The 288358-nt window shown below is 42.7% G+C and overlaps 1 protein-coding gene across 5 annotated transcripts; it reads left to right on the forward strand.

Annotated features, from left to right (window-relative positions):
* Positions 1-20142: 20142 nt before the first annotated feature.
* MAP2K6 (mitogen-activated protein kinase kinase 6) lies at positions 20143-148797 on the forward strand. 5 transcript variants are annotated; one of them, XR_009560300.1, is made up of 13 exons: positions 20143-20426; positions 108968-109034; positions 119569-119617; positions 120196-120309; positions 121662-121781; positions 122590-122706; positions 123377-123428; positions 126145-126272; positions 127420-127497; positions 128934-129073; positions 136491-136536; positions 142578-144434; positions 146931-148797. XR_009560300.1 is itself a non-coding variant. In XM_030838059.2 (13 exons), exons 1-12 carry the CDS (start codon positions 20411-20413, stop codon positions 142653-142655), a joined length of 1005 nt encoding a protein of 334 aa, XP_030693919.1. In that variant the 5' UTR covers positions 20143-20410; the 3' UTR covers positions 142656-142693; positions 146931-148797. The 5 variants fall into 5 exon arrangements, 3 of the variants coding, with proteins under 3 accessions (XP_030693919.1, XP_030693916.1, XP_060146301.1); XR_009560301.1 differs by having other exon boundaries at positions 142578-144240; XM_030838059.2 differs by having other exon boundaries at positions 142578-142693.
* Positions 148798-288358: the final 139561 nt, after the last annotated feature.

Genomic DNA, 288358 nt, shown 5'->3' on the forward strand with positions numbered 1-288358 from the left:
TGGTCAGGGAACTAAGATCCCACAAGCTGCAAGGCACAGCCAATAAAAATTAAAAATAAACTAAAAGCTCAATAAATCTGTGAAGAAGCAGACAACACAAAGTAGAAGAATTAGTTAATGGGAAGATTGAAGTATTTATCCAGAATTTTAATACAGAGTAAAAAAAAAATGTGGAAAATTACAGAAAAGAGCTTAAGAGAGGCAGAGAATTCTAACATATGTTTGATTAGTTATAGAAGGAGAGGGAAGACACAGAAGCCATATTTGAAGAGACAATGGCTGAGAATTATCCAGAACTAATGAGGTCACTAATCCATAGACTTAAGTGGCTCAGTACATCCCAAGAAGGGAAAATAAGAAGCTAAATATACTCATATGCATTTGAGTGTGTAAAGCACAAGGCAGCTGGGGTAGTCAGATTGATATAAAAAAAATGTAGACGTTAAGATAAAAAGCGTTACCAGGGATAAAGTGGACCACCTCATAAGGATAAAACATTTAATAAAGGGAAGGTAACCATTTTACATTTTGTGTACACCTAATAACACAGCCTAAAAATATATAAGGAAGAATGAAGAACCACAGAAGAAAGAAAAAGATCCATAGATCATATTGTGGGACAAAAAAACCCCCCACTTTTAGTAATTGATGCAACAAAAAAATTAAAATGTCAGGACAGATAGAAGATTTAAACAACATGATTAACAAAACTTGAACTAACAGACATTTGCAGAACAGTGCTCGAAACGACCATGGGATGCGCGTCCTTTTCAAGAGTATAGCACTCCTTCAGAGTGTTGATATTTGTGTTTCAGCAGGCAATTAACTGGGTTTTCCTCAAACTGCAGGCTGTCAGCCCTGTGTTAGGTGGTGCCTTGGCCCTCAGTCCATACTGACTCAAGTTTGTTCTGCTCATGTGTGATCCCAGGCTGAGCCCTGGACGTGGCAGGTGTTCACACAGACTGTGGGGTCCTGCATCTCTCATCCTCTCCTTTCTGGGATTCCCTCCCCACTCTCTGAAAGCTCTGACTGCCCTGAGTCCCTTCCCTGGTTCACCTGACCAGAAAGAGGAGGAAACTCCTCCTGTACTTCCAATGGGACTGCCCATGCCCTCAGGGTAAAGTGACACACACACAAAAAAACAAAACCCCAAACAAACAAAAAAATGGGAAACTTCCACCAAGCCATACACTCCCTCCAAGTATTGCCTCTCTTCCAAAATCTGCTTGCTTTGGCTTGTTGACATTTTTTTGTATTTTGCTCAGAGTTTATCTAAAGGAAGTCTGGGTGGGCTGTTAACTCCACCACGTTCAAAGCAGAAATTCCCTGGAGGGGAACTTTGGTGTGCTAATTTTACATAAGTTTATGTAGGCTGGATTCCTCAAGTATCATTCGACATCCTGAGACCTTATCCTATCACGGACTCTTGCACACACTCACTAATTGAATCCAGTAGAATCCCTGCCAGTTTGGGCTGCTGCTCTCAGTGAGTACCTGTTCATGATTGGCGGTCCTCCTGTTACCAAGGTCATTAGATGCTACACTGCTTCCCTTGCTTCATCCCACACGGATGGTGATTCCATCTGAATCTCGCAGGTCTCTGTGACGTAACACCCAGTGTAGGACTGTTGTAACAAATGACCACAAACTGGCTTCAAAACAACAGAAATGTATTCCCTCATGGTTCTGGAAGCCATAAATCTGAAATGGAGGTATTGTTAGGGCCATGCTCTTACTGAAGGCTTCTCTGCTTCTTCTTTACTTCTGATGGTTGCTGGAAATCCTTGGCATTCCTTGGTTTATAGATAGATGCATCACTCCAAATTCTGCCTCTGTCATCATATGGCCTTCTCCCTGTGCATCTTCTGTGTGCCCCAGTTTCCCATGCTTTACAAGGAGATCACTCATTGGCTTATGGCCACACTAATCCAATATGACCTCGTCTTAACTTGACTGTATCTGCCAAGACCCTATTTTCAAATAGGTCAACTTCACAGGGGTTAGGACTTGAACGTATCTTTTGGGGAACACAATTCAACCCACAATGGGTGATCTGCCCCCAGTGGATCCTACTGGGAGTAGAAAGAGTGGGGATAATTTGTAATCTAGTTTTTTTTATAGAGGTCATCCGTGGATCTCTGGTCTGCTTTTCTAGTTTTTTTTTTTTTTTTTTTTGGTCAGGAAATTTAGAGAGATTCCAAAAAGGTGAAAACGTCAGATATCGAAGTAAGCGAGTAAGTTGCATGAGTTTTGTAAGTGGGAGGAGGAGTGTTGTTACAAGAGGACAAATGATAAAGAACAAGATGGCAGGACTGTAAACAGTTTCCCTTCAGTGTTAAGTATCACCCAAGACACGAATTATAGTCCTACTTAAAACAGGCTAGAAAATGCCTATTTTAAAATTAATGAAAGATTGAGATGAAAACATTTAAAATATATATCTTGGGATCCACATTTCTAAATTAGGGTATTTACTTCATACATAGTAAAAATACTCTAAGTGTACAGAATTAAGTGACTTGTGTAACACCACAGAGACAGTCAATAGTTAGAATCCAACTCACTGTGTTCTTCTATGAATGTAAGTTTCACTTACTTTACATTTGTTTCTTTTAAAAATGGGAAACCACTAGAACAATACTGAAAATTTGAAAAAAAGGGAAAAATCATCCGAGCTCCCCTATACTCTCCTAAGACTGAAAATATTTTCTTTTTTTGCCTATCACCTTCCAGTCCTTTTTCACGTGCACCAATATTTCTACATATTTGCGAGAAATCAGTGAACCTTTAAATAAAAATAAATAAACAACAGAAAGCATGTATGATTAAGGAATTCAGTTACAAGAAAATTAATTGCCTTGCAGTTTCACTTAAAATTAAATCCATAACACCCAGGGGAATTTTCAGAGTCTTGTCAGTTGCTTCTTGGAATCATCGTTCAGGAAGTGCTGATACTGGTCTTCCAACTGTTCAGTCTCATAAAGGCACATTACGTGATTAAATATCAAGGCTCCAGTACACCTGCCCAAGCTAACAATTAGGCCGCCATTATTACCAGCCATTTCACTCATTAATCTCAATGAGTTCAGGGTGTGATGACTACAAATTGAATAAATAATTTCTGTGACTAACCATGATTCACGACAGATAGATTACCATCAAACTCTGCGTGCACTTGATGCAAAAGATGGTCCTCAATTCAGAAACCAATGCCCTGAAGTGAAATCACCCAGAGATGCAGCACAGAGGCAGATGTGCATTGTAGCTAAGAGTGAGCTTTGACTTTGGAACAGATGGGGTTCGGGTCTTGAGACCTCTTCTTGCTGTCTGGCGAAGGTGCTTGAACCTCCCTAAGTGTCAGCTTTGTTATCCTTAAGTGGAGAAAATACAACTTAATTCATAGGTTCTTGAGAACGTTACAAGAGCAGAACAATGCCTGACATTTGGGCCTCCAGTTACTGAATTATTCAACTGAATGCTGATTGAATATTGAATTATTCAATTATTGAATAAACAGTCAAGAGTAACAGGTACTACAGAGATGCCATCTTATTTTATTTTTTAATAAATTTATTTATTTATTTATTTTTGGCTGTGATGGCTCTTCGTTGCTGCCCACGGGCTTTCTCTAGATGTGGCGAGCGGGGGCTACTCTTCGTTGCGGTGCGCGGGCTTCTCCTTGCGGTGGCTTCTCTTGTTGCGGAGCACAGGCTCTAGGCATGCGGGCTTCAGTAGTTGTGGCTCGCGGGCTCTAGAGCGCAGGCTCAGTAGTTGTGGCGCACGGGCTTAGTTGCTCCACGGCATGTGGGATCTTCCCGGACCAGGGCTCGAACCTGTGTCCCCTGCATTGGCGGGTGGATTCTTAACCACTGCGCCACCAGGCAAGTCTCCTAGAGACACCATTTTATAAAGCATGCTGCTCACCCAACTGGTTCGACTCTGGTCACTGGAATCTTGATTGTAATCACCGCTCTGGTCTGCCTGATTGAAGTATTTTCCTTTAAAAATACTCAGCGGGGGGCTTCCCTGGTGGCGCAGTGGTTGGGAGTCCGCCTGCCGATGCAGGGGACACAGGTTCGTGCCCCGGTCCGGGAAGATCCCACATGCCGCGGAGCGGCTGGGCCCGTGAGCCATGGCTGCTGAGCCTGCGCGTCCGGAGCCTGTGCTCCGCAACGGGAGAGGTCACAACAGTGAGAGGCCCGCGTATCGCAAAAAAAAAAAAAATACTCAGCGCGGCACTTTCTACTCACGACTTTACCATGATAAAAGGAAAAAGTAGTTATAGATTAAAAACCCAAAACATGAAATAAACTTTATATAGTTTACTAAGATAAATATATAAATTGTATATATACACAATTAACACGTAGTCATAAGCATAGTATAGTCCAGAACTTAATTCCCAGGTTAAACTTCAGGCCGAAGAGGGATATATTTTGATCCGGTACCAACCTTCCTCTTCTTTTATTCTCCGGGCTCTGGTCCTGTTCTGTCTCCTTGTTTACACTGATCTATGACAGGTCTGTCATGTCTTTGCTCCAGGAACGGGGATCTCCGACTACAATTACTCCAAGTTGACGCACAGTCCTGACTGATGGTATTTATTTTTTGGTACTGTTTTCCAAACCTGCAGACTAGGTTCATACTCCTCAGAAATGCCTACTCTTCCCAGCTGTCTGACGCAGCTGCCCTTGGCCTTGGATGTGGTAATGTGCCCAGATGGAAGGTAACATCCAGGAAGGCTTCGTAGAGGCTATTCCATTTCAGCGGAATTTTTTTTTTTTTTTGCTCTTTTTAATAAATTTTTAAATAAATTTTTACTGGAGTATGGTTGCTTTACAATGTTGTGTTAGCCTCCACTGCACAACAAAATGAATCAGCCCTACACATAGAGATCTCCCCTCCCTTTTGGACGTCCCTCCCATTTAGGTCACCACAGTGCGTTAGGTAGAGTTCCCTGTGCTACGCAGTGTGTTCCCATCAGTTGTCTATTTTATACATAGTTATCAATAATGTATGTGTGTCCATCCCAGTCTCTTAATTCCGCCCATCCCACCACCTTCCCCTTTGGTGTCCATACATTTGTCCTCCACCGTTTCAGTGGAATCTTGAGACATGTCACAGGTGGAGCAGGTGGGCTCGGAGGGCATCCAGGAGCAAGGAAAAGCCTCGGAGTGTTGACAACACACTTTGTTCTCACCCGTCTGGCTAGCAGGAAGGGCTGTTTGGAGGGCAGTGCAACAGAAAAGTGTGGGCAGGTGAGCCGTTCTACGACGAGCCTCACACTCCACGCTCAAGGGCAAGCGTTCCAGCCGGCAGGGAAGGTGTGCAGGACGAGGAGCCGCTGGTGGAGCCGTGCCTTGACGTTGCAATTCCCGCTCTGTTTGCTTTGCAGCAGCTACACAGATAACGGAGTGAAACCGAATGGAAGAAGGAGCGTCTTAAGTGTTAGCCCTTCATTCGCCCCAACCTCCTCCTCAACACACGGCAATCCTTCATGCTCTACCACCTGCTCCTCTCGGCCGCATCCCTGCATCCTGTCCGTCTCTGCTGCACTCGTGCATCCTGTTATCTCTGTTGCATCCGTGCGTTCTTCTCTTTACCGCAGGCCTCTCACTCTGCTGCCCTGATTTATTTACACGCATGTGTCCTCTACGAGATTGTAAGCTTCTCTCTTCCCCCCCACAGCTGAAAGGTTTTATTAATCCATTCTTTAAAAGGCAGCCAAACCCACTGAAGACCTACCAAATGAGAGGATGTTAACATATTCAGTGGGTTGTACATTTGGGGCTCTGGCTGGAATTTCAAGCTCACGTTAGGGGCTTGGCTCGTGGTTGCAATTTACACTGTTCATCAGAACGACTGCTGAAGTGCTAAGGAGCTAAGGAGACTGTAAGCTTCTCAAGGGCAGGGGCAGCGCTGCACTTCCTTTCCTATACTCAGTATTCAGCCCGATGCCTGGAGGAAAGTGAGTAGTGAATACATTCATCATCACATTCCTTCAGTATTTATGGTGTGCCTACGACGTGCTTTCTAGGAAAACTGCTAAAAGCACTGCGTGCAGGACAGTGGACAAAACAGAAAAATCCCTGCCCTCGTGGAGTCTGCGCAAGAATTCTGAGAGACACGCAACAAATCAGGAAGTGAGTCAATAAATAAATGGGTAAAATTTTAGTATGTCAGATAGCGATAAAGGCGATGGTCAAAAATAAATCAGACGAGATGAACTAGGGTGTGATTTGAAATAGGGTGGTCAGAGGAGTCTTCACTGCGAAGCGGATCTTAGAACGGAGACTTGAGAAGTGAGGGAGGAGGCCGGGTGGATACCCGAGTGGGGCGAGGGGGAGGCTGTAGGCACACGGACGGACAGCAAGGCCCTGAATCAGGACAGGCCGGGTGTTCAAGGCGCAGCAGAGGCCAGTGGAGCTGCAACAGCGACGGGACAGTCAGAGAGGCCGCTGGAGCGGACGGGGGGGAGGAGAGCAGGGCGGGGGAGGCGGACCTTGTGAGGCTGCGCTGAGGCCGCCGTAAGGGCTCTGGCTTTTCCTCTGAGCGGAAGGGGAGCCGCTGAAGGATTTGGAGCAGAGCAGGACTTGCTACGTAAACAGGGCAGCTTTAGCAGACTGACGACGGACACGTACTTCTGGGTGACAGAGAAGGTAGCTGGGACCCGTGTGCCAGCAGTGGATGTGGAGAGAAGGGCTGGATCCTGTTTGAAGGTGGTTTTCTTCAACTGGATTCGCTAACGATGGACCGGGATTACGAGACGATGAGCAGAGCTAAGGATGTCTCCAAAGGTCTGGCGTGAGCAACTGGGAAGCTGGAGTTGCTGTTTACAGAGACATGCTGGGTAACAATTTAATTCCCTGTCCAAATTATGACACTTCTGAGAGAGAAAGAGATGCTATATGTATTTGGGAAAACATGTAACCTTGGATTATCTTGGAGAATCTGTTCACCCTAGAGCAGTGGTTCTCAATCAGGGGTGAGTTTGCCCCCAAAAGGGGCATTTGGCAGTGTTGGAAGACACGTTTGGTTGTCACGACAAGGAAGACTGCTGCCAGCACCCAGTGGGAAGAGGTCAGGGGTGCAAAGGACAGCACCCCATGACAAAGAACTACCTGGTCCAAAATGTCAGTAGTGCCGGGGTAGAGAAACCCTGCCCTAGAGATGGAGAAAAGAATGAGGAGGCCAGGTTTGCTGCTGTGAATTGAGGTGAAGATCAATGCAATCGAAGAGATAAACTGTGAGGATGCTTATTTATTCATCTGTTTATCATTTCTATCCAGCTACTTCTACAAAACATGTAACGCCCTTTACCAAAAAACAAAAACAAAACAAAACAGGGCTTCCCTGGGGGCGCAGTGGTTGAGAGTCCGCCTGCCGATGCAGGGGACGCGGGTTCGTGCCCCGGTCCGGGAAGATCCCACATGCCGCGGAGCGGCTGGGCCCGTGAGCCATGGCGGCTGAGTCTGCGCGTCCGGAGCCTGTGCTCCGCAATGGGAGAGGCCACGGCAGTGGGAGGCCCGCGTACCACAAAAAAAAAAAAAAAAAAAAAAAAAAACAGGCATATACCCTTGAACACAGCAGTGTATTAGGAAATTACACAACTGAAAGAATCTACAGAACTCATTAGCCTTAACATTGAAGAAGGTTTGAAAAACAGTACAAAGAAATAAACTCCATCAGTGACCATTATGATCAGGGTCTTACTGGGACCCTCCCCCACTCCCCGGCTACCCTTTCCTTTACCCAAGGCTCAGTGCAGCTACAGCACCATTGCTGGCTTCTTGGGTTTCCAAAGTAGATGTATAAGGAAAGGAAGTTTGAACGCAACCTTAAGAAAGATGATCTCCGTGATCACCACCCATCTGAACACGGTCCGCCGACACTGATTTTACCAGCAAAGTTCTTCCTGTTCACCATAGACGGGTGAATCTCTTAGGAAGACGATCAAGGGAGATGGCCAGGCTCATTCTCATCCTCACTCCATTTTCCCTCCAAAGCTGAATGAATGAATGAAAACACCATTAAAACGAGTGGCCGACTGCCAGATCTCTGTAGCCATCCTTTCTCCCCTTCATCTGTTTGGACCATCTGTGAAGTTATAATGAAAACTTCACACTAGCTGACCTAAAAGCATTCTTATAGTCCCAGTTTAGGTTCTTGCATTTTTATTCTCCCCTCCTTCTTTTTTTTTTTTTTTTTTTGCCTGTTAAATGTAGTCATAGAATGAGGTGACTCCGATAGTTGGATATATCTGAATAAGCCTGCTGGCTTCTGAGCAGCCAGAGATGAAGAGTAGCATCTCAGCCATTAAGCTAATGAAAGAAATGAAAACTTTCAAACCAGCCCTCATTTTCCGCACGCAGGTCTAACAGACAAGGGTTTAGGATCTCAAACCCTTTCCTGTCTCATTGTCCTCTGTGATCTTATAATGGGGTCCCAAGCTTTAGCGAAAGGGGCAAAAGCACCTTTCTGCCTAAAATACTGAGGCCACAATGTTTTGTTTCTGGCGGAAACTGTATCAGGGCTTAGCTCCGTACCAGCCCCTTTCTCCTGGCGGTTTATACGCAGGCACAAGAGCATTTACAGCTTTATCTAATGCGACCAGTGGGCAAGGGTTTGTGCGTGCACATTTGAGAACTCTGCCCTCAGTCTGGAATGTGACAGAAACAAGTTGAAGCAGGACTGTGCCCCCGAAGGCAGGGGCACCTGAGGGGGGGCACATGGAGACCGTCAGCAACCAGTCTCTGTGTTCTGTTCACTCAGGTGAGATGTCGCGTAAAGACAGGAAAGCTGAAAAGGACCTGTGTTTCTTGCAATCTGTGGATTTCCACATTTGACTGTCTGTCAGGTGGCTATGAACGTGTTAAACACAAACACTGTTCCTACCCACGTCATGAGGGAACTAGCTTGCCCATAAGGCACCTTGGTGCCTTGAAGAATAAACAAACCCACGTAAGCATTCAAGGAACAAACAGACAAGCAAAGATACAGGCCTGCTTTTGAACTTCAGAGGCTCCTGTCTGGCTACCATAGGCTCGGAGGCCACAGTCACGGGTCGAGTCACATGAGGGGGTCCAAAGAGGTGGCATTTCTACTCTCAGCCCTACACGTCTCCCCAAAGTACAACAGAACAAGCAGCCCGGCTAGGAGGTGCCAGAAGGATTAATACATTGTCCTTACTTGACCTTTTCCTCACTTCCATTTGAAGAGAACAGGTGGTTCAGTCCAGTGACACAGAGATTCAAGACCCGATCTGGAAACCTAGACCGAGGATCCTCACAGATCAGTTGGATACCTGTTTCCTCAGGAATAAAAGACACTCCTGTTCAGAATGATGCCAAACCCTTCCTCTATCTTCCACAGCGCTCACTGTTAATCACTACTTGTCAATGCTTGTTAAGAACCGCCTGCATCCACTTTCTGAATCTGGGAATAAAACAGATGCACAGCGGGCATACTTCCTGAGGCTCCTTGTGCACGAACCCGGCACACTTCATCATCTCAACGTGACAACATGAAAATAATTTTTTTTTTTGTTTTTTGGCATTTGTAAAATCCAAGAGTGCTCATACCCTTCAGGGAAATTGGTCTTTGTTCTTGGAGTCTCACAAGTGCATTGCATAAATTGCCCATCCCAAGGAATACGGAAATAGAATGAAGAGGGCGCACGTATAGTCTCTTGAAACGTGATTTCACATTACTTGTTATTCTGCTTCCAAAGCATTATACAAAATTGATTGAAGAGACAACTGGAACAGCATCCACCGCAGCTCAGCTCTTCATCCCCCTTAAGACTTATTTTAAAAATACTGCTTTTTAAGATACAAGGCTCAATTCAGGTTTTGGAAGGTGCTCTGACACAGAGGTTTGCTCAGTTCTTGCTGCAGAAACTTTTTTCTTTGAAGGAATCTCAGTCACTGTGAACATGGGATCTTAAAAATACTTTATTTTCTTCACTCTCTATCTACTCAAAAGCAGCACAGACCATAAATGGCTAAAATAACTCACCCATATCAATGAAACTTAAAAGGTTAAATGTATACTCTCTTAGTAAGGTCAAAAATTTAGCTTTATGATTCATAATACCTGGAGAAAATAGTAATAATATTATGGAAAGAAAGCAATAGCACAGCCTACTTACAGGTCAGACTTTTAACTTTTCCTGAACTCTGAAAAATTCAATATAATCCTAGGTGTCCTTTTGAAATTCTGCAGATTCTTACAGGATGGTTCTCATGTCTGGACCTCTCTTAACACTGATAAAGGAAGAATGTGCGCTTATTTTCTATGTTCGTTTTTTTAATTCACTATGATGGAAAAGAAAATACTTTAGCTAATAAAAAATTAATTTGTCTTTGTGTTCTGGTTCTCTTCTTTCACCCCTGCCTAATTCCAAACTATCCACATGGATCACTTTGGATAGGTAGTACTGAACAGTTATTTTAAACATAGACTCAACTAATAAGTGAGAATTAAAATAGACTCAATAAATGAGAATTTCTGCATTTTAAAATTATAAAATATCTCCAATACATGCTTAAACTCCTCTACTATTTAGTTATTAGGTAACTAGGCCACCACAGAAAATGTATTTTGGTGCTTTAAAAAATATGCCTAAGGTAAATTTTAAAATTGAGCTAATTAGTTAATTAGTAGAAAAGGTAGCAACCAGTAGTAACGGTCACAAGTAAAACGTTAGTACAAAAGCAATGAATAAGAAATATGCAGATGGAATAAATGAAGCGGAAGGACTTAGAATAGTAAGGTCCTAATGCGTTCAAATGAGTGGAAAGGACCAAAATGTTATCAGTCTATTTCTTTCATGAGGAAAACCATATCATAAAAGCTGAGCACTGAAGTCTGACAACCATTTCCACCTCTCATTAACTACCACTCTGCCCCCTGCCGTTTGCTTTACGAGGCTGTGACACGCTATGGTCAACAGCCTACATCATTCATGCCCTAGCTATTCAGCCGTCCTTCGACCCAGTCCACACAGTGGAGTGGAATTGTTTTCTCCAGATGGTCTCCATCCCTCTTCACAAGCATCCAACAGAGTTCTGATTTGCCACAATAATAAAATATGTCTTCTCCCTTTCTCTTTCATTAAACTAAGCATTTCTGTTCTCATGTCCTTAGGTCGGTGGAAACATTCCTCTAAGATCATAGCTTGCTTATCTCCTGTCTTAAAAGGTTTTTTTTTTATCACCATTGGATAGGACACATGTTCTTACATCTCAGTGTTCTTCTATTTCACCTGCAGTATCTTCATTCTCAAGAAAGGAACCAATGCTTGGAAATGTAATAGCCATAATGGTAAGAAAAGCTCCAGTAGCTAATAGCCACTAAGCGTATATCATGGATCAGACACTCTTCTTAGAGCTTTAAGTGTATTAATTCAGTTAGTCTTCCCAACGACCCCATGAGGTAGGTACTACTATCATTGCCTTTGTACAGGTAGGAAACTGAGGCATAGAAAAGTGATCTGTTTAGCCTGTCACAGAACTAGTAACTGGTAACTAGTAATTAGTAACAAGTCACAGAACTAGTAACTACAGCTGGGAGTCCAACCCAGGCAGTCTGGCTCCAGAGTCTGTGGCCAAACTATGTAGGTATAGCATAGTCAAGTTACACCTACGAACAACTAGAAGAAGATAATGGAAACTGGAATTGATCATAGAAGCAAGGACTAGAGTTGTCAATTTATCTGCTTCTTAGAATACTGTACAGAAAAATATATACTCCAATGGTATATTCTTGGCATTTGACACTTTACTATTTCTACCAAAGTCTTCAGAACGTAAAACTGAGGTCCAAAATTCACATTTACTTGAATGTTTATTGCACCTAATTCTTCACAATATTTACAGCCTAAATCACAACGAACGGTATCCCATCAGCTGAACTGTCTTTAAGTCCTCAATCAGCAACTGTTCAGTTGAATGAAAACGATGTCGATTATAAGTGAGATAACAGAGAAGCTTATATACTTTTCCATCATATATACCTGACATAATTTATTTAATCTAAAATTGATGACTTTGCTTTTTCTGTGTATTAATTTAGGGTTTGAGGTATAAGTTATAAGTAGATCAAATACACTCCAAATTATCCGATTCCCTTTCATTTTTCTCAGAGTCTGACCATATTTACCAATTCTCATGAAATACTTATATTGTAATATAACATGTGAACATTCTGAATCTTTCTATCTCTTCCAAGCTAAACTGGTTTCAACAGAACACTTGAATTTAAGAAACAGTCATCATATTTGACTCTTCCATTAACATAACTTTTAAAAACAGGTAGGATAGGTATTAATTTACTTACTCAGATTCCCTTCCCAATTTACATGTGAATGGCTGAGAAAAGAGCTAGCAGGAATCCTTAGAATGATTTTTTTTAATGTAATATCTGTTGCTACACTATCAAAAATGGGTATGGAACAGAACACATGAAACACAGAATGAGAAGGACACTTGAATGGCATCATTGGTCAGTAAATTCCGTATTTTCAGACTCATCATTGCCCTTGAAAAATAGTCCATGGCTACTGGTTATAAAAAGACTTGAACCTGAAATAATTAAACAACTTTATAGAGCACAAGCTTTATGTATCTGAGTTGGGAGGTGTATTAATATGTCGGTAACATCCAAATAAGTGTAATCTTGTTTTAATCGTATTTTGGAAACCTCTGCTTCTCTGATACTTAATTTTAAAAATAACAGCGAAAATAGCTAGTAATGGTTTCAGTTTCACCTTGGTATTGCTCCCAGGTCAACATCATATAAATCAGGTCACTGAAAACTGTGACAATGAGGGTTCTCAGTCTGCAAACTAACACAGTGCCTTCAGCTCACCAAACTAAAATCTGAATTGACTTGACTCCTCCAATGCTGAGGAAAAAAGAAACAGGCATTAACAGACACAGGAATACACAGAGCAATGCATTTTACATTTGAGGCGCCTTTTGACTCACTTCCTGTGAGTTATAATTTTTTTTATCCTAGCTTAGTAGTTAGATGTCATAAGCACGTGTAGAAGTGCTCTGCTTCCTTTCCTGATTATACCTGTAACGTCACAAACACACACATATGGATGTACTTCAGTTTCCCTAACTTCAAACTGAGAGGCGCTTTGCTTTGCTACCTCATTAAGATAAGAACTAAAATTATGATGTAGCATATGCTCTATTTTACACAAAATTAATGAGTCATTAAAAGCTAAGAGACAAGCATTATATTTTTCACAAAGCACTATCTGGGTGTATAAAAAAAAAATCATTGAAATGTCTGTTGAAACCCTACAGAATGAGTTTGCTAGATCACGGGTCTCCTGGAAATACGTTTGAGAAAATTATACACAAAATCTCCTAAATTTTTTTTTGAAGTTTCCACAGCATTCCAAAACTCACTCACAGTGCCAGATGGTGTGACCATACTCCACAGTTTCCTCACGTACAGTAGCATCTGATTTGGCAACATGCCCCCAACACGTTTAATAAATGCATTTTGATGTTTATTTGGATTAAAAAAAAAAACAGCAACAAAAGGAGAAATAAGGCCCTGTGAAGTGGAAACCTCTAGTCTTTAGCGAGTGAGCAGGTTTTGGGGTTCACTTCAATTCCCTTGTAGGTAAATTACCAGTAGGTAAGGCTGCTGGAAAGGGCTCTAGAATAATTTCCAAAGACTTCCAGCGGCAGTAGACTACTGTCTAATGTATCTCTGCTGTTTCACTCCTTATACTGTAGGAAACAAAGTTACAGACAGGTTTGAGGCATGTAACTCACGCCAGTGCCCAAAATACCATAAAATACCATCAGGTGTTCATTAGAGCCTCAACTAGCTAATTTCTAATATTATACAATTTCATACTACTTATACTTTTCAGTTATGCAATATATTAATTTAAAGAATACATTGAACCCACTGTTTTAGGAGTTTGGCTGACAGATAAAAATGATTAGTCTACCCATCTCAGAAAGAGAGTAAATATGAAAAACTGGTAGTATTTTCCATGATTCTGCCATAGGCTGTTACTAATAAAACAATCCCTTCGGACACTAATCCAAATGGAATAATTTAAGAACAAGCTGATTTATTATATTGACTCTAATTATTTCTACATCACTGTAGTTCAGACAGTTTCTTAATTTTCTGTGGACTTCTGAACTTTTTCTATAACGTGCATATATCACCCATCTAAAATATTTCCCAGAATATTTTACAGTTTTTTAAAGCAGTGCAGCAGGTCAGTTTGACCTGAATTATTCAGGCCTGTGACTGAAGCCCAGAACCATCTATTAATATCAATGTAAACAGATCAAGGAGCCTTGAAGGGCACAACACTGCCTTATATCAGTGTTTCTAACTCATCCTCAAATAGTCCAGCATTTACCGAATTTTCAGTGCATCGGCTAAGGTGCAGTGTGTAAAGGAGATATACTGATTTACTAGGGACTTCGTAAGTCCTGAACTGTGCTTGTCCCATTAATAACGCATACAAAATGAGGCAAAATGTTACCAGACTACACTTAGCCTGAAGAAGGCACATATCTAGGGCATTTATTAAAAGTCACTTAGCTTAAGACAAGACTGGACCGCTTAAAGGAAGGAACTGGGGATCAGAAGACAAGTTTTTACATCTGCAGTCAAGACAGTTTTAAATCACGTTCTTCCACCTTGGCCAAAGGAAGCAACAACATGAGGTGATCAGCATAAACTGAGATGTTGGGACAATGCATTTCACAGTGTCATTGTAAGGATAAAATGATGTAGAGAGGACGGAAAGAGCCTGTAAACCTTAAAATATTACAAAAATGTTATTAAAATTAGCCTCAGGATTTTAAGCTTCTCAGACCAGGGATCATACTTTGTCCATGTGATCAAAGACAACTTCACGGCAGAGATGACCTTGAACCTTCGAAAGGTAGAATTTGGAAAAACGAAGACTCAGGTGGGGACCAGAGAAAGGTGAAGATAGAGAATAGCACGAGTTAACAAACAGAAATGGTAACATGTAAACTCATGTCTCCAGTAAGATAAGTAATCCTGTTTTGACCAGACAGTTTAAACAAATGAAGCGTAGAGTAGACGAGACAGAGAGAGAGAGACAGAGAGACAGAGAGAGAGAGAGAGAGAGAGACAGAGAGAGAGAAAGAGAGGGCTGAACAGGAATGGTTGCGCCATATTGGGGAGGACAATGGAAGGCCAGCTGAATCTATTTTGGGATTTCTAGAATTTCTGCCAGTAGACATAATTCACTGTGATATTTTGATACAGTAAAAAAAAAATGTACTTAAAGATACTGTAGGGCTTCCCTGGTGGCGCAGTGGTTAAGAATCCGCCTGCCAATGCAGGGTACACGGGTTTGAGCCCTGGTCCGGGAAGATCCCACATGCCACGGAGCAACTAAGCCCGTGCACCACAACTACTGAGCCTGAGCTCTACAGCCCGTGAGCCACAACTACTGAACCCGTGCGCCAGAACTACTGAAGCCCACGCACCTAGAGCCCATGCTTCGCAACAAGAGAAGCCACCGCGGTGAGAAGCCCGTGCACCTCGACGAAGAGTAGCCCCCGCTCGCCACAACTAGAGAAAGCCCACACGCAGCAACGAAGACCCAACACAGTCAAAAATAAATAAACAAAATAAAATAAATTGTTCTAAAAATAAAAAATAAATACATAAATAAAAAGATACTGCATAAGCACAACTCATCACCCAGTCCCCTAAACCAATCCCCCATGTGGGGAGATCCTCAACAGACTTCATTATATATTATACATAACACACTATTTATACCACAATTTTCTAAGATCTAGAAAAGCAGATATTCAGACCTGAACTCTTAGCTTTACCTTTGGTGCCTTCCTTTCCCTTGTTCCTGAGACCTAGTGGACACTGTTGGAAAACATTCATAAATGTCACATGCAGGTGAGTATTGCGACCTGAGCGGCAATGTTTCAAACTGTAATAGGAGTATTTCCTGTCTCACCTCCGAAGTGATGTTGTCATGGTGGTCACTGGCTGTCTTGCTAGAGCAGGGGATCAGGAACCCTTCTAATTCCTGAACAGAAGGACATGTAGCCAATGTGAAAAACAGGATGTATGATCACGACTCTCTTCAAATCATGAGTGGTCTTAATCAGACATCTGAGCTGGGTTCACAGATACGAACTGTTAAAACTGGAAGGGGCCTTAGTCTGACCCTCCTTATTTTAGTGGAACGAGAAGAGGTCCAGAAAGGTGAAGTGCTTGCCTTAGAAGACACAGCTAACTTTTCTACTGCCAGGACTCGAATTCACATCTCCTAGATTCTAGATTTCTTACGCCAAAAGTTACACCTTGGGAATTCCCTGGTGGTCCAGTGGTTAGGACTCAAAAGTTACACCTTGGGAATTCCCTGGTGGTCCAGTGGTTAGGACTCCATGCTTTCACCACCAAGGGCCCGGGTTCAATCCCTGGTCGGGGAGCCAAGATCCCAGAAGCCGTGTGGTTTGGCCCAAAAAAAAAAAAAAAAAAAAAGTTACACCTTACCAAATCTCATTAGCTTTACATGAACTTAAAAAAATAGAGCATAGGTAACTTCTCATGGTACTACTACCCAGCAGGGTTTCTCAAATGCAGTACCAGATGATTTGGACCAGACAACTGTTTGTTGGTGGAGGCTTCCCACGTACTGCAGTACAACTGCCGGCATCCCTCATCTCTACCCACTAGATGCCACAATCACCACCACCCCTTGGTTGTGACAACTAAAACCATCTCCAGACATTGTCAAATGTTCCCTGGGGGTAAAAAGTAACCCTCGGTTGAGACATTCTACCCCCAGCCCCCGCCTTCTCCAGCTCACGTAACCCTCTAGAGCAATTCCTTCAGAGCCAGTCGGACCTAACCTAAGGGCCTCCTTCCCAGCACCTCATACCTCTAACCTGACAGCAAAGGGCCCTTCCCAGGTGTTCCAGTTTCCCCTGCAGGTGTTAACTCTGTCGCTGGCATCTAGTTATTCCAGGTCATCGAGGTGACAGGCCCTCTTCCATCTACTCCTTTCCCTATTTCAGCGTGCATTTGAGTGAGCATTGTATGCTAGATGCTGGGCATGGGGAACACAGAGATTAGTCTCTGATCTCCAGCAGTTCAGTCTCCTGGGGGAGACACATACGAACGTGAACACCTGCCTGCCTTAGGGTGAGTGTTGCGAGACAGCTGTGGGCAGGGTGCTACAGAATTAGGGAATACCCTCGTTCACAATGAAAGTGGCCACAGGGTGATGCATCCCAGGAGGTGGCCGAAAGGAAGGGCCTGCCAAGCAGAGTCTTCAAGGACGAATCCGAAGGAGCCGAGAAGAGAATGGGTAAGGCTTGCCAGGCAGAGGGAGCAGTGTATCTAGAAGCAAGGAGGGAGCAAACCTGGCTTCTGGCTGTAGCATCAACACAGGGTGAGAATGAAGTGGCAGAGTAAGCAGGAAGCAGGTCTTGAGGGGCCAATTATACCAAGCCCGAGAGTCTGGCAGTGACCTCGAAGGGAACTAGAAGCTGGGGGGAGAGTGCAGCAAACTCGCATTTTAGAAAGATGGGAAGTACAGACTCCTTCAAAGATGATGGGTTCGAGGTAGGAGCACAGGTCACCTCAAGATAAACGCCTCATGTGCTGCAGGTTTGGCTTTTGCCACTCCCACCGTGGGAGGGATTCTCTTCCTAGGAGCATTGCCACAAACGGGCAAGAAGAAGAAAGGCTCACGTCTGTACAGAGGTACCACCTCTTCTTCCACCCAGGAATGAGGCGGAGGAAACCTTTTACCACCAAGGCAAGAAGAAGAACTTTTTCTCTGGGAATCTGAGACTTTACAGAGAGGTTGAGTTCCCTGTGGAAATTCAAAGTATGTTTTTCCCAGAAAGAAAAATGAGACATGTTGCAACTTTTAAATGTATGGTTCAATTTATGGTCAAAGGTGTTTTGCATAGGTGTGGGTGTGTGAGCGCAGATGTGCACTGGCTATTGAACACATCACTGTTTCTATGGGAATATGAATTACAGACTCACTTGCAGGACACAAGCCATTTGCCAGCTGTGAACCGTGCACGCCTGTGCAGAGAAACTACAAGCACAGTGGCGGCAAAATGCACCAGACACGATGTGATTAGAGCTCTTCCATAGATGGGAGTCTAGGGCGATTTAAGAGCAATGCTGCTGAGCACATAAAATGCAAATGGAAATGAGTTCTAGGCGGCTGTTCAGGCCTTGCCTGGGCTGAGTCTCCGAGCAGCTCCAGTAGCTGACCCAGGGCCTGGCGCACAGCAGCTGCTCCATCGATGCTTAGGAAGAGTGACCTGGACGCATTAAAATGGATCTCCGTGCCCACACGTCTCTTGCTTAAATGAGACTTAGAGGAAACAATACTGGTTCGATGAGGCTGAGATCGTGTGTGTATAAGAAAGGGAGGAACAGACAGCACGGATTCGCCCAGAAGGAGGGGGAAACAAAGTGAATTAGCAAGTCTTCCTGTCTGAGCTCATGGAACAGAGATCTCTGCCTTTCTGAGGCAGAAGCTAATATGAACATGAGGTGACCTTGATTAATTCTCATTAATGTCAGCAGAGGGGATCAACTTAAGTAAATGAATGTTAGTTCCATGACCTATTGCATATTTGTTTTAAGAGCTGATTTGCTGATTTGTAGCTGAAACATGGTAGCCTTCTTCCCTCTGATTCATCCATTACTCAGAAGGCCCTGGCTTCTTAGAATTCTTAATAAAATTCCAACAGCGTTCATCAGCAGTCATCCAATACAGCCGAACACTCTTTCAAAGTGCGTCTTTTCACCTTTTGCTACTGACCTGACCTATCTCCAGCCTCTCCCAGTTTCAACTCACCTTGATCGCTGAGGGCAAATTTACCTTCTTAAAACAATGCTTTGATTCAGTTACACCCCTTTTCAAAGCCCTTTCACCATCCTGCAAGTATCTGCAGAATAAAGAAAGTCCAAACCTCTGGCCTGACCCTAAGGCCCTGTACAGCCCCCACTGGTAAATTCCACCCACTCCCACTTCTGCATACAATGCAGCAGGCAGCCTTGCCGGCCCCTGAAGAGGTGCTCTGCAGACTTCTGTGCTTATTCACACCTCAGCAGCCCCACACCCTCAATTCCTCCCTCTGTACCTGAAAAGCACATTTCTGAGTCTGGTCCACTTGATGAAGTAGGAGTCTGAGCTCATTTCAGCCCAGGTCCACTCACTAATGGAATATTCTATGCCTCTCTGCTTCCCTGAGAAGGGGTGACCCTATTCTCCGCCAGGATGGTGTCCAGGTCCTAGCTGTGCGCGATACATGACAACGGGATGACCCAAGGTCCTAGAAAGGTGCCTGGCACACCCTGGGAGCTCAACAAAAGTCTGTAAATTTTGTTGAATAAATTCAAGTTATTTGATTTTGTTAATTTAAGATGACCACCCACTTTCTCCCTGAGGCCAGGGACTTTCCTCCCACCCAGGTGAGAAAAAAAACATCGAAACATTTTAACTTTGATAAAGTTTGCTTTGACACACCAACAGCGGAACTTTCTCTTTAACCCTTCAAGAAATGAGAACTCCCCATCCCCCCACCTCCACTCCGCCTCAGGACTGAATTGTAACCGACCTGGATCCTTCGCATCTCCTCTGCTGTTACCTCCGCCCAGCCAGGTCACCAGCAAATTCTCCAGGCGAGAAAAAGATTTTTTAAAATGCACGTTTGAGAGGAATAAAACGTCTACAGGCAGGAACCGTCCAACAGGTACTGCCCTGCAAACACCTGAACCCCGAAACTGACTTTCTGAGCGGGCCGAGTGGTTTTTAGCCAAACTGATATGTTTTTTTGGCTGTTGTTTCAGGGGCTTTTGGAGAAGGTAAATGCCCGCTCCCCTGGGCCTTGCCTTTTTCTCCCATCACTTAGTACCGAGTGCGTCGATGACTTGTTTACCTGGATGCAACCTATGTTGCTCCCAATCACCCCGCTCAGCGACCCGCGCGACCACGTGTCCTTAAATCAGAGCCCCGTAGACTCCGCTCGGGAACTACATTTCCCAGCGGCCCCCGCGCCCTTCGCAGGAAGGACGTCTGCGCACTAAGATACTCAGTTCCAAGTTTGGAGCTTTTAGCTGCCAGCCCTGGCCCATCATGTAGCTGCAGCACAGCCTTCCCTAACGTTGCAACTGGGGGAAAAATCACTTTCCAGTCTGTTTTGCAAGGTGTGCATTTCCATCTGGATTCCCTGAAAGTCCATCTGCTGCCTCGGTCAAGAGAAACTCCACTTGCATGAAGATTGCACGCCTGCAGCTTGCATCTTTGTTGCAAAACTAGCTACAGAAGAGAAGCAAGGCAAAGTCTTTTGTGCTCCCCTCCCCCATCAAAGGAAAGGGGAAAATGTCTCAGTCGAAAGGTAAGAGCCTATTTGCATTACTTGCAAAAATGCAAAGGGTTGTGCATGCATTTATGAATGCATGGATGCAATTTTCGCCTGGCGATTGCATTTTTAAGTTTGAGGTTTTCCACATCTCAGTTGCATTTCCTGTTTAGTATGTGTCTCTCTCTCTTTTTTTTTTTTTTTTGCAGACACAGAGAGTTCCTGTAAGGCAGGGCTTGCAGTTCAGCTGTGCATTGACGTTATTTGCATTCTTCTGCTAGGATTACTGAGCTCTTTTTGCCTTTTGCACAGTCAGGAGAGATAGAGCAGGTTGGTAGCGTCTAAATGTGCAATGCTTTATATAATTGTAAAATTCTTTAGTATGCACACATATAATAGGTGATTTTACGTGCAACAGGAATACAAACTTTTAAAAAGTCTGTAGATGAAAATGAAAGGTAAAACTTGAGTTAAACTAGTAGGAAATTAATGTAATCTTATATTCCTTTGGGAATGAATTGTTGGTGCTAGTATTTAGTTAAATTTCCATTGGTATCATTTTGAACATTAAGCAACTTCTGATCTTTAAAGGAAGTAAAGGTGAATAATAGCATTTTAGAAAAAAGCAGACAAGAAGTCTTTCTCTTCCGAGATTTTGCACTTTACACCAATTCCTTATTGGTTCACAGTATTTAGAAGCAGCAATGAGGACATCGAGGTTTTATGTCTTCCCATTTGGGAGATGCTTTGCATCTCGAGGGAAAATACTGGGAGAAAAATTGTACTTTTAAGCATTACGCCAATGTGGGAGGACTGCACTGTTTCATTGACAACCATAATGAAATCTTTTAAGTGTGTAATTGCATATATTTAGTCAGCTGTAATAGGTCAGAAGTTCAGGGTTATGGTTGTTTTCTTTCTTTCTTTCTTTTTTTTTTTGTTCTTAAAAATATTCTTTTTACACAGTTGTATTTTGCAGGCGTAATGTCATGCTGGGGAGGGGATTAAAAATATAAAAACCCTGACATGGCATTAGAGAGCTGAGGGGGTGTTGTCAGGTGGCCCTAGGACTGTAAGTCACTTGTTTCAGAACAAATTGAGCACAGAGAAAACATATGCCCTGTGAGAATGTATGGAAAGGAGAGGTGAGCTCAGCACAAGGTGAGTTAGGCTACCCAGGGCATTAGGTAAGTAAGATCCAGTGAAATTCAAGTGTCTCATCAGCGTTCTGCTACTTTTGGGAGAGTTGTTGTGTCACTTTTTAGTTCTACCTGATGGGAATCATACATCTCAGCCCCAGAAGGAAGTAATATATATTCTCAAGAATTCAAAGTAGGGCTCTTCTTTTCTTTGGATATTAGGGGAAAAAATGGAAATCTGAAAAGCTAAGTAAGAGTGCCGAAGTACCTAGGAATTGGCATTATGAGCTGCCAATGTTCCTTAATATCGGGAAAACCGACAACCTTTTAATTGAGCATAGAAATAATAGCTTAGGAGGGCATTCCAGGCTTTGATGTATGAGAGAGATTGCATCTAGTTACTCTGTATTTGGTGTGCATTCACTCATTCATTCAGGTCAGTTTAATATATGAATAAATATATTATGAGATGTGTGTGTGTGTGTGTGTGTGTTTGTAGTGCACAGGATTTGGGGATATACAAAAATACTTTATGTGTAGTTGTTTCCTTCAAGGAATTTACCATGTAGTTGGTGAAAGAAAGCACGTATGCAAACCACTGTGATATAAGATAATTGCATAGATAGTGAAGCAAAATGGTACATTTGGAGTTTAGAGATGGCAGTGATCTCTCTGGGAGATAGGAAGGGGGTGCTCTAGTGATCTTATCTTTGAACCTTAGGGTTTAAACTCAATCAGGTTTCTTTGTGCATTTTGGGGGGCTCACTCCTAAGGCGGCTCCCTCCTAGCAGAAGAAGTTGGGAAACTGAAAAACATATTAGCATGGCACTCTTCCATTATGGGTGCCCCCATAGTAGATCAGGTACTGGTGGTTCTTTACATTAATTCCCATTTATCCAAATAGTTTTCTTAATTGGGTCCCCTTTGGAAGGTGCGTCTGTTGTGAACATGGGATTCCTGTCCAAAAGGAAAGTTTTTGATAGAAGGAAGTGTGTGATCATTTCAGAAATGGCAAAGACTTTTGGCCTGGGCTGTAAATGTGGAACTGGCCTAATTCAGCTGCGGTATTCTCAAATGGCCAAGACAGTGTTTTGTTTTTGTTTTTGTTTTTGTTTTTCTGCAGTACCAAACTTCTTTGTAATACTATAACCAAATGAAATGGGAGGAAAAGTGAAAGGTGGCTATAACCTCATAGTATTGAAGATTTTAACAACATGTTCAATTCAAGGACCTTTACGAACTTTCTAGATCACTATAATTCCGTTTTACAGACCTCTAATTTAAGGCACAGCAGAGGCAAAAGAATTACAGACTCCCTGGGAGCTGGAAGGACTGGGTTACTTCTTTCCAGCCTTACCAACAGTGAGATTCCGAGAAAGAATTTCTTAAAAAGAAATTTTGTTTTCCACAGTTGTAACTTTAGGTGGTATGCTTTTCAGCTTGTTTATATTAGCTATCTGGGGTTGAGCTGACATTTTTCAAATATTAAAGTGGTAGAATGCCTTTTGAGGAAATCTGAAATGTAAGTTAACAGGAAGGGCACCCAGAAGGTGCAGGAATTCCTGCACTTTACAGGAAGACAGGCTACAGGAAAAATGTGTCATCTACATTACTCGGGAAAGTAAAACTATTGTTATCAGCCATAATGATCTGAGGGAGGGAGGGTTGGGGGAGAGAGGTCTGGCATCCCCCAGTTCACCTGAAAATATACAAAGAGTTTGACTGTGTTACAAATGCACTTCTTCTCACTTCTCCTTCTATTCACCTTTAAAAAATATTAGTTTATCTTGGTTTAGAATAGTAATAGGTACATTGTGTCATGGGAACTGTGTATAAGGCATATAATTCAGAAGCATGTAGGAGAGTGACAGGCAAGGACTTAACCGTACTGTGGGCCCTTTGCTTCTGTAATTCATTCTACCCTGGGAAACGAAATGTGTAAATTTCTCATTCTGTAAATTCCTTTGTTAGGTTGCAGCAGAGGGACTTGTCATGCTTAGCCTGTAATCTGAGCCAGTATGTTTTATAACCTCGCACATCGCAGGACACAAAATCAGAATAGGTACCCTGGGTTTCCTGAGTTTGTTTTGCATCAGTGTGGCATTCATTACTTTACAACCTGCTGCAGGTCAGCTGTAGGGGCTTTCCGGGGGTCTCTTGGTGGTAATTTGATGCTGGAGCAAAGGGCTGAGATTCTCATTCCTTTGTTTTTCACAGATTAGTATCATTAAAACTACCTTGCATTATTTTAAAGTCTGAAAGGTCTATAAGGGACGTTTTTAAAACTTAAAAGAAAAAAGTACATAAATAATACTCGTTTATTGTAGAAGCATTTGAAAATGTAGGGAAGAAAAATAAGAATCACTAGTTACCGCAGTATACATTTTGGCATATATCCTTTCGGACTTTTTTCTATTCTATATATATGTGAATATGAATAAATCCAAAATGTGTATAAAATTATTTAGTTGCCTTTTGTTTCACTTACCAATAATACTGTGAAATATTCCAAGTTAATATATTTCTACATTAATAATGTCTAATTCTAGTGTATTTATTTAAATAGGACATTAATGTTTATTAACTTTCAATATCATGAATATTGCTATGATAATCATCCCAGTTCATACATTATTACGTATACTGTGGTCTTAGACTAAATTCCAGGACACAGAACTACAAGTTATGGATATCTAATTCTTCCCCATGACCCATTCTTTTCTTCACCTTTTAAAAATAGCTTTTTTATTACTATAAAAACAATATATACTCATTGAAAAAAATTCAAGCTGAAGAGAAATTCATAATAAGAAAATACAAATTACTCAAAGTCACACCACCCACAGCTACCTACTGTGAACTTTTTAGTGACTCTTTGCGTTTGTACGTGCATATATATATTTGCATACGTGCTCTTTCACACACTATATATGATATTTTGCAAGTTGCTTCATACTCCATATATCTTCGACATCTTTCTATACTCATGCACATACAGTTTCCTCATTCTTTTTAGCAATTGCTCATTTTAATTTGTAAGAATGTAGCTGTTTCATCAATCTCCAACTGGACTTTCACAGAGTTCCACTTTTTTACAGCTATAAACAAAACTGCAAGGAATACCTTGAACACACACATTTTTGCACATTGGCCCAATTATCTCCTTAGGATGAATGAATTCCTAGAAGTGGAAGTGCTGAGCGAAGGGCAGGCATGGACGTGCTGCCCTCCAGAGTGCCTGCAACGAGTTCTTATTCTCACCAGTAATGTGTGGAAGTGCCCATTCTCTCCCCTTAAGCATCCTGCTAAATATTGCCAAATAACTCTTCAGAAAGGTTATACACACTACTATATAAAAAATAGATCATCAACAAGGACCTACTGTAGAGCACAGGGAACTCTACTCAATATTCTGTGATAACCTAAATGGGAAAAGAATTTGAAAAAGAATGGATATATGTGTATGTGTAACTGATTCACTTTGCTGTACACCTGAAACTAACACAACATTGTAAACCAACTATACTCCAATATAAAATAAAAACTAAAAAAAAATAAAAATAAAAAAAGAAAGGTTATGCTCACTTTCCTTCATCCTGGGTATAATAATTTGAAAAAAATTTTTTGCCAATTTGATGAAAAGTAACAATATTTTACTATTATTTGCATTTCTTAGTGATAAAGAAGTTGAATTTTTCTCTTTTTTTGACATTTGTGTTTCATGTGTTTCCTTTTTTCCTCATAAAATGTATCTTTAAAAATTTAATTTGGGGATCAAATTATTTTCAAAGTTAGGCCAGAACATACCGAGATGGCAGAGCTTAGGTAATCATGGGTTGAAAGTTGGGCTCAGCTTTAATGCATCTAAACGATTTAATTCCCTGGTGAGTTCTCATTTTAATTTTAACCAAAATGTCTTAAGTAAACTTACACTTTATAAACTCATTTTGTTATACTAATTATACCTATCCAGATCTTATGAAAATAATAAGAAAAGTGTAATGATTTGATTTAAATTCCATCTGGAATTTACTAACTTCTGGACATTCCTGCATTTTCAGTTATCTCTACAGGCAAAAGTAGTTTTTCTTTGGTTTCATAAATAATTCTCACATAAGCACCTGGTTGTGTTATGTGCATTGTTGCAGAGTAATTATTATTATTATTTTTTCCTCTTCATGTGTAATGTCTAATCATAAAAAGTGGTTTACTTTACCAGATTTGTTAGAATAATTAAGGCAAGGGTCGACTTTGATGACCTCAGAAATTCTATCAAGTCAATCACGCTTCACGTATTCTTAACATAGCCTTCCTTAGTAAACGCGCCCATGTCTGCATCTTGATATTAAGTAGTAGAATTTAGAGCTTTGAAAGGAGTTTTATAGTCTAATCATCTCATTTTACAAATGAGCAAACTGAAGCTTTGGAAGAAAGTGATTTGCCTGAAGACAGAACCATAGGTGGAACTCACATCTCCTGCTTCTCTGCCCCAATGTTCTTTTCACTAAATCACACACAAACACTAGTAATCCACACTTATAAAACTTTTTTTCCCCAGAATCTTTAGTATATTTCACATTTTTTGTTTCGTTTGTTTTTGTGGGGAGCAGGCTGGTAAGGAAGGCTGACGTACAGTCAGCAGGGGTTCTTTTTCTGTGCCCAAGAAATGGTGATACATCAATCATGGTGGTGGGGTTTCTTACCAATTTTCTGCCAAAGGATATTTTGCGAACGCTCTCATTTTAAGTCCCAATGCCTACACTATACAGCTGCAAGTTTTAACCACTGTAATTGTTGTTTGCCTTTTATGGACGATCTCTGAGAGCCCCTGCTGGGTAGCTCATATTTCTTCTTATACATCTTTGCAACTCTGCCTCTTTGAGCATTGAGCTTATAAATACTAGGTGCTCAATAAACGTCTGACAGTGAAAGTATTTTTCATCCGTGGAGATCTCTGTCATTTTGCCCCACATTTCATAAAAGGTGTGGGGTAGTTAAATCATACTGCAGTTTTCCTGTGCTTCCTTTCTTTGCATTAATATTTCCATTCTATCCTTGCTTGATTATTTGGAAGTTGCAAGAACAGCATAAAAAGCAACTTAACAATGGCTGAAGAAGTGTGATTTCTCCCGCCTAGGCCTTCTAAACAGATCTAAAGGTTGCATGATCCTTGGCTATTAACTCTTTTAAAACTATGCAGAACTAAGGTGGGTTGTCTGAAGGGTCCCGTGCGATAACTTAACAAGTTAAGGACTTAAGGACTGAAGTGAATTCCTCCACCCTGTGCTGGTTTTAGGAGCTGGTTTGTAAGTTACCTCTGCACTTGAGCCTCTGAAGCGTTGGGAGAGAGAACCTGAAAGTTTTTAACAGCTGGCTGCCCTATGACAAAACAGGGAACTCTGCATGGATAACCCCCCAATGAAACAACTTCCTTCCCGACCACCTACCACTGTCTCTGCCGCCCGCTCCACGCACCCTGCCCTCGGTTCTGTTTCCTACTCTGCTTCCTCAGATGGTCTTCCTTTCCTGAGCTGGTCCATAAGGTTTGGTACACGGTTCATAAAACCCCCTCTTTCTGCAGTTGAAAGGGTAGTCAGGTTATAACCTACACACGCAAAGTCTGTTAATTTAGTCAACTCAGTTCTGAGTTGAAGCATTAAACAGGCTCTTGCTGAATCTCTCTTTGTCTGTTTTACTTTCTAGTCTGTATATCCCTCCTTAAGTCGGATTGGGGTCAGCCTTGGTTTTTCTGGGTTTTTTTCAGAGACAATTAGCTATAGATCTGATGCCATCACGACCCACACCCAGACACCCAGTTCTGTCACCATCACCATCATCATCACTTATTTTATGTCAGTCACTTTTCAGGTACTATGCTTTTGAACGTCACATAAATCCTAGGGGGACAGATACAGTTATCGTTAATTTACAGATGAAGAAGCTGAGGCTCAGGTGAGCTCACGAACTTGCCCACAGCTGGAGAGCCAGCAGGCAGCCCAGGCAGGATGCAAAGCCAGGCATGTTCGGCCACGGGGCCCAAGCTCATAACCGGGGCCCAGCAAACTACAGCCTGGGGGCCAAATCCAGCCCCTCTTGTTTTTAAGTACAGCCTGTGCGTGAAAATGATTTGCACATTTTCGAATGATAGGGAAAAGAATAAAAAGAATAACATTTCATGACACATGAAAATTATATAAAATTTGAAGTCGGTGTCTACAAATAAAGTTTTATTGGAACACATCTCTGCTCATTCATTTACAGGTTGTCTAGGGCTGCTTTTGCCCCACGGCTGTACAGTCCAACAGTTGTGATGGAGATCGTATGTCCCGCAGGGCCCAAAACATTTACTCTCTGGCCCTTTTCAAAAAAGTTTGGTGCCCTTGCCCTTTTTGACTTTCCGCAATCACGTAATGACTCCTGGTCCGTATGACATTCCTCTTTGGCTTTAACTGGAAGTTGTTAACCTGGATAACTACTCGTCCATGACTCAGCCAGCGACCTCTGGGGCCCGGCCCACAGGAAACGTCTGAGTGGTGTTTCTCCCGGTTGTGAGATTGGCCGGCCGTTGCTCATTTCCGCTCAGCGGAGCTCCCCGTCTCCTTTGGCCCGTCCAGGGGTCCTTTCCCCTCAGCTGCCCTCTTCCTGTTTGCTGGACGTTTCTTGCCTTTCTTGCCCCTCCCGTTGAGAGGCTGTTCGTTAGTTCTTCTCCTGGTCCCTTCATCCTCCCCTTCTTCGTCCCATATTGTGTTTAAAACACAAATGAACTAGAAACACCTCTCACGCTACCACCATTGCCCGGCTTTGTTGATTCCTGCCACGACCCAGGTCAGAGGTGCCATGATGTCGTCTGTGTGGAATGAGGATGGAAGCCCCCCTTCATCGTAGGAGCCTCCCCCTCACCCAGACGGGTTTCCGGTTGTCACGTCCTACGAAGGCTAGAGCCGTTTTCTCACATTAACTGCCCCAGCCCTGGGGACAGTTTTCTTTTGCGTACGAGTATCCTTTTGCTTCCGAGTCACTGATATTGTGGGGATTCAGCAGGGAAGGTCCTGGCACAGGTTCTGGAAATGAAGGGAGGGAAGGATGGGGATGGAGGCTACCTGAGGACAGAGTAGCTTTGGTAGGACGAGCCCAGATTTGTTCACCGCCTTCCAAATGAGGTCCGTTCAAGTCCCATACAAGGAGGTGCCGTCATTCCTACCATCTTAGGTGGCTGCACTGCTGGAGAGCCCTTCTCTGTGCCGGATACCGCGCTTAGTGACGCACGCGAGCTATCTCATTCTCCCCTCACCAGGGCCCGATGAGGTGATGCCCCATTTTGTATATGAGCAATCTGAGGCCAGAGGTTAAGTGTCAAGGTTGATCGTGGCAGAGCCGTTGCTTTAATCAAGGTCTGTGTGAGCCCAGTGCCTGAGCTCCTGGCTACTCCACTTGAGGTGTCACTCCATAATAAATGTCTGAACCCATTTCCCAAAAGACATGGTTGGAGATGGAAAACATGAATGGATGCCATGGGAACTTGTGCATACCAGGGCCAGGTATGGTAATTAGGAGGGGCTGACCTGTGTCTACCTATACATGGGTGCCTTTCCACTTGTTCCTTTAAGCCTCTGTTGATCATAGAGTATTGAGCCGGACTCATTCTGAGTTTTAAGCTTGAGTTCCAAGTACAAACTGCCCATTGGTTAAAGGAAGCTGGTTACAACTGGTCTACTGGTAGGTACCGGTGTGTACAGACAGGAGGTTTATGTTAAACCTCAGTAATGAATGTTGATTCCATTAGCTCTCTGAGAGGCTGTAACTAAGCAGATCTAAACTTTATGTGTTTCTCTGCACATCCAAGTTGAATTGTTTTAAAACAGTAATGAGAACATGGCCCATTTGGCAACATACCTGCGTAGAGGAACAAGCCTTTTTGGCTTAGTGATTTCCTTTCTTCTTGGTTATTTCTTTTCTTTCTTTTTTTTTTTTGCGGTACGCGGGCCTCTCCCTGCTGTGGCCTCTCGCGTTGCGGAGCACAGGCTCCGGACGCGCAGGCTCAGCGGCCATGGCTCACGGGCCCAGCCGCTCCGCGGCATGTGGGATCTTCCCGGACCGGGGCACGAACCTGCGTCCCCTGCATCGGCAGGCGCACTCCCAACCACTGCGCCACCAGGGAAGCCCTTGGTTATTTCTATGTAAAGGTAACAAGTGCAGTTTCCTTGGAACTGGGCCTGAACCCTCATCTTCACTGTTTCCCTCTTCCCTGGACAGAGTGGACGAAACCGGAATCACGTCTTTTTCGCGGTACAGGAAACGGGGGTTTCGGGATGAGTTTTCTCTCTTAAACCGGTGAGCCCTCTGCCAGCTGTCTCTCGAGCCCAGCACAGCAGCGGGCGCCTGCGCGTGATTCCTTCCCTTGATCCCTCACAGAAGCCATGGGAGTAGGTGGCCTGGGTGTTGAGTGACGAGTTATTTATTCCCCTCCTCCATCCTCCCTCCTCCAGTCCCACATGGGAGGGATGAGTTTGAGATAAGGGAGAGGCTAGAGTCTGGAGAACCGGTGGGGACAGAGTGGCCAAGAGTCTGGGAATTACTCTGTAGTGAATGTGCAGAGACAGCCTTTCTGTGATATCTGAAAGCTTTATAGGCATCTTCTCCCCACTTTACTTGCTCCTTCCTGTGCCCCAAACGTCTTAGTCATTGAAAAAAATAACCCCAAAGACTCCAAACACATCTAAAGAGAGAACGTGGATAAAGGGCCTGTCCGTATCAGTTCAACAAATACCTTTTCACTGATTGCCGTGTTGGAGATACTGTGCTAGGTGGAACTAAATGAAAACGCGTGCTGCTCTACGTCCCCACTTACGAGCCCTGAGCCTTGGAAAAGCTACTTGACTTCTAGCTTCAGCTTCCCGACCTGCTAAACGGAGAGACGGATACTCATTCGCAGGATCGTTATAGCGATGAAGCAAGGCTGTGCATGGAAGGTGCTTTGGCCAGTGCTTGGCATTCATTTGTTCAGGAACTACTTATCGAGAGCTCTTCTGGGTTTGAGGCACTGAGCTATAGTAAGCTCGCCGTAAGCATAACTTTGCTTTACTCTTTCTTTCCCTCTAGCCTTTAAGGAGCTTAGAGTCTAACAGGAGGTAAGATTGCACAGACCTGTACAGAATACAAGCTAGAATCCGAGATATGCTTAGAATAGATACTATGGGTTAGAAAGCCCTGCAGGTGAGGGGAATCAGGAAAATTTTTTACAGCGAGCGTGCAAGTATCAATATGACTTTCAGAGCTCTTGAGGAAACGGTGTCCTAGATCCAAAGTAAATATGGAGAAGGATCTTGACTTCAAGTAGAATAACCAGTCCAATGTTGATAGAGGCAGAACAATTCCTCAGAAGAATAAAGAAGAGAAGATGCCCTAGGAAAAGCTCTGGAGCTTCAAAGACCTTATGTGTGTTTTCTAAGAACTTCCTTTTCTGAGCAGGCTCAACACGGTTTTATCACTTATGATCACAGTAGGTTAATAAATGGAACATGTCATATCTCGTACTTCTAGGTGTTGTTTTTTTTTTTTCTGGATTGTGGAAACTCCAGGAAATCTAGAGGTTAATAGTTAAACAAGTATATCAACTGGGTTTATAGGCACACCGTAATTATATAAGCAAGCTGTTGGTTCAATAGTCAGCGTCTACCTAGGTCAGGGGATACTTTCCAGAGCATGGCCACAGCTGTAATTTTCATTTTTTATAACCTGCCAACCTGCCTTTTCCACTTCTTAGCTCCTTTTCTCTTTTCTAGACTTAGCCGAAGTCAGTTGAAAAGAAGGAAAACTGCACTTCTGAATTCTCATTGTACTTGTACCTGAAGAGAAGTGCTCCAGAAAGTTCTTTGTTTCACCAAACTTACTTTCTCAAGCATGATACCGGGTACTGGCAAGGGAGTTCATACATTTTTGTGTGTATTTTTAATTTCCGAAAAATTCTAATTAAAAGGTGAACAGATTTAATACAATTGATATTTTAATACAATTGTTAGATTAAATCTGTGTTTCTTTCATTATCTTGGTTTCAAAAACACAGTGACCTACAGCTCTGGAGCTCACAATAGGCTGTTTCTCAGTGTAGCTATACGAGGTCACCTTTTTCTCCTTGGTGACTTCATTCAGCTCAGGGTCCGGAGAGTGGACTGGGTGGGTGGGCTGAATCACCCCCAGTCTGAGTCAGGAAAGCCACGGGGCAGTTTTTGCCTCACCTTGCTGGGCAGTTAAAGGGAACATACAATTGGCCAGGGGGCTAGGACCGACCTGCCAATTCTGTCGTCTCCTTCAGGTGGCTTGCTAAGTCTCCTTGCTTGGGACTTCGTTCCTGAATGAGCTCCTATTTTTATAGGTAAATTAGGGGGGAAAATGCAGATTTAGTTCTGGAATTGATTTAAGAATGAGATTGAGAAACTTTCACACACTACAGTTAGGATGACTTTTTCCGTCTTAAATTTCAATCTTTCTTTTCTGGTGTGACCTGTCCTTAGGCAAGACCGACAGCAAGTCAGTGTTGGCGGGGCAGGGGGTGGGGTAGATGCGTGAGATTGTGTGTCGGCGGCAGAGGACCATATATTTCTTGGTTGAATTGAACAAGCGTTATTGAACAATTATATAAATAACCTGCACCTTGCGCTGTGCTCAGTGACTACAAAGGTGCATAGAATTCCATCTCCACCCTCAAGAGGCTCACTGTCTAGGAGGATGTGTTGGTTTGCTAGGGCTGCCATAACAAAGTACCGCAAAGTGGGTGCCTTGCACAACAGGAACTTGTTGTCTCACAGTCCTGGGGGCGAGAAGTCTGAGCTCAAGGTGGCAGCAGGGTAGATTCCTTCTGAGGTCTGTGAGGGGGAGCCTTCTCCGTGCTTTCCTCCTAGCTTCTGGGGCTTTGCAGGCGATCTTTGGCGTTTCTTGGCTTGTAGAAGCATTGCCCAGACCTTTACCTCCATCGTTACACGGCCTTCTCCCAGTGTGTGTGCCATCGCCTAACTTCTCCTTTTCATAAGGGCACCAGTCCTATTGGATTAGGGACCCACCCTAATCCTGTATGACCTCATCTTAATGATATATGCAACCACCCTATTTCTAAGTAAGACAAATTCTCACGTTCTGGGGCGCTGGAGGTTAAGTCTTCAAGTTAGGACTTTGGGGGAGGGGACAGAGTTCAACCCATAGCACGAGAAGTTGAGCACGTCAGCAGGTTAACGCTCCTGTGTGTGATACACGTGTAGTTTTGGTACAGGGTGCGGCTGGGGTACGGAGGAAGGAGGGCACCCCTCGACCTGGGTTACCGCCTGTGGGTAGAGGGAGGACATTAACTTGGCCAAATGGAACTTTCGGTGCAGTGCGTCTCGGGAGAATAAGCAAGATAAACAGGAGACTTGCCGTCTGGTCCTTGAGCACACTACTGGCTCTTCTGATTTTCTGTTGTTAGTGAGAGACTGGATGCTTCTAAGCTGGGGGGCGGCGGGAAGGGGGGTCGTTAAGTTCACACACACACACACACATACACACACACGCACACACATACGTGCTGTTGCTGTCTTGATTCCCAAACTTAATTAGTGTTTGCTGGTGAACCGTCCGTGGCTGTCACATGCCCCTTCCGTGCACATATACGGAGGCTTTTCCCTTTGTAACAAATGGTTCCAGTCCTAATGGAACAAAGCTTAAGAGGGAATGGCCGTGAGTAAGAACCGAGGATCTGTAGCCAGGAAAAGCTTATTTTTAGAAAAGGCCTGTAAGCCTTAGAAAAAAAAAAAAAAAGTACTACTCGAGTGTTACCCAGCTCTTCCAATATTGATTATTAACCACAGGTCTTTTCAACTTGCGTGTCTTACGTATTCGTGTTAATAGGCAGCTTTATTTTATGCGGCCTGAGTATGTTTAGCATAAAATTCTGAATAAAAGTACCCTCATCAGCTTCAGGAAGAGGGGATGGTAAGGGATGAAATTGTCAGGATGTGTTACGTGGGGTGGTCAGGGGTAAGGTCAGTGGGAAGGAACTTTCCCAGCTTAGGACAGATGTCTATCGTCGGTCAGGGTATTGATGGCCGCATCCTTCAAGTGCGCGGCCAGGTGGGCAACCCAGAACAGGCCACAGGAAGGTACGGCATCCCTCAGAGCTGGGTGGGTGGTCCCGGGGCAGGGGATCCAAACAGCAAGAGAACAGGTGGGCAAGCAGTAGTGAGGCAGAAAGTCAAGAATGAGGTGAGCCAGCATGGAAGAGGAATAAAGAAGCCATCAGCGGGGAGGTCAGCTGGAAAGTGGGGATCAGAGGGTGAAGGGGTCTGCACCCAGGGTGCAGAAGCCAGGCGTGAATGTGAGTTTTTAGTCCACATTGCATTAAGAGACAAGTATCCACCTCACCTGTTTCCTGCAGCTTCGGATGCAGTCTCTGTTCACCTGCCTATGGTGTGATGCTGCCTAGGGTGTATGGATATGAGAAAAGCAGCAACAGAAACTAGCTCGGGGCTTGTTTAAAGCGAGCCCAGACGTATCTCCTTGCTGAGCACCTGCACACAGCTCTCCAAGCGGGACCAGCAGAGTCGGAGGAAAAGAGGAAGCAGTGAAACAGCTGGGTGGTCAGACCACTGGTTTTAGGACTAAAACCAGCCTCTGATTTTCCGTCTCAGATTCGGAGGTGAATACGGTCTCATGTGGAAAAGCAGCCCTGACTTCTAGACTTTCAATTCTAAGGCAAAGCTGGGAAGGAGCAATGAAACTTCTAGAGGAAAGTGTGTGCTGCTTTTCTGTTTTAAAAAGGGTATTGACCGGGGGAGGGGGGGCACCTGAAACTAATATAATATATGTTAATTATAATTCGATTAAAAAAAGTATATCGGGGGATGCAGTCTTTGCGAAAGCAACTGGGCAGTGTCGAGAACCCGGACAATTTCGCTCCCATTTATGAGACTCTATCCTAAACAGCGAGTGATTTTTGAGTGCCTGCTGTGTGCAAGGCTTTGTGACAAGCACTAAACTTACTAGGGCGGATCTTCATAAAAACCTGAGAGGTAGGTAAAATTATCCCCATTTTACAAGGGAGGAAATTGGAACTTGGGTTAATAACTTGCCCAGAATCATACAGTTAGTGGTTTGCAGAGCTGGGATTTGAGTCTAGTTCATTGAAATCCCAAAGTTCGTGTTTTTCACTATGTAACTGTCAGGTTGCATAATAATAAGGGAACAGCTGAAGTTACAGATGCCTACCTGATGTAATAGGAGATGAGGGCGGACGAAACCACTAATGGAAAGGTGCTTATGACCTGGGAAGAGTGTATACAGTATACAGGCAGAGTGATCACAGGGATGTGCATGCGTTTGTGTATTTGTGTGCGTTCTGCTTTCCCTCCATAAAAGAGTCTTTATGGAGGAGAATTTTATTGAGTCCAGCTGCAGGAGGCACAGCAGAACCTGGAGGAACTGAGAAAGGCATCTTCTGACTCCTTTCTCTCTCCCTTTGCAGGGGCCTCGTTCTGCTTTTCTAGAAGAGTCTTTGCTCTTTTCCCCTGCAGACCAGGCTTTGTCACCTTGTCAGTGTGCACATGGTGCAAAAGAGCCCCTAGCCCTGCATCTGTGTGACTTTGTACTTGAGTACCCACCATTTTTTGACTAGTTACAGTCTCTGGTCTGAGACCAAAATCTCTATTTTGCAAAAGAAAAAATAATTCTGGCGATGAGTGGGTGCTGGACTGACTGGATCTGAGTCAGGTGTCCATGGAGCACGAGGGTGAACCACGTGGCCCGCTGCCCACCTAGAGGAGCTGTGGGGACAGGCCATCGGAGTACGGGCGCAAGTGAGACAAACGGATTCACGCAATAAACCAGGGAATACGTGAGAAAATGAAAACAGCGAATACGGCTGCTTAGCCTTCAACCTGAATGAAACTTTGACAGTATTGTGACCTGTGGCATTTTACATTTGCGTAATATTTTAAAAATTCGCATACTGTTAATGATGAAGAACTTAATTATTAAGGAAGGAGCTGTGTCTACTCATAGTCCCTCATATTCTCTGTGAGTGGAAGAGACTCAGACCATATACACCATCATTTGCCTTTATAAGGAGGTCACTTGAGCAGTGAAAAGAGCAGTAATACCATCTGGTGAACAAACGGAGTCAATGCCCTGGAACTGGAAAACAACACAGAAAAGGCGCCCTGGTGCTCCCGAATGGCTGAGCGATAAATACATGATTAACTTTCTGCTGATGTGACAGCTGAGATACCAAGATACCAAGTATCTCGGTACAAAGAGTCTGGGCGGTAGATAGATACCTGGCAAAACGTAAAGAGTTTAGAAACGTGGGATGTTACATCTAGCGGGGACCCTAGAAATCATGTAGGCCAAGCACTTCATTTTATAGGCAAAGCAGTTATGATCAAGAGGGATTAAGTCACTGGGAGATCCAAGGTGATAGTGGATTAGGTCGGGAAGACAAATCTCCTGACACTCACCTGGGCTGTTGCTAGCACCCCAGGCACATCCTGATGCTAGGCCAAGCTTTGACTCTCTGGGAAGCCCTTATGCTCATCCTATAAAGGCAGAAACTAACTAACCCTTGAGGCCTAAAGATAAAAAATAAATGAGAGCGCCAGGCCCAGGAAGTGAGGACCTCTCTTTATTCAGTCGGTCATCAGATGATTGAATGGGCCCGTTCAATCCCGCACGCAGTCAGTCATGCATTTATTCGTTCCCTGACCACTTATTGGATGCTCTTGGTGTGGTTCACGGCTGGGTGCCAGGGAGGGTGCAGAGAGATGATTCCTACTTGCAAGAGGCTCACGTTCTAAGCTAATGAGGGACAGACGTGTGTACCAACGTTTGTGACTTAATGAGAGCTCAGAGGAAAGGTTGAGCGACTGCTTAGATCTTGGAAAGGGCATGGGAGACTTGGAGATTGGGTGGGCGTGGGGAGTCTGAGGAGACCCAGCTCTGGTCTGAGGGGCAGTGTGTGCAGTCGTGAGCGTCCAGGAAATCCTAAAGCCTCGTGTGGCTGCAGTGTAGGGGGTCACCTAGCAGGGCAGTGAGCTGAGGGAGGAGAAAAGGCAGGGCCCAAGGTAGGGAAGGCCTTGCAACTTGGGAGCCGTGCACTGCCGGACTCAAATCCACAGTATGAAGTCCTGCTGAGAGAGGGCTTCTTCCAGCAGCTCGCTGAATACAACTTTCTGTCTTTCAGACTCAACTCTGCGTCTCTGTCCCTTGGCAACAGGTTTTGTTAATATCCTGAGCTGGGTTTAAAGTGGAGAAGCCAAATTGGCCATGAAAAGCTTTCCTTCGGCAAGTCTACGACTAACTTTCTCTATCAGTTAGGGAAAAAAAAAAAAGACAGCGAGCTTTATGGGAAGGAGTTTGTGAGGGCTGATGAGTATTGGTAGTTTTCTTTCACTGCCATTTGATAACTCAACTCATAATGACACTTTGTTGGCGGTTCACCAGCTCGCGATTGCCTCTGCACCAGGGCATGCCCGGAGGCCTGATTCTACGGTTTTTGTTCATAGGAGCATGTCTCCCACCCTGCTGTTTTTAGTTTTTAGCTAATGAACTTGACATTCCTGCCTGCTAAGCCCCGGGGAGATTGTCTGCTTACCCCATTCGCTTTCCTCCGTGAGGGCAGGCAAGTGCTACTCGCATCTGAGGGCCTGCCATTCTGGGTTTTACCGACGGAAACCCCAGCCTCGGTTCTAGAGCCTGAGATTCTAACCATCCGGACCTCTGGAGGTGGGTCCTGATCTCTGAAAAAGGGAAACTGCTCCATGGGTCCCAGTGTCTTAACAAAAGTGCTAGAGGGAGCACCTAGGAAATGGAAAATCAAACCTAAGATGGTTTCTTCCAAATTTCACGAGCAGTTAATATTATTTTTGTGTTATTTTCAACTTGCTTCTTTTTTTAACTCCAAATTTCCAAAGTCTACATCCACAGCGTTGCATAGTTCTTAGCAACAAACTTAGCAACAAATCAGAGAAAAAAAATGAACCAGTTTTCTGTATTTTTTCACTAGATGTGTAATCTCATCTCTTTCCTCTTACCTCCCTGGGGCTTGGTTTCATCTTGTTGTAACTAGATGGTCGCTAATTCTGTTGTTTTAAAGAAATGACTAATTTGATTGGGAAGATACATTAAGGCTGAAACGTGCAGAGAATACAGAGAGATGGTGCAAATTCAGAAGTGTGAAATTAAGGCAGGTGCACCCTAGTGGGTGAGGTATCAATATTTCAGACATTTCACCCTTCCTCTACTCCATTTGGGCTCAAGGAAATCACCCATGCTTTTACTGTTTGTGGTAGAAGTTTGGGAGAAATTAACTACTTAAACAATACTCTAATAGTAACCTGAATTTATATGTAACTGGACTCATTTGTTTTCCAAACTGCATTTATCCATTTTAAACGCCTCTGAGAATAAAAGATAAATATGATCCTGCAATCCCACTCCTGGGCATATATCTGGAGAAAACTCTAATTTGAAAAAATACATGCACCCCAGTGTTCATGGCAACACAATAACCAAGACATGGAAGCAACCTAAGTATCCATCGACAGATGAATGGATAAAGAAGAGGTGGTACATGTATACAGTGGAATATTACTCAGCCATAAAAAAGAATGAAATAATGCCATTTGTAGCAACATGGATGGACCTAGAGATGATCATACTAAGTGCAGTAAGTCCGACAGAGAAAGACAAATATCATATGATAACACTTATATGTGGAATCTAAAAAAATGATACAAGTGAACTTATTTACAAAACAGAAACAGACTCACAGACATAGAAAACAAACTTATGGTCACCAAAGGGGAAAGGGGCGGGAAGGATCAATCAGGAGCTTGGGATTAACGTATACACACTACTAGATATAAAACAGATAAACAACAATGTCCTACTGTATAGCACAGGGAACTATATTCAATATCTTGTAATAGCCTATAATGGAAAAGAATCTGAAAAAGGATATATATGTGTTTATACATATATATGTATAACTGAATCCCTTTGCTGTACACCAGAAACTAACACAACGTTGTCAATTAACTATACTTCAATTAAACAAAAAAAGAAAAACATAAATAGTGGAGATGGAGGAAGAACTTTGTTTTTCATATAAATTGTAAATGCAAGAGTATATGACCAAGAAAGGTAAGGGAGTCTTTAAAATAAAGGACAGACTCAGCTTTATGGATTGTTTTGGATCTGAGGTTCCTAAAAGTTCAAAAAAATCTAAAATGTATTTTCAATCATTTGGAATTGATTTAAAAACAAAATACACGTGCTGCCAACAGTGTTAGCTTGTTAGACTGCAAACGGCACTTTGTAAGAAGTACAGCTGCCACATTTTCTGTCCTTTGTAGAGAGATAGCCTCGGGAAGATAGCAAGTTTGCAAATTAACAGATCTCATCGAAATTCCATCCTTCTTCCCTGGAGCTTCCGCTACCCCAACTCCACCGCCCCCGCCCCCGCAAGAGCACAATCCTGTGGTTCTCTTGATTCATAGAACACTTTTTCCTTTTTCTCACTGTTGGATATGCTAGTTATCAGGCAGGTTTAAAATGAGAATCAATGAAGAAATGCTGTCATTTTAAAAACAGTATAATAGGGGCTTCCCTGGTGGCGCAGTGGTTGAGAGTCTGCCTGCCGATGCAGGGGACACGGGTTCGTGCCCCGGTCCGGGAAGATCCCACATGCCGCGGAGGGGCAGGGCCCGTGAGCCATGGCCGCTGAGCCTGCGCGTCCGGAGCCTGTGCTCCGCAACAGGAGAGGCCACAACAGTGAGAGGCCCGTGTACCGCAAAAAAACAAACAAACAAAAAAAACTGTATAATAATGACTCTACAGTAAATATTCTGCATATTTTTTTTTTTTTGCAAAAATAACTGGATGGGGGCTTTTGCTCCAGTTAATTATAGACTGGAAAGAATTGTAAAAAACACTTTTCTTTCTTGTTTTCTAGTTTATCCTCAGAGCCAGGCTCAGTGCCTGGCACAGGGTAGGTGCTTAACAAGTACTGTTTGAATAAATTGTCGACTAGCAACATGCAGAGGTAGCCTTATGCAGACTTGTAAGGTAGGCTGAGATGGACTTTGACGAACTCAGTCTCCCTTTTCTAACCTTTCCTCTTGCTTCTCACAGGAGAACTTCTTATCACACCTGTGGAACCCTCATGTGTCTTCTTTATATATGTATAGTTTTTATTGTGGTCAAATATCAATACATGTAACATAAAACTCACTATTAAATCATTCTGAAGTCTACAGTTCTGTGGTTTTACTGTCTTCACGAGGTTGTGCAACCCTCACCACTGTTTAGCTCCAGAACATTTTTGTCACCACAGATGGAAAGCCGTCACTCCCACTCCCCGCCCTGGCAACCACCGACTTTCTGTCTCTATGCATTTACCTATTCTAGATACTTCCTGTGAGTGGAACCATACAACACGTGGTCTTCGTATCTGCCTTCTTCCACGTAGCCTAATTTTTTTTCAAGGTTCGTTCGTGTTGTAGCGTGTTATCAGTACTTCATTCCTTCTTACAGCCGAATAGCATTCCATTGTTTGGATATATCACATTTCTTTCCTCTTTTTATTTCCTGTCAAAATCCAGTGTCTAAGAGAACCTCTTAAAAAGTAGTTAATAAACTACATAATAAATATAACTTAAAAACTCATCCAAGGGGAATTTGCATTGTTCAAGTGGAAAACAGCTGAAAATAAAGTAATATATTTCTGATGGGGGAATCTCCACGATGGGAAGACATTTCCAAGGGGATAGGGGATTTTTTTTTTTAGTGCCACTGAATTACATATTCATGAACATCTGACTTCTTGTAAAAGCAAGTCTACTCGGTGGTCGTAGGACTGGAAAAGGTATTGAACTGAGTAGATGGGCACAGGGTTCTGATCCTGGGTTAATTGTTAGTTGACACTATGTTGCCTAGTGTTTTCTGTTTGTTGTTTTGGTTTGATTTTGAACCAGGTCTTCTGCTAAGCTCTTTTACATACCTTTTTATCTCATGTAATCCTCACAAAAATTGCATGGAATAAGTCTACTTTTTATCCACATTTTATAAACGAGGAGTCTGTACATAAGGAAATGTTGGAAGACTAGATACCAAAGCTGAAGTTTCACTTGTAGTAAATTGTGGGGCGAGACTCAGACTCATGTCTGATTATCTTTAGCCTGAGCTCAGAACCACTTTCTTTTACATTATTATTATTATTTTTTTATTTTTTTGGCTGTGTTGGGTCTTCACTGCTGCACACAGGCTTTCTCTAGTTGTGGCGAGCACGGGCTCCAGGCGCACGGGCTTCAGTAGTTGTGGCTCGTGGGCTCTAGAGCGCAGGCTCAGTAGTTGTGGCGCACAGGCTCAGTAGTTGTGGCGCATGGGCTTAGCTGCTGCGCGGCATGTGGGATCTTCCCGGACCAGGGCTCGAATCCGTGTCCCCTGCGTTGGCAGGTGGATTCTTAACCACTGCGCCACCAGCGAAGTCCCTCAGAACCACTTTATGGCAGGGGTTGGCAAATTACGGCTCACTGTGTGTTTTTGTGCAGCCCACGAGCTAAAATGGTTTACACATTTTAAATGGTTAAAATGATCAAAAGGAATGTCTCATGACCCATGAAAATTATACAGAGTTCTAGTTTCTGTGTTAGAACAGTCACGCCTGTTTGCTTTATGTATTATCTCTGCTTTCATGCTACAATGGCAAAATTGAGTTATTTGGACAGAAATTATGGTCCACAAAGGCTGAAGTATTTCCTATCTGGCCCTTTATGGAACACATTTGCTTGTTTCCTCACCCGTAAAATGGAGACAGGGAAAGAATTCAATTACATTATCCTTCAGGTCCCTTTCAGCTCTAATGTTCTGAGAATTGCAGAGAAAGGTGTTTAGATCTTCTGCTTTCCCGGGAGGCCTCCAGCTCCCTCTACCTTCCTCATTGTCAGCAGATGAGTTTGCTTCTTTGAGGACAAAGACTGAGTCCATCTGAAATAGACATTCCTCCCACCCACCCCACTCCTGGTCATACCCATCCATGCCCCTGACCTCACATCTCTCTGTGCATCTGTCGTTTCACTGATTCATCTAGTCTGAGTAATAAACAAGGTTATGGTTTATCCCGTGCCTGTCATACCCAGGCACTCCATGGGACAGTGAAGAAGGTTCAGAGACGATACGTGTCAAGTCAGGTGTATTATGTCCATTTTAGGGATGTGAGAACTGAAGCTTAGGGCGGTGAAATTGCTTCTCCAGGACACATCAGTTAGCAAGTCGTGGTGCTGGCAGAGGGACCCCAGTCTTCCTGACCCCAGGGCCGCTACTTCTCTTGACCGATGTGATCTTGGTTCTCTGTCTACCTAGTTATCTCCCTGACCCCATACGGCCCCCATCCCTCTATGTATACCCTCTTCATTCCCCCCACTTTTTCTGATGTTCTTTTCTTTCTTGTATTAAGCTTGCATCCTAAGAACGGTATCCCCTTGGGTCAGCTCTTCCTCTGACCATACCCGCCAGCCCTACCCCAATCCCTACCCTCATGAGATTCCTCTCCTCTTGGGTGTAAGTAGGGCAAAAAAGCATGAGTTCAGTTTGGTTCTGTCATTTGCAGCCATGTGACCTTGAATACTTGACTTCACTAAATCTGGGTGTACACATCTGTAAAATGGGATGGTGATCATAGCAGCCACAGAGGCTTGACTGGAGAATTAAACGAGATCACCTATGTGCTATTATACCTAAACGTGCCCGTGCCTAACAGACACTAAGAACTGCAGCTCTTGGTCTTCTATTATTATAGAATGGTATTTTCTATCCTTTTTTTTTTTTTAAGAGTTTTTACTTTTATTCCAGAAATTTAACACTTTTAATTTGTATGCTTTAAAAAATTTTTTTTTAAATCGGGGTATAGTTGGTTTACAATGTTGTGTTAGTTTCAGGTGTACAGCAAAGTGATTCAGCTGTACATATACATATATCTGCTCTTTTTTAGATTCTTTTCCCATATAGGCCATTACAGAGTACTGAGTAGAGTTCCCTGTGCTGTACGGCAGGTCCTTCTTAGTTATCTAGTTTATATATAGTAGTGTGTATATGTCAATCCCAATCTCCTAATTCATCCCTCCCCTGCCCTCACCCCATGGTAACCGTAAGTTTATTTTCTACATCTGTAACTCTATTTCTGTTTTTTAGATAATGCATTTGTACCCTTTTTTAGATTCCACGTATAAGCGATATCATATGAAATTTGTCTTTCTCTGTCTGACTTCTATGCTATTGCTCAGTCCCAAGCCACTAAATTACCTCACTCGGTTTTCTGGGGTGTTTCATGGTCTCTTTCCACTCAAACCATCCAATTTATATTCAGCTTGTTCTTCCCTCTGTCACATGCATCATCTCCTCTAGCCTCTTATAGTTTTTTACCTCCAGCATCTTATACCCCTCCCATAGGCGGTGCCTTTTCATAGACTGACCATCTTCCCCTCCTTTCCTTCAAGTCCTATGCATTTGTCAGGCCTCACCTAACAGCTAGCGCCACCTGTGACTGGCCCCTCTTGTCCTGGTCTCTTCCTTTATGAACTTCCTTTGAATGGGGAGTCACAGAGTCATCAACTGGCCACAAAAGGCACCACGTTGTTCTTCCCACTTGGTCAGGTTACGTGACTTCAGGAAGGTCATCCAACCCGTTGGTGGCAACGTCTGACACTGCCTTCTCTATTTTCGTATAAACAATCTCTGAATCATGCCCATGTTCTTACATTATTCACCATTCAATCCACAGAGTCTCAGTACTTATTTCATGATAGGGTCAGAACTGAAGAAAGGTAGTAAGGACGAGTTTCGTGCACTGGCACTTGACAGCACGTGCCTCCCGAGGCACCCTGCTTGCCCTGACCTACTGCTGGTCCTGGTGAGACCTCCACTTGTCCTGAGAGCTGACGATCAGGGTGGGGTGGGGTCCGGGGAATGACTAACCACACCAGAGGCTACAGCAACATAGAGGAAGTAGTGATTAATTTGGGGGCCATTAGGAAAGGCTTCACAATGGAAGTGACATTGGAGCTGGGTTTTGAAGGATGAAGAAGAGTTCAGTAGCAAGGGGAAAACATTTTGGTCGGACTGAAGAGCTTAGGGGAAGTAAAGGAGGCCTGAATACGCATGTCCTGTATGGTATGTAGGTTTTGGGTACAACTGGGTTTTGTCTGGGGTGCAGTTTCTTAGGGAGTTGGGGGAGAGGAGGTGATGGAGTGACCACAATTCAGATTTTTTTTTTTATTAAAAAGTCCATATGCTCTTCTTCTAGTACCTCATTGTACTTCCTTCCACATAAAAGGTCTGAATAGATTTGGCCCTGAAACCTTTTGAGGTGCTGTAACATTGTCCGTTTGTCTTTCTGTGCCCTTGAACTACGATTCTGTTATTTTCAGGCTTCCCCCTCCCCCTTTTTTTTCAATCCTTCTGCTTGCTGCGTGATGCACATTGTGAATGCAAAGGTTGATAGGGTCATAGGTTTAGTGGTACTTCAACTGGAAGTTTCTGGATGGAGCAGGTGCTGTGCTGCTTGATTTCTCACCCTTGAGGATGATTTCTGAATCAATGAGATTCCTTGTGAAAAGGCTTAGAAATTGATTCTTACTGATCTTGGCAGGAAATGAATCCGTTGAAAGAATTTGGGGTAGTTCGCAGAAGATGCTGAAGGGCCAGAGAACTAGAATCAGACAACAGAGCTCGAACAGACACAAAAATATACCAAACAAGGGGCCTGGTGCCGACACCACTGCTACCGCTAGTGGGTACAGATTCCTCGCTTATGCCACTGCTGTTGGACCTGGGGTGCGGTCCTCATCGTAGCTGCTCCAGTACGGCTTCCCAAACTGGAAGGAGCTGCCACTGCTATTGTCAAGTGCCAGAACGGATCCTGTGCTGCCCCTGCCTGTTTACATCACGAGGGACAAATTCCAAGTCTACAGTGGTTGTGCTGGGCCCAGACTCTAGCGCAAAGGGTGCTGAGAAAGTGAGTATCCAGCCCTCTTAGCTTCCATCACGGGTAGCTGGCTCCGCCTCGTGAGGTGCAGATTCTCCAAACACAGGAAGGGGACTCACGCTAAAGGCAGGACCAGCATCTCCTACCATCTCTAAGCTGGCCATCGTATACATGCCACCAGCTTTCAGACGTATGGGAAATAAAAGTGTGTTTGCATCGGGAAAAGATTTTTAGCAACAGTCTGAGATAGAGGAAGGAAACTCAGACTCGGAGAGTGCAGTAGTGGAGCGAAAACTCTCAGTCTTAGATTACTTACTGACCTCAAAAGCAAAAGGGCTGGCTCAGCCTTAGTTAGGTCTGTCAGGGAGCTAATTCTGCTTCACTTAAGAGAAGTGAGATTTGAAATGTGAATGGCATTGCCCTGATTTGTGAATGATTTTCAGAAATCATAGAGAAAATCAGAGAATAAAGTTTGTTTTATCCTAATTAAAAACTTGAGTAGTAGAATAGGTGTGTTTCTTGTTTCACAGAAGGGGACACTGTTGCATGGAGTAGCTCGCTTGGGGTTATGTAACGACCAGGTGGTCGACCCGAGGCTGGGACCTAGTCTTTCCCTTTTGCTTTCTGTATTTTCACCACGCCTTGGGTATTTGTCTGTAGGAACCCCGTCTTCTTTGGGTAAGAAATGAATTGTCTGTAAATGCCCGAGTACCATGAAGAGTATTAAAAGAACTCTGATTTTATGCCTAACGATTGGGTTGGTAGGACATAAACAGTAGCTTTACTTCTCAGGGTGGTTATTTGGATGAGGGATACGTTGCATTTCTATACCGTGGCTTGAAAAAGTAAACCTCGTGGAGGTGTCTCTTCCTTATACTGAGATATTTTATACCATCAACTTCAGTTTCAAATGTATCATTCTGAGCTTTAGCTCACATTTATTTCGAGTCATTAAAGCATGCGGGTCAGGTGGCCCAAGAAATCAGATAGGTACACACACAGCTAAGGAGTTAAGAGTTTAAGCAAGAAAAAAATGTTGTTTATTTTTTACCCTGCAACAAAGGTATTTCGGGTGTGTGCACGTGGTCTCGCCAGCTGCCGTCTCCCTCAATGTTAGATTAGCTTCCATTGCTTTCGTCTCTTCTGGGGACGAATGGAAACGGAGCCGGGGGGAGGGCAGATCTATCACTTTGCCTCAGAATATCAAGTTTGTATCATCTAGCCTGTGACTGACAGTTGACTGTTGAGTGGCTGAACGCTGGCGTTCTCCTAGGGAATGAGGACGCAGTGCAAGGATACAGCTTGGATTTACGTTAGTCAACAAGTGTTTGGAGTGACGCACAGGAAGCCTCAACTATACTAAGTGCTAGAGATTGAATTGCTGCACATTCAGAGTCGTGTTACACGGGCTAAATCAGTAGCAGCAGGACGGCAGAGCCAAGTTACTCTCTGTACCTCAGTTTCTCCTCCAGTGTTGAGAGGTATAGCCTAGATCCCAGACCTGTCACGTGTGGCTAGGCTCGGAGGTGGGTGTTTTCTCTCTGTTGCAGGTGAGGAAGTCCAAGCTCGGGGAGGCTGAGGTCACGGAGCTAGTCGGTAGCAGGGTGGGGATGCAGATTTAGATCCGGGGCCCCTCAGCCTCATTGCCTCTTCTTATCCCCTGCCTTTCAGCATCATATCAGTGCCCCCCACAGATCCCGAAAGACACGTGTGCACGCCTCCTCCGCCTTTTCACAATGGCTGTGTTTTGAGCTTGTTGGGGAACAGGTGCTTGAAAACACAATGGCTAGACTTTGTCATGGTTTTTTTTAAAGATATTGAATTATTCAATTCTGTGAAGTAGTCACTGAATTCGATACCCTTAGCAGGTTCGATGATGTGGGTGATTTATATAACTTCATAGTTTATTGCCATCTTTGTTTCCTACCAACAAAGGAGTCCTACGTAAAGGTAGGTTTGGGAAGCGGAAATGGGCGATGGCACGGAAGGCAGTTTCGTCAGCAGGTAGGGGCCGGAAGAGAGAGGAGATGACGCAGGGAAGAATTAGGGCAGCCGTTTTGCCTGGGGCCGTCGGGGCATTCAGAAGGGTGAGCGTTGGCCGACCAGACGGAAGTCAGGTCCTAAAGGCGTGATGGGAGTGAAGAGGAAGCAAGGTCCACGTTTCCCTATAGCAGGGAGCCTGGAGCGGGGAGCCTTGGAAAAGAGGGGACGGCCGGGTCCAGGGAGATGCAGACGTGCCAGACTGTTGAGGTCAGCTGGGAGCCAGGGCCCTTTCAGCCTGAAATTGAGGGACTTCCCTGGCGGTCCAGGGGTTAAGTCTCTGAGCTTCCCCTGCAGGGGGCGCGGGTTCAACCCCTGTTCGGGAAACTGAGGTCCCGCACGCCGCGTGGCCAAAAAACAAACAAGCAAACCAAACCAAACCAAAACACCTGAACTTGCGGGGCAGCGTATGGTACACCGCAGCGAGGAGACCTAAGGACTCGGGGTCGGAAGCAGGCAAGCGAGTCGGGCAGCCCAGGCCTGAAACGAGGAGGCGCCCTTGCACACGCTTGTCCCTCAGGAAGCAGGACAGATGCACCTCAGTACTGCCACAGCGCCTCTCTCATCCGTCTTGCCCCACCTCGTCTGTGCGAGGACGCCTTACCCCACCATAAAAGCAAGCAACTGGCTCAGTTATCTAGCTTTGTGGGGAAATATTCTCAGAGCATTTTTTTTAAAAAAACTAAAGTCCTCTCAGCATGGAGGCCTAATTGAAGCCTCTTTTACGTGAGACTCTTTCTGAAAAGGCACTGTCTTTTCTCCTCCTCACTTAAACGCAGTCTAACGTTTTTACGTAAGAAACACGACCGCCCTGCGGGCGTGTGGTGCGCGGAGAGCCCGGGAGAGGCTGCTGAGGTGCTGGGCCTGGTGTTCCCCGCGGGGCGGGCAGCCCTCGGTGTGCCCGCTGCTGCCGTGCCGCGGCCCCTGGCCCCGCCCTGGCCCCGCTCCCGATGGCAGCCACCGCCGGCCACTGCTCTCTCCACTCCTCTTTTGTGCTGCTGCTGTTTTTTCGCTCCGCAGCATCCCGACTGTCGGCCCCCGTGGCTTACTTCTTAGCATCTCCAGGTGACGCCAGGCTCCTTCCTCCGGTTGGTGGATGGGCTGCTTGCCGGGCCGGATGTCCTTTCGGTGCTTTGCTTCCTCGTGGCTCTTTTCAGCATGGCTCCGAGCATTTGTTTTCGTTGCTGGCGGTGGAGGTGCTTTCCTTTCCTCTTTGGTCTCTGGTGTCTTCCGTCCTTGGTGTTCACGGCTTTTTTCCGCATGGTGAAGTTGCTGAGTGAAAGGCTCCCCTCACAACTGGGGCGTTTGTAGGTGTTGCAGGGCTGGCCGAGCGTGGTCAGCCACGCGTGCTGTGTCGAGGTCTAGGGCAAAGGCCGGCACGCCCGGGTTCCAGCTTTGAAAGTGACATCACCAGCCCTTTGCTGACAGTGGTGAAAGGAGCCTGTTTTTCTCCTTCCTTTGGCACGATTAAGAGCATCGATTCTGGAGCCAGGCGGCCTGGGTGTGATTCCCAGCTCTCCCCTAGTGAGCTGTGTAGCCTTAGGCACAGGACTTAACATTTCTGTTTCTCAATCTGTAAAATGGGGATGATACTAGTACTTTGGAAATAAGGCTGATGCGAAGATTCCATATTATGTGATATATGTTTTATATATTTATAACATACCACATGTAAAAGAACATCATATGTCAATACAATGTATTTTTACAGTTATGTATTATATAACGTATCATATAATAATATATTTATAGCATATGTTATATATCATAATAGTATATCACTCAAATTATATATAATAATATATAACATGTAGTGTATAAACCATGCATATAGAGTTCATAAGTGTAAAGCCTTTAAAACAGAGCTGGTATACAGCAAGCAGGTGCTATGCGAGAGTTTATTATGGTTGTAACAACATTTCATGGAGTAGAATCTGTAAAAATACTGAGTCCCTATGCAGTATATCTGAAACTAATATAGTATTGTAAATCAACTATACTTCAACAGAAAGATCAATAGGAAAAAAGGAGCTTATTCTTCTGTGTTTCTGTGGAGTTTTTTCTGCGGGGGGGGGGGAGAGGGGAGTGCATTTTTGGTTTTGACTTAAAAGCAAGGCTGATTATTATTGCTCATTACTTGTCATTTCTAGCCTTAATTTAAAGATGTCGTGTTTCCTAGGAGTAGGTGCAGAGTGAATATGTGTAGCTTGATCTAAGTCTGAACCACAGCAAGCACCTGGCTGGCTCTGGGTCTGGGGCGGTAGCATTCGGAAAGCCTGGTCTCCACGTTGCCCGGCCAGAAGGTAACCAGCCGATCACCTGCCCATCTCCTCGGGCCTCCAAATGTCCCTCTTGTTTTCAGTGCCTTTCAGCTCCCTTCTGAGACTCTTGGGTTTGGGATGCAGCCGTGGAGGTCACGCTCTGGCCCAGCGTTCATCCGTGCTCGGCTTCTCTGTAGCATTTCGGAGGTCGGGGGCAGGGGGTCAAACCCATTGTTCCAGTTTGGGGTAACAGGGTAGTTTTTCCTTGAGAAAAAAATTCTTCCAGAGTACTTTTTCTCTTAAGATCTGTGTTTCATGATAAAGTTGAGCGAGGAAGTTGAGGCCAGTTTTTTTAGTTCCGTCCAAAAACACATTTTGTGAGCATCTTCGATGCAAGAAAAATATAAATACGGTCCTGCCCTCAGAGTAATTACAGTCCAGACAGTACAGTTTTGTAAATACACACATGTATATATCATGAAATATAATAGGAAAGTATTTTTGGTACTTGTGAACACAAAACCAGGAGGGTTCTAGTTAACCTGTGAGTGAAACGGGATGGGTAGGGGTGAATCTTGAAAAATGTTTATGGAAGGGATTTTATTTGAGCTGAATCCAGAACATTGAGTCGGTTGGCGTGAGTCAGTCAGGGAAAGGAAGCAGAGTCTAGACAGAAAACAACGTGAATAAGGGCACAGAACCTCCAAGCATCCTGGTGGTCTGAGAATGGCAAGAATTTGTCCTGGCTGAAGTGAAGTGTGAGTGAAGGACAATGAGAATTTACAGTCAGGGGTTATATCAGCGGCACGCTGGCGCTGCCTTGTGTCTGGTTCACGAAAGCTGTTTATTAAGTAGCCAGTAATTTTGCAATCTGCTTGTTAAACTGCGGGTGGCTTGAAATCGACAGTGGTGGAAATATTTACACCATGGAAATCGGCAAATATCAGGGCTTTTGTCCCCCCCGAAGAGGGCTTTCTCAGTGCCCTACTGCTGGCGATGCCCTTGTGTGCCCCTCTCTGATGGTTATTCTGTAGGGCCCCTCCGTGTCGGCCATGGGAGTCAGTGCAGGATGCTGGCAAGGGACTGGCACGGTCAGCTTTGTAATTTAGAAGGAGAACTCTGTGTCTTTGGTTTTGTCCCTCAGGAAACAGACCCAGAGAGGGAGCTTTTCATGCAGGAGCTTTCTGGGGAGTGTTCTTGGGACTAGAATTGAAGGGGAGTGAATGAAACATGACTGGAAGAGGGGACAGACTAAGCTGCTAAGGCCTGGGCCCCAGGGATGCTTTGCAGCTGGAAGAGTTCACCCCAGGGGTCAGGCCTTTATACAGCTGCCATCAGTGGATGAGGCTGGCCCTGTGGAGGGGCGCGCGGCCACTGGGAAGTGGCTCTGCAGCTGAGGACACTCCCAGGAGAAGCTCCGCAAGCAGGGAGGGCGCGCCGCGGGCCTGAAGGCCACTCGGGCTGTCCCATCCCCGCACCCACTGCACCCCAGCGGCAGTGTGGAAGATCTGTGAGCCCCATGGGAGGAGGGCAGCCAGGAAGCCAGATGGGAGAGGGTGACTGTTGTCCAGGTCAAGGGTGAGTAAGGCCTAGATAGAGGAGCAGCCCCAAGGATGGAGGAGGTGGGGGAGGGCCGGCTAGTGAGCAGGTAGGTCTGTGGGACCCGTTCCCCCCCGCCCGTGGTGGTTTTCAGCTGAGGGCCGGAGCTGCCCCCGAGGCTGCATTAGGCAGCGTCCGGAAACAGTCTTGGTTGTGTAACTGGGAGGGGCTGTGTGTTTGTGTGTGTGTGCTCTTGGCATCTTGGGAGTAGAGGTCAGAGAGGCTGGCAAACATCCTACAATGCACAAGACAGCTCCACAACAGAGCATTACCAGGCCCCAAATGTCGGTAGTGCCAAGGTCGACACGGTATTATGAGCAAAGGAATGCTATCAGGAGAAGGGGAAAGGAAGCGTGAGATGCCTTCCTCCTCTGTCTCTGCCCAGGGCATCTGGGTATTGCGTCCACAAGTCAGTACCAGATTGCAAACGTGGAGACAGTCCTTTAATGATGGGCAGAGGAGAGAAGAACTCTTATCTTAGAAGCAAATACACATCATATTGTCTCTCAAACCCTTCCCGTCTCCTATGGAAACTTGAATTCTAGATAGCAATAGATTCTCATGTCTTTCCTTTCCATCTCCCTTCCAAAGAGTTCCATTAGAGCTTCACCCTGTATTTAAAAATACAGATGTGAAGGCAAGCCAATAATACTAAAGGGGCTTTTGGAATCACCCCTGGTTTTTGCTACCATGGGAAAAGTTTTGCTAAGAAATAGTAGAACTATGGGGATAATTGAGAAATGCGTTACTTAGGTTTTAGCAAGGTAGTAAAAGCAAATGAAGAAAACGAAATTTAATCAGGGAAAACCAGAAGCTGATAAGGGAGGTTTGAACTTAGGTTGTGAAGAAGGGCATGTCACATATCTTAGTTGGCTTCTAGCATGAGGACATTCAATTATAGCAAATTGGTAAGGACTTTGGTGCTTTTTTTTTTTTTTTTTTTTGCCTGAAAGCTGGTATTGCACAGAGTGACGGTCAGCTGAGGAGGAGACTCCAAGCGAGCTGGAGCAGAGAGGCCCCTGGAGCCACTGCAGCGCCCTTGGATGGGCCTGAGCAGGAGAGCAGAGGACTTTGGCAGGAGCAGAGGTGCAGATTTCTTGGATGTGCACGGGTGGGAGAGGTAGAAAAGGCAGGCACATTAACGCCCGGTGCATTAATGGACAGGATGACGGACAAGAGCGGTGGGCTGAAAACCGCTCCTGTAAAGGGCCAGACGGTAGGTTCTGTGGGCCTAGGGTTTCCTTTGCATCTCTGCCGTCATAGAGTGAAAAGCAGGCAGATAACGGGTGAGTGTGCGGTGTTCCAGCAAAATTTTATTTACCAAAACGGGCAACAGGCCAAATCCGGCCCATGGGCGGTAGTTTGCTGAGCCCCTGCACTAGGGTCTTGAGGAGCTGGGTGCACTTAAGAAATGATTTTCATGTGCAGTTTAAGGAAGGTGTGGGCAAGGAGGCGCAGGTAAGAGTTACGGCCGAGGGGGCCAGACGCGCTCGCCCTCCTTCCTTGCGTCTGGTCTCCGTCTCCGAGCCACCTCTCTCCTGTCTCTCTTTATTGCTTATCTGTTTACTTTGGCCGCACCACGCGGCACGCAGGATCCTAGTTCCCCGACCGGGGATCGAACCCGCGGCCCCTGCAGTGGAAGTGTGAAGTCTTAACCACTGGACCGTCAGGGAAGTCCCTCTCTCCTTTTTCTAAATGATTTTTAGTGTGTGTGTGTATTTTTAGCTGCTTATTGATTTCCTGTTATTTTGGAAGTGTTAAATTGTAGGAGGAACCTCGTCTAGTTCTCTCTGTTAGCCCTTTGTAAATGCAGTTTAGCTATTTTTCTCTTGCGGGTAGCTCTTTAATTATGTTTTCTTCTATTTGCCACTGACCCTGGGTCAGTGTTTCTCAACTTTGACTGTATGTTAGAATCACCTGGGGGATCTTTTAGACATCCCGATACCCAGGCTGCATTTGGAACAATTAATCAGAACTCCAGAGGCAGGCCCAGGCATCATTAGATTCTAAAGCTCCCTGGGGATGCCAATGTACGGCCAAGGTTAAGAACCACTGCCTTGGATTTAAAGGAAAAAAATGTCCCCAACACATTGTCCTAGATGCTGAAGTGAAGAGGGACATTTAACCTGCGTAGATAACCATTTATGGCCCATAGGTTATAACTATGAAAATGGAATTCCTCAGATTTTAAGGGCTGTATTCAGACAAGCTTATTTCTCAGTGCCACAGTCGGAATTCTTTGTTGTGGTAGAGGCAAGAAAAGAAAGACCAGGAAGGTATTGTGACTTGGCTGACGTCTGCATTCCTAGCCAGAAGCGCTTTTTCCATCACCGGGTGCGGTGACAGCCTTTGAGCATGGTGAAAGCTTCCAGGCTCCAGTGATTAAGTCATTATCCACAGGAGCCAGTCTTGACCAGAGTAAATGATCAGGACAGATGCTCTGACTGTGTCCAGAGGGAATAACCTTCTAACGTAGTCATGGGCGCCTATGTATTTGATGGCGTTTCTTACAGAACCTACTTGACCACTCAAGGTGACTTTTGTTTCATGTAGGGAGACCCAGGGCGATTGAAAAGGTAAATTCAAGGAACTTTTATATAGATATGTCAAAATTATTTTGAAAATATGTATCTGGGGTTAATAATACTTTGTAAGTAGCAACATTTTTAAGGGATTGTGTCAACAGCATATGGTTCACAAATTTTTTTTTTTTTTTCACTTTATAAATGCAAGATTCTAACCTTGTGATGCTGGAATTGCTCAAGTATTTACTATTCAAGGCTGAACTTCAAAGATTTAGAGCTTTCTTTCCTAAGCGAGAGTTAGAGAATCATGATTCTGGGGGGCGTGGGGGGCAGCCTACAAGGTTCTGAAGAGGATTGCAGCTGGGAGCAGGGCGTCTAATAACTACTGCAGCTTCTCAAGTTCCATTACATATGCTGGGGATGTGACTTCGTTTACTGAGGGACCATGGAAAGAGAATAGGATTCTGTCCACTGCGAGTAACGGAATACCAGCAGAAGTGGTTGCGCAACGGGGGTTTCTTGCTCCCTCTACAAGAACACCTGGAGAGGCGTCCCTCCAGAGTTGGTTAATGCACTGGTTTAACCCTGCCCGGGCCTGGGAGGGCATCCCTTCAATTCGTGATTCCTTTGACTTTTTCTTTCTGGTCACAGGATGGCTGCTCTGTAGCCCCAAATATCATGATGTCACATGACAACATCAAAAGGCAGGAAAAGAAGGGGGCATTTCTCCCCTGGGTCTTATTATTATTTTAATCAGGAAGGAAAAGCTTTCCAGGAGCTCCCAGAAGACTTCTCAGATTTCAAACCTGGAGCCAAAAGCTGTGTTACTTATTCCCCCTCAAACCCATATTGGCAAAAGGCGTTAATTTACCGCGGTTGGCATAGAATAGGGGGTAGCCAACTCTTTCTGTAAAGCGTCTGATTGTGAATATTTTGGCTTTGTGGGCTACGTATGGTCTCGGGTCCATACTCCTCTTTTTCTTCTCTTAGCCCTGGGAAAATGTAAACAAGCATGGTTATCTCTAGGGGTGTGTGCCAGGCATGCACTCACCAATTGCTTTTCGTCTCCTGAGGCTGCTGGAGGGGCCCACCAGCCCTGCCGCCCATTTTCAGAACAAAACTGGGATTTTGTTAGCAAACTGAGTGGGCAGCCAACTGTGTTTGCCTCAATATCTAATTTGTAGACTTGTTGTAATGATTATTACATGTCATAACTAAAGAAAGCAAATAATGTAGTTCTGGGCACATCTTAGGCCCGCAGCCAAAATACTTATATTATTATTGTTATTTTGTATTATTGTCGTTGTTTAGTAATCTGGTTTCACCCTGTGGAATTCTGTCATCTAAACTCGGCTTAGATGCATGCATGGAATTCTGATTAGACTGTAGTAAAACATTATTTGGTGATTTTTTAGTTGATTCAGTTTTCCTCTATTGTGGGGAAGTGTGGCCTCTGAATTCCGTATCTCGTCCATTTATACAAAATTTTCAAGTTCTGAGATTATCATAGTAAGTGAAGCAAGTCAAAGACAAGTATCGTATGACATCACTTATATGTAGAATCTAAAAAAAAATGATACAAATGCACTTATTTACAAAACAGAAACAGAGTCACAGACATAGAGAACAAACTTATGGTTACCAAAGGGGAAAGGCTGGGGGGGGGAGGGAGAAATGAGGAGATCGGGATTAACATACATACACACTACTGTATATAAAATAGGTAACCAATGAGGACCTACTGTAGAGCACAAGGAACTCTACTCAATACTCTGTAATAACCTATATGGGAAAAGAATCTGAAAAACGATAGATACACGTATATTTATACTAAAGCACTGTGCTGTACACCTGAAACTGACACAACATTGTAAATCAACTATACTCCAATATAAAACAAAAATTAAAAAAAAAAGTAATTTGGCAATGGGCAATTTGATGAAGAAAAATTGGGATTTGAATTCTGAGGCCTTTAGTAGCCTTTTCATTGGAATAGAGTTATCATTCTTACTATGTTCGTCAGCTTAGACTAGGTTGCAAAACACCTCCAAATTTCAGTGGCTTAATACAAGAAAAATATTATCCCTTGCCCAAGCTCCGTGTCCCTAATGAATCGTCAGGAAACCCCGCCCCTCTCAGTGACTCAGTGACCTGGCCTGATGGACGCTCCGCCATCGATGGTTGTACCATCTGGAGAAGATGGCCTTGTCACCAGTCTCCATGACAAGGGAGCACCTCACTGCCTCAGCCTGGAAATGACATATTTCACGTCTCATATTTCAGTGGCCAGAACTGATCACATGGCTCAATCCAGCTGCAAGGAGGGCTGGGAAATATGGGGGAGCAAATGGAATACTGGGTGCGCATTACTGACCCTTTCACCATCCCATTGCTCTATTCATTTTCTTCAGAAGGAGAGAGTTGATGAAGTGGGACCATTATAACACGTGTAATTCCTAGTCCTTTACTTTCTATCTTGTCTTACACTCTTGTGTATCCCATTCTCACTTGTTTTCTCTTTATTTTTTTTTTTTCATTTTTAGATTACATTCTTCTTTTTCCCTTTTCTTATACGGTTTAGAATCTTGTCAAGAGTTTCTAAAGGTCACAATGAATGAATTAGAAAGTGATAGAAGTGAGAAGGTGTGTCCCAGCTGGGTAACTACAGTGTGGAAATCTGACAGGATTTATCATTGCAAATGTCAAAAGCACCTTCTTTGCACACTCCTCTAACCCAGAGAGTCTCAATTAGGAGAGATGTTGCTCCCTAGAGAATATCAGGCACCATCTAAGAGCAGTTTTGCTTGTCACACAGGGTGGGGGTTGCTACCAGCAACTAGTGGGTAGAGGTCAGATAGGCTATTAAACATTATACAATGCACAGGACAACCTCCGACTGCAGAAAATTATCAGGGCCTGATATCAACAGTGTTGAGATAGAAAGTGCTGCTTCTGTGTGGTACATATATATAATGGAATATTATATAAAAATAAAAAAGAATGCAATCATGCCATTTGCAGCAACATGGATGGATCTAGAGATGATCATACTAAGCGAAGTAAGTCAGACAGAGAAAGACAAATACCATACGATATCGCTTATATGTGGAATCTAAAATATGACACAAATGAACTTATCTACGAAATAGAAACAGACCCAAACTTATGGCTACCAAGGGGGAAGGGGGGAGAGTGATAAACTGGGAGATTGGGATTGACACATACACATTACTATATATAAAATAGGTAACTAATAAGGACCTACTGTAGAGCACAGGGGACTCTACCCAATACTCTGTAATGACCTATGTGGGAAAAGAATCTAAAAAAGAGTGGGTATAGGTATATGCATAACTGAGTCACTTCACTGTACAGCAGAAACTAACACAACATTTTAAATCAATTATACTCCAGTAAAAATTAAAGAAAAAAAAAGAAACGGACTCAGACATGTAGTTGTCAAGGGGGTGGGGGAGGGGTGGATTGGGAGTTCGGGGTTCGCAGAGGCAAACTATCAGATACAGGATGGAGGAACAACAAGGTCCTACTGTAGAGCACAGGGAACTATGTTCAATATCCTCGGATAAAACATAAGGAAAAGAACATGAAAAAGAAGGGATATATATATATATGTATATCTGAATCACTTTGCTGCACAGCAGAATTTAACACAATGTTGTAAATCAACTATATGTCAATACAAGAAAAGAAAATGCTGCTTCTTTCTCTTACTAATTACTATCTTGAACCTTATTCTTGAGCAGCCTTTACGTATTTACACGAGCCTGACTTACTTCACACCTTTGTGGACTATATAAAGGTAAAAATGTAAACCCGCACCCCTCCCCCACACCCCCCCCAACCCCCGCCCAAGCACAGGTAGCTAGTTGATTCTTTTACAGACTTTGTGACTATGAAGTAGACTTCCTCAGGGTTCGGGTAGAATCTCTGAATGCAATTTTCACGTTTTACTTTTGTCCTTCTCAAGCTTTATACATCTGTGGAGCTCTAGAATATTTCACGTTGTTTATCCAAGTCACCATTGTCAAAGTATGATTTTCCAAATAGCTACAAATGTGACTCATACAAATGTGTAGGGAACATATGTTGCATAATTACGTAATTCGTTAATGAGGATAGCAAAGCTGCTTCATGGGAGAAATCAAGACAATGAGGATTTACAGACACTGAACAAAGACTGCTGGCATAGGGCTGATAGTTAAGGTAAAAAACTTGTTAATCTTTCAGGGCCGTAAGACTGTAACCGTTGAGGTTAGTTTTGGTAACAGACAGAAGTCATTTGCATCTGTACAGATGTTAATGCAAGTTAACACACAGCCTCATGGAGTCCGGGCCTTACTCAGTAGAAGACACCATGTCAAACAGTTAGAGAGTGCTCTGGAACAACGGTTCCCACAGGTAAGCCTGCGTCAGGATCACCCCCAGGACCTGTAGAAACTAGATGCGTGGACCCAGCCTCAGTTCTTCCTTCAAGAGGTGTGTGGCGGGGAGATCCTGGCGTGTCTAACAGAGGCCTCAGGTGATGCCGATACTGGGGATCCAGGGATCACACTTCAAGAACAATTGCTCTAATGTGTCCTTGAAAGACACAGTCGACCTTCTGCCTTATTTTAAATTTGGATGTTTTTTTCTTAAGACCCACACAGGAAATATCATAATTGAGAGAAAAGAAAGAAAAAAAAAGAAAGTAGCCAGGGTAAGCTATCAAAGTAACTGGCAGCTCTCAGTGACTTACCACAAAATGCTGTTTCACTCATTTTATGTCAGATAAAATTGGATGAGTCTTAGACTACCCTCCTTCAGCAATGCCACGTAGGCCACGTGGCTTTTGAAGGTGTTTATGGCAGGAGAAGGGAGAACCAGAGATCCCAACGTGGGCTTTTCACTAACTAATTCCTAAACCAGAAGTGGCACCTGTCACTTCTACTCACATCCCATTGGCCAGAACAAACGGCAAGGGAGGCTCGGAAGTGTGGGGGAACTCGTGTATTCAGAGAGCGTCTGATGTCTCTGCCGCATGTTTCAAAAAGACAACAAAGTTGGTGAATGTGTGCTTACCGTTCCAAGGACCCACAGCGTTTTAATGACGGTAATGATATCCTCGCTAAGATCATATTTGGATGTGCATGTTTCACACTTAAGAATTTAGATTTCTAGGAGAGCAAGTAAGGGATAGTATAACCAAAGAAAAAGATGAAGTTGACTTAGGGAAGATTCTAACGCTCGAAATTGCTGTTAATGATTTAAAAAATATGTCTGGAGAAGAATAGTAATTCATTACATAGACAAACATTGGTAGCCCCAAGTAAAACATCCTTAAAGAGAGAGAACCATTAATTCTCTCACCATGATGATAAGCTCTTCTATTTCAGGACGCAGCAGGCTGTAGGTTTGGTGTTTGCAGGATGGGGTTCTAACTCTTGCCCTGCCCCAGTCTCCCTTATGGGAAAAACCTCTGCACTCACCAAACATTTACTTAAGGATTACAAGTTGCCATACTCAAGGTGAGAGGAATCAAGTGATTGTTAAAAGCTTTCCATTTGGGACTGGTTGTTATGTAGCCTCATGCATCACTTAGCTTTCTGATTCTCAGTTTACTTGTCTTTAAAATGGACCCCATTGAAATACTGTGAAAGCTAAATGGACACGAGCACAAAGTTCCTAAAAATCCCTGATCTAATGGTTCCTTTGTTCTTCTTTATCTTATACTTGTTAACATAGGCTAGAAAATCTATCATCTGGATCTTGTTAGTTGTGGGAGGACCCACTGTATAGATTTGCCTGGGACTGAGTGGGTTCCCAGGGTGTGGATTTTCAGTGTTAAAGCCAGGAATGTCCAGGGCAATGCGGAATGAGTTGGTCACCGTATTTAGTGGAGCATTTTGGAACCTGACTATGGTTGGCCTGGGGGAGTGCCTATACATTTGCTCTCTGGGGGAAAATAGTATCTAGGCTTTCTGACGACTCTTCTGTTCTTTTAAAGGGAAAGAACTTGGTTGGGAATGGCCTGGGATTTGTGTTGAGTCTTATTTTAAAGTAGGGCAACCTTATGTCTTTGGAACTTTAATTGATACTAGAAATTGTCCTGAGTTAACCTTCTCTACTGTAATTATCAGATCTTTAAACTCACTATAGTTTGGTCTGCTGAGCACTACACACCTAGGACTTTCCTAATGCAGAGCTAGTAATCTGAGGATGAGAAGTTGCTGTCAGTGTTCATAGAGAGATGCTTGGTGGGACCGAGAGCTCTCCGTGTGAGATACAGACATCTGGGGTGATGTCTGAACTAAATGACCTTCCCCCTCATTCCTGCCCACTAAGCCCTGTTATTCTGCCTTTGCGCCGCCCCTGCCTGGCCTCCTGTCTTCATCTGAGCTGACTGCTTTGTTTTGGAGGCCACACGTCTCTGTGGGCGCTCTGACACCGCCTGCTCCCTTACGCGGCTGCTAAGTATCTCCCTCCCTTACGCAGCTGCTAAGCATCTCCCTCTGTTACGCGGTGGCTAAGCATCTCCCTCCCTTACGCCGCTGCTAAGTATCTTCCTGCAAAACACCTCTCATCATCCTCCTGCTCTAAAACTGCCGTTGCTGCTTCCTTCTGGCGCCACGAGGAAAGCCAGCTTCTTAGCTTGGAAGCTCTGCCTGACCTACTGCCTGACGGGCCACTGGCTCGAAGCCCTTTCACAATCCACACCTTTGCACCTGCCGCTCCCTTTGACAACACCCTTTTCCTTTTCCACCTGGACATTATGGACCCAAAGCCCTTTCACAATCGACACCTTTGCACCTGCCGCTCCCTTTGACAACACCCTTTTCCTTTTCCACCTGGACATTATGGACCCATCCTTTTGGACCCAGTTCAAGTGCTCTCTTCCCTGGGAGACTCTGCAGCAAGAGTTCCTGCCTCAGAGAGACCTTAGTACCTTTCTATAGTGGTGGCTTCTTTTGTTGAAGGATACAGCTTGGGGATTTACAGAATGAGTGTGTGACTCCCTACTCTGCCTGGAATTGCCTTTGTGCACCAACAGTGAACACTTCAGGAAGGACTCCCATTGCTAAGCCCTGTAATGGTGTTTCCTCTCTCTTATCCAATGCCTGTTGGCATGTTTGTCCCCCATGTTGAGCAGCATTCAACTGGGAATCCTCAGTGCTTGGCCCACCGTTCCGCATGATGCTTGAGTAAATGGAGGAGCCCAGTGTGGCATTTTCATGGGGCTTCCTCTCCTTTTCAAACTACATCCTTTGCTGGGGCCCTGTTATCCCTAGTGTGGTCCCTGGACCTGCAGACTAGCAGCCTGGCGACAGCAGAGAGCTTGTTCGAAATTCAGGGTCTCCAGTCTCCCCCGAGACCTGCTATATCACAATCTGCATTCTACCAACATCCCCAGAAGATTCAGAAGCGTGTTAAAGTCTGAGAGATACTGCCTTAGGCTCGTTTCAAGTTACGGTGCCATTACCACCTCGAATACAGTCACCCTTGAATGCGGGTGATTCAGAAAAACTTACAGTTCTCCCTTCCTTCCTTCCTTTCCTTCCTTCCTTCCTTCCTTCTTTCCTTCCTTATTCCCTCCCTCCCTCCCTTCCTTCCTAAAATGCACATTCATAGGACCTGCCCTAGACCTACTAAATCAGAATCCCAGGGCCACAACCTTTGAAACAAATACCCCAGGAGATTTCTATCAGCCTGAAGTCTGAGAACCACATCCCAGGGCATTTCTTAGCTGTTTAGTTGTCTCTGATTTCCACCAAAATGTGGACTTATGAGGCCTGTCATCATACTTAGTGTTAACTCTGCTGAGGTCTGCGTCCCTCTTGCTCTCAGCTGTGCTGTCCTTCTCCTGTTGCCTCAGGTTTCCACCTGGCTTTCATCCCGTTACTGGAATATTCCTTTATCTTGCATTAAACAATGCAGTGTCTCCCGGTTTCAGGAAAACAGAGACGAGACATTTTTGTTTCCATCTGTTGCCTTTTCTGGTCATTGTCCGCGTCTCTGTGTGTGTCACTCCTTTTAGGTCCATCGTATGTTGCCACTGTCTCTGTTTTCTTCAGTTTCTCCATTTTCTCTGCGCCCATGCAACTTGTAGTGCCTCTAGTCTGGCATCTCTTCCCACTTCACCACCAAAACTCTTCTTACAAAAGTCACCAGAGACGTCTTTATTTTCTTATTCACTGACCTTTTTTTTTTTTTTTTTTTGCGGTACGCGGGCCTCTCACTGCCGTGGCCTCTCCCGTCGCAGAGCACAGGCTCCGGACACACAGGCTCAGCGGCCATGGCTCACGGGCCCAGCCGCTCCGCCGCACGTGGGATCCTCCTGAACCGGGACACGAACCCGTGTCCCCTGCATTGGCAGGCGGACTCTCAACCACTGCACCACCAGGGAAGCCCTCACTGACCTGAGTGCTTTAAAGCAGACCTCTTAGAGGTTTGCAGCCCCATAAAAAAATCACGTATCATGGTTCTGACTTGCTTTGCTGTCAGAACCATAAATGAATTCCTAATTCACTTAATTACCAAATTTCTTCAGGTAAATTAGAGGTTTGCAGCCCCATAAAAAAATCACGTATCATGGTTCTGACTTGCTTTGCTGTCAGAACCATAAATGAATTCCTAATTCATTTAATTACCAAATTTCTTCAGGTAAATTATTGCCTATATTATTGTTGTGGAACTGATTCTGACTAGAATCTCCCCTTGTTTTATAGAATGCATTCATATTTGGGGTAGCTAAACAAGTCGTTATCTTCTCTTTGAGAACTGTAAACTACATCTTTAAAATTCAGTGGAAGAGTAGATGCTGAGGTTGAAAGGAGATAGAATAAGAAGGCACCAAAGGCAGGGCATCTTTCTGTTTTATTCGGGGGCACCTTTCAAAAAGATATGTACATATTACCTTCCTTCTTCCTTCTTTCTCTCCCTTCCTTCTTTCCTTCTCTTTTTCACATATTCAGCAGACATATTCCAGGTGGTCCATTCAGTACAGTACAATGAAACAAACATGGTCCTTGCATTTAAGATACTAAGGGTTTAGCACGGGGCAGTCTTGTCACCAAATAAATAACACAACTTGCTAAGCATACAGGAAAGGTGAGGGTCTGATGGCCGGGGAGGGAGCGATGCAGATGGGGTGAGTGGAGAGCAGGCGGAGACTCACTAGGAGGGACCTTGCTGGAGCTGAATCTCGAAGGGGCAGCAGGTGTCCTGGGCTGCAGCATCAGGAGCGCAGAGGCAGACGTAGTTCGGGCACTGCACCCTCACCAGCAGGACCCCGAGGTGTCTTGAGGGAGTACTGACAGACGAGGCTGGGGAAGTCTGGGCGAGTAAGGGGGACCACAAGTCTGGATTTTGGTGACCACACGGCTGTCACAGCTGCGAGGACCGTGGGTGGGAGAAGTGCATTCCTGAAAGGTGGGAGATCATTGAGAAGATCCGAGCAGACTGCAGCTCAGACTCACATCTAGCCTGGGATTCGGTGTTGGGAAGTGGCCCGGTGTCCCAGAAAACGTGAGCACGGGTGAGGGGCACAGGGAGAGGACGGGCTGGGGATGGACCCTTGGGTCAGGGCAGACTTCGATGGGGAGAGTCGAGGCAGAGTCGCTTAGAGAACGAGGAGGAAAACCTGTGTGGTACAGACTTAAAACGCCCACTACCTTGTCCAGCTACTTGTAAGAAAGCCCTATTTCTAGCGACACAACTCCTGTCCCCCCATTCCTTCACCTCCCGGAGGCACTCAGAAAGGGGAGCACCCCGTTTCGTCGTGACAGCTGTTGAAATGACGAGACGAAAGCTCTGTGACTTCCCACCACCGTTTGCCCCTGTGTTACCGGCTCCCCGTGGCCCCCACGGGCCCGCGTGTGACATGGTTTCTGAGCCTCCAACCTGCACGCGGGCACAGCCAGCAGCACGTGGTCGCAGTGGGACGGAGGGAGTGAGAGAAGCGACTTCCCCTTGACCTCATCCCTTCCGCCTTCCACAGACGTTTCTTTCTTCCACGTTTTACAGCCGACTCTGCGTGCATTGTTGGGTCCATGCTCCCGAGGGGTGGGAGACACAGCTCCTGGGCCGCTGAATGGCCTTGCTTTGTCCAGAGGCATGTTTGTCCGACTGTTTCTGGGGCCCGACAGGGTCGTTTTTGTTCTGGGAAGAGTTGGTTTGAGAAAGCGGGCTGCTGAGAGGGCCGTCTCCGGGGCTCCCAGGAGCTGCCTTTCACCGCCCCGAGGCGGCCCTCGCCCGGCAGAGGTCATCCGAGGCCGCTGCAGTCTGTCCCCAGCCTAACTCTGATAGTCACGGAAACTGTCACCAACTTAACCGGCTTCGTAGTAGCCAGGAAGGAGCCCAGGCCAGCAAGATTCCGTTTTAATTGTCAATCACACATTACAAAAAAAAAAAAAAAAACCCCAGCTGTGTACCACCTTTCAGAACTTTCCCTCCGTGGTTGGCAGTCAAACTGCTTTCTTTTGCAGAAAGCACGATGTCAATTTTAGTCAGAATTTACGTGTAGAAATTAGAAATCAGGCAGTTTGGAAAGGAAGGTGCAATTAGTGAGGTTTTCAGCTTGCATTTGGAATGAATCACACACGTTTGGGATCGCGATGTGCAAACATCGTGCTGCATTTTCCTTCTCGGGCCCTCCCGCTTCCTCGCAGACCCCTGGGCACATTGCAGAACCCTTTACAGGCTGGCTTTGGATACAGCCAGGGAGAACGAGAGGCCCTCTGCCTCAGTTATTAGCAGGGAGCAGGTTAGCATCTTCTTGATGGGGGCATGGACCCTGGTCTGCTGACCTGTGTCGCAAGAACACTCCAGCAATGAGGAGATGCTTGGCTGCTCTCTGTGGATTCCAGAACACGCAGTCCTACCATAAAATGACAGCAGAACACAGTGTGCTATCGAGTGCTACTGGGTTTGTGTTGAGCCATCTACTTTTCCCCGAGGGCCATGATAAGGATGGTTTCTTCCAGTGAATTCTAGGCCCGCAGCCTAAAGGACTTCAGGTTCAACTCCCAGTTCTACCCTGTGTTAGTTTGATGGCCTTGGGTAAAGTTCTTAACCACTCCGAACTACAGTTTCGTCTTCTTTACGTCTCTGTGCCAGGGATATTTTTTCCCTGTATGTGTCACCCTGTGTGATTGGGTCCCGGCCTCGTTTCTGGGCATCTCTTGTCCTCCATGGAGTCTGGGCTCCCTTCCACTTAGACTCTCCTCCAGTCCCTCACTTCCCCACATCTACACTCTTGTCCTTACTGCTTTCCTTCCCTTTCCCCTTAGAATGTTCTGTTCTCCATATTTGCCTTTTTTTTTTTTTTCTTTTTTTTTTTGCGGTATGCGGGCCTCTCACTGTTGTGGCCTCTCCCATTAAGGAGCACAGGCTCCGGACGCGCAGGCTCAGAGGCCATGGCTCACGGGCCCAGCCGCTCCGCGGCACGTGGGATCTTCCCAGACCGGGACACGAACCCACGTCCCCTGCATCGGCAGGCGGACTCCCAACCACTGCGCCACCAGGCAAGCCCCCATATTTGCCTTTAAGAAATCATGTTTTTAAGACTTAGCTCAAATGATAGCTCAAGGATAAAGTTTTCCCCAAAGGCTCCTTACTATTCAGGAAAACATGCTGAACGTACAGATGAAATTATATGATGTCTGGGATTCACTTTCAAGAAGTCTAGCGGGGGCAGGGCTGTAGATGAAGCAAGACTGGCCCAGAATCCGTAATTGTTTCATCAGGGTGATGGGTACTTAGGGGTTCATTAGATGGTTCTCTTTTGTGTATGTTTACATTTTCGTATAATAAAAGGCAAAAGAAAAGTTGTTTTAATCACCCAAACCAGGGGTGATCTACTCCCGCACATGTGTGCCGCTTGCTTGTGGCCGTTCCTTTTGACATCTGCTTCCTGTTAGGGCAGTTGATTAACTAGCTCAGTAGTTAGAAGACCATGCATCCTCATTTGTTCAGGACAGTCTTGGGCAACTCCTTTGTCCTGCATTCCATCTGGTTTAGCATTTACCCCAGATTTTTTATTTTTATTTTTTAAAGTAAACTGTCATTATTTAGTAGATGCATTAAAACAAGCCAGGATGAGCTTTACAGACGACCACTTGCAGTTCTTGGCTTCTGCCATGATCTCAATGCGTGCGTGGGGTTTAATGCGGCAAGCGGGATTTTATGTTAAGGCGCAGACACAGCAACGTCTTAGGTCTCCTGTCCTTGCCTTTCATGGAGAGAGAGCCTGCAGGGTGCTTGCTTCCTGGTAAACCCGAGCGGCCAGGGTTGGCTAGCTCCTTCCCGTCCTGGGGGGGAGGCCAGTATTTGTCTTCCCTGTGGTCCAAGCTGTGGTCTGTGAGACCTAGCGTTAGGGGCTTGATGGCTCAGAAACTGACTTTTAAGTGAACACGTGCCGAGAAAAATAATTCTGCTTGTGTCGTTTTGTAGTGTTCAGCTAATCAGTACGAAGTATTTTTCTACATTTTGCTTTAATGTACATATGTATATACATACATATGCGTTTTAATACATATTTTGAAGAAAACAGGTTTGAATTGTATAGGTTCACCACGGTGAAACCAATCTGCTGATCAATAAACAAATATTAACATATTGTATAATTTTTATTGTTTTTCATACTGTCTTTCAATCACAAAAGTGTCCCTATTTAGGTGATAAAGTACATGATCACCATACTCCATAGTCCAGAAAATGGACTCTGAAATTAAATTTTTGATCCCAAACCCCAGCTCTGGGGCATGTGAACTATTTCCCCTATTAGAGACTGGTTCTCTCATTTGTAAAATGGAGATGGTAATAGTTGACTATAGAATTTTCATGAAGATTAAAGGAGTTGTTACATGTATAATATTTAGTATAGTGCTTTCCCATTTATAAACACTCCATCACTGCTAATTATTATTTTTAGTTTGGTATCTTTTTATATCCTCTGCTAGATTATATGCTCACTTAAGAGAGGAGACGTTTTGTTTACTTTTAGAGACCCCCCTCACAGAACCCAGCACATAATACCTCCTCCTTGAAAATGTTTGTTGATTGAATAATGAATGTCAGACAGCTCTTTTAAATGACTGGGACCATTTCTGAGCCGCAGTCTGTGCGTGTGAGATTGAGCAAAGTCCACGCAGGAATTCCAGATTCATTCCATCCTCGTTGGGACCCCAGCTGGGCTAACTGAACTGGCTACCACAAACACCAAGTCTTAAATAAAATGCTGTTACTACATTCTATAAATTGACAAGTTACAGCCTGCCCGCTTAGCTCCCTTATTTACGTTTTTACCATCCTCTTGCATTTTCTATCAAAAGCAGCCTCATTTGACCTTTAAAGCTCAGCAGAGGCAAACACTTCATCTTGCTTTAAGATCCCCAGTGTATGTGCCTTCATTCAGATGTTTATTAAGCACCCTGCGATCTAATTAGCAGCAGGTTGAAAGAAGGAAGGCCGCCTTCTGGTGCTCCCTCGTGCTGACTCTGTTGACTATACAGCGGAGGAGCTGGGGCTCAGGCGGAGGGTTCGCCCATCCTAGCGATGCTGCTCTGTTCCCGTTCCTCTCGGCCATTTTCCCTTCTCCTTGGAAATGGGCTGCCCTCCTCTTTTACCCCCTCCCTGCCAGCACCTCTTTGCCTCTTATGTTAAAGGCACTTCATAAACAGTGGTGCTAAAAAATTGTAAGAGGCTAGTTAGTATGGTTACTTTTATTAGGATCTCCGCTTTCCCAGCAAGTTTCTGGATCTTTCTCCCCATCCCGTACCTCGATTCCTCGGCCAATTCCTTTCTGGAATTCACTTCTCAAGCCATCGGTGCCACATCCCTTCCAGTGGTTTGAATCTAGGAAAGACCTTGCACCTGCTGTCAGAGCAAAAGCAAAAATCCTGTGCTCTCCGCATCCTGAGTTGAAATCTCACAGACTTGGTGTATGGGTTAAATGCATTATTCACAGGACTAATTATATGTCCTACAACAGCCTCAGTTTGCTCATCGGTGATGGATAAGATGACTTCCACTCCCTTAAGGCCTGTTTCAGCTTCAAAGATCTGTGACTCACTTGTTATCAGTTAAATGGGCATTTTGTAGGAAACTCCCTGTTGGAATACTGTGTATCTATAAAAATAGATTCAGAGCTGTAAACGATCAGGTTAACAGGTGAACTCCTGATACGCCATCTGTTTTGTTAAGGTAGATTCTGCCATGAAATCTGTTAAAGGCACTGTTATCAAAGCAGAAAAGTGCATCCTCGTATCTACATGGATTTCAGTAAGGATCAGTAATGACTCATGAACGGATCATCTGACTGGACACCACTCTGTCCTTCTGGTCACTGCTCTACTTGAAGCTGGATATCACTCAGCCAATTGTCTCCTCACACCTGCATCATCTGGCAGGTGTAAAGGTTGCTCGATCAGGCAAAGACTATGGGATTAAGAAAAGGAAGAGTGACCATTTATAACAAACATACATAGGAAAAGACTAGAAAATGTTGGAATCTGTGTCTTAATGCCTCTGAGGGAGAAATCCTGAGCTCGTGTGGTGTTATATCTAATACTGAAAAGCACCTCCTTGGTCTGCTCTGCAGGCATCACGGCCGTTTGGCGCTCATGGGCTGATGTTTGTTAGGAAGCGGGAAATCTGTAGCCAGGAAGGTGTGGGATGATCGAGGGGGAAGAGGAGGAAAAGGGGTTGTTTGCAGCTCTGAAATGCCATTGTGGTGAGTTTCCTTTCATTGTGTATTGATCGGTTCTTCTAGAGGAAGGCTCTGGACTGAGTCCCTTTCCATGTTCACTGCTGCTAGGTTGACGATGAAGCAACGGTTTTAGACTTGCACTTTTTGGTGAGACAACTGGGACCATCCTGGAAACACTCTACTACAGAAATGTGAATATGCTCATATCTGTGAACAGCAGTACCTCTCAAATCTTGGTTGCCTGTCCAATCCTTTCCTGAAGGTTTAGATTTAAACAGACAGCTGTTTGCGGGTGCTCCCTCAGCCTCACTCTACTCCAACCCAAGCTCATCTCTTCCCATCTTTTCGAATTTGCCTCTCCTGTGTTCTCGTTCTCCGCTGGGACCTGCCTTTCCTCTCAGGAAGACCTTTTCAGCTCATTTTTCCGGCTCTCCATCTTTATGGTTTACCGATCAAGTCCAGGCTCCTCTCTTCTCTCACGTGGACCTCCGCGGTTATCTCTCAGCCACTTTTTCTGTCTCCAGGCTTGTTCTCCATCTCCATCTGCTCTCCATGTGCCACCAGAATGATTAAAGAAGTCATTCAGCAACCACTTACAGACCAGTCGCCCTCTTTTCAGGGCTAGGAATAAAACAGTGGAGCAACCACTGTTTCTGCTCTCACGGAGCTTATTTTCTAGTGCTGAAGACAAACAAAGCCATGTCACGTACACAGACAAATAACTAACATGTTTATAAACTGCACTGCATCACAGAGGAAACAAACAAGGATTCGAGGTGGAGGATAAAAGGGTGGACACGCTTCGCTGTGTAGATAAGCAAGGCTGTCCTTGACGATGACATTGAAGCTGAGATCTAAAGCATGAGAAGGAACTAGAACGGAAAGACGTGGGGAAATCAACGTTCTGGGCAGAAAAATGGTTTGTGCAAAGACCCTGAGATGCGTGAAAGCTTGGGGGGCCTCAAAGAACTGGAAACTGGAAGAGAATGAGAGTGGTTTAAGGTGGGATCAGAGAAATGGGCAGGAATTGTCTCACACAAGGCCTTGTAGCCTATAGGAAGGAGTGCATTTTACCCAAGTTCCATGCAAAGCCGTTTAGGAAGCCTAAGCACAGGAGCAGTTTTATCGAACTTACATTTCATGATTGCTCTTGCTTCATGGAGCATGGGTTAGGGGAGGATGAAAGAGAAAGTGTGGAGGCCAGGGAGAAGGTGGTTCCGGTCCAGGTAAGAGGTGACAATGGTGTAGACTGAGGCGTTAGCCAGAGAGGTGGAGACAGGAGCAGGTTTGGAATCACTTTGGGAGGTAAAGTCAATGGGGTCTCCTGTTTGACTACACATGAGGACAAAAGAACAGGAGGAGGTTAAGGACAGCTGGTTTGAACAAGTGGGTGGAGGAGGTCATCTCTTGAGACGAAGAAGATTTGGACCCTTCTGTCTTCCTCGCCCACTTTTAAGGACTCATGTGTTTAGACTGGGTGAATGCAAACAATCGAAGGGATCCCCGTCTCAAGGTCTTTAACCGTAAACACAGCAGCAAAGTTCCTTTTGCCGCGTAAGGTCACATGTTCACAAATTCTGCGGATGAGGAACTGGAAGTCTTTGGAGGGCGGGAATATTCTGGCTACCCCAGCATTTGATTAGAGTAAAATGAGAAAAGTGTCCACAGCGGTGTTTGGTGACCTTGACAAGAGCCTTATCAGGGGTGCGATGGCAAGGGACAGTAGATCGTGGTGGGTTGAGCAAAGAAAGGAGAAGTTAGGAAGTAGAAACAACGCAGTACTGTGCAGACAGCTCTTAACGAATAGGAGTTATGAGCGGACGGGGATGTGAATAAAGTGAAGCATTTGTTACGGCAGGTGCAGGAGCCTAGCTGTGTGTTCACAGGCATAAACCAGACAAGAGTAGCATGATGGCGATGCTGGGGAGCGCTGTCAGAGGAGCAACACCTGAGGCGCTGGAATCCTTCCTAGGACGGGAGTGGATGGATCCAGAGGCAAGTGGAGGCGGGGGCCTCGGATGGAGAGGACTTGCCTGCTCTGTAGAGAAGGGAAGGAGGAGAAGATGGACGCTTCGTGACCCTGTGATGGGAGACAGGTGAGGTCTCATCGCGCACCTTCCATTTCTTCAACGACGTAGGACACAGGGCCACGGTTGAAGACAGAACTGTGGCCGCACCAGTTCGCCGCTTCTAACCTTTCCGTGGTTCCGTCTGCTCACCTCTGATGTCGTCTCCTGGCTCCGTCGCCTCGCGTGCTCCGTACAGCCGTGCCTCTCCTCTCTGCTGCTGACCAGTGTTTGCTCGCTCCCTTTACTGGGATGCCTTGCCTCTTCCTCTCCCCGCCCCCTCCCTCGACCTCCGTGCACACCTCTGCAGGAGCCAGCCTGAGACACGCCTTCACTTAGGTGGGTGAGTTGCTCAGGTTCTCTCAGAGCTCCCCCGTCACGCTCCTGTCACTCCGAGTATAATTACTTGCTGTGTGTCCGTCGTCTCTACTAAAACGTGAGTTCCCTGAGGGCAGGGGCATGTCTCTTTCATCTCTGTTTCCATAGCACTTAGCACAGTGGCCACACATTGTGAAAGTGTTGGTTGCACTTGATAGTCTCCTAGCAGGTAAACTGATTGAACATAGATCAAAAAATATCAAAGTAGGATAGAAAAATACATCCATTCACTGCCCAGGAACTGTAATGCTGCTCTTCACTGACGTGTTGTCACTTCCTTCTGCCCACTCCTCACAGCTGGATCTCAGCGAGCTCAAGCACCCTGCTCAAGATTACGGCTTAGTCATCTTTGTGTTGCCGTTACTTGGCACAGGGCAAAGCCTGTCGGAAGCTAAAGATGCTTAACGATTTCGTATTATTTTCAAATGATTTTCTGTTTCTCTAGAAGCTGTAGTATCTAGCAAATCTTCCTTTCCAGGGCATGTTCCCTGATCAGCCTTTAGAGAAAATGTGTCCGATACAACCCTCATTTGGATCTCTGCTCGTTTCAGAGGTCTTGGTTTATTCTAAGTGGGTTGACTGTAAGTTCTGTGAAGCTGAGTGACTTAGCACATTGTTTTTCAGCTTGTTGTTTTTTTTTTTAAGTGTCAAACATATTTCACCCTTGCTACTAAGGCACGCTAGCTATGCAATTGGTCACTTAATAATTACGTATAAATAGACATCTTCACAACCGGTGTTTGCAGTGCTTTGAATGAAATATTTTGCAACTAAAAAAAAAGTTTACGAAACTGTGGTTAGTGTCTGCAGAAAATATTCACAATAAAATGCTAAGGGATAAAAGCAGTATTAGAACTGCGTACACAGTGGGGTCTTAATTTTATGAGGAAACTCTATATCTGTGTTAGTATATATAGTTATAAGTATGTATACCAAAATGTCTGCAAAGTCATGCACCAAAATATTAACGCTGGCTTTGCCTGGGTGGCTGGAATTTATTTGGGTAATTTTAATTTCCTTCTTTGTACTTTTCTTTATTTTCTGAATCTTTATATATAATAAATATTTTCTACTTTTGAACTCAGGAAACCTATGGTATTTGTTGTTAAAAGTAACCCGTTATTCTTTAAGCCTCCATGGTAAGGTATCTTTTTAAATTTATTTTTATTCTTTATTTTGGCCAGTGATGGAGAGAGCAAGAAACAGGAGTCCTAGATTTGAAATGTGTTTTTAGCCAAGAGGACTTAGAGAATGAAGGGTAATGTACATAAATGATTTTTGACCTAGGAGAGGATTTGCAGATGACTTAAAATATAAGAATATGATCAGGGCTCAGGAGATTTTCAAGCGGTGCCCCGTCAGATCTGCTGGATTCCAGCCTCAGCAGATGTTCCAGTGGTTTCTTAGGAGGGCCTCTGTCTACCCTGGTATGTGTGATTGCAGCAAGACTGTCTGAATACAGCTCGATCCCCAAGACCAAAATAGTCCAGTGAGTCACTTGGATATATTCTGAACCAAAGATTTAAAAACCAAAGCATGCAAATGGCCCTCCTGCCTCAGCTCAGAGTAAATGTCAGTTAGTTTTGATGGCAAGGTTACCAAAGTGGCTATTGCTCAAGACAGAGTCTTGTTGGAGTGAAGACAGATGGCTATCAACTCTACTTCAATTAAAAATAAATAAATAAAAAATTAAATTAAAAGACATTAAAAAAAAAAGATAGATGGCCCCTTCTTTGTGGGTGAGGACTCCATGTTACAGTGTATTATGGTATGCTATGTTATTTTCATTACTCTTTTGTATTCTCTGTGACGTTTAACACAATATAAGCAACATGCAAAGTGCTGGATAAAGGACAGACACCAAAGCAGAGGAGAGTAGTGTTATCAAGCACGGGCTGAGCAGGGCGCCATGCACCTGACTGGCTGGGACTGCCCGTCTTCACACCTCTTGTCTTGGTTTCATCGTGAACAGTATCCTCTTTCACTCTCAAAAGTGTCCCGTGTGGGATGGTCATTTTATTGGGTCACCCTGTGGCCGAGGTGGCTAAGTAAAATCTAGAGCCGTGTTTTCATCTCTGTCTGAACAGCAGTTGTCTGCCTGGCAGAAATATCAGGGCCATGCCCAAGGGCACACGCTTTTTAATGCCACACCCTCCTCCCTACCCTGCCCTGACTGCAGTAGATGCCTTTGTATTAAGCCTTTTCAGATAGATAAATAGAACTGTTGAAGGAACCCTGGAAGATTAAAGCTCTGGACAAGTTGATCTCTTTCTGTAACCACAGCTGGGCCAGATGGTGGTCATACTTCTAGGACTCTGAGCGCTGCATTTGGAGCCAATGGGATAAAACCCTGAAAACACATTGAAACTGACAAGCTGCCTTGACTTCTGTTCTTTGGCTTTTAAACCATAGATTTTCCTCTTCTTCATAACAATTTGCTCTTCTGTTTCCCCCATTCCTTTGTAGACTCCCTCTCGGTCCCCTTTTCCTTTAGAAGAATGAGTGCTGAACGGCAGCATGGCTAATTCGCTGAGGATTTAGCCTCCCTTAATTGCCCTAGGAGCCAGGAAAATCAGTCTCTGGAAACAAGCTCAAGGAGGATTCACACTGAGACAAGCATTTGTATTCTGACAAAGGCTGTGCACTTTTCTGTTCCTGCCCTAGGAGCAGAGGTGTAATAAATGAAATTGGGAAAAACTTCTGCATATTCTGAATTAGGGTTTCAGTTCCTGGAAACCTCTTGTGCTCTGTAAATTTAAGATTAGGGATTGTGCTGGTTTAAAACAAAAATGGTGCTAAAATTTTCTTGGGTCCATGCGCCCTCTGAGAAAAGATGATAGCTGAGGATCCTCTCCCCGGAAAATTAGGCATGTGACACACAAAGAAAATTCTCCCTATAATTTCGGAGGATTTGTGTTGCCCAGTTCACTCTACGGATTGTAGGTTAACGCAGCAGATCCAGTTGGTCGCCGCTCGGATATCCGTGCTATGTCGCCGCCCTGCCTTCTTTGTATCAGTAGCCCTATTTTCTTCTGGTATGTCACCTCCTCCATGTGTTTTGAGGAGAGGCCCTGACCCCAGCGCCCAGATGGAGGTGATAGGGAGGATGGTTGTTCTAAGCCAATCACGATGGTCCCATGCCTTTTTCCAGAGATGGTTCTGGCAAACGTTTGTGACACTTTGTTGGCGTCTTTATGCTGGGGAGCTTTGGGGCAAAATCTCATCACTCTTAAAATGAGAAACATACAGTAGTATGCAGAAAGCCATCTTGACACTCTTTCTGAGGTATTATAGCAAATAAGAGAAAGCAAGCAAATGAGAGAAAGCAAGAAGAACTCGGTGGAAATGGATTGGAATGGGCCATAAAACATGCACATGGATGTGTGTATGTGTATTCATATGCAGAAGTGAATACCTATGTGATTTTTTATGTCGGGTGTATGTATATTTGTATGTTTGTATCTGTATATGTGCACACACATTGATATATTTCCTGCCTCTGATCGATTGATTGATAAAAGGGCCAAGAAAAAGTGATACAAAGTAACAGTGAACACACCTAGTACACAGATCTCAACACCATTGCCCACTGACAGGAAGCAAGTCTCCTTGCAGAAATTCCAGGGATGGGTCTTTACGGGGAGGGGGAAGGGGACGCTGGGACGAAGTGAGACAGTAGCACTGACATATACACGCTACCAAATGTAAAATAGATAGCTAGTGGGAAGCTGCTGCATAGCACAGCAAGATCAGCTCGGTGCTTGGTGACCACCTAGAGGGAGACGCAAGAGGGAGGAGATGTGGGGATATACGTATGCATAGAGCTGCTTCACTCTGCTATACAGCAGAAACTAACACAACATTGTAAAGCAATTAGACTCCAATAAAGATGTTAAAACAATTCCAGGGGACTTCCCTGGTGGCGCAGTAGTTGAGAGTCCGCCTGCCGGTGCAGGGCACACGGGTTCGTGCCCCGGTCCGGGAGGATCCCACATGCCGCAGAGCGGCTGGGCCCGTGAGCCATGGCCGCTGAGCCTGCGCGTCCAGAGCCTGTGCTCCGCAACGGGAGAGGCCACAACGGTGAGAGGCCCGCGTACTGCAAAAAAAAAAAAACCAAAAAAAACAATTCCAGGGATGGGGCATGAATTGAGGTGTAACCAGAGGAGCAGGTCGCTTTTCTCAGGCTGGGGCCGTAACCGAGCCTTTGGAAGAGGCCATCCCACCATTCAGCTAAGTGGCTGCTTTTGAACAATGAGGTTTGTGATCAAGCCGGCGGATCCCTTGGTCATACACTCATTGTTGCGCCTCCTTGGACATAAACTCAGCCCCTTGGTTTGCCGCAGTGTGGTGTGGGCTCCCACGCTGGTAGGTCAGGCATTCTTACGTCCTGGGCTGTGCGCACGCAGAGGCGTTCCGTGCAGAGAAGGCAGACCCGCATTTGGAGTGGGTTGCTATGGATTCCAGTAAGCATTTTGCTGTCTCCTCCTTCCCTTCAGGGTGCAAGTGGTCTGTCGGTAATTAACCTTCCACCAAGGGGCCGGCTGATCCCCTTGAAGGTGCTGTAGGGATTGACATCCATCTCCACTGCTGGTTGGTCAGACATCCCCAGTGGCAATGGCTAGGTCGTTGGTAAGAGGGGGCCCATATTCTGGACCCAGGCGTAGCCTCCCTCCCTGCCACCTGAGCCGTCCCATTCACGGGTCCCTTGTGCCAGCAGCGGAGGCACTGAGTGCAGGAGGCTGGCTGATGTCCATAGGAGAGTCGTGCATTCTTCCAAGCGCCCCTCAAGCACCGGGGCTCTGCTGATTCCCACGGCTCCAGGGCAGGTCCGACTGCACCACAACCTACACATACTGACTCCGAACTCAGAGCTTGAAATAGAGGCTTGTGTACAACAGACTTGTTTGTCAGTGCGACCTCAGTAAGGAGGAGGGACTAGTGGATGAAGCAGGGATGGAGGGAGAGCAGCAGACCGACAGCTAATGTTTAACACCATCTCTAAGAGCCTCGGAAATGAACCTCAGAGTCGTGTGCCCTGCGCACCACAGGGGTTTCATCACTCCTGTCCAGCGTGGTTTGCTGATCACAGGTGGCCCCAACATGCTCGAGCCCCCAGCTTCTGCGTGTCGGCAGGCCCATCAGCTTCCTTGGTGTCTGAGAACTCTTCCAGCAGGAGCCCAGAGACGGGAGAGGAGGTACTTTGGCTCCATCCGTGTGGAAGCTGGTCAAAACCTGTGCTGAACTGGAAAGCCACGTGAAGAAAGGAAGTGGGTGGGGGGAGGGTGGGGAGATGGGGGGCGGGGGGGGGAGGATGGAGAGATGGGAGGGGGTGGGGGGGAGGGTGGAGAGATGGGAGGGGGCGGGGGGGAGGGTGGGGAGATGGGAGGGGGCGGGGGGGAGGACGGGAAGATGGGAGGGGGCGGGGGGGAGGGTGGGGTGATGGGGGGTGGGGGAGGGTGGAGAGATGGGAGGGGGCGGGGGGAGGGTGGGGAGATGGAAGGGGGCAGGGGGGAGGGTGGAGAGATGGGGGCGGGGTGGGGAGGGTGGAGAGATGGGGGGGCGCCAGACTTGTCTCATGCACACACTCCGCTCCAGATGGTCAAGGAAGGAAAATTCAGAGTGTGGGCAAAGCACACCTTCCTCCACCCTTATCTAGCCGTGATACCTTGGATTATTGCCTGGCCAAGTTCAGTCGTGTGGCGTCAGGCAGCCTGCAGCCTGGCTACCACGGAGCTAGGAGATCCTCTTGAGTCCCGGGGATAAAGACTGGGAGGGGTTTTGAGCTGAGCTTCACGTTCAATGTATGTGTCTCCATTTTTCTTCCCGGGTCAGATCAGGCTGTGTTTCAGCTTGTGCTTGCACACACATTCAGTTCACTGAAAAACGATGTGGCCGGTAAATGTGCAGAGGGACTGTGGTGTGGCCGGTGATCCCAGCCTCTGCCGGAATGTCCAGGACAGGTTGCTTCCTGCCGGAAAGAGACTCCAGTAGCCAGAGCGACTTATTCTATTTCAGTAATAAATCTTAGCCCTAGTTAATGGCCTACGTATTCAAAGCAGTGTTAAATATGACAGAATTTCAGTACCACCTTAGAATGTGAACAGCTTCTCGGAGCCATATGTAACAGATTCTGACTGATGGCGAGACTATTTGGGGAGCTAAGCCTGGGAAATGTGCTTCTACTTTCTATAATATGTCTTTGGCTGCACAGTTACTTGGTGTTTGCTCTTCCCCGGCACAGAAGGGTTTGGAGAGTTAACCTGATATTCCCAAGTTGAAAGATTTCATACTTGATTTTGTAAAATTTAAGAAAAAGTCATTTAAAAGAACCATTCAGCTGTTTATGGAGCTTATTTTCTTGAGAGGTAAGCGTTCTAAAGAACTGAGTATCGTTTCCTAGAGTTTCACATCTCCCTTTGGCCCCTTCATGTTCTTTCACTTTCCTTCCACAGCACGTGGAACACCGTGGTTGTTCCTCTTGCTGCTTGTGGCTATCTCTGTGCCCCTCCTCTTTGTCATAAGACATTCTGTTCCTCCCACCAGCCCCAGCCTGTTTGCACCTTGGCACACGGGGAGAACAGGACTCTTTGCAGAGTCTAACCCCTGGGACGGTACTAGTTTCAGCTTTTCAGAGACCAAAGCCCTGGCCCAACAGGGCCCAGCTTTTGGATACTGAGGCAATGGGGAGAAGGAGCGATGCATTTAACTTCAGAGGTGGTAGTCTGTGGCATAGAAGGAGGAAGCTCTCGTGGCATCTTTCACTATAGCCCCTGGGAAGTTTGGAAAAGTTCCATTTCATTCTTACTTTTTTGGATCCTGAAATAAGAGTCTGTAGGACAAGTCAGGAATACAGAGATTGGTAGGAGAGACAAAGAAAGGGAACAACTCAAGTCTCCCTGGAGAAAACTTAAACCTCCAGAGCAGGTAAACAAACAAAATGCTTGTTGGGAAAACAAAATCATTCGAAAGTAATAGGAAAAAAAGAATTTAAAAAATAGCGTTTCTTCCTGATTTAAGATAAAAAGCAATTAAGTGTTAGGGTGGAAAAGTTGGATCTCTAGCTTGGGCTTTGGGTTCAGACCTGGATGGGAATACATTCCTCTGTGTTTGAGTATCCAAATTTCCTAATGACCCACCCGCATGACCATATTTTAACTTAATTACCTCTTTAAAGACGCTGTCTCCAATTACGGTCTGAGGTGTTGGGATTAGGACTCCAACATATGAATTGTGTGGAAGGGGTCATTCAGCCCGTTGTACCCTCTGCTTTCAGTTGTTTTGGGTATAAACTCAGAAGAACTGCTAGATCGTACAGTAATTCTCTTTCTAATGTTTCGATGAAATAGCTTATTTCTGTAGAGTGACTATGAGACTCAAAGGCATATAAAGGGCACGGCATAGGGTTGGGCTCAGAAAATGTTAACTGTATTAGTCGTATAGGCCATAAACTAGTCTGACCACAGAATTTTCCGGCAAAGAAATCGAGTCCAGAAAAGTTAAGCAACTTATGACTCCAAGTTTCTAGTTAGCAGCACACTCAGGAAAAGAACCTGGGTTCTGACGACGCCAAGACTCGACACCACCACACACCACTTCTTTCCAGTCCTTTAAAGACTGTTCTGTTACTTGTTATTAACTACTTACTGGCTTTTATGGCATTTGATTTTATTCTTCATGTTTTAAACTTAGTTTTCTGAATAGGTAATATATTTACATGGGTCAAATTGAAAAAGTATACAAAGATTTAAAGTCTATTGTCTTTTTCCCACTTTCGTCCTCCAATATCCTGGCTGCTCTCCCATTTGCAACCAATATTGCTATTTTCTAATGTGTTGCACCTACTTCTTCACTGAGTCCATCCCCTATTGTACATTTGATGTTACGGGCAGTGCTGCATTGAATAAATTTGTACATACATCATTTCAATAAGAGGGAGGTGTATCTGTAGGATATAGGGCTAGTGGTGGAATTGCTAGGACAAAGGGAATGTGCATTTGTAATATAGATTTTTGTCAAACCACCCACAATAGGGCTTATACCAATTTACACTTTTACCATCATCTTAGGGAATTTTAAATAACAAGGAGAAATTACTATACTATTCCAGACCCTACTTTATTTATCTAGTGATGGTTGTCTACATGAGGCGTTGGCAGGAGTCAAGGCAAAATCAGAGGACATTCCCCTCAGGTCAGGAACAAGTCAAGGACGTTCGATTTTGCTGCTTCTATTCAACAGTATATTGCCAGGGCAATTAGGCAAGAACATGAAATAGAAGCCAGGCACATTGGAAAGTAAGAAGTAAAGATATCACTGTTATATATAGAAAATCCCAAGGAATCCACTAAAGAACTATTAGAACTGATAAGCCAGTTTAGCAAGGTTGCAGGATACAAATTCAATACACAAAAATCAATTGTGTATTTGAAAAGCAATTTGAAAATGAAATTAAGAAAAACAATGCCATTTATAATAGTGTTAAAATGATAAAATATTTGGGAATAAATTTAACAAAATAAGTGCAAGTCTTATACTCTGAAAGTTACATTGTCAAGACAAATTAAAGAAAGCCTCAGTAATTAGAAAGCTATACCATGTTCAGGAATCAGAGCATGGAGTATTGTCAAGATGGCAATACTCCCAAATTAATCTACAGATTCAATGCAATCCCATCAGAATTCCTGCTGGCTTCTATGCAGAAACTGACAAACTGATCCTAAACTTCATATGGCAATTCAAGGACACAGAATAGCCACACAACCTTGAAAAAGAACAAACTTTGAGAAATCACACTTCCTGATTTCAAAACTTACTGCAAAGCTACAGTAATCAAGACAGTTCGTACTGGCATGAGAATAAACATACATCAATGGAATCAAATGAGAGCCCAGAAATAAACTCTGATTACCATCAGTTGATTTTCAACAAGCGTCCCAATATAATTCAATAGGGAAAGAGTAGCCTTTTCAGCAAATAGTGCTCGGACAACTGGATATCCACATGCAGAAGAGTGAATTTAAGCCCCCTCCTCACACCACATACAAAATTACTTCAAAGTGAATCAAAGACCTAAATGTAAGAACTAAAACTCTACAATCCTTAGAAGAAAACAGGTGTAAGTCTTCATGACCTTGGATTAGGCAATGGTTTCTTACGTATGACAACACACCCACAGGCAACCAATGAAAAGAGAGAGAAATTGGACTTCAGTAAAATTAAAAACTTCTGTGTGGCAAAAGACACCATCAAGAAAGTAAATAGACAACCCACAAAACAAGAGAAAATATTTATAAACTATGTATCTGATAAGGGACTTGTTCTAGAATATGTAAAGAACTTTTGCAACTTAATAATATAAGACAAGTAATCCAATTAAAAAACAAGTAAAGAATTTGAACAGACATTTCGCTGAGAAGATATATAAATGGTCAATAAACATGAATTATGCTCAATGTTATTATCAGAGAAATGCAAATAAAAACCACATGAGATATCACTTCATATCCGCTACGATGACTGTTGTCCAAAAAACAGAAAATAAGTGTTGGTAAGGATGTAGGGAAACTGGAACTTTCATACATCGCTGATGAAAATGTAACATGGTTTAACTGCTTTGGCATTTTCAAAAAAGGTAATGTCTGGACCTATTGTAGACCTTGGGGTTTGCAACTCTGGAGATTAAGAATTCCAACTCTTTAGTAGCAAACTTTCTAAAATTTATTGAAGAGTAAAATGCATCGTGTACTCACATATGGCCTTTGAGATTCATGGATGGTTCTTGAGCTGGGAACCACTTCTGACTCTTCTGTTTCCAGGTTTTATGATGAGCAGCTTTGGAATGGGGAGGTTCTGAGAAGAAATAAGGAGGGTTTAGAGCACATCTACCGACTTTCCAGCCTTACATAACTGAGTTGCTTGTTGGAATATTCTCTTGTTTCTCATAGAATATTAGCTACTTCCTCAGGAGCTCATATACTGCAAGAGTCCTTGGTAAGATTTCATTTGAAACTATAGGAACCCCCTCTGCTGACCTATTCTGGCTGTTTCTAATGTTCCTTGGCCTCGTGTTTCCTGGACCCCATGGGAAATCGTGGCAGAACCCCGTTATGTGTCAGTACTTCCCTTCACATAGAATTTTGTCTTTGTTGTCCCTCTTAATGTCCTTCTTTGTTCTTGTCTTAAAGAGGGACCCTCCACTCCTTTCTCTGAGTCTAAACTCTCTCCTCTGGGCTGTGGATCCCACCACGTCCCCTGGGATTTTGCCCCATCGGTGCTGTTTCTCTGGTCTCTGTCTCCCACTGGATTCTTTCCTTGGCTGGATTCTTGGTCAAATTTCCCATCGTTTTTTAGAAAGCAGTAACAAAAGTACAAAAAACCCCAACACCAAAACTTCCCTTAGATCCTGATTTCTTCCTTAATATCCTATGTTCTCTTTTTCCCCCCCATAGTAACCTTATTTTGGGGAAAGTCTGTGTCTTTTCCTATTTTCATTGATGGGTACCTTTGATGAAGAGCCTGAGGTTTCAAAGTTACCAGCCCTGTGCTAAAATTAAGTCTAGAACATATCATACCTAGAACAATTCTGGGTGGGAACGCAGAATGAGACTGCAGCAAGGAGGAGAGAGAATTCTCTAAATGGTTTTCCCAGGCATTGTGCTAGAAGCCCAATGACCACATGTGGACTCGTGTTCTGGTTACATGGACAGATGCAGGGAGAGCGTTATTTGGTATAAGCCCTAGTTTGTTTGTTTATTTATTTTTTAGGCATTGGAGAACAGAGTGGCATCCTGGAGAGAAAATACTATCCTTAGTAAGAGACAGGAGTTCTTCCTACGCAGAAAGTGCCCCAAGATGGTTGTGGAGATGTATTTGGTTTTGTGCATTTAGTTTAGTTTGAATGTTAAGGTTTCTGGCATGTAGCTAGATCTACGAGGCTCAGTGGCCTTGAGTGTTTAGTTGAGCCTGAGACTGGTGAATCCGCCAGGAGGAAGTAAGAAGCATGAGGTGAGATTACTGTCAGGATGAGGTGATCAAGGAATTCACTAGTGAACTAAGAGCCCCTTCCTTGTCATTGAGAGGGATATCACCACACAGCACGAGTATCACTGAGACACAGCATTCTGCAAACAGTAGCCACAGTCACCACTCTGAAAGAGTCACTTGACTGATACACTCCTGCTAAATGTAATTTAAGGGAATAGGGAATAGGCTTATCAATTTCAACAGAAACCCCCTTAGGGAAGAGGTGTTAGTTTATAAACACACCACCGAGCTCTCTCATAGTAGGAAACTTTATGATGTTATCAATAAAGCTGGAATAGTGCTCCTGTCAAATACCAGAGTGCCATTTAACGAGAAAATGACCTACTATACAGATGGAATGTTTTCCATTTTAGCATCAGGGGAACTAAAGTCCAGAAAGGTTAAAATGTCTTGGGCAAAGTTCATGGCAATATGGCTTTTCAGTTGAGTCTGGATCTCCCGATAGACCTAGGTCATGTCACAATACTTCCTGGTAAACAGATTTATAGCTTGCATTTCTTGTCTAGAGAAGTCTCCACACAGAAGTAGAAAATCTATATAGGAGATTTAATCCAGGACTTTTTCCTCTGCCTCTCAGATTTTTTTTTTATCCTTTTAAAAAAAATTTTTTTAACATCTTTATTGGAGTATAATTGCTTTACAATGGTGTGTTAGTTTCTGCTTTATAACAAAGTGAATCAGCTATACATATACATATGTCCCCATATCTCCTCCCTCTCGCGTCTCCCTCACACCCTCCCCATCCCACCCCTCTAGGTGGTCACAAAGCACCGAGCTGATCTCCCTGTGCTAAGCGGCTGCTTCCTACTAGCTATCTGTATTACATTTGGTAACGTATATATGTCAATGCTACTCTCTTTGTCCCAGCTTACCCTTCCCCCTCCCCATGTCCTCAAGTCCATTCATTCTCTACGTCTATGTCTTTATTCCTGTCCTGCCCCTAGGTTCTTCACAACCATCTTTTGAATTATTATTATTCCATATATATGTGTTAGCATATGGTATTTGCTTTTCTCTTTCTTACTTCACTCTGTGACAGTCTCTAGGTCCATCCACCTCACTACAAATAACTCAATTTCGTTTCTTTTTATGGCTGAGTAATATTCCATTGTATACATGTACCACATCTTCTTTATCCATTCATCTGTCGATGGACACTTAGGTTGCTTCCATGTCCTGGCTATTGTAAATAGTGCTGCAGTGAACACTGTGGTACATGTCTCTGTTTAAATTATGGTTTTCTCAGTGTATATGCCCAGTAGTGGGATTGCTGGGTCATATGGTAGTTCTATTTTTAGTTTTTTAAGGAACCTCCATACTGTTCTCCATAGTGGCTGTATCAATTTACATTCCCACCAACAGTGCAAGAGGGCTCCCTTTTCTCCACACCCTCTCCAGCATTTATAGTTTGTGGATTTTTTGATGATGGCCATTCCGTGAGGTGATACCTCATTGTAGTTTTGATTTGCATTTCTCTAATGAATAGTGATGTTGAGAATCCTTTCATGTGTTTGTGGGCAATCTGTATATCTTCTTTGGAGAAATGTCTATTTAGGTCTTCTGCCCATTTTTGGATTGGGTTGTTTGTTTTTTTGATATTGAGCTGTGTGAGCTGTTTGTATATTGTGGAGATTAACCCTTTGTCAGTTGCTTCATTTGCGAATATTTTCTCCCATTTTGTGGGTTGTCTTTTCGTCTTGTTTATGGTTTCCTTTGCTATGCAAAAGCTTTGAAGTTTCATTAGGTCCCATTTGTTTATTTTTGTTTTTATTTCCATTTCTCTAGGTGGGTCAAAAAGGATCTTGCTGTCTAGATCCTTGATTGATGTCATAGAGCATTCTGCCTATGTTTTCCTCTAAGAGTTTTATAGTGTCTGGTCTTACATTTAGGTCTTTAATCCATTTTGAGTTTACTTTTGTGTATGGTGTTAGAGAGTGTTCTAATTTCATTCTTTTACATGTAGCTGTCCAGTTTTCCCAGCAGCACTTATTGAAGAGGCTGTCTTTTCTCCATTGTATATTCTTGCCTCCTTTGTCATAGATTAGTTGACCATAGGTACATGGATTTATCTCTGGGCTTTCTATCCTGTTCCATTGATCTATATTTCTGTTTTTGTGCCAATACCATACTGTCTTGATTACTGTAGCTTTGTAGTATAGTCTGAAGTCAGGGAGCCTGATTCCTCCAGCTCCATTTTTCTTTCTCAAGATTGCTTTGGCTATTCAGGGTCTTTTGTGTTTCCATACAAATTGTGAAATTTTTTGTTCTAGTTCTGTGAAAAATGCCATTGGTAGTTTGATAGGGACTGCACTGAATCTGTAGATTGCTTTGGGTAGTATAGTCATTTTCACAATATTGATTCTCCCAGTGCAAGGCACATGGTGTATCTCTCCATCTGTTTGTATCATCTTTAATTTCTTTCATCAGTGTCTTATATTTTTCTGCATACAGGTCTTTTGTTTCCTTATGTAGGTTTATTCCTAGGTATTTTCTCTTTGTTGCAATGGTAAATGGGAGTGTTTCCTTAATTTCTCTTTCAGATTTTTCATCATTAGTGTATAGGAATGCAAGAGGTATCTGTGCATTAATTTTATATCCTGCTACTTTACCAAATTCATTGATTAGCTCTAGTAGTTTCCTGGTGGCATTGTTAGGATTCTCTATGTATAGTATCACGTCATCTGCAAACAGTGACAGTTTTTCTTCTTCCTTTCCAATGTGGATTCCTTTTATTTCTTTTTCTTCTCTGATGGTTGTGGCTAAAACTTCCAAAACTATGGTGAATAATAGTGGTGAGAGTGGGCAATCTTGTCTTGTTCCTGATCTTAGTGGAAATGGTTTCAGTTTTTCACCATTGAGAACAATGCTGGCTGTGGCTTTGTCATATATGGCCTTTATTATGTTCAGGTAAGTTCCCTCTATGCCTACTTTCTGGAGGTTTTTTTTTTTTTATCATAAATGGGTGTTGAATTTTGTCAAAAGCTTTTTCTGCATCTACTGAGATGATCATATGGTTTTTCTCCTTCAACTTGTTAATATGGTGTTTCACATTGATTGATTTGCGTATATCGAAGGATCATTGCATTCCTGGGATAAACCCCACTTGATCATGGTGTATGATCCTTTTAATGTGCTGTTGGATTCTGTTTGGTAGTATTTGGTTGAGGATTTTGCATCTATGTTACCAGTGATATTGGCCTGTAGTTTTCTTTTTTGTGACATCTTTGTTTGGTTTTGGTATCAGGGTGATGGTGGCCTCGTAGAATGAGTTTGGGAGTGTTCCTCCCTCTGCTATATTTTGGAAGAGTTTGAGAAGGATAGGTGTTAGCTCCTCTCTAAATGTTTGATAGAATTTGCCTGTGAAGCCATCTGGTCCTGGGCTTCTGTGTGTTGGAAGATTTTTAATTACAGTTTCAATTTCAGGGCTTGTGATTGGTCTATTTATATTTTCTATTTCTTCCTGGTTCAGTCTCGGAGGGTTGTGCTTTCCTAAGAATTTGTCCATTTCTTCCAGGATGTCCATTTTATTGGCATATAGTTGCTTGCAGTACTCTCTCATGATCCTTTGTATTTCTGCAGTGTCGGTTGTTACTTCTGTTTTTTCATTTATAAATCTATTGATTTGAGTCTTCTCCATTTTTTTCTTGATGAGTCTGGCTAATGGTTTATCAATTTTGTTTATCTTCTCAAAGAACCAGCATTTAGTTCTATTGATCTTTGCTACTGTTTCCTTCATTTCTTTTTCATTTATTTCTGATCTGATCTTTATGATTTCTTTCCTCTGCTAACTTCGGGTTTTTCATTTGTTTGTTTGTTCTTCTTTCTCTAACTGCTTTAGGTGTAAGGTTAGGTTGTTTATTTGAGACGTTTCTTGTTTCTTGAGGTAGGATTGTATTGCTATAAACTTCCCTCTTAGAACTGCTTTTGTTGCATCCCATAGATTTTGGGTCATTGTGTTTTCATTGTCATTTGTTTCTAGGTATTTTTTGATTTCCTATCTGATTTCTTCAGTGATCTCTTGGTTATTTAGTAGTGTATTGTTTAGCCTCCATGTGTTTGTATTTTTTACAGATTTTTTTCGTGTAATTGATATCTAGTCTCAAAATACTGTGGTCGGAAAAGATACTTGATACGATTTCAATTTTCTTAAATTTACCAAGGCTTGATTTGTGACCCAAGATATAATCTATCCAAGAGAATGTTCCATGAGCACTTGAAAGTGTATTCTGTTGTTTTTGGATGGAATGTCCTATAAATATCAATCAAGTCCATCTTGTTTAATGTGTCACATACAGCTTGTGTTTCCTTATTTATTTTCATTTTGGAGGATCTGTCCAATGGTGAAGGTGGGGTGTTAAAGTCCCTTACTATTATTGTGTTACTGTCGATTTCCCCTTTTAAGGCTGTTAGCATTTGCCTTACGTATTGAGATGCATAAATATTTACAATTGTTATATATTCTTGGATTGATCCCTTGATCATTATGTAGTGTCCTTCTCTGTCTCTTGTAATAGTCTTTATTTTAAGTCTATTTTCTGTCATAGGAGAATTGCTACTCCTGCTTTCTTTTGATTTCTGTTTGCATGGAATCTTTTTCCATCCCCTTACTTTCAGTCTGTATGTGTCCCTAGGTCTGAAGTGGGTCTCTTGTAGACAGCATATATACGGGTCTTGGTTTTGTATCTATTCAGCCAGTCTATGTCTTTTGGTTGGAGCATTTAATCCATTTTCATTTAAGGTAGTTATCGATATGTATGTTCCTATTACCATTTTCTTAATTGTTTTGGGTTTGTTTTTGTAGGTCTTTTCCTTCGCTTGTGTTTCCGGTCTAGAGAAGTTACTTTAACATTTGTTGTAAAGCTGGTTTGGTGGTGAATTCTCTTAGCTTTCACTTGTCTGTAAAGGTTTTAATTTCTCTGTCGAATCTGAATGAGATCCTTGCCGGGTAGAGTAATCTTGGTTGTAGGCTTTCCCCTTTCATCACTTTAAATAAGTCCTGCCACTCCCTTCTGGCTTGCAGAGTTTCTGCTGAAAGGTCAGCTGTTAACCTTATGGGGATTCCCTTCTATGTTGTTGCTTTTCCCTTGCTGCTTTTAATATTTTTTCTTTGTATTTAATTTTTGACAGTTTGATTCATATGTGTCTTGGCATGTTTCTCCTTGGATTTATCCTGTATGGGACTCTCTGCGCTTCCTGGACTTGATTGACTATTTCCTTTCCCATATTAGGGAAGTTTGTAACTATAATCTCTTCAAATATTTTGTCAGTCCCTTTTTTCTTCTCTTCTTCTTCTGGGACCCCTATAATTCAAATGTTGGTGCATTTAATGGACACAGGGTGTCCAGCACTGTAGCTTGCTGGTCACTGAGTGGAGCTAGTTCTTAGTGTTGAGATGGAGATCTCTGGGAGAGCTTTCACTGTTTGATATTATTTGGGGCTGGGAGGGCTCTGGTGGACCAATGTCCTGAGGTTGGCTCTCCCACCTCAGAGGTTGAGGCCTGACGGCTGGCCGGAGCACCAAGACCCTGTCAGCCATTTGGCTCAGAGGAAAAGGGAGAAAAAGAAAGAAAGAAAGAAAGAAAAATAAATAAATAGTTATTAAAATAAAAATTTAAAAATTATTAAGGATTAAAAAATTAAAAAGTATTAAAAAAATAAGAAAGAAAGTAGAGAGCAACCAAACGAAAAACAAATCCACCCATGATAACAAGCGCCAAGAACTGTAGTAAAAAAAAAAAAGTAATAACTGGACAGACAGACCCTAGGACAAATGGTAAAAGCAAATGTATACAGACAAGAGCACACAAAGAAGCATACACATACACACTCACTAAAAGAGAAAAAGGAAAATATATATATATTTAAAAAAAAAAAGGAAGAGAGCAACCAAATCAATAAACAAATCTACCAATGATAATAAACTCTAAATACTAAACTAAGATAAACATAAATCCAGAAACAAATTAGATGCAGAAAGCAAACCCCAAGTCTACCGTTGCTTCCAAAGTCCACCGCCTCAATGTTGGGATGATTCGTTGTCTATTCAGGTGTTCCCCAGATGCAGGTACATCAAGTTGATTGTGGAGATTTAATCCGCTGCTCCTGAGGCTGCTGGGAGAGATTTCCCTTTCTCTTCTTTTTTCTCACAGCTCCTGTGGTTCAGCTTTGGATTTGGCCTCGCCTCTGCGTGTAGGTCACCTGAGGGCGTCTGTTCTTCCGCTTAGACAGGAGGGGGTTAAAGGAGCAGCTGATTCGGGGGCTCTGGCTCACTCAGGCCGTGGGGGAGGGAGGGGCACGGAGTGCGGGGCGGGCCGACGGCGGCAGAGGCCAGCATGACGTTGTACCCGCCTGAGGCGCGCCGTGTGTTCTCCTTGGGAAGTTGTCCCTGGATCCCAGGACCCTGGCAGTGGCGGGCTGCACAGGCTCCCGGGAGGGGAGGTGTGGATAGCGACCTGCGCTTGCACACAGGTTTCTTGGTGGCTGCAGCAGCAGCCTTAGCGTTTCATGCCCATCTCTAGGGTCTGTGCTGGTAGCCGCGGCTCGCGCCCATCTCTGGAGCTCGTTTAGGCTCTGAATCCCCTGTCCTTGCGCACCCAGAAACAAAGGTCTCTTGCCTTTCCGGCATGTCCAGACTTTTTCCCGGATTCCCTCCCAGCTAGCTGTGATGCACTAGCCCCCTTCAGTCTGTGTTCACGCAGCCATCCCCAATCCTCTCCCTGAGATCTGATCTCCGAAGCCTGAGCCTCAGCTCCCAGCCCCGCCTGCCCCGGCGGGTGAGCAGACAAGCCTCTCGGGCTGGTGAGTGCTGATCGGCACCGATCCTCTGTGCGGGAATCCCTCCGCTTTGACTTCCGCACCCCTGTTGGTGCGCTCTCCTCCGTGGCTCCAAAGCTTCCCCGCTGCCGACCCCCCGTCTCCGCAATTGAAGGGGCTTCCTAGTGTGTGGGTACTTATCCTCCTTTTCAGCTCCTTCCCCGAGGTGCAGGTCCCGTCCCTATTCTTTTGTCTCTGTTTTTACTTTTTTCTTTTGCTAAGTGGTAAGTGGGGAGTTCCTTGCCTTTTGGGAAGCTGAGGTCTTCTGCCAGCGTTCAGTAGGTGTTCTGTAGGAGCTGTTCCACATGTAGATGTATTTCTGATGTATCTGTGGGGAGGAAGATGATCTCCACGTCTCCTCACTCCTCCGCCATTTTGAAGGGCCCTCTGCCTCCCAGATTTTATGTGTCGTCCTGACACAGTTCAGCAAGAATCCTTCTACAAGCCCATGGAAATAAGACTTTTGCTAAAAAGTAATTGTGGTTCAAGGACGAAATGTAGTTACATGGGAAAGCTGACTGGTCAGCTCTGTGTAAGCTCTGTGTATCGGGACAAGGCCCTTGAAGTGGAGGTAATACTTACCCCATGGAGTTGCAGTGACCATTAAGAATTTATGAGAAGTGCTGAGCACTGTGCCTTGCATGTTATACGTTCTCAGTAAGTATTAGTTGCTTTTATTATTTTCACGAGCTGCTACTTGTAAGAAAGCACCTGCCTGCAACATGGATGGACCCAGAGATGATCATACTAAGTGAAGAAAGTTAGAAAGTGAAAGACAAATACCATGTGATATCACTTATATGTGGAATCTAAAATATGACACAAATGAACTTATCTACGGGACAGAAACAGACACACAGACATAGATAACAGACTTGTGGCTGCCCGGGGGGGAGGGGGTTGGGGAGGGGTGGATTGGGAGTTTAGGATTAGCAGATACAAACTATCATATAGAGAATGGATAAACAACAAGGTCCTACTGTAGAGCACAGGGAACTATATTCAGTATCCTGTGATAAACCAGAATGAAAAAGAATGTATATGTATATGTCTAACTGAATCACTTTGCTGTACAGCAGAAACTAATACAGTACAACACTATATATCAACTATACTTCAATAAAATAAATTAAAACAATAACAACAAAGAAAGCACTTGCCCCAAATAGCAGTGTAGCTGACCTGGCAACTTTCAGTATTTATTTATCCAACACATGCTTATCCTGTGGTCCTGCCTATATTGCGCTGTTGCTCCTTCAGTCCCACCAAGGTAGATACTGGTATTCTCATTTTAAGGATGAGACTTAGATTAATAACTTCTTAAGATCTTACAGCTAATGAGTGCTATGGCCTGGCCCCTTCCCGTAAGTCCTCTTTTTTCACAGCGCCATGTTGAGTTGTTTCCCAATTTAACCATCTAATTATATATAGATATGAGTGGGCACCTCCCTCAGGCCTTCACCCTGCTCCCCAGTAATAAAGACTTGTAAGAAATGCCATCCATACTCTGCAATTGAAATCAATCCAATACAGACCTGTGAACTAAAGAAAATCTTATTTGTTTTTTGTTTGGTTGGGTTTTTTTGTTGTTGTTTGTAGATTTCCTGATGATGCCCATTCTAACTGGTGTGAGGTGATACCTCATCGCAGTTTTGATTTGCATTTCTCTAACAACTAGTGATGTTGAGCAGCTTTTCATGTGCTTCTTGGCCATCTGTATGTCTTCTTTGGAGAAATGTCTATTTAGGTCTTCTGCCCATTTTTGGATGGGGTTGTTTTTTTTTTTTGATATTGAGCTGCATGAGCTGTTTATATATTTTGGAGATTAATCCTTTGTCCGATGATTCATTTGCAAATATTTTCTCCCATTTGGAGGGTTGTCTTTCCGTCTTGTTTATGGTTTCCTTTGCTGGGCAAAAGCTTTTAAGTTTCATTAGGTCCCATTTGTTTATTTTTGTTTTTATTTCCATTACTCTAGGAGGTGGGGCAAAAAAGATCATGCTGTGATTTATGTCATAGAGTGTTCTGCTTATGTTTTCCTCTAAGAGTTTTATAGTGCCCGGTCTTACATTTAGGTCTCTAATCCATTTTGAGTTTATTTTTGTGTATGGTGTTAGGGAGTGTTCTAATTTCATTCTTTTACATGTAGCTGTCCAGTTTTCCCAGCACCACTTATTGAAAAGACTGTCTTTTCTCCATTGTATATCCTTGCCTCCTTTGTCATAGATTAGTTGACCATAGGTGCGTGGGTGTATCTCTGGACTTTCTATCCTGTTCCATTGATCTGTATTTCTGTTTTTGTGCCAGTACCATATTGTCTTGATTACTGTGGCTTGGTAGTGTAGTCTGAAGTCAGGGAGTCTGATTCCTCAGCTCCACTTTTTTCTCTCAAGACTGCTTTGGCTATTTGGGGTCTTGTGTGTGTCCATACAAATTTTAAGATTTTTTGTTCTAGTTCTGTAAAAAAATGCCATTGGTAATTTGATTGGGATTGCATTGAATCTGTAGATTGCTTTGGGTAGTATAGTCATTTTCATAATATTGATTCTTCCAATCCAAGAACATGGTATATCTCTCCATCTGTTGGTATCACCTTTAATTTCTTCCATCAGTGTCTTATAGTTTTCTGCATACAGGTCTTTTGTCTCCCTAGGTAGGTTTATTTCTAGGTATTTTATTCTTTTTGTTGCAGTGGTAAATGGGAGTGCTTCCTTAATTTCTCTTTCAGATTTTTCATCATTAGTGTATAGCAATGCAAGAGATTTCTGTGCATTAATTTTGTATCCTGCAACTTTACCAAATTCATTGATTAGCTCTAGTAGTTTTCTGGTGGCATCTTTAGGATTCTCTATGTATAGTGTCACGTAATCTGCAAACAGTGACAGTTCTACTTATTTTCCAGTTTGTATTCCTTTTATTTCTTTTTCTTCTCTGATTGCCATGGCTAGGACTTCCAAAACTATGTTGAATAATAGTGGTGAGAGTGGACATGCTTGTCTTGTTCCTGATCTTAGAGGAAATGCTTTCAGTTTTTCACCATTGAGAATGATGTTTGCTGTGGGTTTGTCATATATGGCCTTTATTATGTTGAAGTAGGTTCCCTCTATGCCCACTTTCTGGAGAGTTTTTATCATAAATTGGTGTTGAATTTTGTCAAAAGCTTTTTCTGCACCTATTGAGATGATCATATGGTTTTTCTTCTTCAGTTTGTTAATATGGTGTATCACATTGATTGATTTGCATATATTGAAGAATCCTTGCATCCCTGGGATAAATCCCACTTGATCATGTTGTATGATCCTTTTAATGTGTTGTTGGATTCTGTTTGCTAGTATTTTGTTGAGGATTTTTGCATCTATATTCATCAGTGATATTGGTCTGTAATTTTCTTTTTCTGTCATATCTTTGTCTGGTTTTGGTATCAGGGTGATGGTGGCCTCACAGAATGATTTTGGGAGTTTTCCTTCCTCTGCAATTTTTTGGAAGAGTTTGAGAAGGATGGGTGTTAGCTCTTCTCTGAATGTTTGATAGAATTCACCCGTGAAGCCATCTGGTCCTGAACTTTTGTTTGCTGGAAGATTTTAAATCACAGTTTCAATTTCATTACTTGTGATTGCTCTGTTCATATTTCCTATTTCTTCCTGGTTCAGTCTTGGAAGGTTATACCTTTCTAAGGATTTGTCCATTTCTTCCAGGTTGTCCATTTTATTGGCATAGAGTTGCTTGTAGTAGTCTCTTAGGATGCTTTGTATTTCTGCCGTGTCCGTTGTAACTTCTCCTTTTTCATTTCTAATTTTGATTTGAGTCCTCTCCCTCTTTTTCTTGATGAGTCTGGCTAAAGGTTTACCAATTTTGTTTATCTTTTCAAAGAACAAGCTTTTTGTTTTATTGATCTTTGCTATTGTTTTCTTTGTTTCTATTTCATTTATTTCTGCTCTGATCTTTATGATTTTTCTTCTGCTAACTTTGGGTTTTGTTTTTTCTTCTTTCTCTAATTCCTTTAGGTGCAACGTTAGATTGTTTGAGATTTTTCTTGTTTCTTGAGGTAGGCTTGTATAGTTATAAACTTCCCTCTTAGAACTGCTTCTGCTGCATCCCATAGGTTTTGGATTGTCGTGTTTTCATTGTCATTTGTCTCTAGGTATTTTTCGATTTCCTCTGATTTCTTCAGTGGTCTCTTGGTTATTTAGTAACATATTGTTTAGCCTCCATGTATTTGTGTTTTTTACGTTTTTCCCCCTGTAATTGATTTCTAATCTCACAGCGTTGTGGTCAGAAAAGATGCTTGATATGATTTCAATTTTCTTAAATTTACTGAGGCTTGATTTGTGACCCAAGATGTAATCTATCCTGGAGAATGTTCTGTGCCCACTTGAGAAGTGTAATCTGCTGTTTTTGGATGGAATGTCCTATAAATAGCAATCAAACCTACCTGGTCTATTGTGTTATTTAAAGCTTGTGTTTCCTTATTAATTTTCTGTTTGGATGATCTGTCCATTGGTGTAAGTGAGGTGTTAAAGTCCCCCACTATTACTGTGTTACTGTCAATTTCCTGTTTTATAGCTGTTAGCAGCTGCCTTATGTATTGAGGTGCTCCTAAGTTGGATGCACATATATTTATAATTGTTATATCTTCTTCTTGTATTGGTCCCTTGATCATTAGGTAGTGTCCTTCCTTGTCTCTTGTAACATTATTTTAAAGCCCGTTTCTTCTGATTTGAGTATTGCTACTCCAGTTTTCTTTTGATTTCCATTTGCATGGAATATCTTTTTCCATCCACTCACTTTCAGTCTGTATGTGTCCCTAGGTCTGAAGTGGGCCTCTTGTATACAGCATATGTATGGGTGTTGTTTTTGTATCCATTCAGCGAGCCTGTGTCTTTTGGTTGGAGCATTTAATCCATTCACGTTTAAGGTAATTATTGATATGTACGTTCCTATTACCATTTTCTTAATTGTTTTGGGTTTTTGTAGGTCCTTTTCTTCTCTTGTGTTTCCCACTTAGAGTAGTTCCTTCAGCATTTGTTGTAGAGCTGGTTTGGTGGTGCTGAATTCTCTTAGCTTTCGCTTGTCTGTAAAGCTTTTGATTTCTCCATTGAATCTGAATGAGATCCTTGCCGGGTAGAGTAATCTTGGTCGTAGGTTCTTCGCTTTCATCACTTTAAGTACATCATGCCACTCTCTTCTGGTGTAGGGTTTCTGCTGAGAAATCAGCTGTTAACCTTATGGGAGGTTGTATGTTATTTGTCATCTTTCCCTTGCTGCTTTCAATAATCTTTCTTTGTCTTTAATTTTTGCCAATTTGATTACTATGTGTCTCGGCGTGTTTCTCCTTGGGTTTATCCTGTATGGGACTCTCTGCGCTTCCTGGACTTGAGTGGCTATTTCCTTTCCCATGTTAGGGAAGTTTTCAACTATAATCTCTTCAAATATTTTCTCGGGTCATTTCTCTCTCTCTGTCTTCTCTTTCTGGGACCCCTATAATGCGAATGTTGTTGCATTCAATGTTGTTCCAGAGGCCTCTTAGGCTGTCTTCATTTCTTTTCATTCTTCTTTCTTTATTCTGTTCCACAGCAGTGAATTCCATCATTCTGTCTTCCAGGTCACTTACCCATTCTTCTGCCTCAGTTATTCTGCTATTGATTCCTTCTAGTGTAGTTTTCACTTCAGTTATTGTACTGTTCATCTCTGTTTGTTTGTTCTTTAATTCTTCTAGATCTTTTTAAAACATTTCTTGCATCTTCTCGATCTCTGCCTCCATTCTTTCTCCAAGGTCCTGGATCATCATCACTATCATTATTCTGAATTCTTTTTCTGGAAGATTGCCTATCTCCATTTCATTTAGTTGTTTCTCTGGGGTTTTATCTTGTTCCTTCATCTGGTACATAGCCCTCTGCCTTTTCATCTTGTCTATCTTTCTGTGAAGGTGGTTTTTGTTCCACAGGCTGCAGGATTGTAGTTCTTCTAAAGAAAATCTTATAAAATTAGTATATCCAGGGATCATTATAAATTATCTCCTTGAATTTTTGGTTAGCCATTAAAACCAATTTGGGGAAGCTGTATAGGTAGCTGTGTGTAAGGCATCATGATGCGTATTTAAATTTATATCTTTCCCTCCCATTTCTGATCACATAGGTAGGTGGATCATTCTATGGATGCAACAGGGAATTTATGTACAGTTGACACTTGAACAACGAAGCAGCAATTGGGCACTGACACCCCCTGCCCCCACCCCACAGTCAAAAATCTGCAGACTGCTATCTCTGCCTGAAAAACAAATGAATTGATCAGTGACTTACCCAGGGGCAGGAAGCTCAAACAGTTTGGGTAGAATCAGGACTCAAACCCTAGTTCTTTCGGTTCCACATATTGTGAGCTCTGATTGAGCACATACTTTCCCCCACACTTAGTTCATTTAAAGAACTATAAAATGAAAATACAGATGCCATATTTATTGAAAAAAATCCACATATAAGTGAATCGGTGCAGTTCAAACCTGTGTTATTCAAGGGTCAACTGTACTTTTTTTTTTGCAATTAGTCTTAGAGATGAACTGATTTACAAGTTTCAAGGTGAGTGCCTGGAACAATTTCTAAACATATGACCAAGACTAGAGAACTCCACTTCTTTGACACGCAGAGTTATGGCACTGCCTGAAGCAATATTTGTTAATTACGGTGAGATAAGGACCTAAGTCCTTCTATAGGAGTGTGGAATTTTCCCTTAAGGGTTCCATGAGGATCTGAAATAGTAATGAAATATGAGTAGACATGCATAAAAAAAGTTGTTTGCTTTCTCTTTTCAGAAAACCTCACATTTAAGTTTTGTGGTTTTCTTGAGGCTATTTCTTAGTCTTTGTTTTTTTATCAACCATCCTGAACCTCTAATCAGAAGTGTCACCAGTGGGGGATGCATGAAGCCAGCAAAGTATGTGGCAGAACAAAAGGCAGAGGCCACTGGTTTTCTGCCAGGCTGTGGTTTGTAAAACATGACTCTCAAAAACGTCCAGCCTCCCTGGAGAGAAAAATGTGAGAGATACTGCAGAAACAGCCATGGGGAAGAGGATGGTCCTGAGTTTTTTCAGGCTGCAGGGCTGGAATGTCAAGGTGAGGAATCTTGCCATAGTTTCTGAGATTGCTTTGGCCCTGGTTTCTTTACCTTCTTGTTTCTTGTTGACAGGGGACATGAAGAATTTCACAATGTGACACAGGCCTGGGGAAAGGGTACATTTCTTCCTTGGCCCCAAGCTAGAGAGAAATGAAAGGAAGCCAGCACCATCTCCTTTGTTCCAGAGAAAGGAACATTTACTAATACCTATTCCTTCTTGTTTGCATTTAATTTCTTAACTTTGTTTTGCACCCTTGTTTTGTCAAGTTAAGACTTTCTAGATGTTTCTTGAATCCAGGGATTAGCAGGCTCTAAGTTTCTACCACCACAGGCAATGCAGGAACACAGGATCCTCAGGAAGGCTTAGTGGCAGAAGCTGCTGAGGAGGAAATAAAGAGAGTGAAAATGAGTTGGTGAAAGAAAGAAAACAGAAAAGGAAAAAGTAAGAAATCCATTTGGTAGAGAGCGTGGCAGCTTGAGTATAAGAGGAAGGACACTGGATTACTTCAATAAATGTTGAAAGGGAATTTGGTAAAATTCAGCATCCATTTCTAATACAGGCATACCTTGTCTTTATTGGGTTTCGTTTTATCGTGCTTCGCAGATATTGCATGTTTTACAAATTGAAGGTTTGTTGCAACCCTGCCTCGAGCAAGTCTATCGGCGCCATTTTTCTAACAGCATTTGCTCACTGATGGTTGGCATTTTCTAGCAATAAAGTATTTTAAATTAAGGTATGAACATTGTTTTTTAGACATAATGCTGTTGCACGCTTAATAGACTACTCTATATTGTCAACATAACTTTACCATGCACTGGGAAACCAAAGAATTCGTGTGACTTGCTTTTTTGCGATATTTGCTCTATTGCCCGGGGCTGGACCGGAACCCACGATATCTCCGAGGTCCGCCCGTAGTGTACTAGTTTCTTGTAACTGCTGTAACAAGTAACCACAAACTTGGTGGCTTAAAACTGCATAAATTTATTCTTTCACATTTCTGGAGGCCAGAAATCCAGAATCAAGGTGTCAGCAGGCCAGGCTCCCTCCAGAGGCTCTGGGATAAAGAATCCAGCCTGCAGGAGCTGCTGGCACTCGCGGTGTTCTCCAGGTTGTGGCTGAATCCCCCGGCCTCTGCCTCCGTCTGCTCCTCCGTGTGTCTCGTGTCTCTCAGCCTCTCTGCTATCAGGGAGCTTTGTGATGGCATTTAGGGCCCAACTGGATAATCCACGATAATCTCCTCATCCCAGAACCCTTCCTTTAATCACATCTCCTGAAACCTGAGCATGCTAACACTCACAAGTTCTAAGGATTACGGTATGGGCAAGTCTTTGAGAGCCTTGATAAGATATTTCACTCAGTAAACATGGATGGCTCTATCCTTCTTCTGTCAAACTGAATCTAAAAGCAGCATAATTTTTTTTTTTTTCTTATTGGAGCATAGCTTTACACTCCTGTGTCAGTTTCTGCCATACAGCAAAGTGAATCAGCCATATGGATACACATATCCCCTTTGTTGGATTTCCTTCCCATTTAGGTCACCACAGAGCACCGAGTAGAGTTCCCTGTGCTATAGGGTACGTTCTCATTAGTTAATCTATTTTATACGTAGTAGTGGATATGTCAATCCCAGTCTCCCAATTCAACCTACCCCACCCACCCCCCTTTCCCCCTTGGTATCCATGTTTGTTCTCTACATCTGTGTCTCTATTTCTGCTTTGCAAATAAGATCATCCATACCATTTTTTCTAGATTCCACATACATGCGTTAATATATGATATTTGTTTTTCTCTTTCTGACTTACTTCACTCTGTATGACAGTCTCCAGGTCCATCCACATTTCTGCAAATGACACAGTTTCGTAAAACCAGCAGAGTTTTTTTAAGGTGAAAAGCTAGAAAGAGTTCTCTTAAAGTCAGGATTGAGTGAAGTTGCCTTTCAATGCCACGAATATTTAATAACTTTTAGACATAGCAGCCAATGAACTTATATAAGAGGTATAAATATTAAAAAGATGTGTAAAATTAATGGAGAAAAAAAATGGACAGATTAATAGGTGGTATTGGGACAACTATCTAGCTATTTGGGGAAAAGGAAAGAATGTTCCTGCCTTGTAAAAGTGCAAAGGCCATGAAGTAATGTAAAAATTTTTAATTCTGTACAATCAAAAAGGGGAGAAAAACCCAACCCAAGTGGGCAGACACACTCACATGTGTGTGTGTTTTGTGATTCAAACTACAGAAGGGGCAATGTCTTCTCTTACAAATAAAACAACAATAATAACCTAACATAAAAATGAGCAAATGGCTTGAACAAGGAGTTCACAGAAACATAACTACAGATGTCAGTAGACATGTTAAAAATATTCAACTTCATTACACATTTTTAAAGGGTGATTAAAAACAATGAGGTACCTTTGTTTACTTATCAAATTGACAAAGATTAAAAAGTTTGTTGACTACCCAGTGTTGTTGAGGGGTTATTCATTTATTTATTTATTTCTTCCTTTTTCCATTAAGAGTTTAGGAGCGTTTACTAGGATGCAAAGAATTCAGCAATTTAGTTAAAAGCAGGTGAGGCCACCTGTGATGCCGCTGTGCCAAACGGAGCAGTCGAGTTTCCGTCGGATCGCACTCTAGCTAACAAAGGGGCACACAAGCCCACAAGGTGCGCCCTCAGAATTAGTGGGGAACTGTATAGGGCAAATGATCAGATTTCTTCAGCAAAGTAATCGCATTGGGTGGGGAGGGGTGGACAACAAGAAATGGAGGGAGAGCTTATAGATTGACAGGGACCTAAGAAATTCTATCACCTAATCTTAAAACATTGTATTTTGACTTCCGTGTGCACCGCAGTCTGCTCACCACCAAAATTTAGTTTCCATCCATCAGCATAGGGTGGATCCCCCTTTACCCATTTTACTCTCCTCTTCCTTTCTGGTAACCACTGCTCTGTTCTCTGTATCTACATGTTTGGTTTGGTTTGGTTTGTTCATTTAATTTGTTTTTTTGCTTTTTGTTTTTTAATTGATGCGGACCATTTTGTTTTAAGTGTTTATTGAATTTGTTACAATACTGCCTCTGTTTTATGTTTTGGTTTTTTGGTTTTGGGCTGCGAGGCATGTGGGATCTTAGCTCCCCAGCCAGGGATCAAACCAGCACACCCTGCACTGGAAGGTGAAGTCTTAACCACGGGACTGCCAGGAAAGTCCCCTTTGCTTTTTATATAGCAAGGACCTAATTTTGATCCTGATTCAAACACAGCATAATTTAAGAGTATTTAGAATATTTATAAACAAGATAATTATTTATCTTACTTATTTATAAGGAGGCAATTAGAATTATTTATTTACTGGAGTATAGTGGATTTACAATGTTCTGTTAGTTTCAAGTGTGTACATAGTGATTTGATATTTTTATAGATTATACTCCATTTGAAGTTATTACAAAATATTGGTTAGATTTCCTGTCCTATACATTAATTACATTCTTGTATCTTATTTATTTTATACCTATGGTTTGTACCTTTTCATCCCCTTCTCCTATCTTACCCCTCTCCCAACTCCTCTTCACAAGACAATTAGAATTTTGAACACTGAGTAGATATTAAGAAATTACTTATTTGTTTCCGTGTGATAATGGTATGATGGTTATTTTAAATAGTCAATTTCCTTTAGAGATATTTGATATAATAGTTATGGATGGAATGATTTGATGTCTCGGAATGTGGGTGGGGTGTAGATGAACCAAAATTGGTCTTAAATCGGTATTTTTTGAAGCTGGGGAATAGGTACACAGAGGTTGATTATAACTGTTTTGTTTACTTTCCCATGTATATAAAATGTTCCACAATAAAATATTATTAAAAGGGTGGGTAAGACAGAAACAGAGCCACAAAAAACACTGAGTCAGAAATGAGTATGAATATGAGTCCAGGTTTGGCCTTAAGCCTTTCAGCCATAAACCCAAGGAAGGAAACACGTTAGAGGAACATTCACATCATCCATAGGCAGAGATTATACAGGAGAAACTACCTCTTCTTGTTATTGGTGACACATATTTTTACCCCAAGAGTCTTTATAAAGAAGACATTATGGTTATTCAAAGGGGGAAAGGTGGGGGGGGGAGGGATAAATTGGGAGATTGGGATTGACATGTACACACTGCTGTATATAAAATATATAACCAACAAGGACCTACTGTAGAGCACAGGGAACTCTATTCAATATTCTTTAATAACCTAAATGGGAAGAGAATTTGAAAAAGAATAGCTATATGTATATGTGTAACTGAATCAGGGGTAACTGCTGTACCCCTGAAACTAACACAACATCGTAAATCAACTGTAGACCAATAAAAAATAAAATTTTTTGAAAAAGAAGACATTATATAAGGTAATCAAAAACAACCTTACAGAGATGAATTTCAGAGTCCCCTTTTTTAAAAAATTAATTAATTTATTTTTGGCTGTGTTGGGTCTTCGATTCTGTACGAGAGCTTTCTCTAGTTGCGGTAAGCGGGGGCCACTCTTCATTGCGGTGCGTGGGCTTCTCGCTATTGTGGCCTCTCTTGTTGGGGAGCACAGGCTCCAGACGTGCAGGCTCAGTAGTTGTGGCTCACGGGCCTAGTTGCTCCGTGGCATGTGGGATCTTCCCAGACCAGGGCTCGAACCCGTGTCCCCTGCATTGGTAGGCAGACTCTCAACCACTGTGGCACCAGGGAAGCCCCAGAGTTCCCTTTTTAAGGTGACCTCAACATGGGTCAATGACATCATGGTAGAATGCAGCTCACTAAAAGAAATTAGGTAAATCTGGGGGAGAAGCAGGATGGACTGTACTGGTAGCACTCTTAGAAGACATATAGATCAAGAACTTTCCTCTGTATTTCTCTGCACTTCTTAGTCTTCAAGCAGCTGGTTGAATGAAAATTATGACCCTGTAGTTTTCCTTGGCTAAAGGGAGGTGATCTCAGTGCTATTAAAATTGTGATCTTAAACTCTATTCGATACTCTATAATGGCCCATATGGGAAAAGAATCTAAAAAAAAAGAGTGGATATATGTCTATGTATAACTGATTCATTTTGCTGTACACCTGAAACTAACACATTGTAAATCAACTCTACTCCAATAAAAAATTTTAAAATATTGTGATCTTAGACCAAAGGGAAAAAAGAATCCACTTCTCCCAAGAGAAAAATGCAGTCTTCTTACTATCCCTCTTTTTTAATTATTAAAAGAGAATTTTCTGTGATTCAGTAGCTATTCAAGAAAATCATTACATTTTGGACATTTTCAAACATACTCAAAGACAGACATATAGTGAGCACCGTGTGTCCATCACTCAGCTTTGACAATTACTAGCTTATTTCACCTCTATCTCCACCCCACCCCACTCCCATATTATTTTGAAGCATATCCTAGAATCATATTATTCCACTTGGAGACATTTCAATATTTTTCTCTAAAATATAAGTGCAATTTTTAAACCTAACCAGAATGGAGCATGCATTTTGAAAAGGTGAGCCACATCCCTCAATTTCTTTGCCACTGCTGCCATATTTTTATTGTAAAGCGGTATTTTTAACACCCTGTGACTGCGTTTCCTTTTGATAAGACTCATGTATGAAGCCGCATGTAAACGAGGAAGGAGATGAGTACAGACGGGGGGCCCTCCCCGCCTCACCCTCACGCACACCCCCTGCTTTCACTGGGCCCCAGACCACAACGGGAGGGCCTTGGCTGTGCTTTGATTTTAGGTTCTTTCAAAAGCACAAAGTCAGCACCAAATGGTTAACGTGACTAAGCATATACTTCAGCTCGACCGGGTCTGGAAAAAGAACTTCAGCTCCGGGAAGCTGTAAGCAAACTCGGAGTGCTCTCATCCTTTGAAAACAGGACCTTTTCTGCATAGTGGGTAGTGCTGCTCTGCACTCGCTGGTGTTTCTCCTTGGAGCCTCCAGAGATTCTTGGTGTCCTTCGCTGATTCTTCATTTACATCTCATTCTCTCAAAATATTCTTACATAGGCTGCTTCCCGTTCTTGTTTCTCTGCCTGTCTCATTCAACTTTCTACTTCTCTGTTTGTCACTCACAGATTTTCATATCCCCCCCCACCACCCGCCATCCCTCTCTGAAGCTCCATGTGCCTGCCTGAAATCTGCCAGGTGTTCCTTCAGCTTATCCCTAGCACATCTCAGGGCTGGAGCTCATTATCTGCCTTCTCCCACCTCCCACCCCAACTGGCCTGACTTTCCTTTTTTACTTAATTTTATCTAGGTGGGGAAAAGCCAGATTGCTACCACTGTTACTACTACAGCTTAGCTTCTGGTCTTCTATACTTCTTATCCAGGAAATTACCAGAGCCTATAGATTTTGCCTCTGTGAAGTTTAAGCAACTTAAATTTATTAGCCAAGTTGCTGTGGTCTCTGCCTCTCATTTTTTGGGTCTAGTGCTTACTCTGCACCTGGGTAAGGCATGGGGTCCGGCTCTGAAGAGCTCGCCTTCTAGTGGAAGAGACGGGTGAGCAGGTGGGTTCAATCAATCAGTGTAAGAAGGAAGACGGAAGATAACGTGCAGAGTCCTGTGGCCACACAGATAAGGGACATTTATTGCATGTTTTTTATGGAAGGTTTCCTGGAGGAGAACACACTTGAGCTGAGTGTGTTGCAACTGACCAGGGGAGAAAGATGATAACACTTCAGGGAAAATATGAGCAAAGACCCAACAGCTTAAGCCACCAAGGTGTGTGTATGTGGGCCTGTGAGTGTGTATGCAGGTGTTATGTGTGTGCATGTGTACCACAGTTTCAAAACACCCTGCAGATAGTAGATTAATCTTGTTACATCATTTGTTTTTAAAACACAACATGGCATGATACTCCTCTACTAAAAAATAGATGACTTCTCTTCCTAAATCTGAAAATTAAAAATTGTTAGTTACAATCTTTCAGTCTTTCCGTGTCACAGCCTTTGAGACGCCACAATGTCCTTCTCGCCACACCGTGAGCTCCTCCTCCTCCTCCTCCTTGGAATCCTACTGTTGCCTTTTCATGTCTTATTATGGAAACATTGAATATATATAAAAAGAAGACATAATAGTATAATGAGCCATCACGTACCCTCAAATCCTACCATTTATCAAAGGACCACGTAAAATACTACTTCCTCTGTGAGACTGTATTTTCTCATTTCCCTTGCCTGATTTTCTCTCTCCCTCTTTGAACGTCCTGTGTATTCATGGTGCGATACTTTTACTGCACATCACACATGCTCTCTGATGTTACAGGAATTGGTTTGTCTTATTCTCTAGCTCTTTCAATACAGCAGTGACACTCCTTACGTTCGTATAAAAACCTGCGCACAGATGTTTATAAGCAGCGTTATTCATAATTGCCAAAACTTGGAAGCAACCAAGATGCACTTCAGTAGGTGAATGGATTAATGAACTGTGGTATATCCAGACAATGGAATATTATTCAGTGCTATAAAGAAATGAACTATTAAGTCATGAAAAGATATGGAAGAAGCTTAAATGCATATTACTAAGTGAAATAAGCCAATCAGAAAAGGCTATACACACACACACACACACACACACACAGAGTATGATTCTAACTATATAATGTTCTGGAAAAGGCAAAACTATAGATACAGTAAACAGATCAGTGGTTGCCAGGGGTTGGGGGGAAGGAGGGATGAATAGGGGGAGAACAGGATTTTTAGGACAGTGAAAGTGCTTTGTATGACACTGTAATGATAGATGCATAGTGTACATTTATCCAAACCCCTAGGATGTACAACACCAAGAGCGAGTGGGTGATGATGTGTCAATACAGGTGCGTCATTTGTAACAAATGCACCACTCTGGCGGGATGCCGCTAACGCGAGAGGCTCTGCATGTATGGGAACAGGAAGGTATATGCGAATCTCTGTACCTTCCCTTCAGTTTTGCTGTGAACCTAAAACTGCTCTCAAAAATTGAAGTCCTTTATAAAAAATATGGATTCTGAGGGTTTGCTCTCAGAGATCCTGATCCTATAGAGCTTAAACAATTCCCATAGTCAGTGGGAACCAAGAGAATACGGTTCACGATCGATGAGATGTTTGAAAATGTCATTTTCACATAAATAACACAGGAGGGGGAGAACAGAGATGGCATTTGAAGAAATAACCTGCCCACAGAGGGGACATTCTGTTTCGTTCCTATTTTAAAAATGTAAGCACAAACGTGGAAGGGAGAAAAGAAACTGCTATCCGGTGGGTACCTGCTGTGTGCTGGACTCCTTCCCGTAGGTTATGCCAACTAAATCTCTCAGCAGCCAGAGTCTCGTCTCCAGCTTGTCGCTGTGGAAACTGAGTTTCAGAATCATCCTCAGGGTCCCAGTGTTAAGTGGCACGGCGGGGACTTAAAACGAGCTCTTACGTATGCTCAGGGTTGAACTATTTCTACTCCATTCTGTGCTTTTTTTTTAAAAAAAATTATGGTTGATATACAATATTATATTAACTTCAGATGTACAACATAGTGATTCAATATTTTTACAGACTACACTATTTAAAATTATTTTTGAAGACCTCAATACCAAAATTCAAAACAGCTGAGAAAAGAACAACAAATGTTCCGTCAACAAATACTGACGGTGTACAAGCCCTGGGCAAAATTGCTGCTGTAGCTGAACGTTTCTGGGTGAGACAGATAATAAATAAGTAATAAGTAGATTCAAAAACGAACACATAAATGCAGAAGTGATTCGAGATTGTGAGACAAGGTATGAGGAATATAAGTGGAAGACGGTCGTGGAGATCTATCTTAGGTAGAGTGGACAGTTTAAAATACTGGGAGTTGAGTGAAGTTGCATTGAATTCGTATTGTGTTTGAGACGCCGGCCTGTGGAAGCTGGTGGGTGTGGCCTGTGCTCCTTAAGTATGTCTGGGGAGGTCTGGGAAGGTTCTGTGGGGCGTGTGATAAACGGGCTGAAATTAGAAGGTTGAGCTCCTGTCCACAGGAGGGCTGGAGCCCCTGAGCCCAGGGACACGGAGGTAAAGCTGTCGTTTCAGGAGATTCATCTGCCGCCTTGAAATAAAAATGACTGCACGTTTTCAAATGAACTTTGCAGCTTTCCTTCTCTAAATTTTATGTAATTCCAAAGAAATCTGGCATCCTGGTGGAAGTCTCAGTGGTGGGTGAGATCCAGTGGTTTGGGGGAATTTTCTGTGTCCACTTCCGGGTCACTGTTGTTAAGCCAGCTCTCTCTCTGTTCTCCCTTCACTCTGCCCTGCTCTGTGAGCTGCCTTACATCTGACCATTGTGACTTAATAACATTTAATGACACTTCTCCGCCACCTTTAGTGCCAGCTACCCATGGAACTGAAGCCTAGATACAAGTATGAAGGCAAGGGCAGCCAGGGTCTTCAGGTTGCCAGTTACTTGGCTGGAAATCCCATTCACGTTGGGAAACAGATTTTTAAAATAAATTTGGAGCCGGGAGCAAAGTCATCCCTTTGTAAAGCTGTGTCAATAATCGTAAACCCTCATAATCATGTTCCCGGACCCTTGGCCAGGCTGACAAACATTTAGGTGTCAGGAGAGCCTCCGGATTCCACCCCTCTGGTTTCTCTTGCTGTTTGGGTTGGCGCTGGAGCGCGATCTTCTGTTTTATGTAATAAGGCACATGAGAGAAGCCCTTTGTGCTTAGCTTCTCTGAGCGGTGCCCAGCAAGATGTCTTGTGTACCCCATCATTTTCGGTACGGTCAGAGCTGGTGAACATTTCTGTGGCTTGGTAAATATTTTCTAACTGCTGGCAAGGTTTTTTTTCTTTTTTTCCCCAGTGCCATTGGGGAAAGGCTTTGGTTTAAGATGAATTTTGCCAATACATGTGTGCAGTGGGACTACAATATTTTTGGAGAAAACAGGCATGGGTGTGACACAGGCTGATGTAATATGGTACCACATATGCTCCATCAGGCCAAGGAGGTTTTTACCCTTTGCAGATTGTGCCAATAAGAGGGCACAGCTGGTTGAGATCTGCAGACGTATACAGAATTCTCTCCTTCTGAGAAGGCTTGTTACTAGCATGTGACATAACATAGAGCCTATTTTCTGACGTATTTTTCATTTTTGCTTTTGAATGTCAAGCAAAAAGGCCACTTATCATAGTTGGCCACTTAGTTTTATTATTCACTTTGCTGCCTCTCCTTAATTTTTTTTTAACACAGTGTTAAATGTTAACAGTCAGGTGTTGGCAGCCTTGCCAAGGGGAACAGATTGCTTTGAAATAAACACAGCTGGAAACTGATCACATATTGTTTTCCTTTCTTTAAGAAATGAAAGAGGCATTTACAGAAAAGCTGGAGAACGCTGTGCTATCCAGAATTACTTTACAGATTTACTCCTCCAAGTCTGGTTAATGCTTAATGTCACACCTTGGTGTTCAAACAGACCCACTTCGACTCTCCCTTCCTGAAGTGGGAGTTTCCCTGGGAACGATAAACTTGCAGAGGTTTGGGGTGATCGGCACTGCAGGAGGGGTGGAGTCTGTGCAGCTCCGTTTTGCTCGGCTGAAGCGCCGTCTTCCGAGTAAAGCAGCCTTCTCTGGGGTTTTCTTCTGCTCGCTCTCGCAGCAGCCCTGAAACCCTTATTAGAGGTACCTCTGCTGGTCTTTTACGGGGCTGTTCTTCCAGTGATGGTCAAGTAAGTGAATTATGGAATGTTGGTGCGTGCCTTTGTGATTTTTGTTTTATTTACTGTTAAAAAATGAAGGCAGGGTGTTTTCTAATGGTGATTCAACTAGGTTTTGTGTCTGCTGGAACTCTGTTTCTTGTTTTTTTTTTTTGTCAGAGGAGAACCAGGGGTCTTCTTTTCCCACACCTAGAAGACTTTATTGTTCTCTGGGTCATTTCTTTCTTTAGTCTCCGTGCCAAAAGTTTTCTCTCTTTCTTTTGCTATTTCTTCGTATAGATGTTTTGATGATTTGTTACTTATAGCTTAATAGTCGATTGCTATTAATGAACTACGAATAATTAATTCCTATGGTGTAATAATTCACTGCTATATTAAAGTTTTTCAAAGGTGTTTTCCTCCATAAATAGGTATTTCTCTTGACATCCATCTTGTAAGAGCTGAGTTAGAAATGAAGAAGAGAGATGCAGGAACTTAAGAGTAACGTTTGCTTGCGGCTTGCGTAAATGGCATCTGGGGAGGCTTTTTTGCAGGAAAAATATATTTTAGTTTCATTTTGCTTCATTTTATCTGGCAGAACTACAGGGTTGTATTTGTCCGGATTACCTGAATTCTCTGTCACCTGTGTTAGAATCTGCATGATGTTTAGACAAGTCAAACTCGTTCATTCTTCCTTAGAGTATCTCATTTAAAATAGCCTTCCCTATGTATTGCCTGAGGCCCATGGATGGGAATTGTTGGAATTAGGCCATTTATCTACTTGGATTCTCACAATCAGATCCAGCATAGTACAGCTCTGTGTATTGTCAATAACTAACTCAGTGACATGTGCTCAATGGCCATCTGAGCTCCAGGAATAGGAAGGGAAATGGTGAGTTTTGAATTTTTGTAAAACGCATAGGTAAGGCCAAATGAGGAGAGAACTGAGAAGACCTGTTACGATGAAGGTGGTTCTTTTTCTTTTTGAATTTTATTTTTTTATACAGCAGGTTCTTATTAGTTATCTATTTTATACACATCAGTGTATCCATGTCAATCCCTATCTCCCAATTCATCCCACCCATCCACCACTTTCCCCCCTTGGTGTCCATATGTTTGTTCTCTACATGTGTCTCTATCTCTGCCCTGCAAACTGGTTCATCTGTACCATTTTTCTAGATTCCACATATATGCGCTAATATACAGTATTTGTTTTCTCTTTCTGACTTAACGTCACTCAGTGAAGGTGGGTCTGAAAGGCTTTCTCTGTGTTGGTCACTGCCAGGCACGTTGCTTCCTGGCTTTGTGCAACTTGGCAGAATTGATCTAGATTTCTGGATTTTGAAGGCATAGAGAGAAAGATCACAATTATACATTACACTGGACTATGATAATATACCAATTCTGTTCCTGAGTTTCTAAATGTTTATTTATTTATTTGGGCTGTGCTGGGTCTTAGTTGCGGCACGTGGGATCTTCGTTGCGCCATGCATGCGGGATCTAGTTCCCCGACCAGGGATCGAACCCGGGCCCCCTGCATTGGGAGCGCGGAGCTTTACCCACTGGACTACCAGGGAAGTCCCTGTTCCTGAGTTTCTTAAATGACTCATTTTCTTTTATGAGACTGTGCAGCTTGTTTTTTTAAAATGATTATAATTTCATTGCTCTTTCATATGTGTTATCCCATGGTTCTCACATCAGTCCGATATGGTAGGCATTGATGTTACTACACCGTTTTATAGTTGAGGATATCAAGAGTCAGATGAAAAGTGACCCTGGAGGTCTCTTGGTGAGTGAAGGAACTGGATGTAATCTGGTTTTTTCGTTTTGTTTTGTTTTTTGCGGTACGCGGGCCTCTCACTGCTGTGGCCTCTCCCGTTGCGGAGCACAGGCTCCGGACGTGCAGGCCCAGCGGCCATGGCTCACGGGCCCAGCCGCTGCGCGGCATAGTGGGATCTTCCCGGACTGGGGCATGAACCCGTGTCCCCTGCATCGGCAGGCGGACTCTCAACCACTGCGCCACCAGGGAAGCCCCTGTAATCTGGTTTTTAAAAACTCATAACCCCGTACTCCCCTACCTCATTCTCTCTGGTCACCTCTAAACTTCATCCATTGTGGCACAGAGGAAAGAGTTCCCACCTGAGTGTTTGGAGGCCTGGATTCTGATTCTGACTGGGTCATTGCTGGCTCTCTGATGGTGAGCAGTCACTGAAGTCTTTGGATGTCATTTTCCTGCAAGAGGCTACAGAATATGACTTCTGCAGTTTCTATGCAGCTGCAGATCTCTACTCAGAGCCTTAAGCAGGGTGTGTGTCAGCTCTGTAGTGCTCCCTGCAACGTGGAGAAGAGGTGAGAAAGAATGTAAGCCCACGGGTGTTGTATCCAGCTCTGCTCTGGCGTTTCCTGCTAAGCATGAAGAGATACAGCATGTCCTTAGATGAGGAAAATCCCGAGCCTTTACAAGACTGGATTCTCTTATCGCTTCCTGAGCCGTCATTTTTCAGTCTGTTCTTTTAAACCATCAACAAAAGTATTTGAGCGAAGCTCTCTTGTGGTTTCAGCCCGGGGATGATGAACAAACACATTATGTTCCCATCTTGCCCCCAAAGAAGTGACAGCCTCCTTGCATGGGCCCATCTCTTATCATAATCCTTTTTGGAATGGGGAAAAAGTAAATAAGTATTACCCTACCCTTCGCTTAGGTGTTTTAACTTACGGCAGGTGGTTGAGAAGAGGAAGGGGAGAACAGTGGGAAAGTATGTTTTATTCTACCTCCATGGTTAACTCTGTCAGCTAATCAAAGATCAATTTAGAAAACTCTGGTATACTAAGAGAAGTGTGGGTACATCTGACTGACATTATAAAGGAAAAAATCCTGTAACTAACACCGTCTACCATTACCATTGTTGTGTACAAGAAAATGAAGAAGAAGTTGGAATGCCGAACTCCCAGCAGGGAAAAAAGGGCAGGTCTTCCTGGGTAAAGAGGATTGGCAGCCTTATACTGACACTGCACCCTGCACTGGTGAAAAACCGCATCCGTGATCTCAGTCTGCACTTGGGAGGCTCTGCTCAGCCTGGTGACTGGTGCGTGTCATTCACGGCCGTCCTGGTAGGAAGTGGAGTTCTGAATGTGGAAATGAGACCTGCGTTCCCAGTTCTGTCCTTTTTCTCTGCTGCAGTCTCTGTCCCTGCTCTCATGCTGTGATTCAGACCTTAACTTTATTCTTCCATCTTTCCCAACAGGCAAGAAGAGAAACCCTGGCCTTAAAATCCCAAAAGAAGCATTTGAACAACCTCAGACCAGTTCCACGTAAGTCTGGCAGGATCATCGCCTTAATCCAAATGCTTGCACTTTACAGATTTCCAGGGAATGGGAGTTCATTTTTGGACTGGTGAGCAATACCTTAACTATGGAGATAGCTGTTAGAAAGGAGAGCCCTTTAAAGGAGGAAGCCAAGTACTTACTGTTCTGAGACCCGAAAAAAAAAATCATAGTCGGTCAGTCGATATGGAATGGGTAGCTTTGAACTCATTGCTAGTTGGTTAAAAATTCTACAAATGCGTTCAGCAGATGGGGTCCTATGTAAATCCAAAACGGTCACTGGACATGGACTTTTTGCCTTTTCTATATAGATCTGAGCAAACAAGCAAACCCCTGAGAGAGCCACTACTATAAAATTTGGTTTGAGGTAGAAAGATGGTATTTGGTGAGAACTCAGCATCCTGCCACCCAAATCCTGCCCATATAAACAGAAGACAAGCATGAGACGAAGGACCACTCCTTTGTTAGCTGAGCCTTTGGCCCAGATCCCTAAGGGAGCCCGGGTCCCGGTGAAGCAGGGCACCCTCTCCTGGAGCCTCCACCTCGTCTCTTTGTCTCTCTGTTGGGTGGGGAGGGTATTTCCTGCCTAGCTGGGGGTATGACCACCTATCAAAGCATCTGCATGGGAGGAATGGAAATTCCAAGAAAAACAATTACAGCAGAGGTACCATAAAAGCACAGCAAGTACAATGAGAGGAAACTTAAATGTTTCAGGCTTCTGCTCATCTATAAAAAAGCACCTCCCTTTGTAGAGGTTTCCGACCTTAACCATGATCATTCCCTATCACACAGTGCACCCCTGGTGTTGGAATGTGCTAATAAAAATGATCATGTTCTGTAAGACTTTGGTCCTTGCATCTTATGCAACCACGTAAACACACTTTCCACTGAAGAACCTCTAGGGACGGAGCAGAGGGGAGGGCTGTTCTTCAGCGCCCTGGACTGTGGAGCCAAATTCAAGTGAGAGTGCTCCTTTCATGAGGATCTGCAGGAGGAATTCTTTCCATATCTACTACCAAGACTGGCGTTTCTTTCTTTTTCTCTTTTTTTTTTTCTTTTTTTCGGTCCCTCTGGTTATTTTTCTTCCCTTGGACCTATGAACTATGTAATTAGTAACTTTTCCTCTCTGATTGGTTTCTTCTCGTGAGCTTAGGATCAAACATGTGGCTTCCCTATACGGGACTTCAGGGGGTACACTTTTAAAACTTCATTTTGAAGTAATTGTAGATTCACAGGAGGTGGCAGAGAAATGTACAAAGTCCCCTGTACCCTTCCCCCACCTGTGTCCCCCACAATGTTAACATCTTACACAAACCTAGTATCACATCAAAACCAAGAAAGTGGTGTTGGTGCAAACCGCAGAACGTGTTCACATTTCACCAGCAATACAAGCCCTCGTGTGTGTGTGTGTGTGTGTGTGTCGCTCTGTGCAGTTGTATCACACGTGCAGCCTTGCATAACGACTACCGCAATCAAGATACCCGAGTGTGTGGCACTACAAGACCCTCTCCTTTTACTCCCCACCTCTGCCCCCACCCCTGCCGTCCCTAATCCCTGGCAAGCACTGATCTGCTCTCCTTTTCCATTTCATTACTTCTTGATTGTGGTGCACATGGAATCATGCGTCTCCGTTCTGAGACTGGCCTTTTTCATCCAGCGTCATTTCCTTGAGGTTCATTCAAGTTATCGCATGTATCCATAGTTTATTCTCTGTTGTTGCTGACTGCCATTCCATGGTATGGATATACCACAGTTTGTTAAACCCTTTAGCCTTTGAAGGAGACACAAGTAGTTTCCAGGTGAGGTGTTATGAATACATCTGCTGTGAACATTCATGTGTAAGTTCTTGCATAGAAACAAGTCTCTGTTTCTCTGGGATATAGGTCCAGTAGTACAATTACTGGGTCACATGGTAAGTCCACTTTTAGTTTTGAAAGAACTGCCAAGTATTTTCCAGGGTGATTTTAGCCGTGTACATTCTTACCAAAAATGTATGAATGACCCACTTTCTCTGCATCCCTGTCAGCGTCATCACTGCTTTTCATTTTAGCCATTCTGGTAGATGTGAGATATCACTGAAGTTTTAATTTTTATTTCTCTAATGGCTGTTCCATACTTTTGGCATTTATTTCCCATCCCTGTATCTTCTTTGGTGAAATGTCTGTGCACTTCTCTGCCTATTATGTAATCAGATTTTTTTTTTTATGTTGAGTTTTGAGAGTTCTTCATATATCCTAGATGCACAGAGTTTGTCAGGTATGTGATTCAAGAACATTGTCTCCCAGTCTGTAATGGGTCTTTTCGTCTATTTCTTTAAAAAAATTATTTATTTATTTATTTTTGGCTGCTCTGGGTCTTCGTTGCTGCGCGCGGGCTTTCTCTAGTTGCGTCGAGCGGGGGCTACTCTTTGTTGCGGTGCGCGGGCTTCTCATTGCGGTGGCTTCTCTTGTGGAGCACGGGCTCTAGGCATGCGGGCTCAGTAGCTGTGTCACGCGGGCTCAGTAGTTGTGGCTCACGGGCTCTAGAGCGCAGGCTCAGTAGTTGCGGTGCACAGGCCTAGTTGCTCCACGGCACGTGGCATCTTCCCGAACCAGGGCTCGAACCTGTGTCCCCTGCATTGGCAGGCCGATTCTTAACCACTGCGCCACCAGGGAAGCCCTCGTCTTTCTATTTTGATGAAGTCCAATCTATCAGTTTTTCCTCTTATGTGTTATGTTTTTGGTGACAAGTTTAAGAACCCTTTGCCTAGTCCTGGGTCCTACAGATTTTCTCCTATGTTTTTTCTAGAAGTGTTTTAGTTTTACATTTTAGATTTAAGGCTCTGTTACATTTCGAGTTTAATTTTTGTACAAGATGTGAGGTTTAGGTTGGGCTTTATTTTTTTTTGCCAATGGATTTCTGGTTGCTCCAGCGCCATCTGCTGAAAAGGCTATCCCTCCTCCACTGAATTGCTTTTGCGCCTTTGTCAGATATTAATTGGGCGTATTTGTGTAGATCTGTTTCTGGGTTCTCCATTCTGCTCCACTGGTCTCTGAGTCTGTTGCTCTGCCAGTCTGTCATACTGTCTTGATTCCTGCGGCTACACAGTAAGCCTTCACATTGGGAAAAGTGATTCCTTGCACTTTGTTTTTCTTTTTCAAAACTATTTTGGTTACTCTAGGGCTTTCCTCTTTTCATGTTAGTTTTAGAATAAGCTTGTCTATGTCTACAAATAAACTTGCTGGGATTTTTGGTAGGAATTGCGTTTAACCTATAGATCAGTTGAGCGAGCATTGACATCTTTACTGCACTCAGTCTTCCAGTCCATGAATGTGGTAAATTTCTCCAAGCATTTAGATTTTCTTTGATTTCGTCCAACAGTATTTTATAGTTTTCATCACACAGATTCTCTCCATCAGGCTTTGTGAGGATTTATACCTAAGTGTTTCCTTTTTTTGAAGCAATAAAAATTGTATTCCACTTTTGATTTGCATTTGTTTATTGTCAGTATTTAGAAATGCAATTGGTTTTTGAGTTGACTGCATACCCTGTGACCTTACTAGTTCCAGGAGCTTTTTTAGTAGATTACTTAGAGTTTTCTGTGTAGATAGCCATACCTTCTGCAAAAAAGACAGTTTTATTTCTTCCTTTCCTGTTTTTTTTTTTAACCTTTATTTTCTTACCTTATTTTAGTGGCAAGGATATTTAGTACTATGTTAAATAAGATTGGTGAGAGCAGGCTACCTCGCTTTGTCTCCCATCTTAGAGGGAAAGCATTCAATCTTTCACCATTAAGCATGATGTTAAGTCCTCATAGATGTTGTTTATGAGGTTGAAAAAATTCCTCTCTGGTCAAAGTGTACTCAACATTTTTATCATGAATGTGTGTTGAATTTTGTTGAGTGTTTTTTTTGTGCATCAATTGATGTCATCTTGGAGTTTTCTTCTTTGTCCCTTTGATATGGATTACACTGACGGATTTTTTAAATATCGAACTAGCCTTGCATACCCCCCAAAAATCCCACGTGGTTGGGATATACTACTTTTTTTATACATTGTTGGATTTAATCTCCTAAAATGTGAAGATTTTTGTGTCTTAAATTCATGAGAGATGTTGACCTGTAATGTGTGTGTGTGTGTGTGTGTGTGTCTGAGCTATTATGTTCTGGTTTTGGTATTTAAGGTAATACTGACCCTATAAAATGAGTTGGTAAGAGTACCTTCTGTTTTCTGGTAGACATTGTATAAGATAACCGGTAATTCTTAAAAAAATATTTTTGAGCTATAACTGACATATAATATTAGTTTCAGTTTCAAAATAATGATTCGGGACTTCCCTGGTGGCGCAATGGTTGAGAGTCTGCCTGCTGATGCAGGGGCCGCGGGTTCATGCCCCGGTCGGAGCCTGTGCTCTTCAACGGGAGAGGCCGCAGCAGTGAGAGGCCCGCGTACCGCAAAAAAAAAAAAAAAAAAAAAAAAAAATTCCCCCAGGGAAAAAAAGTGGGCTTATATATTCCTTTTTTTGGAGCTTTTAAATTACCAATTCATTTTTTTTAATAGTTATAGGGCAACTCAGATAATCTATTTCATTGTGGCTAAGTTTTGGCAGTTTGCAGTTTTCAAGGAATTTCTTCTAAGTTGTTGAATTTATGAAAGTAAAGTTGCTCATAGTATTTCCTGATTATTCTTTTAATGACTGCAGGATATACTGAGATATCCCCCTCTTTTTTTGCTGATATTGATAATTTGTGTCTTCTTTCTTTTTATCTGTGTTGGTCTTGCTAGAGGTTTATCAATTTTTATTGAATTTTTAAAAGAGCCAACTTTGTTTTCTTTATTTTCCTCCTTTCAATTTTATTGATTTCTGATTTTTTTCTTTGACTTTTCAAATTGACAACGTTATTGAGATAATTGTACAGTCACATCCAGTTGTAAGAAACAATATAGAGAAACTTTATATTCTCTGCCCAATGGTAACATTTTGTGAAACTATAGTATTATAAGCTCAATTGATATTGACAGTGATACAATGTACCCATCTTATTCAGGTTTTCCAGTTTTACTTATATTCACTAGTACGTGTGATGTTAAATTTCTGTACCATTTTTGTCACCTGTGTAGGTTCATGCATTCACCACTACAGTCAAGAAACTGGTTCTGAAACCAATAGGATCCCTAATGTTGCCCTTTTATAATCATGACTGCCTTCCCTCCTCACCTCTCCCAATACTGTTTCTCACTCCTGGCAACCACTAATCTGTTGTCTATTAATTTTTCTCATTAAAAAATATTATTATATAAGTGGGATTATAGTGTGTAACCTTTTGGGATTGGCTTTCGCCACTCCAGCATAATTTCCCGAAGATTGATCCATGCTGTATACATACGTTGCTCCTTTTAATCGCTGAGTAGTATATCTTGCTGAGTTATGCGTGTACATTTGTAAGTGTGCGTGCAGACAGCAGAGCTTAACCACTCACCTATTGAAGACATCTCGGCTGATTCTAGTTTTTGGCTGTTGTAAGTAAGTCTATGAACAATCATGTACAGGTTTTTGTGTGAACATAAACATTTAGTTCTCTGGGAGGAAAATACCCATTAGTGGAATTGCCGGTGGCAGTGCGTGTTTAGTTTTTAAGAGATTGCCCAACTGTTTTCCAGAGTGGCTATATTATTTTGCATTTTCACTGGCAATGTATAAGTGATTCAGTTTCTCTACAACCTGTCCAAGATTTGGTGACGCCACTATTTTTTGTTGTAGCCATTTGAATGGTGTATTGATATTTTTCTGCTCTTTATCATTTCCTTCGGGATATATTTTCATATCCACTTTCCAGCTGTCTTTTATTCCTTCCCTTTAAAATTTGCTAGTCTTCACCTTCTAATTTATATTAATTTTCTGGGTTTTTTAAATGAATTTTTGACAACCACCATAAATCCTTGCTTGGTATAAAGAAGTGAATAAAAACCTATGCAAAGGTAAAAGTAGTTTCTTTGTTGTCTTTCCCTCATGTGGTAGAATAAGCCTTGAATGTACTTTTCTGTTTCATCCTGTAAAGCCAAGGTCCCTTCATGGCTGTAGACTGTCCCACGTTAGCTCATGGACAGGATTATTGCTGTTGTTGTTGTTATTATTATTTTAATACTGAGGCTGAAATATGTACTCCTAAAGAAGAAGCTTCCTCATTTTGAGTTTTTCTTGGCAATTTTGTGAGGTTGGCTTGGTAACTCTTGCCATTTATATAGACCCTGCCGCCTTCTGCTGAACTACACACAAATAAATAGACCGGGACAGAGCCCCATTCTTTTTAGGGCCGCGTGTGTGGTCTCTTCACTTGAGTTTTTTCTTTGAGTCACTGATGCCAATGTGTCTTTGACTCAGGTTTCTGGGCTGTTCCCTCACTTGATTGGCAGCAACTGATTCTAAATCGATTCCATGCTAGTCAGTATTCTTTCACTTAATCCTCACAAGAAACTCAAAGGCAGTTGTTATTCCTCTCACTTCATAAGTGAGAAGACAGACCTATACAAGGGTCAGGGGCCCTGCTCAAAGCAGTTGAGCTCCAGGAGCCCAGGTTCTGGTGCTGGAATGCCTGGCTTCCCATCTGATATCTGAACTTCCCCAGCTGGATATCTTAGGCGAGTTACCTAACCCTTCTAAGCCTTAGTTCCCCCTTGTGAAAAACGGGAACAAACACTGATGGAGTTGCTATGGGGATCAGATGTCACAGTCCATATTCAGGGTCAAGTTTAGTGCATTTTCAAATGCAATTTCTCAATGAATGTCGCTCTAAGTGGTGTTGTTATTATCATTATTATTTCACTTAATAAGTGGAAGAGGTGGCATACGAACTGAGGGTTCTCTGACCTCAGGCATGCGCTCTTAGCCACACGTTACACTGCTCGTGACTACAGCCAGATAGCCCGTGGCTATCCATCAGAGGCGGGATCTTTTACTTCTGCAGCTGAGAAGACCTCGTGGTGTCGCTCTGTGTTCCAGTGTCACCATCTCCTTGATGATATCTCTTAAATTATTTAGTCTGTTTCAATGTCAATTCTTCACATTAAAATAGAGCCAACACCTCTAAGAGTTGTGAAAATTAAAGAAGATATTTGATGTAAAGGGTCTCACATGGTCTCTGGCCCACGTAGATGCTTAATAAATATTATCATTAGGTAATAAGTACACATTGTTATTAATAAACATTATTATAGGTGAATAATAATTATAATAGTAACCAGTAACCTCATTACTCATGTAAAATTATAAATAAATATTTTAATAAACCGGAGCTGGTTGTTTATATAAAAAAGTAATAGCAGGTGACCTTTGGAATACCTTTGGCCTTCCAGGGTTAGGAGTTTCATAATAAGTTTGGTTCTTTCCCCAGAACACTGAAATAGTGAATAAGCAACAGAGAATGTCCACACACAGTTTAAACCTCCTGCACAGACTTGGTGCCCCAGGCAAATGGATATGCCCAGCCCTGGACAGGATACAGTGTCAACTAACCCAATACAAGCTGTCCATTTCAGTCCATCATTTGATGCTTTTGGCAGACTCGCTGAGCCTGTAGGCCTCATGGCGGGTGGGTGGTCATTTTCATTAGAGGAGGCCTGGGTGTGGGGGAAGTTTTCTCTGATTCAGTCAGACTTGGATTGAATCATAGCTTCACCGCTTGGGAGCAAGTTAGCTCAAGGTGACACCAAACAGGTTTTGATCTGGAATATGGGAACAATGACACTTTTAGGTAGGGGGGTGTGTGTGTGTGTGTGTGTGTGTGTTTTAATGATAGGAGAAGCGGGTAAAGCACTTAGCCCAGTTTTCAGCCTCTACCCCCTTCTCCTTAGGTCAAGGCTGAGACTTGGGGGACATGAGTTTTATTTTCAGCTCTGTTGAGGACTGTCTGTTCAGCATATCACTGAATTTTTCTGGGTTTCATTTTTCTCCTTCTGGAAAATGGCGTGAAACCCTCCTGTGAGGTAAAGTTGTCATGCAATGTTAGAATAAAGCTGGAGTCAGCAAACTTTTTGTGCAAAAGACCAGATAGTAGATATTTGGGGCTACCCAGGCCACCATGGCCTCTGCCGAAGATGCTTTGTCGTTTGTTTTTTCCAACCCTTTAAATGTGTACAATTCACCCACAGCTGGGTCATGGACTGTAATTTGCAGAGCCCTGGTATGAATACTGGAATGTCAGACCTGGAGGAGGTCTCACCCAGCACTCGCGCTGGACGGCAAGCACGTGGACGTAGCCCCAAATAACTAGTGACCTTTTCTGTTACTTCATTCTTTTTAAAAGGAAGTGTCAGAACAATTGCAAAGGATTTTTTACTGTTTAGATTAGTCACATGTTTCAAATAATATTTGTCTTTATATCAAAGTTCCATTGCAATTACTACAAATTGTGACAACTAAAGAAAAAGAACTTTGGAGGTTTTAAGAGTGAGAAATCAGGTTTTCAGAAATTTATTCCTTGGAAAGTGTTTCTGAAGAAAAATCCCCTGCTCAGAAACACAAGATATATGAAAACATCACTGCCGTGTGTGTGTGTGTGTGTGTGTGTGTGTGTGTGCGCGCGCGCGCGTGTTTTCCTCTTTATCCCTCCCTCTCAGTCCTGGTTTTAAGTTACTATAGAAAAACTTTATTTTAGGTTTTCTATACGTTTCAAAGAGATTTTTAAGGTGAGGGAAGGCTTGCCATGAAAACAGATTCACGTGTGTATCTGTGTTTATGTTCCTACATTTTACTTATTGTTTTATTTAGTCACTCTCAGCAGGAGGGGTAAAATTATAATATATTAGCGATGGGGAAAATTGTCATTGGCCAAGGATTTTTTTCTCTCTTCCTTTCTTCGTCCCTTGTATTTTTCTGTATAATTCTGACCTGGAACGTCCCCTTGGGGACACCTGCATTTCCACCCTTTTTGGTCGCCCTTTGTTCAGGCAACACCGGGATTCTTTTTGTCTTTAGCCTCCTATCGCTTTATTCGTTTGATCATATTAACAAGTTTGTTATGCTGTGTTTGTTATGTGTGTTTTGTTTGTTGTATGTTATGCACAGCCAAAGCCAAATATCTTTCTCGTACATGGACTGTTACCAGCCAAGGTAGCAGTGAAGCAGGGGAAATAAATACACATGAGAAGACTCTGTTTTCTCTAATGGAGACATAAAAGCAGCGAACCTCAGCTGCTGAGATGACCCCTGGGTAGTGAGTACACTATGTATAGAAGAAATATCACAACTGGGTATGCCAGCCTGGTAGAACAGAAAGGATTCTGAGCTGAAAATCAGGAGGCCTGGGTTAGTCGTGACCTTGGGCAAGTCACTTTACCTGTCTGGACCTTTGTTCCATCTTAAAGGCAGGGTTAGATAGATTTGGAATTCCTGTGACCTATGAATTCTGTGAGTTAAAAGAACCGTATTGGGCTTCCCTGGTGGCGCAGTGGTTAAGAGTCCGCCTGCCGATGCAGGGGACGCGGGTTCGTGCCCCGGTCCGGGAAGATCCCACGTGCCGCAGAGCGGCTGGGCCTGTGAGCCATGGCCGCTGAGCCTGCGCGTCTGGAGCCTGTGCTCCGCAACGGGAGAGGCCACAACAGTGAGAGGCCCGCGTACAGCAAAAAAAAAAAAAAAAAAAAAAGAACCGTATTATTGTTTCTTTTTGTTAAGACAGTTGTGGAAAAAGTGGTGGGATAACTGGGCACATGGATGCTCTCGGATGAAAGAAGATCTGGTACTTTTACTTCCTTATAAGAATATAATTACTTATACAGGGGCTTACTAGAGTAGTGTAATTATCCACATAACTATATATATATGACTCACAGTTATTGAATATTTACTGTATGCCAAGGATTCTGCTAAGCATGTTACTTAGAATATCTCATTTAATACCCACTCCTACTCCACGAGGTAGTGTACTAATATCTTTGTATTAAAGAAGAAACGGGGGCTTCCCTGGTGGCACAGTGGTTAAGAATCTGCCTGCCAGTGCAGGGGACATGGGTTCGAGCCCTGGTCCAGGAAGATCCCACATGCCGCGGAGCAACTAAGCCCGAGCGCAACTACTGAGCCTGCGCTCTAGAGCCCGCGAGCCACAACTGCTGAGCCCGCAAGCCACAACTACTGAAGCCCACGCGCTCTAGAGCCTGCGAGCCACAACTACTGAGCCCATGCGCCTAGAGCCCACGCTCTGCAACAAGAGGAGCCACCGTAATGAGAAGCCCGTGCACCGCGAGGGAGAGTCGTTCCCGCTCACCTCAACTAGAGAAAGCCCGCACAGAGCAACAAAGACCCAACGCAGCCAAAAATAAATAAATTAAAATAAATTTTAAAAAGAAATGGAAGTTCAGAGATTAAGTGATTTAAATGCAAATGTATTTTATTCCAAATCCCACACTATCAACCCCTTTATGCTGCTTTATTTTACCCATGAGCTTTCACCTTATTCCTAAGGAAAGATCTCTCCAGTCGCATCTGATTTGGGAAGGTCGTATTTGGCTAAATGTCTCATGTTTTTTTTCCTCCCCTTCTCTTTCTTAGGCCACCTCGAGATTTAGACTCCAAAGCTTGCATTTCTATTGGAAATCAGGTGAGAAAAATCATGTCTGCCAGTTAATATCGTGACCATTTTACATGGGTGCTTTCCAACTGGCCAACGAAAAAACTGTATTTTCTGTAACATGCTGTCAGGGGCGGTGGGTCAATAAAGTCTGAATGTAAACGGAAGTGGTCTGTGGAGCTCTTGCTGTTTTGAATGTCGAACTGAAATCGGGCTGTTGTGGTCCTGAGGGAAGGTATTTGAAGCGAGTAGATGGTGCTCTTTGGGGTAGATTCGTTGAAGTCCAGGCCTAGATCTAGCTGCCATCAGCCAACAAACGAGGGGCAGGGCTAAAGAACCCCGGTGCAGAGTTCGCCTTCACCGAGCGATGTGGAGGCTCAGTTGGAGCTGGATGTCTGTACTGCCCGTGACGAGCAGGTGCAGTAGGGTCTACCCATCTCCCATGCACTTCTTGCTTTCAGTAGCTGCTTGGAAAAGCTTCTAGACCAGAAAGTTCTGGACTAGAAAGAGCCCCTAGAACGCTGGGAGAAACTAGAGAGAGGACAAGGTAGCCTGTGTCCAGTTTATTTCCCTTTTTCCTATTGTATTCTTACTTTTCTCTCCTGCAGAACTTTGAGGTGAAGGCGGATGACCTGGAGCCTATAGTGGAGCTGGGCCGGGGGGCGTACGGGGTGGTGGAGAAGATGCGGCATGTGCCCAGCGGGCAGATCATGGCGGTGAAGGTAGAGTTCCCCTTCCCCAAACGTTTTCCATCCCTGATTTATGTGTTTGTCCATCTCAAGCACAAACCAGCTCTCTTCATATAAGCAAAACAATCCTCCGTGGGGTGAAACAGAAAAGCTTATTCATAGGGAACAATATTCCCCTCCAAATATGTGAAACATGCTTCCTTGGCATGAGTTACATCAACTAGGTTTTTTTAACTGATAAATCCGACACCTCCTTTTAATTTTTTGTGCAACCACCGCATCATCATCACACGTCAAAGAATCAATAATAGCTCTTCAACGTCATCTAATAGTTGTTGCTGTTTTTTCTCCTGCTGGTTTTTCAAATCAGAATCCAAACAAGAGCTCACATATGGCATTTGGGTTTTGTGTCTCGCAAGTGTCTTTTTAACCCTTATTCTGTTGCTTTTAAAGAATTGTCCCTGAAAATCAGGAAACCCGAACTGGGGGAGGAAATTGTCTCCGTTTGTGGGAAAAAGGAGGGTAAAATCATCTTGAGCAAATTTGCATAGCTTTTGAGCTATAAAAAGAAATTTAGAATCATTGCAAATTTCTTGAGTAGATGTTGGAAGGACCTTGGAGAATGACCAACGTATTAATTCTAGATGAACTGTTAGGAATGTGGGTGGTCAGATGACTGGGATGCCTCTTTTTTTGGAGAATGGAGATATCTTTCCCTTACCTTGTAGATTTTTCAGTTTCTTCTTCTGCAGGCTCTTTGCTACATAGGCAAAAAATGTGGAAGCCTCATGATATCATATCGTCTTGTCATTTAATGACATAATCGTGTTTCTATAAGGCTACATTTGCTGGTGTGACAAGTTTCTCTTCTCTCAGAAGCCCTGGGGTAGGAATGAACAGTTTCTCCATTTCGGCTTGATTCCTCCTCTCTCCTTTCCTGAATCAATTCTCTTACAGTTGCTGTTCAGTCCAAATATTCTTACTTGTTCACAAAGAGGGGCTTTTGGCTTTTTTTTTATAGGACCCCAAATCAGCCCAAAATCAATTAATACTCTGACCTCTTTGCACTAAAGCCACATAATAAATCAGACTGTTTTTATAACTTGGAAATGCATTCCCAAACATTTGCACACCCTCCAAAATATATTATCAGTTTGCTCCTTACTGGGGATTATTCGGGAAATCAAATGAGTAACAGTCTTCCTTCCTTTTCATTCGTTACAAACAGCTAATCCTCAGGGTAGATACCTGAAGGGCTGTTTCTGGAAGTTGTGCTGTGGATTTTAGTACTATTCTCAGGATGGGACGCTTCAAGGTCCCTCTGCCTTATTACCAGACTCATCCTCGGAGCAGTAACCATACATTTTTCATGCATTCCCATTCAGCGGATCCGGGCCACAGTAAATAGCCAGGAGCAGAAAAGGTTACTGATGGATTTGGATATTTCCATGAGGACCGTGGACTGTCCTTTTACGGTCACCTTTTATGGCGCACTCTTCCGTGAGGTAGGTGATCCTTCCCTTCAAACTCCAAGGAGAGCGATAGCTTAACAAGAAGTTTCCTTGATCACATAAATGCCATACACAGTCACAGTGCTCTTTCTTGTTTGACGTGTCTTCTGTAGAGTTTCATGCTCGTGAAATGTTGGTGCAAAGTTGGCTTGAAACCACGATATTTTCAAATGCGTTTAGCCCTTTTAAATGGCTGAGGCCCCCTTTTTCCTTTCTGTTTTGGTTTGTCTATTTTGCCAGAACTGTCTCTATCAAGAGTCTGTAGACTGATTCCTTAAAACCTGAAATCCTCTGGTCTTTTGGCCTCTTGCTATACTTCAGGTAGCCTTGTGTACCATGTGGGCTTACGCTTACCTCTTTGCTCTGCCTCTCTTTTTCACTTCACGATGATGTGGGTTACAATGCTTCATCTCCCTCTTAAAACCAGCCTTTTGATAAACTACCGCCAGCGGTCAGCCTGGGAGGTCAGACACGGAGTAGGTATCCGGACTTAAGTCCTGGAGGGCAGTGACAGTAAAGGCTTAGACTTCTGAGTTCTATTGCTTGTGGCTATTAGTGTGTAGATCCTAGTTTGCATTAAGGAGTGGGTGATCACCTGCAAGTCGGCTTGGCTGTCTGCTAGTTTGTTCTTTGGAGGTAATCTTGCCTGTTTATAAATCCCTTTGAGAGCTTGAAGGGATTAGTACATTTCCTCCAAAACTCAAGCAAGAAACGGTCCGTTCTTCCTGACAGGTGTTAACTGTTTCCTCCTTTTTTCCCTTTTCCATCCTCTCTAACCACCTCTGAACCGACCGGCCTCTAGGGGGATGTCTGGATCTGCATGGAGCTCATGGACACGTCCCTAGATAAATTCTACAAACAAGTGATCGATAAAGGCCAAACAATTCCAGAGGACATCTTAGGGAAAATAGCAGTTTCTGTGAGTACATCAGGAACCCTACTTCAAGGAGCATGTGAGAAGTCCGGGCCTTATGCGTCCCTGTACCCCCAGTGTGGGGAAACACTACCTGGACCATAGCTCCCATCCCGTACGTGTCTGCTGAATGCATGAGTGCATCTGTGGATGGATCAATCAACGCTCTTCTTTCTGGGCATTATGTAAAAGAGTCTACTCACGACTTGGTTGGGTAAACTCTCAGTTAAAGTGCCTCTAAGCAGTACATTCATCTGTTATGACCACGTTCCTGGTGTCTCTGTCCTGATACTAGTTGATTTTGATTTTCATTTGTAGAGTTTTAAATGTTTTCTTAGGATCAATAGGCAGAGGAGGAAGCAGGAGAAAATGAAATGAAGGGCCGCTCCCTTCATGGTTCCTGAGGCCCAGGAGGGTGGAGAGAAAAAACGCTGGAGGCCAAATGAAAATCAAAATGTATGAGTGAGGCATCCTCTCTGCTATGGGGTATAGTCCTCTCTGGTGTGCGGAATCCAATTTGTATGACTTCCTGTGTATTTTCCTGGATAGGAACACCACTATCTGAGAAGATACTTCTCCTTGTGACCTTAAGCCAGGGATGATAACCCTGGATGTGCTTAACATGCAGTTCCTCTCCAGGGATGGGGGACAAACCCACCTTGTGTTTCTCTTGCAGATTGTAAAAGCATTAGAACATTTGCACAGCAAGCTCTCTGTCATTCATCGAGGTAAGTATCCATGGAGCTGCCTTGGCTGTTCCTTTTATCAATTTTATTTCTTTTACCTGAGTTTTATCTTTTCTTTTTTATTCCCCAGTGGATGGAATTGAGTCAGGCAAGAGAATGGAGGGGTTTTCCTTTGGGACTGGATAGCAAAATCATATACAAGTTCTTTAACTTGTCTGAGGGCATCAGAAGATGTGGGCTTTATATTAAAACTTGAATATAAAATGCCTGTTACCGAGCAGAGCTGTGGTATTACCCATTGAGAACTTTAGAGAATAGGATAAAAATTCACCTAGTATTGGCCATCACCCGAGAGCTTGTTAGAAAAGCAGAATCATGGGTCCCAAGACCAACTGAATCGGAATCTGCATTTTAACAAGATTCCCAGGTGATTCTTGTGCACATGAAAGTGGTATAAAGCACAGCCCTTTCAGACAGCAGGAGTCAGGATAAGATGAAAAAATTGGAAGATATGGCTCTTCCTCTTCTCCCTCCTTCCTTTTGTCCCTTCCTGTTATCTTTTCATCCATCCATCCATCCATCCACCCATTCTTTCTTCCATCTTTCTTCCATGCCTCCATCCGTATACCTTTTGCAATCACTGTCCAACATCTACACAGCACTATGTTTACACAGCACTATGTTTACACAGCACTATAATAGATGCCCTGACAGGTATCTGAGAAAAAAATATATTCTTATTCAAATTCTACATAGGGATTCTTGATAGGGAAATAAGACAAATCTATAACAAACACCTGGGGAAAAAACCACATTAAAAATATGAATGTACCACATATGGAACTAGTAGAGGTAGAATACAAAACAAGAAGATGATGAGTACTGGGTGACCATAGTCAAGGAAAGCTTCTTGGAAGAGATATGTTTAATCAGGTCTCTGAAAAAATTTATGGAAAGTATTGATCACTAATAGGGTATTGTGATTTGATAATTCTTACACTCTCTGAGCCTGAAAGTAATGTAAGATGCTTCAAACAGTATTCCTATTATGACTGTTATTATTATTATTCATTGTTATGATTAAAAACGGGGAAAATAGGGAGGAAGAGGAAAAGAAGAAAGTGGGAAGGAATTCAGATAGGAAGAAGAATGTGGATTATCCACAAATGGGAAACTGAATTTTAAAGGCTTATTCCAAAATTATAAAATGTTTCACTCATAGTAGACAATGTTTATAAAGTATAAAAAATAATAAAATGAAATTTGTATATCTGTTGTTTAAGGGAAAAATTATAAAGGATAGCCTTTAAAGTTTTTAGAATAACTTTCTTCTTTTGAGTACATGCCCTTTGGGAAAAGTGTCACTAGGGAAAAAGTTAACTGTAATTTCTAATTCCATTATCGAGACATAACAATGGTTCATCTATTTGGGGAGTGCGTTATCTCTCTCGAGACTGAAGGATTCATTTAAGAACTGTAGAATGAAACTTCTTTATCCACATGTATACTCTGTGACCTGCCTCCTGGTCTGGAATATCTGTGTTTATGATGAGTTAACACCTTGTGGCCTCTGACACACTTCCGGCAGAAGCATCCGTCAAAACTGGCGGCTTTGCTCGCATCTGGTGTATCGTTACGTCACAGTCTGCCTTTTCATTCCACTAGATGCGCAACAGGTCATCATGAACCGGGCTTGTAAAACACTATTTTACTGTCACAAGAACACTTAGCATGAGCTCTACCCTCATAACAAATTCTAAGGGGCACAATATAGAATTGTTCATTAGAGGGGCAATGTTGTAACGGCCGATCTCTAGAACTTATTCATCTAACATAACAAAGATGATTGGCCCATGGGGCTAGGCGTTTAATTCAATCATCAATTTTTAAGTTCTTACTGCATGTATGAGGGCAACGAAGATGAGAAATTAGATAGAGGAAACAGTTTTTTCCATTGATGGATTCCCAATCTGACAAGGACACAACGTGGAATAGAACAGGGGTCCCCAACCCGTGGGCTTTGGACTGGTACCGGTCCGCGGTGCGTTAGGAACTGGGCCGCACAGCAGGAGGTGAGCGGCGGGCGAGCGAGTGAAGCTTAATCTGCCGCTCCCAGTCGCTCCCCACCGCTCCCCACGGCTCCCCACCGCTCCCCATCGCTCGCATACGGCCTGAACCATCCCCGCCCACCGCCATCCCCCCCCCACCCCCCGTGGAAAAATCGTCTTCCACGAAACCGGTCCCTGGTGCCAAAAGGGTTGGGGACCGCTGAAATAGAAAGCAGACTACTAACCCAAGATCCAGCAGAACAAGAATTAATGACATTAGACTGAATGAACTAATGAAAAACATTTTTCTGACTACTCATTCTAAATACTGCTGAAATCATTTTATGGTCTACCTGCCACGTATGTAAGAATGTCCTTTCTCTTTCTTCCAAGCTTTCCGTAATCCAAATCAACTTAGTAAATTCTACTTTTGTAAATTGAAATAAAACATTTAAAAATGATTAAGAAAAAGAAAATCAAGTTGATTTTTTCCCCCTTTTCTCAGCTTTGATGTTTTACTTACTTTAAAATAATTTTTATTTTATGTTGGAGTAGAGTTGATTTACAATGTTGTATCACAGGGGTGGCAGTTACTTCTGCATTGGGTCTTGAGAAGAAAGTGAAGGGGAAGGAGGAAGGGAGGTTCCAGGGCCCCTGGTGGTAGAGGGATGCTACTACCACCCTGGGCTCCTGACTGTTCTTGCTTTCAGATGTCAAGCCTTCCAATGTGCTCATCAACACCCTGGGCCAGGTGAAGATGTGCGATTTTGGAATCAGCGGCTACCTTGTTGACTCCGTCGCTAAAACTATCGATGCAGGATGCAAACCGTACATGGCCGTAAGTACAGCAGCTGGGGGTAGCATCGAGAATGTAACTGCCTTCAAACCATGCCAGGAAATAGGAAAGGGACGGCCAGGGAGGGAAAACAGAGATGTGCCTAAGATGCAAGAAATATTCTGCATCTTCTTTTTTCTTAATATTTCCTGTCTGAAATACTGAATCCCTTCCTTCATATGTATTCTTTTTAAAAAAAATCAGGTAAAGGGGACCTCCCCGGCAGTCCAGTGGTTAAGACTCCACACTTCCAATGCATGGGGTGTGGGTTTGATCCCTGGTTGGGGAACTAAGATCCCACATGCTGTTCGGTGTGGCCAAAAAAACACAACAAAACAAAAAACCTTACACAGTGTTATATGTCAACTATATCTCAATAAAACTGGAAAAATAAAATAAAATTTAAAACTATGCAATGAATTACGTTGCCTATGTTTCTACAAATCACTCTTTAAAAATATCAGGCAAAGAGGTATATTCTTGGAAAAAGCAGGTGGGTAATACACAGAGCCCACACAATTTTCCACACTGTGTTACAAGGGAATGCTGCCTTGTTTGTTGAGAACAGAACAGAAGTAAGAATTTAAATTCCCCAAACAAGTCAGTTAAGTGAGTCCTGAAGGAACCTCATAGCTATGAAGGTTCATTGTCGTTAGCAGAGACTCCCTTTAACTTAAGGGACTTCTACCTTAAATATTCTACTTGGAAATGAACCTGCTCTTAGAATTGAAAAGCTTTCTGTCCATGTTTAGCTAAAAGTTGTTGAGGTCTATTAACACCAGACAGTAGCCCAGCGACTCTTGTTGACTCTTTTTACTGAGTTCTGGACCGTTGGTCTTTTAAACAAGGCAACTTCTAGGCTGACAAAGTAATTTTGTAATGTATACCATGTTCTTCATAAGGCAGAATTGAAACTGCTTTTGAATTGAGAGGGGACTTTGATCCATTACTGTCTCCAAGAAAAGACGTGTGGAGAATGAGGAAAATCCCATGGAGACGTTGTTATTTATTGTAGTTAGTGAGCCTCTTGGCCTGGGAGGTATGTTAACAGCTCACAGCAACTCACTGGGCAGCTGGTGACACTCTCAGCCCTGAGCCTTTATGGAGCCAGGAATGTCCTCTCAGCTGTCTTTTTCTGTCTCCTTTCCAGCCCGAGAGAATAAACCCAGAGCTCAACCAGAAGGGATACAGCGTGAAGTCCGACATTTGGAGTCTGGGCATCACCATGGTAGTGTATGATAATCATCGTGGACCAGGGTGTTCGGGGCATGAAGTTGGAATGGGGTGAACCTGGAGAACAAGAGGCAGGTGCCCGAGACGCCGGTCTGAGAGAGCAGGAGATTTGGAGCGACACTGTTTGCAGTGTGGTGTAGCAGAAATACGGAGCTGGGATTGGACAAAACACACGTCCCTTGATTCCGCCTCCAAGTAGCTGCGTGCCCCCGATTCACTGATGGAATCACAGACTGTCTCACTGTCCTCATCTGTAAAATGAGAGGGTCTGACTACCGTTCCTGATAGTTTTCTTTATGGTTTAAAATTAAATTATTCTAATCAAGGCACGCAGAAGCTTAAGCTACTCAAAGAGCGCTAATGTGTGTGGACCCTGGTGGAGCTTTTTATTTCTTTTTCAATTTTTATTTTATATTGGAGCATAGTTGATTAACAATGTTGTGTTAGTTTCATGTGTACAGCAAGGTGGTTCAGTTACACATGTATCTATTCTTATTCAAATTCTTTTCCCATTTAGGTTATTAGAGAATATTGAGCAGAGTTCCCTGTGCTGTACAGCAGGTCCTTGTCGGTTATGTTTTAAATATAGCAGTGTGTACATGTCAATCCCAAACTCCAAATCCATCCCCCGCCCAGACCCTGATAGAGCTTTGTTATGCAGGACATGGGCTCAGCTTCCCAGAACATGGTTACGACAGAAGTCTTGGCTGCTGAGTACAGGTATAGCCCAAACTCATAGGAGCGCATAGGATAATTTTCTCAGGCACAGGCCTAAAGGTACGCAATGAGTGCCTGATTTGTAACTTTGCTGATTATAAATTTTCAGTGTATCACCGAGGTCTGGAATGATCCATGGTGGTCCTGTTTCCTTCCCAGACACAGCAGCTGATTAAATCCTGTGAGTTATTTCACATCCCTGCCCAGAAAGCACGTGATCTTGTCAAAGCAAAGTGGCCTTTACTCAAGTCCAAAAAAAGATCAGTCATTTGGTCCTAGTTTGTTTGTTTGTTTTTAATTCTAGCATGCTCCCAGCAGATGGCAGCAGGTGTACAGCTCTGTAAGAGTCTTAGGGTGAGAATCACTTTTTAGACTCAGCATTTGAAAACCTGGTCGCTTTGCATCCTGAAGTCTCATACTGCTGGCTTACAATTTTATGATGTGCCGCACCGGGTTTCAGGGAGGACCCAGTTTTAAGTAGGTTTAAGTGGCTGTCTCCGGTACAACGCAATCTGCAAACCCCTAGCACTAGGACTTGGAGGAAAACTGCTAGAGAACACAGCATTAGTTTTCCCCCTCCCGCCAGTTTACCTGATGGTCACCATCATGCGTCCCTCTGGCTCTCCTGGAGCCAAGTGGATTCCCTAGTGGACCCCCTCTTTACCTAAGCACCCCGTGTAAGATCCTGTCTCCTTGTGTCCCTCTCCCCTCTAGATCGAGCTGGCCATCCTTCGGTTTCCCTATGATTCGTGGGGAACTCCTTTTCAGCAGCTCAAACAGGTGGTGGAGGAGCCGTCGCCACAACTCCCCGCAGACAAGTTCTCCGAAGAGTTTGCTGACTTTACCTCACAGTGGTAAGACAGCCTGTCTCTCAGAGGCCAGCGTGAAGAAACAAGAGAGTTCTCATGACTTTCCCCCATCGTTTTAATCCACGATGCATGCATCCATCCCCAAAGCACTGACGGGCCTGTCCTTGCTGCTGAGCAACAAAGATGGCTCTGCCCCTCCCCCGCTGAGCTCAGAGCCAAGGAGGGCGTGTCCACAGTCAGTCATTCTAGTCCACACTGCAAGTCCTCTGCAAATACCCTGTGCACAGGGTATTTGGGGGACGCAGAGGAACAGCGCTGGGTTGAGTTTCTGGAGGAAATAAATGCTGGGCTGGGACCCTGTGAGGTACGTCCAAGCGAAAGAGAAATAGGGGAGGAAGAGGTATTCCAGGCAGAAGGGACTCCGTGCATCATATCGCAAAAGGGAGAAACTCTTTTATGGGAATTTTAAGCCCTGTGATGTTGACCGGAGCATAAGAGAAAGGTGGGCGACCCACCGGAGGGCTAGGGATGAAAAGTAGGTATGACACAAAGAACCACCCTGGATAAGAAGACAGAGGCTACTCTCAGAGCCTTCCTTAGGTACCTAGAAGTCTTACAAAGCAGTTCTAGTGTCTGTAGGCTGACTCTTACAGAACACTTGCTAACTTACGGACGTGCTTGCCCATAAGTGTACAGTGGACAGTACTGGGCGGGGGGGGGGGGGGTCTGAGAAGGGAAAATAAAAAAAGTTGGAAGGAACCGTGCTAATGCTGTAAACTTTGTTTTCATGGAAATTGAAAGTGGAATTGAGGAAACTTGGAGAGGGGATTGTTTTCTCCAGAAAATCCAGTGATTTCTGTCTGCGTAGGGAACATGATGCTTGGCGTGCTTTGACACTAATGACCATCGCAAGTGATGCTGGAAAGAGGAGGCTGCGTTGGAGATGAGGTGGTTTATCCGGGCGCCTCCGGAGCAGATGAGACTTGGGGGAAGGGACTCAGAGGTGGCGAGAAGCCCAGCTGCGATCCTTGGAGAAGGGCAGTCGGGCTGCTGGCTGCTAAGGGAGGGGCTGGTGTTCTGAAGGCTGCTGAGAGTCTGGCTTCCTCAAGGTTATCGTTCCTTGGCCTCCACGCCCTTTGGAAGAAGCCTTCTGAATATGGCTTTTATTAGGAAACATGATTAAGACCAAGCAGCTGCCTATTGCTTATGAAACTAAGGCCCTTAGACTTTTCAGCGGCTCTAAGCCCATGTCACCCCGGGGACTTTTCCCGAAGGATATATGAGGCTGAGCTGCCACAGTTTGTTTCTGGTGCAGTTTTGGCTGAATGGCCAGAGAGGGCTGTAGGACAGTGTGCTGCTGGGTCCTCCTAATACGTGCATCCTCTGGGCTCTGGGGGTGCATCCTCCTCTCTGCTCTCCTTGCCTGAGTATGCAGGGAGTGGTGGTACACCTGTCAGGCTGAGATGGCTTCCGGCTTTTGCCTTCTGGTTTTGAGAACTTGGTTTTTGGTTTTGATTTTTGTTTTCCTTACCCTCAAATGTTTAAAGGTCACCTAGGAAATGGACTGAGGCATCTTTGACAGTTCACACCGACAGTTCTCCAGAAGGGTGATAGTGGAGAAGGAGCTTCTGTAAGGAAGCCTTTTCAAGCTCTGCACTATGTAAGCTTTCTCCCACCTGGCCCCCTTTCCCAAGACTCTGGGAACTTCAGGAAGCCTTGCTAAGAGCAAGGCTGGTGTGAAAGGTCTGAGAAAGCCACGCTGCCTGTTGTGAACCAGCGGTTTAATCCGACAGTTCTCAACTCTGGCTGCTCGTTTCTAAGATGTGCCGTCACCTAGGCCTCGGCCTCAGAGACTTTGATCTAATTGGCCTGGGGAGCGTCCAGAATATCAGTCCTGTACAAATGTTCTCAAATCCTTCTACTCTAGGGCTGCGGTGAGAACCCATGAGTCACATCTATGCTCTAGGGACCCGTTATTAACTGCTTCCTATTCAGAAAGCTCCTTTTCATCTGCAATTTATTGAAAAATCGTTGGATGACTTTTTCTTTTACCAGTTTTCTTCTCCTACTTAGAACTTCCCCTAAAGAGTCAGAGTGTTAAAGCTTTTTACAGATATTTTTAAAATGAAGGCTTTGGAAAAAATACATGTTTTCTAACTTCAGCGCACGCACACGCTTGTGGAAGGTGCAGACACCTGTGCTACTGCTGTTCATGTAGCAGCCGCCCTGGCCGGCCCTCCCCGCCGCACAGCATAAGAGTGTCCTCATGGCCACCCCTCTGAGGTCTCTGTTTCCCTCTCGTTTTCTCTCATTTTTAGTCCCAACTACTATGGTTCATTAATTTAAAAATTTTGAGCCATAGACATTTTCCAGCTTTCTCGGAATTGTTAATTCCGTTAATACTGTTGATTCTTTGTCATTTCATTTGCACTCAAGTCAGCCAGTCTAGCTTGTTTATGGGCTTACTTAAAATAATAATAATAATTGAAACAAAACTCAAATCGCTTTAACTTTGAAGTTGTCAAAGAATAAATTCTTCCTCAGACTTCTGAGTGTGGTAGCTCCCGTAGAATCTGATACCTAAGATCAATTGTGTAAAATAGTCATTTTTGTTGGTATGAGAATCGAGAAGTTGAAGGGGAGCATTAATTCTGAATTTGATGAGCATTCCTACTTATCCTCAGTCGGATTTGTTGAGAGCCCCAGGCTCTCCTGTTTCAGACGCCAGGGGCATCGTTCTTTGCCTACCGTAAACCACCGATATATTTTCTTTGATACCCCCTTAGTGTGAACATTGTTTTGAAGTCAACTGAGCTGGGAAAGTTGTCTAATACTTCAAAAAAGTGTATTGATTTTTGGGGGGATTTTATGAATGGCTTAGATCTTTATGGAGGCAATTTTACTTTTCACATGTATTAGCATACAGATACACACCTGCCCACAACAGCAGTCTAGGTATTCACTTGTTTTATTACTGACAGTTTTAAGTTTGATTTGGGGCTGGGTGGAAAGAATGGAAAAATGATCATTACCTATAAAACACCTCTTTTATTTCTTGATGAAAGAAAGATGTAGCCTATGAGTGTTATCTCCCTTTTATACTCGGCTCCTCCATTTTCCTGTGTACTTTTGAGGCACGTCTTCATGAAAGGACCCCTTTTTGAGTGGCCTCTGTGTGTATTCTTATGATATAGTCAGGCTATGATCCTTCAGGACTTCTCAAGGAGCCCAACTCTTTGTGGAAAGTGGGGAAGAAGGACTACAGATTTGGACAGTGAAAAACTTAATCTCAAATTTTGGGAAAGATGCATCTGTGCTTTTATTTCCTACGTCTGTCTTTGGGTTAAATGTAGAACAAGAAGAAAAAGGGTGCATTACTCACGGCTTAGGTGACCTGTCAGGGTATCTGTGACCTTCCGTGGGAAGCGTCCACCGTAAGCATCTGATGACATCGCAGCCGTGCACCTTCATCCAGGGCATCAACTTGGTAGTCACTCTCCTCTGGTCACTGCTGGTCAGTTGACAGTAAAGTGCAGTTTGAGGGGTGGAGTAGAGGCACTTACTGGCTATCACTGTCATATCCAAAGTTATGATATGATAGAGCCCAGAGATCCGGCTGGTATCTTTCTTTTGTAGCAGCATCAGAGAAACGTTATCCTCTGAGTTGGGGTAAGGGGTGCGGGGAGGAGAGAAAAGAAAAGAAAGTTAAGGCGTTTATTCCTTATGAACTTGAAGAAAACAACAACAGCAACGATACCTTACAAACCCCTCCCTTCTGTACCGATTTTGAAACAGGACCAGCGAATGACATTTTCTTCCTCTTTTTTCCCTACACTTGGCTTTCTTATCTTAGGGCTTCTGAAGAGTTCCTGGAGCCAGGGAGGCTCACCATCTAGGCCTTGTTTGGGGATTCACGGTAGAGAAATCGAATACAAAAGCCTTACATTCTAGTCCTACAGAAGGTTTCACAACTGACTTTCTCCAGAAAATGGAATCTTGGCAGGCTTAGAGTTTTTCACCATAACTTCTTTCGATAGGTTATAGGCGTGGGGACTGAGGGAAGGTCATTGGGGACCAGCTCTGCGAAGGGCCCAAACAGCTTGACTTCCTTCTTGCTGTGCCTTTAGGCCTATTTAAGAGCTCAGCGCCCAGTCCACCAGCCCGATGTCCATCGGAGATGGTTAGAGGCCCACCCAGATGTCGATACTGTGTGAACTAGTACAAAAGAGACACAAACAGATATAGCTCCTGACTTGTTCAGGAAGGACAGTAAAAAGAGGCACTGGATATTTATTTAGCTTACGACCAATGTAGGGCTCGGGAGGCGCATTGCGTGTTTATTCTGTGGACGCACAAAAGAGCCCTTCTTGGAAACAGTCGGGGAATTCAAATAGGCAGAAATCCTCTGGTCAGCACAAACTCCAAGCTAGCAATGCTCAAGGCGGCATAAAGCTGTTTTCTAGTGTCAGCTACGGTCAGGAGTGTGTGTTGTGGCATTTGGAAGAGCAATTAGGGCAGTTAGCTAATTGCACGCTTGAAAATGACAAGCCACTTGAAAATCAAAAGTCTGACTCAAATCCAAAAAGAAATTGGTGTAGCTTTGAACTCCACAGTTGTTATTTTGTACTGAATTCCAAGCACTTCCTATTAAACATGGAAAATCTGCTTTTTTTCCTATAACCTTATCCTGAGTATTTTGCTATTCTTAGCCCATGTTTTGAAGTGTTCTTGATTTAAAAGATGGAGAGAATGGGTTATATATCAGTTATATTAATTCAGTAAACAACCTTGGTTTGCTGTGTAAATATTTTCCAACAGTACTCTGCAGTAGTGCTTGTGGTACATTCTGAGATTTCTCATCAGAGGCCGTAGGTCAAGAAATAGTCTATTGACAGCGATCTCTGAGGTTTTAGGAATTCTTAGCGCTTTATGACGGTCAACTTGGGGTATTTTCCCTACATTTCCTTTATACAAAAAAATCCGGAGAAATTTTCATAAACTTCCACAAGTGAAAAGATAAGACGTCCTGACTTAAAATGACCTCTCCTTAAAAAAATAAGTATTTAATTTCTTCTACGTGATGAGAAGAGAGAGTATCATTTCATTATGTACTAAATAGAAGGTCAAAAATCAGCTATATCACAAAGAACTCAGGTTGGTAAAAGAGGGCATTGTTCGTTTGAATCACTTGGGAGGCAAGCTTCTCTTTCTGTCATTTCCTTGGCTCAGGGTTGACCAGTGAGAGGTGGGAATGGAAAGCTGGGGTGTGGTCTTCAAGGAGACTTTTTCAGAGTCTGTGTAGATTTAGGGTTTGATGCTTGATTGATGGTGCATCTAAATAGGACACTTGAAATCGACCACTTGACTACTAAGTGTGGATTTAACGTTGCATGTGTGCTTCTCCTTACTGATTTTAGGAGGATAAATTGTTCAGATTATAGAGAAGACTTTCTGCTTCTTGATTCGAGTTGAACAATAGCCGAAATTCAGGGCTTTTGTACATTAGTCTGTTTGCTTTTTTTCCTAGGGTCTCTGTGCAAGTCAGCCACGCACCTGGGATCACATCTCTTCCGTGTTTCTTTCTAGATGAACTGGCTCTTGAACTTAGAAAGACTTTTGTTTCCTGGGGTGGAAGGCAGGGAGGGGAGGTAGACATGAGGATATGCCCAAAAGAGAGATGAACCAGCTGGAGATGACTGTAAGCCAACTTCATTTCAGAGAAGGAGCTAGAGGGGGCAGCGAGGAGGAATGCCCTAGGACACATAGCCCAGGGTTTCCCGACCTCGGCACTAGTGACATTTTGGACTGGATCATTCTTTATCGTTGGGTGTCCTTAGCAGCATCCTTGGCCTCTTCCTATTAGTACCAATAACCGCCCCCCGCCCCCCGACCAGCTGCATCAACCAGAAGTGCCTCCAGACATGGCCGAGCGTCCCCTGGAGGGCAAGACCACCTGCAGTTGAGAACCACCAACAGAGCCTTTTAGAATCTCAGGACATAGGTGCACATGGCGTCATCAGTGGGAGCTACAATGTCTCATTCATTTCACTCAGGCACATCTTCCCACGTCAACCCAGCTGTGACAGTCGATAAGTCCTCTTTCTAATTCGATCTTATTTTTATCCTCAGTTGAGATGAAACTTTCTCTCTTAGGTTGTCTGGGCTGTGAGGTCACTAGGGTCCTAGATCTGCCCTCAGTTCCAGGTTGAAACTTCTGTCCTCACATCTACCTGTACCCTGTCTCAGGTTCCCTGGCTTCTACCCACAGCATTGCCTGGAGTCGACGGGTAGGCTGCTTTAAGTTGTTCTGGTTCAAAGGCTTCCTTTTTTTTTTTCTTTTTTTCATTTTGTGTTGTTTTAAACCATAGTTTTTCCAAGCATCTCAGCTGTTTCACTCTCTGGTTCTGTATCTGGCCCTCTCCTCAACTGTTAGCCTCTGTGGGTGGAACAGAGCTCATGTCACACATACTAGGTCTCATTTTCTCACAATGATCCATTAGCACGAACCCCAGCCACCCAATAATCAGTCACTTTTTGGTTCCTTCAACGCCAGGCAAACCTCCTTTCCATCCATGTATGATTTTATGGCCCAGGGCACAGGAGTCTGTAGGATGCCTTGCAAATCATACTTTTCAAAATCATTCTTTTCTCCATTCTGTAACCTGGGATTCCAACTCCAAATAAACTGCTTCTTTTCTTTTTTTTTTCCATTTTAAGGCTGCGGGTGGGTCAAGAACAGGGGTGAGGGGTTGGTCTCTTCATACTGCAGTTTTATGACTATTGCCTCCAGTATCAAATGTGATCAAGATGTCTGTGTGTACAGACAGCTGAATGAGTGGGAGCCACGTGACAGCAGCGTATGACCACCAAGCACTGGTGTTTCTAAGAAGAATAACTGCCGAGTCCTTGGCTGCGTGTGCTCTTTCCTCAGCCGAGGCCGCAAACCAGCAGCGTCACCTCAGACATGTGTGTGTATTGCTCCTCTCTCAAGCAGGCTCAGCAAGGAGTAGATAAAAGCCAACTATGCATGCAAGGGGCCAGAGGCGAAGAGAACGAGGGACTGAAGATAGCGAGGAGATAATGCATGTTATATAAGAAATACCTGCCAATTTCTTTGCAAGTGGGGGTGGATTAAACGCTGTTTTGAAGGAAAGGAGACATGTATTTTGATATATAATAAAAGTTGGTTTTTCTGTCATTGGTAAAGTGTCATAACACACACACACACTCTCTCTCTCTCTCTCTCTCTCTCTCTCTTATTCTTCCCATTAAGGTACACCCAGAGTGATTTAAAACATAACTGGTAAGACTAACTAAAGAGGAAAGCCAAGATGGGAGATTTATGTTTTCAGTACATTTTTAAAGGTGGTTCTGTTTAGTCTTCTACAGGTTCTGAAATCCTAGTCTAGTGAAAATACAGATGGTTTCTAGATTTTAATGTGATCTTCTTTTTTTCTTTAAGCTTGAAGAAGAATTCCAAAGAGAGGCCAACATATCCAGAGCTTATGGTGAGTATTGTTAGTGGTGTAAATGTGTCCAGACTAATAGCGAGTACAGGGAAAATGACTGACTGACACCTAAATTATAATCAAACAGCTGTATTGGAAGTGCTGATTCACTGAGACATTGGTAACTGAGGTTAAACTAAGAAAAAAGAGCTGAAGCTTTCATGTGCCCTATACTCATCCTTAGTATAACCGGGCTGTGTCACCGGTCTTAGCAATTTTTTACATGATAATAAAACCTATCATCGTATAGACCAAATTATGTCTGTGAAATTTATATTTTCAAATTTTAAAGACATTAGGAGTCACCAAGGAACACAAATAGAAGGAAACAATAATTTAAAGGATTTCAATAATGAGAGAAACTTAAGTGCTACATGATTGATCAATTTTTGATAAAACATTTAGGATTCGTTGGATGAAGCTCTTTTTGGTGGGAGTTTAGGGAGGAAAGAATCACTTTGTTTTCTCCTGGTTTCACTTTAGTGGAAAAAAGAAAGACAAAGCCTTATTAATTTGAATTATCCTACCTCAGCATTCACAGTTTATTATTTGCGCTATCCGTAAAAAAGGTGAAGATAAGACCTCAGGGTTGTTGTTTTTAAATAGTTTCTTTTAAATCATGGAGACTGCAATTCTAAGCTAGTTACAGATGATTCTTAAATAGACATAGTAGGGACCTATACTTGGCAATTCTTATCTATGAGTATGTTGAATGCGGGAGAGACTTTTTTTTTTTGAAATATAAAATTCAGACTATTTACTGATTTGTGTTAATCCCTCCCTCGATGTGCTTCAATTATTAAGGTTTTAATTTTAGCAAGGAAAGGAAGAATTCTGTTTGTGCACAACTGCAAAAGACATAAGAGCAAACCTTGGCACCATTTCTAACTGGAGCGTAGTTATTCAGCAGGTGTTAAATGCTTGCTCCCATCCCATCCCACCCACAAGCAGCGCTCAGTCTTCAGGACCAACTCCGGGCAGGTGACAGAAGTACAGGTTCCTGATATCTCTTAACAAATGGGGTGGTGAAGTGGCTCCAGCCTGGAGAAGTATAGCTTGTTACCTACTTGTGTGTCTTCTTTGGAAGAATGTCTAGTCAGGTCCTCTGTCTGTTTTTAACTTGGATATTTTGGGTTTTCTGCTATTGAGTTGTATGATTTTTTTTTTTTTTTTTGGCTGCACCATGCAGCATGCATACCAGGATCTTAGTTCTCTGACCAGGGATGGAACCCGCACCCCCTGCAGTGGAAGTGGGGAGTCTTAACCACTGGACCACCAGGGAAGTCCCCCCCTTTTTTTTTGAGTCCCTTATGTATTTTGGATAATAACCCCTTATCAGAGATATGGTTTGCAAATATTTTCTCCCGTTCCACAGACTGCCTTTTCATTCTGTTGTTTCTTTGCCGTGCAGAAGCGTTTTAGTTTGATGTAGTCCCACTTGTTGATTTTTTTCCAACAAGTATATGGAAAGGTATCACTAGTCATCAGGGAAATACACATCAAAACCGCAGTCAGGTATCACCTCACACCTGTTAGAGTGGTGTGAAAGATAAGAGATGAACACTGGTGAAGATGCAGAGAAAAGGGAGTCCTTGTACAAGATTGGTGGGAATGTAAACTGGTACAGCCAGTATAGAAAACAGTTATGGAGGTTCCTCACAAAATTAAAGACAGAACTATCTTATGATTAACAATTCCACTTCTGGGCATATATCTGAAGGAAATGAAATCACTATCTTGAGGAGATATCTGCACCCCCATGTTCATTGCAGCAGTATTTATAACAGCCAAGACGTGGAAACAATCTAAGTGCCCAATGATGGATGAACAGATAAAGATAAATATATATATATATACACACACACACAATGGAATATTATTCAAGCATTAAAAAAGGAAATCCTGCCATTTACGACAACACGGGTGAAGCCTGAGGACATTATTCTAAGTGAAATAAGTCAGACAGAGAAAAACAAATACTGTATGATCTAACTTAAATGTGGAATCTTAAAAAAACTGAACTTAAAGAAACAGAGTAGATTGGTGGTTGCCAGGGGTGGGTGGGTTGGGGGACTGGATAAAGGTGGTTAAAGAATACAGACTTCTATTTACAAGATGAATAAGTTCTGGGGGTAGAATATATAGCATGGGGACTAGAGTTGACAACAATGTATTACATATATTCGAAAGTTGCCAGGGAAGTAGAAAGCATATCTGGTTAGTCACAGCTTATCACGTGGATTTTTAGTTCTGTTGGTTAAGCGTGGATTTAAGTCTGAACCATGCATCAACTGTGTGACTGTGAAAAGAGTTCTGGGAAGAGTCTGACAAGAGACAAGGCATCCTTCTTGGGCTTCTTTGTCCTCTTTAAAAAGGCAGCCCCTGGGACTCAGCATTCAACTAAGCTTTATTCAACTAATACCCGCAATTGAGGCAGAAAAGGAGATGAGTAATGCTTGAAAAAATCTTAGCATACTGCCTGTTTGGGTTAAATATTTCCTCTCTGATTATGTTTATAATAGCCAGTCAGGGGCCTTTTCAACCCTGGCTACTCTGGTATTCTTCTGCAACCCCCAGAGTATTTTAAAATTAATGTCACATAAAGGGCAATAGGCATAGAGCGATTCCTGTGGGGTCCTGTGGGGTCCTGTGGGGCCTGTACTCCTATTGTAAAGTTGCCTTGTTCGTCAGTCTTTTTAGATACAAGAATATTTTCTGTATATGTCTGGTGATTTAAAATGCATGACATTTTTTTCCCCCTTCCAAGTGACTTATCAGAAGTTTCAATGGAACACCCTTGAGAAAAAATGCTGAGTCCTAGCTTAATATCCATTGGTAGCTGATGCTGAATTCTACTTTTCCAATTTATTCTAACACTATGGTCTATTATGGTCTACATACTAATGTTGTAAGATCGTGTGGGTCTCCCCTCCCCCCCCCCCAGCCTTTTATGGCATTCATCTTTGTGGTCCTGGAAACGGACTTGCCTTTTAAGGCCATAACTACTCCTTGCTTTTCTGTGGAATTGAGGTTTTTCAATGGAAAATCTGATTCCAAACTCTTTGACTGTAGCTTTGGGAAAACACATGCTGAGAGGCTATTGTTTAGGTTGTGGGAGTTGGTGAAGAGGTAGAAAGGAAAAAAACCCTCCTTTTTTCCAGGTGAAGAACAGTATAATTAAGGCCCCAACCCAGGCATGTGCCTCTTATAGAAATTCCATATATTTTGCCCTGTTTGGCTTGAGGAGTGGACATGCTTTAAGATCATTTCATTTGCTTATTCTCTCAAATGTCCATGGGGGACATGACTCGGTAGGAACTGTTCTTCTGGGGTAGGGGACCAGCCAGTGTTTTTGTCAAGGATTAGACAGTAAATATTTTAGGCTTTGTGGGCTGTCACAACAACTTGACTCTGCTGTTTCGGTGTGAGAGCCGCCATATTCAATAGGTAAACAAAAGGGTGTGGCTGCGTTCCAATAAAACTTTATTTCAGAAATAGGCAGTGAGCCAGACGTGGCCGCTGGTCCATCAATTGCTGACCCCTGTCCTAGATGATAACCACGAGAAATGAAAACCAGGTGACTGCCCAGTGAGGTGATTACGTTCCCTGAATGTCCCGGGAAGTCCTAGACTGAATCACAGTGTTAAACGGGGATGACCGAACACAGAGAAAACCACTGTCTTGAGGGATGAGGTGTCTGCAGGGGCTCTGGAGACTCTTGGTGATGGCAGCGATGCTCCGGCAGTACGTTCAAGTCCTCCCTTCCTGTACCTGGCCCCTCTTTGGAGAACCTCAGCCTGGGCCTATCGTCTGGGGATGATTCCGTGGTGCCCCTTCGCTGTCTCCTGGTTGCTGTCCTTGCTATTCTCAGCTGATTGCTTATAGAAGGGACTGGTTCCCTCCCAGCCTTTTACAGCCTCAAAACCCACACAAGAAGACGAGCCACGCTTTCCATTTTCGCATGCCCGCCTGCTTTCCCCTGCCCCTGCCCTCTGGCTCTCACAGCATTTTCCCAGCCTGAGAATAAACTGAAAGATGCCTGAGGATTTTTTATTTTTTAAGGCTCCAGGTCAGGTTATTGAATTCAATCACAGACCCGGGCTACGTACACTGAGCTAAGAACCAACAGCAGAACCAGAGGTAGGACAGGACTGGCAGGCATTGAAAGCAGTCGCTGAGACAATCCAAGGCTTGACGTGTCCTGTCTTGATAGTAAAAAGCTTTAAAGGACATAAAATGATCTCTAAGTGTCAAGATGATGTGGGAAAGCTAATAAGCATGATGGTAACACTTGGTAAGTGTGCTGTGTAAGCGGTTAGTAATCAAAAGTAATGCTTCTATTTATTTATCCAAGGAGCTCAAGAGGAAGGGCCCAGCACCTAGAGCTTCAGTTAATCCCATGGATATGAAACTCTGGAGCAGCACCCAACCTGTATCTTCAGATGGGCAAAGGCAGAAAACCTTTTTTTTTTTTTTTTTTTCAGTCATGATACTTAATGGTGACCACCTACCTTCTTTGGGGCTTTATTTCTTTGTTCCTTTCCCATTTGCATTGTTTTCTAAAACTTCCACGGGTGGGCATTCAGTTTCCCACAGGGCTGACTCATCCAGCCCTCTGCTGTCAGGTTTAAAACAAATATAATTAGAAAACCTACAGCTAGGCAACGTGAAAGTTGTAAACTAAAATCCTCAAAGTCAGGGGAAGCCGAGTGAGTCATCTACATGTCTGCGTGCAAAAACACTCATATTTAGCTGTTCAACTAGTCCTTGAGAACAATGCCCCCAGACAATCAGGGAGAGGGCCCTCCTAGCTCGGGGGCATGTGGCACTAGGTGCTACCTGAAGGAACTGTCCTTTTTGGTTTGTTCGGTTTGTTCTGTTTCCACTGGGAGAACTGTGGATCATGAGCTGATGTGTCTACTTCTAACTAGAGGTGTAAGGTTCCAGTGTGACGGCCAGGCACTTCCTGTAACAAAATTGAGCAATTTGGGGAGGACTGCCCTGCTGCAGAGCAAATGGCTTCTTTTCCTTCAGAATTGTTTTGAAATGTGTGGCTTCCTGTATTGGACTGTGCTTATTTCCCCAGCAAAGAACAAGACTTGGTGTAAAGTTTACTTAATCGGAGCTGCATGAATAGAGACCATTTTTTGCTTTTCAGTTTTTCAATTCCAAGTTGCATTTTCTCTGCTCATACCTCGAGTTGGGCAGGCTACATTATTTTCCAAATGGATCACATCATCATGGAGAGACATATGTATCACTTGTAGATGTGGCTTAAAAAGCAGCATTGTTAACTGTCTCAGTCCAAACCACCTCTCCTGGTATTTTAAAAATTGGTTTCTCACTCTGCCACCCATTTCTTGAGAACTGAATGTACATAAGCCTCTGAAATTTCTAATTATTTTACTACTGTATCTGTCTAGAAATTACTTTGTAAGGGACAGGGTTATTTGTAAATCGGAGCCTTGGACCATCTTTGCTATTCCTTGTATTTTACCAGGAATGGATGTGTATAGCTAGTTACATGTGTATATTTTAAAGCAGTGGATACACTGTCATGGAAATATATACCAAAATGGGAGGAGCAGCAGCTAAGCAATATCTTTAAAAAGTTTGCACAGGGGAGGGCGGGATGAACTGGGAGATTCGGTTTGACATAAATACACTACCGTGTGTAAAATACACAGCTAGTGGGAAGCTGCTGTAGAGCACAGCGAGCTCAGCTCGGTGCTCTGTGATGCCCTAGAAGGGTGGGATTGGGAGGGGGAGGTCCAAGAGGGAGGGGATAGATGTATACATAGAGCTGATTCACTTCACTGTACAGCAGAAACTAACACACCACTGTAAAGCAATTATATGCCAATTAAGAAAAGAAAGTTTGCATCACTAAATGTGTCCTTGGCCTGGGAGGGGTAGGAAGAGTCCGGTCTAGCCCTGACAGGGGTACTTGATTTGTTGACTAGCCAGATCTGTTAACTTGGTAACCTCATGCATTGTCAGTGACAGATATTAATATCAGGTATTTTTCTTTTCTCTACCAGCAACATCCATTTTTCACCCTACACGAATCCAAAGCGACAGATGTGGCATCTTTTGTAAAATCGATTCTTGGAGACTAGAAACGACGGACTCCATCAGCTGACCCTCCTGTGGACTGGTGGGTTTAACGGCGTGAAGCAAGTTCACTGAAGCGCCAACAGAAACTCGTCTTTGAGATAATTTAATCCTGCCTCTCAGAAGGATTTTTCTCCCCATTTTTTTTTTTCCCCTCCAAAGGGGGCCTTGGAATCTATAGTATAGAATGAACTGTCTAGATGGAAGAAATATGATAAAGGCTTAGGACTTAAAAAAGGTGATTAAATATTTAATGATGTATCATATGAGTCCTTAGGCTTTTCAGACTTCTCTTGTTCTTTACAAAATGAATGCATTGGCCCTGGTAAAAAGGTGCTACAGTGGTGATGAAATTGTAAGTAGATCTGTGGTTTGTCCCACTTATTATTTTAATATTTATGTTTAAGCGCTTGGTTGAAAAGATTCCATTTTATGCAAGGAGGGAGAGACAAAAGACAAGATTGGGTTGGCAGTATTTATAGGCTTTTTCATTTTTTAAGTTCAGTCGTGTCTGTGGTCCAGAAGAAGTTATTTAATGTGCATCTTTAAGAGTATTATAAAAGTATCCACCAGGAGCTCTTGTGAAGTATCTGTCCCAGCTGTTGTGGCTGCTGCCGTGTTCCTAAATTTCTGCTCCATCCTGGGGAATAACCACATTTTCTGGTGAAGTGGCAAGGTATCCTGGTCATACTCTTTTCCCAACTTTGGAAAACATAAAATCACTTTTATCACAGCTCAAAGAGTCACAGATTTGGTTCTCTTGACATTTGTGTTACACTATTAATGGAATGTGACTCGTGATGTGATTTTCTATCATCTGTCTATCCTTCTACACGTGCGCGCGCATGTGTATGTTTGTATTTGATGTCACAAATTCTGCCAAATGGCTCTTATAAATAACGTCTAATATCTATAAATACCATCTAAGGAGGACGTTTGTCAGTCCTAAGGGGAAATACGTCATACCACACAGAGAATCAGTGCCTTCCTCTGCTTTTCCCCCTCCTACGATGTATAAGCCCCAAGGATTGCCTTTGTTGTTACTGTACTCTTGCTTTTTTTTTTTGGTTTTGTTTTCTGTTCAGTGAAGAAGCCTTACTATAAATGCAAGGGCTGCAGTAGAAGAAAATTAAAGGCAGTGAGTCGTTCTCTGATAAGGTGAGAAGATAATGGGAAGGGCTGAATGAATTCCTGGAAGTAGAGGCCACATTTCCACAGGCCGAGTTCAAGGCACGTCCTTCTTCAGCAGTGGATCGCTCCACGGTGGGAGGCCAGCTCCATGGTGGATTCCTAACAGGCGGACGAGGCAACAAAAGCTCTTTCTCACGGCCAGATACACCCACGGGTTCTCTGATCTGGGGCTTGAGGTTCCTCAAAGGTCCAAGAGTGAAGTGGTCCACAGGGAAAATACGACTGAGAACCACCAGGAAAACACTGTGTTAATACAAAGCCACTCTTGCAGCACAAGGGCAGAGAACTTTTATTAAAAGAAAAAAGAACACACTCTGTTGTTCCTTTCTTGGCCTCAAGTTCACAAATATGGAGAGAAGACTGCTCCCTTGAATACTCCGCTTTTTCCCCTTTTAGATTGTGAGGGGCAATCATATCTTTTTCTCTCTTTGCATGTTTCCCTTGTTCTTGGCATCCAGCTCATGCCCAGAGAGGGTATGGCTCGTCCATACACTTCTTCATCTTCAGTTCCAAGACATACCTGTTTGATAAACATCAAGTTCATCTGCTTTGATGCTACCCCGGTCTTCATCTTTCTCCAGCCAGAAAAAAGGGTATTATCCCAGTTATTATTGCCATTCACTTTCCTACCCTTCTTTCTAAATCTGGAAGTTTCTCTCTTTGAGACCCAGAGAAAAAAATCAAAACTGTATTCATTCATCTTCTGAGAAAAGAAAGTAGCAGAAAACTGTCTGAGGCCATTTCATGCCAGCTTTTGGTGAGATATGCGAAGCAAGACATCTGTCTGGTCTGGGCCAGATGCTCTTACCTCTCGCTCAGTGTGATCTCTACTTTGAAATTTTCTTAACTAACTGTGTGTCTCATGTGTACCCATCTCCAGTCTGTGAGCCCGGGGCCTGGAATCACAAAACAAGTACACCCGGGGAGAGGAGTTAGTCAACGGTTCTCAACCCTGGTGCACACTGGCATCACTGGGAGCTTGTGAACGCTGTTAATGCCAAGGCCCCAGAGAGTCTCACTTAACTGGTCAGGGTAGGACCTGGGAGCAGGCAGTTTTCACAGGCCACTACTGTGATTCTGATGTGCAGCAGGGTTGACAGCATGGTCTACTACCCCCTAGGGAGAGAGACGGAATACTGATTTGAAATTTGGGATACCTTTTCCCCATAGAAACGATGTTTTACATGGTGATTAGGCACCTTACATACTAAAGTAGAATGGCCTGATAGCCTTACAAGTCTAAAGTTTAGAATTTTTTTAAGAACTGTGTTATAAGTTCTAAACAACTAATTTTAAAATAAATATAGAGATGCATAAACTATATTTAGGTTGATGTAAGTTGGGAGTCTCCTGTACATACGTGTGTGTGTGTGTGTGTGTGTGTGTGTGTGTGTGTGTGTGTAGAGAGAGAGAGAAGAAATCCCTGTCCAGGGATGATACTCAAAATATTTCATGTGCTACCAGCATGGACCATCTGAATATTAGCCTTGCCTATAATTATCAGTGTATCAGAAAGTCAATATATCTCTATAAAAGAGATCATGCTCTTCTTTCCACAAATGTATTTGATTTGGTGTGATATAATTACCCACATTATATATTGTCTTTATGTTGATAAAAATATCCATTTCTCTATATGTTGTTGGCTTCAGAGGTATGCCAGAAAAGTAATGTGAGTGACTTTTAGGACAATTGCCGTTTACGTGTGTGTATCAGTAAGGGTTGCCCTTCAGAGGAAACACTTTCAGGATTCTTTATGTGAATAATGCTACTAAATATCTTGGCCACTTCTCCTTCAGAAAAGGCTTCAGAGTCCACGTCCTCCCCCACACGTGTCGCATGGGGAATCACCATTTTATAATTATTCCTTAGTTGTTTGTTTGTTTTTACAAAAACCCTTACCAGGTATGTTCCTCTGTTTTACCCACCTTGCGTATCAGACTTAGCACCAAGCTGTGCTTGGCAACTTCTAGAAGTCAAAGTTGCCCTCAGAGCTGGAGGTTCATCATTGACAACTTTTAAATGTCCTTTTAGAAGACCATGCATTGGCTCTGAAGATAATTTCAAATGTAGATTTCTCAAAAAAGCACGTGCTCGTTTTTAAGCAAAGTCAACCTCCCCGGAGTAAGTGTAGAGCCTCCCCAGTGGTGACTAAAGGAGAAGGAAATCACACAGATGTGTGTACTTCATGATAAAATATCAGAGAGCCCCCAGTTTCCCAGCTGGCAACTTCTATCAGCCCCAATGTGGAAGAACCGTCCGTTCTTCTAGTGTCTGTGTTTGGTCACACTGATGTAATCAGAACAAATTGGTTACATACGCCGCTTCTCTCGTGCTTACACAGTCTGAGATGGAAAATGAGTATGTGTGTGTACAGCTCAGAACTGTCTGTCTTTTACCGTGCTTGTATATCCTCCAAGCCTAACCCAAAAATGTATGTGCCAGAGATTCCCAAACATCCTCTGTTCAGGGTGCCATTGATTGTCTTAGTAACTTTTTCCACGGTGCCCTAGGCCAAAAGAAATACTTAATAGTTCCATTTATTAAGTCGTTAGGTCCACAAAACTTTTTTTGTCTTCATGTTAAAACAGTTTATTAAACTAGCAAGGAGAAGTCGGTAATTGAAATGACAATAAACAGTACCATTTACAGGAGCATCAAAAACCTCAAAATGCTTAGGGACAGATTTAGCAAAATAGACACAACACCTGAACAGTGAAAACTATACAATGTTTCAGAGAGAAATGAAGGAGACCTGAATAAATGGAACGAAATATTATGTTCCTGCGTTGGAAGATATTGTTTTCATATCAGTTCTTTCCAAATTGATTTATAGAATCAATGCACTCTCAATAAAAATTCCAGCAGGTTTTAAAAATATATAAATTGACAAGTTGATTCTAAAATTTATATAGAAGCACAAAAGATCTTAATAGCTCAAACAGTTCAGGAACTTTTTTTTTTTTTCCTGCTACACCATCGGGCAAACATAAAGTACAGTTAAAATGATACCCGGAAACTCCTCATGGGAGCATATTTAAGTATTTGCTCTGGCAATTTACCTAAAAGAATGTTTTCTCTTCACCTAGGGAAATAAAACCTGAATTCCTGAGCCTTCAAAGTGAAACTATCCTTCTGGGGGAAGCATATTGCCACCAAATACATCACTCACCACCTGTTCCTGGTTTCTGCAAAGAAGATGTGTCATTTTTCTGAGGTTTAGAGAGTCTGTGTTTACAGCTCTACAAATATCATTCTACCATTGCAGGTTTTCTAATGGAGCCATTTGGAATCAAGACTTCACCTGGGGTTTATTCTTTTCAGTTCCTGACCCAAACTCCTATTGCAAGCGACATTTCTCTAAAAGCCTTTTTTGTATCTGAGGGAAGAGAACTGAGGGAAGAGAACTGGGCCTCAGAAAAAACATAAAGCAAGGTCAAGGACTTTGTGATAGGGATTCTTTTCTTTAAAAAGAAGCCGATAGCACCTCATAACACAAACATGTGTTAACAGAATTTAAAAATATCCAGCCTTGTTCCCTTGGACTGTCAGTATCTTGACCTCACTTTTGTCATTTGAACTAGGATATCAAGCCCTTCATTCTTGGGAGTTTACAGTTAGATTTTGGGAGATTTGCACTGTATTTCTTTCTTACAGTTGTCAGTATGGACATATGTCTCTGTGGACACTTAATCCTGACACACGTGAGTTTTGCCCAGGTTACACTTTTGCATTTCTGGGTTTCAAGGTCTCTTTCGAGGAATGAGGCTAATGCTCTTATGACTTGGAGACTGAGTTCAGGGAAAGCACGGGGCAGTGTAGGCACTTACTTGTGTCTTAATATAGGAAAAAACAAAACAAAACAGAACTTCCTAAGTAAACCCCAGGGTTTGTGGCTTTGGCCAGGCCATCAGGGTCTTTTCTGTTTTTCTTGAGTGCATTTGCTTGCTATTCCTCTGCCGGTTACAGATGAACTGGGTTGACTTAACACTTCTGTGGAAAGGAAGTGATCCAACCATTTTCATATATCAAAAGTCAGAATCAGCAGTTTTGCATTGGTCTTGCCTACGTGGACTCTATTGTTCTCAGATCGTGAAATGGTGAGGGACAGCTAAGAGAACTTGTAGCAAAGCTCTCATTCACAATATTAAGATCTTATAATAAAACTTCCATTTGGCCTTTAAAGAAGAGCAGCTGGGTTGGCTACGTCTTCCTCCAAAGTCACATTCTACTGTGGCCAGGAATGAACAATTAGCATCATTTGGTCACTACCAGTGTTTGTGTTGGAGCCTGCAAGCTATTTCAATAGAGCAAGTCAAGCCACTGCCCTAGGGGATTGTCATCGGACTTTGTAGTTTCAGGCTAAACAGTGATGTGAAATTGTGCTTGGGGCCTCGAAGAAAAGATAAATGCAAAGGGCTGGCATCCCATGGAAGAGCAAGCTGATAAGAGAAGCAGACAGATATATCCCTTAATTTATTTTCAGTAATACTATAAAGATGATCTCCCATGGGAAAATCTATCAAAAAGCCAAGCCTTTATTATTATTTTTTTTCTTCAAAATATTGAACTATAAGAGGATTCAGAAAGTGGCATAGATTTGGATATCAGAGAATTTTCTCGTTTCCCTAGTGTTACTGATTCTACAGAGACCATTTAAACTGATGGCGCCCAGAAAAGAAGGTACATGATTAGAGGGGTGATAAAGCATTTTGAGAGTATGCAACCCATCTATCGGCTGCCTTCTGGGTAAAGAAAAATGAACACAAAACCAAGCCTCCTAACGTTTAGTTCCGGGGGCAAACATTTTTAAGAAAGGTGGACACCAAAGGTTATCTGATGAGCATACTTTTTTCACAATGCAGAGAACTGTGAATGTTCATAGAAATACACTACAGGTCTTCACCAGAAGAGCTAGAATTTATAATTAAAAAAAAAAAAAGCTAGTTTGAATTTTCAGAAGCAGTGTCGAAGAAGTGGTTGTTCTATTTTCTTTTCTTCTGATCTCAAGTGGCCTACTGTATGTTCAATTCTCGGGGAGGTAAGAGTTAAGGGCACAGAAGTTGTTTCCAGACTATATTCACTGGTGCTTCTGGGGGGGAGGGGTCTCGTCGAAGGGGGAGGGAAGAGAGTGTGATAAAGGTCAACCTTGCCTATCTGAAACCCCTGTCAAACTCCAAACAGAATATTTGGCTATCAATATTGTTCCCTTTAACTGGAAGTCTCTGTGGCTATTAAAGCCTTGGGAACCTAGGATGAAATGACCCATCGAGGACCACAAATAGCCCAAGAACCTGGGAGCTGTGTCTTCAACAATATCTGTGCGTCCCTGACGTTTGCTGTCTGGAGTATGCTAACAGGACTTGGAAGCAGAAGGGCAAGAGAGGGTCATGTATGTTCATTTTCAAGCATGAATCATTTGAAAGAAAGCCTAGACATTGACCTGTGACAGCCGTGCCTACAGATCCTTAAGTTGGTTACTACTGTAAAGTGGCTTAGGGTAACCTGATCTCAGTGACAAGGAAGTGTTGTCACTGGGATGTTGATGGGCAGTGGAATTTCTAAATTTCTACATTTGCAGAGGCGGGAACTGTCATTTTTGTTCATTGACACACAGGAAAAAAATGAAGCTCTTTGGACAGTGTTAGCACGGAGAAGGGTGCGTTCTGAGGCTCAAGCTGAAGGTCACCGCTGCTGGGTTTTACAAAGGCTGCAGGTGGAGAACAGGAGTGGGTCCCAGGGTGGCCCGTGGGAGCTGGAAACTGAGACAGTGTATCTGTCGTGGATGGAACGCAAGGGAACATTCAGACATCAAACGGATCGTATCAGGTGCCTTCTGCACACTCATCAAAAATCTGCGGTGAATTTTGACAGTGGTACCTTTGCCATCAAACCAAATTTAACAGCTGGGGTTCCAAAGCAGCCATTTCAGAACAACTATTTGTGTCAAAAAGTTACATGTGGCAACAATTTGTCGCGTTCGCAGCCAATCTGTGTGCGAAAGCCACCCGAGGAGGCTCGATTAAGAAAATTCAGACAATTTATCCGTCACCTTATCCATGTGTTTGTTTTATTCTCTAGTCTCAAATTTATTTTCTGAGTGGAGTGATTTTTCTCTATGAACTGGAATGATGAAGTGATGTTTTAATAAAATAGGTATTTTTAGAGGAAAAATGTTTCCCTTCTGTAATTAACTTCCACAATTGGGACATATTTCCTACACTACGGAATCATCACGTGGGGTCATTTAAAGCTGAAAGAGGGGTTGGGGTATATCAATAGTTCAAATTGTTTATTTAAATACATGAACATTTTTCTATATATTTTGTGAAAATATTGATGAGTTGCTAGATATATACCTACTATATGGAACTGAACTTTACAAGAACTTTAGTTTGATAAATGGGGTTCCCCAGATTCCTTTGTGCCTCAGTTTTACTGCTGAAAATGCTGCTTTCATTTATTAATCTGGTCTTTGTATGGAAAAAAAAAAACCCCACCTTTTCTTACGTTGTGTGAATTTTATGAGAGGCCTTTTTTATTTGTATATATGATTGATTGTTTTCCTGTGTTGCACCCCAACTTTGGTTTTAAGCCATGTTTATTGTAAAGACAGCTGTTGGGCAAGTGGAAACATGCCTGGTCTTTACAATCCCTTGATGCTAGAAGGAAGTAATTCTAGATGCTGATTATTAGGAGGCCCTGCTATCTCTTCCTGGAACCTGATATATTCTGAAAGGAGATCGGAGAGGTTTCGAAACCCGTCTCTGGCTCTGTGTCTCTGGAGAGTGTGAAATAGAAGCCTGACTCCCATTTTGTGGATTCCCTCGTCTTTCCTGCCATGTAGAGCACACTGCTACCTTTCCTGGTGAAACTCATCTCTTCTTTGTGGATTGCCGTATCTTTTCTTTATGGCTGAGGTGGGCTGGGCTGTAAAGCATGCAATTCATTGTGAGTTTATCCAGTAAAGACCTCTGAAGACTGTGGGTAGAATGTTTCCATGCCTTTGAGGTGCATGTTACATCTATGTTTTGGCCTTGGGGACTTTTTGCTTGTGAGCTGAAGAAGGAAAGAAGAACTTGGGGGTCTATCCTTAACTCTGTGTGTGTTTTTCTACATGGAAATGTGTGCGGCAGCTCCCTTAAGGGGACAACCTTCCTAACCATTGTATAGGGAAAGGGGAATTATGAATATCAATCGATAACTTCCAGCCAAAGCTTCAGTATTGTATTTAGAAAGACCTGTTTTGAGGGGACGTGTACCTTTTGTTGTCTTTCCCGTGTTAGCTTCGGCGGGGGTGGGACAGGCATTTCCATCTTAGCTTTGCTTTCCTGTTACCCAGGTTGTGTGCACGCTGCTGCTGCTGTTTTCATTTAAACTACTGCTTATTGTAATTGGTGATGTTATCTCAAAATCTCGAAACCAAGGAAATACTGGGCTGGCCAAAAAGTTTGTTCCTGGAAGCTAATGCGCAGGACTTGAGGTAGATGCAAGTATTAGCGTTGACGTAGGTTAAGTTTTAATAGAGTTACCAGAAATATCCTGGATTGAGGGATAAAATGGCTTTAAAGAGGTCACGGTTGTTTTTAATATTGGGAGAAGCCACCTGTCCTAGGTCCTTATTCTTGAGAAATTCATCTTTTCATGTAAATACCATTGGTGGGCATACTTCATAGCCTGGATGGTTGGCCCCTAGCAGTCAGTAAACAAGGAGTTATAATAATTGCCAAAGGTGGGAGTAATTTTCTCTGACATAGGTCATTCAGTGGTGAAATTTCCAATCAGACTATCATGCACAAAGCATAACTTTATAATCCCCCCCACCCTTTCTGATCTGAGAGCACAGGAAACGAAGAACAAGGTTCTGATGTGCCGCGGAACAATTCTTTGAATCTGTGTTTTTGACGAAGGAAATGGCTGAGGTGTCGAACCATGTGATTATTACGTGGCTTGTACGGCAACCGCTCTGGCCTCCCTCCCACCACCTCAAGGAAACTGAGAATTTTCAAAGGAAAATGAAATCGGGAGATTAGGTCACACTTGGACTCCTCTGCGGATGAAGAGCTGACACTGATTTCCTATCTCAGGATAGTCTTCGGTTTCCTACTGCTGCTGAGAACGGGCTGCAGACACTGTATCTGGTCTCCGGATGTTTGTGCTCGTGTGTGTAAGGCTTCACTCCAGGGGTGCTGTTTTCCATGTCGGGTCAATCTATGAACTGACTCGATAACGTGATGAAGATGGAGAAGACAGTGACAATGTCAAATGACAGCCCGCCACCTCTTTCCGTCAAAGTGCTTGCCCTGTGTTCATGGCTAGGACAAAGAACTAAGTCTGCAGGAGCCAGGTGTCCTCAAAAGAAAGGGTGTGCTGATCTCACAGGAAAATGTACAACCAATAAAAGACATTTCAAAAAGGGTAGTGAATCTATATTAATTGGGTTGTTTGTGGAAATCCTCTGTTCCAGAAATGCTGCTTTTATGTGTAAATGCCCTGCAGGTAAAAGCTTTGCTGGTACTCTATATTCTCTTGTTCTCTCATCCATACTACCCCACTTCCAAAACGTATGGAACAAAACATAACAAAACAACAGCATCACAGTCTTGAAGACTCATTAGAAAGCCATTTCATCTGCAGGGAACTTCAGACTCGATATTCCTAGGTTAGAAGTGAAGGCCATTATTTCATTATTAAAATCAGATGGCTTGTGGTGGGGATGAGTCCAGATGGCTGAAATGAAAAGATGAAGACCAAGACTTTCTGGCTTCCATGTGTTCCTGACACTGAACAATGGTGAACAATAGCCCATCTAGTTACTTGAGTTTTTCCTGGTCCTATACGTAATGCATGTAATATTAGGAATTTTGTCTTACACCTCTGGGTAGTGCCGCTGCCTGTAATGTAGATGTTCTGGGAAAGAACATGTTATTACATTACAGGTAAACAGGGATGGGTCTGCAGAGTTCTCTGATTTCTCCTGTAAACCGAGTGGCTAGACCTAATTGACTTGTATCCACATTACTCCAGTTTAGAGAAGAATTGCTAGATCTTAATGTTAACAGTTTGAGCGGATCACCAATTGCATCTGGAGGCACACACTCACCTCTCTCTTGCTTGTTGCTTAAACAAGTTGGCGTTGCTGAATCAGGAGTTGACTCTTTTAGAAGTCCCTAGGATTTCACCTCAGATTTACATCCCTTCTACAGACTGCTGGAATACCAAGTGGAGGGCTCACCTTACTTCTGCCGACATCATTCAAATGACTTTCCAATGACAACACACTCTCTTGTGCTGATTGTGAAGGCCTTCTCCCCCTGGAGTGTACTTAGATTGCTGCAGTCCATCATCTTTCTTAGGTGATGGGCCTTCCTTGGCTTTAGGAATTTTAAGTTCCTCTAAGGGGTGGAGGTGTGTGAAGGGGAACAGCATGAACACACACAAGATTCTCAGGCATCATACATGAAAGTTATTTTACCCATTTCTCCATTTTCCACAGGAATTTACAGCCATGCCATATTTTCATACCTTAACATATCAGAGAGTTAAAATGTGTTTCTTTTGATGGGGATAAGGCTTCTTTCTTTCTTTCTGATTGTTTTGGGAAAGTTGTAAAGAGCTGAAGGGCCTCAAACACTTTCCCTAGTGCTGAATATCAACAAAGGTTTCACTTTGCCTCAACACAGCTGTCTCCTTCCATTATTCTGGTGCTCACCTCTCTCATCCCTTAGTTTAAGGTACAGCCTTAAACTAAGAGATCAGACTTGTCGGGCAATAAACCCAAATCAGAAACGTCTAGTGCTGGGGCCTCTGCTCACACAATGGTGTCCTGGTGGTCATTCAAGAAATAAGCTGGAGTGTAAGAAATCTCTTCCATGAATATCCACAGAGGAAGGTAGCAGCATGAAGAACTTAAAGAAAAAGGACAGAGTGTAAGGACACGGAACCAGAATCTGCATCTAAGAAGCAAAAGGTTGCTTAAAAAAAACACACAACCTTTTCGCAGTTTTGGTATAATGATTATACAATGCCAGGAAAAGGCAAGAGCAGACTTTCCAGTTGGTCTGGTGGGCACTCTTCATGAAGTCAGAGCTAGAACTCTACAAGCAAAACCAATCCTCACTCACCCAATGGGCATTAGCTCTGGAATCCCTTTTCAGACGTGAGGTGGCCATGCTAGTCTGGAGAAGCTCTGCCCTACCCTAGAATTTGCCTCCTGGGACCTTGCTCTTCAATGCCATCGTCTGGGAGCTTGTTGACAGCCACGGAAGAACCTGGAGGGCAATACTATCCCCAAGTGATTCATATTCACGTTGTAGCTTGAGAAGGAGTCTTGGTCTATCCAGCTCATCCAATTCTGAAGTTTCAGTTGTCAGACCTCAAATCTCGTTGCAATGCTTTCAACATTCACCCTACGTTACAGACGAAAGATGCCTCAGACTTATAAAGTAGAATGTCTACATTGGATGGAGGAACATACGTGTGAAAGTGTATTTAGATATATCAGCGCTCTGATGTTTGGTTAAATACAGCTCCACCCCCTCCCTTTTTTTTTCATTGCAGGATTATTGAAAGGAAGTATCGTGAAGGGGAAAAATAACCCTTAAGCTTGAACGCCTTTATACCAGTTATAGACGAACAGGGTTTTATCGATTCCAAATGGGATGCTGCTTTAGGTATGCAGAGCGTTGTGTAGGCTTCACAGTGAAGGAGGTGGTGACCATGAAGTTTAGAGAATGACCTGAAAGAAATTGCTTCCAAGTTTCCAAATTCAGTGACTTTCTGGTATTATCTGGGCCTTCATGCACCTCACCGTGGGTTTCTCTGCACTGACAGTGTATCCAGAAATTTCTTTGGTAAGTGGTGGCTCTCTGTGTCCCAAGGGAGGTGGAGTCAGCACTTCATGCTACTCGCCTTAGTCAGCTGAGCTCAGGGCAGTTCATTTTACATTCTAGAGTGAGCCTGTGGCCTGGGAGGCAAAGAGCTGTCCGTAGACAAGAACTTACTAAAACCACTTGACCTTTTCAACAGCTGCAGAACTGCTTACTGAGAACATGCCATCTCTCTCGACTCCTCCAATTTGGCAGCCAGGAAAGTCAAGCCAGTGACATTGCGTGATTTTGATAACCTCTGAACAATTCACAACTTTCATTGTAAAAGGGCTAGATCGGTCTCGCTAGTCAGATAGTGATCTTTGGATAGGCTCTCCTCTCCTTGACTCATTCACTGGAATCAACAAAAATACCAATTTGCCAGATTCCCTAAACTGTAAACAAGAATAGGAGCTTCCCTGGTGGCGCAGTGGTTGAGAGTCCACCTGCCGATGCAGGGGACACGGGTTCGTGCCCCGGTCCAGGAGGATCCCACGGGCCGTGGAGTGGCTGGGCCCGTGAGCCACGGCCGCTGAGCCTGCGCGTCCGGAGCCTGTGCTCCGCAACGGGAGAGGCCACAGCAGTGAGAGGCCCGCGTACTGCAAAAAAAAAAAAAAAAAAAAGAATAGACGAGGTCTGTTTCAAGCCACAAATGCAGGGCAAGTGGCAACGTCTGTTTGCCGATAGCAAAGAACATGAATTCTGTTCATGCATGTAAGCAATTTCTCGAAAATCAAGGAGCCCGTGAGTTTTAATTTCGCTTATCTGAAAATTATGTGTGCAAAAATATCTATGATTCACGACATACTTCTGCAGGATAATCTGAGTTGAAGTACAACTTGATCATGCTCATAAAATGGGTGAAGAATTATTTTAAAATAGTGAAAGAAAGTGTGAAGCAACTGAGCATGAGATAAGCTTTGAGTTGGTGGAAAGAAGGAGAATGTCCCCAGGCTAGAACCACGTTGTCTCCGTCTCTTACTCGCTGTGTGACCTAGGACACATGTCCTCAGCTCTCTGTCCTTCAGTTTACTCCTTCTTAAAACGGAAATAATAATAAGGCCTACTTTAGAGAGTGCTTGTGAGAATTAAGTGAAACGTAGCCCGTAAAGCACTGAGTCCAGTGACTGCCGCATCGTCACTCAATAAGTTTTTCTTAATGTCATCCTCTGATCACATCCTTTTTCAACAAATATAGCTGAACAGAAATGCGGGTATTTTAGACCATCTAACCCAATGCATCGCGATAATTCTTGGCTTGTGTTGGCTGAACATGCAGGAGTCCAGACACTGAAGCCAAATCTCATTTTGTCACAAACAAATGTTCACATTTTTCAGTTTGTATCTCAGATTAAAAACTTTGCTCACCTCCTCACATCAGTGAGAAAACCAGCATTTACTTCTGCAAACCTTGCTTTGCGAGATTAAAACAGTGACATAACCACGTTTGAAACGGCAAATCCAACATATACTGAAAGAAATTTTCAAGGTATTCATTAAGATTGAAATAAGATATATCAGGAAAAAAGGCTACAGATAATAAAATAGTATAGATTGCTGGAATATGCTTTAAATACTGAAAACATAGAAATAATTTTAAATAAAAAGTTCTTTGCAGTTTATCCAATACTTGAGAAAGCATTCCATGTGGGTCAAGACCTTAAAAATCATACGTATTTTGTTTTTTTAAATTGAAGTATAGTTGACTTACAATGTTGTGTGAGTTTCAGGTGTAAAGCAAAGTGATTCAGTTATATATATATATATGTCTATATATATATATATAGACATATATATATTCTTTTCCGGATTCTTTTCTATTATACATTACTATAAGATATTGAATATAATTCCCTGTGCTATACAGTAGGTCCTCGTTGTTTATCTTTTTTTTTTTTTTTTTGTGGTACGCGGGCCTATCACTGTTGTGGCCTCTCCTGTTGCAGAGCACAGGCTCCGTACGTGCAGGCTCAGCGGCCATGGCTCACGGGCCTAGCCACTCCACGGTATGTGGGATCTTCCCGGACCGGGGCACGAACCCGTGTCCCCTGCATCGGCAGGCGGACTCTCAACCACGGCGCCACCAGGGAAGCCCTGTTTATCTATTTTATACACGGTAATGTATATCTGCTAATCCCAAACTCCTAATTTATCTCTTTTCCCCTCTTTCCCCTTTGGTAACCATAAGTTTATTTTCTAAGTCTGTGAGTCTATTTTGCAAATAAATTCACTTGTATCATTTTTTAGATTCCACATATAAGTGATATCATATGATATTTGTCTTTCTCTGTCTCACTTCACTTTGTGTGATAAGCTCTAGGTTCATCCATGTTGCTGCATTATTTTATTCTTTTTTTATGGCTGAGTAATATTCCATTGGTATATACCATTGGTATATGGTATATAGCATATCTTCTTTGTCCATTCATCTGTCAATGGACATTTAGGTTGCTTCCATATCTTGGCTATGGTGAATAGTGCTGCTATGAACACTGGGGTGCATGGGTCTTTTCGAATTAGTTTTCATCTTTTTCAGATATATGCCCAGGAGTAGGATTGCTAGATCATATGGCAAGTCTCTTCTTAGTTTTTTAATGAACCTTCATACTGTTCTCCATAGTGGCTGCACCGATTTACATCGCCAGCAACAGTGCAGGAGGGTTCCCTTTTCTTCACACCCTCTTCAGTATTTATTATTTGTAGACTTTTTAATGATAGCCATTCTGACCAGTGTAAGGTGATCCCTCACTGTAGTTTTGATTTGCATTTCTCCAGTAATTAGCAATGCTGAACATGCTTTCATGTGCCTGTTGGCCATCTGTGCAGACATTGTTATTCTACTTTATTCTCAGAGAAAGCACCAAACATATATCAGTGGGAAGCATGTGGTCTTTGATGCCATCTAGACTTGGGTTTGAATCTCAGCTCTACTAACTGCTAGCTTTGGGGTCTAGGAAAATTTCCTAAACATCCTAAGACTTAGTTCTCTACCAAAAAAGAGGGAAACCAGTAAGAACATTATGGAGGGGGGAGCGAGAATTGTAAGGATATGAAATAAAGAATCTAACACTGCACCTGGTGTATACAGACAGTCCTTGTTTTGCTGTGGTGACATCAGTGGTCAAGCAACCATGCAAAGTGAGGACTTGGTTCCCACATGCATGCATGTGAGTTAACACAGCACCATGCAGAGTGAGAAGTGTCTGGAGTAAAATTTCAATACATGACACAGCTCTATGTAATTTTGATACATTGAAAATGTCCATAAGAAAGCTTAACATTTTGCTTTAAAAAGAAACATATCTGAAACGACAATAACATTATGACATAGCATTATTTCATTAAATCCTTACAAGAGGTCAGGCAGGTGTGCACCGTGGGCGCTCCCACCTTACAAGTGGAGCAATGGTGTTGGATGAGGTCATTGAGAGGGTGTGACCACGGGGTGACCCTTGAGCTGGACCCAGGAGAACAAAGGCTCCTCACCCCTCCCCCATCCCTGGAATGTACACCCTCACAGGGTTCCCACCATGGGAACCATTTTCAAGGATGCAGCCCTGAGAGAGAACATGATGTTGACACCATCAGGACTCAATATGGGACTGAACCCCATCAAGGCCTCTGCATAAGCTTTTAAGATTCTGGCAGGCAGGCGGGTGCAGAGGTCTCCTGGTCTCTCTGTGCCCAAGACAAGCCTCGTATGTAAGTTCCCTTCTTCCTAAACCTGCCACCTCCCAATCTGGAGGGGCTGCCCTCTTTCTTCCGTCTCTCCTTGCCGTCTGTGTTTGAGGCCCTGTTTCAGATTCCACCCCAAAGCTCCTGAGGTTTCAAACCAACAGAGACCAGCAAGTTCAGTGACCTGCTGAGGACAAGTTCAGGACCTCGTTTACACAGCCATGTGGAGGCGCTAGACATCAGACTCCCTCCAGAAGGGGCTGGTCTCTATCCTGTACCATTTAGATTTGCATTAAAACAAAGAAAATGGGTTCTAACTTTTTTGACCCTGAGAGTAATTTTTCGGTCTTTCCATTGTTGCCAAGGAAACCAGAGTTTTAAATGGTCCAATCTGGGGAGCTGGGTTAACCAGGACCTTGGAACCCTGTGTGATCCCAGGAAGGCAGAGGAAAGAGTTGCAGACTAAACTCCAGAAGATCTAGGACTGGCCTGGCCAGTCAAACTGCAGGGGTGGGATGCGGGGAGTCAGGTGGGCAGATGTTATGCCAGTGGGCGGGGGGGGGGGGAGGGGGCGATCACCGGGACTTTAGCGGTTGGACTGGCTTTAAGGTGCTGCCTTGTTTTGTTAGAGTGGAATCAGGTAGACTAGAGATTTGGATCTCAGGACTAAGGAAAGGGAGTGTCAATAGAAACCTAGGTCGGGGGACCAATCGAAGAGAGACAGAGGAGAATGGCAGGCAAGCCAGGAGAACTGAACTTGTCCCTGTGTGCTTGATCCCATGTAAGGATGCAGTGCAGGAGACTGTGGGCAACCCAGTAACTCTGCGATTACTATGACAGCGTCACCGCGTCTGGGAGTGGGGCTGTAACTCAACTCCGCAGCGTGACGGAGTGCAGAGAAGCCAAACGCAAAAGAGGCCAGCCACCCAGTTATGCTCCTCTTACGACTGGGAGGCTGGGACTGAACCTTCAGGTAGAGAGGACCGGTGCATCCAGCTAGGAAAACGTAGGAGAATGGGGACCGGGAACCAGAAGCCACCGTCGTAAGAGCCTGAAGCTCTGGCAAAACTTCCATTTCCCCAGCTGGAGAGGCTGAACGATCCCACACCCACCCTGTGTAAAGTGAGGTCAAGGTGCTTGGGAGGAAGAGATCGCAGATCATTTGTCCTTCACTTTCAGGAACTCCTTAAGAAACGTCTAAGGCGGGGCCCGTTGCCTTGCAAGGTGGGCTTACCCTTTGGAACTCGCGGTTTGTTAGTAGGCAACTCTGTGCCATTCAGATGGAACATGAAAAACCAGGCCCATGTGTTGAGACCAGTGGCTGTAGAGCATATAAACTACTTTTATTCCCTGATTCAAAGGACAGAAAGAAAGAAATGCATTCTTTAAGGGCCGTGGCAAAGACAAATTCTACCGCCGTTCAGAAATGCAATCATGCTTCGAGGCTGGGTAAATACCCCTTTGGCTCCTTTAACCTGTGACGGTGACTGTCTTTTTCTAACATCAGATTGACAGATCTGGGACAGGAGAGGGTGGAGGTGGGGCTCAGCCTCCCCAAACACACAGCCCTCCCTGATGGACATGGAAACAACCTCCTGTGTCACATGTAGTGTGACATGCAGTGAACGAAGGTCTCTCTGGTGATCAGAGTAAGTTATGGGAATGTAAAGTTAACATCTTTTGCATGTGAATAGAGAGCTCATTCAGAGCAAAGTGACACCAAACGTTTACTAGGTGTGTGGGGGGTGGACAGGCAGGGAGAGGTAGGAAGATGTAGCTGGGAAAAGATCCACTGCGACTCCCCACTTACCCTCTTGTTAATCTGTACCAGACTTTTTTGGCCTTCTCGTATGGAAACTTCAGAAGCAGATGGAAATATTTTAAGATGTATAATACACATGGGCCTGTTACGTGAATTTCCATTTTCCTTATAAGAGTGAACACAGGGAAGTTCTGCATTGTCCTTTGGAGGTTAGCAAAAATTCAAAGGGGAAATAATACCTTATGCTAAAGGCTTCTAGGCGGTTTAGAAATATTGTCTGATTTGCAAACAGTATAACAACACAAAGTGCTTCAGTTCTTCCCATTGTATTTCAAAGGTCAATGGTCAGCTTTATATCAGGTAGTTGATACTCCTAACCTTGGGCAACAACTCAGCGAATTCGGCAAACTTCTTTTTCCCCCTCCCCCTTAAAGAATTAGATCTTTTGAGGCAAGAAATTATCAAGCGCATAGGAAATAGAATAACCATCTCAATTTTTCATCAGAGAATGAACTGTATCCGTTTCAGATTGTAAAATTATCTTTGGTAAGGTATCCTGATTTCAATGATTCCCTGAGGGTGTAGCACATTCTTAAGAAAAAAAAAGAGCTTGTATTGGTGTATCAGCAGCATCACCATAATAATACCTAGAAATAAAATCTATATGCAGCATGTTCACGGACCTATGAATAGAGAAATAAGACCACCGTAACACCAGAAAATGATGAATGAAATTCACACATACCATCCACGAATCACAGTCAGGAACTCAGCTTTGCGCCTCTTATGGCCACTTACCAGTAACTGAAACCCACTCTCCTGCTTGGCCTGGGGGGCTTGCGTTCTCCTGGTCAGGTCAGCGTGAGGGGCCTCATTGGTGCTGAATGGACAGCTCTGGATATGGTCAGATCAGGCTGTCACGGGTGCTTTGGGACCCATGGGTGGTCTCAAACGGGCTGTGAATGTGACAAAATAAAATGTAAAATTGTATGTGTAGCATGTATGCACATTTTTCTGAGAGAATCTATAGCAGTGCAACTTTGTAATCAAAAAAAAAAAAAAAGGATTAAATCTGTTGCTTTACTCCTCAAAAGAAATGCTATTTTCACAGAACTTACAATATTTATTTTAAATGTTAGTAACGTGACCGGTCTCATATCCAGATCAGATCACTAAATGATTTTAACCCATCAACACCCAAATATCTATGTCAACTTTTCCACCAAGGCAAACAAGGTCTCTTTATGCACTATGTATAGGGCTTATGTTAAACATAGCTTATTTTTGCTGACCCAGAGGCAGTTTATCCCACCACTTAAAGTGTCTCCCATTTCTTAGTATTATTTATTTATTTTTTTGGCTGCACCTTGCAGCACGTGGGATCTTAGTTCCCCGGCCAGGGATCGAACCCATGCCCCCTGCAGTGGGTGTGCGCAGTCTTAACCACTGAACCGCCAGGGAAGTCTCAAAACGTTTCCCACTTTTAATGTAAGTTGGAGTGAAAGAGAGTAAATTTTCACAAAAGAGAGATCTACAAAAGAGCAAAAAAAATCATTTTAAATATTTGATTACTGGTATTTCACAGTACACAATTGTAGCTCTTAAAAATTTTGTTTTTAATGTGCTTGGTGAATCGGGGGGAAAGCCTTCCTAATGTTAGGGTATGTTTTGGGGATGGTGAGAATAGGAATAAACATTAAAAAGTTGTAAAGAAGAGACTGATAAATGTTTAACTAATGGTTTTAAACTAGTCAGTAAAATTTTCCTCTTAAAAATTTCAGGTATATTTTGGTCAGTTCCCACTTTAGTAGTGTTTTGTCATTCCATTTTTCTATTAACCTCTCAGTGATGGTGGAGGTTAATAGAAAACCTGTTAAGCTCTCAGTGATGGTGGACCTCACTAGCAGTTCTACAGCACTGCTGAACAAACTATATTAAAATAACTCAAAGCTTCTTTCTTATGCCTTCTCTATTTAAAATATTAAAATTATTTAACATTTTCATGAAAAGCAGGTTACGCAGTGATAAGTTTATAATTCTCCTCCTGTCCCTTTCAATATAATGTTCTATTTATGTTAATAACATGGTGAATGATCAAGCTCCAATACTAAACTCTGGAAAAAAAAGAAATAACTTTACATGTAGAAGTTTCAAACCAGAGATCCCTTTTGAATGCAGTTGAGAATTCAGTCATCACTGTATCAGCCATAGCTCAATTAAAATTCAGTGTGCTAGTGTATATATATACTTCTTTACATTGATGGCGATGGTACAAAGAATGCATACTTGGTCCTCTGAAGAGAGGAGTTTTAATTGGAAATTTAATTGGAAATTTTTTTATCACTTGAAATAAAGAAATTTAAGATGGCCACAAGGGGACAGCAAAATACACTGGATTTCCTTTACGTGCTGCAGCAACCATCTTCTGCTATCCGGCTCCAGGGGTACAATGAAGGCAAATGAAAAAGCGAATTGAAGTACCTGGCACACGAGCATTTCTAGTAAAAGCACAGTGAGACAAGTACAGGGGACCATACTTCCTAGGATAACAATATGTGAGACACCAGCTTTCTCAGCATATCCTATAAAGGGCTACTGGTGATGTGCACACAGAGAGGGCTAAAACTTGGCAGTGGTTCACTGTACTTCCCATCGGAGGGAGCAGGTTATGAATTCCCCTTCCCCTATTAATATTTTCCAGTATTTAAGGGAAGAATAACAATAGGGTAAAATTTCAATAAGATTTAATTTTTGAAAATAGGGAAACAGACTCTCTTCAAAAGAAGCAGTAAATACTTGTGAATCACTTATTAATTATTAGGCTCTCTTCAGCAGGGAACCTTACAAAATGCAGTAGAGTTCAAGGTACTGGAAAACCCTGAATTCTGTGGTCAGAATTCCTGGGTGTGGAGCTGGTAACCTTGGCAGATTTCTTAACCTCTAGAGCTGTCGTAGTTTCTTCACCCATAACATGAGGGTAATGCAAGAGGCTGTTTCAAAGATTCAGTACAAGAATGTATGTCACCCACTTAGCTCAGAGCCTGGCATGTGGTAAGAATTCAAGGAAGTTAGCAGCTATAAAATTATTACAATCAATGAGTGGCACACAGCAGTGCTTGGTAACTATTTCTTGACTACCTGATTATACCTTATCTCATTTAATTCTTACCACTAGTGTGAGAGCTAGGTGTTACTTTCTTCCATTTTTATAGATGAGAAAATTGAGGTTCAAAGACACTAGTCACCTGGCTAACATCATAAATTAAATAGAAGAGCTGAAATTCGAACCTATGATTTTCTGATTCTAAGCCCATGTACTTTTTACCACACTTGGGACAGACAGCCTACTGTCATTTTTTCCCCCTGCTTTTGGTAACTCCTACAGTCACCTGACAGTTCTTGGAAATGACTCAGCAGTTTGGCTAGGCCAGCACAGGACACAGAATCCTATGACTTTTCCCATGGGCTAATCAGACCAATAGAGGTTATGGGGATTTCTTGAAATCATGGAGGAAGAAACTGTTACTTAAATGTCTCAAACGTCCAAACCAGCCTCAACTAGGAAACCAGCCTAAGGCAACGCACCTCAGACTCGCGATCACAGGCATTTGTGCATCTCTCACTTTACCCAGAACAATTCCTGTCTACAGGAACAAGTGATGGTTGAAATAAGTGGACCCAGCTATGGTACAAAATACATGCATGTCTGGGGTCAGAATATGGTCTTGAGGTCTTTGTAAGAAATGTAAATTCATAGAATTTGCTGTGGCTGGTCTCTCTCAATATGGTGTATATAACCCCTCTCTTTTCATGAAAGGAGGCAAGACTCCCCTTTCCACTTTTAACTGGAGATGCCACCCTCACAGGCTTACAGACACACACCCCTCCCTGTGAGCACTGGAGAAACACACTGACTGTACATTCTAAATTAAAAATACAAACATACGAACAAACAAAAATCAAAACAAAACAAGGGGCTTCCCTGGTGCCTCAGTGGTTGGGAATCCATCTGCCAATGCAGGGGATGTGGGTTTGAGCCCTGGTCAGGGAAGATCCCACATGCCGCGGAGCAACGAGGCCCGTGTGCCACAACTACTGAGCCTGCGCTCTAGAGCCTGCGCGCCACAACTACTGAGCCCACATGCCACAACTACTGAAGCCCGCATGCCTAGAGCCCGTGCTCTGCAACAAGAGAAGCCACCGCAATGAGAAGCCCGCGCACCGCAACGAAGAGTAGCCCCTGCTCATCACAACTAGAGAAAGCCCGCGTGCAGCAACGAAGTCCCAATGCAGCCAAAAATAAATAAATTAAATAAATAAATTAAAAAACAAAACAGAACTAAAAAGCCAAATCTCCTCTGGTTAAAATAGCTTGATACTCCACAAACTGTTATTTTAGGTCAGAAATTTTTCCCATGAGAGAAGGGAACAGCATAAAACTACAAGCAGAAAGGCCACTAACCTATATACACTCTTATCCCCTGAGAACAGATTTATGGAAATGACATGAGATTTCCTTTAGTACCTATTTATCTTCAAAAATTATTTGACGAAAATCCTGGTGTGCCCCCAAAAGAATAAAAGCTGTTTTCAGATCCCAACTCCTTCATGTTGTAACATGAGCATCTGCTGGAGAAGGTCGTGTGTCCTTCAAGAGAATGTGTCCGTAGGGTGACCCATGAGCTGGGCCAGGGCAGCTGGAGGCCCCTCACCCCTGCACCTGTCCTTGGAATATACGTTCTTCCCACCGTTATCACAGTGGGAGCCGTTTTCAAGGATGCAGCCTTGAGAGAACAATGTGTTGTGGGGACCATCTGGATGGTGTACATGACTGAACCCCATTAAGGCCTCTGTACAAACTTTTAAGATTCTGGTGGGTGGGCGCGGAGATCTCCTCCTCCTCCGGTGCCCAAGATAAGTCTCATACTGAAGTTCCCTCTCTCTTAAGCTTTCCACCTACCATTCTGGAGTGGCTGCCTCTTTCTTTGGTTTCTCCTCGCTTTTCCAGCGTGGGGTTCGGTTTACAAACCAACAATTGGCCAGGCAGCCAGGAGACCGAAAACAAAAAAGGGCCTTGGGAAAGAGGCCTCTGTGGAGGAAATCCCGAAGTGGCCATTGACCTGAGAGTGGGTAGGAGTGGCCAGATGTTAGATGCTTATGGACTGCCAGGTGAGTAGCAGGATGCCCCCAAAATGCCCGCTGGCCTGATGCACTTGTTTGGGGAGCTGTACATAGCGCACTGTGGCAAAAATGGGAAAGGAATGGCTGTGCAGTGCGCTGGTGTCTGCTGTGGTCAGTTCAGGTGGACACCAATGCCCAACGAGAGCTGGAGTTAGAAAGCTGGGAGGAAATAATTTAGAGAAGGACACTTGGGTGTCCACGACTCTGCTAGCTTTGGGGGCTGGCAGACAAGGTGGGGACGGGATAAGCAGGAGAGCTTAGCATGCCTTTTTGCAAAGCCAGGAGGACACAAGTTGACGCAGACTAAGATCCAGCGCTTGTGACAAAGCCGGCTGAGATGCTGAGAGGCTGAACCTCTGAGAAAGTGAGGAGAGGGAGGGGGAGGATGCTGTGGCGATTGGCTGTGAAACAGACCAAGTGCCCCATGCAGTCAGACCCCTAATAGGAAGGAAGCGTGTACACTCTAATTACTCCAGACTTCTGGTAATAGAGAAATAAACCCCCAAACTCCTAAGAGAAAATTTGTATTCTTTCTCCATTTCTTGAAGATGTAAATCTTATCAGGTCTTTGAAACATAAACACCCCAGGAGATAATAAAACACTGCCCACAGAGAAAGAAAAAAAAGAATAGAGGCTTTTAAAAATACAGACTGGTACAGAAATCTAGTCCACAGCGTCCACAAGATTACCTGTCAAAGGCAAATACAAATCTAAAAAGCCTTCTCCACAAACAGTAGAAAATTCTAGCCATATGAGTGAGTTGGAGTCAACTATTATTTATAAACTAATGGGTTTTGTATTGTTTACATGATTCATGGCTAAAATTTTGGAATGAAAGCTATAGCGTTTCTGTGTGTGTGTCTGTTTATGTATATCTATAAACGGCATGTTATGTATCTGTGATATTTTTCTACCTCTAGATGATATTTTAAAAATTAATTTTTAAAAGAGGCCTATTTACTTGGCTTAAAGAAAAATAAACTTTAATATCAGTAGTATACTTATATAAAACTAAATTTTCTTTCATCTGCCAGAAGGACAAGCTTTTCTTGGAATATCCATCTGTTTTTGATAAGACTGTGAAAAGGTACTCTTTACTTTTAAGTAATTTGCCTAGAAAACAAAGATTCTGTGTTTTATTAAAACAAGTTCCTGTGCCTTTATCAGGTCTTTGATGACTTAAGAAAACGGAGTCTCCTCTATTAAAAAAGCTAAGTTCTTTTGCAAGTATGTAGCTTTCTGTATTTGCCTCCAGTCACTGTCACTTTTGGTTAGATGGATAACTAAGTATGACCTATGAGCCTATTTAATCGAATTTTAAAATCTTTTGATACTTTTGATAAACTTCTCCAAAATCAAATTCTAAAGCAACTCTTTTTGACCTAGAACTTTGGAATTTTCCAGAAGGCTGATGGAACATCTCAAAATATTTGTTCTCTCTCCTTATAAAAAAGTAATATTAAACAAATTGGGCTTATTTGATATATTAAATTACATGGAAAGCACTGTCAAATAAGAAACGATGCCAAACTTCAAGTTACATTTACATGAAATTCCTAAAATCTGATATGTATGTTATCAATCATAATTCTAATTGTTATTTTTAAAAGGATGTAAGAGAAATAACCAAATTCCCTTGTCAGTTGCATTATAACGAACTCTTATCACATCTTTAACTATGGCCATTTGTAAGCCTTTTGTCATTTACAGACAGTTACTGTTTTATTCCGATGCTTTTGCAAAAGTGTTCCTACAAAACTGCTTCATTTTCAGGGAGATTCATAAAAAAGACTCTGACGAGTGTAAGCTTCTGATAACTCAGATCAACTTGCCTTCACGTGGCAGGGGCAACAATGCACCTTTCAAGGGCTTCTCCGAGGCTACCTGCACAGCCCCACCATGCTTCAGGGCACGGCAGCCTGAGATCTGCCCCTGTTCTTCTTCCCACGTCAGTAAAACGGGCCCATTTCACTGATACAATGTTAACACGTGGAGACTGGCCTCCGCTGCAGGACCCTCTGCAGACTTTGCTGGAACATTGGTGAGGGAGAAGATGGGTGGGGGCCCCTCAGAACATCCAAGGTCCAGCCACCCTCGTAAAGTTTTGGGGGAGTCCTCTGGTTGGGTGAGATGTGTGCTGTCCCAGAAGTTGTGATCGGTAAGATGTGCGCCTATTCAACCCCTATGAACATGAAGGAGTTGCAAGCCTTTGCAGGGATTTGGGGTTTGGGAGGACTTTTATTCCCCACCTTTAACAGGGCCTCCGTCCCTTTACCAGTACATAAAGAAAGAGCATGTGTGGGACTGGAGACCAGAGCAGCAAGCTGCCTTCTGGACGGCAAGAATACCAGTGAAGCAGATGAAAGCTCTGGACATCCCCCGAGCAGGGCTACCGTCTGCGTTAGATGTCTGTGACTTTGGAAAGTACAGGGGGGCATGATGACAGAAGGAGAGAAAACCCCCAGGACTGCCCTCTGAAAGGTGGCAAACACCTGATACACCACCATAGAACGACTCCTGGCAACCTACACAATTGCTAGAACCTCTCACGAAGAGACAGCATATCACGGTAAGAACTTTCCTTCCTATCAAGGGCTGAACTGAATATAGGCTCCAGTGATCCCCCGTCATGGCTCAAACTCCCATTCTGACTAAGCGGCCTGTTTACAGCAGAGAAGCACCCTGCCTGCCAGCCCACTGCCTCTAGAAACGCAGGTGCTACGAAGCCCTGTAGATCCTCCCAATGCCCTATTCCTGCGGTGGTCCCTGCGGCTGCAGAGAAGGAATGGAAGAAATTCTGTCCGATGCCCTTGAAATACAGGGACTTGGTTAATACTTGTCCTATGTGTTCTAAAAAGTGCCCAAGGCAACTGCCCAGAGTCTGGGGCCCTCCACTGGGAACTTCCAACCAGTGAGAGATTGGCAAATGGATTACATTGACGCCTTCTCTCTCAATATGCCCGGGCTTATGTGGACACTGCATTTGGCCTAAACCAAGCTTTCCCCTGTCATTGTGCAAACCAGGCTCTCAGGGGAATTAAAGAAGCTGAGTATCACCTACAGATACCTTCACCCAATGGACCGTGATTGGGGATCACATTTCAAAGGTCATGCTATGCAAGACTGGGAAAAGAACACAGCATGGGAGGGTCCATCTCCCGCATAACCCACAGGCAACAACACTGACAGAAACGGAGAATGGGCTATTAAAGCAGCAGATTAAATTACTAACAGGTAAAACCACCTTGGCTGGGTAGACTAAAGTACTTTCCCAGGCTTTAATACATTTGAAGGATCAGCCAGTAGGGCCCGTTGTCCCATAGGCCAGACTGGGAACCGCTGCCAAGACACCCAAGGCTGTTACCGGCATGGAAATCACGGAAGCGCCACTGCCCTGACTCTCACCATGGATCAACGTACTGTGCTGCCGAGAACACCAGGCCCCATCACGCCTGGGAAACGCAATGGGACGTTTGCTGGGATTTGCAATGGGACGTCCCACTGGGATGGGTGAGTTACTTCACACCCCTGGGTGAGGGGGAACCAATCTCCACCGGGACCCCACCGTCCGGCTGCAAGTGGGGCTGTTGGAAACACACTGCACCTGGCATGGAACACGCACCTTGGAAAGAGGGGAGAAGATGGGGGTCCCGGTCGGGCACGTCCCCCCACAGTCCACCTCCTCTCGCCAGGCAGAGCTGCCTCCCCAGGCCGACATGCATGGTCTGCACCGCCAGGTCACGTCCCTAAAACTGCCACCTCCCGCCCGTCAAGGACAGCTGAGCATCTTTTCCCACGGGGACGACCACTGGCGCCGTCTTGGTTCCTCTCTCGGCCCAGAGGACGTTATGACGCACACACAGCCCCTACTGAATCCACCCAGCCAGGCATCCGTGACAGCCCACCAGGCTCGTCTTTACCACACACGACAGTGTCTCTAATGAGAAAGGCCGTCCTCCCAAATAGGATGACCTCGGACGTGATTACTGCCTTGCCAGGAGGTACCTGTGCCCTCGTCCAAACAATGCCGCAGGCAGAGCTCATTAACAACTCCCGGGAAATACAAATAAAATCTGGGTCATAAAGCCTAACCTTGTTTTTTCTCTTCCTTCGGGCTTAGTCTAGTTTCACGTGCTCAGAGCGTGCCGAAACTTTGCACCTGGGCGGGAGTTCCTAGTACAAAGTGGCGCCGCCCACACCTCTGCTCGGCGGGCCGTGCTCAGAAGCTGCTCACGACACCTCAATCCAAGATGGCGCTGGCGGGCCGTGTGCAGAGAGGCCCCACCCATCGCCGCCTGGAGCCAGAGCCGCACAGCTGCCCCCGCCCCGCGAGAACTCCGCCTTGTCCTCGCGAGAACCCCGCCCCTTCCGCCGGCTGATAGAACCCTGCGAAGCAGCCAGTCCCCAGCCGCGCGACGGAGGGCTTGTGTTCGAAGGTGGAGCTCACACCTCTCCCATCTCTGTTCCAAGGGTAACGCTTACCTTGGCTTCTGAGCCGAACTTGGTCTCCTTCTATTGGCGAAAAGGATGCTGGGCAGGAGGACCCTTGCTGGGCCCTGACTTGGGAGGGCTGGTAACAATCCCTGATGAGTCCGCTCCGGTGTCATCTTTATTCAATCCCACGAGGACGGTCGAGAACACCCTGCGTGATCAGACCCCCCAGCGTAGGGGACTTAAGAAATCAGTGGTTCCGGCCGTGGGGCTCTTGGTGGGAGAAACTAACTTATTTCGGGAATCAGTTATCTTCCTCTGTGTTTCCTCTCGCCTGTGCCTGTATTTTTGCTGTGGCATCCGCCTCCCGTGCAGCCGCATAGCTGCCGAAGGGTCCACCTCCATGCTGATGAGACCCCTCGCTGATGGCTCAGGGCACCTCGTGGGGGGCGTGTGAGACTGTGGGAGCCGGTGCGGAACTTGGAGGGGGTCGCGGAGAGGGTGTGACCGCCTGCTGACACCCGGAGCTGGATCCGGGCAGTGGGAGGCTCCTCACCCCTCCCCCGTCCTTGGACCGTACATCCCGCCCACGGGTCCCGCGGTGGGAGCCATTTTCAAGGATGCAGGCTGGAGCGAGCGATTGGTTATCAGCTATGGACTGAATACGTGCCTGAACCCCGTTAAGGCTTCTAGACGATCTTCTAAGATTGTGGCCGTGGATGTGAAGACCTGCTCTTCTCTCTGTGCCCAGGACAAGCCTCGCATGTAAGTCCCCTGCTTCCTAACCCTGCTACCGCCCAGCCTGGAGGGGCTCTTTCTTCGGGCCCTCCTTGCCCTCGGGGTCCCATTTCAGACGTCCCCCGGGAAAGGTCCTGAGGTTTCCGAACCTATAGCATCACCCATGCAAACCGGGTCAGAGGAACACGCATCCTGCCTGGTAAATATTCTACTGTGGAGTGTGACCCCGTGGGACTTGGCCACCCGGACACCAGTTTCCAAAGGTGAGGGCCAAATGGAGAATGCCCTTAAAATAGCTTCTGGATTTTTATCTGTTGACTTTAAAAAAGGTATTTACAAGAAGTGTTCATTTTAATTCTAAACGTAAATGATCTTATTTTACTCTTCAGTGCGGTTGGCATTGACGTGCCCTGGTTTGGGGAAAATTCTCAGTGGATTCTGCTCTTACTGAGGATGAGCCTGGGGAAGCACAGCGCTTTCTGCACCTTTGTCTTTCTCCAGGGGGAGGCGGTCTCAGCGATCATGTCAGCAGGTGCCGGGGGCGTTAGGGAAGCAGAGAGCTTCAGGTTCAAAAGCCTCAGGTTTCCTTCCACTCGTTAGCTTATTCTAGGGCTAGACCTATACTCTGAAGAGTACTGAATCTTACTCTGAGAAATAGTTCCCTAATGTTTCTTTTGGTATCAGATATTTGCAAATGAAACTACTGTGAAGCGTCATCATATCACGTTCGGTAGATTTTTACGTGACTGTGTCTGCTTAAGTCTATGGGAAGGAAGTCTATCTACAACATAGGTACATGGCATAGCAGATATGGGAAATATATAAATTCCACTTTGTAGAGAGGGTCTTGTACTCATTCCTGTTACACTGTAGAATCCTGCTTCCCAGCTCACCTTGGGCTTTAATTTCAAACATGCAATGATACACTTGTTAATTTTTGTAAAGGAGATTTTTAGGTCAGCCTTTGAAAGGGGAACATGTTCCTGCCCAAAGAATAAATCAAAACGGACATTTGTTTATATAATCAGAAATGTGTCTGTACAGCTCTACCCTGAAGCTGCCTGGAGTGCTTACTAGCATAACTAACACTAAGAAGTAGCCTTCGTAGGTGAACTTCAGTAGAAAAGGAACCAGGGAGATAATCACTGGTGGTTTTTCCTCCCATCCCCTCCCTTCCACCCCCTTTCTTTTACTCCTTTCTTTTCTTTTCCTCTCCTACTGTTCCATTTCCCCCCTCCTTTCTTTTACTCCTTTCTTTTCTTTTCCTCCCCTACTGTTCTCTTCCCCCCTCCTTTCTTTTACTCCTTTTCTTTTCCTCCCCTACTGTTCCATGCCCCCTCCTTTCTTTTATTCCTTTATTTTCTTTTACTCCCCTACTGTTCTCTTCCCCCCTCCTTTCTTTTACTCCTTTTCTTTTCCTCCCCTACTGTTCCCTTCCCCCTCCTCTCTCTTCTTTTCCTCCCCCACTGTTCCCTTCCCCCTCTCTTTTCCTCCCCCCACTGTTCCTTTCCTCTCTTTTCCTCCCCACCCCCATTCCCTCCCTTTTCTTTCTTTCCTCCTCCTCCTCCCTCTCCTCTTTCTCCTCCTTCTTCTTTAAGAAATGACATAATTTAAGGCACTGCCACAGATGATTTAAAACATGTACTTACCTTCCTATTTTGGAAATGACCTAAAAGGAAAAAATGATGTAAAGGAAGAAAACGACAGATTAGAATAGTTCACCTTCTCTGTGTGAGAAGGAATTTTCTGAGCAGAAAGAATGGTCTCTAGTAGCATGACAGGATGGTAGCTGGAGGCTCTCTGTTCATTGTCAGGGTGATATTTGGTCCTGGTTTGGAAAATGAAAAGATAATTTAATTGTGTGTGTGTGTATGTGTGTGTGTGCGTGTGTTTTAGCAGAATTACCCCCATAGTGCCATGGGGCTGGCAGAGTAAGGATCTCGTCCCAATGGCCTAAGGACATACAATTATGGAACAGGAGGGATGTGTGGTGACTGCCAGCCAGTCTGGAACTTTGGTTGTACTCACAGCAGTCCATTCAACACCCTTAATCCTTGCCCAGGCGGTAGACCTCTTCTGTGTTATTTTGACTTTCCAACCCGAGGTGGTTTTCTTCCCCCAAAGGCAGGTAAGAACAGCTCCATCAGGTCAGCAGGAAAACATGAACAAAATGGGAGAATCTGGAATTCTATTCCGGAGAGGTCCCGTTTGTCTATGAAGTTACACATATCTTGAATAGCCTGGCCTGTAAAACAATGAGCAAACAAGCAAAAAATAAATAAGAACCAGAAACAGAAAAAAATAAAAATAGTAATAATCAAAACAAACCAAAAACTGTCCTCTGCTTCTCTGGGTTGCTAATTTTTTAACATAATAAAAAATTATTATAAAAATAAGAGATTTTCATGAAGGAAATGTAGATAAGCAAGAAGAAGAAAATGAAAATCACCTCTAATTCTAGGATTCAGAAAAAACATATAGTGTTTACATTTTGGGGAATGGACTTTCAGTATGTTTGTGTGTGTTTGTGTGTGTGTCTTTCTCTGCTTTATGCATCCAATACACACAATATACAAATTTATATAATATATAAAGTTTACAAAATATATATTTACAAAAATGAAACATTTTTGCTTTTCTTTCTCTTAATAAGCATACCCATCCTTTAATAACTGCAGAGTATATGATTGAATAAATATACTCTTGTCACTGGCCATTATTATTGGATAAGGTGTTTTTCAATTTTCCCTTCTTATTAATTATTTTATAAAAGTGTCTTGTAGCCGCATCTTTGTGACATGACCGATGTTTACTTAGGACAAATTCCTAGAAGTAGGATTTCTATGTTAAAGGTTAAGAATATTTTAAATAGCATTTAAATCTTTAACATTCTATCAGGAGCAGTGTATGAGATTGCCCAGTTTCATTTACTATTCCTGAGTATAATCATTAAAGTTAAAATACCTAAAAGTGAATTGTTTAAGAAGAATAACCAGGCAGTTTAATGCTGCCATTTTGAAGAGTCCAACTTCATTGCAGAACCAAAGGTCCCTTTCAGGAATTCACTTGTTACCAAATGACATAGAATTGTATTCAAGGCAGAAGTCCACAGTGGTCTTGCCAAAGGGTTGTACATTCATTTGTAAGAAAGGTCACGTCTTTCTGGCTTAATTCAAAGGAGCGGAAGCTGGCTTGCTTCCAGGTAGGATATCCTGATTGGAAGTCAGCTCCGACATTCAGCTTTGCTCCTTCCTTACCATCGTTTTGGTGTAAATTCCTTAAAGAGGAGTGTGGTGTCTACACATGCTGGTTTGCACACACAGTGCGACAGACACGTGATCTACTTCAGTCACCCTGCGCCACTTCGGGGCCCAAGGGGAGGAGGGGATAGGAAACAGGCTGAGAAAACTGGAAGTTCTTCCTGGAAAATCCATATCAAATGTTAGTGTTTGGCCCACAGACAATTACTCCATCTATTATTCCTATCAACAACAGTGAGTAGTAATTAAAAAAAATCATGTGTGCCTGCCAGCACTACATTACATGCTATACAATATGCTTAGGTCGAAGTCCTTGCTAGACCTTTTATTGTAGCCTTGAAAATGATGTCTTAAACGTTTGCAAAGCTCTTTAGAGTTGACAAAGTGTTTTCACATCAGTAAGCTCACGTATGGTGCGCTGTCAGGTTTGGTGGCGCACTTGCAAAGCTCTTTAGAGTTGACAGAGTGTTTTCACGTTAATAAGCTCACGTATGGGGAGCTGTCAGGTTTGGTGGGGCTTTTCTGCTGTCACCTGTCTTTGAAAAATGCTCCGTTTTGGACCTTCTGGAGATTCCTTGTGTTTCAGGTTTGTGATTTAAATCCTTATGGAAAAAGCAATGATGGGCTCGAATCTTTTATCCTATTTCTTAACGGGCTGCAATAAACTAGCAGATGTGGGGAGCTGTTATGACACATTTAAATAAATAAAAAATGCATAAAAGTCAGACTGGGGCAAGATATGCTTTCATTCAGTGCCTTGTCCCCTGGAAGGCAACAAGAAAAAGTCCTGTGGGCCCTGGATTAGAAAAATCCCCAAACATCTTCCATGCATGGCTGGAAGTGTAAGACTTGGTGTCCTGGCTCTAGTCCAGGGCAAAGGGGAATTTCAAAAGCTGGTTCACATACTTGTAATTTTCCAGTTTGAAGCACACACTTCCTATCCTGGCCATTTGTGCTGTCTGAGAGCGGCCAGCAAACTGGTTGTGAAGAGGGCAGAAGCTTCTTGATATCTTAAAACCATAAAGTGCTGTGGGATGTTTTTGGATGAAGAGTTCACAGAGATGATTAATTTTGTGACCACTCCGTGGTCATTAGTGCAGTTCTAGACGTACAGTGTTTCATTAGTGTGGTTTGCATTATTAGTTTACTTGAACAATCATGAATTATTGATGTGATCGTTTTACGATGGGGAAGCCTAGTAAACTGGAGGAAATAAAAAGGCATAGATTTTTGTTGTTTTTAATCCTAGTTTATGAGTTGCAGTGCTCTAAGTGCTTGGGAAAGCTACAGCAAGATTTGTTAATTCCCAAAAGGAGATGCTGGTGCAAAGGGCAAGCAGAGGAGTCCCAGAGGGTCTTTGAGCAGCAAAATTGTAGCAGGAGCCACAAAATGATTGAAATGGAGGATTCTCGCAAAATTTAGGAGGCAGTGGGTTAAAAAGATAAAACCAAGAGCCATTTGACTCTGCAGGTTAGGAATAGCTTTTAAAAAGCTGGAGCTAAAACTAAGCCCGTGCGCCACAACTACAGAGCCTGAGCTCTAGAGCCCGCGAGCCACAACTACTGGACCCGTGCGCCACAGCTGCTGAAGCCCGCGTGCCTAGAGCCCGTGCTCTGCCACAAGAGAAGCCACCACAATGAGAAGCCTGCACACCGCAGCGAAGAGAAGCCCCTGCTCGCTCCAACTAGAGAAAGCCCGCACGCAGCAACAAAGACCCAACGCAGCCAAAAAATAAGCTGGAGCTAAGTGCTAAGAGAAAGCTCCCAAGAAGAGGGACACATGTGGTGTGTCCTACCTGGGCTGCATGGCTATCATGGGTGCTTGGTGGGTGTCGTCATGAGCGGCTGCTCTGTTCATTGGCTCCTGTGACTGGGCAGAAATCCCAGGTCGGGGAGGGGACCGGAGCAGAGGGTATTTGCTTAAGAAATGGATCAGTACTTTCTCCTTTGAAAAAACTTACAAATAAAGCCACAGCCTTGTTGATTGCTACCCTCAATCCCAGCATTCTCTCCAGATCTGCTTATCCTTCTGGCTGGTTTCTGTGCTCTTTTGTGATTTTGGCTTTCAGTAAATGGTACCATAACACACACATGAACTAAAACTTGCTTGAAGCATGGCCAATGTCTCATGAAGCTCTTTCCATGTCAGTTGATACAGAACCATGTTTTGTTTGAAACTGCTGTGCTGCATCCCACGGAATACTCTATATATGCAGTCATTCTGCTATAAATGGATATCTAGGCTTTTCTGATGACGCCTGTCCAGTAAGAACAATGTTGTGGATTCCAGGTGTGTGCTCTCAGTTATTTTCTGCCCAGGCAGGGAGAGAAGAAATGATATTCCAGGAATGTCTAAGATTGGTGGGCTGGGACTGTCAGACACATTTTTTGGATGTTTATTTGCGTGAGTAGACCTTTTGCTAAGCCCGAGAGGCAAATGACCCCACTAGAGTATTGACTGATTCGTGTGTGACCGATCAGAGGCCGCTTGTATGGGACAGTTAGATTATTATATTAACATTTTTCTGTTTTCTTCTTTCTGTAAGGGTGAGAGAAAAAGTAATTTTTAATGTATATTTTAGACTTCAGTGAGAACTTTCTTTTCTACCCACCCTTTTATTGTTTCTGGTTTTCAATACAGGTATACCTCCTTTTGCTAAAATTCTATTGATTGTGCTTCACAGGTATGTAGATTAATAGAAACACCTATGCAAACTTAATGTTTTGGCATTAGTTTATGGCAAAGCTTAGAACATGTTCTTTACAGCCAAAGGTGTTCATGTTGATTTCTGACTTTAATGACTGTGTTGCCTTCTTGTTCTGTGGCTGACACGTGACTGATATCCGGTTACAACATGTGTGGATCATTTGAGCAGCCATAAAAGGTGTTGATTTTCCTCCTAACGTCATTAAAAGAACAAATCCGATTATGGAGAATAATGATTTGATCACAACATCCGTGAAAGAATAGAGGACCCACTGATTAAGATGACCTGGTTTTAAAATACTTATTTTGTTCATGGGTTTTAATGATTTATGTTCTCATCTGGCAGAAAGGGAACATTTGCCTAGTACCAAGTTGAAAGCATTACAGGTAGTGTTATTACACAATGACCTATGCAGAGGGGGATATTTCATTTAAGTCTCTACACCTTCTATGTCATAAAATAAGTATTAGATGTTTCAAAAATAATGAAAAATGGGCGTTGCCCCGGTGACTTCGTTTGGTGGCCACCATTTGAAAAAGAAGAGCGAGTTTAGTTCAGACGATCTGAGAGCAAAGGGTACAGGCGAAAATCGACGATAAAATTGAAGATAAATCCCTCCCTCCTGAAATCTCTAAGGGCAGAGTGCATCTGGTCTGGTCTAACACGTTTGGGGATTTCAGATTTCTGAAAGGTCAGAAATTTCTGATTAGAGTGATTAATTGGCTTTGAATTTTGACACTCAGATGTAACTTGGAGTTTTGGGGGAATTTGATGATGACGTTTGATGACTTTCTTATCTGGGAAAGAAGGTGTGTTGGGGACTGCTGTTATGGAGTGGGGTGATTCTTTCTGGAAATATCCAACTTTGATTGTACTCATGCTAACTTCCTGAGCGCTGCTTGAAGTCGTACCACCATGGTAAATTCTTGTGTTGCTCCTGAATCTGGCAGGGGATCATTGCCTATTCCCTGGCAAAGAGGTACGGCATTTCCAGTTACCCAGGTGTAGGAACAAGAATGCTCTTGCACCCATGGGGCTCAGCTCAGCCCTGTGCAAAGGAATTGGCCCCTTTGGAGTCCTTTTTGATTTGCCGTGCTAGTTTGAGCAAGGGGCACTTGAACAGGTTTGATTCATTTTTGTTTATAAGAGACAAACAGACAACTCCCCACCATTGATCAGGTAATCAACAAGTGTTTATGGAGTATTTACTGTGCACTTTCAGTCCTGCCACGTGCTGTTGGGAATGTGACAGTGAATGATCAGGAGCTGCTGAACTACCTCCCTTCCCACCCCATCCTCTTCAGGCAGGGCCTTCCACTTATCTCTACTGAAAGTCCCAAGTCAGATAACATTCAGGACCACATCCTGCCTTCTCAGAAACACCTAACACATCAGGAGGGAATACAGAGGCTGGCTCGCCATGGGGCTCTGGCCTTGGGACTGCTGGAACTTGGCTCCTTGCCCATCCTTCTTGTCTGCGTCCTAGACCCTTGCTGGACAGCTTTGTTGCTGGTGTTCCTGAGTCTCCTTCTGGCCTCTCCAGGGTTCCTGCCTGTCCACGTGTCGCCTCCTGTCAGTTCCAAGTCAGATTCCCAGCTCCGCTGTCTTTTGGATTCAACTCCAGAATCTGTCTTGGCCTCACTTTGGTGACCCCAAGTTTTGCTTTGGGCTCTAGAGTCTGCCGTTTTTTCAGCTTACAGCCTGATGCTGAGCCATAGATTATATCTTTTATGGCTTCATCCAGCTGGTCCCAAGGGGAGGGTGGGCAAGAGGACATGAATGTCTTGTTCAAAAATTTTTACCTCTTTAGGGAAACTGGTCCAGTTTCCCTAAGGGATCTAGCTTGTCACTAAGTCTGTGTAGGCTAGATTCTTTTTCAGGCTTCTTGGGTTCAGTATTACTGTTTGCACCATGCTCCTCAGCATCTAATGCCAACTTTCCCCTTTGGAGGTCTGCCCAAGGGTACAGTTAGAGAAAGAATGATCTGACTGGCCGCTGTATGTATGTGATTATTATAGCTTAGCCTATAAGGGTACGTACAATCCTTTTTTAAAAAGTTATAGTTAATTTATTATATATAATTACGCATCATATAGTAAGGTGCTATGATAGGAGATAGCAGTCATAATATATAGATATATGATTAAAAATAGAATGTATAGGGGCTTCCCTGGTGGCGCAGTGGTTGAGAGTCCGCCTGCCGATGCAGGGGACACGGGTTCGTGCCCCAGTCCGGGAAGATCCCACGTGCCGCGGAGCGGCTAGGCCCGTGAGCCATGGCCGCTGAGCCTGCGCGTCCGGAGCCTGTGCTCCACAACGGGAGAGGCCACAACAGTGAGAGGCCTGCATACAGCCAAAAAAAAAAAAAAAAAAACAAAAGAATGTATAATACGATCCCCTTTTTATAAAAGTAAATAATGAATGTGCATATGTATATACATTTTCAAAAGCATGGAAGGAAATTAAAAAACGTGATAGTGACTATCCTCAAAGTAAGGTTACAGATGACTTTTCGTTTCCTTCCTGTTGATGAATATAGTTTTAAAATTTTAGAAAACCTGTATAACTTTGTAATAAGACAAAATAATAAAACTCATTTAAGCTATTGATCAAGCCAAACCTTTTGCTGACCAAACAAAATCTGGCTGTTTTAATTAGGACACGTACAATCCTTTAATTTATCTGACCTCAGTTTCCTAACTTGTAAAATATGGTTATAGCCAGCTCATCTATCTCCCAGGATGGTTACTGTAAGTCCAAACTAAAATGTTCTACAAGTACCTTCTAAAGGAATTAGAAAATTCTAAAAGCACAATTAAAGTGCTATAGAAATAAAATAAATCACCTTCATTCTCAGAAGTCTAGAATGGATGTCTTTAGGGTGATTTTTGAACCCATCCTCCCATTGCTTCCTATAAAATAGGAAATCACCCAATGAGAGCTCCTTTTTTTGAGGGGGGGGGCATTAGTCTGTGAATCATAGATTTATTTCTTCTAAAGTGACAATTAAATGTAAAGAGAAAGAAAGCCCAACTGCATAAACACATCTATTTCTATTTTAAACTCCAAGTGCATCACCCAAACCGCAAAACCCCGGGATCAAATTTAGCTCCTTCCCCGCCCATGCCCAGCCCTCGGGCTCTCCCAGAGGTGAACTGCTGGGAAAGTGTCTGGGCTCTAAGCCCAGGCTGTTTAAATGGCGTCTTCCTCTCCTCCCCCCACGCCTTCCCTCCAGCACACCTGTTTGCAGATCCCTTTCCTCTCTGGCCCAGGCGCCTTGACTCTGGTCACGACCACCTGTTAAGGATGACGCAGATATAGCCCTACGCACATCCTCGCCTTGCTGCTGCCTTCAGGGTCCCAAACCGTGTTGATTCACCCCACAGGACATTATGTTTAGCCTTTATCTCTCGGTGGTTTTGTTTTCTTTCCGCCACCTTTCGACCCAAGAGCTGGAAATAAAGTCCACCTTCCATAAAGACGAGAAAGTTGTCAGCCTTTGCCTTCCTGCTCACATGAAAGGCCTGCCCAGTGGAGCCTGGGGAAGATGCTGAAAATGTCTATTCCCTGGTCCCGAAAACAGCCGCACTTAGGAGCAGGTTGCATCTCTTCCTTGTGTACTGAGCAGAGCAGTTGTCTGGAACAGGCAGCTGTCCTTTCAAAGGGTCATGAAGACTTGCAAGGGCAGTGAAATAAAAGAAAACCACATTTTTCTCTCCTTTTGATCGTGCTTGCTGGATGCAAACATCTGCGTGAATTTGAGTAGCCTACTTCCTTTTTTTGAAGTAATTAAAAGAAATTCACAGGCAAAGAGAGAAATGATTGCTTTTGGCATAAAACTATGTGAAACAATGGCTTCCTTGGACTGGAGACCTAGTTTTTACTATGGAATAAAATAGGGGAAGGTGCTTTGTAAATTGTAAAGGGCAAGGTGTATTAAAGGGCTTGAAAATTATAGTTTGTTATCCCTGATTTTGAACTGAATGTATGTGTATAGATAATTCAAATAGAAGAGAAAGATATAAAAACAAAAGTGGAAAATGTATGAGTACCCTATATCCTTTTCAATCCAGGAATCCATTATAGGGCTATTAAAATTCAACCAATTGCTTTTTGATGAACTTTTCTTTTCTTTTTGTTTTTTTTTTTTTTTGCTCATCAATATTACTGCAAATAATTTCCTTGTACTTTAGTGAATTTTTCTATCATTCTTCAAATTAAGTTATATATGTGAAATTACTGATGCAAAGGCATACACATTTAAAGTTTTGATATACGTTGACAGTCCATCTCCCAGAAGACTGTAGCCACTTACAATTTCTTCAAAAGTATGTGAAAATTTTCGTTTCCTCAAACTCTTGCCAATGGAGGGTTCATCTTCTTAATCTTTATCTGTCTGACCATCTTTGTTATTGGGTAGCTTGAATGTTCTTACGTGTATTAATGAGCTATTTATATTTTGTCCTTAAGGAAATGATTATTTTTATCTTTTTCCATTTTTCCCCTGTGAGGTTATCTTTCACTAATTGACTCATAAGAATCATTTTTCTATTGGATATTAGTTCTTTTGTCTTCTGTATGCAAGTAACTTTCCAGTTTGCCATTTGTCTTTCAACCTTATAATGGCTTTTTTGTTGCCGTACACTTTTATTTCTTTGTTTTTTTTTAAGTAGCCACACCTATTAGTCTTTTATGATTTCTGCTTTTTGTGTTTTCCATTCGATGGCTTACCTTGTCTCTGGATGTAAAGCTTGCTTCCAGACAGGTGTTGGAGCCAGGCAGAACAAGTTGAATCCTCTCCTCTGTCTCGTATTGACGGAGACTCAGAAAGGTTAAATCACTTGCCCAAGTTTGTATATGAGAATAATAATATCTACTTCACAGCATTGTTCAATGAAATACAGTGGGCTTAGGTCTTAGGGTTCAGCACTGGACTGAACCCTAAGTTCAGTCCTAACCCTAGGTTAGTTTCCTTTTTTGCTTTCATCTCCAAAATGAACTGGAAACAGTCAGTTTAGTTCTGCTAAGGGAGAGAATGACCAGACCAGAAGATCTTTTTCACTAATCTTCCTTCCAATTAATAAATGCCCTGCAGAAGTGGCTCTAAGGATAGATACCAAGGAACTGCCCATCTGTTCTCTGTTTCAGCATCTTTCTCGGTTGTGCATGAAGTGAGGGAAGGATTGAATCAGGGGACATTCTTCTGTACGAGGATCTCTATAGATTCCCCTCATTTTCACAATCATGATCACTTTGTATACGAGGAAAGCAAGACTGAGAAGAGGTAAATAACTTACCCAAGTCACGAGTCTGTTAGATCACCATGTTTGTGGTTTTCCTGAGGATAATTTGAAGCCACATGACAAGCATAGATTTTCCAACTGGTTCCTCTTTCATGACTTGAAGTTGGGTCTGGGGGAAAGATCCTCTTGGCCAGTTATGTGTCAGTGTGTCCTACTAAATGACCCAGCCTTACAGTGATCTTGTTTTTCTCACTCACTCTTTACTTTTTTACCAGCCAATGACTCCTCACTTAATTCTGTGTGTTTCAGTTAGTACTCAGTTTCAATCTATTGTTTGACACATATGTGGGTGGTCAGAAGATTTTCACAATGATATTGATGGTCTGTCCTTGAGAGAAGAAAAATGAGAAAAATCTTTGGTCAACTCTGTGTCATTTTATACATATTATGTTATTTAGTCCTCCGATGTATCTTATAAGATCTGTACTATTATTCCCATGTTAGAGAGGGTCAACCAGGGGCTGGATGGAGTAATGTAATTTATCTCGGTCACAGAACTAACAAATGGTGAGAGCAGGAGACAGATAAAAGATGTGCTGGAACACTTTCCATCATTTCACACCCTCAGTGTTTTCTTCTTTTTTCTACTTCTTTCCTAGTACCTCTTCCTTTTGACTGCCTCGTATTAGAATCTTTCCCATTTGCCACAGTACATATACATTAAAAACATCCCAAGTAATAATTCACCAATGACATAAGATGTTATTCCAGTAAGTGTGTGTGTGAGTGAGAGTGAGAGGGAGGGAGAGAAGGAGGGAGAGAGGGAGAGAAAGAGGGAGAGATTACCTGCCTATGAAGGTGAAGCTTAATTTTTAAAAAATGCTTCATGGTGAAATTTCAGGAATGTGTTCTCTGCTTATCTAGCAAAACCTTCCTGGGACTCTCTGAATCATAAGAGGGACTTTTATTTATTTATGGAGGTTTAACAAGTTAAAACCACCGTCATCCCTAGAGATGTAATTTTTACACCACGGAAACATTTGAATTTCGAGGCAAAGCTTGTTTTCCTTCCTTTGCTTCTGTGTGACATTGGTCCTAGTAAGGATTTTCCTTTCATTTAATCTAGATTTTTTTGAGTAATGACTTTGCATCATTTTTGCAGCTTTGAGTGAAGACTCTCAGGACTCCCTTTTCATGGTTTTTAGTGTGTATAGGGGGCGGCATGTTTGTTTGCAAATCACTCTGTAAATCTAGTGTTTACCTGAATTAAACAGTCACCTTAGTGTGATAGAGTCTTACTGAGGACTTTCAAACTAGGGAGGGAAAATGTTCAAGGCTTTACGTGCTTTAGGATACAAAATAGACTTTTAATTGCATTTATTTTTAAGTCCTGATAACTTTGTAGGTGACCTCGGCATATGTGAACAGCATGGGCCAAGAAACTGTTTTTTTCCGGCTTTCAGACGTCAGATTGCTTCCTTTCACACCTTGGAATGTCAGAAATTTATTAACTTCTCTTGGAATATTATTATGGTGACAGTGGTATTCTGTTTACTTGTCACTGAGTAGTTTTCCAAACTCAGTTACCATAAAAATATAAAGGCAACCAACTCCCCCCCACTTCCACCACACGTCACATCAACAAGAACAACAAAATCTACCCTTGCTGTCATTTCTGTCACAAAGAAATTTTACACGAACCTTCTCAAAGGCTAGAGATTTAATACCAAAGTGCATTGTGACATTTGTAGGATGTGTCTCAGCATAGACCAGGGAAGTCAATTCCCTAAAAATTTGGGAAAAAATTCACTGTCTCGTGGAGTACACTTGATATGTTCCATTATCTATTATCTGTTCCATTTCATTACCTTTTAAATTCCATTGTCTATGAAATAGCAGTCTTGATAGAGGGTTACAGGTTTTTATTGAATAGTTAAACAAAAGAGATACTGGTGGCAGAAGTATTTAGTGCCCAGGGAAGTAATGAAGTAATGTAATTTATCTCAGGTCACAGAACTACCAAATGGCAAAAGCAGTGCTCCGTTGCTTCCATTTGTCACCCTTGTTTGCTTGTAAGTTGGAGCCATTGACCAGTTTTAGCCAATGGGACGTGAGCAGAAGTGCTCTCGTGGTACCCTCATGCCTGGCCAAAGAAGCTCCTCCGTGACTGTCCCGTTCTCTCCTCCTGTGTTGTAAAGTCTCTGGGAGGTGGATAATGGAAGAAGTCTAGAGGCACTTCCTGGAGAAAATCCTGCTCTGCACCTCTGAGCAAGAAATGCGCACCCACCCGTGTCCACCTGTCCGTGTGTTGGGTTTTCCTTGTTATCTTACCATTGAGTCAGTCAACCTATTGGACATTTCTCCAATTTGTTTAATATCACAATGATTATCTGGATTTTTATCATGGTTCCAAATATTGCCTTGGAAACTATCCTGGACATGAAGACTTTATTTCTGCAATCTTACAATTCTTACCCCAGTGATTCAGACGTATATTTGGAAAAGCGTTGGTGGCAATGTTTGGCAGCTCTTTGTGTTACGCAGAGTGCTCCTGTGGATGTTGACATGCCCAGACAACCCCAGCAATGTGAGGGCTGAGGGGCAGTCCCTCCAGAGTTACGCATTTTGTGCACAACACGGTAGGAGAAACACTCCTGAGCATTGTGCCTGGAGGAGGGTGTCATCTGAAATGATGCCCAGTAAGAGAACATCAGTTTACTTCAAGTTGGTCTTTGGAACTCAGCCCTGGAGGAAATTTTGCCCCAATGATCTGTCGCAGCTGTTATTTTTATGTCTTGATCCTTACTGTCTGTCAGACTCCTACCCCTCCTGTGTATGTACATGTGACATTATCCCACGTGGGCTGTCCCTTGTAATTGATTTGTTTTCCCAACTTCTCCTTAGAACAAAACTGTCCTCTATGTCATTCCTCCAGTGAACACCTAGTATTATTAATTAGTGAATTAATTAATTCATTTGCTTATCAAATATTAACTGAGCACTTTTTGTGTGCCTGGCATTAGTGCCAGTGGTGGGTTCTGGTCCCAAGTGATTGCTCTGTCCCATGGATATTTGTTTCCTTTTTTCTTTTAACTGTTTATTTGGAAATTATTTCAAACTTAGAGAAAAGTTGCCAAGTAGTTCCCATGTTAAAAAAAGAGTTTCCTTCACCAGGTTCCCCAAATGTTAAAATTTTACCACATTTATTTATCATGCATCTCTTTTTCTGAACTTTTTGGGAGTAAGTTGCAACAAACATGATGTCTTTGACCCTGAAATGCTTCAGTTTATGTTTCTTAAAAATAAGGATCCTCTTACATGACTACAGTGCAATCATCAAAATTGGGAAATTAACATTGCTATTACTATTATGTGGTCCAGTAGTTGGCAAGTATAGATGGCCATCTATACTTGTAAATAAAGCTTTATTGGAACACAGCCATACTCATTTTTTATGGTGTGTCAGTGGATGCTCTCTTCCCACAAAGGTAGACTTGAATTAGTTATGTCAGAGAACAGATGGCCTCCAGAGCTGAAGGGATTTCCTATTTGATCTTCTAGAGAAAAAGTTTTTGATCCTTGATCTAATTAAGAGATCTTATCATATTTCATCCTTTGTCCACAATGTCTTTCATTGCAAAAAAAAAAAGAAAATTTTTTTTCTAGTTTGGTATTCTGTCCATGATCACATGTTACATTTAACGGTTATGTCTCTTTATTCTCCTTCACTAGAAAGCAGTTCTTTACGGTTTTTTTTGATTCATCATGACCTTGACATTTTTGATAAGTGTAGGCCATTTATTTTGTAGATCATACCTCAGTTTAGGTTTGCCTGAAAATTCCCTTGATTGGATTTTTTGTGCATTTCTGGAATGAATACCCCATGCAACTTAACAGGAGACATTCAGTGTCTATTTTTCCCATTACTGGTGATGTTAATTTTGGCTAAGGTGGTATCACTCAGATTTTCTCCACTGTAAAATTAACGTTTCCTTTGTATTTAATCAGTTTTTTTGTGGGAAGATATTGTATGTAAATATCCTTTTTTTTTCTTACCAAATTTTCACACAATAGTTTTAGCATCCATCGGTAATTCAGCTCTATAGCAATGATTACTGCGGTGGTTGCTAAGAGTGAATTTTTAAATTCCTTTATTCCTCTGTATTTTTTTGTTTGAATTGTATTGATAGAAAGAACTTTCCCTTCATTATCTATCTATCTATCTATCCATTTGTTTGTTTATCACTATGAACTCATGGATTTTTAATTTTATTTTGTGGTTTTAATCTGTTACTAATATTGCTTATTTTGGTGCTAAAAATGTTCCAGGCCTTTTTTTTGCTTTAAAACTGATTCATTAGGGAGTAACTTGAAATACTAGTGGGCAAGCACTGTGTCTGTATAGACATCACCTAGTTTAGTGCCTGGAAGTATTAGGCACTCAGTGAACAATTGTTGAACCCTGGTCCTAACTCAAACAAATAAATCCCTAAGTGTAGATTGTTAGACACTGTGGTAGCTTGAGGAAGACATACTTTGGAATAGTACTTCAGTACCCTTCAGATATTTTAGCCAGCTTGAGTGGAAACCATGATAATTTTCTGTCTTTTTTGATTCATATTTTACAAGTGGCGAGGCTCACTTTTCTTCTTGGCCACGCTGCAAGCGTGCAGGATCTCAGTTCACCAACCAGGGATCGAACCCGTGCCCCCTGCGATGGAAGGGTGGAGTCTTAACCACTGGACTGCCAGGGAAGTCCCGAGGCTCACTTATTTTTAATTTAATTTTTCTCACTTAAATTTTTTTTTTATTGAATGAAAGATTTTTTTAAATTCTGTGGTGCTTCTCAATTTTCAAAAGTTTCACACACATGATTTCATATAATCCTATAATAACCCTTTTTCCCCCTTACCCCTCTCCCCTCCTCTCTCCCCACTGGTGACCACTAGTTTGTTCTTTGTATCAGTCTCACATTTTATTTTTTTTTTGCCACATTGTGTCTCTTTATTGAAGTTAGAAAACTCTCAAAAGTTACACTGTTTCTGGGGCTTCCCTGGTGGTGCAGTGGTTGAGAGTCTGCCTGCCGATGCCGGGGACATGGGTTCGTGCCCCGGTCTGGGAAGATCCCACGTGCTGCGGGGTGGCTGGGCCCGTGAGCCATGGCCGTTGGGCCTGCGTGTCCGGAGCCTGTGCTCCACAGTGGGAGAGGCCACAACAGTGAGAGGCCCTCGTACCACACACACACAGAAAAGTTACACTGTTTCTATAATCATGAGGGGGGGTTTACAGTTACATATTTGGGCATCTCTTTTTTATTTTATTTTTATTTTTTAAATTTTTATCGGAGTATAGTTGATTTACAATGTCGTGTTAGTTTCAGGTGTACAGCAAAGTAAGTGACATAGGCATATACCCACTCTTTTTTAGATTCTTTTCCCATATAGGCCATTACACAGTATTGAGTAGAGTCCCCTGTGCTCTACAGTAGGTCCTTATTAGTTATCTATTTTATATATAGTCGTGTGTATACGTCAGTTCCAATCTCCTAATTCATCCCTCTCCCGCACCCCATACCACCCGGTAACTATAAGTTGGTGTTCTGTGACTATTTCTGTTTTGTAAATAAGTTCATTTGTACCATTTTTTTAAGATTCCACATATAAATGATATCATATGACATTTGTCTTTCTCTGTCTGACTTACTTCACTCAGTACGATAATCTCCAGGTCCATCCATGTTGCTGCAAGTGGCATGACTTCATTCTTTTTTTTTTTTTAATAAATTTATTTTTATTTATTTTTGGCTTTGTTGGGTCTTCGTTGCTGTGTGTGGGCTTTCCCTAGTTGCGGTGAGCGGGGGCTGCTCTTCATTGTGGTGCGCGGGCTTCTCATTGCAGTGGCTTCAGTAGTTGTGGCTCTCGGGCTCTAGAGCGCAGGCTCAGTAGTTGTGGCCCATGGGCTTAGTTACTCCATGGCATGTGGGACCTTCCCGGACCAGGGCTCGAACCCTTGTCCCCTGCATTGGCAGGCGGATTCTTAACCACTGCACCACCAGGGAAGCCCTGATTTCATTCTTTTTTTATGGCTGTGTCTCACTTAACTTTTAAGACTCTGAAACCTCCTTACAGGAAACATGGCTTTTCCTAGACACATTGTAGTTCTAACTCAGTGGGAAGAATTCTGAATTCCCTCATGGTCTAGAAACTACCTACTTTTATCTCATTACTGGAGAGCAGTTATCCCCAGGGATGCAGGAAAGGTTTTTACATGACTCTAGAAAAACTGATTCAAAGTAAAAGCAGTTCTCTGTATTTTCAAATCTCTATTTTCTGAAATCTGTAAAAACTAGTCCCAAGAATTATCCTAAGAAATCACGTCCCCCCCATCCAGCACTATCCCTCCTCTGGCGCATTTTCTTTCCTAACTTACCCACAAAGGGAAAGGTGACTGGTCACGCTCTGAATCTTGCTGTTAGGGTTACTGTTTGTGATTTGCCTTTGAAGTTAGTGAATGGATTGGCAGGCAAAGGGGCTATTTTGGAATTATAGGACTGTTGCTTCAGACTGTCTCTGCCTGGAAGGAAGCCATGAGTAGTGAGGAGGAAATAGCTGGGCGAGCTTCGAGGAAGCATAATGGGTGATATTTTCCTTATTCCTAAGTCAAGGCTTAGCTTTTACCGTTAATAACTTGATAACTCAGAGGATACAACCTTGTCATTCATTTCCTTAAATAAGTGGCTTATACAAGCATGATGTGTATATGTTGGCAGGCATTGAAACGTGTGACTGGGCTGTAGTGGGACTTCCAGATGGTCAGTTTTTGTACCTCTGTGAGCCTCTGTCTACCTGCTACCCCCCTGAGTCTGGGAGGTAGAGTAGAGCACAGATCGATCTTCCCTTTGACTCTGAGGCAGAGCAGAGCAGAATCAGTAAGTTTAAGTGCAGAGTTAAGCATCCTTGCTTTCTGATGAGCTCACGAATTGCCATTGGAAGTAAAACTGGTCCATTGCATCTCAGTTTTGGAGATAAGTTATCCGAGGAGGTAACAACACTTCTCCCGTTAGGAGAATGCAAAAAGTTATTCACTCTGTTTGGATAGCTAAATCCAAGTTGTTCTTGGGAGCAACATGATGACCATGAGCTATGTGCAAAGCAATCTGGAAGTCACTGCAGAGAGTGCCACACATTCATTGCTTTTCCAGGGAGGTTAAGGCATTGCACTGGTGTCTACAGCGTCTAACTGTTGGAATTCCATTTAGCATCTCAACAGTCCACCCTCTACCATCTTTGACGTTTTGTTTTTGTGTTTTGCTTTCTGAACTCTCCTTGAGCAAGAATGCTGTCTCCCCATATAAATGGCCGTGCCAGATAGTGATAGCCACGAGCCTTGGAAACCGCAGCCAGGTGGGAGATAAGCCCTGACAGCCTCCCTCCTATTCCTTAGCAGCAAGAGTCACACACAGGCGGCAGGAAGCGGCTTCCAGGAGGGTGCACCCTGCGGAGGGGACGATAACAGCGGGAGAAGCACCTGCAGGCAGCGGCCCTTCATCCAGGAAGAAAACAGGATCTAAAACATAAACAACATCCTTGCAACCGCAGCGCGTGCACAGCTCACACCGGAGTTGGTCTGACTCCATTCTTCCAAGACTCTCATGAGAATCTTTATTGAAACAGGAAGATGTCAGGAGATGAAGTTTCACAATTTCCGGTGAACATCATGAAAGAGTTTTATTATTGCTCTTTTGGTTTTAAGCACACGAGTGTGAGCAACCAGGCCAAGTCTACAACGTTGAGCCTGTTTTTTGTTGAATAAAAATTTAAATGCCTCAGGACTGACACGATTTTAAGGGAAATGATGTAAATTGGAACAAGACAAAAAAAGGAAAGGATTTTGAGGATCTCATCTTTCCAAAAGCATCTCTTCTGAAGCAGATGTTATCTTTGTTAACTGTCGTATGAAAAGCAAATGATGACATTGATTCAGTGTTCACCATGTTCAGGCATTGTGCAAAGTGCTTCCCGTGTGTTATCTCACTTAACACACTGGGCAGACTTCTGCACAGAGAGGTGAGGTAGCTCTCCCAATGTTGCACAGCTAGTGAGTGATGGCTCCAGGATGGGAACCCAGGCAACTCGGCTCAGAGCTAGCTCACATATCCCTTACAATCTTTGCCCATCCGTACGATTCTTACTTTTCAATAGGCATTGTATTGTATCCATACTCTTCCGTAAATACCCTGCAATTGGTAAATGAACATTTGTGATCACCATGTTGATTTTGTTTATTAAAATTATGAGTCACCCTTCAGTGCTAGATTCAAAATACCAATTACAGTTTATGCCAAAAGTCTTTCCTGCAATGGTGCAGCAGTCCTGATGGCGTTGAGCCAATGCCCTTTACAGTTTTTTTAGGGATCAGGCCTAAGAAATAAAGAAAGGAGGAAGAAAACAGATCGAGAAGGTACATGTCAAAGTAAAATGCATCATTCTTGCCTCTGAATGGGGTAACTGTCATTAACTTTACAAGCGCTGCCACAACAGACGTCCCTCCTGGTTCCTGTTCTCAAAGCAGAGCCCTTTTTCGAGCTTCAGCTGTTGCTTCACTTCGATTGCTCCTGGCATTTCTGGAAGATGTGAACTATTCAGGAATTAAGGCTGTCAGAAGTATGTAGATCTATCCTGCCATCTTGAAAATGCAGCCACCTGCCTGGGCTCATTAGAAACGCTGCCGTTTCAGCAAGTAGTTCAGTTGCGCTGAAAAGAAATTGGAGAGAAGAGCTCAAGATTTTCCAGGCTGGTGGTCACCCTTATCTTGTCATAGGCATCATTGTGCTACTCAGTTACCTGTTGGTGCAGCGAGTATTTATTGATCACCTACCGCCTACCAGGCATTGTTCCCTGGCTGGATGGAGTAGTGAACAAACACCCTCCTCCAGAAACTTACACTGGAGCATGGTATTAAGTGGTCTCTATGTTATAAATACTTAATAATGGTAGTTTAAAACAGCAAATGACACAAGATGACAATAATAAAAACATAATTGCTTTGTTGAATTTTAATAGGCATTAGTAGTGTGCCAGGCACTATACACGTATTAACTCCTTCATCCTTGCAAAAAAAAAGCCTTTAACCTACAAAAATGGATCATTTTAAGAGTCAGCCAAATGCAATTATTATTCCCACTTTAAAGGTGAAGAAAAAGAGAAGCCTAAAGAAATGGACATGTTTCCTCGACGTAATACGTATACAAATGTTGGAACTGGGATCAAACCCAGGGCCCTCGGACGCCAAGGCCACGCTCTCCGTCACCACGCTGTGCTCAGCCAGAAAGGCAGAACTTAAAATTAAATACGACCAGATGATAGGAGATCGGTTTAAAAGAAGACTGGCAGCTGTTGATATATAATCACTTTGGATGTTAGTACAATATGCCTAGCACCCGTTGGCTGGCTCTTATTTTCACCATCATCTTTAGATGACAGTAACATTTAGCCCTTGTAATGATTTGCAGGTGCCAAGATAAGGCCTGGAGGAAGAGCTTCCTTTCTTAGTTAACCCCAGTTGAGTCATTTATCCTCCTCACTATGATCAGGAATTATTTTAAGTAACTGGCTTCCAGGGGATGCGGTGGGGATTGACATAGACGGCTGGACAGATTTTGCAGGATTTCATTAACTCACCAACGCTGACCTTCCCTAGGGAATGAGTAAGTTGAGTCTATCTATGAAAGGTCCTTGTGACTTCTTATGTGGGTGGGGTACAACTGATCCTTGCAAAGCGTTAAGGAGCTCCAGCTTCCCGCAGGAAATCTGTGACCGAGTCCCGGACCGAGAGCGGAAACATTAAGCGTATCGTGGGAGAAAAGGAAGTCAAAGTGCTAAAGCTATTACTCTGAACAGAGGATATTGGAGCATCCTGCAGAAAACTTCCTGTTTAGCCAGTAGACTAGGAAAAAAGATGAAAAACACTCAGCTTCAATGACTACTGTGTAAATGTATTTCCAAACTTTCATTACCTTGGGCAGGGCTTACAAGAACTCACGGTTTCCCAAGGTGGGGGTGAGTCACTGAAGCACACCCTGCTTCCTCTCTTCCTTGTTTTGGTGGGCACATCAAATCCTGCTGTCATTTGTGTGGGCTACCCCCAGGCCTGAGTTACCTCCTAGGCTGGACTTTTCCCCTGGAATGCACTTCCTTTAGCTTGTATTGAACCCTCTGTTTAGATGGATTCAGAGAATGCAATTGAAGTGTCTGGTTCCACCTCTCTGCTCCTCCAGGGCCAGCTGTGGAACCGCTGATTCAGTAAAGAGCGAGCAACACTGATGCTTAAATGAAGTTTAAGCAGCTATTTATGCTTTTCATTCCCCGCGGACCTTCGAATGGTAGAATAAGATCCAGTTCAAGGAGAAAAATTGAAGTTCTAAATTTTTCTATTAAAAGTTAAAGCATTTAAGAAAATTTCAGGTATTTGGTCAGATGTATCCCAAATGTTGTCATTTTTTGGTTTGTTCTATAATTTTCTTTTATTGAAGTGTAATTGGTTTACCAATGTTGTGTTAGTTTCTGCTGTACAGCGAAGTGAGTCAGTTATACACAGACGTACATCCACTCTTTTTTAGATTCTATTCCCATATAGGTCATTGCAGAGTGTTGAATAGAATTCCCTGTGCTATACAGTAGGTTCTTATTACCAAATGGTGTTATGTTGTGTTATGTGTTATGACAGGAAGTTACTCTGAATAAAGGCCTTCTTAGTTGTTTTAAAATTTATCTGACTAGCTTGCTTTGTATGAAATAAAGTAGAAATGGTTATTATGGGAAAGAAGGGAAAGCTAGTGTCTTTGAGTGGATGTAAGCTGTCTAGACTTCTCAGTGCATCTATATCATGGTTGTGTGTGGACTGTTTGGGCGTCTTCTCTCTAAGCTGTTGTTTATCATCCTCTTCTCCTTCTTCTCCACGCTCCAAATGAGGCTGGTCTGCTAATCATTCTTCTTCTTTTTTTTTTTTTTTTGCCGTATTTTCTTTTCTGAAAGTTTCTGATCAAAAAGCAGTTGCAACAAATAGGTAGTTAAGGGTAGAGAAGCATCAGACTTATAAATCAGTAAAGATGAAAAACATATTAAAAATTTTTTTTAAATTAAAGTGTCGTTGATTTACCATGTTGTGTTAATTACTGCTGTAACAGCGACGTGACTCAGTTATACATATATGTACATTCTTTTTTATATATTCTTTTCCATTATGGTTTATCCCAGGATATTGAATATAGTTCCCTGTGCTCTACAGTAGGACCTTGTTGTTTATCCATCCTCTATATAATAGTTTAGCATCTGCTAACCCCGACGGTCCCACTCCATCCCTCTCCTGACCCCTCCCCCCGGCAACTAGTCTGTTCTCTATGTCGGTGATTCTGTTTCTGAAAAACATATTTAATCAGTGGTATGTCTGATACCCTGTTCTCCCTGTGTTCTTGCAAACACCATAGATTTGAGCCTAAACCATCATTTGGAGACAGCACTCTGACGGGACAACTTTTGTAAGATCATATTTCGTTGCTTCCTATGGGTCCCTGAGACCCTTCGACATAGAGCTTTATATATTTCTTGTAGCTCTTCAGTATGCTGTGATGATTCATAATAATAGTAATAATAATAGTAACATTGTTTTAATTTGTATCCTTCTGATGGCTGACTTTTTTTTTTTTTTACATCTTTGTTGGAGTATAATTGCTTTACAATGGTGTGTTAGTTTCTGCTTTATAACAAAGTGAATCAGTTATACATATACATATGTTCCCATATGTCTTCCCTCTTGCGTCTCCCTCCCTCCCACCCTCCCTATCCCACCCCTCCAGGCTGTCACAAAGCACCGAGCCAATATCCCTGTGCCATGCGGCTGCTTCCCACTAGCTATCTACCTTACTACGTTTGTTAGTGTGTATATGTCCATGACTCTCTCTCGCCCTGTCACAGCTCACCCTTCCCCCTCCCCATAACCTCAAGTCCGTTCTCTAGGAGGTCTGCGTCTTTATTCCTGCCTTACCCCTAGGTTCTTCATGACATTTTTTTTTCTTAAATTCCATATATATATGTTAGCATACGGTATTTGTCTTTTTCTTTCTGACTTCACTCTGTATGACAGACTCTAGGTCTATCCACCTCATTACAAATAGCTCAATTTCGTTTCTTTTTATGGCTGAGTAATATTCCATTGTATATATGTGCCACATCTTCTTTATCCATTCATCCAATGATGGGTACTTAGGTTGTTTCCATCTCCAGGCTATTGTAAATAGAGCTGCAATGAACATTTTGGTACATAACTCTTTTTGAATTTTGGTTTTCTCAGGGTATATGCCCAGTAGTGGGATTGCTGGGTCATATGGTAGTTCTATTTGTAGTTTTTTAAGGAACCTCCATACTGTTCTCCATAGTGGCTGAACCAATTCACATTCCCACCAGCAGTGCAAGAGTGTTCCCTTTTCTCCACACCCTCTCCAGCATTTATTGTTTCTAGATTTTTTGATGATGGCCATTCTGACTGGTGTGAGATGATATCTCATTGTAGTTTTGATTTGCATTTCTCTAATGATTAATGATGTTGAGCATTCTTTCATGTGTTTGTTGGCAGTCTGTATATCTTCTTTGGAGAAATGTCTATTTAGGTCTTCTGCCCATTTTTGGATTGGATTGTTTGGTTTTTTGTTATTGAGCTGCATGAGCTGCTTGTGAATTTTGGAGATTAATCCTTTGTCAGTTGCTTCATTTGCAAATATTTTCTCCCATTCTGAGGGTTGTCTTTTGGTCTTGTTTATGGTTTCCTTTGCTGTGCAAAAGCTTTTAAGTTTCATTAGGTCCCATTTGTTTATTTTTGTTTTTATTTCCATTACTCTAGGAGGTGGGTCAGAAAGGATCTTGCTGTGATTTATGTCATAGAGTGTTCTGCCTATGTTTTCCTCTAAGAGTTGGATAGTTTCTGGCCTTACATTTAGGTCTTTAATCCATTTTGAGCTTATTTTTGTGTATGGTGTTAGGGAGTGATCTAATCTCATACTTTTACATGTACCTGTCCAGTTTTCCCAGCACCACTTATTGAGGAGGCTGTCCTTTCTCCACTGTACATTCCTGCCACCTTTATCAAAGATAAGGTGTCCATATGTGTGTGGTTTTATCTCTGGGCTTTCTATCCTGTTCCATTGATCTATCTTTCTGTTTTTGTGCCAGTACCATACTGTCTTGATTACTGTAGCTTTGTAGTATAGTCTGAAGTCAGGGAGCCTGATTCCTCCAGCTCCTTTTTTCGTTCTCAAGATTGCTTTGGCTATTCGGGGTCTTTTGTGTTTCCATACAAATTGCGAAATTTTTTGTTCTAGTTCTGTGAAAAATGCCAGTGGTAGTTTGATAGGGATTGCATTGAATCTATAGATTGCTTTGGGTAGTAGAGTCATTTTCACAATGTTGATTCTTCCAATCCAAGAACATGGTATATCTCTCCATCTATTTGTATCATCTTTAATTTCTTTCATCAGTGTCTTATAATTTTCTGCATACAGGTCTTTTGTCTCCTTAGGTAGGTTTATTCCTAGATATTTTATTCTTTTTGTTGCAATGGTAAATGCGAGTGTTTTCTTGATTTCACTTTCAGATTTTTCATCATTAGTATATAGGAATGCCAGAGATTTCTGTGCATTAATTTTGTATCCTGCCACTTTACCAAATTCATTGATTAGCTTTAGTAGTTTTCTGGTAACATCTTTAGGATTCTCTATGTATAGGATCATGTCATCTGCAAACAGTGACAGCTTTACTTCTTCTTTTCCTATTTGGATTCCTTTTATTTCCTTTTCTTCTCTGATTGCTGTGGCTAAAACTTCCAAAATTATGTTGAATAAGAGTGGTGAGAGTGGGCAACCTTGTCTTGTTCCTGATCTTAGTGGAAATGCTTTCAGTTTTTCACCATTGAGGACGATGTTGGCTGTGGGTTTGTCATATATGGCCTTTATTATGTTGAGGAAAGTTCCCTCTATGCCTACTTTCTGCAGAGTTTTTATCATAAATGGGTGTTGAATTTTGTCGAAAGCTTTCTCTGCATCTATTGAGATGATCATATGGTTTTTCTCCTTCAATTTGTTAATATGGTGTGTCACGTTGATTGATTTGCGTATATTGAAGAATCCTTGCATTCCTGGGACAAACCCCACTTGATCATGGTGTATGATCCTTTTAATGTGCTGTTGGATTCTGTTTGCTAGTATTTTGTTGAGGATTTTTGCATCTATGTTCATCAGTGATATTGGCCTGTAGTTTTCTTTCTTTGTGACATCCTTGTCTGGTTTTGGTATCAGGGTGATGGTGGCCTCGTAGAACGAGTTTGGGAGTGTTCCTCCCTCTGCTATATTTTGGAAGAGTTTGAGAAGGATAGGTGTTAGCTCTTCTCTAAATGTTTGATAGAATTCACCTGTGAAGTGATGGTTGACTTTTGAGGGCAAGCACCTCTCCATCTACTTCTTACCTGTTTGGATTTTCTAATTCCAGTAAGTCCCTGTGCAAAACTTTCGCCTATTTAATTCCCTATTTTTTTCATTGTTGATTTCTAAAAATTTCTCAGCAGATCTGGGTAGTAAGTCTTGTCAGTTTTAGACACTCTGCCGACTTCTCTAAATTCTTCGTGAGTGCTAATCTTCACTCAGCAGAATCTCTCCTGTTGCAGCTGTCTCTATGGTGAAAGGCAAATCAGATTATGTAACTGTCCTGATGAAAATCCTTTAATGACTCTTAAGTCCTTAAGATAGACATAAATAGACGGGATAAGATAAGAGAGACAGGATATGTAAGATCCTCCAAAGTCTTAACCTCATTTCTTACTACTCTCCCTCTTGTTCTTTGCTTTTTTTTTTGCTACAGCATGATGGTATTACTTACCTTCTAAGCCTGGACCTTTTTGAGATGAAGTATGGACCATATTAATGATTACCTCAAAGCAGTTGATATGAACAGGGACTGTCGTAGGTAACTGGGGACTTCTGGTCACCCTAGCTCTATGGGACTTTCATTTTATTTGAACTTGACAAATGTTTCTGGGCTTTTGCCCCCATGGATATTTCCTTTATCTTGAACATTGCTTCTCACTCACTCAACTTTCCCTAGGATCACCTTCCCCCTCACTTTTCAGGTCTCAGAGTAACACTGGTCCTCAGAGAGACCTCTTCTCTGGAAACAGTTACATGCTTTCAAGAAGCTTTGCTTCTGCTTCTTTCCTAATACTCATTACACTTATTTATTTATTTATTTTTTACATTTCCTGCTTAGTGGCTCACTTCCTTGTCCAACTGTAAACTCCAGAGACTTGTCTGCTCTGTTCACTGCTGCATCCCATGGGGGTAATAGAATTCCTAGCACAGAGTTGGTGCCGGATTCACGCTGGTTGAGTGATGAGAGTTCATCTTCATAGCACCTCTGTGGGGTGGATATTACTGTCCTTAACGTTTTTTGATAAGGAAACTGAGGCATATAGAGGTTGTACGAAACAATATAACTAGTAAATGGCAGGAATAATATGAACACTGAATTCAAACCCCATGCTCTCAAGCACTGTGCATCTTCCCTCTATAGATGAATTCTCTTTGTTCACGGTCTTTTATAAAACATACCCAAGGCACTCTTGTTGACTGCTGTTTGGACTACTACTGTGAAAATTTTTGCTAAGAAAAAAATCAATTTGAAAGTATATTTCAAAACCTAAAAATATTTATACTCTTTGATCCAATAACTCCATTTCCAGAGATCTATCTTACAGGAATAAATAAAAGATGAAGAGAAAAATTTATGCACAAAGATATATGCTGGAAAATAATTTACATAAACAGAAATGTAAATTACCTGAAAGCTTAATAGGCATGGAATAGTTAATTAAAATATGACAGGTCCATGGATGAAATATACGTAAACATTAAGATAATGTTTACCTAATACGTTTAATAATATGGAAACATAATAATATGTTACATTCAAAGCTGATAAAAATGTAATTCTAAATATCCTTGAAGCATTAATGCATGTATATGTATCTACATCCTTACGTTTGCGCGCGCACGCACACACACATCTACAAACATACCAACCTGTACACGGGACTGTCTATAATTGCAGGGTTCCAAGCAAAATGAAAAATTGAAACCCCTTCTATAAAACTTATTAAGAATTTCAAGATGGTGACAACATAAAATTAAAACAAAACTGGGGTCCCTCTGAGTGTGGGACCCTGTGTGACTGCAGAAGTTACACACTCATAAAACCAGTCCCGTGTGCATATTGTGATAACAAAATAGCTCCAAGAAAGTAAGTTCAGTTATTTCTGGCAGTTACCTTTTGTGGTAGCGTTACGGATGGTCACTTTCTTCCTGCTGCTTCACTCAGTTACCTGAAATGTTCTCAATGGCATATATTGCTTTAATAGTCAGAAATAAAAATTATTTCTAAAAGCTACAGATTTTCATAAATCCTGCAAAGCTACAGTATATGTCCTGAAGCTTAACTATGAGGTTTCCTAGATGTGAGTGTACTTCACTGCTCAATACCCCAAATACTTCTTCTCAGAGTTTTGGTTATTTCAACTATAGTTACCTAATAGGAATAAGATTAGCCCGAGGCAAACTTGATTGAAGTTGATAAGGGTTGTCTTTATCTATCATCCTTTTGCCTTTCTTTTTTCTACCAGGGAGGTTTCCCTCTGCATTTTCTCCCTTTAGCCACCTAATGACTTCTTATTTTCCCCCTTTATCAGAAGAGGAAAAGTAGTTATCATTTGTTACAAGGTTGCTACGTGCAAGAGCTGCACTAAGTAAATAGCAACAAGTCCTTCAGTCTTTTAAACAGTCTTATCCAGTAGACAGTGTTATTCCAGTTTTATAGAAGAGGATGTTGAGTCATAGAGGTTATATATTTAGGGCCAAGGTCGTAATAGTAAGAGACAGAACAGGATTAGAACTCAGCTGGAGTAGGTAGTCTCCAGATATGCTCACCAACGAGCCCTCCCATCTCCGTGTGTGCCTGTACTCCTTAGATCAAGACGTGGGATCTACTTCCCTACGTGAACTGGGAATGGTGTTACGACTTGCTTGGAGCAAAGAATGAAGTAGAAGTAGTATCCTGGGACTTCAAAGTATAGACCTTAGCAGCTTCTGCTTCCTAGAACTTGGAACCCAGCCACCAAGCTGCAAGGAAGTCCAGACTAGAGCACTGCAGGATTGGAGACCATATGTAGAGAGGTTGGAAATAAATAGGTCATCTCACTGTGCTTATAAGCCTCAGAGTCTGTGTGGGGAGATAGCTCTATAGACCCAAACCCACAGTGCTTGCTTTGTAATCAATGCTGTAATAGAGGCAAGTAAAAAATGCTATAGAACCCAGATGAAGAGTGAGTAACTGTGTGTGTGTGTGTGTGTGTGTGTGTGTGTGTGTGTGTGTGTCTATGGTGAGGGCAGTGGAGAAGGTGGCTTTATGGAAGAGGTGGCAATATTTGTCCTGCATCTGGAGGGTTAGTCGGGTTTCTGAGGTAGAAAAGGATATTCTAGGCAGTTGCTAAGGCGTGGAAGTGTAACAGAACAGGACGTGCTCAGGGAATGTGAGTGAATAGTACTTGGTGTAGTTTCTTTTTGAGTCTTACACTTCTAAACCTTAAATCCTCGAAAAACTCCAAACTTTCTCACTGCAGTTTCCATGCTGGTGAGGCTGAACGATAGCCAGGGGAAGGGTTTTCTGCCATGATCGGTGGAGAAGGACTTGTTTTTTAGACATTTATTCCTCTTATCCGATTCTTTCATTGTGCTATTACATAGTGTATTAGTTTGCTAGGGCTGCTGTAACAAACGACCAGAAACGTAGGGGCTTAAAACAAAAGAAATTTATTCTTTCACAGTTCTGGAGGCTAGAAATCTGAAATGAAGGTGTGGTCAGGGCCACACACTCTCTGAAATCTCTCAGGGAGAATCCCTCCTGCCTTGTCCAGCTTCTGGTGGCTGCAGGTGTCCTTGGCTTGTGGCCACATAACTGTCTCCACACAGTCTTATTCTCTGTGTCTATGACTTCTCTTTTCTTACAGAGACATTGTCACTGAATTTAGGGCCCACCGTAACCCAGGGTGATCTCATCTCAAGATTCTTAGCTTAATTACATCTGCAAAGACCCCTTTTCCAAATGTGGTCACCTTCACGGGTCCTGGATGAACACATATTTTGGGAGAGGGGTCATCATTCAGCTCACTACAAATAGTAAACCCAAATCTCCCTTTGCTAATTGTTTATAGTTAAGGATAAATTAAAAAATAAAAGCCTTCTTGTGTCATCATTTATAAACTTCAAAAAGTTTAAAATTCTAAGTGTTTAATTCAAAATGTGACATCGGTTACAGAAGCTTGGCAGCATCTCCTAGGCAGGACTGTATCATCGCATAATTGCTCCTGTAGACCACCTATGCCAATTGGAAATCTTTAGAAAATACAACGTGCTTATATTAAAGGCAGTTAGAAGGTGGTCTACGTTATTACAAATACATGTTTTTCATTACATTTTACTGTCGGCAAGTGCTGGTGTGAAACCCACTGCCCTTCCTCATAAGAGGAAAACCAAAAAATACACCAACATCTGGGATCTTTGTGTGGGTTATTTTGTGGGTTCCAAAGACTACAAACTCAATTCAGAGAAACGTGAATGGAAATTCGATGGGGTTTACGTTGGACTTCTATACTTGCTTGTTTTGTTAGTAAGGAATGACTGCCTGGAACTTGGACTTGTTGCTAGACCCCAGTTTTCTTTTCTTTGCAGCTCAAGTTTCTATCCTTAATCAAAGCTTATGGAGCGAGGGATACTCTCCCAGTCTGTAGAATGAGAGTTTTACCTACCAAGGTTACATGCAAGAATTTGGGTGGGTTTAAGCTGCTTCCTCTTTGGAAGCAAGAGAACTTTAAGACTTGGAGAAGCTCTTTCAGTCTTCTTCACTTGCTACCCTGGGAACTGTAGTAATTCTAGGTGTTTCCTTTAAAAAGTCTACATCCGTAGAGGCGGCAGGGAGTCTGTTTTATTAAAGTCTTACAGGGAGTATTGAACACTTTCCAGTTTCTTCATCATCATCATCACCGTAATCATCTTCGTAATTTTCATCCTCTTCATTGTCAGCAATGCCACCTGGAGAATCCCCTCACTGAGCTAATGGCTGGTAATCATGTTATCCTGGCCTCCAAAACAAAACAAAAAGAAGTGCCTTTCAGAGAATCCGAGTAGGCTGTGCCTGCTTGCTTTGTTTCTCTCTGTGTTCATTTCATTTACATATGCAAAACACCCACTGACTCTAAGGCATATGGGAAACACGATCCCAAACAACTGGTCTCAACAATGCAGACCAGCCTGGTCCCGAATTCTGTGTCCCTCTGTTTCTCCTGTTATGCTAGTTTGCTGTCACGAAGGCAGAAGTTCTTTGTTAGCTGGATGAGATTTTCGTTATCTTATGAGAATCATAAGGTGAGAATCATAACCTCCACGCGGAGTTGACATCAGAAAGGTTAAGTACATGCCGAGATAGGGCAGATTACCTTTTGCCGTTTCCCCTAGACTTCCTGACTTTTCTGATGTTTAAGCAGTTGTTCAGTAGATTTAAGGAAGCATTTCCTGGGTATGAGCCTAGCAAAGACTTTCTTCTTAGAGACATTCCCTGAGTCAGGACACAGTAGCTAGAATTCAGAAGCCAGGTCTCTGTGCGTATTCCCCAACTACTTGGCACACGAAGATTTGCCAAATGAAAGACAGGCAGGCTCTGAGCAGTCAATGCATTGAGAAGCCGTGTAAATCCTGCTTAAAGTTCCACAGACTTAGAGACATGTTTTTCCACCTGACAACTGTTCAGAGCAATTTGGTTGTTCCAAAACTTCCTTCCCGACTTCCATCATTCAAAATCTGGGAGACTTACATCAGCGCTCCTGGAAGACTCACAGAACATTTGGGAAATTTGTCGAGTTGAGGAAATGCTGAAGCTAGGTGGCGCTGGCTGCCACGGAGTGCACAAGACACACTTCTACGTGTGAAAACATGCCCTGTGTCCAAGGGGCACAACTGTGAAACCCTTCTAGGCAATCTGTTATGAGGTGCATGGAGCCCGACTTGGAACAAAAGAGAAATAGAGACTTTCCACTGCATTGCTCTCCCACTCTGCAACATTACTCACTCTTGAACATGACCCATTCCTTCTGACTTAAAAAAGAAGACACGGAAAGCACAATTGCATTTACCTGTTTTCTAGATGGACGACTCCTGGTCATCTGCAATTCTGATATATTCTGTTCGGTCTTTTTGGTTTTGCCACCAACACTGACTAGGAGCTCCACAGGAAAACCAGAAGTTCTGAAAAGCAATCGGAAGACAACTTGGTTTCAGTCCCTTTTCCGTTAATGCCTATTTTCCACGAGCCGCATAACCTGTGCATTTGGAATATCTTCCCAATAGCACTGGCTTTCCTAAGCTATAATGCCTATAATGCCTGTCAGGAAATAAAACTGCTTTGGTGGAAAGACCACAGTCATAGCTGAGAACACAGGAATGTCGATCGAGCCTTCGAAGTTCTGCAGAGCGGACAAGAACAAGAAATGCACTGCGCAAGGAGGCAGATTTACCAAAAGCAGCATTTTTATCACTTTCTAGTCACATCGGCTGGCCACACCACCTTCTGCAGAGCCGCTTAGCTTTAGGCACGGGAGATGTTCATCTTCCAAATCTGGTAAAGTACTCTGCCTTGCGAGTGCTTATGGGAAGTGTTTCATAGATCAGTATCAAATCACATTGAGTAAGTTGCATTTACTAACAGTAGTGTAGTTGCATTAAATTGAAAAGTTCATCAAGAATATGCTTTGTGTTAATATTTCCAGCTGTACTGGAAGGTACTGGCCGTAGTATACATGCATCTGTAATCGTGAGGGGTTTATTGCACAAGGAAAAGCAGAGCACACCGTTGATCTTCCTTCCTTCCTTCCTTCCTTCCTTCCTCCCTCCCTCCCTCCCTCCCTCCCTTCCTTCTTTCCTTCCTTTTTTTGTGGCACAGATTCACTGGTAAAATGCTGATCCTAATTAATCCCCAAGTGGAGACAGGCTTAGTGGCTGGCAGAGGGGTCATAAACTTTATTTATTTTACTGGCCTCAGAGATGCTGGAATCTCTGTTCCAACACGAGTAGCTTTGGCTCAGGTTAATATTTCTACCCCCGCTCACGGCCTCCTCTCATCCTCGCGCTCCCTCCATAAAAGGAGCGCATTGAACAGAGTTCCTTTTCCTAAAAATGTACACCATTCCCCTTTACCCTTCTGACATCATTCCCACTCCCTCACCTCACCGGTGCACACATTCTTGTGCCAACCTCGTAGGTATGGTAGTGATGGAGGACTTCACGGAAGAAGAAAGGAGTTGAGCATTTCAACTTTCCTCCTGCCATGGAAATGGATTTTAGCCTTATCTCGTTAGAAAAGGCCACAGTAAATTCACAGAAAAGAAAATAAGCTCACAAATGGTGGGCAGCTAACTCATTCATCTTGTTGATCACTGTATTTCTGGCACGTAGCGCAGAGCTTGGCATATAGCAAGTGTGCCTTAGCTAAGTACCTTTTCTGTATCTGCTTCCACGTTCCAAAGATATGAGGATCTCTGTCACCTTGGACTGAATGTGAAACCGTTTATCAAATGGTAAACCAATGGTATTGAACACCAGCTGTATGCAGAACTGTATTAGAAGCTATGGGGTTGGGTAATAATGATATATTCCTCCATGCTCTGTACCTGTGAGTAGATAACTACACGTTTGGAAGGAGATGCTACAGCACACTGCCTGTCAGCCATCTGCCTTAGAATCTAGCTGTGCTTCCATCTTTACGCTAGTTAAGCTAGCCAAATGCCACACGAGAAGCCACAAAGCCCAGTTGTTCTGGAGCAACTGTGCACAGCACTCATTGGCTTTCTGTGGGCAGGATTTGGCCCATAGGTCTCGTCTGTTGCCAGGGCTCAAAGGAAGTTAGGGATTAAATAAACCTATTTCTGGGTCCTAGTGTAATGTCATAAGCACATGAGGTCATAGTCACAATGGCACACTTGGCAAGTTCAGGGCACTGATATGCTACCTTTGTTCCCCCCTGAAATCCCAGTATCTTTCATGCATTTATTTTTATTCATGTAATTTAATTTTTAAAAATTAAAGTATAGTTGATTTACAATGTCGTGTTAGTTTTGGGTCTACAGCAAAGTTATATGTGTGTGTGTGTATATATATATATATATATATAATTTTTCAGATTATTTTCCCTTATAGGTTATTACAAAATATTGAGTACATTTCCCTGTGTTATACAGTAGCTCCTTGTTGGTTATCTATTTTATATATATTAGTGTGTATATGTTCATCTCAACCTCCTTATTTGTCCCTCCCCCACCCTTTCCCCCTTTGGTAACCATAAGTTTGTTTTGTACGTCTGTGGGTCTATTTCTGTTTTGTAAATAAGTTCATTTGTATCTTTTTTTTTAGCTTCCACATATAAGCAATATCATATGGTATCTGTCTTTCTCTGTCTGACTCACTTCACTTAGTGTGATCATCTCTATTTGCATCCATGTTGCTGCAAATGGCATGATGTCATTCTTTTTTATGGCTGAGTAGTATTCCATCGTATAAATATACCACATCTTCTTTTTCCATTCATCTGTCGATGGACATTTAAGTTGCTTCCATGTCGTGGCTATTGTAAATAGAGCTGCAATGAACATTGAGGGTACGTGTATCTTTTTGAATTATGGTTTTCTCAGGCTGTATGCCCAGGAGTGGGATTGCTGGATCATATGGTAGCTCGGTTTTTTAAGGAACCTCCATACCGTGCTCCATAGTGTCTGTACCAATTGAAATAGCTTTAACAGCTCATTTAAAATGCACCTGATATTAAAGCAAGTTCTCTTATTGTGTTTCAAGCGCTTTTTTTTCTCCCCATTCCAATCTCTTAAGTTTTGTTCTGTGACAAAGGACGTGTCTCTGTGAGTTTCCTTTTGGATCTCCTCTTTTGATATCATATGATAGCCTTTTTTTTCCTTTTCAGCGTAAATGAATTTATAGCCAAAGTATGGAATGAGCAGAGGTTTTCAGTGTCAGTAGTATTGACATTTTGGGGCTGGGTCATTCTTCTTTGTGGAGGTTTTCCTGTGCAATGTAGGGTGTTTGGTAGCATCGCTGGCCTTTGCCGCTAGATGCCAGTAGACCACCCCCTCCCTGCAAAAATATGGCTCCAGACTTTGCCAGATACGTAGAGGCATCTGAGCAGAGGGTGCTACCTGTGGAGAAACACTAACTTGTAGCAACGTGATTTTTCTGCCTAGAACCGTAATAGCGTTACTCAGTAGCCACAAGCTGGCTAATAGGTTGTTTTCCTGTATTTTACCAAAAAATTCATGTGAGGAAAGTGCTCGTGACGAGGGGGGAAAATAATTAGACCTTTACAGACGATTCCTTGACCAAGACAATGCCTTGCGCCACCCGTCACCTCCCCCATTCACTCTGTTTCCCACTCATGCATTGTTGCTTTTAACAATCCGAGGCAGGTGTTGCCGAGGGAGACCCGCTGCAGAACTTCCGGAGAGTTCTCTGGGTGGAGGGTTATCTGAGCGAGCTTGCCCCAGGTTCATGTGGGTGAGGACATTTTTAGGGGCATCCTTCTGACTGGAGGTCCATTCTGCTGCTTCTCCTTGATCCTGAGGTTGCTTGTTAGCACATTGACACGCAGACAGAAATTATTGTAAATGGACTTTTTTTCTTATTACTGACTGTTGTGAGAGGGCGTGGTATATAGATGGTCAGAAAGCAACATTAGAGATCGAAGTGAGAAGCACCAAAGCAGATGCTCGTGGTTGGATGTTAGAAGTGCAGCTGGCAGAGCAGGAACGAAGCCGTATGGACGTGCCCTCTGAGTTGTTCACAGTCGGCTTCAGGAAGGAGCACCTAGGAGTCTCGTAGGTGATTTCCAAGGCGACCTTCGGCTCTCTTCAGGGGTACCAGGGTATATCCCTCTCTCACTTTAAAAGTAAAACTTTCGGCAATAGAGCAGGGAGGTCGGGTTTTTGTTGTCGTTGTTTGCTTGCTGTTTTTGTTTTCTGCAGGCTTTTCCAACCAAAGTGGATGGAAATGACTTTGAAGGACTGGGGAGGTGGGGGTGGCTTGGCTTCTTCTGTGTCTCTGCCGGCCCACTTCCTCGTGGCCCCTCACAGCGAGCCTGGAACGCTGATGGGCGTGGGGGTGGGGGTGGACACGGAAGAAACCTCAAGGAGAGAGGGCGGAGGTCGGAGCAGAGCTAGCATTTGTTGGACCAGTTTTTGGTTGACATGATCTCATAAGTTGCTCACAAGAAACCTGCGTTTCTTCCTCATGTGTAGATGAGAAATGATACATATATGTTGACTGTGAGAAAACTAAGAAGCACCAGAATTGACATTAAGATCTCCTGTTGTGGGACTGGGAAACCCATCCTTTCTCTGTTCCACCCTGGTGCCCCTGGACAAGGTGCAGGGTCTGTCTTACCAGCCTCTTGTGATGAGGTGTCTGTTGTAGGTGGGCATCCTCTTTGATGAGATATGAAATGTCAAGCTGAAGTGTGGTGATTACATAGCATGGAACTGCCAAGAATTTGTATACATTGGTTACCATCTGGCTACAAAGCATCGTATCTGACTGCCAAAGATTAGTTAAAATATGCTCTGTTGTTTGTTACTTAAACACATAATGCCTAGCAAAGAAAAGGCTAATGAAAGTACAAGGTTACATGAAATCTTTTCAGATACATTATTTTCTTCTTTTTAATTTAATTTTTTATTTTATATTGGAGTATAGCTAATTTACAATGTTGTGTTAGTTTCGGGTGTACAGCTAAGTGTTTTGGTTATACATATATCCATTCGATACATATATCCGTATAGGTGATTACAGAATATTGAGTAGAGTTCCCTGTGCTATACCGTAGGTCCTTGTTGGTTATTTATTTTATGTATAGTAGTGTGTATATGTTAATCCCAAACTCCTCATTTATACCCTCCCCCACCCCGACCTTTTCCCTTTGGTAACCATAAGTTTGTTTTCACAGATATATTATCTTCTTTTTTAAAAAAATTAATTTATTTTTTATTTATTTATTTTTGGCTGTGTTGGGTCTTCATTGCTGTGCACGGGCTTCCTCTAGTTGTGGCGAGCAGGGGCTACTCTTCGTTGCGGTGTGCGGGCTTCTCATTGCGGTGGTTTCTCTTGTTGTGGAGCATGGGCTCTAGGCATGCAGGCTTCAGTAGTTGTGGCTCGTGGGCTGTAGAGCGCAGGCTCAGTAGTTGTGGCGCACGGGCTTAGTTGCTGGGCGGCAAGTGGGATCTTCCCAGACCAGGGATCGAACCCGTGTCCCTTGCATTGGCAGGTGGATTCTTAACCACTGCGCCACCAGGGGAGTCCCTGTTATTTTCTATTTAAAGAGACCATTTAAAGTTTTATTTGTGGTTCTAGAATTTTGTTTCACAAACATTTCTGAACCCCATGATGGCTCTAGAATGTTTGAAGGAGACTTTAATGAAGTGAACTAGAGCAATGAATTACTTAAGAACTGGTAAATTGGGAGTTTTTCTCATTACGTGTCTTATTTATAGATCAAAGTCACCTTTCTTGAAGCCCCATTCTTGAAGCTGTGGATCGGACTGCCCGTCTTGCCATGGCATGTGCCACATGGTTAGCTACATGCCCCGTTGTCCCCACAGATGCTGTGGAGCCTGACTCTATAACCACCTGTCCTCCAGTCACTCATGGCCTGCAGAGGGAGCCAGCTCTGAACTTCTTAGTGGCACTGGTCCCTTGTCCCCGGTGCATTCCTCCTGGCCTTGGTGAAAGGTGCCTGTTCTCTGGGTCTCCCACGGAACTTGCTCCTCTGAATGGGTCTTCTGGACCCACATTATTTCTCCGTTCCAGCATGGCCACGCCCTGAGGGGCTGAGAGAAGCTGATTTCTTTCTTTATTCCTCTCCCCTCTGCCCAGGCAACTCAGGTATTTCTACATTGCCGAGAGCTGCCCATTGTCTTTCTTCCCAGGCTTCTAAGAGCCATACCAGTGACACGTTTTTCCAGTTCCGTGGATTCTTTGCTAGAATGTTGAATGGAATTAAGTAAAATACTCCTAATTCAACAAAGTCTTGCTTATCCAGCTTGACTCCAGCCCCCTCGATCAAGTGCCCTCAACATTTCGTCGCAGGAGAACCCCCGGCCCCCGCCAGTTCTTAGGGACGCAGTTCTTTAGGTACACAGCTTCTCTGCATCCTTACCAGACCCAGCAGGTTCTGTTGAGTTGTAACTCTTCTTCTTTAACTCTTGGGCAGTTCGTGGGGGGTGGGTGATGGGGGTAATATATTAGTTTCCTATGACTCTGCTGTAACGAATTGCTACCAACTTAGTGACAGAAAACAATACAAGTTTATTATGTTACAGTTATAAAGGTCAGAAGTCCTAAAATCGAGATGTCAGTGGAAGAGAAGTCGTTTCCTTGCCTGTACAGCATTTAGAGGCCAGTTGCATCCTTGTCTGATGGCCCTTTCCTCCATCTTCAAGGCCTGCAGCATCTTCAGATGCTTCTCTGTCTCTGTCTGTCTCTCATTTTCTCTCTTTCTCTTGTTCTTTCCCTGACTTCTGCTGTCATTGTCACACCTCCTTCACTGACACTAACCCTGCCCCCCTCTTCTAAGGACCCTTGTGATTACACTGAGCCCACCCAGATAATCCAGGATCATTGCTGCATCTCAAGATTCAAGTTTAATCACGTTAAAAAAGTCCCTCCTGCCATGTAAAGTAGTCTATTCACAGGCTCCAAGGATGAGGATAGAGATGTCTTTGGAGGGTCGTTATTTTGTCTACCACAGACACCTGCTGTTTTACGGGAGAGGGACAACCGTAGTGGAAAATGCTAGCTCCTCTTAAAACAATGATGGGCTGCCTTGTGCCAGGGACTACGCATGCCCCTCCTACCAACCAGGAGACTGGCTGTCCTCTTCTTCTGCTGGGTGGCGGGTTGGCCGCTGCAAATCCTCACCTCATCGCCTGTTTCTGTGGATCAGCCCTGGCACCATTTTTGTTATTCCAGGTCATCTGGGAAGCAGATGCCAAGACGGGATTAAACATGCAGGGAAACATCTGAGAACATCTGGGGATCTGCCATAGAAGGGGAAATAGGGAGGGGCATGGGGGGAACTGAGAGAACCTTTAGCCCATGAAGCCAGTCTGACCCCGAATGGAGAGCGATGCCCTGCAGTCCGGTGGAAGTTCAGTGGCACTGCGGGGGTGTCCTCAAGCCAGAGCTGGCCATCGGAGGACCCCCTGTCTCCAAAGAAGGGCTTTGCCTGAGTATACGTCACATTCAGTTACTGGTCAGTAGCAGCAGCCTGTGGGAGGTAGAGAGCCTTGGCAGACACGTGACACTGGGTTTCCGAGCTCAGCAAACGGGGCCCTAGTTCAGTTATCTTCCCTGTAGCTGCAGGTCTATGGCAGGCATTCTCATTCTGCCACAGACACCATTTTGACTTTCAAGCGTTAGGAGGTAGACCGTAGACCACAAACATTACCACACGGGACTCAGGAGTGTAGTTTACGTATGACAAGAGAGGTATAACCTTCTTGGAAATGAAAGGGAAGGAAAGAGCACACACACTTCGAACAAGAAAAATGTTACTGGCCTTGGTAATGGACCTTGCAGGGGGGTTAACAGTCTATTGGCTTGACGCTGGCTGAGAGGAGAGGGTATCCCTCATGGAGCGAAGAAATGAGCACACAGTCAGAAGCAGGAGGATGTGTGTTGTGTCTGGGAACAGTGAGTGGCGCCACCACGTGTCTGTAGGAAAACAGCGATGGGTTTGGCCACCAGCTAGAGTCATAGGGTGGAGGGCAGGCAGCAGCTTGAGTGGGAGTTAGCCAAGCACCAGCGAAAGAAAAGTGTCTGAGGGAAGAAAGAGCAAGTGAAGGAGAAGAGGTCCTTCTGAGTGAAGATGAGGTCTAAGGGAAAGGACTGAAGATAAGCCATATTAATGGGTAACAAACGTGGGCTTGTCATTAAATTCGAAAAGTGTTTAGGTACTGTGAGAGAAAGGTACTAAAAGTAGCGTGAATATGGTAGCCTACTGAATTAGGGAGTGATGGACAGAGACGAGTGGAAAGAAAAGCTCTGACTGGAAGTTGGAGGGTGAGGGGTAGAGGGTGTCTTAGGATTCTGTAGACTCTAGCACAAAGGAAAGAAAGAGGCAGATGTAATTACCGAAGATGAAGTGTCAGGATAATGAAGTACCCTTTTCTGTGTTCCCAGAGTATGTGCATTTATCATGGGCCAAATAACAATGAGAATCAGTGTGTGATAAATACTATCTCCTCTGGCAGATTTGTGAGTGCCTCGAAGACTCATTCATCTTTGTATCACCAGGATGTGGTTCCCAAACAGGACTGTAGAAATATTCAGTAAGAAACTGTTGCATAGAAGAATGAGGACTGGGTATCGGGAAATGAAAACCAGTATCAGTTGACTCCGTGGTGGGGGGTAGGCACTGTCAGGCACTTTCGCCCGCATCGTTCCACCAGTTCTCCAACCATCCTATGAAGTAGGTATTATTCCTACTTAAGAAACGAAGAGACTGAGGCTTTGAGGGGTTCTCTAACTTGCCTAACTTCCCATTACTAGTAAACGGCAGGAACAGAGCAGGACGCGGGAGTGCGCTGGGGGAGGTGACCAGAAGTTTCCTCCATGGTAGAGAGCTTTGATGTGGTTTTTGAAAAAGCCTGGTTTGAGTTAACACTAAGAAGTTAAAGGAGTTTGTGAATAAACGGTTGCAATTTAGTGGTAAGACAATGAGCTCCTAGATTATGCAGTGAAAATGAGACCATGAGGTAGTGAGTAGGGCTAGTTTGGTCCAGGAATTGAATAGGGATGAGAGAATGGAAAGATATAGCTGCAAGAATGGATTTGAAAACCCAGGATTTAGGAAACATTTCTTTGACTTTACTTTCAGTTTGTTAAGAAAGTATAGCACAAAATACAAAACCATAGGAAACCAAGTTATGCTACGTGTTAACTATCTTTTGCTGTGTAACAAATCACCCCAAAATGTAGTTACTTAAAACAAGAACATACATATATTATCACACAGTTTATGTGGAATCTGGGCATGGCTTTGCTGGGTCCTCAAGCTCATGGATTCTCACAAGGCTTCAACCAAGGTGTCAGCCTGGGCTGCATGCATCTTAAGGCTTAATGAGGGTGGATCCGCTTCCAAGCTCAAGACAATGCTGTCGGGAGAATTCGGCTCCTGGGAAGTTGTAGGGCTAATGGCCTCAGTTCCTTAACACTTAGCCTTTCCAGAAGGCTTAGCCTGTGTTAACTGGCGTTATCAAAATGAGCACCTGGAGGGGTGGGATAGGGAGGGTGGGAGGGAGGGAGACGCAAGAGGGAAGAGATATGGGAACATAGGTATATGTATTCACTGTGTTATAAAGCAGAAACTAACACATCATTGTAAAGCAATTATACTCCAATAAAGATGTAAAAAAACAAAACAAAAAAAAGAGCAAATGAGGAAGAGCCAGAGAATGCCAGCAAAATGGAAGTCATGGTCTTTTCTAACTTAATTTCAGAAGTCATATCCCATCACTTTTTATGTAGAGTCAGGTCACTAGGACCAGCCCACCCACAATGTGGGGACGGAATTTACACAAGACTGAACCAGGAGGCGGGACCGCGGTGGCTATTTTAGAAGCAGCCTACTACAAAGGGATCTGCTGGGATAGATGCTCTCGTCCAAAGAAGGAAGTAGAGCTGAAGCTGCCTGTGAATGTGCAGAGCTGAGCATGAGATAAAAGAGGAAGAGGTTATGAAGCACTTGGATGTAAATGTAAGGAAATCAGATGATTTATTCAGACTCAGCTTTATCTTTCTGACAAACCTTCTGCAACCAAATTTCTGGAAAGAAGTTACCTGCCACCTTTCCTGACCCTCTCTCAGTTAAAGTGTTGGTTAAGGTAGAACCTTTCAGTATATCATGCTCATCTGAACATTTGATCATAGATTTGAACTCTTATAGTTTTTCAGTGACCGTTGCGCTTTTCCCAAATCCTGTCAAATGATTCAGTAATGAAGGCATTTCTTGTGTTTCTGGAGCCTCAGATAAGCTTTGAAACACACATTCTATGGCTGGACAACTTTTTTTTTTTTTCACGATGCTCAGTGGTCAGAGAAGAGCAGTGGTTGAGATGAGGTCCTGTGCACATTGATGGTCTATTGCAGGTATTCAATAAAGAAGGATCCAGTTTTGTTAATGGAAAAAAAATTACCATTTTTATCCTCTAAAACCCAGAACATTGTTACTGTGGATTAAAGAAAATTTCAAAGGTCTTCTTCATCTTTGTGGGAGAAAAAGTTGGGTCAAGAGTCTGCCTTCTCACAAGGGCATCAAAGACAATGAAATGGTAAAAGAATCTCTTCAACAGATGGTGCTGGGACCACTGGACATCCACATGCAAAAGAGTGAAGTTGGATCCCTGTCTCATACCATATGCAAAAATTAAGTCAAATGGACCAAGACCTAAATACAAGAGCTAATACTATACAACTCTTAGAAGAAAACATAGGAGTAAATTTTGTGACCTTGAATTAGGTCATGCTTTCTTAGACATGACACCAAAACACAAGGAACAAAAGAAAAATAAATAAATTTGACTTCATCAGAATTAAAATCTTCTGTTCTGCAAAGGATATCAGCAGTGAAAAAGCCCACAGATAGGGAGAAAATATTTGCAATTCATATATCAGATAAGGGACTGATCTGATACATAAAGGACTCTTTGCATAAAAATATATAAGGCACTCTTCAAACAACTCAATAAAAAAAAGACAACCCAACTTAAATACAGGCACAGGATTTGAGTAAATAATAAAGATGATGTAGGAAAGGTCAATAAACACATGAAAAGATCCTGAACATCATTAGTCATCAGGGAAATGCAAATCAGAACCACAATGCAATACCATTTCACACTTACTAGGATAGCTATAAAGAAAAAGACAGACAATAAAAAGTATCCGTGAATATGTGGAGAAATTGGATGCTTATACTTCGATTCTGTGAATCTAAAATGCTATAGCTGTTTTGGTAAACACTTTGGCAGTTCCTCAAAAAGTTAAACACAGAGTTCACATGCGATCTGGCACTTCTGCTCCTGGGTATATGCCCAAGAGGATGGAAGACATAGCTGCACAAAAACGTGTACACAGATATTCACGGCCACATTATTCATAATTGCCAAAATGTGAAAACAGTCCAAATATCTGTCACCTGATGAATGGATAAACAAAATGTTTTATAATGTATATAAACACTGGAATATTATTTGACCATGAAAAGGGATGACGCACTGATGTATGCTGCACCAAGGAACCTCAAAAACATCGCGCTAATGACAGGAGCCAGACACAAAGCACTGCATATTGTGTAATTCCATTACATGAAACGTCCAGAATAGGCAGATCTGCAGAGAGAAAAGGAGATCTGTGGTGGCCGGGGCCGAGGGGAGGGAGGAATGGGGGGTGACTGTTCATGGCTGTGGGCCTTCTTTTTGGGGTGAGGAAAGTGCTCTGCAATTAGATGGTGGTGACCAATGCACAGCGTTGTGACTATGCTAAAAACCATTGAATTATCCACATTAAAAGAGGGCACTTTATGGTATGTGAATTATATTTCAAAAACCTGTTACTCGAAAGAGTCTCCCCCTATTTCACCTCTTCTGAGTTTTGAAATTTAATAAAATGAACAATAGTCTGGAGTACGTTGGAGGTGCCTAGGGACCAACTTTCCTGCAAAAACCTGTCACAACAACCTAACGGCCTGTCTTTCAAAGGATTGAAATTCCATTCAGCATGAATGTAAAGGCCAGGAAAAAAACCCATTCTTTGTCATTTCAGTGTTTTGAGTTTTCATTAACATTTTGTTCCTAAAGATGAGTGGTAATCTAACAAATGTAATTAGACGAGATGCTAACACTTGTCACAGAAAATCTCCTAAGAAAGAGTTCAAGTTCTAACATCCCATCCCCTGAATTCTCAATTCCATTTTTAAAAGTAGCAATAATTGTTTCTGGAGCATAGGCTCAGATGTGTTTAATGTATTTTAAAACAATATCTTTCTAAACACAAGATATATAATGACAAAAATTAAAAATGCCCACAAAGAGGATATTACCACACATGACAGCTTATTTTTTGATTTGGCAATTTTCTGCTAAACTCATAGCATCTGGAGAGAGCAGCAAGTAACAAAATAAGACAGATTTATGGAGCCCACACATGGCAATATTTTTGTGTGAAATTAGTCAAAATCATTTTACTTGTAGATGAAGGAATGGATTCCAACAAGTTTGCGTTTTTTAAAGAGCAATCGTATTTGGTCTTAGTGAACTGGAAGATCTGAGCAATGCATTGGATTAGTTGATCACCGGCATTGTAACTCACAATAAAATCTGAGGAAGTGGGCCAACCATCGGCTCTCAGCAGATTAGGATAATAATACATTGATTTTCAGTAAGTAGAATTCAACCCATATTTCAGTCTGCCTTCATATCCAAGGAACCAAGGGGGAAATAAGCCATTAGAAGAATTTTCCACTGAAATTTCTTTGTTCTGCTCTTACGTATGCCTAAAATTTTCTGACACCAAAGGGTGAGACAGGCATACATGTGCCTCATTCGAAGAAAATCTAATGTACAATATTTCAATTTTATAATATCATTAAGAGAAATGGCTGATTCCAGGTCTGGGGCAGGGTAAGTACAATATGAACCTGAAACATAAAATAAGGAAGCTATATATATATATATACACACACACACACACACATACACGCACATACACACGCACACACACCCCTACATACATATATATAGCTATATATATGTATGGCTATGTATCTATATATGTATATCTACATATGTCTGTATATCTGTATAGATATATACACACACATACACTGGCCTGTCACAAGGCTACTGTTAGCCAAATCTAGGACAATTTGAACATTAAAATAATTATATGATTATTAAGTAAACAATAATGAATGAATTAAACAATAATGAGTTATAAACCATTGAAAAAAAAGGGAACTTATGAGTTCATACCAAAACTAAATAGATAAATGGAGAGAAAGGAGGACTCTTGCTAATAGTTGAAGGCCGAGGGTCTACTGGTAAATGCAGGGGAACTGTGGACTTGGAAAACTACCATTTCGCAACCATTGTGGCAAGATGCAATTCGGGCCATCATTGAAACCCTCTTTGCAAATCAAGCAAGAATCTTCAATGGATTCTTAACACAGAAAGACATTTTGATGAAGAACAGGATGTTGGTGTGGGTTTAAAGTGTCTTCCCACAGATTACTTCTCTGTTGTAAGGGAGACAAATAATCTAGTACCTCTGCAGTGAAGAATCAGATCATACTTTGTACCTTGATCAAAGTTGCCATCACCCACGAAGAACAGGTAGACATTGCGTGCGTCCAGGTGTGACGCTCCCAGGAGGCTATCACATCACCTAGGCAGTGTTTCAGCCGAGAATGCATAAACTCAATATAATCAGGAGGAAAGATCAGACAAGTCCCAAAGGGGTAACTTTCCATTAAGTAAAAGAGGGGCTATATTTTTCCCCAGTGTCAATATCATGAAAGGTAGAGAAAGGCTGTGGAGATGTTTCAGAAGAAAAGAGGTCAGAGACCTCAATGCGATACCTGACCCTAGAAAGCTTTGGTCCTGTTCTGGAGTGGGGGTAGGGCAATGCTTCATATGACTCTGTTAGGCCAAGTGACAAAATTGGAATACAAACTGCAGATTGGATAAAAACATTTGCTGCTACTAAATTTGTCAGGACTGACAACTGTACTTTGGTGATGTAGCAGAATATTCTTATTCTCAGGAAATACACATTGAGTTGAGTCTTTTATGGGTCAAGGCCATGGTATATTTAATTTACCATCAAATAGTTCAAAAAAATAGATATATCTAGATAGCGATATATTTAGATAAAAAGAACCAATGATAGAACAGTTGGGGTAAGATGTTAAAAATAGGTGAATCTGAGTAAAGGGTATATGAGTATTTTTCATATGTTTTCTTCCACAATTCATCTGTAAACTTGAAGTTCTCTCCAAATAAAAAGTTAAAAATATATCCTTTAACTGGGAAGGTTTTATTTCTCTTGGCAAGGGATTGCCTGCTTGTGAAGAACTCAGCAAATGAGCCCCTTGACTTGGGAAATCTACTAGAGCTTTCAGATATGATGACTTTGCAAATTACAATTTGGATGCAAATTTGGGATTATGTTGAGAAGGAAAGGCAAAAGGCTAATTTTATTTCTGTTTAGGGGCTATTTGGTTACAAGAAAAACAAACCCGTGTTAACCAAAAGGAAATTTATTATAGGGAACCAAGAGGATTTCATGAATCCCGACTGTGGGAAGTACTACTGCCCTCATGGGAACTATTAAGATGTCAGTCATCTCTGTCTCTGTCTCTCTCTGTCTTTCTGTCTCTATCTCTTAACTAGTTAGTTCTGGCCAGATAGAAAAGGGAAGCTACTTCTTCAGCAAAGTCTATAGAGGCACTTCCAAGTAAGAGGGTATGGGCTGTGCAGGTACCCCAAATAGGCTTTTAATGTTGAAATTAAAAAAAAATCACTGACCATTGCTCTTGCATTATTAACTTTTATTAATAGTTATTAATTTTATCAATAATTTATCCTAAGGGTAATATAAGATAAAACAATTTTGAGCACGATATGCTTAAATTTGCCTTTTATAACGATCACAATGACATAGCACGGGGAGAGCATTTTAGAGAGACAAGAGTCAATGTGGGATATAGTTTTGATGTTCTTCTTGTAATTCAAGCAAAACACGGTGACTTGAATTGGGGTAATGGTAGCAGTGGAGGTGGAGAGAAGGGAATGGATGAGGGACATTTTTAAAGGGCACAGTTGTAAGCCTTGGTGTTGGACTGAATGTGAATGAATGAGGAAGAGGATGTTTTCAAGGATACCTCCCAGGTTTCCAAGTAGGAGGGACCGGTGGAGCCATTTATGGGGATTGAAAACATTGAGGAGGAGTTATTTGGGGGCAGGAAAGGACATGAATTCAAAATGGGTCTTTGTAAAGTTGAGAAACCAAAAAGACACAAAGAGAACTCTAGGGTAGCTAGACATATGGGTTTGGAACTTGGGCCGCTGAAGAGAGAGCTGATGTAGATGATCTTGATAAAGATAATAAGTGTGTGGTATTTGAAGCCATGGAAATTGATGCAATACTTTCATAAGAAGGGAAAGAGGTAGATAAGAGGAGATACTTGGACCAAACCCCAAAGAACTCCAACATTTAAGGAATAGATGGGGAGACGAGATCTCCAGCCGCAGTCTGAGAAGAGATGGCTTGAGATGTAGGTGGGAAATCAAGAGAGTCCAGTGTGGTCAAATGCTCTTGAGGGCTTCAAAAAGGAGCAGGTGGTCAACTGTGTCCTATAGTGATGCTACTCGGATGGGTCAGGTATCATTCTTATCCCCCCGCCCTTTGCAAATGGGATACCCGTTAAGGCTCACAGAGCTTAAATGACTCACTCAAGGTCATGGTGCCATTATTATTAGGTGATGAAGCTATTAGGTGATGAAGCTGGAGTTTGGACTCAGGTCTCTCTGACTCTAAAGCCTGTGCTTTTATGCCTTGCTTCATTCATTTGGCCAACAAATAGTTATTTCATCCCTACTCTGGATAACAGATCCTGGAGATAATGTGATGAGCAAAACCTACATGTTCTAGAGCCCGTAGCCACTGCATTGCAGTTTGGCGCCAGTGGAAAGGAGCAGTTTGTAGGGAATGGGTACGCAGGTTGGATTAGTACTGTGTGGCCTCCCAACAAGTTACTGCAGCTTCGCAGTGTGAAACAACATCCACCTCTCATCCCACAGTTTTGTACGTCAGAAGGTTGGGTGCACTTGGCTGGGTTCTATGCTCAGAGTCTCGTAAGACAGAACCCAAGGCTGGGCTTTTATCTGGAGACTCTAGGGAAGAATCCATTTTCAGGCTCCCTCGGGTTACTGGCAGAATCCACTTCCTTGCTGCTGGAGGACTAGGGTCTCCATTTCCTTGCTGGCTCTCAACTGGGGGCCTTTTCCAGCTCCTAGAGGTTTCTTGCAGCTTCTCGCCACGGGCTTTCTCACAGACGCCTTCGCAACATCACCTCTTCAAGGCTGGTCATGGGATCCCTCATGTAGAATCCCCCTCAAGCTTTGCATCTCTTCCACTTCTTCTCTCAGCAAGAGAAACCTGGCTGCCTTTCAGCGGCACGTGTGATGAGTTTAGACGCACCTGGGTCATCTCTCTCTGGACACATAACCTAACATCATCGTAATACCTCATCCTATTCACAAGTTCCAGCCACAGTCAAAGGAGAGGGGGTCCTACACCAGTGAGAGTCATTGAGAGTCAGTCTTAGAATTCTGTCCCCGTACAGGCACACACCTCTTGTTGCTGCCTTCCATCCGAGATCTCCTAATTCTCCCTTTAAAAAAATCTCATTGAGAGAGAAGTATGCAAACAGGTGAACTGTCCGTTGACTTGGCAGTAATAGTATCAGCATTTCCAGAAAAAAAGCCTGGTCTCCTTCTCTGGGAACCACCTTCCAAAGTGGAAAAATATAAGATGATCCTGCAGCAAAAAGATGTCACTTCCCCCAAGATGCCACAGAGGGGAAGCTCGGCCTCGTTTCTGGGAAGGGGGACTGCTCTGGTCTGCATGGAAGGCCACCCAGGAGGGAGTGCAGCCATTTGGGAATCTGAAGAAAGAGTGCAGTGTCCTGCACACAGCGTCAAATTCTACCACAGCCGTTCTGTTGCCTCTCCCAGAGGGATCAAGACAGACCGCTGTCCCGGGAGATCAAGAGTCCAGGACACTGTGATTAAGGGGGAAATGATGCTCTGGGGATGAGCAACACCAGAGGCTTAACTGCCCAACTTCCTGGCCAGTTTCAGCTTTTGCTGCTTTTTGAGTTGTAGCAAGATGCCCTTTCTTTGGAGAAAGCAAAGGGAGAGCCAGGGATATGGACAACGCAATGATGAGGGCTGCCAGCCTCTGAGAATCTGGAGCCTGGGGTCTTGGCTCTGAGAGCCGCAAAGCCTTCAAAAGGCCAGAGAATCGTCAGTGAAAATGAATGGAAAGCCTCTGACAGGCATGCTATGAGCTGCGAAATTACAAACAGACCTGGCATGCTGACTGGGGAGCCCAGCAGAATCCGAGCATCGCTCACTGTTATAAGTCATGGGACAGCAGGCTCTTGCTTCACTGGAGCCGGCTTTGGCATAAAAAAAAAAAAATCATCATCTGTGTTTTTTTTTTCCTTCTTGGCTAGTTCAAACCCCCAGGGAGGGACTTTGTTGTTGTGTCTGTGCCCCGCGCCTCTCTTGTAGTACAGAGGAATCACGCAGCAGAATCAGTGGCTGTCTGGAAGTACTGAAAAATGATGAGGGCAGAAATCTTAGCATGCAGGGCATTTGGATCAAAGGGTTCAGGGATAGGCAGGCCTGATAGGTTCAAACCTTTATTCCATCACCTTCTGTCTGGCTCATCTTAGATATGTTGCTTTTTCTTTGTGATTCTTAGTTAGCTTCCCTGAGTCCATCCAGTGTCTTATCTGTAAAATGGGGGCTGTCAGGGGGAATGATGTCTATAAGCTATGGAAAGAAAGCAACATGGATGAAATCCTCAATAAATAATAGGATGAGATCTTAAACGTAGGTAGTATCTCATCCAGCATTCAGAGGGCCTGTTGGCTGCCTGCTCAGAAGCCGTTCCTCCGAACTTCTTCGTGGCTGGCAGAGCCTGTTGTTCAGTATAGGTATTGAAAAGGCAAATATTCTTGTTCTCCTAGCCTCTCTCACAACCCAGATGTGGGCATGTCACTTAATCCTGAACTGGACCTGCTATAATCACCTTGAAACTTTAAGGGGAGACATCACTGTTTGCAAAAGAAGAAAAAATTGGGAAGAGGGGAAGCACAAAAGCCCATGACATCAGAGAGCTGCTGAATTAATCCTGGAACATCCTTCTTGTATTAGGATTATCTGAGTTATGCTGAGGAAATAAGCGAGCCCTAAATCTTAGTGGCCTCTCACAGCAAAGATTTATTCCTTGCTCAGACTGCCTGCACACTGTAGATGGGATAGGGCATTTCTTCCATGTCTCCTGGCTCTGGAAGCCAGGCATGTGGGACCATTGCCTCCTAAACATTATAGATTATTGTGTCAGAGGAGTAAAAATATCTCTAGAGGGTCTGTAATAAGTCTCTAAATTATCTCGTTTCCAGTTTATTCCTCATCCTCACTGACAGACTGATTTTTTTCCAAAATTGCACTTTTCACTTTTATTAGACAGTTGTTGCTGTAGTGATGCTGTGTAGCAAACAGCCCCGAACCTCAGTGGTTTACACTGACAAACGTGTTTCTCCCTCACACGCCTGTGGGTCGGTGATGGTGGTTTTGCTGGGCACAGCTAGGATTGCCTATGTTTGACTTCACACCTGTATTGAATTCAGTTCTATCCCATGTAGCTCCTTCTCTTGGGATCAGCTGCTACCTGATGTATGTTCTTCTCATGGCTATGGAAAGATATATAAGCAAACTGACCCATGTAGGCGTATTTAACATCTCTGTAGGTTCCCATTAGTTAATATTTTATTGGTCAAGTCCTGTGGCCAAGCCCAAAGAAAGAGAGGTAGGCACTGCAAAGCCATGTGGAATGGGATGTGGACACATAGTTTCATTACAAGTAGGAAGAACTGGCAACAGAAGTCCAATTTATCAATCACATGCCAGTGAACTGATCACAACCTTCAGTACAAAATAAAGCCTACGGTACTAAATTGGGCGTTTGAAATTCTCTACATTCTTACCTTTTCATTTTTTTCTGTTCTTTTCTCCCATGTCTCCTTATTCAAGTCAAACTGGTAGACTTTGTCCCTGATCATCCATGATCCAATTGTGGTCATATCTCAGTGTTTTGTTGATTGCATTCATCCATTGAGATAAGTCATACCCTTCTTCCATACCCCAAATAAACCGTAAGATACCCTCCCGTGCATTCGGTCTTATGAGTCTGTACCATAGCATCTATTCGAACTGTTTATTTAGGGATTAGCAATTGTAATCTTGGATGGATTGCCCCCCTTTTTTTTTTGTCCCATGTAGAAACCATAACTTTGAAGCATACAGAATAACTTGACCACTTGGAATTGAAATTCTTGGCTTTACTTTAGGGCAATACCCACAGGCATGCAAGCCAGTAATCATTTTCATTTCCTTGAGATAGGAACTTTGACTGGTAACAAGATCCCCTTTTCATTAGCCACGGACATTCGGGGACCTGGGTAATTGAAAGAAAGCAGTCAACACGCAGTCCTGCTCATACAATCTTCGGAGATTTAATTGATCACAAGATATTTGGCTGATCACGAAACTCGCTCTAAAAATGAAGTAGGTGAATAACACTAATGCAAGAAAGAGAAAAAAACCTTTTCCCAGTACAGTATTTTATACTGTAGTTACCTCCCAACACTCAACCAAAAAAAAAAGGGGGGGGGTTGGAAAGTGTTAGGCTACTTCTGCTACCTTTACCCTTAACTTGAAACTCCTTACTTGGAAGGGTCCTTTCCGTATTCTACTGTGAGCTCTCAGTGTCTGGTAACATTTAGCTCCACATTTTAGCTTTGGGAAATTGTCTCTGTGCTACCATCAATTAATCAGTGTTCACATACTTAAAATTACATAGATTAGACATAGCCACTGTTGGCAAGGCGAACAGTTTAACACAAAGGAAATTCAAGTTCCCTTAGGGTGGCTGTCTTTGATAAGAAAGGAAATGCCCTTAAATGTTGCAGTGTTGCTTAACTGTGAAACAGTTTTTATTAGCCAGGGTTCTCCAGGGAAACAGAGCCAATAATAGGATCGAATAATCGATAGATATATAGAGAGATTTATCTTAAGGAATTGGCTCACACAACTGTGGGGCTGGCAAGTTTGAAATCTGTAGGTCAGCAGGCTGGAGACCCAGGGATATTGCAGTCTCTCGTCTGAAGGCAGCTTGGAGGCAGACTTCCTTCCCCTTCCAGAACCTCAGTCTTTTCCCTTAAGTCCTCTCACTGATTGGACAAGGGCTCCCTTATGTGATGGAGGGTAAACTGCTTCACTCCAAGTGGGCGGGTTTAAATGTCAGTTCCACCTGAAAAAATACCTTCACAGCAACCTCTAGGCTTGTGTTTGACCAAGCGACTGAGCACCGTAGCCTGGCCAGGTGGACACTCCACACGAACTGTCACAGGGCTTTAATCCACGATTCCTGACATTTCGTCAGGAAGTTCAGAATTAGGCACATGGCACTGGCTGAAGCCACTTGCAAGGAAGCAGGGTGTACGTTTAGCTAGGATTACCTTGCGCTCGTGTGTGATAGATCTCTGGACACCAACTTGAAATGCCTTCTTACAAAATTCCTTCTTAGCCCCCAGATATTCAGGATGGCTATTTGGCGTGTCATTCTTTACCTCTTCCAAACTCTAGTTTAAGAATACCTTTACTGGTTCTGTTCGCTACGTCCTTCCCCTTTCCTTTTTCATCCCTTCTAACCATCTCCTTCCTCATTCCCAATAATCACGTTTTCCTAATGTAATTCTAAATTGCTGACAGACAAGGTCTAGATCTTTTACCTTTTTACACAGCCCATGAAATGAAGAGGGTGCTTATTACTGAGAATTAAGTTTCTACACCCATGAAAGATATGTCTTGGTTTGCACAATTGGTGTTCTGAAAAGTTGCCTATTTAAGGGGCTTTGAGGAGGGAACACAGGTACTAAGTAAGATTTACGAACAGGGAATTTCTCAGATTAATTCAAGTTAGATGGTTAAGTTAAGGTAATACAATCAAATCATTTAGATAAAATTATTTATGGTAAAGTTAAGATAATACGATCAAATCTAGATAAAATTATTTATAAAATTATCTTAGGTAAAATTAAGGTTTGTCAATTAAATGGTAATTTCAACAAGCGAATATTTTATTTCAGATAAATGATAAGCAACAGCTTTATCCCAGTAGCACACATAGGGAAGTAGGACTAGCGCTCTGAAGGGTCATCAGCACTGTGCAAGGATTGTTACTGAACCAGGTTCGTTTTGCCCGATGCACAGCAAGCCAAAACTCCGAGGCACCGACGTTTGCAGCAAGGAGAGGGTTTACTTGCAAGCGATGGGAAGGAAGGACAGATCTCAAATGCACCTGCCAAAAGCAAGGGGCTTGGGGAATGTACGGGCTAAGGAATACAGAAACAGGGCAGTCGGAGGCGTGTGCAGCGTGCGGAAAGCTGCGGTCGTCAGTGTTCTGCGCAGGCGTCATTAGGCTTCCTCGTGAGCGGCTGCAAAAGGTCTCCGGACACTCGCGCATGCCCAGTCAAGGGTCGGTGGTCCTGTCCAGGCTTAACTGGCTCAGACCGGACTCAGCGCAGCAGGCTCCAAGGTCTTGGAAAGCAGCTCGGGCAAACGTCTTACTTTTTAGGCTCCGCGCCACGGGAGGACCTGCAAGTCTTGAAACGACCTTGATTAGTGAAGGCAGGTGAAGTGGATTTAACCCAGGGTTTCAGATATGAACAGAAGTGTTTCACGTATTTTAAAATCCTCTCTTTCCCGAGTTATTCACATACTTGTACCTTCGCCTTTCTCCAGGATCTTGAGTGCCTAATCACTTTGCATGAATCTAATCAGAAAATCCAAGTGTGTTCTATGTTTCACAGTCTTATGTTTTCCTTAAATGAACTTAGCTATGACCCTGAACCTCTTTTTGCCCCTTGCCTGAGGAGACGTATATTTCGATAATTATTGGGATGCTTTCCTTGTCTTTCTTTATTCTCTTCCTCCCTCTCTTCTCCCCACCCACCTTCACTGGTGTTGCATAAAGAGTCCAAGGTCACAGACAGCATCCAGGTGATAAGGGGAGATGAAGGGGACAGTTTCTCGCCATCATCAGTTGATACTGGTTATCCCCAAGATACCTTTTGTCCCAGGCTTTATGGTACCTTCAGAGCTTGTCCTCTGCTATTTCTGTGCCACTTTGGGGCACTGCCATCTTTGCCAGGGTTGGGAGACTGCCTGGGGTCTGATATTCCTGAAGGACTTGTGCCCTGTCCCCCTGAGACCCTGCTTTCTGACCTGCAGTGGCCAACCCAGCCACTCAGTTGACAGAAGAGTGAACCTTTGCTCAACTTGGGTGACTTTCCCTTCTCTCTGTTTAATCGCACAGCCTTGTGTCTGTTCCCACCCGAGGAAGAACTTCTAGCGTCGTGCCATGAAGGAGTCCAGGCTGCACGGAAGCATGAAGCAGGTAGGAGACACCTGCTAGTAAGAAAGTCTGAAATGGGCCGAGCTTCCCTGATGGCAGGGAGGAGAAGAAGGTGTGGGGGGATGTAATTCGACGTTAGTATATCTTGAGGCACGTGATATGTGCTCTGGTTCATTCTGGTATTTCTGCTGTATTTGCTTTCCCTGCCAGATGGAAAATTCCTTCAGGTCTGTGTTTCCCTCCTAACGCCATGTCTTAGCACTCTCAGGGCGCTGTAACAAAATATTACAGACTGCATGGCCTCTGAACAACAGAAATGTGCTTCTCACAGTTCTGGAGGCTGGAGGTCTGAGATCGTGGCCAGCATGGTCGGGAGAGACTTCTCACGTGATGGACAGCGTGAGGGAGCTCCGTAGGGTCTCTCTGTAAGGGTGCTGATGCCATTCACGAGCGTTCCACGGTTTGGACCTAATCATCCCCGACAGCCTCCACCTCCTATAAAGCATCACTTTGGGTGTTAGGATTCCAACAGGTGAATTCTGGGGGGACACAAACACATTCAGAGCATAGCGCCTCCATAAACATGATGATATTTCAATATCAAAAAATATTATTGAGGGACTTCCCTGGTGGCACAGTGGTGAAGAATCCGCCTGCCAATGCAGGGAACACGGGTTCGAGCCCTGGCCCGTGAGCAACATGCCGCGGAGCAACTAAGCCCGTGCGCCACAACTACTGAGCCTGAGCTCTGGAGCCTGTGAGCCACAACTGCTGAGCCCACGTACCGCAACTGCTGAAGCCTGCATGCCTAGAGCCGGCGCTCCACAACAGGAGAAGCCACCGCGATGAGAAGCCCGCGCACCACAACGAAGAGTAGCCCCTGCTTACCACAACTAGAGAAAGCCCGCATACAGCAACGAAGACCCAACACAGCCCAAAATAAATAAATTGATTAATTTAAAAAAAGTATTGAATGACTGAATACAGGAGAGAAACAAATAACAGTTATAGAAAATAATTTAGAATGTAACCATCATTGGGCAACAGAATCATTTGGAGAACTTGGGTAGATTTTCCTTCTGGGACCTCACTCCTGGGGAGTCCAATTTAATACAACTTGGGGTGGAATCTGTATTTACAGAACACCCTAGGGATTTCCAGTTAGAGAACCACTGGTTTATCAATAAATTAGTAATTTCATTTTATGGAGGAAAAAAATGAAGTTCAGAAAGATTAAGTGACTTTGCAAAGATATAGCTAGTGATAGAGAGGAAGAAGGGACCCCAGTTTGATTTGCATGTCTTTTTATAAATACATTATTTTTGTGATAAAGACAATACATATTTATGCTAAAAATTCTAGCAGTATGTAGAAGTGTACAGTGAAAAGTAATTTTCCACCTCTGTCTCCAGACTCGCATTTTTATCTCTCCAGAGATAATCACAAATTCTTTTCCTGTGTATCATTTCAGACATTTTATATACAATTATAAAAATATACATATGCATAAGTATATCATACTTTACACAAATGAGACTATAGTATGCATACTCATATAATTGGTTGTTTTTTTCCACTCAGAATCTTTTCAAATCAGCATTTATGCATGATATGATTTATGCATATGTTTATATTTACATATAAGATGTCTGAAAAGGATACCTAGGAAATACAATTTGTGATTAGCTCTGGGGAGTGAAAATGGGAGTCTGAGAGCTGCAGCGGGAAATTACTTTTCATTATACACCTCTATACACTTTGAATTTTTAGCATAAATACGTATTGTCTTTATAGCAAAAACAATGTGCTGTATTTATAGAAGGGCATGCAGGCCAAACCAGGTCCCTTTCTCATCCTTGTCACTAGCTGTATCTTTTCAAATCAGCATTTATACATCTATTTTGTTTACTAAATAACTTAGATTTTGAAGCATGAAAGCATTTGCTAAAGTATCTGTCCTATAACTGCTATTTTCCAAATATAGGATGGCTTTCACATATAGGATTGCTTATTTTGTTATGAGAGGAAATGTCTGCTCATCATGAGAGGAAGATCAAGGTTCATGTCAGAGGGGTCGGCAAGCGGTGGACTAGGGTGCTGGGAGGAAAGGGTAGGAGACAGACTGCCGTTGGAGCATCTTCATGGAAAAAGCCTCCTACTCGCTGTAACGTTTATTCTGCTAAAGCAAAAGTTGACAAGATGTGTTTACCAAGTTTGTAAAGGAGAAGGCAAAATAGAAAGTTGAGTAGTTGGTAAATTACGGGCGTATGAAATTTTGGGAAAAGATGCACATTAAAAATATTGATAGTTTAGCAAGAAATGAAGGTCGAATGCTACCCTGGACTTGATTCCGTATTAATTTTGACCAGATAGGACCTGGTGATGTAATAGCAATGAAACTTTGAAAGAAAATGGTCATATTATCAAGTTCATAGCAATAATGGAGGAGAAATCTGGCACCAGGTGTAAAAGTTGTTGGCTTATTAAAATGTACATGTTTCCACATTTGAAATGTGGTACTTTGCAAACTCATGCTTGTATACATTTAAGCTTCTGGCGTTCAGATAGGAGTCCTAGTTAATTTTTTTTTTTTTCTGCTGCATGGCATGTAGGATCTTAGTTCCCCAACCAGGGATCTGAACCCGCATTCCCCTGCAGTGAAAGCGTGGAGTCTTAACCACTGGTCTGCCAGGGAACTCCCTGCAGTCCTGGTTTAAATGTGCTGCGTTGCTTGGTTCCAAACTTTCTTTGTTAAGAATTTTTCTTCAATTTTTAATTTTTTAAAAAAATGTGAGCTTGTTTGATCTTTTTATTGTGGTAAAATATACACAGCAAAATTTATTATTTTGATCATTTTAAATGTAAGACTTAGTGGCATTAGGTGCATTCACATTATTGGGTATCCATCACTACTACCCATTTTCAGGACTTGTCCTCGTCCCAAATAGAAACTCTGTACCCATGTAACAATCACTCCCCATTCCTTCTCCCCCAACCTCTGGTAACCACCATTTTACTTTTTGTCTTTGTGAATCTGCCTATTCTAGATACTTCTTATAAGTGCAATCATACAATATTTGTCCTTGGTATCCGGTTTATTTCACTTAGCATAATGTTTTCAGGATTCATCCATGTTGTAGCATGTATTAGAATTTCATTCCTGGGACTTCCCCGGCAGTCCAGTGGTTAAGACTTTGCCTTCCAATGCAGGGGGTGTGAGTTCGATCCCTGGTCGGGGAGCTAAGATCCCACATGCCTCATGGCCAGGAAATCCACACATAAAACAGAAGCAATATTGTAATAAATTAAATAAAGACTTAAAAAATGGTCCATATCAAAAAAAATCTAAAAAAAGAATTTCATTCCGTTTTCTAGCTGAGTAATATTCCATTGTATGTGTATACCACATTTAAAGGATCCATTTATCTGTTGACACTTGGGTTGTTTCCACCATTGATGTACAAGTACCTGTTATGAGTCTCTCATTTCATTTCTTTTTCTGGGTTTATGCCCAGGAGTGACATTGCTGGATCATATGCCAATTCCGCGTAACTATTTGAGTTAATTTTGGGGGAGACTTCCTGTTTACCACAGTGGTTGCACTTTTGCATGCCACCAACAATGCACAAGGACTCCACTTTCCCCAACTCCTCCCCTGCACTTCCTGTTGTCACCCCTCCTCCCCTCTTTGGATAGTAGCCATCCTAGCGGGCATGAAGTGGTATCTCACTTTTGATTTACATTTCCCAAATGACTCATGATGTGGAGCGTCTTCTTGTGTGCTTATTGGCCGTTGGTGTACCTTCTTTGGAGAAATGTCCTTTACTTATTTGAAGTTTTTGTTGCTGCTGTTGTTCAGGTTGAGTTGTGCAGAGTTTACATGTTTCATGTTCAGGCTTCTTTGGGCCATGCATCCTGACAAGGAAAATGGACATCTGATCATCTAGGTTGTTGGAGAGTGTGGAGGCTTAGGGAAACCTTCTCTGGCTGTGCTGCTTCTGCACCTCCCAGGTCCCACTACATCTTGTAGTACAGTTGCGTGACAGCTATCTGACCGCTTCCTCTGGTGCTCAGGACGCTATGGAAGTGCTTGGGAAGTAGCGCCCACCTGAGACGCCATCCAGTGACTGATGGGGGTTAGTGTGTAATGAACTAAGTGGGGTATGATATAACTCCAAGGCACAGATTCTGCACTGGACCCCAGAGCTCCCCAGCAGGAATTAGCGTATCTCCTCTCAGTGGGAACTAGCTTAGTAACAATGCTTTATTTCTTTTCCTTCCCTGTCTCACTTCCCCATTTTCTTGGTGTTTCTGATCATCGTTTAAACAGCTTGCATTTGAATCCTTGTCGCGTGATCTGCCTCTGGGGAACCCTAGCTAAGACAGAAGCGCAGGCTGCGGGCGGGACACAAGTTGGCCGCGTGGGGTGGGGAGAGGGACTTGAGAGCCTTCCTTCGGTTACTGTCCTTCCCCAGGATCTTCTTCCTGTGGGTTCCTAAAATAACCCCTTTCCTTGTTGGGATAGAATGGGAGGCATGTTACCGGTGTGACTACCAGCAGGCAGTTAAGCAGTAGTTGCTACTCTCCGCGATATATTAAAGTCCTTTGCTCTTGTTTTCTATGGAAGAGCTGCTTTTGGCATATTAACTTTGGTTTCTGTATACTTTTTCAATACAATGTTCCATGGTTAGACCAGAGAGTGGCTTACTACCAGAGAGTGAATACGACATCTTAAAATAAGGTGCTCTTCCAACATTTTGAGCGGTAGATAAATATGACCTCATGGCTAAGCATTTCACAGGCAGTCTGTCATTTGCTCCTTGCTACTGTTACGATTTCCATCTTACAGATGAGAAAACTGAGACTTGGAATAATATCTGGAACAATACATCCTAGCTATGATTTTTATGACATTAAAGTTTTGATTCTATAATTCAAATATTATTTCAATCAGTGAATGGGACATGGACAAAAGGGTCATTTCTCAGACTTGCATTTGCAACAGAAGTGGAAGGAATAACTAATATACTAGTTAAACGACTCAGGTTTCAAATATCTCGACATTTTTAATTTAGGCAACAAAAATTATAGCACAAGTATAGGATGTGGGAGCCCTGGCTAGACAGTAGTTGACCACAAATTTTATATGAGCCAGCAGTGTGATGCGGTTACTCTAATGCAATGTCCAGCATCATTCTAAGAAGGCCTCTGACCAGAAGATGGTACTCCTCCTTGGTCAGATCGAATGTGTTCATTGGAAGGACCAAAATTTAATGAGAGATCTTGCTGACGTAGGAAGCGACCAGGGTTCTTTCAGAATGGTAAAATGTTCTGGAAGCCCTGCTGCGTGAGGAACACTTGAGGGCACTAGTGTTTATTCATCTGTGTCTGGGAGGCAGAGTGTAGTCATGACCTTGGGAAACACACAGACCTAAAGTGAAACTCAGCTCCTTTACTTTGCCGCTCTGTGATCTCGGATGAGATACATTCTGTGCTCCGGTTTCCTTTTCTTTAAAGTTGCAACACTAATGCATGCCCTTACATATCCTATAATGTCCCAATGAGAAATTATACGCAAAGTACTTGGCATATACCAGATGTGTAGGAAATAGTGGTTTTCATTCTTTCAGATATTTGGAGGCTTGTTAAGCAAGTAACTAGCTCCGCCCTGACCCAAGACCAACTTAGGACCAATAGGCAGTTGTAGGGGAGAAAATCTCATTTCAGTATTAGGAGTAACGCACTAATACTTGAATTGTCTTGCAAAATGCAGATGCCTCAAAAATCTGGTCTCTGCCTAGAACTGCAGACTTGTACAGCCAGTTGTCTACACAGCAGGCGTTTCAAACACATTAGGGTCAAAGCAGAATTCTTGGGCTACATACATTGCCTGCAAGCCTGGTCAACCCTCAGTTTTCCACATGTCAGAAAATTGTACCACCACCTGCTCAGCTATTCAAAGCAAATGTCTTAGAGAGTCTTGTTAACCCTGATCCCGGTATATTCCAAATCCACCCACTTCTATCACCAGGATCACTGTCACAATCCAAGCTGAGAACATAGTTTTTTTTTCTGATTTACCACAATAACCTTGCAGTTGGTGTCCTTGCTTCTACTCCTATTGCTTTGGATTCTGTTCTCCACACATGAGCACTAATGTCCCCTGTTTAAAATTATTTAATTAAAAATTTAAATACCAGCTTCCCATTGCACTTAGAAGAGAGCCCACAATCCTTATTCCACCCTGCAAAGGCCAACGTTGAGTGGTCTCTGCCCACCATTCCAGCTTTGTCTTTCAGCATCCTTGATCTGATCCAGAGCTTGTTTTCTGTTACATTGTTTATTTCACCTCTTCTTTTGCTAAAGACCCTTCATGTCAGCTATTCCTTCTGCTTAGAACACTCTTCTCTCTGAACCCCGATGTCATCTCCTACCAGAAGCCATCCTTGATTGCCTGATCTTTAGGAGCTATGCAGTCACTCTCACGTTATTCTATTTCAGTGCTTTGAATTCCACTTATCACAGCCTTATGAGTTTTCTATTCATTACGTTATTCCCAGCACCTATGGAAGTGCTTAAAATATGTATTTAATACATAGATATGTGAACAATGGAAAAATGGACCCATGAAACAGCGGGTTCCTTATTAGTGAAAATATACAAGCATCTTCTCTTTGGTGACCATATATTAGCAGATACTAATATATGTTATATTAACAGCCCTGAGTCAGAGGTCCAGCTAGATGAGCACGGGGATTCTTTCTAATCCACAGGTTCTGTGATCTCATTGACAGTTTCCCACTTCTGTCTTCAGCAGCTCAGAATTTACGTGTGAAGAAATCAGTGATTTGCTTTGTGTATATATATTTTATATATTTTATATATTTTAAAGGAATTAAAAACGGAGGAATAATGGAAGGAAAGAAGAAAAATGCCTCTAGAACAAGTGTAAATTTGAAAATGGATGCACTAACACAAAATCGGATGAGTGGACTTTTATGAATTTGTTTACTTGATAGACCTGAGATAAATGTCACATAGACTCACAACACTGAAAGTTATGGCTATTTATCCACACGTAAGCTTCTGCCCGGTGCAGTTTTCTGACTGGGTCTGTCTCAGATGTTGGAATTTGTGCTTTTCTATAAAAATCAAAAAGCAGGGATTCATTCTGTTCCATGGACTTCATCTGTTCCTTGTTTCAACTGTATAAATATTATTTGCATGTCATGGGTTTCTGACCCCTACCGGTGGAGACCAAATCGATTACCCACGAGCTGCTCAATTTGCAATCATTTAAAATTCCAGACTCTCTCTGGCACAGAGGAAGAACAATGGAAACTTGTCTTACTGCTCTGTCTTGGTTTATTTCTTTCCTTTCATTTTTCTTTTGATTTTCCCTTTTCATCCCTCCCAGTTTTCTGCTTTTTCTTGCTGCATGCCCTCTGGGTCCCTTAGGGAAACCCCAGTCCTCTTTCACTCGCCATCTCATTTTTGGTCACCAAATGAAAGTGTCGGATCCTTCCAGGAACCCTTCGTATTCACAAGGTCAGTACACCTGAGTCTGCTGAATGCAGGTGTCCCAGTGTCAAAGGAGGGAGAGAGGGGACTGAGGACAGTTACTATCATAGGAGCTGCATGTGGTTGATCTACCAAGTGGCAGCATCTTTCACTCACTGCCCCAGCACAGCTCCGAGGGCAACCTGGTCTGTCTTTAATCTACTCCGACCACAGAGCAAATGTTTTAAATAAAATCTCTGCATGAGTGAGTCACTACTCTTCTGGCTTTTATATGACATACCGAGGAGTGATGGTTTACTTTGCCTGAGTAACAAAATTAATATAAGAGAAACATTTTTGTTATGTGGTATCTTAAAAAAATACAAAAAGAAGAAAGAAGAGACATATGGGCCCGAGCAGTGAGATTTGGATGAAAAAGTTCCACTTGACACAAGGGAAATAATGAAAAAAAATGTAGTAAATTTTCTTGGCACAGAAGGGTAAAAAAAACTAGCAGGAAGCAGTAGGAAAAAAAACACACTTTCACTAAACAGCTGCAGTGCCTCTAATAATGTCCCTTACGTAAGGTCATAATCTCTAAGAACCATCATTTATTATATTATCATTTTTGAAAGAGATGTTTCATGTTCAAAACCTTTTCAATTTCTAGGGTGCTTGTGTATTCGGTGGCATCTGTTATGGTAGAGGGACATGGTGATGTTTTGTGTCTCCCCTTAGGGAGCTGGTTAAGAGGTAAGTGCAGGCAGTGGTGGTTGCCCTCCTCTGGCTTGGAGAAAATTTCTGTGTGATTTTGTCTGACCCAAAACGTCCAACTTCTGTAATATCAGCTCGGTTTTCATGGTTTCTGATGCCCAAACCAAATGTTCTCCATCCAGTGAAAGGGGTGTGTCTTGAAGACACACAAGGGTGTTTGGGGTGCCTCAACAATCCCTTATGAGTCCACACTTGCGGTGTGTGGGGTAGTTTGTGTAGCAATTTCATTTTTCCATCAACCGATTCTGATTCCAAAATGAAAGGGAATTTCTTTTGGCCCCAGTCTTGCCTTCATCCAAGGAAGACACTACCGATGAAAAACAGAGATGTGCTTGCCCATCCTGGCAAGTCGTGCAAGGAAGGGGAAGCCCAGGATGAAATGGCAGATGCAGAGAAGGTCAAAGAAAGCTGTGAAGTTTGACATTCAAGAGAGGACAGTCTCACTATGGAGAACAGTATGGACGTTTCTTAAAAAACTAAAAATAGAACTACCATACGACCCAGCAATCCCTCTACTGGGCATATACCCTGAGAAAACCATAATTCAAAAAGAGTCATGTACCAAAATGTTCATTGCAGCTCTGTTTGCAATAGCCAGGACATGGAAGCAACCTAAGTGTCCAACAACAGATGAATGGAAAGAGAAGATGTGGCACATATATACAATGGAATATTACTCAGCCATAAAAAGGAACGAAACTGAGTTATTTGTAGTGAGGTGGATGGACCTAGAGACTGTCATACAGAGTGAAGTAAGTCAGAAAGAGGAAAACAAATACCGTATGATAACATATATATGGAACCTAAAAAAAAAAGGTCATGAAGAACCTAGGGGCAAGATGGGAGGGAAAAAAGATGCAGACCTACTAGAGAATGGACTTGAGGACACGGGGAGGGGGAAGGGTAAGCTGGGCCGAAGTGAGAGAGTGGCATGGACATATATACACTACCAAACGTAAAATAGATAGCTAGTGGGAAGCAGCCGCATAGCACAGGGAGATCAGCCCTGTGCTTTGTGACCACCTAGAGGAGTGGGATAAGGAGGGTGGGAGGGAGGGAGATGCAAGAGGCAAGAGATATGGGGATATATGTATATGTATAACTGATTCACTTTGTTATAAAGCAGAAACTAACACACCATTGTAAAGCAGTTATACTCCAATAAAGATGTTAAAAAAAAAAAAGAATAAATAGAATCCTTTCAAAAAAAAAAAAGAGGACAGGCTCAGAGTGCGTCCCGTGTCTGCGGCCATGGATTGGCTCTCGTTCTGACAATTATTATCAGCATCACTGTGAGCAGGTGACTTTCGTCTTGGAGATTCATCTCCCACATCTCAAGAGTGAGACTAACCTACCTGCCTCTTTCCACACAGTAGGAAGCATTGAGATCACATCTGCAAAGTACTAGCACATTTCTGGCATATAATCAGTTTGCTCAATAGTGATTCTGTAAATGTTATTTTTATTATAAAATGCTTGCTGAGAGCATCTTTTAAGGGCCCTTTCGCTTTCTTCCGCCTGGCATGATATTTACAAGCAACATTTCCTTCCTCAGCTCAGAGGGCAAGAGGGGTTGATGCTCTATTATGCTTTGTAACTGAAGGAGATGCAATTTTTACTGAACAAACGGTGAAAAAGATTAAATTATTTTTACAGAATCTGATGACGTTTGACCCTCAGTTGCTAACTCAGTGCATTAGCAAGAAATTGAATCTCAATCAAATTTGGCGTTTCTTGGGGGTCGAGGTTGAGTGTCCTGTACTGGCATTTCGGCAGCTTCTTGTCAGTTTGGACATCAGCATATTTGCTAAGACCTGGACGTCCAGTGTTTTGAGTCCAGACTTCCTAGGTTGGTCCATTTTGTCCACTGAGGTCTGGCCATTTCCAGGAAGCTGAGAGGAAGCAGGTTTAGGGATCCTATTACTCAGACAGTTCTAAGGTCCCCATGCTACCTGATTTAGGAACCACACTTTCCCCTCTCTCTCTCCTCCTGTATCCCATCTTCTCCCATACAGCCCTCTCTTCTCTCACGCCACGTGAGGTTTGCCTACTATGATATACTTAGAGAATTCAGGATTTTGAAAACATAAGCCAGAAAGTGAAGTCATCTTCAGACAACTTCAGATTTTACCCGGCAACACAAACCCTTACAGACAAGGGAACACTTAAAGTTTGACTATTTTTCTTGTAGGGAGAAATACAGAATCAGCAAAGTACATGTTTTTATCACACTAAATTAGCTTGCCATATGCCAGTTTTGAGGATGATCCAAAGGGGCATTTTGGAAGTGTTGTTTTCACTTTGCATTTTACAAATTTAAAATGGGAAGAAGACACGTTCTTTACTTCAGATGGGGCCTGGGTGGTTGCAGAAGAAACTCAGCCTTGAATTTGCTTTTTTTTTTATTCCCAAGTACTTCTTGTTATTTTATTATTGGTAAATAATGGAAGAAAAAATACAGAAACTAACACCACTGTAAAGCAATTAGATGTTAAATAAATAAATACTTTTATAATACCTAAAAGCAACAGAAGACTGAATTTGTTTTTGAAATAAACATTTTTTTTTAGAATAGGATTGGATTTTCAGAAGCGTTATGAAGATAGTCCAGAGGGTTCTCATAAGCTCCACACCCAGTTTCCCCTGTTATTACCAGCTTACATTAGAATGTTACATTTGACACCACTAATGAACCAATATTGGTATATTATTATCAAATAAGGCCCATATATTAATCAGATTTATCTCATTTTAACCTTTTTTTTTTTTTTTTTAGGACCCCATCCAGGACACCACATTACATATACTTGTCTTTTCTTCTTGGGTTCATCTTGGCTGTGACAGTTTTTTAGGTTTTTCTTGTGTTTGATGACCTTGACAGTTTTGAAGAGTACAGGTCAGGTATATTGTAGCATCCACTATATTGCACGTTTCTGATATTTTCTCAAAGTTATACCAGGGTTTTAGGTTTTGGAGAGGAAGACCACAGAGGTAGAGGGTCATTGTCATCGCATCTTATTGAGGGTATATGCTATCAAAATGACTTATTACAGTGTCTGCTAACTGTGATCACCTGAATGAGACGGTGTTTTTCAGGTTTCTCCATTATAAAGTTACTCTTTCTGTTTTCCCCTCTTTCCATCCCGTGCTCTGCGGCAGAAATCACTATCGGACCTCACGCTTATGGGATGGGCGTTAGGCTCCATCTCCTTCAGGGGGAATAGCTACGTAAAATATTTGAAATTCTTTTGCATGGGAGATTTGTCTATTACCTCATATTTATCCGTTTATTATTTATTTGTTCAAAGACTTGCTTATACCAGTATGGACTCATGGTTATTTATTTTACATGTTGGGTTATAATCTTATGTTATTTCTTTGGCTCAGATTATTCCAGTTTTTTTGCATTCAGCAAAACTTCCTTTGCTTTTTCGCTCAGTGCCTACCCCCCATCCCTTTCTTTTATGAAAAATGGTATGTAGGAATACCTTTAAGATCGAATAATTCTAATTTCTGTAAACACACGTAACACCAGGTGATTTGTAGGAGTGGAGAAGGCAAATCAACAATACTTGCTGAGGGGCTTCCCTGGTGGCGCAGTGGTTAAGAATCCTCCTGCCAGTGCGGGGAACGCGGGTTCAATCCCTGGTCCAGGAAGATCCCACGTGCTGCGGAACAGCTGAGCCCGTGCGCCACAACTACTGAGCCTGCGCTCTAGAGCCCATGAGCCACAACTACTGAACCTGCAAGCCACAACTACTGAAGCCCGCGCGCCTAGAGCCCGTACTCCGCAACAAGGGAAGCCACCGCAGTGAGAAGCCCACGCGCTGCAATGAGGGGTAGCCCCTGCTCGCCGCAACTAGAGAACGCCGGAGCGCAGCAATGAAGACCCAACACAGCCAAAAATAAAAATAAATAAATTTATAAAAAACAGAAACAAAAACAAAAAGCAGTAGTTGCCAAGTTTAGAATGCATCCGTGAACTTTTGCATCTGAAGTTGCCAACCCAACATGGCCCTCTGAAGATTTCCATGCTAGTTTCACATTGGCAGATGGCCACTTCCTGTTTTACGGGGAGGGAAAAACCAAACCTCCACTAAGGTCTGAAATATCAAAATGGCTCAAAAAAAGCAAAATTTGGTTGACAGAAGTTTAAGGGATTAGATATATAGATGGGTTTGATTCCCCCCAAATACACACAGATTGTGGACTTCAGGTGTAAGGGAGGGACTGGGACCACTTCCTAGTAAAAGTTCTCATGTTGTCCTCTGGTGCCTACACTGAATATACCCATAATGTTACAGTTATTCAGTGAAACTGTGCTCCAGGGTCCTCATTCTTCAGCTCTAGAAGTTGGTGGATTAAGGTCGGCAATCCGCTGGTACTTTACGTGTGGCCATGCAGATGGAGTTTCATGTACGGATTCTTCTGGCTTCTGGTTCTGTCCAAGATAGTATAAATGCAAACTTATATCCACGCCCCCCCCCCATTACAACTGAAAATATTTGGGCAAAATACAAAAAAAAACCACCCCAGCTACCTGAAGACACTTAGAAGTAAACATAAACAGAGGGGTTGGGGAGTGAGATACTGGAGAGGTGACCGAAAGTGGATTGTGTTTTCCAGTTTTTAGTCTTTTCTCTTATGGCCCTGAACTGCACAGCCTGACATGGGAGGTGAAAACTCCTAGAGTAACGCCACCTGTCTTTCCTGAGGGACTAGAAAAAGGAGCCCCTGGGAGCTGAACCGCGTGGGGGACCCTTGTTCTCTTTCTTCACTTTCTCTCTCGTCTTGCTCTGAGGGCAGGCCTGAGTCCCAGAGAAGCGTATCGCTCTCAGTGCAGGCGGCTAAAACTCGGAGAAGCCCTGTGTTTCCGGCCAGAGCACCCAGGAGAAGAGGCCGTGAGCGTGCGAGAGGGTGGGAGCGGTTGAGAGAAGCTGGCTGGTGAAGAGGGACCCCGCCTCTGTGTCTGAACCACGGAGGTCCAAGGCTCACCTCTGAGCCGCACGTGTTTGAGACACAGCAAAGGCTTTGAGACCCAAACGAAGATTTAAACTATATTCAAAAATCAGTCAGTAAAATTCACCATATCAACATACAGAAGAAGAAGAAAACTATCTTTTTGACAATAGTCAACATCTGTTCATGATAAAAACTCTTGCAAATTAGGGATAGAGTGGGACTTCCTTAACCTGAGAACGAGCATTTTCAAAAGGCCCACGGCTGACGTCATACTTAATCATGACAGACAGAACGATTTCCCTCTGAGATGGGGAACGAGGCAAGAACGTCCACCCTCGCCACTCCTATTCCACATTGTACTGGAGGCCTTAGCCAGTGCCTGCCATCGTGTAAGCACAAGAAATAAAAGTGTTAATATTAGAAGATAACTTGATTGCCTGTGTAGAAAACTCCAAAGAACCTCGAAAAAGGTACTGGAAGTAATCAATGAGCTTAGCAAGTTTGCAGAACAGGAAGCCAAAGTGCAAAAATCAATTGCATTCCCATATACTAGTGCTGAAAAAGTGTAAGTTTAAAAATAGCATCAGTCACGATGCCGTTGCAGATGATGATTTCTAACTCTAAGTTGTTAATTTATTTTTTCTGAGACTGTGTATAAGTCTGTAATAATCCAAGCTTGGTAAGTAGTTGAGTGGGCCTGACTAAAAAATGTTTGGAAAGGAATTTTAACCAAACCTGTGGGATTAAGTTAGAACTGGAATTGTGAACACAGGTGTCAATTTCACTAGTCATTTTTACAAGACGCAGAACAGCACAGCTGACCCTGAACAACACAGGTTTGAACTGTCCGTGGGTCCACTTAGACCTGGAGCTCTTTCAATAGTGAATACTGTGGTACCTACATGATCAGTGGTTGAGTTGTCTGCAGATGTGGGATTCTGGATACGGACGAACTAGGTATTACATACAGAAGGCCGATGGCAAATTATATTACACTTGGATTTTTGACTGAGTGCGGAGGGTCGGCATCCCTCATCCCCATGTTTTTCAAGTGTCCACTGTACTTTTGAAGGTAGATTTGTTTTTTTTTAATTTTTAATTAATTTTTATTGGAGTATAGTTGCTTTACATTGTTGTGTTAGTTTCTGCTGTATAACAAAGTGGATCAGTTATACACATCCATGTATCCCCTCTTTTTTAGATTTCCTTCCCATTTAGGTCACCACAGAGCACTGAGTAGAGTTCCCTGTGCTATACAGCAGGTTCTCATTAGTCATCTGTTTTATACGTAGTAGCGTGCTTATGTCAGTCCCACTCTCCCAATTCATCCCCCCGTCCCCTCCCCCCTCTGTAACCATAAGTTTGTTTTCTACATCTGTGACTCTATTTCTGCTTTGCAAATAAGTTCATCTGTAACATTTTGAAGGTAGATTTAAAGTCAGACACTTAAACCTAGGAAGGCAGTCCAATGCTATACCCCAAAGTTGAATGCATGACCTAGGGTAGAGGTTTTCAGATTGTCTTCCATGGAGCCATAAGATTGCATGTAGTACCGCCTTGGGGTCGAGGGTGGGGGTGTGTGTGTGTGTGTGTGTGTGTGTGTGTGTGTAGAGGTTTTCAGATTGTCTTCCATGGAGCCATAAGATTGCATGTAGTACTGCCTTGGGGTCGAGGGTGTGTGTGTGTGTGTGTGTGTGTGTGTGTGTGTGTGTGTGTGTGTGTGTGTGTGTGTGTGTGTGTGTGTGTGTGTGTGTGTGTGTGTGTGTGTGTGTGTGTGTGTGTGTGTGTGTGTGTGTGTGTGTGTGTGTGTGTCCGGGAAGGTTGCCTGCATTCCCTTTTCCCCCACCATCTTATTCACAGCAGTTTTATTTTATTTGTATTTTATTGGAGTTCCATATAAGATATTTCTTGAAAAAAGGAAAAAGAGTCTGTCTCATAGCTAAAAATAATTATGAAAACCACCGATCAATTAAACAAAGAAAAGGCCAACAACATTGACAGGGCTCCCCAAGACAAGCAGCAGGTAGACAGCAAGGGTCTGTCCAGAAGCTGGCGTTGGATGGGGCATGAGGAATGTTTCCATTACCTTTCAGGGGTAATTTGGGCTTTGAGGACAGGACCTCAACTGCTGACGGACGGAAAGACTGCTCGGGAGTTCAGTTGTTGATAGGAAAATTACAGGGAACTAGTCGGCAACGTCATTGAGGCAAGAACACATTTTGTGTTAAATTGGGCTGTAAAGGTCTGATGCATAACCATCAGAAATCTGATCTGGTAAACTGTTGCCTGGGAACAGCTGTGGGAGGGGCCCGAATCTGCAGGGGTGGGGGCATGTCCCCACTCAGTGCCCTTCTAGAGGTGGGTGTTGAACATTTCATTAAAGTCAGTCACCTGGGCAGTTTGTTTAAAACGCAGGTCCTGTGCTTCTCCACCAGTTCACTGAGTCAGGATCTCAGGCTGGGATCCAGAAACGTGCTCTTTTTAACGAAAAGTGCGTCCTGGTGAATCTGATACCCTCTAACATATCAGAACAACTTGCCAAGTTTCTCGCCGTTTCTTGTTGTTAGGAATCACGTGTGGTCTTGTGAAGCGTTCAGCTTTTCAGGCCTGTTCCCCAAAGATGCCTGGGTGCGAGGAAGCTGGGGTATTAATATGCTGGGTTCTTCTTTTTTTTTTAATTGAAGTGTAGTTGATTTACAACATTGTGGTAGTTTCAGGTGTACAGCAAAGTGACTCAGTTATACATATATATGTATATTTTTTCTGATTATTTTCCATTATAGGTTATTACAAGATATTGAATACGGTTCCCTGTGTTATACAGTAAATCCTAATTGCTTATCTATTTTATGTAAAGTAGTTTGTATCTGTTAATCCCAAATTCCTAATTTATCCCTCCCATCCTTTCCCCTTTGGTAACTGTAAATTTGTTTTGTATGTCTGTGAGTCTGTTTCTGTTTTGTAAATAGATTCATTTGTATTTTTTTTAGATTCCACATATAAGTGATATATAATATTTGTCTTTCTCTAACTTCTCTTAGTTTGATATTCTCTGGGCCCATCCATGTTGCTGAAAATGGCAACATTTCATTCTTTTTTATTATGCCAGGTTATTCTTATCATAGATAATAGTCGTGGGACATACTGAGGTAAGAGTCGAGTTTGTGGAATTTCTGGCTTTTATCGAACAACTATTGTAATGTTACAGATAACTCCCAAGGAATATTTAAAAAATAATTTTCAAATTTTCTTCCTCTCACTGGAAACGGTTTTATGAAGGTGTCATTATGAACAGTTTCATGAGATTGGGACAGAAATCATGTATGACTACAAGTGTTGGTTTTGGTGGAGTGACAAGGGGGCCTGTTTGTCACTATTTGCATGAATATGACATATGATTTGCAAAGTAATTAGCTGACATCAAATGCCATTGCTTTCCATGTTTGATCAGAAAACCGCTTACTAACCTCAAGGGATGCTTCATTTAGGTGTAACTCATAGATATCCTTTTTTTTTTTTTTTTTTGCATTTTCATACTTTATTCTCAGAAGACAGAGCAGAAACAGCAAAATTACAGCAGAGTTAATTTTAGCATCAGATTCTTTTTTTTTGAATTTTATTTATTTAATTTTTATACAGCAGGTTCTTATTAGTTATCTCTTTTATACATTTTAGTGTATATATGTCAATCCCAATCTCCCAATTCATCCCACCACCACCCCCCCACACGCTTTCCCCCCTTGGTGTCCATACGTTTGTTCTCTACATCTGTGTCTCTATTTCTGCTCTGCAAACCAGTTCATCTGTACCATTTTTCTAGATTCCACATATATAGCATCAGATTCTTCACAAAGGAAAATAAACCTATTGGGTCTCCAGAGAACATTTTCTCTTACTTTCTATGAAGTGAATTTCCTTTTTTCTTTCAAATTGATTGATTGATTGATTTTTTAACTTTTTTTTTTATATTGGAGTATAGTTGATTGACAATGTTGTGTTAGTTTCAGTTGCACAACAAAGTGATTCAGTTATACACATACATGTATCTATTCTTTTTCAAATTCTTTTTTCCAATTAGGTTGTTACATAATATTGAGCAGAGTTCCCTGTGCTATACAGTAGGTCCTTGTTGGTTATCTAATTTTCTTATTACATTTTCCTTGGAAATTTACTGGATAAAAGCTAGGATTATTCCCCAAAGGAGCTGTGGATATCTGCTCCTTTGTCTCAGAGGTGAGTGAGTTGGACATACAGAAACAAAAACTCATTTGCAGAAGCACCTCCACCAGTGCTTATCAAACTTTAATGTACTTATAAATCAGCTGGGGATCTTGATAAATGCAGATTCTGATTTGGTAGGCCTGGGGTTGAGTGTGAGATTCTGCACTTCTAATCAGCTTTCAGGTGATGTCACTGCACCTGATCCTCTGACCACACTTTGAATAGCAAGGGGCTAAAATATAGTATCCTGTCCTGAGAGGTGGGAGTGATGAACTTTAATTTCAACATGCAGTATTTGACTTGAGATCATGCGGTCTTTGACTTTCTGTGTCTGATATTTCACTTAGCATGATGGCCTTTTTCCGTGTTGTTGCAAATGGCAGGATTTCTTTCTTTTTCATGGCTGAGTAATATTCCATTGTATATATGCAACATTAAGTAACATTCATTCGTCCATTGATGGACACTTAGACTGTTTCCATGTCATGAATATTGTAAGTAGTGCTGCAATAAACATGGAGGTGCACATATCTCTTCAAAATAGTGATTTCATTTTTTTGGATATATATCCAGAAGTGGAATTACTGGGTCATAATGTAGTTCTATTTTTAATTTTTGAGGAACGTACATACTGTTTTCAAATACTGGCTGTACCACTTTACATTCCCACCAACAGCATACAAGAGTTCCCTTTTCTCTACATCCTCACCAGCACTTTTTATGTCTTGTCTTTTTGGTAACAGACATTCTAACAAGTGTGAGGTGATAACTCATCATGGTTTTGATTTGAACTTCCCTGATGATTAGTGGTGATGAGCACTTTTTCATATACCTGTTGGCCACTTGTATATCTTCTTTGGAAAATGTCGATTCAGGTGATTTGTCCATTTTAAATTACATTATTTGGGGTTTTTGCTGTTGAGTTGTATGAGTTCTTTATGTATTTTGGATATACATATATATGCATACACACACACACACACACACATATATATATATAGACATATATATAATCAAATTAATGATTTGCAATATCTTCTGCCATTCCATGGATTGTCTTTCAGTGTTGATGATTGTTTCTTTATGGAGAAAAGCATTTAAAAGCAATAAAAAGAAACAATAAAAGCATTCTTTTATTGTTTCTTTTTTAGTTTGATGTAGTCTCATTTATTGATTTTTGTTTGCATTGCCTTTACTTTTGTTGTCAAATCCAAAAACTTGTTGCCAAGACCATTGTCAAGGAGCTTACCCTCTACATTTTCTTCTAGGAGTTTTGTGGTTTCAGGTCTTATGTTTAAGTGTTTAATCCATTTTGAGTTGATTTTAGTGTACAGCATAAGATAGAGTCCAGTTTCTTTCTTTTTTGCATGTGGCTTCCCAGTTTTCCCAACACCATTTATTTAAGAGACTATCCTACCCACATTGTATATTCTTGGATCCTTAGTCATAAATTAATTGATCATAAATGCATGGGTTTATTTCTGGCCTCTCTGTTCTCTTCCCTTGGTCTGTATGTCTGTTTTTATGCTAGTACCACACTGTTTTAATTACTATAACTATGTAGTATAGTTTGAAATGAGGAAGTGGGTTGCCTCAAGCTTTGTTCTTCTTTCTTAAATTCAGGATCTTTTGTGGTTCCATATGAATTTTAGGATTGTTTTTCTTATATGAAACGTGCCTTTGGAATTTGGATAGGGCTTGTTGAATCTACAGACGACTTTGGGTAGTATGAACATGTACCACCCAAATTAGTAGTAACTAAAAGACTGCTTTGGTGCTGCTGTAAGCAGGAATACCATTTGCCAGGATCTGAGTACTGGTTGCTGTATGCCCACCTCCCCTTCTCCATCTCTATCTGATCCCCAGGTTGAGCTCTGTAGATTCCTCCAGTGACCACCATGAGGTTAGACCTGAGTGGGCCTCCTGGGAAACGTGTTGCAATGCCGGGAGAGCTCTTTGTCCACTTGGGGTTCTCTTCTTCCTACTGGAGAAACCATAGGCCAAGGGGGCCCTCTCTGCAGTCAGTGTTCTGCCAGCCTGGAGGAGGGGCCCTGCTGTGAAAGTGTAGCCACTCCTTTTACCCTTCCAATGGGGTCCTTCTCAGTCTCTATGGTCCAGATGGGAGATCCCAGGATTTTTACGATGGTGTCTTGCCTGTGGATAGTTGCTAGTGTTGACGTATGAAGAGGTAAACTGAGGCAAGCTCAGAAAGATGAGCTTATTTGGGAACAGCAGAGGAGTCGCAGTTTGGAACCACGGCGAGTCCGTTGAGGGTTTGCGGTAGGTTGTATTTGCAGGCAGAGAATGTAAAGGGGGGAGAGTTTAGCTAGAGTCAGTTACAATCCACAACAAACGGAGACCAGCCTGGAAAGCTTCCTGAGCAGACAAAGTCAGTCCAGTCGCACAAGCAAAGCTCAGTTCAGCCCACTTGGTGAGCCCAATCCGACCCGGGTCATCTCTCCTCCATGCCTCTGGCAGAACTTCCCGAGGATGACATGGGACTACTTTTGATCAACACCCTGCCATCTGAGTCTCTTAGTCTTTAAGTTTTTGGTCTTCCTGAGGGCACAGGCACAGGAGTCTCCATTTCGTATCCTCTGGTTTATTTTCGATAGAAATTCTTTCACAAGAGTTTGTCTTCTTGTGACAAGGACTGAATTCAGAACAACCTATGATGTCATCTTGATGATGTCACTCCTAGGGAGGAATTTCACGTTGTAGCTCCTGGGAGGGCCCTGTGAAGAAGTGAGAGCTCGACGGAAGATTCCTGAAAATGTACCTGACCTCAGAGAACAGCAGGTGGGAGCATACAGTGCAGTTAGAAGGGTGACATGAGACCCAGAGCTTTGAACCAGCACTCGGGCTAAGGCCCTGCCATTGGAAATCTCAGCAGGGCGTCAGCAGGCAGTGCCTCTGGAGACGATTGGGAAAGTGATGTTGGGTCCCTAGCATCACTGACTGACTTGGGAATCCTTGGACAGTGGCGAGCGGCCACCAGGGAGCTGGGAGTGAGACCAAATGCAGTTTGAGGATTGCCCATGCATGACAGTTTTCTGGGAGAGAGAAGGAAGTGAGGTTTTAGTTTGGGGCCATGAGAGAACAGGGATTTAGAGTATCTCACTTTGCCTGAATGACTGAGGGGCTGAAACAACACTTCCATCCCACCAAGGAATCTGGCTGGGTTGGAAGCCTAGACACGTAGGTCTGGGGGTGGAGTGAGGACAGGCATAGGACAGGGTGTTGTGTCCGTATAGAGACTTCTAGGAACCTGGGCTTCGGGTTTCTGACCTGGACACAGAGAACCACAGAAGCAATACTCTTTTTATACAACCAGTGAATTTCGAGAATTCCCTTAACATTTTCTGCTGTAGTACATTTGACTGGACCTTATTTCCGCATCACCCCCGCTACCAAACCCCGGTGGTTCTTAATCTTTCTAGAGCACGTGGAATTTGTTTCATGCAACTGGTTTTTCACTGTGTTCTTCTAGAGACTATTGTGAAAGTTTTATTTCTCTTCTACAGAATGTGAGTGTTCGCTGTAATGTCCTTGGCTGCAAAAGTTACATGAGTCTCTATCTCAGTGGAATATTAGCTTTTCCATAGAAATTATGGATTCAAATGACGCACCATGAAAGGGAGTACAGAAGCTGTGCAAATTTAATGAGAAAGAGATTATATTCAAGTTTTATCTAGTAACTTAAAGTGCACATTAATTGAAGAACCTTGGATTTTGGCATTGGTCTTCTCTAATGAAATTTGAATATTTGGGATAAAGGGATTGAAGATGAGAAACAGTCTGGAATGGGAGTTCACATTGCCATTTCTTTAGCACATATAAAAGCTTTAATAACGTTGTTTATCATTTTCATTTGTGAATTGTTCAGAGAAAAGCCTCCACCCCCATTCTGTTCCTTCTTCATCTTCTTGGTCCTTTGGCAGAAGAGAAAACCAAGGAGTCTGAAGATAGAAATAGCAGGCTTGGAGTGACGGCAGAGCCGAGTCTCTAACTGTGACTGGATGGTTCTACAGGTACACATTTAATTCCAGGAGAGTGTTTCTTTGGCCATGATCCAGTCTCACTGTCTTTGAGTCAAGTGGCTTTTTTCAAATACCGAATGTGGGGGTATCTCCATAGAAGTAACCTCGAGAGGTCTACAATAAATGGTGATACTGATGGCTTATCAGTGCTGCAGCGGGAAAATGTGTTCCTGATGAGTAAGGCATCGGGCTTGTTAAAGGCATCCAGGTTGGCCCGGACAGACGGGTAGTGGCAGATAAGGTATGATCAGAAGGTGTTAACTCTCCTGCTTTGGAATGTTTGGAAACAAATTTTATGTCCAAAGGAAAAAAAAACAGGAAAATGAACACACAGTAGAACAAGAACAAAGGAAAATTCACACACAAAATTGAAGGAAAATGAGCCAAAGAGATGAATGTGGGCATTGATTATTTTATTCTGACTTTATAGATGGTCATTTTATATCAGCATGGTTCACAGTATGAACTCACTGAACTGGTATCCCACAAGCAGCATTTCAGAATCACTGGAACACACTTTTCCCTTCCAGGAGACCTTGATTGACCCTGCGTACTCAGACCTTATTTAAAACGTACCCATCCTGTAGGTAATGGCTAAATGTAATATAAAGAGTTCTTACATGTCAGGCTAAAAGCTCAATGGAAAAATAGGTAAAGAATACAGACATTTGGCAAATGAATGTAGAAATTGCTATTAAAGTATGAAAAAGATGTTCACCGTGACAAAGAATTTTAAATGAAAATAACGCAGCAGCGTTATTTGTGAACCCCTTAAGGGGGCGAGTAAAGACAAGATTATGCTCAGTGATGGTGCCTGTTGAAATCACGTGTCCAGTTAGCGAACTGGGCATTCTTCTAAAGCCCCTGTGGCCTTGTAAATTGGTGTAACTTTCTAAAGGCCAGTTTGACAATACTGTATTCACTCAGAGATTGGACTTCGTGTTATTTGAACCATCCTAAAATGTAAATTTGATCATGATTTTTCTGCAGTATAATCTGTTGTTGGTCCCCCCTTACTTAAAGCAAGGGTCAGTAAATTTTTTCCTGCAAAGGGACGGATGATAAATATATTCGGGTTTGTGGACTGTATGGTCTCTATTTCAATTACTCAGCTCTGCCCTTGCACCCAGAAACAGCCATAGAAAGTAGGTAACTAAACAAGCATGGCTGTGTTCCAATCAAACTTTATTTATAGATACTGACATTTCAATTTCATATATTATAATTTTCTCATCTCACTAAATATTATTATCCTTGTGATTTTTTTCAACTGTTAAAATTGTAAAACCCATTCTTAGCTCACTGGTGGTTCCAGAACAGGTGGTGGGCTGAACTTGGCCATCTGGCTCTGGTTTACCTACCTGTGGTTTGAACCATAGAAGTCCAAAACCCCAAAACTTTTACTGTGTTTCCTCACATGTTGTACACTCTCATGCACCCGTGTTTGCTTGTGTCTGCTTTTCTCTTTGCCGAGAACGTTGCCTCCACTGCTGCCATCCTAAACTTACTTTCATGTCTTATGTTGACTCAGAGATGAACTTGGGGCTACCTGGAACAGAGGGTGCCAGGCCTGAATGGGTCCTTCCTGATCACCCAACCTCCACTTAATAAAAGGAGAGGAGTGCTTCAATTTATTCTGCTACAAAACTCAAAAAAAAAAAAAATCTTTAAAAGGTAAATACTAGAGGAAAGCAAGATTTTTGGTATAATTTAATGTGAATCAAGGCATATCTAATCAAGAAAGTGAAAAACACTTAGATCTTCTCTATTTTGATGGTGTCAGGACTGAACATAGGAGGAGGGTGTTGGGTGACTGAGTTTGAGAGAAGGATTGTCACCCAGGATGGTGGGAAAACAAGCACGGAAAAGAGACTTTCAGCACATAAAAGGGAAGTCATACATTATGGCTTTGCGTGGGGTCTCCCTTGTTTATTTTCAGCTGGATTGGAACATATTAAAGTTAGGAAAGTGGTTATGTAATTAAACAACAAACGAATGCATTTCTATTTCTTATGATTTGTCACTTTTAAAAATTTAGAGTTAATTTAATGTAAAGAGATAATGAAATTGGTTGTTTATGTTTTATTATAGTGTTTCTAAAGATGATGTTTTAATAAATTCTGAAATACATTTTCACAAAGGCAGTTGTATGAAGTAGTTGGCTAGACATGAATTCCATAACCCATACCTCTGGAAAAACCAGTGGCATGGAACGTGAGGAAATAATGATACACCATTATTAATAATGCAGCAAGATTCGTTTTCTCAGGGATGTTTATTTTCTTTTTAAGTAATGTGTGTATGTACAGAAAACTAACATTGTGATCTCTAATCCATAAAGTAACAAAATAATATTAATAACTATTAATAACCAATCGAATGTTTCCTGTGTGTTAGGTGCTGTCTAAATGTTTTATATTCAAAATCTCCCCCCGCCCCTAAATTTTAATCGTGGAACATTGCAAACTTATACAAAAGGAAACCGACCAGTATAGTGATCTGCCCAGTACCCATGTCCCAGCTTCAACAATTAACAATTTGTGGCCAAATTTGTTCTATGTACATCCCCACAGATTTCCCCCTCCCTTGTCAGTTTGAACAAAATCCAAGACATCATATTATTTTATCCATAATATTTCTGTATGCATCTGTAAAAGATAAGGACTCAAGAAAATAAAGCCATAATGCCATTATCACGCTTGAAAATAATTACAGAAGTTTCTTCATACAGGTGTACCTGGGAGTTATTATGGGTTTGGTTCCATGCCACCATAGTAAATTGACTGACGCAGTAAAGCGAGCCATAATTTTTTGGTTTCCCAGTTCATATGAAAGTTATGTTTACGCTACAAAAGTTACTTCTATGAAAGTCTTGAACCCCTCAAAGTCATCCATGAGGTTTGGAATCAACTTCTTCCAAAATCCTGTTAATGTTGATTTTTATACTCTTCCCATGAATTATGGGTGTTCTTAATGGAATCTAGAATGGTGAATCCTTTCCAGAAGGTTTTCAATTTACTTTGCCCAGATCTAGCAGAGGGATCACTGCCTATGGCAGCTATAGCTTTACAAAGTGTATTTCTTAAAAAATGAGACTTGAAAGCCGAAATTACTCCTTGATCCGTAGAACAGAACTCCTAGAACTTCTAGAACAGAACTCCTAGAGCCGTAGAACAGCTCTTACGTTAGCAGGTATGAAAACAACATTAACGTCGTTGCACATCTCCATCAGAGTTCTTGGATGACAGCGTGCCTTGTCAGTGAGAAGTAATATTTGAAGAGAATCCTTTTTTCTGAACAGTAGATCGCAACAACGGGTTTAAGATACTCAGTAAACCATGTTGTCAGCAGATGTGCCGTCAGCCAGACTTTGTTGTTCCACTCACAGAGCACAGGCAGAGTAGATTGAGCATAATTCTTAAGGGCCTTAGGATTTTCAAAATGCTAAATGATCATTGGCTTCAACTTAAAGTCACCTGCTGCTTTAGCCCCTAACAAGAGAGTCAGCCTGTCCTTTGAAGCTTTAAAGCCAGTCATTGACTTCTCTCCAGATATGGAAGTCCTAAATGGCATCTTCCAAAATAAGGCTGCTGCTTCTACGTTGAAAAGTGTTTGTTCAGTGTCGCCGCCACCTTCATGAAGTATCGCAGCTCGATCTTCCGGATGACTTGCTGCAGCTTCTGCATCAGCACCTGCTGCTTCCCCTTGTACCTTGATGTTACGGAGGCGGCTTCTGTCTTTCAGCCTCATGGATCACCTCTGCTGGCTTTGGGCTCTTCTTCTGCGGCTTCCTCACCTCTCTCAGCCTTTGCAGAATTGAAGAGGTGGAGCCTTGCTCTGGACGAGGCTCTTCATTTAAGGGGATGTTGTGACTGGTTTGATCTTCTATCCAGACCACTGCGACTTTCTCCACATCAGCAATAAGGTCGTTTTGCTTTCTTATCATTTGTGTGTTCACTGGAGCAGCACTTTTGATTTCCTTCAAGAACTTTTCCTTTGAATCACAACTTGGCTACCTGGTTGGAACAAGAGGCCCAGCTTTCAGCCTGTCTCAGCTTTAGACGCACTTTCTTCACTAAGCTTAATCATCCCTAGCTTTTAATGTAAAGTGAGAGGTGTGCAACTCTTCCTTTTACATGAACACTTAGAAGCCGTTACAGGGTTATTAACTGGACAAATTTCAGTATTGTTGTATTTCAAGGAACAGAGAGGCCCAAGGAGAGGGGAGAGACGAGGTATGGCCAGTCGGTGGAGCAGTCAGAACACGCACAACATTTATCCCTTAAGTTCACTGTCTTATATGGGTGCAGCTCATAGCACCCCAAAACAATTAAAATAGTAACATCAAAGATCACTGATCACAGGTCACCAAAGCAAATAAAATAATAATAAAACGTTTGGAAATATTGGGAAAATTACCAAAATGTGACACAGAGATAGGGAGTGAGCAAATGGAACAGTAGCGCCGACAGACTCGCTCAGTGCAGGGTTGCCATAAGTCTGCAGTTTGTAAAAAGACACAGTGTCTGCAGAGCACAGTCAAGTGAAGCACAATAAAATGAGACCTGCCTGTGTCATCAGATGTCCAGTGTTCAGCTTTCCAGTTATGTCATAACTGGAAAGATTGATCCTAGATTCATTAATTAGGGTTTCCAAAATTGCTATAGACTAATTGTAGCAACTTTTTTTTCATGTATTAACTAGAAACTTCTTTAAAAAGAAATGTCTCTCATTTCCAACTTTTCTCCCATGTGGTACATTTTACACAGGAAAATAAGGACAAATGCTTCATTTCCCCCCCCCCACCCCCATATTTACTAGTTTTTAAAATAATGAGTTAATAAGCAACTGTGATCAGATAAGTGTGATTATTTATTTGGGGGGGTCATTGTGATTCGTAGATTATACATAAAAACATACAAACATACACACGTATACACACATGAAACCTACACCCTTAGTATGTTTCAACCCATTATGGTTATTTTTCATATTGATGTTCAAAGTATCCCACTTCGACTGGGGGCAGTGGGCAGAGCTTACTCAGGTTGGTTCCTGGGTCCTTTGGTAAGACGCCTGTGGTCTTTTGTAGGGTCCTTGTCATGTAGTAGGGTCTCAGCCTCTTCTGTACATTCACTATTTCGTATCTGTAATCAGTCATTTCTCTAAGAAGCCCTGGTTCTTTTTAGTAGGAAAAAATATTTGGACACCATATTCTAGTCTGTAGGGGTCATCATTGCTGCTGAGATTGCTTTCTCAGTGGACAATTCTAGGAAAAATGTAGACATGTTTTTAAAAATAAAAAAATCATGAGTTCTTATTGATGCTTCCAGGTTCAGTTCAGGGCTGCTTAAGGTCTGTGCTAACCCTCCTCTGATATCACATGTCTGTCTTCTTTCTTCTACTCGAGAACCCCAATTCTCAGTAGCACTAGGAATTTTAGAATTAGCATATTCCATAGATACTCAGCTCTTGTATACCTTGATGTACTCCCAGCAGTCCAAGAATAACACTGCCAACACTACTGCCAGCTGTGTCATTACAGAAAGCAGTGTGCATCTTGTCGTGGTCGTTTTCTTTGTCCTTAGCATGTTTAGAGTGTTAAGAGTCCATGCTTCAGGTACGTGCAGACAAGTTATTGTGCTTTAAAGTCGCATAGGATAGTTAGGTTTCTCTGTGTGTGACTATGCTACCACCTAGATATATATTTAGAACCATTTACTTTATTTGTTTAAATTTATTTTATTTTATTTTTGGCTGCGTTGGGTCTTCGTTGCTGCGCTTGGGCTTTCTCTAGTTGCGGCGAGCGGGGGCTACTCTTTGTTGCAGTGCGCAGGCTTCTCATTGCGGTGGCTTCTCTTGTGGTGGAGCACGGGCTGTAGAGCGCAGGCTCAGTAGTTGTGGCGCACGGGCTTAGTTGCTCCGCGGCATGTGGGATCTTCCCGGACCAGGGCTCGAACCCGTGTCCCCTGCATTGGCAGGCGGATTCTTAACCACTGCACCACCAGGGAAGCCCCTAAAACCATTTACTTTAATTTTTGGCATTGTATTTTAAGAATAACTAGGTTTTATAATTATCTGAAACATTTGCATAGTTTCAAAAGGAAATATCCAGAATGATGTAGGTTCAAGCAAGGCTAAACTTGTCTATATATAATTTTGCTGCTTGTTTTAAAATAGAAGCAGATATATATATATAGAGATATATATATATCAGATCAGATATCTATTTATCTTTATATTTGTTATATATTTATTATATAGTCATTATTTATAAAAAATAGTCATTGTTTTACTGTTTGTTTTAAAATGTAAGCAGATACATATATATTAGATCAGATATACATTTATTTTTATATTTATTATATATTTATTATTTTACTGTTCGTTTCAAAATAGAAGCAGATACTTAAATATATTCCTATATCTGCTTATCTTGGACGAGTGATAGTTTATCACAACTTTCTTCATCTTGCCGTTCCTACTTCACAGTATATCCTCAACATTATCTATAGCTGTATATAGAGAGATTCCTCATCCCTTTGCAGAAATGAATCATTCTCCATTGTCTGGATGTGCTATAGGCTATTCAGTCAGTCAGACTTCTAGTCGACGTATGGGTTGTTTCCAGTATTTTGTCACTACAAAAAGTCTTGCAGTATACAGCTTGGTGCATATACCATTTTTGTTTGTTTAAACGTAGCTTTGTGATGGGTTCAGAGAAGGGGGATTGTTGGGTGAAATGATGGATGCATGTATAATTTCATTATATATTGCTAAATTCTCCTCCTTTTTCTGTTCCCTCTAACAACATTGCCTGTATCCTCACAACGCGTCCATGATGAATATTCTCAAACTTTCGGATTTTGACAAAAACATAGACGAGAAGAGTTGGCTCAGTGTAGCTTTAGTTTGTCTTTCTCTTGTGATGGTTAAGAGGCATTTGCACTTCTCTTTCTGTGAACTTCATTTTCATTAATCTAGAGCCCATTTTTTTTCTATTGAGTGGTTAGTGTTTTACTTCTCTATGTTTAGAAACTCGTCATGTATTAGAGGTTTTAAAACTTTGTGATAAAAATAAAAATATTTTCCTGGTTTATTTGTTTTTTACTTTTGTGATCTTTTGTCATGGAAATGTTTTAATTTTTAAGTTACCAAATTTATGTATCTAATTCCTTACTGCTTCTGGATTTCAGTCACTGTTAGGAAAGTTTCCCTTCCTTTTAGGTTGTAAAGGAATTCACTTCTAGTATTATAGGTTTAAAATTTTACATTTAATTATCTTATCCATTTGGAATTTATCCTGGACTGTGATGTGAGGAAAGATTCCAGTTTTATTATTTTTTCACATGATTATCTAGTTAGCCCAATACAACTTATTAGCTAGACCATCTTTTACGCAGTGATACGATATGCTGATTTTATTGTACGTTAATTTTGCATCTGCATTTGGGTCCATTTCTGGATTTCTAATACGTTCCATTATTCTCTGACAATTTATGTACTGATACTGTACTGTTTTAATTCTAGAGGCTTCATAATATGTTGTAATGTTGACAGGGCTAACTCTCTGCCCTCACTACCTCATTGCTCTGCTTTTTCATGGCATTTTTTACTATTCTTGCTTATTTGTTTTTCCAAATGACCTTAATGATCAGCTTATAAAGTCTGGCTCTAAAGAAAAATCTGATAGTATTTTTGTTGGGATTGCAACGTTAAAATTAATTTAGATCAAGTGAACTTCTATGCTGACATACAAGAAAAATTGTAGCACTATAATTTTTTAAAAACAGAGATGACATGTAATGATAAATACTTGTTTGAACTCTAGTGTTAATGATCAAGTTTGACATCAGCACTAAGATATCCTTTTATATGGGACATGTATCCATACAAGACATATAGTTTGACTTGCAGCAAATTGCATTTGTTTAATAATGAATGATTTAAAATCAGGCTTTTCCGTATCTGTGTTTGCATAACTGAAATAGTCGAGGAAGCCCCCTCAAATCATAATGGTTGTGTGTACTTTTCTTTTAATCTACTGCCTGGATCATGCTTTCATGGCTTTATGACTAAGAATGGATGTCTAGGCATAGCTTTCCAAAAAGAAATCTGTTCTTCTTACTGTTTCTGCATCCTCAGTAAGATAACTAATTAGCTACAATTGAAATTAAAATGCAGTGGGTCTGAGTTTGTTGTTGCGTGTGGACATTATGTCATCAGTAGCAAAGATTCATATTTAAGAACTTTCCCATCACATTGGAGTTGTGTGGCCTGACTGTGATGGACTGCATCATACTCTGCCTTTCAGCCATGCCTAATTCTAGTGCCGTGGATGGACCTCGAACATCTCATATTTATTGGTATTTTTATTCATTCGTTTCACGTTAAACAAGCTACTTAATGTGTTGGAATAAAAGTTCTGCTCGTAAGTCTAAGGTAAGATAGGTAAACCAAAACTGAAACTCAGTGCAATGAATAATAATGCTAAGGAGTGTGCTCCAACACAAAGAAGGAGTAAAATACAGAGGAGGTCACAGGGCATGTGACACAGGGGAGGTGAAAGGAGTCTCCAGGAAGATGGTGAAGAAAGATCCAAGGGTGAGAGCAAAGCATTGAGTCCTAGAGAACAACTTGTCTACATTGTAACTGGAGGACACAGGGTTCCAGGAGGAATGTCTCTAAGATGAAGATGAGGGAATACCTGAAATGTGGCTGAAGGAAGAATTACTAATGATAGAGAATCTGGGTACGAAATGGTGATGGACAGATAGAAAAATCAGCACCAGCAATGAAAACAAATGAAAACAAAATAAATGTCAACTCCATGATAATCAAACTTGTCCCAAGAAAGGGAATGTGTCTGAACTATATGGTATGGCTTAGTTCCACATAATATTTGCATAGTAATAATGATACCATTATTAAGTACTAATCTAACAGATTTTGATATAAATGAGTTGGGAGTCTGCATGGAAGGCAAGAATGTGTGGAGACTATTAGCTGTAAGGGGAGATGGTGGTGTATGAGTTAGAGCTAGAGCCTTAGTGTCTGTAGGAGGAAGCCCATAGGTAGTATTCTAAAATGGAACAATTAAGAAATAGCGGTACTTGTTGCTTAGATATTGTAAGGAATTATCCAAAGAAACATCTAAGAGAGGAGAAAGTAGTCGCTTCTGGGGGACGGGAATAGAGTGAGGGAGGGGAAGAAAACTGCCAATTTTCAAAATAAGTTATATAGAACCATTTGACTTTTTAAACTCCGTAAATATATGACATCAATACGTTACATGTCTAAAAGAGACAGGCAGGACCAGAACCAAAAATGGAAAGAGCAACATGATAGGACGGCTGTTGTCAGCACCATGATTTATTATCAACATCAACAACACGAACGAGCATTCAACAGAAAAAGAGACTTGGAGTAGAAATGGTTAGGACTGTAATCACAACTAGAATAGACGGGAAGTCAAATGGTGTCTTAGTTGAGCAAATATTGATGGGTTCATAAAGCCAAGAAAATATATGCTGTTTCCAAATGGAATTCCTATTTAAATAAAATAAGCTTAATGCGTCAACTGCTAATTAAATGAGAACACCAGAGAGAGAATGAAGAGCTGCGAATTGTGAATACATCTTAAAAGTGAAAATATTGTCCTCTGGGGTAATACATTAACACCTTCAATTTGCCAAAGAATCAGTAATAATGGCCAATTTACTGTTCTCAGAGAAATCACATGACTGCTGAAATGAGAGAATCTGGAATTCCAAAACCCATTGTTTCTTTTGGAGACAGCCAGGAACCATTGGCCGATGTTGTCGGTCACCTTCAAAAGCTACCCCCCCTTGGAATACACAGTGTCATTATTATCTCTGGGATTTTGGGGTCGGGAGGGATGGTGAGAAGGAAAAAAGCACAGAGAAATATAAACCTCATTCGAACCACTAATTTTTAAGCATTTTACATCTAAAATTCTACAGCTTGGTTATTTTTTTTTCTTCTCCTTTTCCCACTTATCGCAGAGCATGATAAAACTGAGAATAAACTGGACGTGGAAAAGCTGTGCATGCATAACAGAGTACCCAGGTTTTTAAATGTATATATCAAGTTCCTACCTACTAACAAGAGCAGGAGGGACTGAGCTGAGGTCCCAAGGGTTGAACTGATCCGTTGTCTTTTCTGATATTTGAACATAGAAGATGGAGCTGGGAGTTGAGTTCTATGTTCTCTACTAGCCAGGGTATCCTTTTGGTCTCTCTTCCTGTTTTCAAACTCTTTTGGCTCCGTCATCCATATTAAATATTAAAATGAATGTCCTGGGACTGGATGCTTATTTTTTTAAAAAAACTTTATTTATTTTTGATAGCTAATTTTTTTCTTTCTTTCTTTTTTTTTTGCGGTACATGGGCCTCTCACTGTTGTGGCCTCTCCCGTCGCGGAGCACAGGCTCCGGATGCGCAGGCTCAGCGGCCATGGTTCACGGGCCCAGCCACTCCACGGCATGTGGGATCCTCCCGGACCGGGGCACGAACCCGCGTCCCCTGCATCGGCAGGCGGACTCTCAACCACTGCACCACCAGGGAAGCCCCCTAATTTTTTTTCTTGATTATTGAGATATAATTGATATACAACACTGTATAGGTGTCAGGGGTACAGCATAATGATGTGACTTACATACATCATGAAATGATGACCACAGTAAGTTTGGTGAACATCCATCATCTCATAGAGACGCACAATTAAAGAAACAGAAAAAATATATTTTGATAGCTAATTTTTAATAGTTGTATAATTACAAATGGTCTGTTAAACTACCACATGTGTTTGGTAACAGCCAAATAACTAACAAAAAGACCCTTTAAAATATATTAATTTTTCTAAAACACCAACTCATTTTAATTTTGTGACACGAGTTTAACAGTATGCTATTCAGCTTCATAATGATTTCCTTCTTTACATAAACTTTCCATCCAACTAAATTAAAATATGTATCAAATTGTTAATAAGAATGTTAATAGGAAGAATGGCAAGGCATAATTATGTATAACACAGTCTTAAGATATTAATAAATAATTCTGCGGTAAACAGAATCAAAATGGAAATAATTAAATTGATGTTTAGCCAGAAATGACCAAGATCTTATGTTAAGCAAGTGGATGCTTCTTTTTAAGGGCCGCTGCTGGGTTTGAAACTTTCTTTTCTGGGTTGGCCTCTGGAATCCTTTACAAACACTCTTGTAGGTTTTGGGGTAGTTTGATCCGGTGCCTTGGATCTTAGCAAGGAGTTATGGCTGTGAAATAAATATGACCCCTGTCTGAAGTTTGTTTTGAGTTTGGAAGTCATTCCGTAACAAACGGGTTCACAAAGATGACACCGCAGGGAAGTATAAATACTGGCAATTGGGGCAGAATTTGAGCTTCTGAATAAAGTTTCAAGTTAGCAAAAAGAAAAAAATAAACAAAATTAAAAGTGGGTGAAGAGGACACGTGGCCTCCGTCCCAGATGTCAAATTTATGATTTCAGGGTGGCCTTCTGCGATGAGGGTGCAAGGTTCAGAAGTCGTGGTTTGTTCGTAAAATGTTGTCAGAAGTCCCAAGCAGAGGCTCATCCTGTAAGATCAGTTCTTTTGAAAGAGAGAGCTTTTTATTTGTTTTGTAGTTTCTGAATCCGTAAAACCAAGGTGGGGGAATCTGGGCTGTTGTCCCCCCACCGGCTCCCCCCCATCTAAATTCAGTGTTTCTCTAGGACTGTTTCCACAGCGAGGTAAACGCTAGGGCAGAGGGGCTGCTTCAAAGCAAATGAGGCCCTTAATTTATCATAAAAAACAAGACTGGTTGTTAAGGTTTTATTGGATTACAATAAAGGCTCCTAGCACTAGGAGTCTGTGGTTTTATTCCCGGCATCACTGGGGGAGCTTGAAATCATAACCACAGATTATAGCAGTGAGCTTCCAAATTTCCATATCCTAAGCAAAGACGCTGCTTTCCTGGAGCTAATATGGAATTACATGCTCTGTGATTTTAGGAGATGTATTGGAAAATTTTCTGTTTGGATATCACTTGGAGAGGCTGTGATTCTCCAGTCACCTCCGTGGTTACAGCTTCAGTGTTCTTAAAAAAGGAAAGGAGAGAAAAAACAAAACACAACACAAGATGATTGTTGTGACTCCCTCCGTTCTGTCCTCTTGTACTGTTTGAAGGTTTTCATTAATTTTTTTTCCTTTCACTGAGTTCAGTAAAAGTTCTCATAAGGTCATCCTAGGTTTTAGGATAGCAGTGGCCTATGCAGATCTCCCATATTACCTCTTATGAAGTTGTATTTTATCAGCCAAATAGACTCTAAAATCTACCGTCTGATGTAAATTGTACATATGTACATACAATTATATATTTAGTACTATATGTACATTTTTTTGATTATTAATTTTTGGGGCCACTGTATTGGCCAGTATTGGAATGAGAGATGAAGTAGAAGACGTGAACAAATACATTTTATTTTTCTTCTCGTGAGAGATGGCTGATTGAACTGGTAAAGCAAAATAGTATCAGATTGAGTTCCTTTTTTTCTCAGACTCATTGGTGCACATACCTTTAATGAAACGGGAACAGACTCTCTAAAAGCTCCTGTGCACGTTCATCACAGTGCGTGACACTCGAGTTCATATTTGTCCTTCAGCATCTAGACTCAGGGCCGTTCCAACATTATAGGAAGCTGTGTCCTACTTTTCACAGTTGGAGAGAGAAGTGGGAAGGACGGTCAGTGCCTGGAGGGTTGGGAGGTTGTCTTTTATCTGGTCTATTAACAGTTCAGTTTTCTTCCTCTACTTCTGAATAGGAGCTAATCCTTGGGAGTTTCCTCTGTACTGGTTAAGATGCCCTTCCCTAAAATGTGTAAGTCATAGAAAACTCAGACTCAGGCAATAAAGAAGTACGTTATCTCACAGAAGTGGAAATCCAGAAATAGGATTCTAGGAGCCTTTTATTAATGATGTCTTTAAGGACTTCGGCAGATTTGGATTTTTGTTCCCGGGTATCCATTCTTTCCCTGGAACAGGATTCAACATGCCTGCCCATGTTGATTTGACTTAGCCCACCCCATGGGAAGAATAAGCTCCACTTTCCCCGCCTGCCCCCCTCCCCAGCCCCCCAGAACTTTGGGCTCTGGCCAGTGGTAAGAGAGCAGGCGGGACACCACACAGAAGCTCTCAGAGAGCGGCCGGCTCATGTCTCCTTTGAAAGGGGCTGCCTTCTGCCAGGAGAGCAGCAGGTCTCAGTAGCGGCTGCTTCTTAGCCCCGGTCTGGGAGGAGAAGACACTTGTGGGGGACCAGGGCCCAGAGTCCCACAGCCCTCCTAGGACAAAGGGAAATAAACGTGTGTTGCCTTAAGCCACTAACACATTGGAGTTGTTTATTGCCACTGGAAAAAATGACTAATTTTAGAACCCGGAGTCCGTCCATCTCTCCACTCCAGTCCCTGCCAGCGAAGGCTGCTTTCTGAAGCTGGTTTTCCTTGTGGCTGGAGAATGACAGCAGTAGCTCCGAGCATCGCCCCCAGACATGACAGTAGCTAGGAGCAGCCAGGAGGCCTCTCATTCTGTGTTTCCTTAAAAGTAGAGGCACGTTTCGCAGAAGCTCTGTGGCAGACCTCTTCTGGCACCTTCCTGACCAGAAATGGGTCACAGGCCTGCCTCTAAACTTCGTCACTGGAAGATGGTAATGTTGCAGTCGACCTGTGTCTCCTCGGCCGGGAGGGCTGACTGTCTTTTTTTTTTTTTTTTTATAATTTTTTTTCTTTAATTGAGGTATAATTGATGCATAACATTGCACTAGTTTCCAGTGTACAACATAAGGGTTTTATATTTGTGTACATTGTGAAATGATCACCACAGTAACTCTAGTTAACATCCATCACCGCACAGAGTCACAGAAAACTTTTTTTCTTGTGATGAGAACTTTTAAGATCTCTGTTAGCAACTTTCAAATACACAAGACAGTATTATTATTATTTTTTAATTTTTTATTGAAATACAGTTGATTTACAATGTTGTGTTTCAGGTGATTCAGTTATGTGTGTGTGTGTGTGTGTGTGTGTGCATTTACATTGTACTAGGTATTCTAAGCAGTCTAGAGATGGTTTAAAGTGTACAGGAGGGTGTACGTGGCTTATATACAAATGCGACGCCATTTTATGTAAGGGACATGATCATCTGAGGGTCGACTGTACCATTTGATACCTAATTCTTCTGTGTTTCCTTCACTTTCCTCATTGGTAAAACTGGGATACTAATATGTGTATTTATTTAGCAATGAGAGGAGATATGGTATGTAGTAAATATTAGCTTATTATTTTAAATCCCTCTCTCTGTCTCTGTCTCTGTCTCTCTCTCTCTCTCTGTGTCTCTCTCTCTCTCTTCCCTTCTCCCTCTTCCTTTCTTCTTGTTTTACCCCAAAGAAAATATTTTCAATAGAGAAACAGTTGACTCGTAGGGAGAGTACATACACAGACCAAATATATCCATGAAATTGTTAGGTGGTAAAAAGGAGTGGGGGGTGGAACATACCTAGAATATAAAATAACCTTTCTGGTGGTGTTCTTTCTTTTCTAAACTTGCACATGTGCGTGGATAGATATATCTGTATCCGTATTGTAATGTTGAGGATGTTGTCTCAAACCGTTAACTTTTTTTTTCTGGGCTAGTATGGAGAGGAAGGGTATTTTCACTTCTTACGTTATTTCATTAAAAATGATAGGAAAATGAATAATCTTTACTTTTCTGTTTGTTTTCAGTATTTTCATATAACATGTATTTATTTTATTTATTTACAGCTAAGAGAATTTTATTTGGGGTTAGTAATTTCTGTTAGAGCAATTGGTTTATCAGTGGAAACAAAAAAACACGTTGAGGAGGGCTAAGATGTGAAAAATAAGCTTGGGGAGTGAGGGCAAGCTGTGCCCTTTGTCAGTTTTCAGTGACCCTGAATGGGTGAAGTTGGAACTAATTTTAGCAGGTGGGTATTTAAATTGCCACATTGATAGTTTTTTATTTGGTTTCAATTATCGAAGAAACACTTAGTGGAGATCCTAACTGAATCATTAGACACTTATAAAATAAGGTAATTATATTATTGGTAAACTGGAAGGGTCCCTGAAAAGTTAAACTGAAAGTAAGGGACGGTGTTCTGGGGCAGAGAGCAGCACGCCCTGTGTGGCCATGGCCCCGCCGACGCCCTTGTGCATGTTACTGTGTGTGGAGTGTGGCCAGAAAAATTGAGCAGTTTTTTCCCCCTGTTGTACCACTCCTCACCTGTTCCCTCTGATAGAAATGGCCAACTTTGGACAGCCTTAAAGAGCGTCTGAGCACTTCTAGGTATATGTCTGTGTGAGAATGCGAATTGTTCTCATTTTCTTGGGTGGAAGGGAACAGCGGTGGCTGCCGCTCTCGGAATCTTAATTGTGTAGCCTGATAACCTTTGACGCTCTGGGGGATAGCGTGTCTCTCCTTCCTTCTATGAGTGGGGCCGTAATTTTGGCCTACTTTTGCCACCCATAGAGAGGGTGTGGTGGTTTCCCCCGATTACAGAGGGTAAAGCCCTGGGTTATTCAGTTAGTAATTCTGGACAGCATTGGACCCATATGTGAGCCCTGGTTGGTGCTCAGTGATCATCACTCTGAAAGCCTTCCCTACGTCTTGTCTCCATGGAATCACTGCCGTGGAATCTGCTCTCCTTCCTGTTACTGTTTCCTTTTCATAGAGCAGCTGTTTTCAAAATGTGGTTCATGAACCCTTGGAGGTCCCTAAGACCCTTGCAGAAGTCCACAAAGTCAAAGCTATTTTTATAATAATACTAAGCATTATTTGTGTTTCTGTTGTGTTGACATTTACACTGATGGTACAAAAGCAACAGTAGAAAACTGCGGGTGCCTTAGCACAGACCAAGGCAGTGAGAACAGATCTTTTTAATATACTGTGTGATGAAATGAAACACACGCACAAAGCACTCTGCTGCCTGTCAAACTCCAGTGATTGTCTTGAGGAGAAGCCCTTGTGTGATTGTTGCAAACAGAACTAGTTGTTTTTTTTTTTATGGGATGTTCTGTTGAAAAGAACAGCTGACGGAAAAACTATGGGGTTTTGACAGGAACTTTTTTGAAAATAAATGAAGCGACCCTGATAATGTCAAGGAAAACAACTGACAGTACTTTTTTATTTTTTTTTAACCAATGATTAAAAATGTGAGCCTCAAGCAAAAATCTGAATCTTTAGAAAACAAGTATGTGCCACGGTGAGCCTAGTTAAGTTTCCCAGTACCTGAAGACTTTTCTGATGAGATTGGAGGCGGTATTAATGAATGTGATTTTGGATGTTGCCTAATGAAAATGTGTTAGCATTCAGAAAGTCTGCAGATCTCATTGAACTCATATTTTCCAAATAACCAAGGCTCGATGATACAGAATTATATATGGGTAAGAGATCCATCCAAGTGAAAGGCAGACCGGTGACTCTCCACGAAGCAAAGTGCAGAAAGTTCATTGCTAGGGGTTCAGGTATCACAAGGAAACTAGCTTTAAGAAGCTGCCACTTGTCAGGTTTGGTGTAGTGCTGAAGACGAATCTCCACAATCATATAAAAAGGTCATCAAAAGACTCCTCCATTTTCCTGCATGACCTGTGAGCCTCCATTTTTTTAAACCACTTTCACCAAAACGACGTATCACGACAGAGTAAAAGCAAAAGCAGTTATGAGAGCCTGAAATTTTAGTCTTTAATTAGGCTAGACATGAAAGAGATTTACAAGATGTAAAACAATTGCATTCTTCTCACTGAATTTTTTTGGGGAAAATACAGTTATTATTAATAAAGTATGTTACCATGGAATAAGTTTATATTTTAACAGATAAGGACATTTTTTATAAACTTCTCGGCTTTAATTTCTAATGTGGTAAAAACAGAAGCTTTGGTTCTAAGACCATGTGCTAGCTACAGGCACAAAGCACTGTAAACGGACTGTTTGGTTAAAGTACATATACCACATTTTGAAGGATAGCTCCCCGATACTCAGGGTATCAACCTGTTGCAAAAACTGGGCCATTTGATCTCTTTCTTAATACTTTGCCAAGACAGCCTGGCATCTCCACCTAATTTCCTCTATAGAACATCATCCTCTCTAAGCTTCAAAGGACCATGCCAACGATGTACTGAGACAGGCTCCAGGTGTCTTTGCCAGGATGTTGAATCCTAAGACATGGGAGGGTAGCCCTTTAGTGGAAAATTCTCTCCTCTCCAGGTTTATATTCTGGCTGTATGCTCCCAGCCTCCAGTCCTGTATCCCCAACATCCATTTCCAGGCATTTCCTCCTAGCTGCCACAGGTATGGGGGAGCCAATATCCTTCAGCTATTTGGATGATAATCTGTTCCTTCCCATAGCAGCGAGTAGACTTGCCCAGGTGGGCTGTGCTGAGCACTGATCCTAGTTATTGGGCTAGAAACAACAAGAGGAGCCCAAGGAACATCTTGAGAGGCCAGACAACATCTTGGAAGACATCTTCCTTAGACGAGAGTCTTCAGGCCACAGGGTGCGATTTTTCACTGGCAACGACAAGAGACGGCTTCTCAGCACCTGGATGGTTCATGGGACTCCGGAAGTTCCAATTTTCTAAAAGCATCCACCCTCCAAAATCCCTGTCCCAGGTCTCAAGGTCCTGTTGCCACCTTTTTGGGGTTAGGAGTTTCATACAGGAGATGTTTTGCACTGTCAGTTCGGGCTCCTTTGGAACTCCACCACTCTAAAGAACAAAGCGTGGGCCTCGTGTTCAGCACAGCTTGCCTGCTGGCTGCAGGATGTGTAGGTTTCTCCAAAGCTGCCTGTAGGCTTTCTGGCTCCCATGCCTTGCCATGAGTTGACAGCTGGCTGTCTCAGCATGTAATTCTCTTTCTTTAAGGCTTCCAGGATATTTAACAAAAGCTACCCAACTCTACAATCTTTATAATTGTCACTGTTCTTATATCTCTCCAGAAGTAGAGAAAATGCATAAGCCAGTGCTTCCTCTTCTGCCTGGACTTGATCCACCACAGATGAGCATCTTAGTAATTGTGAGCCTGCAGCTGGCCGGGATTATCACCCCCTCACTTGTCATCAGCAATAGGAGGCCTCTTGCCGTTTGGCGAGTGATCCACTTCCAGTGTCTCTCCTGAGGCTCTCTATCCAATTGTCTAAAAAGCAGACTCTGGGACGAGGGCTCAAGTACCAGTAGCTTATGTTGGAGTTGAACCCAGCAGGCACATGCGGAAAGTAGACAGAGGAGGTAGAAAGGAAGGAAAGCCAATAAAGTATGTTAATAAACGGGGTGCCATGGACCACGGGGGCTTCATCTGCCGGTCATCCCCCTGTTGGCAAGAAAGCTGGATGTTTCTCCACCAGCTTCAGTCCCTACTGGTTGCCTAGAGCAATAACTCCTGGCACTTCTGGGCTGACCAACCGTGGGCTGAGCTTGCGCCTGTAGCCAGAGCCTTCTGGTAGGGTAACAGATGGTTCAGGTAGGGCACCACCAGTGTGTGTGAGAACTGCCCAGTGACGCTGCAGGTGACCTCCGTGGGGGGCTGCAGGATATGGGCATGACACTGCAATCCGTTTTGAAAGTTAGACACAGGGGCTTCAACCCGATGTGGGAAAGGACAGGGATTCACCAAATATTTTTGCACATCTTAGTGCCTTGATGTTTCAAATTTGTGCCTGGTGGTTTAATGGAAATCGTTTTAGTCTAGGAAAAGACTAAAGGCAGGCAGGCCAGTGAGAAAAGTGTGATGACGATCCAAGTATAAAGTGTGGAGAGGCTGAAAATAAGGCACTAGTGATGAGCAAGTACAACAGATCATCCCTACTTCTTGTTCTTTCACTATTACGTATTATTCCATGGAAGACGATACCAGGATGCAGCTCATAAGTATAGCACAGAGCATCAAAAGACAAAGATATGATATAATGCCACAAAAAGGTAAAAACATGCCACTTACATACAGCGTAGAGACACGTATGTGAGTAATGTGGACACCAAAAGTGCAAAAACATGTGTCAGAATAACAAATACCACATTGACAGTGGTGGTTAACTTCTGATAATTGGAAAGAGGTTTCTTGGAGTTTCAGCTGTGTGGTATTGCTTTATTTGTTAAATTGGGTGGTGGGTACATGGGTGCTCATTATATAATTATTATACTTTTTTGGTGTTTCTAAGTTAATGCGAGATGTATTTTAAAACATTTTAAAGCATAGGACTTGATGGCTTAATGAGAAGAAGCCAAGTTGATTCCGTGTCTTCTCCTCGTGGCTTTTTACAGTATGATAAAAAAAGAAATAAAAATTTTTCCACACACATGTGTACACAGATACTCACATAAAATGATAATGAGGAAACGATTTTAATGTGTTACATTTTACTCACGGTCTCTACTGAAGCCTGGATAAGTGAACATTTTAATTAGCCGGTGACCTGTAATTTCCATTTGCAAAGGATAATTTATAGCAGTCTCCTAATTATAATACAGAATCACCGAGTTTAGAGGGGTCCACAATTAAATGAAGTCATTTTTACAAGTGTCTTCAGGAATAGCCCTAAGCTTTAAGATGGATTTTCCTCAAAGGAGCAAATCATAGAGCTTGAATTAAACAGCGTGGACGGGTTTTTATGATTGGCCTCTCTAGGCAGGGGGGTGGTGATGTTTCTTTCGGGTACAAGTTTTCCAGGAACAACCACATAACCTGCCTGTGTTCTTGTTGCACGGGAGGGCTTTAGTCTTTTGAATGCTACTTACACCAGAGTGCTTGGTGAATTGCGCCGCTGCTGGATGACACCACGAGAGAAACAGTACCAACAGTATCTGGTGCGTTTCCTCCAGCTGTGGTTTCACTTACCACAGCCCATCTCTGCTCTCACTGACTGTCGGTGATGTCAAAGTGCCCATTCTAAGGGACAGATGGAAGATAACTCAGAGAACACACTGATTTCTTATCTTGCCACTCAGTTATTCCATTTCACGATAGGACTGAGACCCTCCAAGAAAAAAAAGACGCTCAAATCACTGATGTTTTCTCTGAGTATTTGTGAAGTAATTCTGAAGACAGCAATGCAGTTTCACAAGGAGAAAGCTCTGACCATAGCTTTTTATAAAATGAAAGCCAAGCCTTTTTATCCCTCCAAAATTTTATGTACTTGTTCCCAAGGGCGATATTACTTGCCATATCCTTGGACTTTGAATTTTATTATAATTTTTATGGGTGGAGGGACTGCATTTAATAAAACTTGAATAAAACTACATTTTTCCTTCGCAGCCAAATAAAATTGAACCTCAGGACATTTGCAGGAAAGCTATGTCCTGGATTCTGGTTAGGGTGTCACAAGGAGAGTGAGAGAGACCCAGGAATTTTGCGTATAAACTGAAGATTCAGGGCCTTTTGTTTCTTCTCCCTTAGTTCTGACTTTCTTTGCCTTTCTCTTTGAGAATGAGAAAATAATGGCTCTAATCTGGCTCTAGTGTTCTCAGTGACACGGGAGGAAGGAGATTGTGTGGTTATTTATTTTTCATAACCAGAAAGAGAGTTTCCTAAGTTTTCCACAGTATGGGGAGCCGTCAGCCTCTGATAAATGGAGACTTGCATCCTTGACTCGTATCTTGTGTGCGTGCGCGCGCATGTAGGGGGTGTTGGGAGAGAGCAAGGGTGGGGACATTTCTCTTTCATGTACAGTTACACCTAAAAAGGTGAAGTCTATTCGTCATTGAGACTTTACTGTTAATTATTTTAATTGGATCATTAAATTGCTTATGTCTTTAACAGATAGTAGGGAGCAGAACAGGCCTTAACCCTTAATTCAACAGAGATTGTATGGAACTATTTGCCTGAGGCATTTCACCAGGATCTCCACATCTGTGTGTGAGGAAGGGAGGCTTGGACGAGGGAAGAAACTCTGGGAGAATGGAGTGCTTTGGGCGGGCACTTTGGACAGCTACGAACAGCTACAAGACGGCAGAAGGCCTGGTATTTAGCAGTTTGGAGCTGTGTTATGTGGCTGAACACAGGCTTGTGTGTGCGCGCGCGTGTGTGTGCGAGCACACGTGTACAGGAGGGGGACACTTCTGTCATTTGGTGCCTTGAGCCGTGGGTGCTAACCATCCTACCAGTGCAGAGGACAGGACCACACAAAGACCTGTCATGCCCCGAGGATACTCTTCCTTCTGTTGAGAAACTGGTCAAAGAAAAAAACTGAATTGAAGCACTCAGACTTCTTGTACTTCGCAGTTTTGCTCGGAGTCCTGGTGGGTGGCAGTGATAGAGAGTCATCGACTAATTTATCTAGTGCTACCAGCCTTGGTGTTCTCTTGGCATTGGAGCCCAGAAATCAGTGAGTCAACTGGGAAGTAAGTCAAAGCAAAGCCAACAGCAAAGGCAGGCTATTAACTTGTCCAGAGTCTCATAAATTACGCCCAAAGCAGGAGCTCTGGGTATTGCAAAACTTTTTTTTTTTTCAAGCTCTTATGTGTTTGTAAGCAAGACATCAATACCCAGTACTCTTCTCTCCTACTTTCTTTTCTTCCCCACTAAGCGGTTACATGCTGTTGTTTCCTTTTAAGCACCTTTGGAAAAGGATGCTTTAACTTTTTTGGAATGTTAGCAATACTATAAATATCTAGAGATCGTGATAAATCATTGGTACTCTATGGATTAGGCACTTTCCTGGTGGAATCAAGACATTAAATTAAATCATATGTAAGTGGTAATGTACTTATAAATAGCATCTCTAGTATCTATAGGTAACGAAGTGTTTGGAATCGTTCATTTCACAATATGAACAGGTTGGGACAGAGCAGCCAGCAGCTGTTTTCAGTTCTGGGCACTTTCTTGGCCACAGCGGACGCACCTTCGCTGAGCCTGGCTGTTGGAAGGACGGCCTTTGCTGGACCTGTTAGCCTTAACACTGCTCAGTGATTTGTGTTGAGCTTTTAAGCATGAAAGGAAAGCAGTGTGGTCTTTTTTCCGGAGAAAGAATGGATAAAATGTCCCTGAGTCAGTACTAGGAGGGCATTATGACTTTTCAAAGTTGGCTCAGGCAAGCTTCACTTAACAATGCCTGGGAGGTCCCTCTGAGTGGAGTAAATCGTGGGTAATGATATAACAATTTCTTTAAAATATAGTGTGGAAAACCAATGTCTGTTCGCAAATGTCAGATCTGGTATCCAGGAAACCAGCATCGCTACTTTTCGAGAAGGGTCTGTGTTTGCAAACTAAAGAGAATTTCTGATAGCCTTTGATAAAAACAAATGGATAATCTGACAAACAGAGTGAGAAACAAGCAAGACAAGGACAGTCTTCGCTTTTGATTTTAAGGATCAGTCCTGGTAGAAGGAGCTAATACCCAAACCATTCCGTGCAGTTTCCTAACATTTGGTTCAGATAGTTTGATAAATATATTATAGTGGGGCAGGCATGATAGCTGAAAGGAACTAAAAAAACACAGCTTCCTCCAGTGCTACCCAGCTAGTCAATCAAATAAAACCACATTGTGAAACAAGAGGGATGTTTCTAATTGCCTGAGCCCATGTGGAGACTATTGGTGAAGATCTGGAATATGGTGCACTCTTGTCCTTAATCCACCAGGAAGGTTGAAAGCAAATGAAGAGCAGTGGCAACAGATTCAGACCATCTAGTGGGGACACAGGAGGCTTGGTTTCCAAGTAACCTTGAGGAAGGGGCTGAAAGGGGGGGCATCTAGGACATCCAAGCATCAAACGAAAGCACAGTGTGTGTCTGGGCATCTGTGTTGGTGTTGGAGCCGTGTCTTCGTTCCCCTTTCTGACAGTAGAGCACTCGACTGGAGGGTATTATCTTTTACAACCATAGGGATGATTTTCTGTGACGTTAGTAAGACACACAGGAAAAACCACGTCCTTACACCAACACCTACTCATTCACAACACTGGCGCTGCCAAAGAGGTGGGGATTGTTGAAGGGGAAGTTTGAGGTCTCCTGAAGCAGGGAGTAAAGGTAGAGATTCAGTGATTCATTCTGGGCGCAAGTCAATGGAAAAGACTGCAAAGGTGTGAGAAGAGTTTCCCATGGGCCAGCGGGGCCCGAGGAGACTCTTAAAGGCTGCCAGCAGGTCAGGCTTTGCTTTACTCGGCAGGCTGAGGGCTAAGCCGGTCAGCCTGAGCTCTGTATTTCTGGGGAATTAAACCAGTAGATTATACTGGTCTCTCAGGGGGATTACAGTATGAACCCCTTTGATAGATGTCCGATTACGGGAATTAAACCAGTAGATTATACTGGTCTCTCAGGGGAATTACGATACGAACCCCTTTGATAGATGTCCGATTACGGGAATTAAACCAGTAGATTATACTGGTCTCTCAGGGGAATTATGATACGAACCCCTTTGATAGATGTCCGATTACTTTGGATTACACGACGTTTATGAGTTTCTCAGGAAATTTGGTGTGCCCCTTATTTTGCCAAAGTTAATTGCCCTTGCGGTCCTGGTATTTCAAAGCCTACATCCTGTAGGAATTGGACTGAAATTTCTAGGCCTAGAGCTGTTGTGCCAATTGTGATTTTGATGAGAGTGACAGAAAGGTTAGGGAGAAGAAGAATTAGAAATGTGATAGGTGGCTTTACAGATTTAAGTTTAGATTCGGAAATAGAGATGCCAGCCACAGGCTGTAGCTCGTTCTCAGTTTAAAGGGGATTTAGAATTATCTCAGAGCCCTTCTCACGCCAAGGGGTTACCATTCCCTGATGACAATGCTAAGACAGAAGTAAAAGCGGAGGAGGAAGGAAGGTCACGTTGACGAGTTGGCCTGGGTTGCTGAGTGGAGCCGCCGAGGGTGGGTTTCAATGGACCAAGTCTTGCCTTCTGAGTACTCCTCTCAGTTCATCAGTCTAGCAGTCCATCCAGGTGTGTCTCTGCATCAGAGTTTCCTGCGTTACATGTCCGACTCGGCCCGCTCCAGTTGGGACCGCTGGGGGTGGCAAAATCGAACTGTAGGAGGCGCCATAATATCATGGTGAGAGCTTGGGCTCTGGAGAGAGGCTGCCTGCATGTGAAGTCCAGCTTTACCACCTGCCAGAATATTAAGGAAGTGATTGACCTTTCTGTGCCTCAGTTTCCTCTTCTGTAAATGGGAATTATAAAGTACCCACCTCATAGAATTTTGTTGACGAGTACATTCGTTTTCTTCTGTTTAGTGTCTTCTCCATGAGGGCAAGGACTTTTCTGTGTTCTGTTTACTGTGCATCCCTGGCACCAAGAGACAGCTCAGTGCATAGTAGATGGCTTGATGTTTGTTAGACGAATGCATATGTATGGTGTTTGGAGTAATACTCAGAACACAGGAAACCCTTCATAAGTGTTGGTTGAGGGCGTAATTTTTCTTGAAAGTGCGTATTCTGTTTGTTTCCTTCATACTTCAGTGCCCAGCACGGTGCTAGCACATAGGACGAAGACGCTTGTGGAAGGCGGAATAATGTCCCCCAAAGATGTCTCCTTCCTAATCCCCGAACCTGTGAATGTGTTAACACGGCAAAGGGGAATGACACTTGCAGATTAAAATGCTAATCCGTTGACCTTAAAGCAGGAGGACTGTGTTAGCTTATCTGGTTGGGCCCAATGCCATCCTAAGGATCCTTCAAAGCAGGAGAGGCGGCAGAAGAGACTCGGGGGAAGTGACGTGACAGTGAAGCAGGGTCAGAGAGACACTGCATTGCTGGCCTTGAAGATGGGGAAAGGGGACCACAAGGCAAGCAATGTGGGCAGCAACAGGAAATTACTAGGAGGCTCAACAATTACCTGTTGATTTGAGCCTGAACAGATACCATTTTTGTTCCAATGATCCATTAGACTTTATCCTTCCTTCATAATATAAATGCCATATGATATGCTTAATGTAAAGAAATCTAACAGTATATAAAACTTTAGGGCTTCCCTGGTAGTGCAGTGGTTGAGAGTCCGCCTGCCGATGCAGGGGACACGGGTTCGTGCCTCGGTCCGGGAAGATCCCACAGGCCGCGGAGCGGCTGGGCCCGTGAGCCATGGCCGCTGAGCCTGCGCGTCCGGAGCCTGTTGCTCCGCAACGGGAGAGGCCACAACAGTGAGAGGCCCGCATAGTGCAAAAACAACAACAACAACAAAAAACTTTAATAAGGAAGTCAAGGTCCTTTGGAACTCTGCTACCCTACAACCACCACTGTGAGCTTCTAGGTGTTTATCCTTTCATGAATCTCTTCTTGTGTGCATGCATACACATGCATGCTCTCATGTGTGCAAATATGCAGACACACATAGACACACACACATACAAAGTTTTCCTTACATGGGATTATACCACACATGGCAGTTTGCGTTTTTATCATGGACACATGCTCATCCTTCTAACACCAGTACCTCCCATTCCAGCTCAGTCTGCACACCCCAACTGGGAAGCCATGATAACACCCTAATGTGTGTTCTTCAGTACTTTTTTCTGTACTTAGGTGATGTCAGAATGGGATCGTATGACACAGTCTTTTGCAGTATTCCTCTTCGTACTCAGTGATACCTCAGGAAAATCCTCCAGGTCATTTTTGATGAGTGCTCTGTGATGTGACTGTAACTCATTTTATCCTGTCCTTGATGACATTCTCTGTGTTTTTAACTATTGACTACTGCAGACAATACTGCAATTTGTAAAGCTAATACTTCTTGCACAAAAGCAAACCTTCCTAGTTTTAAAGGCTATTTTCGAGGGATGCCCCTTTGGGGAGATAAGAATTCCTGCGAGGAGCCTGTTTTTTTTCCCCAGAACTTAGTATCTGGGAGCTGGAGTTAAGGTCCACAAGAATTGTAGGAAGTGGAGGAGACAAGGAAGTTAAGGGCGAATAACCAGCATATACCTTTCTCTGTAACTTACATGAAGAAAGCCTCCCACTTAGAATCAATCCTCTCTATCGACTTTCTCTGAAGAACACGGTATTTGTTTACAGTGCTTTACCTCTCTTAGGGAAACTCAGCATATAGCAGAAGGTCCACTAGGAAATGCTATTATATTATTGTTCCCTTTTGTTTACACCAGTGATGTGCAGAGGGATTCAGCTCCCTGTTGGGTGAAACAGCATGTTAATTAAAGAATGGTCAGAAGGTCAGTACTCTCGAGACATTCATTGATTCCCTCTGTAACCCTGTCTGTTACATTAGCTCTTCATAGGCAGCGGCAGCTCCAAACTGGTTGGTAAGAGAGCTCTCGTTGATGCTGTTTCTCAAGTACAGTCAGTCGGTGATGTATCTCAGGATCTGCATCAAAGGGACTTTCTTCTACAGTCTGCACAGACCTGCTTGGCACGTGTTCTTGTTTATGGAAAATCCAAATATATATTTGTGTTCTTTTGAAAGGGGGTGGCAGTCGGAAGGGACTTCGTGCAGGAGATTAAGACTCTAGCGTTCCACAGCAAGCGGAATTCTTAAAGCCCTAACTGGTTTCATGAAATGAGCAGAAGTTGGAACTTCTGTGTAGACTCTGGCTGACATGTAGACAAAAGAAAGGAGTCTGCTCAGCTGAGGGCCAGTAGCAGGTCCCACTGAAGGACACCCTGAGCTGGTCGAAGTCCTTGGGCCATGGTGAAGGGGCCCTTTCCTTCTATCCGCTATTACTGGTCACTGTATATGCACTGTCCCCGTCATTTCTCACAACTCCAAGGGGGAGCTCAGACCAGGAAAACTACACAGACGAAAATAGGCTCAGAGAGCAGTTTGCCTAATTCCGCAGCTAAGAAGTGGTAGGACCCGACTAAATACAGGATACAAAGAAACACCTTTTCAAAAGCTTTGTTATGGAAAGTGTCGTATGTATAGAAGAGTTGAGAGCATATTACAGTTTACTGTCCTGACCCGTCACCTGATTTCAAAAATTATCAGTTCATAGCAGTCTTGTTCTCCTCCACCTCTCCAGCCTCCTGTACAACTGGGTTATTTTGGAACAATTCCCAGATATCATATTTCTGTATGTATTTCCAAATGGTAAATATTTATTAAAAATATAGTCACAATACTGCTTTATGCCTAAATTAAAATAATAATTCCTTAATGCCATCCAATGTCCAGTCAGCATCTGGATTTCCCTGATTGTGGGGTAGGATTTTAACCCGGGTCTGCACTAGAAGTTTGAGTTATACTTGTGTGATCAGGTTGGCGAGTGAGGTCGGTCCACTCTGAAACGCTTGCCCCGCAGCATCCTTTGGTCCTAAATTCTTCAGATGCAAATTTGCTACAAGCCGTACTTCCCTGGAATCCTCCACAGGCAAGCAACAGTTATAGTTCCATTAACATGCTTTACAGATGTAAAAACTAAGAAAAATGAGAAAAAGGTATCGTTTGCTTCAAATTATGGATATCTGGGGGAGGGGAGGGAAGTGACACAGGAAAACAGAGGAGGGTGGGGAATCTTTCCCCAGCAGAAACAAGGTAGGCATATTTATTCCAAGCCAGGAAATAATATTATTCATGAGCTCTTGGCTCTTGTCAACACGAAATGATTGTGTAAAGGCACCTAGTTGATTAACCTGATTTTATTGCCATTTCTAATAAAGGATTTCAGCTAAAGGATTAGATCAGGTAGCCTTTGATTTCTAAACTTAGGTAGAAGTCCAATTTTGCTCTTTGGTTCTCTTTCCGTGCATTCCTGGAATTCATGAGTTTTGCCCTGAACTTTCTGGGAGCAAGGGCCAAGGTCCGGACACAACTTTCCAATTAGTGCAAATCACGGTCTCTGATTCTCCTCGATGTTAGCATGTGACAGGGCTGGAGGCCTCTAGTTTGCTCAGAGCAGTGACCAAGCAAATGAATGCATGCTCTTGAATATCTGATGAATGTGACAAGCCTGTGCGGGCTGGAGCTGTGGCTGGCTGAGCTTAGCTTTTTAATGAACCCAGGCGCTTTCTTGACCAGCCGTGTGCGTTTTGCCCTATTAGACTGGCGTGGGTCAGGTCAGGAATGCAATTGTGCTTTTAGCTCTCGGTCAGGGAAACATAGTCATGAACAGCACCGGCTCTATAATTTGCAGGATCAAGTGCAAATAAAACTGTGGGGCTCCTTGTTGAGAACTAATTCAGAATTTCAAGATGGTAACAACAGAGGCTTTTTAAGTTAGGGGGCCCCGGTGTGACTGCAGGGGGAGCCCTCAGTGAAGCTGACCTTGGGCACAGAGCGCAGAGCCAGAAGCTGACAGGTTAAACTTTGTGACGCTTCCAAGAGGAACCAGTAAGAGGGAGCTGGGACCTTCACTCAGCTGGGTGGAGAAATTGTCGGAGAGCAGGGAATGCCCACGGGCCATCACTGGATAAGGTGAGAGCCGTCATTATTTTGGGGAAGTTGGTGTGCTTGTTCGCTAATCTATGTCGGTTAGCGAGAGAAAGGTCAGAGGTGAACTGCTGATAAATGAATGCCCTGGTAAACGGTGAGTACAAATGCAAGGGCCAAGCAAACGGCCAGAGGAAAAGGACCCGTCTAAAAGGAACGAGAAAGTTCATTCTTTCCATCCACTTCTCTCTCCCACCTCCAGCCCCTTAACAAGTTTTCCATAGAGAGAAAAATGTTCACAGCCAAACAACAAAAGACCCAAAGCAGATTTTTCACAGTCTGTGAGCTGATCTTCCACTCTTCAGAGGCTCGTACTTCATAGAAGAGAAAACATTCAGGCACTTCCTCCGTGCTTTTGCATTTGGAAAGGGAGGCTCCTCTCTTCTAGTGCTGAGTGACATCTTAGAGCTTATTTCTTTCCAGTAAAAGTGGAAAATATCAACTAAGGTTTCAAAAGAAAGGAAATGTAATGTATTTTCTCATCAAATTTGGCATTATCTCTCTAGCAGGCGGGCCTTTCATCTTCGGTGCAGTGTTTTTCCATTGTGTGATTCGGAGTTTGCCTCCACTCTGTCCCACTCTTTTAACTCCAGCTTTCTAAAACACGAAAGTGATTTGCAGAACTTATCTTCTTTTCTCATTTGTTTCCTCGATACTTTTGATTATCACTTGCCAGGGTTTCTGTAGAGAAGCTCACAATTTTGCTTCTGCAAATATTGAACGTAACACAGATAACGTTCCTTTGTTAGTGTGAATTCATTAATGACCTTGATAAAGAGAACTTTTTCCTTTCCGCCTCCAGCATCCTGGGAGGACTAAAATGATTCGGGGGCTGCTGATATGAACATATAAATGAGAAAGTGCAATAATAGGCCTTTAAAAAATCCCATTAATTTTTTAAATAAGAAGGAAAGCCAGGCAGTTCTGTTCCAGCACTTGAGAACTATGGTGAAGTACCTTCGCCAGCCTTCTTCCCCCTAAGCCTTGGAAAATAGAGATGTGAGATTGATCTCTAGGAGTCGAACTTTTAAATCAGTCTGTTATTACATAGATCACAGCACAGTTGGGTAGAGACAAGGGAAGGGGAAGGCAAGACTCTTCAGCTTAGAAGACTGAATTCCATGTGGCCTGATGAAATGTATTATAGAGCATACGTCAAACAGACACGTGAGCAACGCAGACAAAAAATTCACAGAGTCAAATGTTGGCAGTGTTCTTTCAGATGCTGTCTGGGTGGGGACGAAACTTTAGTAGATGGACTTACAACACTCTTGACTCACTGGCAAGTCCATCCCCGTTGTCGAGGTGGCTGTGTTGTGTTTTCTTAGGCTGAGTGCATGGAACATTCAGACCACTTGTTAACTATCCTTAGTAACAATCTACGCTCGCCAGTCGGCCTGATGAATACTCTTGGCTAACTTTGTTAAACCTTGAACAGGGATAGTTCACACTATTCATTCACAAGTAGGTAATTCGGTTTCTGAGACCGCTTCCTTTTTCCGTGTAAATCAATAAACCACAATTCTGACCTTACACGTAAGATGGGTGGCTAGATGAGCTGCGTCAGCCTCAAGAGAAAGACCTGTGCCAGGGAGGCTGGCTTTAGGCCCTGGCACAATCACAGATGACATGCCCCTCTCTGAGTGTCGTCTTGCTGGATATCAGGGCTCTGAGCATCCTGGGAGCAGCTTGGATGTTTAGTTTGTCCTCTTTCACATCTTAGTCCTTCTGTCTATATATATATTTATCTTTCCTGATCCCTAATTTAGATCATGTCATACAACAACACTCAAACTGGTAGAGTGACACAATTAGGCCCCCAGCTTTCCTTGTTGGATGCAATTAGCTCACGGTTCATATAAAGCTGTCTAGAAAGCACCATGTACTCATCATGACTTTCGAGCTCATTCTTTTAATACGTTTTACCTTTTCTCGCCATGTGCTTGACACTGCCTTTGCTTGTTTCTGATGGGCATCTCCTAGTGGGTCACATTCTCAAATCTGCCCTTGCTTTGCAAGCTAGGTTTTGATGCCTGTCTTCTGAAGCTGATCTCAGCTCCTTGTGTACATTTTCGGCCTTTTCTGCGTCTGTTTCAGCAGTGAGTCCTTCTCATGACCGGGTGCCCCGAGTCTAAGACTCCTGTCCACGGTCCAGCTCTCCCACCCTCCCTATTGCTCTAGTCTCTCCAAACTTAAAAAAAAAATGCCTTTCAAAGCTGGATGAATCATCTCAGCCCCTAATACGGTGGAGTCCAACCAAAGAACAGCAAGAAGAATTTTGAAAAACCAGTGAAGTGGGGAAGTCTAAGCAAAGTCCTGGCACAACGACCCACTAATCCCAGACAAGGTGATTTGCAGTTGCAGGTAGCTGTTGGGCAGAAGTGGGCAAGGTCCTGAGAGTCTGCAGAGGGCAGAGATTTCTGGAAGAAGTGGCAGGAAGGCGAAGGGGTCATGGCTCCGAGGGCACTGCTATGTGATGATCCTGCACTTCAGCAGCCCCGCGAAAGCCCTGGGGTTCCCAGTGGAAAATCACTGCACCCCGGTTGGGAGTGACCTGCGTGGAACGGGCTGTGGATAAGCCACCTGGGGATGGAGCGTGAAGAGGCTCCAGTCAGGAAGCCTCGCCCACACGCCTGTTTGCCGTCCTCAGCATGTGGGGTCCTCGTGGTAACCGTGCTCTCTGCTCTGGAAGGTGTAGGGCGATTTGCAGCATATTTTCTCGGTGTCAGATGAGGCGGAGCTTGGGAGTTAATTTCAAGGCCTGGGAATTCTCCAGGGTCACATGGGTAACAGTGAGTCTTTCTAAGGAAATTTCATATTTTCTGAAACTGGAAAATGGACCCCTGAAAGTGTAGGGCTTTGATTTTCCAAAAAAAAAAAAAATCCTTTTATAATTTTTCATCCACGTTCTGTACTCTACTACCCCAACTCTGCTCCTCATTGATTAATTTTACTTTGGCTTTAGTGGAATGTAGTTTTGCTGTGATTAGCTTTCTGTCAGTCAGAATCCCATGGCGATAATAACGTCTATGTATTTTGTTAAAGAGTGAAACTATTTTTGTAAATGACACGTATTTAAAGAAAAAGAATGTCACCTATAAGAAGGTAAAAGCACGTTGACTAATGTTTCTTTAAGTGAAGCGAATGGTGTAGAATATTTTATGGCATTTCTGTGGAAAATGTTACAGGGCATCCCTAGAGGATTTCAGGGGAACTTTTATAGCTATTTCCTGCTCCATCAGCATGTTACAGAATCCTGTGGAAAGCAGGGGTGCTTGCTGCTGCGTTTGGTAAGTCACGGCCATCAGTTTCTGTTGGACAGTGGAGGGGCTTAGCGCGCAAGCACGTTTGTGCAGACCGGATTGGGAGGATATCAAGAACTACGGTGACTGCGGGTAACCCTGGGGTTCAAGCGTATCCTTCTTAGTTGCCATAGAAACTTCATTACTGTAGTCCTCAGATGAAAGACTATTGAAAATTCTCATTTATAGTAGAGACCGGCTACTTTAACGCTTTTGATTTGTTGAGAGGTGTTTTTTTTTAATTTTTATTGGAGTATAGTTGATTTACAATGTTGTGTTAGTTTCAGGTATACAGTAAAGTCAATCAGTTATACATAGAAACATATCCACTCTTTTATTTTTTAGATTCTTTTCCCATATAGACCATTGCAGAGTACTGAGTAGAGTTCCCTGTGCTATACAGCAGTTTCTTATTAGTTATCTGTTTTATATACAGTTATGTGTATATGTCAATCCCAATCTCCCAATTTATCCCTCCCCCCGCCCTTATCCCCTGGTAACCATGTTTGTTTTCTACATCTGTGACTCTATTTCTGTTTTGTAAATAAGTCCATTTATACCATTTTTTTAGATTCCACAGATAAGCGATATCATATATTTGTCTTTCTGTGTCTGACTTACTTCGCTCAGAGAGATTTTTAAATGTCATTAAATACAGAAAAACTTAGAACCTACTTTTTTTTTTTGGAACTCTACTCAGTGCTCTGTGGTGACCTGAATGAGAAGGAAATCCAAAAAAGAGGGGATATATGTATACATATAGCTGATTTGCTTTGCTGTACAGTAGAAACTAACACAATACTGTAAAGCAGCTATACCCGAATAAATTTTTTTAAAAAGTACCTACTGTTTTGAAGACATTACTGTGTGTAAGAAATCCAAACAGAGTAAGTGCAAAGCGCGTGCTCCAGAAACCAATCAGTCATGTAGGGTGGCAGCTGTGTTTACGTTCGTCTACAGTATTGTACATTTAAGACAAAAGGCACACCGAGAAGCTACTCTGCTTGATCCCACTGCTGTTTCTCTGTGCGACAGATTTTAACAGATAGCTATAAGGGCTCTCACATTATCCTCTCATGAAGATTTAAAACAGCACTTTAAAATATTCCACTGATTGCACATGGTGATGTCATAATTAGGTAATTCTTTTATTCAACCCATTCATATGTGCTGTGAACTCTTTAAACCAAATCTGTAACGGAGAATAATTGGCCGTATCAAGGGTGGGCATCTGACATGAAATTAACACTTGAATTGGCAGAGAATCTGCACACTGTAGTCAGGATGTACAATCTGGATGGAGACCCTTAGGTGACCGTAGTCCCGGGGTGTTGGTTTAAGCTCTGACATTAACTAGACTGTGGTCTCAGCAAAACTCATATTCTTCTGATTCTTGTACTGTCTGCATACTTCACCCCTCTCTCTTCTCTTGAAGGGACATCATAATTGGCGGTATCAGTAATACCACTTTTCACTAACTTAGAAAGTGTAATTTTCTATACACTTTCCTACCTAGGCTTTCTTATGCTGAGAATAAATAGGACAGAAATCATTATCCCAGTTGTTGCAGAAAAGAAGGAGCATTGGAGGTACTTGTTTTACTTCTCAGATCTGTTTGTCGAAAGGATGCGTAACAGAACCCAGGGATCCAGATTCTGAAGTCTCAAATATTGTCCATTGACTGGAACATACTGATTCTCTGGAGACATTTTTAAAGGATGTCAGTGTCTCAAGATGAGGATACACCAGTGAGCTCTGGGTCTTGGTCTCCTTGACTCAGCCACCATCATTCCCCAGGGCCCGGGGCTCTCCCCAGTTGCTTGTGTGTTGTTTTCCTTGTTCACATGGTGGCGTGTCTCCATGATGCCAAAATAACTAATCAGTTCAAGATATTCTTTGAAGAAGTAAAACCAGTAGTGTTTAGTGTCATGGAGACAAAACAACCGGTTGATTTGACTTTCATCCATTTTCAATCAGCGGTTTTAGAGCCATGAAGAAATAGCCTGTCTTTTTTCATTTTTATGAGGTCTTTTTCCTCCCTCCCTCCCTTCTCTCTCCCCCTCCCACCTCTTCTCTTTCTCTCTCTCTCTCTCTCTTCCTCCCTCCTTCCCTTCCTTTTTTTTAAACACATTTTTTTCACCCCAGGTAGCAAATGGCCTTACAGAAAATTCAAAATACAAAACGTTGAGTGAAGAAAAAATGAATATAACTGTAGTCACATTGCATAAGCAAACACCTTTTTTCCAACATGTTTAAAGCAAGTAATATTAAAATAAGTAATATTAACCTTTCTCCTTCCTACGGTCAGCTTGCTGATTTTCACTACACGTTGGGGATTTCCTCTTTGTTTCTGATTTATTTATTATTTATTACCTGATCTGTGACTGCAGAGGTACCCAATTGATTTTCCATAAGATCTTTATGAGGGTCTCTTAGATCTGGCACTAGTTAGCAATGAAGAGTGGTATTAGCCGATTTTTACTCACTCATTTTTATGATTTTTTAGTTAATTAATTTACTCACTAATTTTTGATTTTTTAATTAATTTAATTAATTAATTTTTACTTACTGAATATGAACTGAATTGGGAAAACTGAGTCTTGTGTTTTGAGACCCCAGTCATGAGTGGAAGTAGAACGATTTTGCTACGTAATGTCCTATCATGTCACGCTATGACATTTATTCATTCATCCAGAAAGTGTTTTCTGACTACCTTCTGTGTTCCAGACACCATTCTAAGTATGGGGATACAGTCATCAAAAAGCCACATGGGCTGGTTCCTGTCTTCAGGGAACCCATCAAACACTAAGGAATACCTGCATCAAGTAAGTCATTACTGGGAAGGGCAGGTAGGAAGGAGAAATGCACATATCGGGCTAAAAGCCAGATGCAGAGGCTTTCGTGGTCATGTAGAAGTTTACGCCTAAATTCTGTGGATCTGAACGTCTCAGATACCCAGCACAAACTGCTTCAGTGGCCTGGGTGTCATTGCACCATGAACTTCCAGACCATCCTCCTGCTGATACGAATTAGGAAGAAGGGCAAGAAAGCGTCAACTTTAGGAGTTGCCTGATACAGAAAGAGGGAGCATTGATTCATTTACACACACACATATATACATTCATTTACACACACACACACACTGATTTACATTTACACACATTAATTTACATTTACACATATATACATATACACTCCCTGCAGGGGTTGAGGATTGAGTGGGAACTAGAAAGTGCTGAGAATTGTCTAGCCTCCCTCTCTCCCTCTCCCTCTCTCCCTCTCCCTCTCTCTCTCTCCCTCTCTCTCTCGCTCTCTCCCTCTCTCCCTCTCTCTCTCGCTCTCTCCCTCTCTCTCCCTCTCTCTCTCTTTCTCTCTCTCTCTCTTTCTCTCTGTCTCTCTCTCCCCCAATCTCCCTCTCTCTCTTCCTCTCTCTCATCTTCTGACTTCGAGTTTGAGACCTGTAGAGTATAGGTATCACTCTGCAGGTTTCCCATTTTCTTGACCTCAGCAACCATTCACATAAAGTGGGCATGAGGTTCTTTAAAAGGTTCTTTAACCTTAAAGCTAGAGGTTCCTAGGACTAACTTCTTGATAACTCTGGAGGCCTAGCTCGGGTGGGGAGCAGCTGCGCGGCAAGGTCCTTCAAGGGATGACAGATCTGTAGCAATTCTAGGTGGTTCCAACTGGAACAGATACCTGGAGACAGTCACGCAGCTTAACAGGCAGGAATTCAGGGGCGTATGTTTTAGGAGGTCCTGGGCTAATTTCATGTTGTGCCTAGGATAACAACTTGGGGTAAGCTTTACATGGCCACATATGAAGTTTTGATATATTTTTCAAATGAACATGGTAACTTTTTGGAAAACACCACAGCGACAGAAACGTACTGACCTGCACGTTAGAAGAGCTGGTTCTAGTCCTGTTTCCATCTGTCATCCCGTGACTTTCGGCGAGGCACGTTGCATCCCCGGGTCTCTGCTTCTTCATCTTAAATGTGAGGATATTAACTATATGATTTCCAACAGCCCTTTGAGCTCTGTGGTTTTGTGATGTGAGGAGAATCCAGCATATCTTCACAGAGAAGTGGATTCGAACCAGGCAACTCTCCCTCCCCCTCTTTGAATCTTTGGTGGTCCTCGCAGCGCCAGAGCCTTTGAGACATGTAAGGGATGTGAAATGAAAACCGCTCTGAACTTGGCGTCAGTTGACTCCATGTAGCAAAGGTGTGACCCTGGGAGAATTATGCTTCATCTCTTTGCATCTCAGTTTCTTCTTCTGTAAACCAGGGCAAAAGCACTCACCCTCAGAGGTGAAGATCACAGGCAACGACGCGTGTGTAAATCCATGGCACGTACCGGGGGCCGATCGGCCAGTGCCCCCTCCTCCTTCCCTCTCGCCCTCCCGCACGTGACCGGCCGGGTCTCACTAGGAACGACCTTAGTGGAAGCTTCTCCTTAGGGTCTAGTTGTCCACAACCCCGGTAGGTGTTGGGCGTCCACCTGCTGCCTGCCTGCTTTGGAATGCTGCTTCTGGTGGAAGCTGGACTGCTTTTAGACTGGTTTCTCGTCCTGGGCATCTTGGCTGTTGGGGGACTTCTGCTAGAACTGCTGGCAGCATAATCCCATGGGTCAGCAGTTTGCATAACTTCCCAACTTTCACCTGAATTCAACTAGGGAGTAGTGACACACTGGAAAATGCAGTAGCAGCCACTGCAATCCATCCCAGGGCCTCCCAGAGGCTTTCCGGGGCCACGGATCTCTGTGCTCCCAAGAATGCATTTTCTTCTGGTAAGAATATGGACAGCAGTCAGCTCACTCTTTGACTGGCTAATATATCAGAAAAGTCTATCTGCCCTCATAGCTGAAGCATGAGAAATAAAGTAGAAATAACTGTTTAAAAAGGTAAGAGTAAAGAAGGAGTGCAAGAAGAGGAACAAAAGTAGAGAGAAAGAAGAAGAAATGTAAAGGAAAAAAGAAATGCAAGTAGGGAGGAAGGAGAGGTGTCAGCAGTTTTTCCAGGGGCTGTAGATTTTCTTGGTAGAATCAGGACATAATTAACGGGAGGTGTCTCCCAAACCGCAGACTTTCAGAAGTCCAGAACATTATATTTTCATAATAATTCAGTGGTTTGGGAGTGGTTCTACATGCTGATTCCAGAATGAGTCCACTGTTGGCTGCACTAGAATCACCTGTGGGTGTTTCTGTTCCATGAAGGTTTCTGGGCTTCCGCTCCAGATTCACTGAGCCAGAATCTTGAGATGGGACCAGGGATCTGCCTTTGGAAAGAAGTCACCCCAGATGATGCAGATCTGGTGCTAATGTCACTGTTTCAGGAATACAGAATGATGATATTTTCTCCAGCAGTTAGAACCAAGGGCTCCATGTTGTATCAGTTCTTCATGGGGGAAAAGACCCTGGGACATAGCTGAGTCTTGTATCTATCTGTCTATCTATCATCTATCTATCTATTGTGTATATATCTATATATCTACATAGATAGTTATATAGATATAGATACATAGATGTATGTCTATGAGATGCCCAAGATCATGGACATGGGTGCATCACATCACTGTACTATGTGTAAATTACCAATAATGGCCTCATAGGTGGCAACGTTCAAATTTGAGATTCTCCCCCTTCTCAGAGTGTAAGAGACTACTTGTGTAGGAAGGAAAAAGCAGACACAGCTATCTTTCCTCCCAACCTGCCGCCACTTGTGAGAGGCCACCCTTGTGGTGTCACGTGCAGGCGAGGTGTCACGTGCAGGCGAGGTAGCCGGGGTGGTGAGGCAAGCCAGGCCACTGGCGCACAGGAGGTGGGGACACTGGTGACTGCTACGTACCTCCTGGTGTGGATCCTGACCCGAGTCCCAAGCACCAGCTGGTCCCACCCTACCACGCCTCCTGTCCAGGGCCTGCCGGCTGCAGCATATCTAAGTAGCTGAAATCAGCCACAGGGTACTTGCAGAGCAGTTTTAAGCCATAGTTTGTCAAAGGTGTCCCACCTTCTTTCCTGTTTCTGCAAGCCAGAGAGAGACCTCTAGCAACTGCGTTTGTGTGTATTTGTCACCCAGTGCAAATGCCCTTTGGATTCATGGCACACTCAGATGTGACTATTTCTTTCCATTGGCTGCATTACACTAGATGTGCACAAAAGACGGAACCGTAGCCAACCCACAGCTGCTTATAGGGCGTGTACTGTCATTTTGGTAAAATTCCTGGACTGTCATCTACCATCTATCACAAGTGTCTTTCTTCAAAGAGAGAATAGGCAAATAAACTTTGACTTTTGCAAGCAGAAAGAGCAAAGAATTGGTTTGATGATATGAATTTTATTAATTATGCAACATTTTTGGAGAAGAGGTAGAAGTCTGCTCTGTGTTTGGAAACACCAGAGGATTTAGCAGTTTACCTCCTGGTTTAAGCAAAACGCACCCACATGCCAACGGCTGCCACCAAGTTCCGCTCAGGAGCAGCTTAAAAAACCCTATTGGAAGAGAATATTTAAAAAAGAACGTCTATATGTGTGTAACGGAGTCACGTTGCTGGACAGCAGAGACTGGCGCAACAGTGTAAATCAACTGTACCTCAATAAAAAAAAATAAATAAAAAGACTGAAAAAAAAAAAAGCATTTAGGCAAAAGCCCAAGGTCCCAAGCATTTCAGTTTTCCCTCCGCGCTGGTTACGTTTCCAAAATATCCCCTCATCTTCTGTTGATTGCAAAATAGGCCTTTAGAGAAAGAGAAGAACTTTTCTCCCTTTATTTTATAAATAAAGACTTCTTTTGAAAAGTATTTTAGGCATCTAACCAAAATACGCACAAAGAAAAAACTGGTGATATGGGGGGTTATTGGATGAGTTTTTGGTGTTTATGCCTAGGAAAATAAAGTTTTGGGTGAATGTTACAAACAAGTATTCTAATTGAAGCTGAACTGACCATACTGTGAATATTTCGCCGTTTAGTAAGTTTTCTAAATAAGAAAATTTGCCTTGGGTGCTAATTTCATTTCAGGCATCTGTGAAGTCTGCTATAATATATAAATATATAAAAAGTTAGATTTTAGTTGCAAGATTAGGCAATTTGGATATTGATTATACAGTTTATTTAGTTTTATTTATTTAGTTGGTTGCGAAGCTTAGATAATGTGAATATTGTTATTATTACTTACACTATTTCTTTCATCCATGGGGAAGAATTCTGAAGTCTCAGGGCAACTTTGATAATTATCCAGTTTTCAACTTCTTTTCAAAAGAAAGAAAAGAGAAAACAGGGAGAGGACAAGTATGATGTGCTCAAGACACTGGTCATGGTCTCCTGGCCACTCTACCTTTAAAAGAAGTCTACCTTCCACTATGGTCCTGATGACAGATGGGATGCAAACCTGTTAGCAGCAGGTGCCCATCTTCTAGAATGAATAACTTTCATCATAGCTGGCTAGTTGGATGCTCCTAGGAACTAGCGCCTGAGATCCAGAGACCAGTGGGGTTGCCTCTGAGGAGCAGGTTGGGAGCTAGAGTCAGTGCCGTGGCCAGGTGCAGATTGCATTTTAGGTAAATATAAAAGCGAAAATCCTTGTAGAAAAGGCTCTTCTATAGAGTAGAACAGAACATGTATTAGTTATATATTGCCTTACAGCAAGTTATTATCAAATTAGTGGCTTAAAACAATGTACATTGATTGATTGATTGATTGATTGATTGATTGATTTTGGAGTTGAGCTCAGATTTTTATTTTATTTTTGATTTTTTTGAATTTTAGAATTTTATTTATTTTTTATACAGCAGGTTCTTATTAGTTACCCATTTTATACATATTAGTGTATATATGTCAATCCCAATCTCCCAATTCATCCCACCACCACTGTACCCTTCCACTTTCCCCCCTTGGTGTCCATACGTTTGTTCTCTATATCTGTGTCTCTATTTCTGCCCTGCAGACTGGTTCATCTGTACCATTTTTCTAGGTTCCACATATATGCGCTAATATACGATATTTGTTTTTCTCTTTCTGACTTACTTCACAACGATGCACATTTATTATCTCAGATTTTCAGTGGGTTAGGAATCTGGGCATGGGCTAAGTGGCTTCTTTGACTCACGGTCTCTCACAAGGCTGTATTCAAGTGTCAGCTGGCACTGAGGTCTGATCTGAGGACTCCTCTGGGAAGGGTCCACTCCCAAGCTTACTTACACAGCTGTTGACAGGATTCATTTCCTGGTTTGCCCTTACCTTTGGGCCTCAGTTCCTTGTCATGTGGGTTTCTCCACAGGGCAGCTTACAACATGGCAGCTTGCTTCATCCAAGCCACCAAGGGGGAGTCCGCCAGCAAGACACAAGTTACAATATAATGTAATGTAATCACAGAAGTGACATACCATCACCTTTGCAGTATTCCATTGGTTAGGAGTAAGTCGTGGGTCCTGTCCACACTAAAGGGATTTGGTGATGGGGATGTTTGTTACTCAACATTACTGAGCAAAAGCTGGCTTGTGCAAGGATGTGAGTACCAGAAAACAGATTACTGGAGGCTTTCTTAGCATCTGTCTGCCACAGAGCAGAAACAGAGAAGATCCAAGAAGAGAATAGTGAGAGACATTGAAAAAGAGAGACGGACAGACAGACAGATATATGGAGGAGGAGCCACCTAATGATTTTTTGAACTCTCATGAGGGGTCTGGCTCTACTTCATAGAAAGTGGGTCATATAAAATATTCCCATTAGCATTATACTAATGACCTCTTTTAAAAATTAAAAGTTTAATTTTGGTTAAGCACACATAAAATTTACCTTCTTAGTCATTTTCAGTGTACGGTTGAGTAGTGCTGGGTGCATTCATGTTGTTGTGTTACCACCACCAGCGCCACACATCTCCAGAACTCTGTCTTGCAAAACTGAAATTCCATACCCATTAAAAAACAACTCTCCACCCTCTCCTTCTACCAGCTCTTGGCAAACACCCTTCGACTTTCCATCTCTGTGAATTTGCTTACTTTACATGCCTCATGTGAGTGGAATCATACGGTATTCGCCTTTTTGTGACTGGCTTATTTCACTTAGTATACTGTTCTCAAGATTCATCTATGTGGTAGCATGTGATGAGAATGTTGTCTTTTTTTTAAGGCTGAATGGTATTCCATTGTATGTATGTACCACACTTTCTTTATCCATTCATCCACCGATGGACACTAGGGTTGCTTCCACCTTTTGGAGTAATGATGCTATGGGAATGGGTGTACAAATGTCTCTTTGAGGTCTTGCTTTCAGTTCTTTGGGGAATATATCCAGAAGTGAAGTTACCAAAACCACATGCTAATTCTATTTTCAATTTTTTTTAGGAAACACCGTACTGTTTTCTACAAGGACGACACCATTTTACATTCTCTCCGGTCAGTAATGCACAGGGGTTCTGATTTCTCCGCATCCTTGCCAACACTTATTTTCTGTCTTTTTGTTTGTTTGGCACTAGCCATCTTAATCGGTATGAAGTGGGATCTCATTGTGCTTTTGATTTGCATTTCCCTAATGATTAGTCATGTTGAGTACCTTTCATGTGCTTGTTGGCCATGTGTGTATCTTCTTTGGAGAAATACCTGTTCAAGTCCTTTGCCCATTTTAAAATCAGGTTGTTCGCTTTACTGTGGTTGTTTGTAGGGTTTCTTTATATACTCTGGTTATTAACTCCTTACAGAATATGTGTTAGCAATGACTTCTTCTTTAGTTGAGCTTATTAAAATGGGTTTCTGTTCTTTGGAATCAAATATCTCTAATCAAGGCATGAAAGCATCAAGAAATTCTTGCTTTTTATCTCAATTCTTCTTAGTGTTTTGTGTCATGTTTACTGTTTAAAAAAAGGGCCCACTCCATGAAATCAATCCCTACAGATTTTATTAGGGACTGGCTTGGTTTTTTGGGAGCTGCTAGTAGCCAGCTTAGAATTTTAAGATTAAGTCCCAAGTTCTCACACAGTTTTAGATCAATAACTTTTACCCAAGTGCTTTGAAATATTCAGATCGTGATAAAAGAATGTTTTTTCCTTCACATGATACAAATTCTTCCCCTCACTTTATATAAATAGACCCCATCCAAGAACTGAACATAAACCCAGTGTGTTCCAAATATGTGCCAAATACGTTTCGGCATAGACCTTTCCCTGGAGAGGATTGGGGAGCAGAAGGGAACTTCAGAGGCTCGGAAGGGACTCGTGTATCCCATGCTTCCAGACTTTGACTCTTCCCAAGTTTCCTCCTCCCACTAATACTTGTTTTTAGCTTCTAATAAATAAGAAGTTAGAGTGGTTTTTTTTTCTTTTCACAGATATGATTAACAGTTACTGCTAAATTAGGTAGCTTGTCCAAAGTACATATATACAGCTTACAGTTATGGGAGGGACAAAACCGTCGTTCTCAGATCAGTGAAGACTGTTGTGGAAGAGCCCACGAAGCAGGTTGCTTGCTAGAATAGCCAACATATGTGTATTTTTTTTTAGCAGGTGAATTTCAAATCCGTATGTAGAAAAGTTTTCTTTCCAGAGCTAGTGGTATATATTGGGGAAGATGGGAGAGTTATTTTCCCCTTCCTACGTAGTACAAAGCCCCTGATTGAGTGATTGGATCTATACTTTGCAGTGAGAGAGAGTCAGAAGGCTTTTCTTTTTTCCTTCTTCCTCTCCCCACCTCTTTTTCCACCACTCTAATGAAATTTGCAGACATGGAAAGAAAACCAAGTTATTTATAGGAGCGGGAGGAATGTGGGCGCTAATTGTGCTTAGTCTATTCCTAAGTGTGTAATCTGTTTGCTATTAAATTTTACAGTCCTTCAGCAATATACACATTTTTTTTTAAAAGGGGAGAACTTCATAAATCTGACAGAGAAAAAACAAAGAAAATTGTTCTGAGGGTTCAAATCATCTAATCAAAGTCAGGTTTAATATAAAAATTTATTTGTAGGATTAATCTCTCTTGCAGCTCTGATCTCTCCCGTCCCCCCTTGACTATTCATTTTCCCTTCCAG

The sequence above is a fragment of the Globicephala melas genome, chromosome 20 (assembly GCF_963455315.2).
Source record: "Globicephala melas chromosome 20, mGloMel1.2, whole genome shotgun sequence".
NCBI classification, from domain to species: domain Eukaryota; kingdom Metazoa; phylum Chordata; class Mammalia; order Artiodactyla; family Delphinidae; genus Globicephala; species Globicephala melas.

What these genes read in the sequence shown, in the direction of transcription:
- MAP2K6 (XM_030838056.2), top strand. An exon ending in TAGGGAAAATAGCAGTTTCT is followed by an intron (nt 122,707 to 123,376) that starts GTGAGTACATCA and finishes TTTCTCTTGCAG; the next exon opens with ATTGTAAAAGCATTAGAACA. An exon ending in GGAGTCTGGGCATCACCATG is followed by an intron (nt 127,498 to 128,933) that starts GTAGTGTATGAT and finishes TCTCCCCTCTAG; the next exon opens with ATCGAGCTGGCCATCCTTCG.